This window comes from Diabrotica virgifera, chromosome 4, assembly GCF_917563875.1.
Source record: "Diabrotica virgifera virgifera chromosome 4, PGI_DIABVI_V3a".
In the NCBI taxonomy this organism is placed as follows: domain Eukaryota; kingdom Metazoa; phylum Arthropoda; class Insecta; order Coleoptera; family Chrysomelidae; genus Diabrotica; species Diabrotica virgifera.
The window spans coordinates 115,207,880-115,451,777 of record NC_065446.1 but is presented as its reverse complement, the minus strand read 5'-3'; the positions used below and the strand labels follow the sequence as shown (position 1 = coordinate 115,451,777).

Genomic DNA, 243,898 nt, shown 5'->3' with positions numbered 1-243,898 from the left:
GAGGATAGCAAGTCGAATGTCACGTCATTCACGTTCAAATGTCACGTTCTGCTTCGAACTTCACGTCATTCACGTCACGTCATTTACGTCCTACGTCACATGTCACGTCATTCACGTCACGTCATTCACGTTCTGCGTCGAATTTCACGTCATTCACGTCCTACGTCGAATGTCACATATCTACGTCAAATGTCACGTTCTGCGTCGAATTTCACGTCATTCACGTCCTACGTCTAATGTCACGTTCTGCGTCAAATGTCACGTCGTTCATGTCACGTCCTACGCCAAATGTCACGTCATACGTCAAATGTCACGTTCTCTTAGGCACTATACGGAAAAGAAGAAGAATTGACAGTTGGCTTCTGTGTCTTCGCCGCTTTCATTTGACACCCCATACGTCAAAATCGGACCAATGACAACAAAGATGTCGAATGTCACGTTCTGTTAGGCACTATACGGAAAAGAAGAAGAATTGACAAAAGAAAAGAAGAAGAAGAATTGACAGTTGGCTTCTGTGTCTCCACCGCTTTTATTTGACACCCCATACGTCAAAATCGGACCAATAGCAACAAAGATATGCTGTAATGCCGTTTTGGCCCTGCCGCCATCTTTGTTTTTTGTCTCAACGTATTCGTTACCCCCTCCCCGTTCCGACGAGCCCTCTTACGTCAAAATCGGACCAATAGAAAAGAAGATATGACGTAATGCCCTTTTGGCACTGGCGCCATCTTTGTTTTTTGTGTGTTCTTTACCCCCTCCCCGTTCCGACGAGCCCTCTTACGTCAAAATCGGACCAATAGAAAAGAAGATATGACGTAATGCCCTTTTGGCATATTCCGATGCGCACGCCACATACTGCGTTCAACCCCCTTTTTCATCCCCTTTCCAACGATACGTCACACGTCATCCTACGTTAAGCCGTTTGGCATTTATTAATATTTAAGGGTTGCGATTTAGGGGATGCGCCAGAACGCAGGTTGTCTATCTACTTACAAGACTTCGATATGCTTCTTCTAGACGAAGCATATCGAAGTAGAGGTCATCCGCCAACCAGATGGTCTGATGACATCAAACAGATCGACAGAAACTTGAGGCAGACAGCACAGGACAGAAATGCATGGAGAAAACTGAGGGAGACCTATATCCAGCATTGGATAGATCCGGGTTGAATTATGACGATGATGAATTACAAGAAGCCATCTTTAAAAAGCTTTAGCTTTCCACGGAAGCATTTTTGAACTAGGTGAATTGAGTTAAATTTTCTTAAAATTATCTGAGGAATCTCCGGTTTTCGTTTGTTATGAGAGCTTCTGGACACCCTGTATAATATAATGGGTAGATAAATTCCCTACTATAATCAATAAATTGTAAAAATTGTTTATTTACTTTTATTGCGTTTACTTAGATAAAAATATGATCTAATCACTTAAAATAAAGATGTTACAGTTTGCTATTAGATTTGAAAATTGTGTAAAAATTCCGAGACATTATTCAGGAAAATAATATTAAGTAGGATACAATTGATTTAATGATATACAAATTAATTTTTTGTAGTATTCATCTTTGCGGTTATCCTGCCAAGTTGTAAACTTTTTTAGATTAGTGTTTTTTAAGCATACTCGACATGGTATGACTCAGAAAATTTTGGTGATATGAATATGTTTGTATAACACCCTGAAATAATTTGACAGACACACAATTTAATTTTTTTATACGAAATAACTATACAACCATCCTGCCTCTTTGAAAATAGATTTATATTAACCTTCTCGAGATATGTGCGAAATGGCATGACTTAAAAAATCGTGTAATTTTCCACGAATTTTCTTACAAATTTTTTAACTATATAAAGTAAAGAAGGTGTAACTACACATCCTGCCATTTTGAATAATGTCTACTGAAATTATTTATTTTATAACAAAATTTATTTTATGACTTAGAAAATCACGGAACCTGAGTGAAAATTTTATACAGAATTTTCCAAGAAACAAGTGAAGTTAAACATTAGGTGACGTCATGCCAACATTTTTTTTGGTCATTTTGAAATAAATATGATTAATTTATTAAGTTGGCAGGACCTAGAAAATTATGAAAATTTCATTATTTTCATTACATATTTGTATATCTGTATACTCCCTTCGTTGTTTTGCAACCGTCCTGCCCAAAAAATTTTCTCATAAAATAGTGTCCTGTTATTCTATGGATATGGCAGGACTTAAAAATTCATCGCAACTCCCAATTTTTTTTCATGGAAAATCTAATTTTCACAGGAAAATGTCACAGGAAACCCGTGGATTTTTCCACAAATTGTAAGTACCTTCTCTAACCTTCCAGTATTGCAAAGGGCAGGACTTAGAAAATCGTGGTTGAACTTCTGTTAATATCTCCCAGTTTATTAACAAAATAGCCGATAGTAAGTGTTTTATATTGAAATAAATATGAAATGACACTGAATTTGTTTATTTTACATGTGTTAGAGTTATTAATTCTTGTACATATTGTATATTTTTATTTTTCTACGACCGTTTAATAATATACTCATTATTCGCTATTTTTGAATAGATAATAACACTTATTATTTTACCCGTGAGTAATAATTCATTACTCACGGGCTGAAGTTACTCGCGGGTCATTACTCACGGGTTGAAGTTAGATTCAAGTGGTGCATGGCAATTTTAATATACCTATTAGCAAATAAAATTACTTAAACTTGTTTATTTAATAAAATAATCATTGTAATTTAAATGAAATATTAAATTTGAAAAATTTTTAAAGGATTTTTAACTTTAACAATGGTTTAGTATATTTTTTACGTTTAAATTTCAACATTTGACATTTTAAGATTGACGTTATTAAAAGGTAAACAATAAACAATCGGTATTAATTTCGTAAAAGGACTTACGGATATGAAATTCATATCAATGAATTATATTTTTCTTACTGTTCATTGTACAGTATATTCTAATTGAGAGCACACGTTCTTTTTCATGTAATTGCCTTAAAATATGTCTTATTTTTAGAAGCCAGCGCCATTCTATAACATAATGACAACTGTTTGATTGTTTTATAAGCTTAACGAGTGTAATTCTAACAGTATTGCCATAGTTATATAAAATATATTTTCTTATGGAAAATAAAATATTTCGTTTTAAATAATGTTAGTAGTTGGTAATTATATTTTTCTAATGATCCAAATAAAAAAGGTCGTAGAAAAAGTATAGTATTCTACTTGCATGTAATGGCTATTACTCACTCTGATGAATTACGACACTCGCCAACGGCTCGTGTCGCAAACTTCATCATCGTGAGTAATAGCCATCATTACATGCTCGTTGAATAATATACTATTATTCAACAGTTTTCTTTTTGTTCTAGTGTTGTGTGCTTGTTGTGAGGAAAAAGTGAAAATGGATTTATGGATATGGCAGAAAAGCTGGTAACCATGGTAAGCTTCGTAAATGATTTCATATTATTTATTGTAGTATTAATGTGTATCATGTAAATATATTTATTTTTGAAGCCCAATAAGTAGAGTCATTTTGTATAGACAAGACGAAAAGCTCTAGTTCGTTCAGAAAACTATTCCGATGAGATTTTTTTGCATAATAACTTCCGTAAGGTACCCTAGAATAAGGTTCTAATTCGCGATGTTAGGTCACAACGACGACCTCTCGTGGATTTCGGCAGAACTAGTTTTTAGGGTGTTTTCAATGTCAAACGCTGAGCGCACATGCATTTGAAACAAGTAGGTAATATTCATTATTTATTTTTACATGTTATTTTACAAATATTATATATACCTACAACATCGACGCCAACTTTTATTGAAAAGTGAAGATTCCATGTTAATCATATTATATTGCCCAATAATTAATTTAAAACATATAAAAATAAATAATGAATATCACCTACTTGTTTAAAATGCATGTGCGCTCAGCGTTTGATATTGAAAACACCCTAAAAACTAGTTCAGCCGAAATCCACGAGAGGTCGTCGTTGTGACTTAACATCTCGAATTTATTTAAACAATTTTTTTAAACAAATTGTAAAAATCAGTGTTTTCGGTCCAAATAATTTTTTTAAATTTTATGGATCCTTCTAAATATTTCATTTATTTTTCTGGACCATAGTATTTATGAATATTCGTGTTTATAAAGATCTACCCATTTTTTATATTTCTTCTTCTACGACACTACAGCCCAAATTAAGCCTTGGCCTCTATATTTGAATTGTAAAATGTATGAAATTTTCACAGAAGGTAGAGAATAGTCCAAGGATCATTTTTTATATCATGCCGCTGTACGCTAAAACCTTAAGGGTGGTTGCCAGCCCATCTCGTGGGTGAGAATTTTTTATTACATTTTAGCCATGTAAATCGATGTAAATATAATTCTAAGAAAAAAATGTTTTTTACATTTTCTTCGTAAAACTAATAGTTTTTGAGTTATTCGCGGTTGAAAGTAACAATTTTTCGACGAAAAAATCCACCTTTTTCGAGGGTTTTTTGAGAATAACTCGAAAATATGCATTTAATCAAAAAAACTGTAGATATCAAAATTGTATGTTTTAGTAACACAAACCAAATTCTTTTTACGGGCAGGGATACGGCATGTTAAAGGTTAGCTTTTATCTAACAATAAAACACTGAAAACGTTTGTTTTCTATACTTCCACAACATTAATTTTATAACTATATGACTATAGCTGTTTCGGCAGAGTGCCTTTCTCAAGTGATTTAGTTTACTATGGGCTTGCCTTTTTAAAGTCTTTAACTGAAGAGGTTGAGGAGTGGGGAGCTGTTTGTCTCGAGTTGGTCATTCAGAATTATATCTGTATTTTTTAATTTATTAATTTCCATAGATTATAATAAAGATAGCTTAACGCCTTTATTTTGAATATGCACAATTTGAAACTCTTCATTAAAAGAATGATTATGATCCAGAAGGTAAAGTGCATATATAGAAGTGTCTGTTTTTCTATTGTTGAAAGCCCTTTTGTGTTCTGCTATCCGTTTGTCAAAGGTTCTGCCAGTTTGACCGATGTAAGTTTTCGGAGAGTCACCACAAGTTAGTTTGTAGACACCACTCTGTAGTTGTTTTCTCTTTCGGCTATTATTGTTCTTAATAGATTTGCTCAAGTTGTTGTTAGATCTGAAAGCTGGTGCTTTCAGCTGGTTAGCTTTTTTCGTCAAATGCATAATTTGAAATATTCAAAGCCCAATAACGGGAAAACATGGCATTTTTCGAGAAAAACTTAAATAATCTTTTTTCATGCATACAATTAGACCTTTCAAAAAATATAATAAAAAGGTTCTAGCATAAAAGCTAGTAGTTGAGCTACAAAAAAACCAGTGAAAACAACCCCCTAACTATCCTCCTAATTAAAAATTGGTCTTTACCTTTCGGTCATTCCATTTTTATTTGCAGTATAAATACACCCAAGAATTTTGACCTACATATTTAAAAGGCCTAATTTTAGAAACATTGGAGTTTAAAGAAAAATAGATTTTTTGCAATTTCGTATTTTTCACCTTTTTCTTCAAAATATCTCCGAAAATACTGGAGATATGAAAACAATGATAGATTACTAAACTGTAGCTTTTTTAATAGCTAAAATTTTCTTGTGCATAGATTTTTATTGCAGTGAATAATTAGCAAGATATAGCTACCTTTATTGCTATATAAACCTCTATTTACGAGCAAACACCCCCTTATTCGAGCCTTTTAAACCCACTCCAAATTAAAAACTAAGGGATTTTATGGAATTACATAGCCTTATAGCTCTTCAAAAATCCTACAAAATCATTTTTGAAAAAACTTTTTATCGCCAAAAATGAAGGAGCTATGTTTATAAAACGAATTTTTGTTTTTGAAAAATTTGAATAGTCCGCTTATACATATAGCATTTTCAATGTATATAATACCACATAACCGGTTCGTATACTGGAAGGTGACTAACTATTTGTATTTGTATTTGTACACATTTGCACATTCGTATTTTTGTGTAAATAAATGTTTTTTTTAATTCTTTAATTCTACTTTTTTTTTCTGTATAGATCTATTAAATTATCTATTTATAAAAATGGCAATGTTACTAAGAGTGGTTTTTAAGGGTTGAAATATTATGATATTATATCCTTTAGCATAAAACAATCATTATTTAACCAATCAAAACCAAATTCTACCCATATTAAATTTTAAAATGCTTCTATATAATTTTTGAAAATAAGGGGTAGTTAACAACCCTAAAAATAATCAACCCCCTTGAGCATGATATAGAATATGAAGTACAGGGTGAGATGATCCTAATCCAAAATTTTTATGTAAATCGATGCAAGCCGAAATGATTCTTTTAGGATAAGTCAATTTTTTATATATAGTTTCAACGAGGGTGATTGCAAGGGTTGAAATATTATGATATTATATCTTAAAACATAAAACAATCATTACGTAAATAATAAGAACCAAATGTTGACAATACTAAAGTTTCAAATGCTATTTTATAATTTTTTACAATTACGGGTAATTTTCACCCTTAAAAAACCAAAAGCGTAAAAGGGATCAATATAGAAAATGAATTAGAGGGTGAAATGAGCCTAATCCCAAATTTTTGTACAAATCGATGCTGGACGAAAAAATGGCGAGGTTTTGCCATTTTTTCAGTTTCATTTCCTCGACCTGTGGCTGCTATTCTCCATACACGGTCTCCTAACAGTGCTTGTGCGTCACTGCTTACTTTATCTTCCCAGCGCTTTCTTGACTTTCAAACCGGTCTCTTTCCCTGCGTTCTAGCGTTTAGTACTCTTTTTGGTAGCCTATCCTCTCCAATTATTGTCACATGTCCGGCCCATTCCAATCTTTATATTCTAATGAAGTCTGACAGGGGTGTTTCCGTCATCGTCATCATCATTCTCTTTGCCTTATCCCTATGCGGGGTCGGCTTCCCTAATTGCATTTCTCCACACAATTCTATCTTGGGTCATATCAATGTTAATTCCCTTTACCAACATGTCCTGCCTTATCGTCTCCCCCCAGGTCTTTTGATCTTCCTCTCCTACTCCTTCCAGGAATCTGCACTTCAGCTATTCTTCGTATTGGGTGATTAACGTCTCGACGTTGAACATGACCAAACCATCTTAACCTATGCTCTCTCATTTTGGCATCAATTGGTGCCACACCTAAACTTCCCCTAATATACTCATTTCTAATTTTATCCTTCTTTGTCACTCCACTCATCCATCTAAGCATTCTCATTTCCGCCACATGCATTCGTTGTTCCTCTTTCTTTTTCACTGCCCAACATTCAGTTCCGTACATCATAGCCGGTCTTATGGCTGTTTTATAGAATTTTCCCTTCAGTTTCATTGGAATTTTTCTGTCACACAACACATCACTCGCTTCTTTCCACTTCATCCATCCAGCCCTAATTCTACTGCATGCATCTCCATCTATTTCTCCATTACTCTGTTATACCGATCCTAGGTACTTAAAACTATTGCTTTTCACAATCATTTCACTATCCAAAGATACCATTTTATTTGTAGTAGCTCCATCTTTAAATGAACATTCCAAATACTCTGTTTTTGTCCTACTAAGTTTTAAACCTTTTTCCTCCAGAGCTTTTCTCCACTGTTCCAGTTTTTTTTCCAAGTCTCTTTCACTAGTTCTTACTAACACGACATCATCAACATACATTAAGCACCATGGAATGTTACCCTGTAGTTTCGCTGTTATCTGGTCCAAAACTAATGAGAATAAATACGGACTAAGCACAGAGCCTTGGTGCAATCCTACTTTCACATGAAATTTATCAGCCTCTCCCACACCTGTCCTAACACTAGTCGTTACTCCCTCATACATATCCCTCACAATCTTTACATATTCACCAGAGACTCCTTTCTTATTGAGTGCCCACCACAGAATCTGTCGAGGAACTCTATCATATGCTTTCTCAAGATCAATGAATACCATATGAGCGTTTGTTTCTTTACTCCTGTATTTTTTCATCAACTGCCTTATAATGAAAATTGCATCTGTTGTTGATCTACCCTGCATAAAGCCAAATTGATTCGCGGATATTTCGGTCTCTTCACGTATCCGTCTATCAATTACTCTTTCCCATATGTTCATGGTGTGGCTAAGCAGTTTTATAGCCCTGTAGTTTGTACATTGTTGTATATCTCCCTTGTTTTTGTAAACAGGTACCAGTACACTGCTTCTCCATTCGTCTGGCATTTGTCGAACTTCCATAATTCTATTAAATAGACCTGCTAGCCACCTTGTTCCTGTCTCTCCCAATGTTCTCCATGCTTTCCCAGGAATATCATCTGGTCCTACCGCTTTTCCTTTCTTTATTTTTTGAAGCGCTTGAGCCACTTCCTCGCTGGTTATTTTGGTGACCATTGCTGCTACTGTCTCCGTTGACTCTACAGGCTGTCTGTCAAATTCTTCATTTAATAAGCTGTCAAAGTACTTTCTCCATCTCTTTTTGACATCCCTTTCGTGAACTAGTATTTTATTATTTTCATCTCGGATACATCTAATCTGATTAAAATCTTTTGCTTCCTTTGCTCTCTGTTTGGCTATTTTATATATCTTCGTTTCGCCTTCCCTGGTATCAAGTTGATCGTATAGGTTTGAATACGCTTCTGCTTTGGCTTTTGCTACTGCTACTTTCGCTTCCTTTTTCGCCACCATATAGTTTTGAAGATCTGTGTCGGATCTGGTTTCTTGCCAGTTTTTATACAATTTTCTCTTCTCTTTTATTTTTCCTTGTACTTCGTTTGACCACCACCAAGTCTCTTTATCCTCAAACTTTTTTCCTGACGTTTTCCCAAATATTTCAATAGCAGTCTCTCTAATACTACTGGCCATTTTTCTCCAAATTGTATTAGGGCTTCCTTTCATGTTCCAACATATTTTTTCTACTAGTCTTCTCCTGAATAGACCTTCTTTCTCATCTTTCAGCAGCCACCACTTGATTTTTTGTGGTCCTCTCCGATATTTTTGTTTAGTTTCGCTTTTTACTTCGATGTCCAGAACAAGCAGCTTATGTTGTTGGCTTACTGTCTCACTAACTATTACCTTGCATTCCTTGCATTCACGATGTCTTCTTTCCTTATCATGAAGTAGTATATTTGGGATTGATGTTGTCCACTTTTGTAGGTAATAAGTTGAGTTTCTCTCTTTTTAAAGAATGTGTTAACAATCGCCATATCCTGTGCATTATAATGTGCATTGAAATCACCTCCTATTATAACTTTCTCCTCTGCTGGAATATCACTCAGTACGTCTCCTAATTGATCATAGAAAGCTCTTCTTTCATTCTCACCCAGACCTGTTCATACACACACACAACATTCAATACCTCTTTATAAATTACAAATTTCACTGACATCATTCTATCACTCGTTCTTACATCTTCTAATACGTTATCTTTCATTTCACTATCAGCAATTATACCAACTGCATTTCTAGTGTTACTACTGCCTACATACCACAATTTGTATCCTTTACCTAGTTCTTTCGCCCTTTGTCCTTTCCACCTAGTTTCTTGAATACAAGCAATTTGAACTGTTCTTCGTTTGAGCGCATCCACTAACTCCAGACTCTTACCTGTAAGACTACCAAGATTCCACGACCCTATCCTGATTTTTCTAACCTGCAATGGTGTTCCCCCTGAGATAGTCCTCACCCGGAAATCCGAACGGAGGCTCATTTTACTTCCGACACATTTTACCTCAGGAGATGCCATCATTTCAGTATAAGTTTTTTTTTTATATCATTGGAGAAGGTCTTTTCATTATTGTGGCCTGAAAAGATTTTGTTTGGATATTTGATGCCTGAATGCCTTTTCTATCAGCACCATACCCTGCCCTGCACGTTTAGCCAATACACCACCAATGCAACCAAAGTGCAGTATTACCCCACACCCGCCTGCATTTTTCTGTATAGGCCAGGATCCCTACTGTAAGAACTGCCCTATAAGCCAATGTATTGTTGCCCGTATCCCGGCACTAGGAGGCACGTACTTTGTTCGGGATACAGGTGTTTCCGTATGAAGTTGATAAAGTTCGTTGTTATATCGAATTCTGAAGATTCCGTTTTCCCTCTCAGATTCTAGTATTCTCCTCAGTACTTTCGACTGCGTTGAGTTTGTTATTGGATGTTTATTTCACGACACAAGCTTCACTGCTTTAGCATGCTGTTGGTCGAATTAAGGTTATATAGATTCTCATCTTTGTATTTCGGTGGATACGTTTAGACCGAAATATATGGGAGAGGAATAAATAAGCTCTGTTTCCTGCGTTATTCTCTTCCATATTTCTCCATCTTCTGATCCTTTGGCATATATTTCTACTCCCAGGTATGCAAACTTTCCAATCGTTTTAATGTCATCTTCATGTGTAATGTTTTGTGGGACTATATTTCTTCTCGTCTGTATCATTATTTTTGTTTTTTATGTGTTAGTTGCCAAACCTAGCCTTTTCGTTTGCATTTTAAACTCTGCATATGTTTCCTGTACTCCTGTTGATGTTTTACTTATAATATTAATATCATAGGCATAAGCGCCATTTGAACCGTTCTCTTGGTCAGTAGGTTTCCTCGTCCAGTTTTCATTTCATCATCATTACGTAGCGCTACAACCCTGGGTAGGTCCTGGCTGACTATACAACTTTTTTCCAATTTGTTCGGTCTTCCATCAACCTAGGGTCAAATGGAATGTTCATTTTCCAGAGATCTGCTTGGATATTATCTCTCCATCGCATTCTGGGGCGTCCGAGTGGTCTTTCGCCTGTAGGAATCTCCTCCCGTACCAGTTTTACAAGTCTGTCGTTATGAAGTCTGTGCACGTGGCCTCCCCATCTTAGTCGCTGTTATTTAATTTCTTGGAAAATATTGGTGTCATCTTTTAATTCGATATTGGTTCTGATCCAATACTGGTTTGTGTTAATGTCGTGGTGAGGTTCGAAAATGTTTCTAAGTTTTTTCCGTTCAAAAGGTCTGAGCTCTTCTTCGTTTGCTTTGGTCATGGATTTCGTTGAACCTCCATAGATTTTCATGAAGATCGGTGATTGGTTAGAGAATACCTTAACCCTATATTGCATAGCGTTGCTTTAAGGCAACACCAAAATTAACTTCCGTTAGAAAACTAACCTTTAATTATTAAGTGAATTTAAACTGCATATTGTGTTCTGAAAGATACATTCTATCTATGTAATCACGCAAACTCCTACATCATTATGTCAAGCCAAGTTTTCGCGCCAAAAGTTGGCAGGAGCTGCCGTCGCGTGTTATAAGCGAGAAGTAGAAGACTTTTCAACTTGCTTTCTTGTTGTATACCATTTTTGAACGTAAAATTGGATACTTTTTGTAATAAGCTTATGTGAGGGAAGTAATTCCTAGTAATTTTATAATTGTAAATATAAAACAAGAATCACAAATCAAGTTGTAAGCAGGTGTTGTTTTGAGGCAACTTTATGCAATTGAATCATGGAAGTAGCTGAAATTAGTGTAAATCGATTCTGTGGAAATCGAAGTAACAGAAATGAAAAGGTTGTTATAACAAAACCTGCTTGTACAAAACCTATTTTTGTAAAACAAAAATTGCATTACCTATTCCGAAGTGGAAAGATAATGTACCTACCACAAATGAAACAAAACAACCAATAGAATACTTTATGAAATTTTTTGATGACGAGTTGATTGGAACTCTTATAGAGCAGTCAAATTTACATAGTATTCAACAAAGTTCAAATAAGCCACTTGGTGTAACAAAAAATGAAATTGAACAATTTATTGGTATGTCATGCAACATGTCTACCTATATAAAAACTACCGCAACAACCAATGTTTTGGAATCCAAAAACGAGGATTACCCAAGTAGCCGATGTAATGTCTGTGAATCAATTTGAGGCTATAAAAAAATTATTATGAGCGACAATACTAGACAACTATCTAAATAATCTTCATGTTATGACTATTCGTATAAAATAAGACCGTTGATCACTAAAGTGAACGAAGTATGTTCTACAATTCCCATTGGAGAGTTCTTGTCAATAGATGAACAAATTGTTCCTTTCAAAGGAACAAGCAATATAAAGCAGTGTAATCCAAAAAAAAAAACAAAAAAGTGGGGATACAAAATTTTTGTTTTATCTGATAAATGTAGTTTAACTGCATATTGTTGCTTACAGTACACATTCCGAATTTCCCAAAAAAGGGGGACCGACTCAAAAATTAAATTATGGGATCATTTATGTTCATAATTAAAGCCAGGTAAAATGAAAAAAACATTTTTAGTTTGCATATTTAAAATTCATGCAATATAGGGTTAAGGAACAAAGGTGATATGGTACTAACTTGCCCTTTTAACCTGGGGGTGGATGCCACCCCTTCTCGGAGGTGAAAATTATTTTATTAAAAATAACCCCATAAACCGATAAAGGGACAAATTAGAAGCAAAATCTCTTATATCAAGTTTTTAAAATAAATGAATACGTTTTGAGTTATTAAAGATCAAAAATTTTAATTTCTCGTGGAAAAAATGCATGTTCTAAAGCGGTTTTTCATAAATAACTCAATAACTGTAAGCTTTTACAAAAAAGTTATGATTACTAAAATTGAAGCTCATAAAATGCAAATTAAATTTATTGTCCGAAAAATCTGTTGTTATTAACTTAAAGCACAAAATATTTGTCAAAGCACTTAGAAACATCTATCAAATGAGCTAGCGAAGAAGTTGATATCATTAATAAAAAAATTGGTATCACAAAAAATGTTTAAAAATTTATGCTCCAAAAATTTTTCAAAAAAATTTATAGTTTATTTTTAATAACTCCGTTACTTTTTATGATATCAGGTTTGTCTAACTACCATTTGAAAGTTAATTTCAAGGGCTTTAAGATAGTATTAATTTTATTTTTTTAAATCCTCTAGTTTTTTAAAGACAAAGGTTAAAGGGCCCCGTGTTAGATGTCTCTCGCCGTGAAAAATTAAGGTTTCTATCTCGGTTATTCTTTATGATAAAGGAATACTAAAAAGAGTAATACATTTTTTAAAGAAAATGATTAAATTTGATTTTATATCATTTTGTACGTATATAGAGTATTTTTGGAGTTATTACCAAAAGAAAATGAAAATTACTTCTTTTTCTTCTTCTTCGCGCGACTAGGATTACTCCTGTTTGTCTGCCTCTTATTCTGTTTCAGTTGTTGTTGACTGTACATTGTCTTTCCACCTTTTCGGCGGCCTTCCAACGGGTCTTGTGCTATAGGGCTTGTTGTTTTTACAGATGTTCGCTAATCTATCTGGTTCCATTCGATTTACATGTTCGTTCCAGTTTTTCTTTCTTGTTTTTATCCACCTGTTAATATTTTGAATTTTGCATGGTTCTCGTATGCTTCTGTTGCTTTGTCTATCTCTTAATGATATGCCCGTTATTGATCTTAATACTTTTATTTCGATATTGAATGAAAATTACGAAAATTTAAAATATCCTGATTTTTTTAAATCATACTTTTTTTCAAAAATATGCATTTTAGACCAGTTAAAGGTTTCGAGATCATTACTTAAGATAAAATAAAGAAAGTCTTATACGGATTACTGTAAATTTTAACTTTTGTGGAAATGGCACATGTTTTATTTTTCACTTTTTCCTAAAAAAATCGAAAGTGTTCTCTTATTTTGTGCTATCAACTTCTTGTAAACCTCACTTCATAGGAATTGCTAAATACTTTAACATGTGTTTGATAAGTATATGTTATAAATTGCACCGTTTTCCCGTTATTTAAGCTTGAATACTTAGATTTGAGTACTCACCGACAAAAATATATATTTAATTGTATATAACCCACTTTTGTTTAATACTCAATGGTTTTGCAAGTAATGAATGTATTACATTTTTTATTATCTTCAATTTTGGCAATAATAACTTTTTTGTAAAAACTTATAGTTTTTGAATTATTTATGAAAAACCACTTTAAAACATGCATTTTTTTCGCGAAAAATTAAAATCTTTGATCTTTAATAACTTAAAAGGCATTGGCTTATTTTAATACCTATTTATAAAAAATTTACTTATAATTTGTCCCTCTATCGATTTCTGGGATTATTTTTAACAAAATAATTTTTACCCCCGATAAGGGGTGGTATCCACCCCCAGGATAAAAACGCAAATTGGCACCATGTCACCTTTGTTTCTTGAGGTCTCTTCTAACTACTGACCAATTTTCATAAAAATTGATGGAGCTTCAACAAAATCGGAGGTGAAAACCTTCAGTTACTGCACTAAGAAGGAATCGTTGGAGATTATCAATGCGGATTTAGACCGGACCGCTCTACTATTGACCAGATATTCAGAATAAAACATATAATGGAAAAATGCTGGGAGTTTGATCGTGAGCTTCATCAGATGTTCATAGATTTTAAACAAGCATTTGTTAAAGTATGCAGGGCTAGACTGTGGACAACGATGCAGGAACTTGGCTTTCCCAAAAAAACTAGTCAGGTTGATACGGATGTGTATGGAACGGTTACGATGTAAGGTGAGAGTTGGACAACAATACTCGGACACATTTGAAATAAACAGTGGACTAAAACAGGGAGACACACTTTCACCAAAACTCTTCAACTTAGCTCTGGAACACGTAATCAGAGGTGCAAGAATCCAAAAACCGAATACAGTATTTCATCGAGAAGGGCCAAACTTACTGCTGACATTTGAAGACGATATCAAATAAGAGGAAACACCTGATAAAGGATGAAGGAGACTTTTATGAGGTTCGAGAAGGAAGCAGAGAAGATGGCGCTCCAAATCAACGAAAACAAGACAAAATATAATGTATATGGGCCGCAATAACCCAAACAGAGATAGAATCGGCCAGAATATCACCATCGATGACTTTAACTTTGAGCGCGTTACAGAATTTAAGTATCTTGAAACAACAATAACAGATCCCAAGAAATAAACAATAGGATACTGGCCGCCAACAGATGCCTTTTGGCCCTCCAAAACCATATAAAATCGAAACAACTATCAAGACGTACGAAGATACAAGTGCATAAAACAATCATACGACCCGTTGTGATGTATGGAATAGATAGACTACGTGTTTGCGAAAGAAAAATCCTAAGGCAGATTTTTGAGGCAGTGCTGGATGAAGACTCAGGAGAATATAGGACAAGAAATAACAGAGAGCTCGAAGAACTTTACCCAGACGCCAATATCATACAAGAAATAAAGTCCAGAAGACTTCAATGGGCAGGACACCTCAGAAGACATTCTGACCAAAGAACAGTAAGACTGGTGTGGGAAGAAGTCCCAACTGGAAGAAGACCACGCGGACGCCCTCCACTCCGGTGGCGTAATAATGTAGCAGGAGACCTGACCACTATGGGCGTGGAGAATTGGATGGAGGTTGCTCAAGACAGAGAACAGTGGAGGCATGTTGTCGAGTAGGCTAAAACCCACGAAGGATTGAAACGCCACGGAGTAAGTAAGAGTACGTTAATATGTTGGAGTAGTGTAATATTTGGAACAACTTTTTCAAATAATTATTTCCTATATCTCTAATGCGAAGCAAAATATCGAAAATTTACCCTCTTCTTGAATTCCCAGTAGGCCGCGTTCAAAATTTAAATTTTAGATGAGTATCTTAAAAAATGTGAACCTTTAATAGTCTAGGCGCCAGAGGCGCCACCGTGTCCTTTTCAATTCTGATGAACAAACTTAACGGTTTCTTATGGATTTTTGGCTGCTGATTACGAATTTCGAGGGTGGATTTCGATCCGAGTGGTCAAAAAATTGTTATAAACAATTTAATTGTTTATACATTGTTTATAAGGCTCTGGCTCATAAACTAAAACAGATAAAAAAGAATGCTTCAAATAAAATTTGTTCGTTAATAAAAATCGAAGAAAAAACGTTTATTAAACTTAAATCTAACAATTATAACTCAAGCTATTGTAAAATTAGTGCAAAATGCAAATTGCAAAATAAGTATTTTTCGAAGCTTTATCGGTCGTAACTCGGCTTCTACGCATGCAAATGAGCCTTAGAAGGTCTCATTTTAATGCTTCATTAATAGGCTTCCAAACAAAGTTAACTAAATTAGTTTATCTTCATTTGTTTTAAAATTATACCCGTTTGAATTTATAATTTTCTTAAAAAAATTGTACATTAATTTGTTTATAAGGGTTTCAAGTAAATTTGAGCTGAATAATTTTTGTATTTGAATTTGAAGTATTTTTCGACGCTTTATCGATCGTAACTCGGCTTCTACGCGTGCAAATGAGCCAATATGTGATATCCATATAAAAATGGATCGAGTTATTTTACAGCATCATCATTGCGTATAAAACAAGCATTTATTTTGTGGCGGCATACACACAATTGACGTGCCTTGATGATGCTGCAAAAGAACTAGATCCACTTTATATGGATACTATCCACTATCCACTGGATATCTATATGATATAGATTATATCCATATCATATAGATAATTAAACTCTGAAGCCACAGAAAGTTTTAGTTTTACTGCGTACAAGAACAGACTTAATACCGCCATGTAACTGTAAAAATTGCTCTAAGAATTTATGCACATGTAAAAAGCTGAGATTCCCTGTATATCCCGATTCAGATGCATGAAACAAAAAGTTTGTAAAAATAGTAATAATAAATAATATCAACTTAAAAAATAAAAATGTATACCATTTTTATTCAGTTGCAATGCGAAGGCAAAACAATCTTACTTTTCAATTAGAATACGGAGCGCAGTCCAGTCCTCTGAATCGCGATTTTCGGCTCTTATTGGAGCGTCATCGGAGAGAACGTAGGCACTGTTAATATTAACTTACTTTTTAGTTCTATTTCTGATATATTAGTTTTTAATGTTTTTTTCTCATTTAGTACAAAAAATAGAAGACAACGTAAATAGAATGAAAGGTGATACGAGGTTACAGTATGATGATTTAATTATAAGAATATAGGATAAAATTTTATTAGGATCTTCAAAAATGAAAAATGAAGATAACGTATATATATACATATACATTATAATTTGCATCGAGAAGTTTGCGCGTGAACCTTTACGCCGTGAGCCGATCTTGCGCCTCAAAGCGCACTATTAAAATATCGATATCTTGGCCAAAAATAAACTTACAAACATTTTCGTAAGCTCAAAACGTTCCTTTTGAGTTCTTCTATCATTATTGTTAATTAAAGTATAAATGTTAATAGCTTAAATTTGCTTGAAACCTTTATAAACAGATTAATGTACAATTTTTTTAAGAAAATTATTACTTCAAATGGGTATAACTTTAAAACAAATGAAGATCAAGTAATTTAAAACTTTGTTTGGAAGCCTATTAACGAAGCTTTAAAATGTGACCTTCTAAGGTTCATTTGCATGCGTACTAGAAGCCGAGCTACGATCGATAAAGCTTCGAAAAATACTTATTTTGCAATTTGCAATTTGCATTGTGCACTAATTTGACAATATCTTCAGTTCTAATTGTTGGATTTAAGTTTAGTAAACGTTTTTTTCTTCGGTTTTTATTAACGAACAAATTTTATTTGAAACATTTTTTTATCTCTTTTAGTTTATGAGCCAGAGCCTTATAAACAATTTATAAACAATTAAATTGTTTATAACAATTTTTGACCACTCAAATCGAAATTCGTAATCAGCAGCCAAAAATCCGTAAGAAACCGTTGAGTTTGTTCATCAGAATTGAAAAGGACACGGTGACCTCTATTTGGCGCCTAGACTATAACCTGTATGACTGTGGAAAACTGTATTTATTTTGATAGCCGAAATATAATAGTCTAAGAGCTGGGAGCGGATTTTGTGCGTGATAAGTAATATGAAAAAACTATACGGGGATATGTTGAATTAGTTGTGTACATTACTTTCACCAACGGCCGGAAACCAGAGTTGGGGCCGAGGGTAGTTATAAGGGGTCAAAGTCGCGGATTTTATTATTTTTTTTATGGCGCTCATGATCGAGATAGTGCACCAAAATTTGGAAATAAGTAGGTCATGACGTACCTAAGTAAAATCTCTAGGGGCTCAACGCTGCGTGGCCGACAAAGGGGTGGGGGTAGGGGTGAATATAAAAAATATAAGGGGTTTTTTGCGACGTTTGTGATTGAGAGAGTGCACCAAAATTTGGGAATAAGTAGACCATGACATAACTAAGTAAAATCCTCAGAGCCGGAAACCAGAGTTGGGCATGAGGGTAGTTATAAGGGGTCAAAGTCGCGGATTTTATTATTTTTTTTATGGCGCTCATGATCGAGATAGTGCACCAAAATTTGGAAATAAGTAGGTCATGACGTACCTAAGTAAAATCTCTAGGGGCTCAACGCTGCGTGGCGGACAAAGGGGTGGGGGTAGGGGTGAATATAAAAAATATAAGCTGTTTTTTGCGACGTTTGTGATTGAGATAGTGCACCAAAACTTGGGTATAAGTAGACCATGACATAAATAATTGAAATCCCCAGAGCCGGAAACCAGAGTGGGGAAAAAGGTAGTTCTAATGGGTCGAAGTTCCGTTTTTTATTATTTTTTTTGTCACGCTCATGATCAAGATAGCGCGCCAAAATTTGGGAATAAGTAGGTCATGACGTAACTAAGTAAAATCTCCAGGAGTGGAACGCTGCGTGGTCGACAAAGGGGTGGGGCAGGGGTGAATCTAAAAAAATGTAAGGGGTTTTTTGCGACGTTCGTGATTGAGATAGTGCACCAAAATTTGGGAATAATTAGGCCATGACATAACTAAGTAATATCCCCAGAGGCGGAAACCAGAGTGGCGGACGAGGGTAGTTATAAGAGGTAAAAGTCGCGGTTTTTATTTTTTTTTGTGGCGCTCATGATGGAGATAGTGCACCAAAATTTGGGAGTAAGTAGGTTATGACGTAACTAAGTAAAATCTTCAGGGGCGGAACGCTGCTTGGGGTACAAAGGGGTGGTAGGCAGGGGTGAGAATAAAAATATATGGGGATTTTTTTGCCGTTCGTAATCGAGATAGTGCACCAAAATTTGGGAATAAGTAGATCATGACATTACTAAGTAAAATCTACAGGGGCGGAACGCTGCGTGGGGGACAAATGTTGTGCCGGGTCACAAAAAAAATAATGCACACTGCAAATTTGACCCCTTAAAACTGCCCTCATCTCCAACTCTGCTTACCGGCTCTGGGGATTTTACTTAGCTAAGTCATGGTCTACTTATTCCCAAATTTTGGTGCACTATCTCAATCTAGCACGTCGCAAAAAATCCCTTATATTTTTTATATTCACACTTACCCCCACCCCTTTATCGGCCACGCAGCGTTCCACCCCTGGAGATTGTACTTAGTTACCTCATGACCTACTTATTCCCAAATTTTGGTGCACTATCTCGATCATGAGCGTCACAAAAAAAAATAATAAAAAAGGCGATTTTGACCCCTTCAGCGAAATGAAAAATCAATAATAGACTTCATAATTGTTCCTCGAGAAAAAAGGAGTAAAGTTAAAGATGTCAGAGTGAAAAGAAGCTATGATATAGGTAGTGACCATTATCTACTAGAAGGAGTATTCAAGAATAACAACAAAGTCGAGGACCGAAAACAGATACAAAACAAAAAATATAGCGGACGAATAAGAACCTATAAGCTGAGAAACTTGCAAACAAGAAATGAGTATATAGAAAAAACAGAAAAACAGTTTGCAAGGATTGAAAAGAGAAGACAAAGTAGAAATGTGGAAGAAAAGTGGATCAGATTTAAGGCAATACTATTAGAAACAGCAGGGCAAGTTTGCGGGTATACCAGTAGAAATAATCATAAAAAGCAGACAAGCTGGTGGAACAACGATATTAAAAAAGAAGTCAGAGAAAAGAAAAGGCTATGGAAAATGTACATACAAAAAAGAAATCAAGAGGCATACGATAAATACAAGGAACAGCGCAACAAAGTTAAAGTAAGGATAAAACAAGAAAAGCAGAACGCCTGGGAAGAATTTGGAAGAACTATGGAAGAAAATAGTACCCAAAATACAAAATTATTTTATAGAGTATTAAAGAATATGAGAAGTAAAACGGAAATTAAACTACAGCAGATAAAAGATAGAAACGGAAATATAATAACTGAGGATGAGCCCATTATAGAAAGGTGGAGAGAATATTTCAAGGAACTTTTAAACAATGAAAATACAACAGCAGAGAATCGCACACAGATAACAGACGAAACACCTGAAGGAGGGCAAGAAGACGTTTATGAAACTAAAATAAAGATGGAAGAAGTTGAAGATGCACTAGAAAAACTAAAAGTTGGTAAAGCAGCAGGGATCGACGGAATAGATGCTGAATTATTGAAATATCTTGGACAACAGGGTAAACAAGAATTACATGACCTACTAAATTTAGCATGGACAAACAAAAAAATCCCAGAGGATTGGAACATTTCAATAATACTGCCTATACACAAAAAGGGAGACACGAAAGAGTGCAGTAATTATAGGGGTATATCACTTCTCTGCTCAGCGTTGAAAATCTACGAAATTATCCTAGAAAAGAAACTACGAGAAATAGTTGAGCCTCGACTGGCGGATATACAAAGTGGATTTAGACCATCACACAGCGTACAAGATCATATATTCACACTACAGCAAATTACTGAAAAAACACTGTTAAAAAACGATACACTGTACCTGGCGTTTTTAGATATGAAAAAGGCGTTTGACATGGTCAATAGAGAAGGAATATGGCAAAGCCTGAAAAACAAGGAAGTAGATGAAGAACTTGTAAGTGTAATAAAGAGTTTGTATGTCAACACAAAAAACCAGGTCAGGACAAGTAACTTAATCTCCGGCGAATTTTCTAATAACGACGGGGTTAGACAAGGTGGAGTGTTGAGCCCACTGTTATTTATTTCCGTTATGGATGAAGTTATTAAAAAGTGTTGGAAAAAAACTAAAAAATGCGCTATAGGGTATAGAAATTTGCAACAAATAAAAATTGAAGCCTGTGCATTTGCTGATGACATTGTATTAGTTGCAAGAACTGAAAAGGCTCTCGCAGATAACATTAGAATCTGGGCTGAAGAACTAAAAAACTACAACTTAATAATAAATATGGAGAAAACTAAAGTAATGACAATAGCCAACAAAGAAGCAACTGTAAATATTGAAATCGAAGGGCAAAAAATCGAGCAAGTAGACCTCTTTAAGTATTTGGGAATAATGTTAAACAACAAAGGTACACAAGAAGATGAAATTGGAAACAGAATAAAATTGGCTACGAGAACTTATTATTCACTGTATAAAAATTTCCTAAACAAAAAAGAAATATCGAGGAAAACCAAAATGACAGTATATAAAACTGTATATATGCCAGTTACAATATATGGGGCAGAAAACTGGGTACTTAATGACAGACAAAGAAAAAGATTACAAGCTACAGAAATGAGATACTTAAGAAAAGTGGTGGGAGCAAGAAGATTAGACAAAAGAAGAAACGAAGATATAAGACATGAATTACAGGTAAAATCGCTCAACGAAAAAGTTGAAGAAAAGAAGTTAAAATGGGCTGGACACATGATAAGAATGAGTGGTGAGAGACAAGTGAAAATGACATGGGAGGCCAAAGCAGTGGGTAAAAGCAGGAGGGGCAGACCAAGGAAAAGCTGGAACACTAGTGTAAACGAAATACTCAAGAAAAGAGGAACATCGTGGCAAGAAGCAAAAGTTTTAGCAGCAGATAGGAAGAAGTGGCGTAAATTTGCAGAGAGTATTATATAAAGGAGGAATCCTCGACACCTAATATGGTAAAAGAGGCAACCGATTATGTATGTATGTAAAAAAGGCGATTTTGACCCCTTATAACTACCCTCATGCCCAACTTTGGTTTCCGGCTCTGAGGATTTTACTTAGTTATGTCATGGTCTACTTATTCCCAAATTTTGGTGCACTCTCTCAATCACGAACGTCGCAAAAAACCCCTAATATTTTTTGAATTCACCCCTGCCCCACCCCTTTGTCGGCCACGCAGCGTTCCACCCCTGGAGATTTTACTTAGTTACGTCATGACCTACTTATTTCCAAATTTTGGTGCACTCTCTCGATCATGGGCGTCACAAAAAAAATAATAAAAACGGCGACTTTGACCCCTTATAACTACCCTCATCTCCAACTCTGGTTTCCGGCTCTGGGGATTTTACTTAGTAATGTCATGATCTACTTACTCCCAAATTTTGGTCCACTATCTCCATCACGAACAGCGCAAAAAACCCTTTATATTTTTTATATTCACCCCTACCCCCACCCCTTTGTCGGCCACGCAGCGTTCCGCCCCTAGAGATTTTACTTAGTTTCGTCAAGACCTACTTATTCCAAAATTTTGGTGCACTATCTCGATCATGAGCGTCATAAAAAAAAATAAAATCCGCGACTTTGACCCCTTATAACTACCCTCGGCCCCAGCTCTGGTTTCCGGCCGTTGGTGAAAGTCATGTACACAACTAATTCAACATATCCCCGTATAGTTTTTCCATATTACTTATCACGCACAAAATCCGCTTCTATCTCTCCGACTATAACGCTGTCTTCATCTGAAATGCGACATACTGTATAAAGAGGGTGAGTCACCACTAACAAGACGGAAGATTACAGCGAGAGGGTAATAAGTTGTTAAGTTGATAAAAGCTACATTTTAAAATATACAAGGTATTTCTCTGTCTCAATCAAATAAGTTACTCTGATAGATTATGTCGACTTTAAATTGGACGTAGTGTGCAATACCTACGTATTTCGAACAGAACCATGATTTTCAAAATAAATTTACACAATTTGAAAGCATTGTTCAGAAGTCAGTCTATTTACGCTGAAATGGCAGACCAAACTAAACATATATCACTGGACAGCTATCGAAATGGCCACCAGTTAAAAAAGTCTTGCTCACTTACATTTCTATATTTCTAAAAAACACCCTTTATTAGGTGTACCTATACAAGTTCATAGTAAAAGAGCTGTGAGACATTTTTGAGTAGGTATTTTAGGCAACCTGAAAATTTTTCAGGTGACTCTTCTATGATAGCCTAATACAAAAATGCCGGTCTGGCTGGAGGGTAGCGGTTATTCTCCCCAAAAATCCCCCCCAAAGTTAAAAAAGCGTAAACATTGTTATTACAAAAAATATCATTGATATGACTTGAAAGTAAATTTAAATATTCAAATATAAAGAAAATAAACAGACCAGGCGATTTGAGGGCGATTATAACTCTACTAGATACTTGCATGGTCGCCCCAGGATTACTTTCAGGGGGTGCATCTGAACTTCAGAAGATTTCATCTGAATCTGTACATACTATTAACGAGTATAAAATATACAACTATACATGCATAGCTATGTACATTCCTTCCGGACAGGGAGGTGCAATTGTTATTTTGACAGGGTACTTTTTTAATTAAAAAAAATATTTTAAAAAGGACAGTTTTTTTTGGTGAAATTATCCAATTGCCATGTGATCGAACAAATTACGCGTGCATATAAATGAAACCGCTATAGGTAACAAGCAGTGTGAGAAAGAGCGTATACCGATATCTGTTGTAGCTGACCGAGTCCGTTCGCTCGATAAAATCACGTGACCTGGCGATATCCATGTTGTTGTGCCTCGAAACGTTGGAGTAATTATTATATATATTATAGTTTTTTAAGTAATTTTTCTTAATTAAGGGAAAATAATACGTACTATACAATAGATTTTGCAAATATGATAGAAAAAGACAAATTTATTATTATAAATATATAGGTAGAAAAGTATAAAACTATAAACTAAATTAATTCTGTGTCCGAATCTTGTACTTCTTCTTCAAACTCCTCATCTGAGCTTAAATGTTCATTCTCTTCTTCTTCGTCAGACTCCCCTCGAGACTCAGATTCCTCTTCTACAGGATTTGTAAATAGTTGTATTATGTATTTAGAATTAATTAAAAATTAATCAGTGATTAATTAATTTAGTTGCTACGCATTCTCTGTCCTTTTATACGGAGTCAAAGCCTGGACAATCACGGGCGCATCTGAAGAAAGACTCTTATTGTTGAGATGTGATCTTATCGAATAATGTAAAAAATATCATGGACACTAAACTTAACAAACAGGGAAACATTAAGAAAGATGAAAAACGCAAAAGAAATACTCAACACTATGAAGGAAAGAAAAGTGAGCTAAAATAAATATACATTCTCTTCTTCTTCGCTAGACTCCCCTCGAGACTCAGATTCTTCTACCTGATCTGTAAATAGTTGCAATATGTATTTAGAATTAACGAAAAATTAATTAGTGATTAATTCATTGAGTTGCTACGTATTCTTACTTATATAAACAATGCTTAATACTTTTCCTTATATAACCAATCACATCACGTTTTTTATTTCTTAGTATATGACCAAAGTAGCTCATGTTTCTTTTCTTCATAGTGTTGAGTATTTCTTTTGGCTTTTTTATCTTTCCTAATGTTTCCGTGTTTTTACGTATGTCCGTGATATATTTAACATTATTTGATAATTCCACATCTCAACAACGGCAAGTCTTTCTTCAGATGCACCCCTGATTGTCCAGGCTTCGACTCCGTATAAAAGGACGGAGAATACGTAGCAACTCAACTAATTAATCACTAATTAATTTTTAATTAATTTTAAATACATATTACAACTATTTACAGATCATGTAGAAGAGGAATCTGAGTCTCGAGGGGAGTCTGATGAAGAAGAAGAGAATGAATATTTAAGCTCAGATGAGGAGTTTGAAGAAGAAGTACAAGATTCGGACACAGAATTAATTTAGTTTATGGTTTTATACTTTTCTACCTATATATTATAATAATAAATTTGACTTTTCTATCCTATTTGCAAAATCTATTATAGAGTACGTATTATATTTCTTATATAATATATAAATACTATAATATATATAAAAACTAATATATAATAATTACTATAACGTTTCGAGAAACAACAACATGGATATCGCCAGGTCACGTGATTTTTCTCGAGCGAACGGACTCGCTCAGCTACAACAGAGGACGCAAATAGCTATCGGTATACGATCTTTCTCACACTGCTGCTTACGTATAGCGCTTTTCATTTATATGCACGCGTAATTTGTTTGATCACCTGGCAGTTGGAAAATTTCACCAAAAAAAACCTGTCTTTTTTAGAATATTTATTTTTAATATTAAAAAATACCGTGTCAAAATAACAATTGCACCTCCCTGTCCGGAAGGAATGTACATAGCTATGCATGTATAGTTGTATATTTTGTACTCGTTAATACAGTGGGTGATCATATTATTAGAGCCACATCAGAAAATTTTACTTTTGTTTAATAATGGTATGTACGTTTTTTCTTTATACGGTCCACATTGCCTTTGAAACTTTAAAAATGGATGCTATGTTTCTGTTGGAGTGATTAATATTGAATATTAAAGTTTTTATTTCTGCTATTTTCCTTGGTGAGATGTCTTTGGATTTCCCATGATGTTCTGGTACAACTACTGTAACGAACGCGCAATTTTTACTAAATTCACAAAATATAGTATAGGACTGTCAGAATATCACTAGAGAGCAATGGAAACTCACAAAGTTTATTATATCTCTAAACACCAAGAATACAAAATAATAGGCACACGAGTTGCAAGCTAGGCTGGGCAGCACTGAAAAGCAATGGCATCTAAGTCACGCATTGCCACACATGCGTGTTGCCACTATTGTCAGACTATTTATTGCACTTTTATAAAGTGTAACAAGACAGCCAAATGGAAACAAATTAATTAATATATGATACAGCTCAATTATACAGGGTGAGTCATGAGGAACTGTACATACTCGTACCTCTTATAGACCCAAACGAACTAATTTTTTAAAGCCGGACCTGATTTTTTTCTAGTTTGAATAACTCAGTTGATTAGGTGGTAATAGTGTAACGATTGACCTAAATAAGAGACACATCGATCTGACCGTTCAAAAATTATGACGAATACAAATTTTCTTTCAAAATGCGAAACTCGCCCTGTATATTAAAAAACAATGGGAGCAGACACTTTTTATTGGTCATTTGTTATTCTCCATAGGAGCCTCTATACAAGGTAGGAGTATGTACAGTTCCTCATGACTCACCCTATATACCCTTCCTCTAAAACATTGAAGTTTATTAGGTGGCTCTAATAATATCTACCCACTCTAAAATGTACAGATTCAGATGAAATCTTCGGAAGTTCAGATGCATCCCCTGAAAATAATCCTGGGGCGCCCATGCAAGTATCTTGCAGAGTTAAAATCACCTTCAAATCGCCTGGCCTGTTTATTTTCTTTATATTTGAATATTTAAATTTACTTTTAAGTCACGTCAATGATATTTTTTGAAATAACAATTTTTACCCTTTTGTTTAATTTTGGGGGGATCTTTGGGAAAAATAACCGCTACCCTCCAGCCAGACCGGCATTTTTGTATTAGACTATCATGGAAGAGTCACCTGAAAATTTTTCAGGTTGCCTAAAATACCTACTCAAAAATGTCTCACAGCTCTTGGACCATCACAATATAATTACACAAGATAATTTATTTACAAATACATTTTTTACTTTATGTATCAAATAATTTATTCCTGGTTATTTTACAACCTCAATACACTACATCTTCTTAAACTATATACTTCAGTATAATTATTATCGCTTTTATATTTATTCTAAATTTGCTTTCTGTTACATAAATATTTCAGCCTATTTCCGAATAGGGGAACAAAATGGTATATGTATATTATAAACGTACTAAATGTTCAGAGCTACCCAGTTATTTCTCCATTTGTTAATACTCCCTCGTTAAAACACCCGCTGTGGAATTACTGGTGAATGTTTAGCGAAGAGGAGGTGAGCATGTATTGGTGACGTTACATGCTCTTTAAACTTTATGAGCTTCTTAAATGAAAATCAAGAATAATGTACTATTATAGTTAACATTAGCCTAGTTAGGAAATTAGAAAGGATGTGTTTTGTCACCCCTGATATTTAATGTTTATTCCGAGTTTCTATTTAAAGAGGCACTGGAATTCCAAGGATAGAGTTAAGGTAAATAGCGTAAACATCAATAGTACCAGATACGCCAATGATACGGTGTTGATTACGGATTCCAACTTGGGTTTACAACGACTCAACGACCAACTAGGTCTGTGGGCAATTCAACACGAAAATAAACATTAAGAAAACCAAAGTGATGGCAATTCGAAAAAACCAGAATGTACCTCAACCTTGCACAATAAATGGGCACATTTTAGGACAGGTCAATAAATTTAAGGTCAAAACGGCAAACAGGTGTATGTTTTCAAAAAACTTTTGATAGTGTGTAAAAAATATATTTTATATCAACTAAGTACTTTCAACACATAACGTGCCATCATCAGAGCTTCCTAAAAGGACATATTAAGATAAATTTTTTTTTTCTATAAAAAATGAGTGAAAAACTTACGTCCTCTTAAAATACCTTCATAGAAGAGCAATTGCCCAACAACACAACAAAAAACATGAATACTGGGCAAAAGCCACAGATATAGGGTAATAACCCTTTACAGTGAATAGAATCACATCTGAATTCTTTTATTAAATTATAAAGACCATTTTGAGCCCACGTGAACAGCAGATCAGCTGAGGAAGACTGTCATTTATTAAAATGGTAAAGAAGGAACTACAATCTTATGCGACCTCTATATTCATAAATATTAATTAAAAAATTGAAAATGACTAAAAAGCCATGTATATGTTAAATGAATTTAAAGTTAAGATATTAAATTTTAAAGTTAAATTTTCAAAAGATTACTATTATTACTATTGAAGTGAAATGTTAACGTGTATATTATAAGTTATCAAAATTCTTCCAAAAACAAAAATGTTATAGTTCGACCAAGTGTAGAAGAAGTTAGATGAAATCAAACCTAGGAGAAATATCATTTGACAAGCTCAGAGTTCGAAAGCTGTTATTTAAAAATTTTTTTTTAAAAATCGTATTGATTAATTCAGACAAATAACAAATATTTATTTGTTTAAAAAATTTGTAAAAAATTAACGAAAACTCAAGAATACCTAAAAGTAATGTTCAAAAAACTTTCATAAATTGTTGGGTATACTGTATACTAAACCAAAATTATTAAAGAAATTTCTTAAAAATAGGATCAAATTTACAATTTAATTGAATCTGGGTGTTAACACAGTTTTGAGGGTTTCTTTTCATTTCTCTACTTATTTCTAGATCTTCTAGTAGATTCATTTTGGTATAGTTATTATTAGGTATGCTGTGTAAGATCCTACTATCTCTTTGTGGACTAAAGCTATGTTTTGATGCATGTAAATGATGACCAAAGCTAGATTTATCGATCTTTGACAGATGCTCTTTGATACGAGTATCCAAAGGTCGCATCGTTCTACCCACGTAAGTCACAGGGCATTCACCACATGACAATTTATAAATGCCACTTTTTGAAGTTTTTTTAATTTTGTCTTTAGTATGAGAGAAAATTGACTTGATGTTATCTTTGCATTTAAATGAAAGTTTTAAGTTAGGAATGTTATTTAAGATTTTTGCTATATTGTCTGAAGGATAACCTATGTATGATATAGATCTATACATAACTGCTGAGTTGGAGTTGTCTGGGGTCGCAATATAAGCTAGAGATCTGTTTCTTTTATTCCTTAATTTGTTGAGAATGTTATCAACCAAAGTAGGGGAGTAACCGTTACTATGTGCAAGTTGTTTAATAATATCCAATTCAGAAGTAAATTTTGTATCTGATAATGGTAAGGTAAGTAAACGATGGATATAGCAATAAAAAGAAGACATCTTCTGTTGAAAAGGATGATTCGAAGATCTAGGGATAGTATGGTCAGTCTGAGTTGGTTTTCTAAAGACTGAAAAACTTAATTTGTTCTCTATTCTAGTCAATGTTAAGTCTAGAAAATTAATAGAATTGTTAGACTCTGTTTCTAAAGTGAAAGTTATGGCTGGATGTAAATTATTGAGTGAAACTAGAATATTTTCTGCATCTGGGGGATTTCCTTCTATAATAGCCAACACATCATCCACATATCTAAACCAATACAAGATTTTTTGTAAAGGATTGTGATTTGAAGAATTATTATCAAAGATATTAATCTCAAGGTTGTTAAGGAACAGATCTGCTAGAAAAGGTGATAATGGATTTCACATTGCAAGGCCTTGTGCCTGTCTATAAATAATGTTGTTAAAAGAAAAGAAATCTTGTGATAAACAAATTTTAAGTAAACCCAATAAGTGGGAAATTGTATCTTTATTAATGTTATTGTTAATAATTAAATTCTCCACTATAGGAATGGTTTCATCTCTTGGTACGTTCGTAAACAAATTACTAACATCAAACGAAACTAGAAAGAAATCTCTGGGTAAATTTAAAACTGACAACTTATTAACTAGATCAGTAGAATTTTTAACAGAATAATTGATGTTAGTAATTTGTTTACGAACGTACCAAGAGATGAAACCATTCCTATAGTGGATAATTTACTTATTAACAATAACATTAATAAAGATACAATTTCCCACTTATTGGGTTTACTTAAAATTTGTTTATCACAAGATTTCTTTTCTTTTAACAACATTATTTATAGACAGGCACAAGACCTTGCAATGGGAAATCCATTATCACTTTTTCTAGCAGATCTGTTCCTTAACAACCTTGAGATTAATATCTTTGATAATAATTCTTCAAATCACAATCCTTTACAAAAAATCTTGTATTGGTTTAGATATGTGGATGATGTGTTGGCTATTATAGAAAGAAATCACTCAGATGCAGAAAATATTCTAGTTTAACTCAATAATTTACATCCAGCCATAACTTTCACTTTAGAAACAGAGTCTAACAATTCTATTAATTTTCTAGATTTAACATTGACTAGAATAGAGAACAAATTAAGTTTTTCAGTCTTTAGAAAACCAACTCAGACTGACCATACTATCCCCAGATCTTCGAATCATCCTTTTCAACAGAAGATGTCTTCTTTTTATTGCTATATCCATCGTTTACTTACCTTACCATTATCAGATACAAATTTTACTTCTGAATTGGATATTATTAAACAACTTGCACATAGTAACGGTTACTCCCCTACTTTGGTTGATAACATTCTCAACAAATTAAGGAATAAAAGAAACAGATCTCTAGCTTATATTGCGACCCCAGACAACTCCAACTCAGCAGTTATGTATAGATCTATATCATACATAGGTTATCCTTCAGACAATATAGCAAAAATCTTAAATAACATTCCTAACTTAAAACTTTCATTTAAATGCAAAGATAACATCAAGTCAATTTTCTCTCATACTAAAGACAAAATTAAAAAAACTTCAAAAAGTGGCATTTATAAATTGTCATGTGGTGAATGCCCTGTGACTTACGTGGGTAGAACGATGCGACCTTTGGATACTCGTATCAAAGAGCATCTGTCAAAGATCGATAAATCTAGCTTTGGTCATCATTTACATGCATCAAAACATAGCTTTAATCCACAAAGAGATAGTAGGATCTTACACAGCATACCTAATAATAACTATACCAAAATGAATCTACTAGAAGATCTAGAAATAAGTAGAGAAATGAAAAGAAACCCTCAAAACTGTGTTAACACCCAGATTCAATTAAATTGTAAATTTGATCCTATTTTTAAGAAATTTCTTTAATAATTTTGGTTTAGTATACAGTATACCCAACAATTTATGAAAGTTTTTTGAACATTACTTTTAGGTATTCTTGAGTTTTCGTTAATTTTTTACATATTTTTTAAACAAATAAATATTTGTTATTTGTCTGAATTAATCAATACGATTTTTAAAAATTTTTTTTTAAATAACAGCTTTCGAACTCTGAGCTTGTCAAATGATATTTCTCCTAGGTTTGATTTCATCTAACTTCTTCTACACTTGGTCGAACTATAACATTTTTGTTTTTGGAAGAATTTTGATAACTTATAATATACACGTTAACATTTCACTTCAATAGTAATAATAGTAATCTTTTGAAAATTTAACTTTAAAAATTTAATATCTTAACTTTAAATTCATTTAACATATACATGGCTTTTTAGTCATTTTCAATTTTTTAATTAATATTTATGAATATAGAGGTCGCATAAGATTGTAGTTCCTTCTTTACCATTTTAATAAATGACAGTCTTCCTCAGCTGATCTGCTGTTCACGTGGGCTCAAAATGGTCTTTATAATTTAATAAAAGAATTCAGATGTGATTCTATTCACTGTAAAGGGTTATTACCCTATATCTGTGGCTTTTGCCCAGTATTCATGTTTTTTGTTGTGTTGTTGGGCAATTGCTCTTCTATGAAGGTATTTTAAGAGGACGTAAGTTTTTCACTCATTTTTTATAGAAAAAAAAAATTTATCTTAATATGTCCTTTTAGGAAGCTCTGATGATGGCACGTTATGTGTTGAAAGTACTTAGTTGATATAAAATATATTTTTTACACACTATCAAAAGTTTTTTGAAAACATACACCTGTTTGCCGTTTTGACCTATTCAGAAGTGTGTACAAGTCTTGCAGTCTTTTCCAATAAATTTAAGTGCCTGGGGTTTTGGATCGATAGCAGCCTAAATCCTGATCTAGAAATAATATCGAAAATAGAAGAGGCCTGAAAATCTTTCGAAAAAATCAAAAGAATGCTATGGGATTCTCGACTAAAACTCGAAATTCGACTACATTTATCAAAATGCTACGTCTGGTCGACTCTTCTCATGCAGTTGAAACGTTGACCTTTAAAACATCAACCGTAAATAAATTTGAGGCCTTTGAAATGTGAAACTACCAGAGAATCCTCAAAATTTCATGAAACCCGCATATCTCAAACGAAGAAGTGCTGCATAGAATAGGCAAATAACGAGAACACAATTAAGTTAGAAAAACATCATACCTAGGCCACATACTGAGAAATAGTAAGTACCGATATGCTTAACTAGTAGTGAAAGGAGAGATCGAGGAAAAGAGCGGACTAGGAATGAAAAGGCTATCGTGGCTAAAAAATATCCGACAATGAATAGGGCTACGTTTTGAACAGCTAATAAGAACGGCTGAAGACAAACAAGAGTTTGTAATTTGTAATAGCCAACCTTCATTGAGGAGAGTTACAACTTTACAGTTGTATCTGGTAGTAAAATAATAAATTATGTAAATATTAACGAAACCGATATCTATTTCGGCACGCGCCTTTAGTGCACGTTCAGAGTGGAGCGAAGAAAGAGTTCGAGCAAAGAGCAAAGAGTAAAGAGCAAAGAGCACGAGCAAAGAGCAAAGAAGTGCTAAACCAGAGTGTGAGCTGGTAGTTACGCGAGACGAGTGTTTAGTTCTTTCCCACTCGGCAGTCATAGATAGATAATATTTTCTTTTTTTTTTCGAAAACTCCTCATTGAAAACGTGGTACTTTCTGACTCCCCGAAAATGTTAGAGAATTCATCGTATTAATCAATTCCGCGGTATGTGTGTGTGTGTGTGGAAAGAGATGGCATTAGACAAAGCGTTTTTTTGCCACAGAATTTTGTTATAGATATGTTTAAATTTTTATCTTAGAATCATTTATAAACTTGATTAAGATATTAAATATAGATTTGTCAGAATAAGATAAAAGATTGCTGATGCTAACTGGAAGGCTAATGTTAAGGTTAATTAAACCTAAATATAAGTTTTGAGTCTGATCCCTATGATTAAGACAATCCAAGAATACATGGTTCAGATCCCCGATGGACTCATAGTTACACGGACAGAAGGGAGTTTCATAGATTCCAATCCTATGTAGATGCTCTGGAAAAAGGCCATGGTTAAGTTTTAGCCGGGTTATTAATGAGGAATGTACTTTGTTATAATTGTAGTTAAAATGAGGTATACATTTGGGTAATAATGGGTGAATAGAAAAGTAATGATTTCTTGATGTCTGCTGAACATCTTCGTATTTGGACCTCCATCTCTCCCTGCCAACACTTCTGATAACAGAAAATAGGTCTTTGAAGTTGAAAATGTTTGTGATTTCTGGTATGTCGGATGTATTTTTTGCCATTCCGTCCACTATTTCGTTTCCAACCACTCCGCTATGTCCTTTAACCCACAGTAAAGTAACTGTTTTTTTAGTGGATTTTAGATTATGTAATGTTTTTTTGATATCAAGAATACTGGAGTTTTGGAAATTATCTAATGGATGGCTACAAATAGCTTGTAGTACTGCCTGAGAGTCTGAGACTACTACAACGTTCTCGCAATAATTAGAAGCACACCAAGTTAGTGCTTTCTGTATGGCAGCAGCCTCGGCTGTAAAAATAGAACAGCAATCCGGAATTCGGTATTTTTCTGCATAATTGTTGTTTGAAACAAAAAATGCGAAACCAGTACTTTCATATGTTTTTGATCCATCTGTATAAATTACTGTTAAATTTTTCCCTAATTTGTTTAGTATGGATTTAAATATAAGATTTGTTAAAGTTGGCAAGTCTGAATAAGATGGCATTATAATGGTTGGTTTGTCTATCAGAACTTCAAAGTCATGTTCGAAAATAGGAAATTTTGGTAGCTGTGAAATATAAGGTTGGTAAAGATTCGTATCGATAAAAGATTCTGTAAGAGGAGGCGAATTTTTTATCCTCCAGTAAGAATTTGTTAAATTTTCTGTCGAAAGCAGACCTATTTTGTGAACCATAGTTGTATTAAACGTTCTGTATTTTATTAGACATTTGTTTGCTAATATTTGCCTACGTATGTATAAAGGTGGTTCTTGAGCTTCTGCTAGAACTGCATGACTTGGTGAGGACATCATAGCTCCTAGACAGATTTTTATAGATTTATATTGTATTCTGTCTAGTGTTAAAAGATTTGTTTTGCAAGTAGAACCATAAAGAATACAGCCATAATCTAGAATGGATCGTATGTAGGATCTATAAAACATTAAGGAAATATATTGGTCTGCACCCCAACTTTTTTTGGAAACGAAACGCAGAAGGTTAATTCCACGCTCTGACTTTTGTTTCACATATTTTATATGGCTAGACCACAAGAGTTTTTTATCTAGGATCATGCCCAGATACTTATACTCTTCTTCTAAGGGAAAAGCATAATCACCTATATGGCATTTGCCTCTGATTTTTTGTCTACGTCTTGTAAAACATACAATCGAAGACTTATCTTTTGATATGCTAAATCCCATGTTTTTAACCCACCTATCTATATTCCTAAAGTTACGTTTTAGATTAAACATACAATCATCGTAGGATTTATGGCTGGTATATAAACATATATCATCGGCATACTGTATTATTTTACATTTGTCATCTATCAGGTCATGCAGATCTGCAGTGTAAACATTAAATAACAAAGGGCTTAGAATTGAGCCTTGTGGAAGACCGTTATATAATATTCTTGGACCGTGTAATACATTATTATGGTCACGTAAATATATTTTTCCACCTACCTCTACCGAAAGTATACTTTTCCGGACCTGATTGTAGGGAGCAAAGTTGTACTTTTCCTCCCTAGGGAGGAAAATATTTTTCCTCCCTAGGGAGGAAAAGTAAAAGTGACGTCATGGTATTTCATTCATGAAATGTAACTTATTGACGCCCTGTACAATATCTATTTTCTATTACGTAAGTTTCTATACATTTTAACGTTTATTTATAAAACACTCTGTATTTTGCAGAATGGTAAAAAACAGAAAATTGTTATTTTGATTTAACAATGTTTACATTATTAATTTGACTTATATTTGACAGTTGACAGTTATATTGTACGTACTTGTTAGTTTTAGTTCTAATAAATTTTGTTGGTTAGTTATATAAATAAATTAAGTGAAAATGAAAAAATGACTTGTTATTTGAGGAAGGTGGAAAAACCATATGTATAACATGGGAGTAAAGTGCCTTTTCCTCCCTTGAATGATTACTGCCCTCCGCTACGCGTCGGGCAGTAAACTTCATTCTCGGGAGGAAAAGTAGCACTTTCCTCCCTTGTTATACAAATAGCTATTTCTGTTAACATACAAATTTAATATATTCACAGATAATCTTTTATCGATACCACATGCCGCCATTTTTGAATATAATATATCCAAATCAACCACGTCATACGCACCCTTTAAATCTATAAACAAACATAGCATAAATTCGTTCTTTGAGAAGCAAAGTTGAATATCCGAAACTAAATGTATGAGAGCATCAATTGTGCCTCGACCTCTACGAAATCCATACTGTGAATAGGGAAAAACTGCTTTACTTTCTAAAAGATGTTCTACTCTCAATTTTATTAGTCTTTCAAGAGATTTTGTTACACATGATAATAAGGAGATGGGCCTATAAGATGATGGAAGTTCTGGATTTTTGTTGAATTTAAGTATAGGACATATGACTATATTTTTTAAAGTGTCGCAATATTCTTGTTTCAACCACCAATTATTAAAGATTTGTAAGAGAATGTGTTTAGCATTTAATGGCAATTTGTCCAATATTTTATAGGTAAAACCATCTAAACCAGGTGCTGTATTTCTGCTTTTTTTAAGAGCAAACTCTAGTTCTGAAAAAGTAAAAGGTTTTGACATGTGATCTATGTTAGTATTAAAACGAAAAATGTCTATGTTATTATCAGCAATATTACCTGGGGCAGATGAAGGTGCAAGTTGATCTAGTAATTTATTAATGAGATCTTCAGAAAGTTGTGGTTTCTTATTGTATTGATTATTGTTGGAAAATGATCTTACAGTTCTCCAAATTTTTGAGAGAGGAGTACTTTTGTTCAAGCTATTTAAAAAATGAATCCAGCTACATTTTTTTTTTCATTTTAAATAACCGTCTGGTTTGGGCTGCAATGTTTTTATAAATTATGTAATTATTATAGTTACTTTGCCTTCGGTATGCTTTTAAAGCTTCTGATCGTTTTTTTATTATATGTGTACATTCCTCATCCCACCAATAGGGCCTTGGGGTTGAAGGAGTAAAGGGTTTCTTTATGGGCATAGATTTAGAGGCGACAATGGAAATAGTTTGAAAAAGTTGAGCTGTCTGCTCATCGTTTGAAAGATCATCGGTTGTTGAAAAGGTAGAAAGTTGATTCTCTAAATATGTATGGAACAGTTTCCAGTCAGCGCGGGATTCATTCCATTTGGTTGATGGATTAATAAGAAAAGAAGAAGGATTAATTTTAAGTTCTATTTTAATAGGAAAATGATCGGATCCCAGTGTGTCAGAGTGTACTGACCAGTTTATACGGTTTGTTAATGTAGCTGATGTGATAGTCAAATCAACGGCAGACTGATTCCCACTTGGACCGATTCTAGTAGGTGTTCCGTCATTTTGAAAGACTAGTTCGAGAAAATCCATACTTTCGACTAAAGTTCTACCATTACGTTCATCCGGGATCGGGCCCCACATGCAATGGTGGGCATTAAAATCACCACAAAAAACTGTTTTATTAAAATCAAATTGTTTGAATAAATGTATCCAATCTGTTTTATCTACTCTGATGTCAGGAGGTCTATATATAGACACAAAAGATATATTAATTTTATTAAGTAAGACTGCACACACTTCTATTCCACTATTAAAATTATAGTTAATGTTTATTATTTGATAATCAATGCTCTTTAATATGAAAATACCTACGCCACCATATCCGCTGTCACGACATTTTGAAACAAAATTATATCCTTTTAATTTAAAATCCATTTGGCTTTTCAACCAAGTTTCGGATAAAATAATAATATCTACATGAAAATTATTAATATAATTTACAAGATTATCCCTATTGCTAACTAAAGATCTACAATTCCATTGTAAAATATTTAATAATGATTGACTAGGCTGATTGTGTTTATCCATTTGGAAGTTAGTGACTGCTGTCATTAAGACTAGTCCCTATATTATCCGTTTCTGTGTTAGTACCTGTATCTTCTAGATTATTAGAAATAAGTTTTCTTAATTCATTTTCTAAATTGCATATGGGTTGAGATTGATTAGTAGTATCTATGAGTTGGTTTATATGAGATGTCACAAGTAATATAAGTTTCTCTTTATAGTCAATAAATTCGTCCCTGTAAGGATTAGGGATTATCGGATTAGATTTAGGGGTGGGTCTTTTGCTAGTTGAGGCAGAGGAATGGGGTAGAATTGGAGGAGAAGTTGCTTTACGTTTATTAGCTGTATTTGTTGTGTTACTAAATCTTTTTGCCGGATTATTTAATGTGAAATTAGAGGTATTGTTAGTTGGGTTAGGTAAGCTTGGAAAATTAGTAATGTTATTTAAAATAGCAAATCTATTATTAGTAGTTATTTTTGCGTAGTTCGGGTTGTTATGTAGTTGCTCTGCTTCTTTGAAATTTATATTTTCTGTTGCCATTATTGTCTTGATTTTTCTCTGTTTCTCGTATATTGGACACTTTCTTGACAACGAGGTGTGCTCGTTAGTTTTACAATATATGCATAGATTATTTCCACTACAATTTTCTTCTGTATGAGAAGTGTCTGTACATTTTTTACATTTACTCTCCTTGGATTTACATAATCTAGAGCTGTGTCCGTACATAAGACATTTGTAGCATTGGACCACTGGATGCACGTAAGGATCAACTACGAAGTTACATAAGTTAATTATTATGTTTTGGGGAACTTCATTGCCCAAAAATTCTACAATAATTATTTGTCTTTGTACTAATTGAGTAGTACCGTCGCTGTTGGTTATTTTTCTTTGCATTCTTTGTACATTCACCACCTGCTTTTCAGAAATGATTGCGTCTTTCAGGTAATCCTCCGAAAAGAACGTGTCAACCATTCTGACTACGCCCTTTCTGTGCGTGTAAAATTTAGGGATATATGCTATTAGATCGTTTTTAATTATCAATTCATGATTAATTAATTTATTTGCTGCAGAATAAGTTTTTAATATGACTTTTACCCTACTAATACCTACCGTTTTTATGTCTACTACATCATGTTTTATTAAAGGATCATTTAACAGAAAAGAACCGACCCTGATTGGAAATAATCTTCCAATACTAGAATTTTTATGTTCAATATAAACAAAGAATGGTGCCTTGTCATCAGATTTATACCTATTATCAAAATCGATTAAACTATTTACAGACCTGTTGTTATCCATATTAGTTTTTTTAGAGTTGTTTTGGTCAGGCGGTTCGCCAGAACCTATTGACTCTGCTTCCATATTTACCTAGTTTTTGTTGAAAAACTTTATGACTCTAATGTATCAGTTTATTAGCACTAATTAAATAAATTTACAAAATATCACAATAGCAATTATTTTGAAAACACCGAAGACAATAATATTGGAGCGACCTTCACTCTATGATTGTCGAAACGATACTGAATTCCGCGGTAATCAAGGTGAATTTCGCCATTTATTCAAAGAGCTACAGGAGGATCGTGTCAAATTACAAGCATATTTCAGGGTGAATATGGAGACTTTTGACTACCTACTCGAAAAAATCCAAAACAAATAATTAATAATTGGCCAAGACATGGAAGAATTTCAACTAGAATCCCATCTTACCTGCTGAATGTCTAACTGTAACTTTAAGTTTGGTATGCCACATATTTAATGAATTCATTTTCATAATTAAGATATTTAATTTATCATAAGTTATCATTTATTATACAGTGTGACCGCTAACAGTGTTTTCGTGAACCGCTAACTTTAAGAAAAAATCCCAAAAGAGGTCGATTTTATGTCTAAACTATGATATGATGTTTGGCATATACAGAGAGAGTCTGTAATTTGGAATAAATTCAATATCTCAAATACTAATTGTTTTTTGAAAAATGCTCAGACCCGTCGATTAGTATTTCAAATTGTCCTTTTTGATATACAATAATAATGTATACAGGGATAACAGTTTGAAATACTAATCGACCGGTCTGAGCATTTTTCAAAAAAACAAATATTATTTTAATTATTGAATTTATTCCAAATTACAGATATAACTTTGTTATTTTCTATTATCTTGTAAATGGTAGAGAATAAAAATTTCATGTTTTGTAGTTGTGTATAACTTTACACACCCTATCAAAATAGCTATCAAAATGACAGTGTTGCCATTTAAGAAAATCAACGATGACTTCATATCTCTAAATTGGGACACCCTGTATACATTATAATTGTATGTCAAAAAGGACAATTTGAAATACTAATCGACGGGTCTGAGAATTTTCCAAAAAAACAATTAGTATTTGAGATATTAAATTTATTCCAAATTACAGACTCTCTCTGTATATCATACTATTGATGTCATCAATCTAGGCGTGATGACGTAATCGATGATTTCTTAAATGAGAATATCGGTCGTGTGGTAGCTCATTTGAAAGGTTATCCTATTCATATTTAGTAATACAGTAGACTCCCTCTATAACGAGAACTGAAATGGCAGAATAATTACCTCGTTATACGCGGATCTCGTTATATCAGACAACAATAATATTGTGCATACATATGAATACAGTAGACTCTCTCTATAACGAACACAGTTATTACGAGGTTTCGCTTATAACGAGGTACACTAGATGTCCCATGAAATTCTTATTGAACCGAACACCTCTATAACGAGACATATTTGGATATAACGAGGAAAAATAAAATCGTAAAATATGTATCTTTATTATTCTTTATCTATTTTTAGTGCTGTAATGGCTATAGGTAAATACCCCAACTACCTGTATACATAAATCCCCAACATCTGTGCGGTTATCGAGGGTAGTGCTGTAATAAAATCCACCGCCTACCTTTAATAAACTTCTTCCTGTTCTGTTTATCTATTGACCGATACCGAATATTGTAAAAAAAATTATAATTTATGATGGCGAAGCCTTATTACCGATGAAACAATATCTAGCATCTCATATTACTCCGAATGGCTTCACTATAGAAAGTTAATATTTTCAGAACTGTATATTCATATGTATGCACAATATTATTGTTGTCTGATATAACGAGATCCGCGTATAACGAGGTAATTAGTCTGCCATTTTAGTTCTCGTTATAGAGGGAGTCTGCTGTATATAGTTTTCTAAAATATTAACTTTCTATAGTGAAGCCATTCGGAGCAATATGAAATGCTAAATATTGCTTTTAGCGCAATGTTTATTTGAGAAATAAACATTTTTTTTCTGATTTCTGAGAGCAGTAACATGTATTTTGAATTAAGTAAATTACACACATTCTTCTTTCTTCTAATTTAATTCAATAAGAATTTTGTTGGACACCCGTATAATTATGTTAATGCTTATATTACTACATAGAGAATTAAATAACCTTTCAAATGAGCTAGCACACGGCTCCTACTCCCATTAAAAATCACATCGAGATTAATGACATCACTAGTATGTAAATGCCAAAAATAATAATTTAAAAATAAAAATCGACCTGTTTCGAGATTTTTTCTTAAAGTCGTCGGTTTACGAAATAATGAATTTATTCCATTTGGTTTTATATATATTTAATTATAAAATTGCATAAAGTTATAAATTTAATTATAAATATTTATTTAATTAACTATTTGCATAAAGTTATGAATTTAAAAACTTATCGTCGTCGTCTTAATAGGGAATCTTTCTGATCCCATAACAGCTTTCTTTGAAACACTTCAGCTATTAGGATATCGAGATTCATTTTTTGGAAAAACACCAAAGAGTGCGAGCGGAGAAATCAAACTTGTTTGGTTTCGCCGCTTTGCTCTTTGCTAGAGCACTCTGTGTACCTCCGTTTCTCAGTAGTAGTTTGATTTCACCGCTTTGCTCTTTGCTCTTTGCTCGTACTCTTTCTTCGCTCCACTCTGAACGTGCACTTAGTGTTTACATTACACCCTATCTTCGTCCTCAACATCAAACAAAACAATAATACAAAACAAGAATTTGTTTTGTTTGATGTTACCCACGTGCGACATCCGGATATTTCGTTTAATCGTTTAGTTTTAGTCTGTACCACAAGAACGAGTGTTTCTAACGAGGAATCGGAGAAGCTCACTGCAACAGTAATTTAGCTGTACAAGTTAATGTGCATCGGTATCCCGAAAGGCGAGCTCCTAATTCTCGAACTTTTGTGAATGTTTCTCAATTATTAGAAACGGATTCTCTTGTACCGAAAAAAAAAAATATATAAAAAAAATATCATAATTTCTTGCAATATCTGTTGTCGGTACTTGCTGAAAACTTGCCTTTGCAAACACTCCGTTAAATGTGGTTTCTTTACGACGGATTCCCAGCACATTTTACCAGAGCTGTGAAAAATCTTCTGGATACCACTTGTCGTCGTTGGATTGATAGGAATGGACCCACTCCGACATAATTATTTAGTTAACTATGGCGTTACTAACAACTGGATTCGTCGTATCGATGCATGTGTTCGAACAGGTGGAGCTCACATTTAATTTAATTTTAGATCACAAGTAAACAAATTACTGATAGTCGTAGCATACTGTAAAAAACTAAATTATAAACGTTGTCTATTGTATTTAATTTCCAATGTAAACTATGTAATTCAATTAAAACACAAGCTTAATAAATCTTCATTTAACACAAGCTTAATAAATACATAATACTAGTTTAGTTAAAGATAAAGCGTTTCTTATTGTAAATAATTGACATTTTATCAATTCGTTTAAAATTATCCCATATTTCAATACATATCAGAAAAGCATTACAAATAATTTTTTTTAGGTGCATTTATTGCATTTTAGAAACTAAACCATAGCTACTTAAGTAAAAGTTATAATTTATGTAAAACTTTGAGCCTTAATCCAAAACCTTAATTAATTGAGATAATAGCAAATGCCATATTATTAAAGCAAGAAATAATTATTTTGCAGGTAGGTACATACCTACATTTCATGTAGGTCATGACATGCATGTCAACAACCTTAAAATCACACATCAAATAGTAAACAAACAAGGGGTTCGATTACTTTAAATTTCCAAAGTCACAAACGAGTTATCGTATGATGTTGTCAGATTAATTAATTTTATGAAAATAAAAATTCACTTATTATTATGGAGAACAATGTATTTTTTTGGAAACAGTTAACTTTAGAAATAAATGTTATAGGACTTTTTTGTTCTAAATTGTGTATTATATCCACACCTTAAAGGAACGAACAATTTTCAGGGACACCCTGTATACATTGTAAATGATGATTCGGCAGTGCTGATCGTAGCATTCAACGTGTGTCTTAATTTGTTTATTTCTAGTGAATCTTTATGTTAAGGGAGCAAAGTATGCTAAATGTGCAGTAACTCGAGCGTTATGGGGACCTATTGGGTTGTGAGGAGTAGGTCATAAAACCAAAAAAAGTTAAGTACAGTTTTCCATTTTAGTGGGGACTCTCCATTTTTTAATTTAATATTCCATTTCCAACAATAGTTTTTTTGGATTATAGCGCCATCTGTCCATAATTCGAAAAAATATTTCGAATAAAAGTTACTTATTTTTACGTAAGGGATCCAAATCTGCAATTAAAAATCGGTGCTCCCTTTTAAGATTTTAAAGTAACCCCACACCTCACCTCCGCGGGGTGTCGTGTTTGGTGTCATTCAATATATTTTTCAAAAATATTGAATAAGTGTATTTTTCAGTTTTTCGATCTGATGTTCATTTCGCGAAATATCGCGGGATTCGTATTTAAAATTTTAAATTTACCCCCACCCCTCTCCGTGGAAAGCCATGTTTGGTATCATTCGATAGATTTTTGAAAAATATTGAGCAGGTATTTTTTAGTTTTTCAATCTGTCATCCATTTCGCGAAATATTCGCTTTATTGTTATGAAACTTTGGGACTCACTCATTTCCTTATGGCCCGTTCAAATCATCAGATTTTTGAAATATACACTGTTTTGCATGTACTTAACTTACCTTATCTTAATCTGACAATTTCGAGTTTTTCTAAGGATAGATTTTTTTTTCGGCCCCCCTTTACGAACACCCCTGCATTAAGAGCCAATATATGGTAGAGGTACATCTGCAGGGTACCAGGTTTCTCCCCATATGATAATCTGACGCGCTCGAGTATCTGCAAAAATCCCCGCTTGGGCTCCCCTACCACTATTTTGATTTTGGTATAGTATATTTAATGAAAATAAACAAAATTTTAGTTAAAATTATTCTATATTTAACATTTAAAGAATCTACATACATAGACCTAGTAAAGAATACACAAAAACAGAAAAGGTATATATTATAACTTATCTGTAAACACTAACACAATATACATGAGTGTAATGAAATGGACAATGGTTTAATCTATATTTAAATCTATATTTAAATCATTATTTTTATATATAACACACGACGAATTCTTAAGCTTCAGAAGACTCTGCCACGTATAGGACTGGACTAACTTTCTCTTGTGTGTTAGATTTCGCAAGCGACTCGTACAGTTGTTGTCTTCTTATTGATCTTTCCACTTCAATCTGTGTTTTAAGTTTTCTAATAGATCTGGCCAGAAGATGGGCAAATGTAGCACCGAGAAGCTAGAAAAGACAAAACTGTTATTATTCTGAAGGTTTATTTGATACATTCTTGGTAGTTCTTTACGTTCTTATCTTGATTCTTACTTTACAAAATATATATGACATGCAGACGATATTCAGCAAGCAATATATCTGTACCCCAAGACAACGGGAAGGAAACACGGTAATTATTGGAAACTATGGAGAGGTTCAATACGCTCAAGTACGCTCAAGTGGAACGGGGCAGGGCCTTTAGCTAGAAGACTTGATGGACGGTGGACAAGACGAATCATGGAAGGGAGGCCCAGAAACTACAAAAGAAGATGAGGACGATCACCGACTAGCTGGACCGACGATATAAAATAGTAGCGGGAAACTGGCTACAAGCGGTCCAGTGTAGAGAACACTGGAAAGAACTGAGAGAGGCATAGGTCCAGCAGTGGACGCGATTGGTTGATTGATGATAATAATACTGGAGATGCTATTTTAAACGAAAACGCTGCGCACTTATTGGTCTTATTATGGGACTCATCGACTTATGTGGGAGCTTATGATTAAGAGTGACAAGTAGATTCTACGTTCAAAATAGACGAGCACACCCCCAAAAAACGCTTATTTCTCGAGATTCTGACCACGTAGAGGTGAATGGACAATTTTAGTCATACTGTATTATTTTGATGGTGCTGAAAACGAAAATGAGGTTTATTTTGAATTTTATGTGGAACATTGTCAAAATCGCAATTTTACCCTACAAATAAAAAGAAAATTAAATGACGTTTTTCTTGCGTTTAACTCGCTACAACTCTGCATCGTTTTAATATTTTTTTTCTGAATGTTACTGTATATTTATATTTCTCACCTTTCTGAAGACAATGGGACCTGCTTCAAGCTTTCAGTCTTATTCTAATAAAAGTTATGAATTTATTTAAGTACAAGGTGCAGATTCCTGAATTGCAAAGTTTAATCGCAAAAGTTGAGTAACGAAATGTGAAATTTAGCTGTTTAATTACTTTTATATTAAAATATAGAATACAGAAAAGTTCTCTGGAAAGTTCGGGATCGATATGTTTATAGAAAAAAAAATGGTGCAACTTTTAATATCGACGTTATAAATCCCCAAAATAACGCTTATGTTTCGAGATACTGACCATGGGTGGTGATTGGCTAATGTTGGTCTTAGTTTATGTTTTTTTATTGGCTTTAGGATTAGACCATGCGGCCAGAAACAAAGTAAATAGTACATACATAAACATAATATATCTTATCTAAACTATCTAATTAGTAATCTAAGTTAAGGTTATCTAAGTCTGGCCGACTTTTTGTTAAGAATAGATATAATAAACATTTTATTTTCAAAATGAAGTTTTGCTAAATTAATCTTAATAAAAATTTTGGGATAAGGACAAGGGTCACAATTTTCTCATCCAAGGGTTTTTCTTTTTTATTAATAAATATTGATTACCTATATACCCACCCCACACGGTAAGGCAGGCATACTTTATGTTTTTGATGGCGCTGAAAACGAAAATGAAGTTTATTTTAAATTTTCAGTGGGGAAACATTGTCAAATTCCCAATTTTACCCTAAAACTAAAAAAACGAAATCACGTTTTTTTTTTAATTAAAGGTTGCCCCATTTTTTCTATAAAACATTTTGATCTAAAAGCCAACAAAAAACTTTTTTCTCTCTCTCTCTCTCTCTCTATATATATATATATATATATATATATATATATATATATATATATATATATATATAACTCTATATTTTAACGTAAAAGTAATTAAAAAGTTAAATTGCAAATTTTGTCACTCAACTTTTTCAATTTAACTTTGCCATTCACGAATCTGCACCTTTTACTTTAAAAAATTCATTACTTTTATTAGAATAAGACTTAAGGCTTGCAATGGAACTCATAGTCAATGGATCTCAAAATTTCAGAAAAAAATATCAAAACCGAACAGAGTTGTAGGAAGTTAAAAGCAGAGAAAGATGATTTCTCTTTTTATTTTTAGTGTAAAATTGCGCTTTTGACAATGTTCCCCCATTTTAAATCATCCCCATCAAGAACACAAAGTAAGACCAAAATTAGCCATTCACCACCCGTGGTCAGTATCTCGAGAAATAAGCCTTATTTTGGGGGTGTATAACCTTGATATAAAAAGTTGCACAATTTTTTTTCTATAAAACATTTTGATCTAACTCTAACTCCCCAGAAAACTTCTCTGTACTCTATTTTTTTTAACATAAACGTGAATAAAAAGCTAAATTTCAAATTTTGTCACTTAAATTTTGCGATTAAACTTTGCAATTCACGAATCTGCACCTTTTACGTTAAAAAATTCATAACTTTTTTTCGAATAAGACTGAAGGCTTTCAACAAGCCCCATAGTCTTCAGAAAGGTGAGAAATATGTGCTGTAAAAATTTCAGAAAAACTGTTAAAACCGAACACAGTTGTAGCGAGTTGAAGGCAAAAAACGTGATTTCATTTTTTTTATTTTTAGGGTAAATTTGCAATGTTGAAAATGCCCCCATGTAAAATTCAAAATAAACTTCTTTTTCGTTTTCAGCACCATCAAAAACATAGAGTATAACCAAAATTAGCCATTCACCACCCATGGTCTCTCGAAAAATATGCGTTATTTTGGGGATTTATAACGTCGATATTAAAAGTTGCACCATTCTTTTTTCTGTAAATAGTTGTTTTTCTCAAGCTTTCCAGAAACCTTTGCTGTACTCTATATTTTAACATAAAAGTAATGAAAAAGCTAAATTTCAAATTTCGTTACTCAACTTTTGCGATTATACTGTGCAATTCAGAAATATTCACCTTATACTTTAATAAATTTATAACTTAAAATCAGACTGAAAGCTTGAAGCATTGCACCATTTTCTTCAGAAAGGTGAGAAATAGGTATATACTGTAAAAATTTCAGAAAGAAATATTAAAATGGAACAGAGTTGTAGCGGGTTAAACGCAAAAAAACTGTGATTTTTTTATTTCTAGAGCAAAATTGCGATTTTGATAATGTTCCATCAAATAAAATTCAAAATAAATTTCATTTTCCATTAAACGAAAATTCCATTTTCCATTTTCCATCCTAAAAAATTAGCCATTCACCACCCCGTGGTCAGTACCTGGTCATTTTGGGGGTGCGTGCCGCTCGCCTATAAAGACATACCCAACAAATATACATGGATACAGTAGTTTTTTAGTCAGTACGGTGCCAGCCACCGTAGGAACAAGACGTGCCAGCAGCGGAGCGGAAAGCAGAGAACGCGGCCGACGAAGTGGGAGTGGCTTGATTGTGAACTTTTTAGTTCAGCTGTGAATGTAAGCACAGCAACAGTCAAGCGCTTCTCACTCTCTGAGGCGGGAAGTCAACGAGGAGTCGACGGAGAAGGGAGTCAGTTCGATTAGCTGGGATTTTTATTCCGACCACGTATGTAAGTGTGGTAGCGAGTCGGACACTTCTAACTCCTTAGGCTAGACGAAGAGGAGAGAGAGGCAAAAACCACTCTTCGGGGATGTAGTGAACTTAGGGAGTTTGATTTTATTGGACTCTCTGAGACGCTGCAGCTAGAGTTTGGTTAGCAGAAGAAGAAAAACGGGCTCGACGTGAGCCCGTTACGGGATTTCTACTGTGCCTCCGTAAGGGTATCGACAGTGCAAGGTGTAGTTCTTTGGAATCTACATCGGGCAGCCCCAGCCCCTAGGTCAGTAGAACGAGAACGTCAAGAGGATCCCGTACCTAGTTCTGTCTGGGTACGAGAACAACTTAGGTACGAGAACAGGTACGAGTCTGAAGTCGGGCCAGTCGGCGGAAAAAAAGGTTTGTCAGTATTAAGGATTCTAACCCCCAGACGATTGACCGAGCTAAGTCTCGATCACCCCCCCCCCTATGGCCCCTCCGCCAAAATATGAGGATCCACGCAAAGTGGATCTTAACCTTTTACAGGAACAACAAACAGGTGAAAGCGAAGAGGAAACCGACACCGAGAACACGGAAGATGAAGCCCCCGGCGAGGCAGAGAGAGGAAGAGCGAAAAGGGCCAGGAGGACAGAAGATACGAGCGACGATGAAGAAAAAGCAAAAGCAGGCATGAGAGAGCTGCTAAAGAAGCTGAATATCCAATCCGAAGAGCAGCTAGCAAAGAAAGAAGAAGAAAACGAGCGACTAAGGGCCGAAATCACACAACAAAGAGAAGAGATGAAGAAGATGTCAAACCGGTTGGACGACCTGTTGACAGAGTTGAAAGAAACTCGGAAACTGATAGAGAAGAACCGCCAACAGGAAAAGAAGCCACAACAGGACAACAACATCAAAAGCCAACCGGCAAAGCCGACGAAACCCGAACCGAAAAGAACTCAGCGACCGAAAAGCCACAGCCGGCTAAAGAACCGAAGCTAAAAAAGATGAAAGAGGACTTCCCACCACTGGCAACGAACACCAGCCAACCCAGAGATACTCACACCCTGCCCAGAGCAAAACACAGACGGTGAGACGCCTGCCTTGCGGCGACCTGGCGATTCAGAGACAGAAGACATGGAAACAAACGAAGAAACCGCCGTGTTGCCCGAACAACAGGCAACACCACATAGAAAGCCGCCTGTAATTAAATTACAGAGCGTGAACGAGACAGGGGCTATCCTCACCATAGCCCAAAAACTAAAAGTTTACACGACGAACAAAATCTCCAAGAGTGGTAGAGAAACACTCATCCAGGCGAAAAGCCTGGACGACTACAGAAAAATGGTGAGGATAGTAGAAGAATATGCGGAGGCGCATAAAGACAGAAGACTACAATGGACAGCCTTCCCAATAGAAGTAGAATATAAAACCCAACATGGTTTTACGTGGATTGCCCTCAAACACCACCAAAGAGGAAATCCAAGAAGAGATGGAAAGACAACACAAGACATAGTCTGCCACGCAGCTAAGAATATGTCCACAAGAGCCGGTCCCAAAAAGGAAACTCCCGATGTTCGTACTGACTCTGAATCGCGAGGACGTAGACAAAGCAAAGCTGATCACAAATCTGTGCCACATGAAGGTAGTGGTAGAAGACCTACGAAAAGCGACAGGGCCAACGCAGTGCTTCAACTGCCAGGGCTTCCACCATGCACAGAACGCGTGCCACAAAGACCCCAGATGTGTGAAATGCGAAGATCACCCCTCGAAGCAATGTAAAAGGTCCAGAGAAACAAAGGCAACCTGCGCCAACTGCCACGGAAGCAATCCCGCAAACTACAGAGGATACCCTAGATGTCCAACCTGGGGAAGACCACCATAACAGAGGCCACAACAACAGGCCAGCAGACGACAACAGGCAACCGGGGTCTCATACGCCAAAGCCACGCAAGCCAAAAACCAACAAGCCACCACAGCGATCCTCCCGGACGAAGACTACCTGGTCAGACTAGTCACCAACGTGGTGACCAAGGTAGTCCAAGATACCAGACAGACGATCAGGTAAAATCAGCATACAAAAAAACATAAAATAGGCGTAAGCCACCAAAAAAATCATAAAATTCTTGAGTTCCAAGCCATTGGACTGAGCTCAGTGGGGCTTGGTACAATGACTTGGGGCCCAAGCAAGCAATTTTAGTTCCGCGGATAAGTAAGAAGATTAATTATTTATATGGGAAATAAGCCACAATTAAAATGAAAAAAATAATTTTATTAACGTTTCGACGCCCAAATCGGGTGCCGTTGTCAAAATACAAAATATTTTTATATTAGAAGAATTTTTTTGCTTAGCAACAAAACTTTTGTTTATTTTAGTAATATTTTGTATTTTGACAACGGCACCCGATTTGGGCGTCGAAACGTTAATAAAATTATTTTTTTCATTTTAATTGTGGCTTATTTCCCATATAAATAATTAATCATAAAAATGCCACAAGGAAATAGCTTCAGAACAACATTAAGTAAGAAGATAAAGGCATAGAGCGCATCACGCTGGCCTAGTTTTTGCATTCGATTAGGGCACCACATTGGAATCTTATTACCCAGGATTCCATTGTGAAGAGCATTTGGCTACGATAGTTGTGCCCCCATCGCGCACCAGCGTGCTATGGGGAGAAAGGGATGGCCTGGGGCATTGGAGCGAGGTGGGGTGATCCCTGTTTTAGACTCGGGTCAAAACACCTCGCCCCAATGAATTTGCTACACCCGAATGTACTTTTTAGAAAGGGTGGACATCTCCCACAGGTCGGGTTGAATCAAATTGCTTGCTTGCTTGCTACATGGATACAGTCAACAAGATTACAATCATTGAACAATTATTGATTATGTCATCATGCGCAAACAATTAAATCTAAAAAAATTGTGTTAGTTAAACACCGGGAAAATAACAGCGACCATCAATATGAACAAACAATACCCGGAAATATGAGTGTAAACAAATATAATTTGAAAAGTCTAAAGACCCACACAACTTTTGTATAAACTCAGATTGGGTACAAAAGAAAATACAAGAAAAGAAAGCAAGACGGTGAAATAACTATACCAGCGATACTCAACCTTTTTTTTCCCTGGGCCACATAGTAGCTATTGCGACACCTTGCGGGCCGCAATCTAGGTGAAGTAATATACAGTATGATGAAAGGAATAAATTCGTTATTTCGTAAATTGGCGACTATAAGGAAAAATCCTGAAACAGGACGATTTTTTATTTTTAAATTATGATTTTTTGACATATATGTTATACTAGTGACGTCATCCATCTGAGTGTGATGACGTAATCGATGATTTTTTTAAATAAGAATAAAGTTCGTGTGCTAGCTCATTTGGAAATGCCACCGTGATTATGGCAAGCTCTGCTGAACAACTTCAACTACTACTAAACAAAAAGACCAAATACATGATAATAACTAAGAAAACAAACATACAAACAAGCATACATTTGGGAAATGTACCGATAGAAAGGGTTGATAAATACAAATACCTAGGAACCTGGATTTCAGAGAAAAATGATCAAACAACAGAAATAAGGACCAGGATAGAAAGAGCAAGAAATGCGTATGTAAAAATGAAAACAGTTCTCTGCAACAAAGACCTTAGCTTAGAACTGAAAGTAAGAGCTTTGAGATGCTACGTGTTCTCGATACTACAATATGGACTTGAAAGCTGGACATTAAAGCAAGAACACATAAATAAGCTACAGTCATTTAAAATGTGGTGTTACAGAAGGATGCTTAGAATAGCATGGACACAGAGGAAAACGAACACGGAAGTATTGCGAGAAATGGGTAAAGAATGCGAAATAATAAACACAATAAAAATAAGAAAGTTACAATATCTGGGACACGTAATGAGGGGACCGCGATATGAAATGCTAAGACTGATAATACAGGGAAAGATAAGAGGCGGAAGGAGTATAGGAAGAAGGAGAGTGTCATGGTTAAAGAATTTAAGGGACTGGTTTAGATACAGTTCTGTAGAACTCTTTAGAGCAGCGGTGGATAGAGTAAAGATAGTGATGATGATATCCAACCTCCGATTAGGAGACGGCACTTGAAGAAGAAGAAGCTAGGCTCATTTGAAAGGTTATTCAATTCTCTATTCAGCAATTTAAACATTTTTTGCATGAGCAAGTAAGCGCAACTTTTGAGAGTTTTATACACCTTCGGTGTTAATTTCCAGAATTCTCAATATTGATTTGCGTCTCTTTTTTCTTTAAAAATTGCCTCCAGATTTTTATCATCTTTAAAATCAATTAGTTCATCTGACAACTCTGCGCTATTAAATCCCAATGCCGCAAATTGTGTAGTAGCGGCTACTTCTAAGTGCCAGGATTTTCCACTAATAGAAGATATTTCCTAATTTTTCGCAAATCATTAAATCTTTCCTAAAATTCATCGCTCAAGAAAACTAAGTAAAATTAGAAATAGTAGCAAAGTTTTCTGGAGATACATCAATTCCATGTTGTTGATCTTTCACCAATGTCGAAAAGTTATACGGATTTTTTATATTAATTTCCTCGATGTACCTACATCTTAAGCTTGTCCTCGAAAGCAAATACTTTATGCGAAATAATTTTATGTTTACCTTATAATTTGTAAACGACGATTAAGTTCACCAAGTTTTCTTGGTATGTCGCAAATAAATGCTAAAAGCCACCACCAACTATCTTACTCAAGTTCAAAATAATTTGATCGTTTACAGAGCCCTTAAGGCCTTCGGGCAACATAAAAAACGCAAGAGGGCCGCATGCGGCCCGCGGGCCGCAGGTTGAGTATCACTGCACTATAGTGTTAAATATTAGTTTGTTTACTTAGCAGTACAAGATACTTATAGGGTATAAGGAAAACGTGCGAATCCAATATTCTGAGCGGTAGTCACAAGATATAGGGAAGTTGGTAGATATCAGAAAGAAAGCTATGATTTCCACCCTTATGGTGATCTCCATGTTCCTTGGTATATTCTTTTGTGTTGAAAGTACGTGCTCATAACGATCATGTTTCTTTCTTTTGCAAAATCTATTAAGAAGTGACCATTTTCATTCTTTGTTTCATGCAGACTATATTTTCCTATGGTGGGTGTGTATATTTCTTCTTTTCCTATTTTTGCATTAGCATCGGCTAGTACTATATTTATATCGTATTTGGGAATATTTTCGAATACTGTATATATTTGACTGTAGAAGTCTTCCTTTACCTCTATGTTTTTCTCTTCAGTCGGTGCATGTATGTTAATAAATGTTATTTTTTGGTATTTTCCTCTTATTCTTAGTGTGCATATTCTCTCTGAGATTGGTTTGAAGTCAACTATTAGATCTTTCAGCTTTTTGTTTACTACAAATCCTGTGCCTAACATTCTATTTTCGCCTCCGCTATTGAAAAATAAATAGTCATTTATTTCCATTGAGTTTTGGCCTAGTTATTTCGTTTCTTGTAGTACTACTATTTCGAATTTATATTTTTTGCATTCATCTACTATGTGTTTCAGTTTTCCTTCTTCGTATGTTCCTCTTACATTCCATGTTCCTACTAATATATGTTCGTTTATGGGCTTCTTTTCATTAATAATGTATATGTTACAGTTCAAGTTGATTATCCAGTTGGAGTTGACTCCAACTAGTTGGAGTCAACTCTAACGGCTGGTTTCAGTAAAAGTTAATTATAAATATAAAATGAAGATTTATATTCAACATTTACTAGTAAAAGTAGACTCCAACTAGGAAAAGTATACTCTTCCCAATGCCATTTAGTAAAAGTTGATTCTGATTCATACAAACAGCCGATCCTAGAAATTAAATGTTACTGAAAATGTTCAAATTAATCTAGGCTGTATCGTCGCCCCCGTTAGGTAAATTACTCCGATTCGAATTTTTTGCACAAACTTACTCAAAAAGAGGTCCTTATAACAAATCTACTGGGTGCCAGGCAGTACCTTGATCGATAAATTGTTTAAACAATTTTTTTAGACAAATTCACAAAAATAATTTTTTCACTTCGAACAATATTTTTTTAGATCATTTGGGTTATTCTGAGCAAAAAAAGGTATTTTGCGATTTTTCTCCAAAATTGATTGTTGTCGAGTTATACGCGATTTAAAATTTGAAAAATGCGAAAATAGCCATTTTCAAGGCTTAATAACTCGGTTAAAATCCATTATTATGAAAGTCAGAAAGTGACCAAACCAAAGTTTATAGCTCCCTCTACAAGATCCAGCAGAAATTTTTGTCACTATTTTATTACTAAGCTTTATCTTTAATTATTAACAATGAGTGCTAAGTCCGTATTAGGCGGCCGTCAATGGTGAGTGCTAAAGAGATGCACCATTCCGGCCGTCCAATGGTGAATCTCACTCGCACTCACATTGACGGCCGCCTCAATACACGCTTAGCGCTCATTGTTGATAATTAAAAATAATATCTTATTAATGAAATAATGACAAAAATTTCTTCAGGATCTTATAGAGGTAGCTTTAATCTTTGATTTCTTTTAGTTTCTGACTTTCATAATATATAATATCGTATGGCATTTTTGCCTTCGGACAGTTCCGGCGCCAATTACATCTTTAATCCTGTTTCAAGTAACTAGTGTCGATGTACACTAGCCCAGGGGGACCGACGCCGACGGCTTAACGTGCTCTCCGAGGCACGGTGAGACGGCTCGTGTCATTATTGGAAATGAAAATAAATCAAAACTTTACAGATTTAGTAATTAGGTAGGTATACAATATGCAAAAGTCATCTGTCATTACTGTCATACGAATTTTAACGACCCCCCTACAAGATACTGAAGAAATTTTTGTTATTATTTTATTACTAAGCGGTTATTTTTAATTATTAACAATGAGTGCTAGGAGCGTATTGACGCAGCTATCAATGTGAGTGCGAGTGAGATGCACCATTGCACCATTTTGGCATTTAAAAATTCAAACTTCTGTCAAACCACAAAACTGTCAAAACTTTTTTTGTAATTTGTTGCTCACATGTCATCACCATGACAAGGCGAAAGTTCTTCTTCTTTTGGTGCTTTCTCCTTTAGTGGAGGTTAGCGACTACACTGGCAAATCTGTCTCTGTCCAATGCGGCTCTAAACAAAGATGTTGAATCAAGGCCGGTCTAGTCTCTGATATTTGTAAGCCATGAAATCTGGCGCCTACCGGGACATCGTTTTAATTCAATCTTACTCTGGATGATCAGTTGCGTGAGGCGGTACTTTTTGTTTCTCATTATGTGTCCCAGGTAGCTAACTTTTCTGACTTTAATGATTTTTAGCAGTTCCCTATCTGTACCTATTCTCCTAAGAACATATTCGTTGGTGGTGTGGGTTGTCCAAGGTAGTTTCTTGTTCATCAGTGTTGTGTTTTGTTCAGGCCTCCGTTCCATACAAAAGTATTGACCACACATAGCAATGCAGAAAACGACATCTAAGGCTGATATTAATGTTACTGTTACAAAATAAGCTTTTCATTTTGATAAACCCCTGTCGGGCTACCTCTATTCTCGCTCTTGACTTCTTGTTTATAATCAGGTTGATTGTTGAACCAGCAACCAAGATATTTGTACTGGCTTACGTATTCAAGTTGTTGGTGTTTCACATATTTATTGAAAGAGGTAAATTTTTGTTCCTTGATATTCTTATAACTTTGGTTTTCGCAGTATTGGTCTTCATCCCAAATTTTTCACAACTCTCAGTAACCCTATCCAACAGTATCTGCAGACTATGGCCCGAATCAGTCATTAATACTGTGTCATCTGCATACCGGATGGTATTTACTCTCTGCCCGTTTATCCTGATTCCTTCTGAAGAATGCGATAAAGAGTTCGCAAATATTACCTCAGAGTAGACGTAAAAAGTATGGGTGATAGCGTGTCTAACACCTCGTTGTATTTCAATTGGCCTTGACGTATTACCATTGGTCTTTATGATTGCTGTCTGATTCCAATAAAGAGCCTCTATAATTTTAGAATCTCTTTTGTCGACTCCGATGTCGTTCAATCTTTCTATCAAGGTCTTGTGCTTCACCCTATCGAACGCTTTCTCAAAATCTATGAAACAGATAAAAAGGTCTGCTTGCTGATCTTTGTATCTTTGTGACAGAGTTTGAAGACAGAATATTGCTTCTCGTGTCCCCATACCTTTCCTGAAGCCAAATTGTTCTTGACCCGTGACCTCATCACATTTTTTATAATATATTCTGTTCTGTATGATACGCAAGAAAAGCTTCAGAATATTATTTAATTGACTTATAAGGCGGAAGTCCTGGCATAATTTGGCATTCTTCTTTTTAGGCAGTGGTATGAAGACTGATTCAAGCCATATTTTAGGGATAGTCCCTGTATTGTAAACATTATTAAATAGTCCAAGAAGAAGGTCTAAGTTTTCCTCGTTGATTAACTTCAATAGCTCAGCTGGTATTTCATCTTTTCCTACAGATTTGTTGTTTTTTAGTTGAAGTCCATTAAATCCAATATTTCCTCTGTCATCCATCTTTGCTTCCGTGGTCGCTGTTTTGTGAGCATTTCAGTTGCCGTTGCAAGGGCGTGTCTGATTTCCTCCCGAAGGCAAACTTTAAGGATGTTTAATTATATGAAAGTGTGCTAAAAAACAGTGCGAAAAAGTAAACCCGATTTAAAATTCATTGTTACTTCAGACACACTTTAAACCCTTCATTTACTGCTATCTATATTTACAATTTTCACACAATAAAACCTTTACATTAGATAATATGAGTTAGAGTAGATAAAAATTATTTTTGTGAATTTGGTTAACAAAAATTGGTTAAACAATTTTTCGACCGCGGTACCGCGTGACACCCTGTGTATTTGTTATAAGGATTGCTATGCGGATGTATTTCTTTGAGTAAGTTTGTGCAAAAAATCGAATCAGATTAATTTACCTAACGGGGGCGACGTTGCAGACTATACTAATAAGTAGTTGAAACGGTCAAAACAAAGAAACGCACACTCATCAAAAATGCACTTGAGATTCTCGTATAATCAACATTTACTGAATCGATCCAGGAAGAGTCAACTCCAACTAGTAAAAGTTGATTTAAATTTTTAAAATCAACTTTTACTGCTCGTTTCAGTTGGAGTTGACTCCAACTAGTTGGAGTCAACTCTAACTGAGAATCAACTTGAACTGTAACATATACATTTTGTCCATTTCGTGTATCTTTACTTTGCCATGTCGTCTCCGTTATTTCAGTCTGCTTTAGTTGTATTGCTAGTTTTTTGGTTTTATATTTTCCTCTTTTATGAGTTGTTGTTGGCTATTATTCCATGTCCATATTTCACCATTGATGATTAGCTTCTGGTATCCCATTTTCACATTTTTTCCATTATGCCTCTCTACCATAGCCTTGCTTCTAATTTCTTTCTGGATAATTCTTTCTTCTTTTGACATATCATCATTAATATAGATACTTTCGTCTTTTTTGGTTTTTAATTTGCTTTTATTTTTCATTACTTCTATTTTGTTTTTCACGCTGGTAAGTTCCACTATGACAGTATTTTCTCCTACTTTCCTTGCTCCATTTACATCTACTGAAACTTGTAGCTCTTTTCCCATAAAATTCTCCATAGCCCCTCGTAAAACTTTCTGATCATTTGTATCAATTTTTATTCCTTGTATTATTACATTTTTCCTCTTTATTTCTCTTTCCAATTTCTCTATTTTTTTAATTTGCTGTACTAATTTCTTTTTCTAATTGACCTATTTGTTTTATAGCTTTTTCATTTGTTTCTCGCAGCTTTTTTATTTCATTTTTGTAGCCGCTTTGTTGATCTTTCAGTTCTTTTATTTCATTCTTTAGTTGTGTGATTTCGTCTCCAGATCTATATTGTTCTTCTTTTATGTCTTTTATATCCATTGTTAATTCCCTCATCATTTTCATAATTTGTTCCATTCCACTTATGTTTTCTTCATCTGTTTTTTGTGGTGTTCTAGCTGTTATTTTTGATTTTTTGCTGGGATGTTCCTCCTCATCCCTTCTCATTTTCATTTCATCAGCTAATTCGCTATCTGAACTCATTTTTCTTAATTCCCAGTTATTTTTCGTGCTAGAGTTTTTAGTCAATGCGTGACGGGTGAAGTTTCGTGGAGAGCTCTACTCACAGTTCAAATTCCCACCCGCACCCGCGCTGGCCGTTACTAATTTTCCAGCACTTTTATTTCTAGGTAAAAATCAAAATCCGGCACTGGTCATCTGTTTATAATAAAAAGACAAAATATTTTATACTAACCTGAATGAATGTTATGCACATAGCCCCAACTCCAAGCAGAAGAGCACTTTGCGAGATTATATAGTGGATTTTCGGTAAGCAACCTCTCATGTAAAGAGAAGCGATACTTTGGCATTTGGTATTTCTGCAGCAGCTCTCTGGTACTTGGTAAACTCCTGGGTAATTTATTTGTGGCAAGTCTGAACTTGTTGAGTCGTCTTGTAAACTATAAATGACTGTGAGATTGTAGTCTGAACTGTTAAATCTGTCCCAGTCGTTTGGACCATGTACTCCACAGCAGTGCAACTAAAATATAATAAATTATAAACATATTATTTTACTTAGAAGTTAAATGATTGGTACTAGATTCCATGGGTAGCCATTCCCCAACTCGCATTGGGGCTCACCTTAAAACGGGAACAGTAAGAAATAGTGATTAACCAGTTAACAGAAATTATAAGTACACTATAGAAATCTGCAGTTCAAAAGGACATATCATCTTCATCATGCTCATCATGATCATCATCATTATCATCATCATTGGTGCAAAACTTCTATAGTAGAGGTTTCAGCTATCCATTTCTGGTTATTGCTAGTTCATTGCATCTATCTTTTTAGCACCATAATCTAAACCATCCTTCCATTTAAGTTCTGGCCTACCTTTTCATATACTTTTCACTGACTATGACATAAGGATTCGGCTATGAGGATGGTTCTGCTGTGATCTTGCTAGATATTTTATCCATCTTAGTCTTGTTATTTTTATGAGAAATATTACGTCTATACCACCAGATATGTTTGTATTTGTATTATATCTCTTAGTTGTACTAGGTTGTACCTCCTCCTCCAAATGCTGTTTTTACAGATGCCACCTAATATTCCTCTCAAGTTCTTCATTAAAATATGAGCGAAGAGGTTTTCAACTGTCTTGGAGATGGTCCATGTTTTTGATCCATATATCAGCACCGGCACTGTAAGGGCTTTGTATAAGGGTATTTTTCTTTTCTGACTTAAATTATCTCCCTTTTAAATTATTCCCTTTCCCAGTTTAATTTCTTCCGTTATGGAGTTCCACTTCAGAGGTAGAGTTATTAATAGTGATCTGGGTCCAATATTTTTGACTGTTGTTAGGTGTCAATGAAATCATTTTGGATTTTTATGTATTTATTGGTAAGCCCATATTGTTATAGGCATCTGAGAAAGTGGTTTACATTTCTTCTAGCTTGCCTGTTGTGAGATTATTGAGAAATTAGGTCTAAATCATCTGTATAGGTCACAATTGGTGAGGATGTGTGAAAAAATATTTTCTGTATTGTCTATTCTGGCGCTCTAACCGCGTTTTCTAAGACTGTGTTGAAAGGCACGCCAGCGCATCTCATTCCCGTACTCTGACAAGCGTTTCAAACGCGTGTGATTGTTCACCATCTATTTGCTTTACTGCAAAGAACTTTACTCATTACGTCTTTACCAATCTTCCTCTTATTATATTCCTGTACCATATTTTGACCTCCATATAATATATGTCATGCTCAATTTGTACTGAGATCATTTTGTTTCCGTTTCCTTATCTTATAGTTTACTCTGCTTCTAACTTTTGCATGTTTTCTGGTTTTTCTTGCTCAGTTATTTCATCTAGGCATCTTTTTTTGCTTAGGTGTTATCCCGATTTCATGTGTATACCACCATTTATTGTTTGTTGGACTATTTGTGTTGATTGTTATTTATCCTTTTTCCTCTGTGGCACCACATGTAATATTTATTTTTTAGTTTTCCCAGGACTAGTTCACTAGACTATTTTTAACTGATAAACGTCATAGCAACGCCACGTTTCCTACTGACAAAACTCCTTCCTGCCCGTGATTTCTCAGCGACAAAATTATGACAGATCCGTCACGAAGGTGTCTGGTAATTCTATTGCTGTCAGTTTGACAAACGTCATTGAGGGGTAATCAATTTTGAACAGATATTTATAATAAATCCAGATGAAAAATCAAGATTTGTATGCCAGTCAGGTGAAGAAATAAAAAAATTGGTTTCGGCAAATATCCCATTGAACACGCAGAGGTCCAGAAGCCGTATTTGGACCCAATTTTCGGAGTTCCTACGGGTGGGAAATTTTACGCTTTAAAGATGTATTACCATAAGGGAATTAGCAAAAATTCTCGAGAATTATGCCTTTAACATGAAAAAAGGCAATGGCGAAGACTATAAAGAGTCTGTAAAGTCAATGTGGAATACTAGGTACAGCAAAAATGGTACAAGAAAAATAATTTACGGAGTACGGTATAAAAATCGACAATTTCACAGATATATCTTTCAAATGTGCAAGATTGGCCAGAGATACCAAGCGGAGGTAGCTTCAAAGTGTTCAAGAAAAAAGAAAACTCAGCTCAAAAGCATTATCTATCGAAGAACTATTAAAAATCATCCAAAGCTACGACAAGGAAACTCCCGATGGTGCACAAAAAAAGTTTTTTCACCTTTGCTCATTTGAACTTGCTTTGAGAGGCAATGAGGGCATAAACTGCAAGATTCAATTTTTCCAGAAGGAATTTGATGTTATGGGAGAATTTATGGGCTGAATTGAATACAACAGCATGAATCCCATGTCATACAAATCTTGTGCCAGTACTGCTTAATCGTCAGCAAAGTGGATGTTAAACAGGCAGTCATCTCCGATCATGATTCCCATTAGTCCACAACTTCTTTTCCATTCTTTTAAAGCAACTTCCAAGTATATGTTAAATAGCAACGGTGATAAGCTACACCCTTGTTTCAGTCCTTTTTCTATTTTTATTCCTTCAGATAGTTTTAATGCGAATGCCGTAATTTTTTTTATTAATTAAAATATGGGAAAAGAAAGGGGAAAAGTCGTTAAATTCACCTCTAGTTATATCCAAAATTCGCTAATTCCACGCTCACGCTATCTCCACTGGTTAGTTTCAAAACCTGTTAAATCCACTTTTTTATACATAAATAAATTTTTATCTTTAGTTTTATTAACCAAGTTACGTAAGTCAGGGTTATAAACAAATTAGAATTACATTCCCTAATGGAATAATTTCAATTCATTTCAAGACAGGTGCTCTGAAATAATAAATACGGTCTTTTGCTTTTACTGAAAATATGTTGCGTGTGGAGTTAGCGGATATTGGAATTATACGACTCAAATAGTCTTGTCGAATATCATTCGAGAGAAAATTATTTACCGGTAAAATTTTCTTCTGGTTTTATTCAAGTTTGTTGCCTTTTGGCAATTTTCACTTATGAAATTTTGACAAAATTACTCGACTGACGTCTCGTGATTTAACTGTCAAAATTTTAGTCTAAGAGCTAGTGAACCCTCCGACTAACGGTGGTCCTGTAAGGCTAAAAATTTTTCTAGTGATAATTCATAGCACACCAAGGCTAAAAACCATGACCTGGCAGGCCTCAGCGGTGCACGTGTATCTACCAGGTGAATCGAAAAGTGCAAATTTAGGGGGTAAAATAAACTTTCTCCTGTAAGGTTTAAATTTAAGTATGTGTTTTAGTAAGTCATTTAGAAGAAATGTGTACAATGACAGGCGATTCTGAAGAGCATAAGACATTGCCAGGCGAGGGGAAAGACTATGGGTTTTTCCTAAAATTATTCTTTTCGCATCGAACAAATTTTTTTTAGATTTTTTGAATCATTTCAAACAGAAAACGTTTTTTGTGATTTTTCTCTTAAGTTAATAGTTTTTGTTATATGAACGATTGAAAATTTTGAAAATTGAGAAATCGGCCATTTTTAACCCTAAATCGGACATTTATCTAAAAATTTCAATGTTGCCAAGGTACGTAGATATTCTTTAAACATTGATTGATGAAATCCCGAAGAATTTTTTGCAATAAAATATCGAAAACCCCTTTGTTTTTTTAATTGCTAATCAAGCGTGTGCGACACTGTAGTATAAGTGAGGACGTATGCGTTTGCATAAATTCATTATCTCTAGAATGGGCAAATTTCAAGTCAATCCTCAGGCAGGTCGATTTTTATTTTTGAATTAGGACTTTTTGGCATATATATAATACTAGTGACATCATCCATCTGGGCGTGATGACGTAATCGATGATTTTTTTAAATAAGAGTAGGGGTTGCGTGATAGCTCATTTGAAAGGTAATTTAATTCCCTATTCAGTGATATAAACATTAACATAATTATTTATACAGGGTGTACAAAAAAAATTTTTCTTCTATTTGTCAAATTGAATCAAAGTTAATTTAATAAAAAATTTTTTTTTGGATAAATAATAATGTTAATGTTTATATTAGTGAATAGAAAATTCAATAACCTTTCAAATGAGCTATCACACAACCCATAGTCTCATTTAAAAAAAGCATCGATTACGTCATCACGCTCAGATGGATGACGTCACTAGTATTATATATATGCCAAAAAGTCCTAATTTAAAAATAAAAATCGATCTGTCTGAGGATATTTCTTGAAATTTGCCCATTCTCGAGATATTGAATTTATGCAAACTCAAACGTCCTCACTTATACTACAGTGTCGCACCTGCTTGATTATCAATTAAAAAAACAAAGGGGTTTTCGATATTTTATTGCAAAAAACTCTTCGGGATTTCATCAATCAATGTTTAAAGAATATCTACGTATCTTGGCAACATTGAAATTTTTAGATAAATGTCCGATTTAGGGTTAAAAATGGCCGATTTCGCAATTTTCAAAATTTTCAATCGCTTATATAACAAAAACTATTAACTTAAGAGAAAAATCACTAAAGACGTTTTCTGTTTGGAATGATTCAAAAAACCTAAAACAAATTTGTTCGATGCAAAAAGAATAATTTTAGGAACAACTCCTAATCTTTCCCCTCGCCTGGCAAGGTCTTATGCTCTTCAGAATCGCCTGTCATTATACACATTTCTTCTGAATGACTTACTCAAACACATACTTAAATTTAAACCTTACAGGAGAAAGTTTATTTTACCCCCTAAATTTGCACTTTTCGATTCACCTGGTAGATACACGTGCACCACTGAGGCCTGCCAGGTCATGGTTTTTAGTCTTGGTGTGCTATGAATTATCACTAGAAAAATTTCTAGCCTTACAGGACGACCGTTAGTCGGAGGGTTCACTAGCTCTTAGACTATTTAATTCGCGAAAATTACCAGGCAATAAACTTTCATACCAGTCGAAAATATTGCCGGCAAAATTTTTTTTCTTATGATATTACATATTATTATATACGATTATTCAACGCTCTCTATTTCTGGGATATCTTTTCTTCAATTCGTCTTCAGTAGAGGATTTTAGTACTATCGTTTTCCAGGGATTCAACTTTTGTTATATAGTTCAGATCCCTTCTTCTGGTGGATTTATATGCGATAATTTGAGCTTTGCATAAGACTAAACTATGTTGTGTGATACTTATAATTTGCTGACGTTTGCGTTCTGACGTCAAGTACGTGGGTGATATCCGATTTTTTGTTACGGATTGCAAAGTTAATCATTGACTTTCGGCTTCTGGTGTTGTTAAATGTATATTTATATTGTGAAATGTGGTATTTTTTATACGTAATTCATTATGGGCGCACAGGCTTTTTTCGGTTTCCATTTGCTTGTTCTTCATTGAATCTCTACATAATTCATTGTCTTCCCAAATCTTAAATTGAATTCACCCATTACGAATACTGGTTTACCATGAAAATAAACCTATTTCCTACTTTAACTGAGTTCCGTGTTGGGTTGGTCTTGTCATGCTATTCGTTTAGTCTAGGACTAGGATATACTATACTTACCGAGTATTGTGTTGCATCCCAAATATATCCAGTATCGGCTATGTAATACTCCATACTAATCCACATATCCTGAGAAAGTGTTTCTTCCAAGTGACTCCTGGATTTGTAAGCAATGATACTTACGGTCAATTCCAGGATAACTATTACAAGAAGTAGTAAAGCGTACTGAAAAAGGAAAAAGCACATTAAATAAATACATAATTAAATAATACACAATATCTTTATTTTCGAAAGACTATAATAGTATATTATGCAATGAGCATTTATTATGGTCATTATGATGAGAACATGAAGCACACGAAACGAACCGCGTAGCTGCGTGTTTCGTATAGAATACAAGCTTCATAATGAAATTTAAATGCAAGTTGTATACATGATTTTTTCTATGATCATTAACAACAAACAATATATTCAAATTTATTAATTTTGTAACGCAAATGAATTTAGTGGTTATATGGTTAAATTAATTATTACTCCAATAAGAAAGGAGTTCCCAGTGTGAAGATTTTCTTTTTAGTTCTTCTTCGGAATAACTTCAAAATGAATAGCTTCTTCCACAAAAACAACAGAAATAAGTTGGCAAAGCAGATAATAGAGTCAAACCAAAAATGAAATAGACTATCTAATTTGCAATAAAAGTTCTAAACAAATTCTATACCGGTAGTGATCATCGAATGGTACGCACTTAAGTCAAAATATCTAAGCAAGGAAAGACATCGGTTATTGAGAAAAAATGAAATACAAGATTCAAATAAAATAAGTTTTACCCTTTTTGAAAGTAGAGCCAGAAAAATTGATCTTAAGCTCAATGAAGATAAGACCAAGTAAGTTACCAAGAATCCGAGACAAAGAATTAGACAGGCCATTTCAATAAAGGAATTTTTTTCAATCTACAACTTTGAAGTTGTCAAAAAATTCACATACTTGAGAGTAGTGACAACTGCCGAAAATAGGCCTGAAAAAATGTAGCAGCTACAATCATGTCAGGAAATGGAGCTAGAATTATACCAGGAAATTACTCGCTATAGATGCTGATTAAATTTCAAAGGCAGCTAAAACATTCACCCATAATAATGCTGCCAGATGGCAGCCCAAGAAAAATATGGAAAGACACAGCAACGAGTGATTTATGTAAAATGGGGATACAACAATGGGAGATTATTGCAAGTGTGGAGGACCGGAAAGACCGGCAAGAGTGGAAATGGTAAACGCGACCAAGACTCACTTAGAGCTGCAGAGCCAAGAAAAGAGAAGAAGGGGACTAATGTGGAGCCGATGGAAGAGAAAGAGGCCAGTTTCAATATCCAGTCATAATATACGAACGTCCTAAACGTATGATATCAAAAAACGTAGAGCGGAAAATAATCGGATTAGAAACAATTTCATCAATTCATAACCAAAGTTATTATTCGCAAATCACGACTGTAATTTGCACAATCTATGAGCTTGTATTAACTGATACATATTATCTATTTTAATCGTAATAAATGACGTCAAAAGCATACAAATATACCTTTATCAGAAAGTAAATAAGATCAATGTTCTCTATAATAACTTAACAGTCGTTTGTTGGTTATTTATTTTCTAATGTGTTTATTAATTTGTTTTAATTAGTAATTCGTTTATTTTAGGTCTACATAATAATAACTAAATACCAGCTGTTTTTCAGTTAATTTGGTTTTATAAATATGTACAACATCTGTGACAACGTCCAATATATAAATGTATATAAATTATACAATATATAAAAAAAAGTTGTTAATAAAAGTTATAGACACCTTTAATGTACACATTTTAAAATTAGTGATAAATATACAGGGTTCTCTATAACACGGTGCCAAACCCAAGTTATGTTTTTTTTTTAATAGAACACCCTGTATTTTATTCAAAATCTAGTTTCTCCACATTTTTCTGATTAAAGAGATGTAACACTTGTCTAGGGTTATACCAAGTGTTTCAAAGTTATGAGCACTTTTATTAAAAAATCGTACTGATTTGATCGCCCTGAATGTTTCTAACGGTGTAATTTAAACTTAGTTTTTTACTGCTTTTGATTGTAAATATTAAAGTAGTAGGTCTGGATCCAGCGTATGAAAAAAAAGTTGATTAATAGCAAGCTGAAAATTTGTTAATAGCTTAAGGGTGTCTAGTCGGATAAACTTTGATATATGGGAACACTGGAACAGGGGCAGTTTTAATTGTGGAACAGGTTAAAAATTTGGAACGGTCAGACCACGAAAACGGCACATTTATTTTGTCCGACAGAATAGACTTAAACTCTCCGAACAGAGATTAAACTCTCATGCAAAAATCAGACTGCTATTTATCACCTGTCATAATTCCTGTCATTTGACATATTCTACATGTTCCACTGATTAAAACGCCCATTTGGTAATACATAGCAGTCTGATTTTTGCATGAGAGTTTAATCTCTGTTCGGAGAGTTTAAGTCTGTTTTGTCGGACAAAATACATGTGCCGTTTTCGTGGTCTGACCGTTCCAAATTTTTAACCTGTTCCACAATTAAAACTTACCCTGTTACAGTCTTCCCATATATCAAAATTTGTCCGACTAGACACCCTTAAGCTATTAACAAATTTTCAGCTTGCTATTAATCAACTTTTTTTTCATACGCGGGATCCAGACCTATAGTTTTTTAACAATGTACAACTTTTTTATAACTACACAAATTGTATACAGGGTAAGTCAAAATCAGGAGCGTCATTTGAAATTTTGCTAGGGGGGGGGCAAACATTATATATACAATACATTATATATGTAAACATAATACAAAATTGATCTATTTTTTGTAAATTTCAGTCATTTCCAGGGTCATGACGCCCCTGGTCAAAATGTAAATTAAAGATTTTCTTCATATTTTTAAATGGAATACCCTGTATTTCTATTATTATACTTGCATATCTTTTGAATATTCCCTATACCTAAAGTTATTAGTTTTCGAGATATTTTAGTTTTATTGTGGATAACTAATAGATACGTTTATTACAATAATTAATTACCCTTAATATTAGAAACCTTTAATAGACCAGGGCGGATCTGTTTTTAGGTGGATGTGAGAGGTGGCATTCGGATTTTTGCAGATAAAGTTATTTAACAACTTCAGTAATTATAATCGTATTATGCTCCTTCTCAAATATAGCCGAAACATTAATAAAAAAATAAAAATTTCGAAAATCATCGATTTTTTTCTATTTTCTGTGCTTATAACTTTAAAACAATTCATTTTGGAACAAAGTTGTTACGAAATAAAATAAAGCTAATTGAATTTTGTATAATATACAACTTGTTAAAAATATCTTAAATTATTACCCTTTTTGCAAAATAGCAATAAATACAAAATAAGGGGGCAAAATAAGCCTGTTTTTATTCAATGTTTTTCAACCACTTTGGTTGCACTTAGAACTTTCGTAATTCGCTTAGAAAATGTTTATAACATGCTTAAACCGTCCACTAAATTTCTTTAAAATTGACGTAATTGATTTTGCATAACCAATTTTCAATCTATTTTTTTTAAAGTTCAAATTTTTTAAAAACTTGAACAAAAAGTAGACCATTTAGAAGTTAGTTAATTTTCTTACTTTTCTTATATATAAACAGGCACTCTACCTATCCAATAAACTTTACAGAATTAAAATCGGATGATCTAAGCAGCCTTAAAGTTTAACAATTTTTTGGCTTACTTATAAACAAATAAAATATCTCCGTTACTATTATATTAAATTAAATTTACAAAAAGGAACTAGAAAATACTCGGTACGACGCTTATTTTAACCGGTTGTATCTCAGGAACTAATAGTCCTCACAAATCAACTTTTTTACTTTTAAAATATGCGTCGTACCGAGTATTTTCTTGTTTAGTTTGGTGAATTTAATTTAATATAATAGTAACGAAGACATTATATTTGTTTATAAGCCAATAAATTGTTTACAACTTTAAAACATTGCTGAGGCTGCTTAAATAATCCGTTTTAATTCTGTAAAGTTTATTAGATAGAGATAGGTAGAGCGTCTGCTTATCTGTAAAAAATTAGCAAACTTCTAAATGGTCTAATTTTTGTTCAGAAAGTTTTTATAAAATTTGAACTAACTAGATTGAAAATTTATTATGCAAAATCTATTAGTAGTGTAGGAAACAGAGGTTGAACCTTGCAAAATGGACACAAGTCCGGTTTTATTTTTTTTCTGGCATATCAAGGGGCTCTTATTATAAGACTAACTTTTTCTGAAAAAAATTCGCCCCGGAACCCCCCTTTTCACCCCTTTAAAGGGGGTAATTTATGGTTTTTGCAGAACGTAACCTTTCCTGTACCTTTCACAAAAAATTTCTTTTATAGAAATATGAAGAGGACTATATTTTCTACGATTTATTTCCGACAGCATCTCTCTATCATCCACCGTTTAGCAAGGGTAGCGCCCCAAAGTTGACAAGTTTTTAAAAAAGATGTTTCTAAAAAATATATATTTTTCCCTAACTGTAACGGAAATTAAAAAGAAATGCTTCGGAGATTATTCACAAATAGATGGTTGATTTTTTGGTATAGGTTTCACTTAAGGGTAATTGCCCTTTTTTTAATTACAGGGTGTTACATTTTAAAAAACCCCTTTTTATACCATCTGAACCGTTTATGCTAGAGTAAAAAGACTTTCAGCGATTACCCATGTACTGGTGTTATTTACAAATTTGTATAATTCACCCCCATTTTTTCCCCGGAACCACCCAAAAAAAAGAAGAATTAATAAATAAAGTGATTTTCTTGGAATCCTTCACACACAATGCCCTTCAATAATATGCTTCATATATTATTTTGTGCTAGTTATTATTACCCATGCATGGACACTAAAAGCGATTTCCTAGTGCAACCCCGGTAGCCAAAAACAATAAATAAAATGGGGGATTGAAATTTTTTTTTTGTTTTTTGCTTTTTGATCCTTATGGGCATATGCTTCATCAATAGTGCTTTTCAAAAATATATATGTTTATTGCAACATCCCTGCGCAAACCACCCCTATCCTTGAAAATATACTGCAGAAACTACCCCTATACCTTATCCAGCATGTTTTTACGATTTTCTCATTACCTATTCATTTTTTTTAAACAAAACTTATACAAGGTTAAAGACCACTATTTACTCTAAGAATTAGGTCCTATTCATTTTTTTTGTTTAAGCAACCGTTACGGCACAGTGGCGCCGTAAACCTCATATATGCTTTGACGGGCTCCAGTTTTTGTTTATTTTTTGGTCATCTGTTTGTTTTATTGATAAAGTACTGATGTAAAATAAAACAACACAGTGTAACCTACAAATCATGACCTATGCATATTTTACATTCTTTGCTCCCCAAAGCTACAGTGGTGGCCCAAAATAAATTATTTCATATTTTCGCCACCTACACGCATATTATTGCGTTAATGCTACCTTAATAGCACAATATTCACCCCTAAGTGGTCGCTGAGCAGTGGCGGATCCAGGGAGGGGTGATGGGGGCGATCACCCCCACCCCTCTCAAACCAAGTGATATTATATTTGAAGATTATAAAAATATTCATTTATTTTTATAGAAATACTTATATTATATTAATATTATTTTTATAAGAATGACTTTTTATGCTTTAGCGACAGTGGCGGATCCAGCATCGTTAAGAGGGGGGTGCCAATTGGTTAAATTTCTATAAAAATAAATGAATATTTTTATAATCTTTGAATATAATATCACTTGGTTTAAGAGGGGGGGGGGAGATGATCACCCCCATCACCCCTCCCTGGATCCGCCACTGCGTAGCGACCACCTAAGGGTAAATATTGTGCTGTTAAGGTAGCATTAATGCAATAAAATGCATGTAGGTGGCGAAAATATGCAAAAATTTATTTACACTGTGGCTTTGGGGAGCAAAGAATGTAAAATGTGCATAAGTCATAATTTGTAGGTTACACTGTATTGTTTTATTTTGCATAAGTACTTTATCAATAAAACGAACAGATGACGAAAAAAAAAAACAAAAACTGGAGCCCGCCAAAGCATATATGAGGTTTACGGCGCCACTGTGCCGTAACGGTTGCTTATACGAAAAAATGAATAGGACATAATTTTTAGAGTAAATAGTGGTCTTTAGCCTTGTATAAGTTTTGTTTAAAAAGAATACATAGGTAATGAGAAAATCGTAAAAACATGCTCGCCAAGGGATAGGGGTAGTTTCTGCAGTATATTTTCAAGGATAGGGGTGGTTTTCGCAGAGATGTTGCAATAACCATATATATTTTTGAAAAGCACTATTGATGAAGCATATGCCCATATGTATCAAAAAGCAAAAAACAAAAAAAAAATTTCAACCCCCCATTTTATTTATTTTTTTTTGCTACAGGGGTTGCACTAGGAAATTGCTTTTGGTGTCCATGCATGGGTAATAATAACGTCCACAAAATGATATATGAAGCATATTAATAAAGGGCATTGTGTGTGAAGGATTCCAAGAAAATCAATTTATTTATTAATTTTTCTTTTTTTTTGGGGTGGTTCCGGGGAAAAAATGGGGGTGCATTATACAAATTTGTAAATAGCACCAGTACATGGGTAATTGCTGAAAGTCTTTTTACTCTAGCATAAACGGTTCAGATGGTATAAAAAGAGGTTTTTTAAAATGTAACACCCTGTAATTAAAAAAAGGGCAATTACCCTTAAGCGAAACCTATACCAAAAAATCAGTCAATTATTTGTGAATAATCACCGCAGGATTTCTTCTTAATTTCCGTTACAGTTAGGGAAAAATATATATTTTTTTAAAACATCTTTTTTAAAAACTTGTCAAATTTAGCGCGCCACCCCTGCTAAACGGTGGATGATAGAGAGATTGTGTTGGAAATAGATCGTAGAAAATATAGTCCTCTTCATATTTCTATAAAAGAAATTTTTTGTAAAAGTTACAGGAAGGGCTACGTTACGCAAAAACCACAAATTACCCCCTTTAAAGGGGTGAAAAGGGAGGTTCCGGGGCGAAATTTTTTCAGAAAAAGTTAGTCTTATAATAAGCACCCCTTGATATAACAGAAAAAAAATAAAACCGGACTTGTGTCCATTTTGCAAGGTTCAACCTTTGTTTCCTACACTATAGGTCGATTGTAATGAAATCTGGTGGACGGTTTAAGTATGTCATAAGCATTCTTTAAGCGAACAACGAAGGTTCTAAGTGCAACTAAAGTGGTTGAAAAACGTTGAATAAGAACAGGCTTATTTTGCCCCCTTATTTTGTATTTATTGCTATTTTGCAGAAAGGGTAATAATTTAAGACATTTTTAACCAGTCGTATAATATACAAAATTCTATTATCTTTATTATATTTCCCTACAACTTTGTTCCAAAATTAATCGTTTTAAAGTCATAAGCAAATAAAATAGAAAAAAATCGATGTTTTTCAAAATTTTTAAATATTTTAATTTTTTTAATAATGTTCCGGGCATATTTGAAAAGGAGCATAAGTCAATTATAGTTATTGAAGTTGTCACCTGATTTGATAGTGATAATTAAAATTAGACTGCATTTCATTTTTTCTCCAAGTTTCTGGGAAATTCTATACAATAACGACAATTTTATATTTACTAACAAAATGATATTAATTTTCCGCGAAGAAATGGGCACTATAAATTGCTGCAAGTTCTTGTTTAAGGTGGCTTTGAAATAATTGACACAAGAACTGTCAGATTTAAGATTTTAATTATGTGTACGTTTTTATTTTTGTTATTCTGTGATTATAATAATTGTTTGCCATATTGTTATAATTGTTACCTAACAATGAATTTTAGTCGTGAATAAATGACAGACATGATATGGATTTTAGGAGAGTGTTTTAAAAACTCATTACTTGCCACACTAATTTATAGGAAACGGTATCCACAGCGTCGACAATCAAATAAGAAAGAATTTGACAAATTATTAGACATGCTTATTCGTACTGGTTCAATTTTATATGAACCAAAGGAAAAAACACAAACCATTATTACGGGATGAAAATGAATTAAATGTTTTACTGGCTGTTACAGAAAATCCTCATACAAGTATTCGAAATATTACAAGAAAGCAAGTTATAAGTTATAGATCTATCCAAAACATACTCAAGAAAAACAACATGCATACATATCATATACAATTTCATCAGGAACTTGTTGGGGATGATTTGGAACGAAGAGTACAATTGTGTCAATGGTCACAACAGCAAATAGTAATACAGAGAGATTTTTTTGAGTTTGTTCTTTTTGGAGACGAGGTAACATTCCACAAAAATGGTAGTGTAAACAGACACAATTTTCATTATTATTCCACAACCAATCCGTACTGTGCTCCCACACATAGTCAAATGAGATGGTCCTTAAATATTTGGGGTGGAATCGTAGACAATTATGTTATAGGTCCTGTTTTCTTTGAAGAATCGGTAAATAGTGAGGTTTAATTTAAATTTTCTAGTGAATCATTTACCTATTCTACTTGAAAATGTACCATTAAACATCCGCCAACATATGTGGTACCTTCACGACGGAGACGCTGTTCACCACAACGCACTTGTCAACGGTGAACTCGATGAATTATTTCCTGAAAGATGGATAGGAAGAGATGGGCGAGTTCACTGTTCACCCAGATCACCACAATTGAACAAAGTTGACTTCTTTTCCTGGGGTTACACCTACACCTCCAACAATAGTTGACGATATGAAAATAAGGATTAAAAACGCCTTTCAAAGTGTCACACAACAAATGCTTACAAACGTCAGTAGGTCATTCGAAACTCGTCTCCAGGCTTGTATAGACGTTATGGGAGCTCACTTTGAACATATTTTATAAGAAACATAAGAAGTAGGTTAAACATATTTTTATTTAATTTAGTTTTCTGAATTAATTAAAGTATTGTTATTTATTAATAACAAAGTAGCACTCGTTGTTATCAACAATAAAACTAAAATATCTCGAATACTTAAAAGATGTGCAAGTATACTGGTAGAAGTTTTCGATGGTAATATAAAATACAGGGTGTACCATTTAAAAATATGAAGAAAATTTTTTACTTACATTTTGACTTACTCTTACTCTGTATACAATTTGTGTAGTTATAAAAAATTGTACATTGTTGCAAAACTACTTTAATATTGACACCCAAAAGCAGTAAAAAATCACTTTATATTACACCGTTAGAAACATACAGGGCGATCAAATCAGTGTGATTTTTTAATAAGATTGCTCATAACTTTGAAGCACTCGGTTTAATCCTAGACATGTGTTATATCGTAGAGAAACGTTATTTTGAAAAAAATACAGGGTGTTCTATTTAAAAAAAAACATAACTTTGGTTTGGCATTGTGTTATGGAGGATCCTGTATATTTCTCACTTATTTTAAAATGTGTACATTAAAGGTCTCTATAACTTTTATTTACAACTTTTTTCATAGATTGTATAATAACAGATATAGTGGACTTTGTCACAGAAGTTGATCACCTTGTATAAAGATAGCTCCCTAACTTCGTTTGCTCCTTTAAGTAGGCCTCATTGAAGTGTTTTGTCTGAATTTATCTTTATATTGTGTAATCATATCAATGATATGTAATATATTTTATGCACGACCGGGCGGTAAAGTCCATATTATGTATAAATTTGGCTGGCGTAAAGTGCCAGTTTAGCGCCCGTGGGCTTCTTTATCGCCCGCCGGAAGATAATGTTAGATGTATCGTATATTTTCTTAGATTTAGCCGGTAGTAAACTTAATTTTTCATCTTCAGCTGCTTTAAAAATTTCCGGTGGTATTCCAGAAAATGTTTCATCGTCACTAGTTTCCATTATAAAAGAACTTCTTAATAAATTTGTTATGAAACTTTCAATACGATAGATAATGGCGACTTACTATTCTTGACTTATTTACTTTGTTGCTAGGTAACGCGAACATAGCTATAGATATTACTGTTCTATAATACTATTATTTCTTAATAGTCCGTTCTTTAACGGTAAAATATTGCAAAATCTCTAAATTTTAAAGAACCGCTTGGATTGACATGAAATTTGGCATACACAAAGCTACCAAGTCAATGAAAAAAAGTGATATTGTGCCGATATGTGCTTTTGCCCTGGGGGTGGTTTTCACCCCCTCTTGGGGGTGAAAAAATATTCGTCCAAAGAAAGTCAGGAAATGGATAAACTGGCTAATTTTAAGTAACTTTTGTTCTATAGAGTTTTTTCACTAAGTCAATACTTTTCGAGTTATTTGGCAGTGAATATGTTCATTTTTTCAACAAAATAACCACGCTTTTAGACGGTTTTTCGCAAATAACTCAAATAATAAGTATTTTGTCGAAAAAACAGTTTCAGCAAAAATAGAGCCTGTAAAATTTTTTAAAAAATGGTGTACATATCACGTCTCTACACCTCGTAGAAGCAGAGTTATAGCTAATGAAAAATAGGTTCATATTCGTTCAAATTCCAAATGGAATACTTTAACGTGAAATAACCAAAAATGAAGCGCATTTCGGGGAAAACTCATTACAACTTATTTAAAGTGTTTAAAAAAGCTTCATTTTTGTTTTATAAAAAAAATTTCTAGCATCAAAATTAAACAAGTTACGCTCAAAATAAAGTTAGTCCCTTTTGGTTTTGGTAAAAAAATCGAGAAAATCACCCCCTAATTAGTATCTTAAATGAACTTAATCGTTACGACTTCACAAGTTTCTGGACTCGTGTATATATTGTTTATATGATCTGTAAGTTTCATCGGTTCAAAGTCCTTATTATTGAAAGGGCTGTAGTTAAAAGGGGTTGAACGAGTCACTGATCACGAATGTATGCAAATTTAGAAACACCAAATCTTAATCAATTTTTGTCTAACAGAAAAACAAAAAAATACATGATATTCAGAAAAGCAACTCTAATTTTTTTTTGTTTTTCGAGATATTTGGTATCTCTGACAATTTTTAAGTTATTTTGAAAAAAGCATATTTTTCAAAATTAAAATTTTTAAAAATTTTACTTTGAAACCAAATTTTTTCAAAAATAAGCACTTTGAATCGATAAAACTTACAGATCATATAAACACAACATAAGTAAAATAATTTGTGGAGCGGTAACGATTAATTTCATTTAAGTCGCTAATTAGGTGGTGGTCTTCACGATTTTTTTTTGCAAAAACAAAAGGGACCAACTTTATTTTGAGCGTAACTTGCTTAAATTTAATACTAGAAACATTTTGCAAAAACAGAAATAAAGCTTTTTTAAACACTTTAAAAAAGTTATAATGGGTTTTCCCCAAAAAGTGCTTAATTTTTTTGGATATTTCACGTCGAAATATTCTATTTGAAATTTGGTGAATATTAATCTATTTTTCATTGGCTATACCTCTGGCTCTACGAGATCCAGAGACCTAACGCCTACACCATTTTTTTTACTTTTTAATAAGCTATATTTTTGCTAAGAACGTTTTTTTCGACAAAATACTTACTTTTTGAGTTATTTGCGAAGAACCGCCTAAAAATGTGGTTATTTTGTTGAAAAATGAACATATTCACTCGCAAATAACTCGAAAAGTGTTGACTTGGCGAAAAAGCTCTATAGAACAAAAGTTACTTAAAATTAGTCAGTTTACCCATTTCCGGACTTATTTTTTATATATATGTTTTCACCCCCAAGAGGGGGTGAAAGTCACCCCCAGGGCAAAAGCACACATCGGCACAATATCACTTTTTTTCTTTGACATGTAAGCTATACACTATACGTATGCCAAATTTCATGTCAATCCAAGCGGTTCTTTAAAATTTAGAGCAAAACCCGTGAAAGAATGAACTATAGACATATTTCTTTCAATATGACATTTTTTATTAACTAACCAATACCAATGATTCGGTGAATTGTTATACAGGGTGAGTTTTAATAAATTGAGCTACAAAATTCATGCAACTTTTGAAACGGTATTTATAATAAATTGTTCGCAAAAGGTGGAAAGAAAAAGAAGCATTAAAAAATAATCACTAAGACGATCGTGCAAGGAATTTTGTATCTTTATTAATAAATGATCATTAAAACAGTCGTGCATAAAAATTTGTATGTATGTATTTCGAATTTCGGGCGTAAACAACGTTTATGGACCTTACGTGTTAATAGCCCTCGCCTATCGGCTCGGGCTCTTACTTACACGTCGCGGTCCATAAACGCCTATTTTACGCCCTTGATACATAAATAACTAAAAAAGTCATATTTTCTTTTTACTGTGTAGAAATTTAACAATAATCCTTATTTTCTTCTTCTTGTGGCATCATAACTCCAGGTGTGTCTTTGCTTATCTGGCTATGTTTTTCCATTTATACCTCTATTGTGCCCTCCATTATCTTGTCTTGTCCACTAATTTATACTGCACCCCTTAATTACCAAATAATTTAAAAATCTTAATTTAAGCCTTAATTAATAATTTTCTTTATTTTTCTTTTATTTTTAAGGTTGATTTTAGAAAACTAAAATAAAATAATGTTGTTTTTTACGAGAAATATATTGAAATAAGATTAACTGACATATTAAAAAAGGCAAAAATGAAAGTTTGTAAAAATCAAAAAAATTAAATTAAAAGCGATTATTGCCTCGTTCTTTCACATCACTCTTAACATTGTTGCGACATGTTGCAAGAATGAAAGACGAGAGGTGGACAAAAGAAATTGCTTGTGTGTAGACCACGAGCAGACAAACGAAGCCGAGGAAGACCACCAACGCGATGGGAGAACGACCTCAAAATAATTGTGACAAATTGGATAGCAGAGGTACAGAACAGAAGAAGATGGAAATATTTGGAGGAGACCTATGTTCAACAATGGACAAATCAGGGTCGATTGACGATGATAATGATGATTGCCTCCTCTGGGGTCTATTACTGCTTGGTATATATCTCCTATACAAAGAAAATATAAGGTTTAAAAAATGTTCCTGTCCTTCCGATACCAATCGCCATTTCCCGATTTATGCCTCCTATCCAACTAAGGCAAGGTCTTCCTGTTTTCTTTTTACCACGAGTGCTAAAAGAAATCAATGCAGATATACTACAAGGTAGTGTATTTAGATGGGAAATAAGCCACAATTAAACTGAAAAAATAATTTTACTAACGTTTCGACGCCCAAATCGGGTCTCGTTTTCAAAATTCAAAATACTACTAAATTAAACAAAAATGTTACTAAGTAAAAAATTCTTCTAATAATTTATTTAATCTGACTCATTTATATTTTCAATTCAGACGTATATTATACATTTTAAAGTAGAGGACTTTAAAATGATATCGCCAATATTTATGAGTAGCGTTCCTGGGACGACTTTGCTAAAATATAGTTCATTCGATTACATGAAATCAATCCCAACTCAAGAATATCAGTCATAAAATAATCATAGCATGTGATCTGTCTTTAAAAAGACAACCAAATGAAACGATGACAATAAAATTCTCGCGTTAGAGATTGCATAGTAAATCTCGAGGAAAAACCAGGAAAAAACCTCTTGATACTATCCCGACATCGTAAGTATCTGGTCTCATATTAATTTACTTTCAAAAACCAATACCAAATTTTGATTTTAATATGTTGAAATTATAAATAATATTAATAATACATAGATATACAATAAGTAATACTAAAATATAAAATATGTACTCGATATGTTATTGACTTACTAATCGTGGTATTTTCTTTCTATTGACTTCCTCTTTCAGTATGGGTAACCACATCCTACTGCATTCTACCGAGGAATTTGCGACACAATTGGTTTCATTTAGCATAATTAGAGCCGCTTCTTTGATTTTCCTCTTTTTACTATCTGATTCTTTTAGGACTATACTTGAATCTCTCCACTGAACTGGTGGATGTTCATTATCCCATGCGTGTTGACATATTTTAGATCTATCAAATTCTCTATTTTTATTATAAGACTGATGTTCACTTATTCTAATGTTTGATGATCTTGATGTTTCACCTAAATAAAATTGTTCGCATTCACAAGTTATTTGATAAATGCCATTCTTTGTTCTTTCTTGTTCATTATTAGGTTTAGTTTTAGATAGAATAGATCTCAATGTGTTTGTTGTTTTGAATGTTGTTAAAATGTTGAATTTATTTCCTATTGTTTTAAGTTTCTCGGATAGTCCTTTTATACAGGGTGTAACGAAAATACAGGTAATAAATTAAATCACATATTCTGAGACCAGAAATAGTTCGAATGAACCAAATATGCACATAAAAAAAGTTACAGCCCTTTGAAGTTACAAAATAAAAATCGATTTTTTCGAATATATCGAAAACTATGAGAGATTTTTTAGGGTCTAGGACGTTTCATCGCCGCCAGTTCATCGCCGCCGTTTCGATGCCGCCAGTTGGCCGATTCATCGCCGGCCGTTTCGATACCGCCGGTTCATCGCCAGTCAGCTAATCGCTAACTGATATATTTCCGAATTTTCGACCAATTTTCGACAGTTACATTTATTATTTATTTTTAGTATTAATTAGGAATTCTAGGAAATGCGAGATATGACCATTCCCGTTGCCATACTTAATCTTTTAATAGACTTTTAAACTTTTATAATATAAAATATAATTTAACACTACAAATTTAATACTGTTTAGTATCAAATTTAGGGGAAGTAGAAATACAACAGTAAATTAATATAAAATTATTTTTTATCTATTTATTTGTCATAAGTTTTGAACTGAATTTAACGTCGTGTCGTGTCATCTCCCATAATACAAGATCAACTGACTAACTGGCGATGAAACGGCCGGCGATGAAACGGCCGGCGATGAAACGGCCGGCGATGAAATGGACTGGCGATGAACCGGCGGCATCGAAACGGCGGCGATGCACCGGCGGCGATGAACCGGCGGCGATGAACCGGCGGCGATGAACCGGCGGCGATGAAACGTCCCATTCCGGATTTTTTATTGAAAATGGACACGTGGCATTATTATGGCAGGAACATCTTAAAAAAGAATTATAGTGAAATTTGTGCACCCCATAAAAATTTTATGGGGTTTTGTTCCCTTAAACCCCCCCAAACTTTTGTGTACGTTCCAATTAAATTATTATTGGGGTACCATTAGTTCAATTCAATATTTCTATAACTTTTTTGCCTCTTAGAATTTTTTCGATAAGGCAGTTTTTATCGAGTTGCGGCTTCTTTTTTAATATGTTTACATAAAAATTTTATGGGGGTTTTGTTCCTTTAAACCTCCCAAATGTTTGTGTATGTTCCAATTAAACTTTTACTGCGGTACCATTAGTTAAACACAGTGTTTTTAAAACTTTTTTGCCTCTTTGTATTTTTTCGAGAAGGCACTTTTTATCAAGATATTACTTCTTTTTTAATATGGTTCAAAACATACCTAAAAATGTAGATCATAAATAAATGTTCATATTATTACCAAGTCTCCATAATCGTACTTAGCCATTTACAAATATGTGGTGGATTTGACAAATATTCAAAATATCTCGATAAAAACTGACTTTTGGAAAAAGTACTAAGAGGCAAAAAAGTTTTTAAAATATTGTATTTAGCTAATGGTACTACAATAATAATTAAATTGGAACGTACACAAAAGTTTGGGGGGGGGGGGGGTAAAAAGGAACAAAACCCCCATAAAATTTTTATGGGGTGTCCAAATTTCACTATAATTTTTTCTTAAGATACTACTATCATAAGAATATCACATGTCTATTTTCAATAAAAGATCTCTAATAGTTTTCGACATATTGGAAAAATCGATTTTTCGAACTTCAAAGCGCTGTAACTTTTTTTATGTGCACATTTGTACTAAGATAAGTTAGGTTCAATCGAACTATTTTGGGTCCCAGAATATGTGAATAAATTTATGACCTGTATTTTTGTTACACCCTGTATATGGTATTGATATTTTCCTCGTATTATTTAACGATTGTTTTTCTTCTAAAAATGAATTTTCGTTAGAACAAGTAATTTTGGCTTTACCATATAACGATTTAATGACTACCTTTTTAACGTTGATGTTGTGATTTGATTTGTAATTGAGATATCTGTTGGTGTGTGTTGGTTTTCTATACACTTGAGTCTCATATCCAGTATCCTTCTTTGAGACTAAAACATCGAGGAAAGGCAAAGTGTTATTGTATTCCTTTTTCATTGTAAATTTTATTGTCTCTTCTTGATCGTTTATAATATTCAGGAATGCATCCAACAATTCTGATCTATGAAGCCATATTGAAAACACATCATCTACATATCTCCACCATACTGTGGGTTTTAAATTTTGTTTAGAAATGATATTAGTTTCGAAATCCTCCATAAATATATTTGCCAATAATGGAGATAAAGAAGAGCCCATTGCTATACCAAAATTTTGTTTATAGAATTCATTATTTAGTTGAAAATAGGTATTATTAGTACATAATGTCAATAACTCCATTATAGCTGATACATTTGGTCTTGTCCTAGTTGTCAATGTATTATCATTCTTTAATTTCGTTTTGATTATGTTTAAAGTTTTATTTAATGGCACATTTGTAAATAAACTGTGTAAAAAAATTATTTTTTCAATTTAATTGTAGCTTATTTCCCATCTAAATAGTTAATCATAAAAATGCCACAAGGAAATAGCTTCAGAACAACATGGTAGTGTAACTGAACCAGTCCTGTACACTAGTGATATCCCTGAATTAGAAGATAACACAATAACTAGCTTTGCTGATGATAATCTCGTCTTGGCAAGCTTATGAAGAAGCAACAAGAAAACTATAAGCCTCTGTTAACAGAGTTCTGGACTAAATGGTGGCGAATTAAATTAGACGAAATGAAGTCAGTGCACATTAATTTTACAAAAAAAGAAAAAACAACATAGTCCTGGTATAATGTAAATAATACTCAGTTAAACAAAAGATAATAGCTTAACATCAAGTATAAAAAATGTATTTAGACCAGTAAGGATCTGTGAAAAAACGTCTATTTTTGGATGTGAGAGGTGGCATTCGGATTTTTGCAGATAAAGTTAGGTGACACCTTCAGTATTAATAATTGACTTATGCTCCTTCTCAAATATGCCCGGAACATTAATAAAAAAGTTAAAATATTTAAAAATTTCGAAAAACGTCAATTTTTTTTTCTGTTTTCTTTGCTTATAACTTTAAAACGATTCGTTTTGGAACAAAGTCGTAGAAAAATAAAATAAATATAATTGCATTTTGTATGATATACGACTTGTCAAAAATGTCTTAACTTATTACCTTTTCTGCAATATAGCAATAAATACAAAATAAGGGGGCAAAATACGCCTGTTGTTATTCAATGTTTTTAACCACTTTGGTGGCACTTATAACCTTAGTAATTCGCTTAGGAAATTTTTTGTAACATACTTAAACCGTGTAGAAAATTTCATTAAAATCGACTTAATAGATTTTGCATAATAAATTTGCAATCTAAATGTTTTTAAAAAAGTTCAAATTTTTAAAAATCTTTCTGAACAAAAAATAGTCCATTTAGAAGTTGTCTAATTTTTTTACATATAAAGAGGTACTCTACCTATCTAATACACTTTACAGAATTAAAATCGAATTATGAATTATGGCTATTTTATTTTTTAATCAAAAGTTATTCGCGTTCAAAAATTGCAATTTTTCGAATGTGTGAAAGTTCCACTGCGTTTATCTCGAAAACTATGCATCCTACGAAAAAACTTGTTAGAACATTTTTTGCTTAGAATTATCCAAGAAATACAAAAAATGTTTTATTTTGCGAAAAATCGATGTTATGTAATTCCTCAAGTTCTTTGTTTATAACAATCTTATCGCCATCCGGATCAACTGTTACCCAAAAAAATCGTGTTCTACGGGTCAAAAAATACATAAAAATCTTGAGTAAGCCCATCTAAATAAAGGAGCCCGTAGCATCCCCTGCTGGCCACAGGACTAATTTGTTTATAAGCCAAAAAATTGTTTATAACTTTAAAACATTGCTGAGGCTGCTTAAATAATCCGATTTAAATTCTGTAAATTGCATTAGATAGGTGGAGTACTTCTTTATATGTAAAAAAATTGACAAATTTTTGTATGTTCTAGTTTTTGTTGTGCAAGATTTGAAAACATTTTAAATTTTTAAAAAAAGTTTAGATTGCAAAATTATTATTCAAAATCTAGTAAGTCAATTTTAATGAAATTTTGTGTACGGTTTTAGCACATTACATAAATTTTCTAATCGAATTAGGAAGGTTCCAAGTGCAACCTAAGTGATGGAAAATCATTGAATAAAGACAGGCTTGTTTTGCCCCTTTTTTTTATATTTATTGCTATTTTGCAGCAAGGGCGATAAATTAAGACATTTTTAACTAATCGCATCTGATAGAAAATTTAATTATCTTTGTTTTATTCCTATACGACTTTGTTCCAAAATGAATCGTTTTAAAGTTATAAGCAAAAAAATTAGAAAAAAAACGAAATTTTTTGAAATTTTTAAATATTTTATTTTTTTTTTATTAATGTTCCGGGCATATTTGAGAAGGAGCATAAATCAATTATTATTAAGAGGAAACAGTAGCGATCAACAGGTAGCGAAAACGCGTTCCAAGATTGCGGCTGTAATTTTGAATATTTTTTCGAGATATTTCGCGCACGTATTCGTAATATAATAACGAATGGCGGTACAGAGCCCAATTTAAAAAATATATTAATATGTGGAAATTACTCTGTAATTAAATACAATATTAAAAAAACGAGCCTGTACCGCCATTAAGAAGAACAAAAAAATACACTTTCTTCAAATAAACTTTTTTATCCGATGCCTAGATTTTGTGTCATTTTGGAACTACTAAAATTTTTTATTTCATTAGTAGTTCCAAAATGACACAAAATCTAGGCATCGGATAAAAAAGTTTATTTGAAGAAAGTGTATTTTTTTGTTCTTCTTAATGGCGGTACAGGCTCGTTTTTTTAATATTGTATTTAATTACAGAGTAATTTCCACATATTAACATATTTTTTAAATTGGGCTCTGTACCGTCGTTCTTTATTATATTACAAATACGTGTGCCAAATATCTCGAAAAAATATTCAAAATTACAGGCGCAATCTTGGAACGCGTTTTGGCTACCTGTTGATCGCTACTGTATCACCTTAACAAAGTTATCACCTAACTTTATCCGCAAAAATCTGAATGCCACCTCTCACATCCACCTAAAAACAGATCCTTACTAGTCTAATTGGCAATTGGGAAGAAAAGCCATCCGTCTACAACAAAATTCTTCTTATTCTTCAACCTTAGGTAATCCAAATTTGAACATAGACCTCCCATAATTTAATCCATATTTCTAGTTGTGTCCTCTAATCTTCTTAATGTCATCAGCCCATCTTATTTGTGACCTTCCTCTGCTTCTCCTTCCAAACCACGGTCTCCATTGTTGTATTTCGTGATTCCGTCTTTTATCCTTCAGTCGGGTATTGTGTCCTGCGAAGCTCTATTTTAATTTGACAGCATGTTCTTCTGCATCTTTTAGTTTGGTTTTGCTTCTAATCCATTTATTTGTTTTTTGTCTATAAGCCTCATTTCGAGCATTGATCTTTTCATCACTCTTTGTGCCTTTACTGTTTTATCCATATTAGCCTTGGTGAGTGTCCACGACTGTGAACCATACGTAAGTATAGGGAGGATACACTGATCGTAAACTCTGGTTTTCAAATATTGTCCTATTTTAGTGTTTTTCCTCTCATATGTAATAACTCTGTATTAGTTATTACTCTTATAAAGAGTTTGTACATTTGGGAGAGCAGGGAGATTAACCTATAGTTCTTCAGATCTCCCCTGCCTCGTTTTTTGAAGAGAATTATTGTCAAACTTTCTTTCCAATCATCTGGGACTTGTCAAGGCACTAGTTGAAAAGATTTTTCAATCCTTTGAGAATAATTTCACTCCCTTCCATAAACATTTCGGCAAGTATTCTATATGGCCCCGGAGCCTTATGGCATATAAATTACGGTAAAAGGTTTGAGTAACTTTTAGGATTTCGTTCTTTTCTCTTATTTATTTTCCATCTTTATCCTTTAATGAGATTATTAGAGGCTTTCGTATGTTTGGCCTTAAGCATTTTAGACCTCGGGTTTTTTCTATAATTTTTTCTACCTTGTTTTCATTGTAGGTTCTTAAGTCTTCATTTGCTCCCTTCTTTATTTGTTTATTCAATTCTTTGAAACCATCGGTGTTTCGCATTCCTTCGCTTAGAAATAGTCGTCTCTTTTCCATCAACCGTTTTGTTCCATCACTTATTTTGTCTTATTTACTTTTAGTTTTCTTTACAACAGTCAGTCCTGCTTTCAAGAGTTTTCGTTGCTTTTCTTTATAATTGTGTTCATGTCGGTATATTCTTCTTGATAATGTTCTATAAATTCTTCTCTTAAGACTTCACTGTACTCGTCTCCCTTCTGTCGGATTTTAGTTTGATCCATCTGACTACAATTATGTCGCCTCTTTCTACGGGTTTTTGTCTGTTTAGCAAGAACTCTTGCTCTTAAAAGACGATGATCGCTTTCAGTTGTGAATCGATTGAGAGCAGTTATATCTTCAAAAATGTCTTTGTTCCCACATACGAAGTAATCTAAAACAAAATACTTCTGTATGAACACATTTTAAAACCTATATGGACATATGGCATCTAGCTGTGGGGTTGTGCACGTAGAGTGCACATAGAGTCACGAACAACGACTTCTTCAACACGTCAATGTTGAGGCCATCCAGCTCCTTGACAACACAGATCTGGTTAGAAGGCTCAAGAGGAATAAACCCTTCGCGTAAGTTAAGTTAACAGCAGCGTATATAGCATGTGATGGTATATGCTAATATATGTGCAATAAATTAAGAAAACCTAAGGGATACTAGTGAGTTTGTCCTTAGTCATACTTTTTTAGTAGTACATAATTTAGGCTAGAAAAAAGTTGCTCATTGATCATATTGTTTGATAAGATTGTAATCTTTAAGCATCTTATTGGTGTTAATTAAATAAAAAGAAATCATAGCTCCACCATTAAACAAAACCATCACTGTTCGCCTTGTCCTCGTAATACAAAAATTAAATAGAGCACTTTATAAAAATTGTATTTGCACCAATTCCATTGGAATTTATTTCTGAAAATTCCTTATTTCAGTAGTACATAGGTATGTACGTAAACAAAGAGAGTAATAAAATTGGAATACGGTTATGACCTATTGTATATACGTAATTTATTGTTAAATAAAAAGCGTTGTTGACTTTATGCTTTGTTGGAGAGGCAAATCAATATTATTTTTAGTAGTCCAAGGTTATTGCTAATAATGTGGTAAATACATTAATAATTTTGAGTCATGTCTGCTACTGTTTATATTATTCAATTGCAAAATAACTATTAGGATAACATACCTACTAATAGCTTGTTTATCTGTGATTCAACGAAGCTAAACAAAGTACATAAATATGCATACCAATAGATTAATAGATATACAAAATAAAATGGATAACAATAAAAATAAGACTGCACATGCACTTTTAGATAGTAAATCTGTATGTAAAATCTTCGGTGTACTCCATCTCTATTCTATCATTCTATGGCTCTACAGTCTATAGTTCAATTCGAGCCCTGACCTCCATCAGCAAATCTCATCGTGCGTTACGGTCTGTAGCCATTTTCCTCCACGATCTACTCCTAAGGAGAATGAGACGTCCTCATTCACATCATCCTTATATCGCTTTCTCCTTTTTACAATAAGTCTCTTCTGCATTCTTGCATGTAACATATTTTTTGAGGCCTGTTTTTTTCCATCCTAAATACATTAAAGTATTGAAGACGCTGTCTTGTTCTTGTGGTGCTTGTAATGGAGGTTAGGGACTACACTGGTTAATCTCTCTCTGACCAATGCGACTTTAAAAAAAGATGTTGAATCAAGGCCGGTCCAGTTCTGATATTTTTAAGCCATGAAATCTGGCGCCACCGGGACCCCGTTTTCTTTCAATCTTCCCCTGGATGATCCGTTTTTTTAACTGCACTTTTCTAACTTTGACAATTTCTATCAGCTCCCTATTTGAATCTATCTATTAAGGGCATTTTAATTGGTGGTGTGGTTGTCCAAGTTATTTTCAAGATCCTTCTATAAATCCGGGGTTCAAAGACTTCTAACTTGTTCATCAGCGTTATGTTGAAAGTCCAGGCCTCCGTTCCATACAATGGTATTGACCATACATAGCAATGCAGAAAACGACATCTAAGACTGATATTAATACTACTGTTACAAAATAAGCTTTTCATTTTGACAAAGTCTTGTCGAGCTACCTCTATTCTCTTTACTACTGCTTGTTTATAATCAAGTTGATTGTTGAACCAGCTGCCAAAAAATTAATTTGTATTAGTCTACGTATTCAAGCTATTGATGGTTCACATCAATTGGAAAGAGGAAATTTTTGTCCTTTGATATTTTCATAACTTTGGTTTTCGCAGTATTGATCTTCATACCCATTTTTTCACGACTCTTAGTGACCCTATTTAACAGTATCAGCGGATATTATTTACTCTTTGAACATTTATCCTGATACCTTCTGAAGAATGCGATAAAGCGTTCGCAAATATTACCCCAGAGTAGAAGTTAAACAGTATCGGTTATAAAATAAAAATGTATACCATCTTTATTCAGTTGCAATGCGAAGGCAAAACAATCTTACTTTTCAATTAGAATACGGAATGCAATCCAGCCCTCTGAATCGCGATTTTCGATTCTTATTGGAATCTCATCAGAGAGAGCGCAGGATTGTTCTCCATATCCTAACTGACCAGCACCGAGAGCTTTTCCCACACATTGCAACTGAAACAAATAGGTTAGGTGACTAGCTTCATCTGGCAATTGAAAGATGAAGTTTTTCAATCTCAATAGCAACATTAATAACATTGAAAATATTGAAAATATTACTAAAGGATTTTTAAATTGAAAAACTTATTGGTACATTTTTCTGGTGACACCTCCAAGGCTTCTACAATTTGCAAGCCAAATGGATGCTGCAGTGAAGACAAAGGGAAGGAATTCTACACTATGCAATTCACATCCCCGTCTGCAGCTTGGTAAAGTTCCAACGGAAAATGCACCTAGTTACTCTACGGAGTAATACGACTATAAAATAAAAATGTATACCATCTTTATTCAGTTGCAATGCGAAGGCAAAAAAATCTTACTTTTCAATTAGAATACGGAGTGCAATTCAGCCCTCTGAATCGCGATTTTCGATTCTTGTTGGAATCTCATCGGAGAGACCGCAGGCTTGTTCTCCATATCCTAACTGACCAGCACCGAGAGCTTTCCCCACACATTGCAACTGAAACAAATAGGTTAGGTGACTAGCGTCATCTGGCAATTGAAACATGAAGTTTTTCAATCCCAATAGCAACATTAATAACATTGAAAATATTACTAAAGGATTTTTAAATTGAAAAACTTATTGGTACATTTTTCTGGTGACACCTCCAAGGCTTCTACAATTTGCAAGCCAAATGGATGCTGCAGTGAAGACAAAGGGAAGGAAAGTATCGGTTATAGCACACAAGTCTGTCTGACACCTCGTTGTATTTCAATTGGCCTTGACGTGTTACCATTGGTATTTATGATTGTGGTCTGATTCCAATAAATAGCTTCTATAATTTGATAATCTCAATCTCTTTTGTCGATTCCGATGTCGTTCAATCTTCCTATCAAGATCTTGTGTGCTGCACCCAGTCGAAAGCCTTTTCAAAATCTATAAAACAGTCAAAAAGGTCTGCTTGTTGATCTTTGAACCCTTGTGCCAGAATTTAAAGACAGACTATTGCTTCTCTTGTCTCCATGCTTTTCCTGAAACCAAATTGTTCTTGACCGGTGATCCCGTCACGTCTTCTATGCATACACTCTGTTCTGTATGATTCTCAAGAAAAGCTTCAGAATCAGAATGTTATTTAGTAGAATTATAAGGCGAAAGTCCTGGCATGATTTGGCGTTCTTCGGCAGTGGGGTGAAGACGGATTCCAGCCATCGCATCGCATCGTTTAGGTATCGCTCCTGTAGTAGTGTAATAGTTATTTATGTACCAAGTCAGTAAAGTGACTCTTTATCGAACGAGTCTGATATTATGAGCCAAGCGAGCCTAGCGAGCAAGGCAAATAACAGACGACTTCGATAAAGAGTCTTTACTGACGTGGTGCATACAAGATTTTATCGCCAATCATACAAAACATTAGCACTTACCTAATTACATCCTTCTAATGAAAAAAGAGTGTGTGTACTTTGTATGCATGTGAGAAGTACTTAAAATAACAGCCTTTCGAAGTTGCTTTTTCCTTGTTTAATCGTAGAAAATCTAAATAAATAGTCATATTTTGTTTAATCTTTTTATTGTACAATGTACAATCCGACTTGTCGGGGTGACGTCATTGGGGTAACTTTGTCGGTTGACGTCATTGGGCAACAGCCCGATTAATTATTTTAATTATTTTTAATCATTTTTTAAGTCCTTATAATAGTCTAAGTATGTCAATAACCATTAATAGTAAACAAAAAATTTTTCCTTACGGGGGACTCGAACCAAGTACTAACACGTCCGTAACTTGATACACATACCGCTACCCTACGCAACAACTTGCTAGACACGGCCGATATTAGGTATAAAAAAAGAAATAAAGAAATAGGTGAGTAAAAATTGTAAAGAAAATTATTACTACTTACATATGGGCCATTCCACGAACATACGCCTGTTTTGGATTACTTCGACAACGAATATTTTACTGTACAACATAAGAAGTACGAAAGTAAATGGCGCTAATAATTATTCCAATAAACAACAATGTAATTTGCAATTTACTTCCGTTCTTCTTATTTTGCACAGTAAAATATTCGTTGTCGAGGTAATCCAAAACAGGCGTATGTTCGTGGAATAGGGTATACTTATAAATTAATAGGGTAAAAGCACTATATTCCTAAATTTTAGCAGAAACATGTTTTGTACATAGGTACAATTATGCAAGACATTCGTAAACTTGCTTATATCTATATCTTTATTTGTGGTCAAAGTTGCCTTCAACATTGAATAATAGGACCACATAGTCGATGGAGAATATTCTTTAAACAATTCAGAGAAATATGCTAGTAAAACACTTTCACTATAATTAGTAATACGATTTTTTTGACGCAATGCTTCAACAAATATGTCATATTGCCTATTGTATTTTTCGATGGATTTTGTTGGGAGAAGCTCTGAAACTGCCTCTAACGATTTCTTGCGTATTTTAGGTGGCGTACATGACATATGTAATTTCTTCCATTTCCAAAGCAGTACTACTGTACTATAATTTGATATTCGTTTTAACACTTTTGTTACACTAAATACAATTTTCAATTTAAATTTTTTAAATATGACAGTGATGACAGATGATTTCTGCATGCCGCTTTCGATTTTTAGTCGATAGATAAATATTAATATTGAATAATTACAAAATCGGTAAAGATTTTTGATTAATTTTATATGAATATAATTGCAAAATACTGCAGAATTTCACTTTTTGTCATAAATTTAATTAATAATAACGTAAATTATGTACAATATTTTTAATAATTAAAGTAAATAAATTTTAAGTTCACTCAAATAAATAATCGATTACTGCTATCGACCACTTACATTGAATCTTGGTTAATTTGATTAATCGCGGCAGGTAAAGTAAAATTCTTCTTTCAGTACAATAAAGTGTTACTTTACTGCCGCAAATGAGGGCAAATGAGTACAATAATGAATGACTTTAGTGACGGTTGGCGATAAAAATTATTAAATATGCCTAGGAGATGGTCATAATTTTCCTCGTTGTTTTCCTGTATTGGAGGACCTTCGTCGTTCTCTTTATTTATTGTAGGAGGTTTTCTGATGTCATAGAAGAGTCCCTTTATGTGGTTAATAAAATTTAAATAAATTTATGTATACAATATAAACTTCGATACAGTGGCGGATCTAGACATTTGCCTTGGGGGGGGGGGGGAATTCCAATGAAATACCAACAAAAGACATAGACAAGATAAATTCAATCTACATTAATAGACAACGCGAAAACGGCGGGTTCGTTGGGAAAAATATTCCCATAAGATTTTTTTGCATAATTACATTCGTGAGACATCCCAGAATAAGGTTCAAGAAGTCGCCCACGTGAAAAGTGGGCCAAATTTTTTTAACAATTTTTTTTAATCAAATTGCAAAAATCCATATTTTTGACCCAGACAACTTTTTTCTAGGATTTTTGGACCATTCTGAATAAAAAAGGTCTCATAATTTTTGTCTTAAGTTGATCGTTTTCGAGTTATAAGCAATTTAAAATTGAAAAAAAGCAAAAATGGCGATTTTAAATGATTAATAACTCGGTTAAAACTTATTATTATGAAAGTAAGAAAGTGACTAAATCAAAGTTTAATGCCCCCCCCCCTACAAGATCCCGAAGAAAGTTTTGTCATTATTATTACTAAGCTGTTATTTTTAAGTAATAATATTGAGCGCCATGCACGTGGTAGGCGGCCGTAAATGTGAGTGCAAGTAAGATGCACAATTGAACCTCGCACTCAGCATTTACGGCCGGCTACCACGCGCATGGCGCTCAATATTATTACTTAAAAATAACAGTTTAGTAATAAATAATGACAAACATTTTTTCGGGATCTTGTAGGGGGGCATTAAACTTTAATTTACTCACTTTCTGACTTTCATAATAATAACTTTTAACCGAGTTATTAAGCCTTGAAAATCTCCATTTTTTGTTTTTTTTTTCAATTTTAAATTGTTTATAACTCGATAACGATCAACTTTATAGAAAAATTATAAGAAACCTTTTTTATCCAGAATGGTCCAAAAAACCTACAAAAAAATTGTCCGGGTCAAAAATATTGATTTTTGCAATTTTATTAAAAAAAAATTAAAAAAAAAATTTGTCCCAGTTTTCACGTGGGCGACTTCTTGAACCTTATTCTGGGATGTCTCACGAATGTAATTATGCAAAAAATCTCATAAGAATATTTTTCCCAACGAACCCGCCGTTTTCGCCTTGTCTATAAAGAGATAAATAACTTATATGCATTAAGTTCCCCTAATTTTCAAATTTTCCTAACTAGCGTGTGTATTCGATGGATAATTTGTCTGTATATGATCTAAATTTCATGTCAACTATTATATGTTTATGTTTCAATTTGGGCTGTTTGTTGGGGGGGGGGGAGAGGATTTCCCCATGCAATACCGTAGATCCGCCACTGTTTCGATATATAAAGAATCATCGAAATTAAAAAAGGAACATTTAAAACGATATTTGACTGTAAAAACTTTTATTTTTATAACTAGTACAAATGCAAATATGTATATTTTTATCTGTCTAAATTTAGTTTAAATACTGCATAAATTATCACACCGAAAAGTAATTTTTATTCAAAATATGAGTTATGGTTAAAGTTTTCAATAAATTATCCGCAGTAGTTGGCTCCTCGGTCTTAAAATAAACTTCTGTTTTAGTATTTATTATCAGGAATCCATTTTCGGAGAATATCCCTGTTACTGCTGGCGAGTCTATCCAAACAAACAGTGCAAACTTGTCACTGGTAATTTCAATTCTAAACTCTCCCTTGTCACTTAGTTTGTTTACTGATGTTACTTTAACTTCGGCAGAGGTCAAATTTATGTACTTGACAGCAGCTGGTAGTACAAAATTATCGGGAGCTATTGCAACTCCATAATTTGCGAGAGAAAGATAAAAGAAACAATTATTTCTGGCGACGTTTGGCAGACCACAGCCTAAAGTTGACAAATAGTTATCAGTCTGGATTGTTTTTACCAAAGAAGACGATCCATTTTCTAAAGTAACGTTTATGAAAGTAGTATCAATTGGCTGGAAACTGGTCCAGTTGAAGACTCTTATAGATACAGTGACATTCTCTATTGGGGATAACAGGTCTGACACTATATAAATCATTAGATCCCTCTTGCTATCAATGTGGCCAACCACAATTATTGGGGAAAAGAAATTACCAGCAAGATATTGTAACATCTTTCTTCTTCCCTTGTAATCGATTCCAGACCAGGTTGGAGCTACCCAGACATCGTTAAGCTGCCAATAAAGGGCGCCCATTGTATGCCCTTCACCTGCTGCATTCAAATTACTTCGGTAGATGCGATAATGTTCCGTCTCTATTTTTGTAGCCATTGCCTGTACCACTTGAGAGTAATAGATGAAGGCTTCATCAAAATATGAGGAATTTGTAAACGGTGCCTTGAAGTTGTAAAGAAGAAGCATCTGTAGTTGTATATTTCCTAGTGGATGATGTTGCCTGTGGTTCATAAATGCACTGTTAATGTTAATATCACTGAGGTTATTGGTAACCGATAACCACGATTGAATGCTGGGCAAGGATTGATATCCATATTCTGAAGCAAATCTTGGTGTAGGATAAAAATTTGGATTGAAGGGATCTAAAATGTAATTGTAAAAGTGGATGTCTCCATAGAGGGAACTAGCTGGATTTTGAGCGACGTAACCTTCTGCATCAGATTCATTGCCATTGGTAGGACTAGAAGTTATAAAGAGTCCTCTATCATGTGTTATTTTTAAGAATTCTGATTTGATTGTTGTAACATACAGTTTTACATAATCTTGATAATAAATAGTAAAATTTAAAAGTGTGTTGTACCAATTTTGACGTAAGGCACCTTCGTTCTCGTTATTACCAGAAAAAATAATGATACTTGGATGGCTATATAACCTCTTCACTTGGTGCTTTACTTCTAGCAAAACATTGTCCAAAAATATATCTGTAGCAGGATACATACCACACGCAAACATAAAATCCTGCCAGATCAGTATCCCTAGTTCATCTGCAAGACTGTAGAAATAGTCCGACTCATAAACACCACCTCCCCAAACGCGTATCATGTTCATATTAGCATCCCGAGCTGCTGTAAGGAGTCGTTTGATGGTTGATTGATTCTGACCCTTTTCTGGTAAAATATCCACCGGTATCTCATTGCTACCTTTCATAAATATTGGCACATCGTTTATTTTAAAATAGAAAGAAAGACCATTGGTTAACTTATCTTGCACCAACTCCACTTTTCTGAAACCGATTTTTTGTTGTTGTATACTGACATCTTTAGAATCACTGCTTTCGTAAGTAACTTTTAGAAGATACAGCTTGCTTTCTCCATAGCCATTAGGCCACCAACTGTTCACATAAAATTTTGGTACTGGTATATTAATAGCAGCAACAATTTCTTGATTACTGTTTGCAGTTGTCTTAACATCTATCACCTTTGCAAAATTAACGAAATTAAGTGCTATTTCCACTAAGATTTTACCAGAAACTATATTTTTCATATTAGTAGCTAGGTAAACATCCACGTTGAGGTTCCAATTGTCCTGATCTTGTTCACTAACATCACTAACCACATATCGAATCACAGATTCACTGAAAGCTTGAATATAAACATCTTTCCAGATCCCAACTGATGGAAACGATGGGCCCCAGTCCCAAGCAAACGAAGCTTGCATTTTTCTAACCATATTGACGTGACATTCTCCATTGTACTCTGTTGCAGGACAGTCTGGTGGTACAGTGTAGTTTTTAGCCTGTTCTGTTGCTAGTCTAGAAGAAACTTCTATCGGTGATAAGAAGTTTATTGTAAGAGTGTTATTACCAACTTGAAGATGATTTTTTACTGGAAAGATGTATTGGACAAACATATTTTTGGACTCACCAATTTTAGCTCCGTTTAGATATATAGTAGAAAAAGTGTCCAAACCGTCAAATACTAAGTCTATATTTTCATTGTTTATGAGATTTTGCGATAAAATAAACGTTCTCGTATAAGTCCAGTTTAATCGAGGCACCCATTTCAAATCGCGGTCGTTAAGCCCATAGTGAATATCTCCAATTATTTCACTGTTCATTAAATCACTGTATACTCCACCGGGAACTAACGCCTTTATGCTATTATACTTTTTTGTGCTGTCGCTCAGTATCCACTTTCCGTTTAACGATAGAATTTCTAAACCCTGGCACAAATTAGAAAACGCTAGCACACAACACACCACGCTCAAAAACATTTTGATTGTGTTTGTAATGTTAGATCAGATGGTTTTTGTGTTGCCGATTAGTTCGTTTTAAATAATGTACTGAAGTTCAATTTATCACGTTCAATGAGAACTACAATGCAAGATAGCGAGCAGTGGCGGCGAAAATTGATATGATAAGAGTAATATCAATTTTTGTGGTCGTTATCAGTTTCTTGTATATCTGCATGATTTAAATATAAACGAAACAAATTTATTGGTTTTCATACCCATACTTAACACAATTAGTTGTGTCCAGGGCCGATTTTAGGGGTTTGAGTTCCCCGGTCGAAACACAATCTGGCGTCCTTTCATACAAGTTTATTTGAAAAAATGTTAAAAAATCCAAAAAATCAAAATTATGGAATTAAGAATTGTTATATGTAGAAATTGATTTATTTAAAAAATAAAACAATGGTTGTTTATTTAGAAGTAATATATACGGAATAGCATAACCAGCGCATTTAAGTGTTTTAAGTTCTTCCATTGAATGTTTCCATCCTGATCTTTTCTGTTAGCAGACGTAGTTGGCAGTAGTTCTTGAGTTATCCTTTTTTCAAAGTTAAAATTTGTTTCCGTGTTTCTTAGTGTGAAGAGATCGATGTTTTGTCTATTTTGGGTCTATTTAGAGTGTTTTAGATTCAACCTAAATTCAGCAACAACTGGCTTGCAGTAAATCCTTAGGCGACTTTTAGGTACATAATTTTCTTGGCGGAAGCTTGTATTTCATCATTATTATTTATTTTATCACCATTAGACGTATCCGACCAACCTTTCTCCTGTTCCATTTCGCTTGCAAAGTTCATATTCTTCAAGCAAAATTATTTGTTATCCTTGTCTTCACTCTGAGCTGTACGTGCATAGACCTGCACTAAATTTGTTTTAAAGTCTGGGCTATGAAGTTTACTCTTTCTATTAAAGAAATAAAGCCAGTGATTGATCTATTGGTCACTTTATCCACCAATATTCCTACTCATGTCTAAATAAATGGATGGTAGCAACAAATTTGAATGAAGAAAAAGAGAAAGTGAACTATAACTGATAGATGTTGCCTTTGGTGGACGTTAAAATCTCTATATCGGCGACTAGTTTTAACAAACAGCAACAATCTTGTTTTAACAATCGGTTAAGAACGTCTACTAAATACAGATTACTGAAAATAATCCTTCAAGGCAAAGTATTCGGAAAGCGAGGTATAAGGAGAAGAAGAATATCATGGTTAAAGAACCTGAGAAAATGGTTCTCCACAACAACAACTAATCTATTTAAAGCATCAGTTAATAAAATAATTATAGCCAGAATGATCGCCAATATTCGAAATGAATAGGCATCAAAAGAAGAAGAAGAACGTCTTTTGACGTTGTCCAGTGTCCAATCTCCATTCATGTAGGTTGTTATATTATCATTCCTTAAGTTCTTTGCAGCTCATTGATTTTCATAATCCTTTCATTTTTGTTTTTTTTTCGGTTTTAGTATTTTATGTCTTCCAGTAGGTATCCATGCGAGTACTTGTTTCGGGAGTCTATTGTTTTCTATTGCCTATACATACCCATACCATTTGAAATGCTTTTGTTGTAAGTCATCCATTATTATACTTTTTATTCCCATGCGTTTCATGTGTTTCCTTAATTTCTTTTCCTCTTGCTCCTCCAAATCCTTAGCGTTGTTCTTATTATCTTCATTTCTGTGGCTTCTATTTTTTCAGTTTCTCTCGGTTAATTGCCACGTTTTGCATCCGTATAATATATAACAGAGTTTCATAGATATTACACTCTCTCTTTTTCGTTATAAGAGAGAACTAGGAAAGAAGGACGACCCTCTCCAAGAAGTGCAAAAATGTATGCCCTCTATTCGTAAGGGTACATCACAAGTAATATGGGATATTATTAAAAATTGTATAACAACACCAATTAATCGCCCAACCTAAATAATCCTGTGAAACAGAAATACTGGAAAGCAGATGAAACTTTAAAAATAATTAAGAATGGAAAAATCTTTGTCAAAGTGATGAACATAGTGAAAGGGAGACATCTAGTTTGAGAGAACTCAATAAAGGAATAAAACGAAGATGCAAAGATGATAAACAACAATATAATCACAATATATAATATATAGAGGAATTGATAGCCACGATCAAAAAATCAGTTGAGAGGTATATTAAGAAAAACAACCTAGATAACAAGAGAGCCAGAACTTATGCCGTTGAAGACCGAAAAAAACCCTGAGAACCAACAGAGAAGATATAGCAGAGACATGAATATTATATTTCCGGGATCTATATAAAGATGATCACCGTTAGGAAGTTTTTCGCCAAACTCCAGAAGAAATGGAAGGACCTAATATACTCGAGAATGAAATAAGGCATCAGCAATCTCAAAAGTATAACAAAGTATCAGGTGCAACACACAGCAAAAATTCTCAAAGTTACCGAAGAAACAGGAATAAATTGCGTCATTTACTCTGTAACAATAACGACTGGACAAAATCTACAATAACGACAATAAATAAAAAAGGCAGCTTCTAAAAATGCGACAACTATAGAACCATCTCCCTTATCTTACATTCCAATAAAATTCCTACAAAGAGAAATACATTAGCCCGGGAAGTAGTGTCAAATTTGACCGGAGCATTTTAGCATGACTTTTCTTTTTATTTAGTTAGGTGTTCCAATTCTTATTAACAAATGATGTGTCAGCTGGCCCAAAACCGGGGATTTTAGGCAAGAAAAGGTAAAATATGAAACTTGATGGAAAAACACTACAACTTATATGTCAAATATTTATCTCCGTGACTTATATCTATTAATGGCGTAGATAGAGTACTTGGCTCCTAGCTTTCACTCAGGCGGCCCGGGTTCAATTCCTGCCGTTGAAATTTTTTTTTTGTTTTTAAAATTGATATTTTATTTTGAAAAATAATTACTTTTTGATAATACCACGTTTTATTATTTATACGACACAAGATAAAAAGTCTGTATGTTTTTTATAGAATAGTAAACTATGTATTTGTTCATAAAAATATTATGATTGACCTTAATAAGCAAAGTTGTTGTACATGAATCCCTGAAGCTTCCTGAGTTAGTACGACCAATCTAAGTGAAAAAGAGGTTGCCCTCCTTACCCCACTCCCGACATTTTTTTATTTTTTTGGACAAACTGTTTTTTCTTAATTTTATATGGTGTAGAACCAAAAGATACATACAACCCTAATTTTTCACTTTTCTATCACCAACCCCCATTTTTTAATAGCAATCTAAATATTTCCCTGTTCTCTATAACATATAAAAATGAATGTTTGTCTGTATGTCCCTTATAGAATCGTAAACTATGCATTTAATCACATGATGACCACAAGCAAAGTTGTTGACATGAACCCGGGAAGGTTTCCTAGTAATCATTATTTACGCAGACGGCAGACACCACAAAAACAATATTGCTTATTAGAAAAAAGTATACTCAATATTTTTGAGTATTTTTTGGCTTTCTGGTAATTTTTAGGTATTTAACTTTTAAACATTATTTAGTTCTAAGGCAAAAAAACAACCCATATATGAGAGATGATAAAGGGATGTTGCTAAATGAGCCTGAAAAAATAATGGAAAACTGGCAAAACTATTTCACAGAACTGCTAAATAAGAGCGAAGTACAAAAGGAAACAAACCATGAAATTGAAGATGATCAGATAGCAATAGAAATACCCACAGAACAAGAAATAAAGAACGAAATAAAGAGCTTGAAAAATAACAAAAGCCCAGGAATAACAGAAATATCGGCCGAAATGATAAAATCAGGAGGGAAAAGACTACAGAAAGAGATAAATGACCTGATAAAAAGAATATGGGAAGTAGAAAAAATGCCAGAAGAGTGGACCATAGCAACAATGTGCCCTATACATAAAAAAGGTGATAGAATGATATGCGAAAACTACAGAGGCATCGCACTATTAGAAATAGTTTACAAAATCTTGGCACAAAGTATAAGAAAAAGGCTAAGTCATTATTCGGAAAAAATACTGGGGGAATACCAGGCAGGTTTTAGAAACAACAGATCAACGACTGACCAAATATTTGCCTTAAAAGAAATACAGACTACCTGTTACGAACATAAAACAGTACTATATGCTTTGTTCATAGACCTGAAGCAGGCTTACGACACAGCAAATAGACAGCAGATATACGAACTGATGAAAGAATTGGGGATACCAAGTAAAATTGTCAGGATGATAAAGATGACGATGGAAAACACAACAAACGAAATAGCTTGGAAAGGGTATATATCCAAAAAGTTTGAAACCAAGGAAGGATTACGACAAGGAGACCCACTATCAACAATGGCATTCAATCTAACATTGGAAGGAATAATCAGGAAAAGCAGAATAAACATGCAAGAAACGATATTTAAAAACGGCCACCAATGCATAGCATTTGCAGATGATCTGACGCTATTAGCAACAAGCAAAAAAGAAATACAAAAGTTAATGAAAAACATAATAACAGAAGCCAAAAAATTCGGACTTAAAATAAATGAAGAAAAGACAAAATATATGATAATGGGAGAGATCCAAAAAGAAAAAGAGAATAACATCATAGTACAAATAGATGGAGAAAAAACATACTCGTTTAAAAGAGCCAAAGAAATTATTTAGCTGGGAGCCAAAATAGATGAAAATGGTCATGAAGAAGGGGAGATAAAGGCATGAATAGCTAAAGGAAATAAAAAATATGGAGCATTACACACATTATTGAAATCCAAATACGTATCAAGAAAAATAAAAATAAGAATTTATAAGACTGTTATCAGACCTACAGTAACATACGCAAGCGAAACATGGGTGCTCAAAAAGTCAGAAACAGACCTGTTAGAAAGATGGGAGAGAAAAATGCAAAGAGCAATATATGGAGGTGTGAAAATAGAAGGTCAGTGGAGAAGAAGAACCAATAAAGAATTGGAAGAACTATATCAAGAGCCAACGATTACGACGACGATCAAAGCACAGAGAATACGATACTTGGGGCACATAGAGAGAATGGGAAGTAAACGAATGCCAAAAATGGTACTTTCACGAAGACCAATACAAAAGAGGAGGAAAGGCAGGCCAAGGAAAAGATGGAAGGACAGTGTATATGAAGACTTGAAGAAAAGTAACATTGAGAGATGGAAAGAACTAGCATTGGACAGAAGGAGATGGAGAGAGGTTGTGAAGGAGTGTATAAAAAGACTGAAGTGTATTTAAATAAAATTTATAAGTTATGTAAGTTATATTAAGTTATTTACTATATTATTTATGTAATCAGAAATGTAAACATTTTGGCCCTAGGCCTACAAGGCCTGTTGCGCTTAATAAATATATTAATAAGCAAAGTTGTTGTACATGAATCCCTGAAGCTTCCTGAGTTAGTACGACCAATCTAAGTGAAAAAGGGGTTGCCCTCCTTACCCCACTCCCGACATTTTTTTTTATTTTTTGGACAAACTGTTTTTTCTTAATTTTATATGGTGTAGAACCAAAAGATACATACAACCCTAATTTTTCACTTTTCTATCACCAACCCCCATTTTTTAATAGCAATCTAAATATTTCCCTGTTCTCTATAATATATAAAAATGAATGTTTGTATGTATGTCCCTTATAGAATCGTAAACTATGCATTTAATCACATGATGACCACAAGCAAAGTTGTTGACATGAACCCGGGAAGGTTTCTGAGTTAATACGACCAAAAGTAATCATTATTTACGCAGACGGCAGACACCACAAAAACAATATTGCTTATTAGAAAAAAGTATACTCAATATTTTTGAGTATTTTTTGGCTTTCTGGTAATTTTTAGGTATTTAACTTTTAAACATTATTTAGTTCTAAGGCGGTACGAAGTTTGCCGGGTCAGCTAGTTAATATGTGATAAAACAATATTCTTCAACTAGTTTGGCAAAGATTAAAAACAGTTTGTCACAAAAAATAAAAAAGAATGTCGGGGGGGCACCCCCTTTTCACTTAGATTGGTCTTATCATTTCAGGAACCTTCAGGGGTTCATATTATACAACAAATTTGCTTATTAAGGTCAATCATAATATGATCAAATGCATACTTTACGATTCTATAAAGACATGCAGACTTTTTTATATTATCTAGTATAAATAATAAAAACGTGGTATTATACAAATAAAATTATTATTCAAAATAATTATTTTTCAAAATAAAATGTTAATTTTAAAAACAAAATTTTTTTTTGAAAGCTAGGAGCCAAGTACTCTACAATGTCACGGAGATAAATATTTGACATAATATAAGTTATAGCGTTTTTCCATCAAGTTTCATATTTTACCTTTTCTTGCCTAAAATCCCCGGTTTTGGGCCAGCTGACACATCATTTATCAATAAGCTTCGGAATAACTGACTAAATAAAAAGAAAACAGCCATGCTAAAATGCTCCGGTCAAATTTGAGACTACATACAGGGCTACATTTATTTTATAGATTATCGCAAAGCATTCGAAAGGGTCAATGGCCAACACTCACTTGAAACACTCTCAAGGATTCAATCCAGAACGAGGTGTCAGATAAGGATGTATACTGTCTCCATAATTATTTAACATGGGGAGCATATTTTGAGAAGAGCACTTGAAGGATGAGGAAATGGCATCTCAATAAATGGCCGAAAAATTAACCGCCTACGTTTTCCCGATGATACAGCCCTTCGTGCAAATACTCAAGAGGAGTTAATTGATTTCATACGACTGGTTGAAAACGAAATACTTGGTCTGCAGTTAAACATACCAAAGACAAAGTTCATGATAGTGGATAAACTACATAACAATTATCCATACCACACATAACCCCGATTGACCGGTTTGGAATCGTGTAGTCATACTTATATCTGGGATCATTGATCACAAACACATGGTCACTACAGAAAGAAATAAAACGTAGATGTGATCTAGCAAAAGTCGCCGTAAGAAAGATGGCCAAAATATGGAAGGGCTCTTAAATTTCACGATCACTAAAAATGGGATTGATCATTGATCAACTGCTTAATATTCTCAATACTGATATACGGATGTGAAGAGACAAGCGGAAAAAAGAAATATACATAGATGCCACTGAAATGTGTTGAAAAAGAATGTTACGAATTCCACGGACCGGCCACATAAAATAATTTCATTTTAATTGAGCGAAAGGTCAGAAAATGGCTCGCCAGAAAAGTCAATCTCCTAAACAATTAAAGAAACTTTGGACATGTTATGAGAGCAGAAACAGAAAACATGGTAAGACTTATTATCCAAGGAAAGGTAGAAGGCCGATGAGCACGAGGAAAATCCCAACAATATATGGATCGACCAACTTACAGAAATTGAGATCTTTATGAAGACGGAAAATACACGACATTACGATGACCAATACTTCCCTCCGGGGGTGGACTATAAAGAGAGAGTTTCGGAGAATTCAGTTAAGCCATCCTATAACTTTTATGGCTTGTAGTAAGAAAAAACCTCCACCTTCAAATGTTAACAAATTAATCAAACCTGAAACTCTTTGACATTACGTAAAGCTATTAAAGTTATATTATAAAATGCAATAAAATTCGTACCAAATCTGAGAAACTAAAGGATTCATTTTGCAAAACAATTATTCAAAATTTGGCGAATTTTGACTGAATTTCGTTAAACTAGTTAATACATTTAAGGGAGGCAATAAAGCACTAAAATCTACCTTACCTCCGAAAGGAAACGACACAACGGATCTTAATAATAATTCTTTTTTCATTCAATTTGTGAATGCACCAGAAAGCTTTGTAACTCATAGCTATGAGATAATATGGAAAAACTGCATTTGTGCATACAAAAAATGCATTCTTAAAGTGAATCTCAAACAGACAATAAAAAAAATTCAGAACTCGTCAATTATCGGCGGAAATAAGTTAAATTTTATTACTCGGGGTTTTTGGGGTCGCTGAAAATGAATATGACTTCGGAAGTGATCTCCGGAGTACCTGGTGCCCAGGGTACCTACTGTTTACCTCGTCTCCTGGAGTTTTCGGCAAATTCATTAAACAATTAGTCTCAAATCATTACTTGGGGGTTTTTGGACTCGCTGAAAAAGAAGATGACATTGAAAATTATCTCTAGAATACCTGGTGCATAGGATACCTACTTTTTACGTCAACTTCTAAAATTTTTGTTATACAATCAGTCAAACTTCTAAACTTGAAAGTTATTGGATTCACCGAAAGTAAATTTCTGAATATTAATGGTCTTCAAGGTATGTAATACAGATTGCAGTTGGTTTTAAAGCGAATACAAACACCAAGCCTCATACTGTGCCTTGATGTTAAAATGGCCAATGTCAATTTTTTGCGTTTTGTTTTGTTAATATTAAATTTTAAATAAAGCTGTACAAGCAAGTAAAATATTGACATTGGCCCTTTTAGCACCAAGCCACAGATATAATTTAAGCGGGAGATCGTATTTTTACTTTCTCTATTCTCTCCTGCTAATACGCAGTGGTGCCATCGATTTTATAAAGATTCTTCAATTCTACCAACAGAATTTGAAGTGCCAAATTAAAAAAAAAAGTGTTTTTTTAAAGATATTACCCCCAAGTATCAAGTTTGACCTAATTATTTATCAAAATTATCTAAAACTAAAACACGAGAAAACCAGAAGACGAGGTAAACAGTAGGTACCCTGGGCACCAGGTTCTCCAAAGATCACTTACGATGTCATATTCGTCTTCAGCGACCCCAAAACCCCGAGTAATGATATTTGACCATTTTTTTTAATGAATTTGCTGAAAACTCCAAAAGACGAGGTAAACAGTAGGTACTCTGGGCACCAGGTGCTCCGGAGATCACTTCCGATGTCATATTTGTCGTCAGCTACCCCAAAACACCCAAGTAATGATTTTTGACTAATTTTTTAATGAATTTTCAGAAAACTCGAAAAGACGAGGTAAACAGTAGGTACCCTGGGCACCAGGTATTCCGGAGGTCACTTCCGAAGTCATATTCGTTTTCAGCGACCCCAAAACACCCGAGTAATGATATTTGACCTTTTTTTTTTAATGAATTTGCTGAAAACTCCAAAAGATGAGGTAAACAGTAGGTACTCTGGGCCCCAGGTAATCCGGAGATCACTTCCGATGTCATATTTGTCTTCAGCGACCCCAAAAACCCCCCGAGTGATGATATTTGACTAATTTTTTAATGAATTTGCTGAAAACTCCAGAAGACGAGGTAAACAGTAGGTACCCTAGGCACCAGGTTCTCCAAAAATCACTTACGATGTTATATTCGTCTTCAGCGACCCCAAAACACCCGAGTAATGATATTTGACCCTTTTTTTTAATGAATTTGCAGAAAACTCCAAAAGACGAGGTAAACAGTAGGTACTCTGGGCACCAGGTAATCCGGAGATCACTTCCGATGTCATATTTATCTTCAGCGACCCCAAAAACCCCCGAGTGATGATATTTGACTAATTTTTTAATGAATTTGCTGAAAACTCCAGAAGACGAGGTAAACAGTAGGTACCCTAGGCACCAGGTTCTCCAAAAATCACTTACGATGTTATATTCGTCTTCAGCGACCCCAAAACCCCGAGTAATGATATTTGACCATTTTTTTAATGAATTTGCTGAAAACTCCAAAAGACGAGGTAAACAGTAGGTACTCTGGGCACCAGGTGCTCCGGAGATCACTTCCGATGTTATATTTGTCGTCAGGTACCCCAAAACACCCAAGTAACGATTTTTGACTAATTTTTTAATGAATTTTCAGAAAACTCGAAAAGACGAGGTAACCAGTAGGTACCCTGGGCACCAGGTACTCCGGAGGTCACTTCCGAAGTCATATTCGTTTTCAGCGACCCAAAAACACCCGAGTAATGATATTTGACCATTTTTTTTAATGAATTTGCTGAAAACTCCAAAAGACGAGGTAAATATACCTCGATACTCGTCCTAAAGACGAGTGATGATATTTGACTAATTTTTTAATGAATTTGCTGAAAACTCCAGAAGATGAGGTAAACAGTAGGTACCCTGGGCACCAGGTTCTCCAAAGATCACTTACGATGTTATATTCGTTTTCAGCGACCTCAAAACACCCGAGTAATGATATTTGACCATTTTTTTTAATTAATTTGCTGAAAACTCCAAAAGACGAGGTAAACAGTAGGTACTTTGGGCACCAGGTAATCCGGAGATCACTTCCGATGTCATATTTATCTTCAGCGACCCCAAAAACCCCCGAGTGATGATATTTGACTAATTTTTTAATGAATTTGCTGAAAACTCCAGAAGACGAGGTAAACAGTAGGTACCCTGGGCACCAGGTTCTCCAAAGATCACTTACAATGTCATATTCGTCTTCAGCGACCCCAAAACCCCGAGTAATGATATTTGACCATTTTTTTAATGAATTTGCTGAAAACTCCAAAAGACGAGGTAAACAGTAGGTACTCTGGGCACCAGGTGCTCCGGAGATCACTTCCGATGTCATATTTTTCGTCAGGTACCCCAAAACACCCAAGTAACGATTTTTGACTAATTTTTTAATGAATTTTCAGAAAACTCGAAAAGACGAGGTAAACAGTAGGTACCCTGGGCACCAGGTACTCCGGAGGTCACTTCCGAAGTCATATTCGTTTTCAGCGACCCGAAAACACCCGAGTAATGATATTTGACCATTTTTTTTAATGAATTTGCTGAAAACTCCAAAAGACGAGGTAAACAGTAGGTACTCTGGGCACCAGGTAATCCGGAGATCACTTCCGATGTCATATTTATCTTCAGCGACCCCAAAAATCCCCGAGTGATGATATTTGACTAATTTTTTAATGAATTTGCTGAAAACTCCAGAAGACGAGGTAAACAGTAGGTACCCTGGGCACCAGGTTCTCCAAAGATCACTTACGATGTTATATTCGTCTTCAGCGACCCCAAAACACCCGAGTAATGATATTTGACCATTTTTTTTAATTAATTTGCTGAAAACTCCAAAAGACGAGGTAAACAGTAGGTACTCTGGGCACCAGGTAATCCGAAGATCACTTCCGATGTCATATTTATCTTCAGCGACCCCAAAAACCCCCGAGTGATGATATTTGACTAATTTTTTAATGAATTTGCTGAAAACTCCAGAAGACGAGGTAAACAGTAGGTACCCTGGGCACCAGGTACTCCGGAGGTCACTTTTCATTATTCGTTTTCAGCGACCCCAAATACCCCGAGTAATAAAATTGAACTCATTTCCGCCGATAATTATTGACAAGTTCTGAATTTTTTTTTAATGTCTGTTTGAGATGCACTTTAAGAATGCATTTTTTGTAGGCACAAATGCAGTTATTCAATATTAGCCCATGGCTACGAGTCATAAAGCTTCCTGGCGCATCCACGAATCGAATGCAAAAAGAATTATTAAGATCCGTCTTGTCGTTTTTTTTTCTGAGGTTCAGTGCTTTATTATCTCGACTAATGTACAATAATTTACTTTCCTTCAAAAATGTTCAGGTGTTTTCAAGCATTTTACATATTATATTTTAGGAATTTTATTTATCCCTTTACTTTTTAAGAGAACTAATTTCGTATTTTAAACTAACGGTCATATGAAGCAACTGCTTCACCAGCTTTAATTATTTACCCGGAAAAGAACTTTAATTAGCAAACATTTTGTTTTAAAAAGTCAACTAACTCTGCTGACATGAACCTTTCCAGGACAATAACTTAGACACAATTTGTGCTCTATTTTGCACGTGAACTTAATTTTGTCATAGTAGATAATGATATCTACGAGATAAGAATAATCTTAAGGATGATAAAATAGCAGAGGCGTTGGAATATTATAAATTTTTGTAAAAATATAATATTTACTTTGTACTATTTATAAAATTCTGTGCAACTATGTAACAAAGAGTAAGATAAGCTAGGAACAAAGGCACATCAAGATAGAAATAATTAGATTTTTATGTAGAACGATACCAAATGTGTGTTTTTTCTTGTTTAATTTTAAGGTTTCTATTTATGAGTCATTATGTTGTAGTTCTTTGTAGTTAATCTTTTTAATTTTAAATAGATGAAAAGAAATAAGAGCCATAAGAGACACAAACAGTCAAAATGGAGAAAATAGAAATGTTAGAAACTTGGAAAGAAATTTTCTATGAAAGAAATTGAAAAATTAAAGACAAAAATTAATCTAACAAAAATTTACTTTCTGCGGCGACTTGAAAGCACACCACTGCACATGGTGTCACTTCCTGAAAACAGAAACGGTAGAATATTGGTTACCAGTTCTAACGTATGTGCGGTATGTGTACATACGTTAGAACGTACATAATATGAGTCCATGATTCTTTACCCGTGCGTCATCATTAAAGCATAGGAAATAAGTCGGAAATCTATTCCACGCAACAGAAAGTGACAGAAGGTGGCTACCGCTTCGATCACGGATTATATTAAAAAATTTGACGTTATCAAATAAATAAAATGTAAAATGTTAGTTTTTCTTTAAAATTTTGGTGCAGAACTACAGCTACATTTGAAGTAGCCTAATAGATCCTTTTAATATCATTAGTGTAATTAAATGTTTGTTATAATATAAATATTTGACAATAAAATATTTTCGTTTTGTTATTTATTTTACTTTTACAGAAACTTAAACAAAACCATTCCTTAACTGTGAATAAGGTTAACTTTGTACGAAGTTAATGAAAAAATAGAATACACTAACCTTAAAATTTCAATTTTGTAATTTAAATATATAACTTCTAAATGCAAAAACAGAACAAAAAACAGCGAAAATCCAAAAAACTGTGACAAATGAACAAACCAGAAACGTCACTAACACAAATTATACTTAAAATCTGAAAACGTCCCAAGAGTCTTTTTTGCGCTTATCTCTTTTCGATGTACTGAGTCTAGAGTAGGGATGGCGGTTTTTGACAAAACACCGGTTTTAGGTTATACCGTTTTTTTTTGCTTACGGTTTAACCTGGTGGTTATAACCGGCAAAAAAACCGGTTTTTGCAAAAATCTGTTTTCGGTTTTTTAATCCAATAGGTTACAAAGTTACATTTACAATACACTTTAGTTTGCGATACTCCATTCGACTCGATATCAATATGGTCAAAATTAGTACTATCGAAAGAACATGTACTTACTTTTAACACGTTTGTATATTTTTAGAATACGTCATTTAATACTTCCTGTATGAGATGAGTGTATCGTTTTGAAAACGTAGCAAAATTCTTGGAGATTCGTATTCGTAATCAGTAATTCGGTATTCATAGTCAGAGCATTATTTTTGGTAATCAGGAAAAGTCATTCACCTACTTTCAATGTCAAGAGTTAAGTGTGAAAAAAAGATGATGTTTGCGTCTAATTCAACCAGATCACTTTATTACAATTATGATTATGATTACAAATACCTTTTCAAGGAAATATTATAATAAAACTTAATAATTGTTTCTGGCTGATGTGAGATTGCACTTTCAATTTTGCTTCTGTATTTTATAAAATAAAATAAAATTTGAATTATGGTTTTGTTTGGAATAATTACTTGAGAATAATAATTAGGATTGGGAACCGAAATAATACCTAACCTAATCCTAATCTCCGTAAAAACCTAATAACCGGTTTTTACTTTAAAAAGATAAAACCGGTTATAACCGGGACAAAAAAACAACCGGTAAAACCGGTTATTGCGAAGTAAAAAAACCGGTTTTAGGTTTAAACCGGTAGGTTTTTCCCATCCCTAGTCTAGAGTGTTCATAAAAATAACATGTGTCTTTACTTAAGAACAGGCGTTAGCTGGTTTGTCTTTAGTTTCATGCGTGGAAGACAATGACGCTAGATAAAAAGTATGTGTTTTATCTCGCCAGGTATTAATGACGCACGGGTAAAGAAACCTGGACTCAACTGTATGTGCGGTAGATTATTATTTGCCCTGTCAACGATCATTATTTTTGTTTTCCGGTGTTGATCTGAAGTGCGAATTCTATGCTTATCCGACTTAGCCGTTCGATGATGGTAATTATTTCGACTTCATTTGCTTCTAGTATAAGTGTGTCATCCGCGTATAGCAGATTAGTGATTTTTATGCATCCTATAGATTCCCCCATATAATGCGTCTAATACTTTTCTCATTATACAGAATAATTCATTAAGGATGTTCAATCCCTGAGTCGTACGATTTAACACAAATCACTTAAATAAAATGTGGCTCCTTCCTGAGTTACAGGGTGTTTTATTTAAAAATTTAATAACTATTTCTACCTATGCTTTGTTTTTAAACCAGGAGGAGTAAACTAAAAAGACAGATTCACACCCAAGAAATTCGCTAGAAAAATCACAAAATACATCTTCTTTTTTGGTTGAACATATCGGCCTTCGATTGTAATCCAAATATTATATTATACTAATACGTTCCCAAAGAGTTTTAAAAACAACTGTTTTTTATATAAAGCAGACTAAAAATCTAAAAATCGCAGAAAGCACAAAAAATCGCTGATATAACTTAATTAACGTACGAAATGATAATAGTGTCAAAATTTCATAAATGTCATTAGTGTCAAAATTCCATAACAGTGGAGTCACAGCATAATTTGGGATTTCTATGCTGTGGTGGAGGAACCAATTACAAACAATCATTATCATGCTCGGTAAATTTAAATTACTCCTCCTGGTTTAAAAACAGAGTATAGCACTTTAAAACTATTTGACATATCCTTGTCATACTTGGTAGAAAGTGTTGTAGCTACTATACACCCTACTAAATTATGTTAAATAAACGTTTCTGGATACTAGCAGAGGCTCACGAGAGTGGAAGTGAATGCTTGACCCTTCCCAAATTCTACGCCACTGACGAAATTGCTAGTTTAACATAATTTTAGATTGTCTAATACTTTCTATGTTAATAATATATTGTTTATTTGTATCTATAAAATTATTAGCTTTCGAGATATTTGAAATTAAAAATGAAAGGGAACAATACATTAAGAGGCAACATTAGCGCGCGGAAAAAGCGTTCCAATATTGCGGCTTTAATTTGGAATATTTTGTCGAGATATTTGGCACACACATTCGTAATATAGTAAAGAATGGCGCTACAGAGCCCAAGTTGAGAAATATGTTAGTATGTGGAAATTACTCTATAATTAAATAAAATATTGCAAAAACGAGCCTGTACCGCCATTAAGAAGAACAAGAAAATACACTTTTTTCAAATAAACTTTTTTATCCCATGCCTATATTTGGTACCGGTAAAACGAAATATCGGAAACAACAAAAATTAAAATATTTAACAGTTGCATTAAAAGTATACTGCTCTATGGAGCAGAAACATGGAAACAGGACGAAAATACAACTAAAAAACTACAAACATTTGTCAACAAATCTCTAAGAAAAATCCTGAAAATATACTGGCCAAATAAAATAACTAATACAGAACTATGGGAAAGGACAAAGCAAACTAACGTATCTACTACAGTCAAGGAAAAAAAATGGAAATGGATCGGCCACACTTTAAGGAAACACCAAAGCAGCATAGCAAGACAAGCACTTGAATACCAACCAGAGGGGAAAAGAAAGAGGGGCAGACCAGACAACAGCTGGAAAAGAACAACAACGAGAGAACACAAAAAAATTGGACTAAGATGGGGCGAAGTCAAAAAGAGAGCAAAAGATAGAAGAGAGTGGAGGGAATTAGTTCACAATTTATCCAGAGAATAAAAACAAAAGAAGATGCGCTGTCCCGGCCAGACAGCAATCTTACACTTTTGGCCAAGAAACGCATAAGCGCCCAATACTCCACAAGGAGGGATGGAACGAGAGAGAGAGATATTTGGTACCACATTGGAACTACTAAAAATCGATTATATTATAAAAAGAAATCGAACTTGACTGAATTTGCGCGCCTATGAGTATAATAATTATTGTTTTTGATAGTATAATAATGTCACTGTCACTGCCGTATGGCCGACACACTGTTGCCGCACTGTTGAAAGTTCGCAGAACTTTCGAAAAACAAAAATATTAGAATAGAATAGAAATATGCTTTATTGTCACTGAAAATACAAATTTTATGGACAAAGCTTAATTAAAGTCAGAAAAAATAAATAAATAATATCTAACAATAACAATAACAAATACAATTTTCTGAAATTTGATAAATCGTCAATATAAAAAAAATATACATAAATACAAAATATAAGTTAATAAAGTAAAGAAAAAAAAACAAAATCGATATATTGCAACAATTTATAGAAATTGCAAAGTGAATATACAACAAAGTAAACTATTTATAGACATAGGAACTAATGTGACAGCTGCTGCATGTGACACCCAAATATAGATAAGTTTGGTTACTTGTACATTACTGTAATTTCTTAGTTAGTGATTAAGAAACTCTTCTACTGAATAATATGGTCTTTTAGATAGATGAGCTTTTGTCATTTTACGGAACTTGGGGAAAGATGTTCCAGATTTGAGTTGTACAGGAAGATGGTTGTATAGTTTTTTTGCGGAATATAATATAGATTTCTTTACTAACTCAGAGGACGGGATCGGTAAATAGACATCAAAATTTGAATTTCTGGTGGAGTAGTCATGACGAGGCCTTGCTGGAAAGACATGCATGTGTTTACGAATTAAGCAAACAGTTTCTAAAATATATAAAGATGTAAGGGTTAAAATGCCGTGATCTTTGAAGTAACGTCTGCAATGTGTTGTTCTTCTGAGGCCAAACAGATACCTGTACTAGAACCCCAAAAAGGAAGACCATATCGAAGATCAGACTCGAACAAAGAAAAAGTATGTTAGTTTAGAAGATGCTAAATTGAGTTCTTTCGAAACAGATCTTATAGCATAGCAGGCTGAGGCGAGTTTCTTACTTAACAAATCGATATGAAGGGACCATTTGAGGTTGCTGTCTAAAAAAATACCAAGAAATTTTACAGAATCAACGGTAGAGATCGGGCTGTTATTAACAAGCAAGGGTTGAAGAGAACTTTTATAGGATAATGCTACTGTCTTATCCACGTTAAAAGAGAGTAAATTAGAGTCAGACCAGGTTTTTATCGTAAGCAAATCAGAAGTTATAGTTGCATGAAAAGATGCAATAGTTGAGTTGCTCCAAGTGATACTGGTATCATCAGCAAAAAGAAAAATTTTTCCATCGATTTTTAAGTTAGTGATGTCATTTATAAAGATAAGGAACAGTAGCGGACCCAATACTGAACCTTGTGGTACACCACATACAATGTTTTTGAAACTAGAGTCAGTATCATTTGCTCTAACTAGTTGTTTCCTATTATTCAAGTAGGATTGGAACCAATTCAAAGAAATACCTCGAATCCCATAGAAATTTAGTTTTTTAATCAAAATGTCGTGATTTACACAATCAAAAGCTTTGGCATAGTCACAGAAAACAGTGGAAGTATAAAGATTATTGTTTAGTGCTTGGTAAACCTCATGAAGCACAGAAAACAAGGCATCAGTGGTACATTTATTAGTTAAAAAGCCGAACTGATTTTGGGATAAGATGTTGTTATCAATGAGAAAGGACATAAGACGGGTTTTTATGAGTCTCTCAATAATTTTTTATAGTACCGGTAGTAAGGCAATAGGTCTATAGTTGCAAGCATTAGATTTTTCACCACCCTTATGAAGGGGAATAATAATGGCTATCTTTAGGCACTCTGGGAATTTGCCTCTTTCAAAGGAATCACTAATTAGTGAGACGAGGATTTCCAACACATTTTCTGTGAGATTTGAGAAGATTTTTATGGATAGTCCATCAGTACTACAGGATGATTTGCTTTTGATACTATTGATAGTTTGGATCAGTTCAGATATATCGATTGGTCTTAAAAAGAATGAATTCGAGAACACTCCTGAATTGGGGAGATAGGAAATGGGATCTTTTTGTGGCAAAATAGTAGAAGTTATATTTATACTCACATTAACGAAATATTCGTTTAGATTTTCCGGGTCTGGAAGGGCAAATGTTTGAACTGCGTGAGTTCTATTTCGAAGATCGTTTATTATGGACCAAGTTTCTTTTGCAACACTTTTAGAGCTTTCCATACGATTTTGATAGTAGGCTTTTTTAGCTGATTTGATGAGTTTTAGATAGGTTACCCTGTACTTGGTGATATATTGAGTGACAGAGACGTTGGTAGCAAATTTCTTGATATACAATAGTGAGCGCATATTGTTGGCTGATATGCGGATACTTTTGGTAGCCCAGGGTTTGTGATGTTTTGGCTTAATTAAAATTAAAGGAAATGCCTTATTGAAGATAGAGACAAGCTTTTCTATAAAATCGTTGAAATTATAGTCCACGTACGCAGAAGGAAAATGCCACTCAGAAGTTAAGCATAAATTTTGAAATTTATGAAAATTCCGAGTGGAAAAAATCCTACCTAAACGTCGGGTTTTCGAGGAGGGTTTGCTGAAGATGTTAAACTTCGTAAATACTGCTTCATGATCTGATAATCCCGCATTAATAATTGTAGAGCAGGCATCAAGGGGTGAGAAATCTGAGACAATATAGTCAATTATGGTAGATGAAGTTTTTGTAATCCTTGTAGGAGAATTAACGTGCATTGAGAGACCATATGATTCAAATATGTTGACCAAGGACATTTGGGTAGCACAAGCAGCATCATAATTAATGTTGAAGTCCCCGCATAGAATTTTTCTGCTTCTATGAGGCAAGTTCTCTAACAAATTTAGCAGGTTCTGAAAAAATAGTTCCACAGGGGAGTCAGGTGATCTGTAGATGCAAATAATGTAAAGATTAAGATTTTTATTATAAACTAGGGAAAACTCAAAAAAGAAGGCATCATTTAACAGAAAGTCATATTTTGTAATCAAAGAAAAATCATTATTTCTAGAAAGAATTCGGGTGCCTCCATGAGCTGAACTTGGACGATCATACCTAGCAATTGTGGTATATTTTTCTACAAAAAAAGGCTCGTTGACCTCAAGCCAGTGCTCTGTAACCGCAACTATCGGGGGAAATCCTAATTCTTCCAGAAACAAAAATAATTCGTCAGTTTTATTTCTTATAGAACGAATATTAATCAGAACCATACTAAATTTGTCATCACTAAAATTATTCGAGGTTTCTAGTTCCTCAGAACACGTCGTGTTATTTAAAAATTTCGTCTTGGAGAGCTAGTAGAATAATAATTTCGGTGACATTCCCTTGATTTTTGTAGATGTATGATTCTTTCTGAACTTAGAAAGGACCTATAAGCAACAAAATCAGCTTCCACCTCAGCTGGACCAATTCCATAGGCATCATTAAATTCTAGAAGAAGTTTTCTTAGTTCCTCAGTCTTGGTAGGCAGTCCTTCGGAAGCCAAAAATAGTTTCACACTGGTGTTGGTATATCCATCACAAAATACTGAGGCAGGCTGGTCGTGTAGAAAAGCAAGATGTAGCTTAATTGCTTTTAATATATCCGGTTCCCTTAATCTTGCTAGAAGATATCGACTGTGAGTTATTGGTTAATCTAACTCTTGGTGGTGTTAAAGGATCCAAATTTATGGATGGTTCCAAAGTATCTTTCTTAAGGAAATTAATTTGGGAACGGAACGGATCTTCAGATTTGCAAATTTCGATGGCCTGCTTGTCAGTAAGTATATTTGTGTTTTGAACTTCATTTTTGTTTTTACTTGGGATGCTAATTGGATTTTCCAAGCTAACTGGGTTTCTGATGTGCTTCGGTTTCATATTTGCCTCAGATGAAGTTGGTTCGGAGCATGAGGATTCTGTAGACCATTTAATGTTTACACCAGGTGGCCAAATTTCCTTATTAAATAATAAGTCAATAAATGTTTTAGACTTAATACCTATTTTGAATGAGGACCTTGTGTTGGCATCTTTAAGAAGGGCATAACATCTTATATATTCCTTGATACCTAGCTTCTCTTTAATGTAGTGAACTACTTGAATAGGAGTGTAAATTGGGGTTAAGTTGCTAATAACGACAAAGTGGCATTTATCTTCTGCACTTTTTGTTTTTGTGACTGGACTAGCTTCGAAATGTTGAGTGTCTTCGGTTTGAGTACTTGAAGTGGCATACACAATGTCTCTTTTCGATACATCTTTCTTCGTTGGTATAGCAGGTAGTTTATTTGAAAGATTACTCATTTGATTAGATATTTCACTTACGTTTGAAGAGAGCCTATCTAGTCCCAATTTTATCTCAGATGAATTTGAATCTTGGACTTGCACCTTAATCGTGTCATTGGAACAACCGAAAAAAACTGACGATATATTGAAGATATCTTGACGCGCTACTGTTGCCCCTTTTCAAAATTACTGTGCCCTTGCATTTGTAACTTCAAATATCTCAAAAACTAACGACTTTATCGTTACGAATGAAGAGTATATTATTTACAAAGAAAGTATTGGAGCATCGAAAAATTGTGCTAAAATAGCAATTTAACCAGTGACGTAGAATTTGGGAAGGGTCAATCATTCCAGACTCACTCACAACTATCCACTTAGAAACGTGGAGCATAATCTTTATCTGCCAACCCCACGGTCTGAGCTGGTTAAGTGCTCTATACTATACAATTCGAAAAAAATGTACAATCACCTGCCATCTAACATCAAATCTATTGCAGCATTTCCCGCTTTTCGCAAGGCCTTGAAAGCTTATTTGCTGGAGAGAGCTTTTTATAGAGTGAATGACTTTTTTATAAACAATTTGAATTCAGCAAATTGACTTGCAGGATTATTACTTTCGAGTACTTTTATACATATTTGCAGCGGCATAGAACTTTTGATTTACTTTCCCTTTCCCTTTTCCTCGTTCGCCTTCTTTTTGCTCTGACGTTGTATACATATTTTTTGCAAAATTTTAAATTTTTTAATGTGTACTTAATAACTATAAAATTACATTAAGTAGTATAACTCACGCCATTTACTTGTTGTCTGTTTCTGTTTTTGTTTTGTTTGTAGTTTTTTATTATTTTTAGTTTTTTATTGTATTTTTTTATTTTGTATAAGCTTTGTCCACAAATTGGTAAAATTTTTTGACAATAAAGCATACCTTACTTACTTACATTCTTTGTCCCTGTTGTGCACCTCTGTTGGTATCAAGAAACGTTTATGTGTCATATTTAGTAGGGTATACACTTTCTGCGAAAGTTTTGGTCATTGACAATTAGATCTGCGTCAACATTTCCAGCTCTTGTGTTTGTGTTAGTCGCCATGAATTTGGTTTTATTTTGATTTATACAATGTAGCCTTGCCAAGTTTGACAAGGATATGTCAAATAGTTTTAAAGTACTAAGTACAAAAATAGTATAAAAATTTATAAATACAACACCCTGTAACTCAGTAATGAGCCACATTGAAATAAGTTTGCTATGAGAATAGATATCGGTTAGATCTTTCATTTTTGTACGGGTTTAAACTTTAAAATTTAGTTTTTAGTTAAACTGATTTAAATTGTCTAATTGTGGTTAAAAAATGTTTTGATGTGTTAAACAATTAAACTAGCCATGATCGTCTTAAGTATAAAATCAGCTATTTGATACCTAGTAAATAATATACTATAAATGAAAATATAAATATCTAAAACTATGGTACTTACTAGATTAACCAGTAGAACACTTTCTTTAATTGCTCCTGCACAACCAAACAAAGCAACCACTAGAATGATGAACCCAACAGCTATAGCTAAGTCGGATGCTTTGTAGCTATGGCTGCTAAGGAAAGCATCGAAATCGGTGTAGATAGCCTTAATGGTATATCCAATTGATATCAGCAACAATCCAACTAACTGCAAACAATAAAATATCGTTAAAGCATTGCAAAGCTTTTATTAGATTCTACAGACAGAAAAAATTGTTTGATATTTCACTCTTGATTACTCTATGATCGTCGGTTGGTTATTCTATTACTATATATCATGGGCGTACTGGGAAAATCAGCTAAGTCCATTTTTTCAATTTTGACATTTTAATACCATTAAATTCACAAACATCAATACAGGGTGGGGCATTAGTGTGACAAAGTCCAATTACTCGTTTGTCGTAAGAGATACGAAAAAAAGTTATTTAGGTAAAAGTTGGGGCACACATAGTACCATAATTTAAAAATATTTTTAAATATACAGGGTCGTCCGTATTGACAGGGTGACACAAACTTATGTTTTTTTAATAGAACACCCTGTATATTTTTACATTTTTGGATTCTCCTCGACGTTTCATTTCTTAAAGTATATGGTTTTGTAATATTATACGAGATAGTTTAAAAGTTAATTACGTTTTTTTGTTAATTTCGTAGCAAAATCTACACCCTGTAGAATTTTAGTGATTTGACATCAAATTTTTATTTTATGTTCAAACGATTTTTAATATAGTCTACTATTGTTAAACATTAACAGTATAGCGAAATGTGTAATTTTAGTATACAGGGTGGGTCGAAACTCGGAATGAGTATTTTCTGAGTTTTCTTAAATGGAACACCCTGTATTTAAGTATTGTAATGAAATGATATTTTATGGTACTTTTTTATTTCTTAAGCATTCCCTATACCTAAGTGCTTTAATTTGTAAGTTATTCGTGATTCCTTAAGCCAAATATTAATTGTAAGAAAAATTACGTGAAATTTTATTAGGTGGCTGTGAAAATATTTAATCAAAAATAATTTTTGGAAAAGAAAATACATCATAATCTAGTCTGATCCTTAATTTATTACTATTGGATGAAATATCCAAATAAATTCGTAGTTAAGTTTGTTGGTGCGCAAAATATTAATAAAGACATACAATATTCTACCTAGTCGGCTATGACACTAAATTTCCTTAAAAATTTGACATTATACTATTTTTATAGATCTAGTTGCTTTGTTACCATTACTAATATATATTTTTCTTATGAGAAACTGAATAATAAAATTTTGGTGCTAGTGGAATATAACAAAAATGTGCTACTAGCAATAAGAATTTTTCATCAGAAATTCCCTGATAGACGACAACTAAGAAGAGAAACGTTTAAAAATATACTAGAACGGTTTCAACGGACTGATCACTTAGATTATGATAAATCTGCTCGAATAAAAACTATTGTAAGTGAAGAAAACAACAATTAAATGTAATCCTTAGTGTCACTGAGGATCTGCATATTAGTACAATCGTTCTTACAATCTAAGTATCTAGTCTGTTGAAACCGTTTTAGTATACTTTCAAAAGTTTCTCTTTTTGGTTGTCGTCTATCAGGAAATTGTTGATGATAAATTTTTATTGCAAGTAGCTCATTTTTGTTATACTCTTCTAGCACAAAGCCATTTTAATCCGTTCCTCATTAGAAAAATTAATATTAGTAATGGTATAAAATCAACTGGAACTATATAAATAGTATAATGTCAAATGTTTAAGCAAATTTTGTGACATAGCCAACTAGGCAGAATTTTGTATGTTTGATTCATATTTTAAGCACCGACAACCTTAACTACGACTGTATTTGAATATTTCATCCAATATTAATAAATGAAGGATCAGGCTAGATTATTATGTATTTTTTTTTTCGAAAAATTACTTTTGATTTAATATTTTCTCGGCTACTTAATGAAATTTTACGTAATTTTTGTTGCAATTAATGTTTTCTTAAAGAATGACGAATAACTTACAAATTAAAGCACTTAGGTATAGGGAATGCTTAAGAAATAAAAAAGTACCATAAAATATAATTTCATTACAATACTAAAATACAGGGTGTTCCATTTAAGAAAACTCAGAAAATACTCATTCCTAGTTTCGACCCACCCTGTATACTAAAATTAAACATTTCGCTATACTATTAATGAATAACAGTAGTAGACTATACTAAAAATCGTTTGAATGTAAATAGAAAATTTGATGTCAAATCACTACAATTCTACAGGGTGTAGATTTTGCTACGAAATTAACAAAAAAACGTAATTTACTTTTAAACTACCCCGTATAATATTACAAAACCATATATTTTAAGAAAGGAAACATCGAGGAGAATTCAAAAATGTAAAAATATACAGGGTGTTCCATTTAAAAAAACATAATTTTGTGTCACCCTGTCAATACGGACAACCCTGTATATTTGAAAATATTTTTAAAGTATGGTACTATGTGTGTCCCAACTTTTACCTAAATAACTTTTTTTCGTATCTCTTACGACAAACGAGTAATTGGACTTTGTCACACTAATGCCCCACCCTGTATGTTAACAGAAAAAACCGTATATCTCCAAATTCGCCATCCACCGTGAATAAATCGGTTCATTCAATGACAAAGAAAATCAACTAACTCCATCTTTTTCTAAGTTTTCATGAATAAAATAACGTTTTTCCAAATACTTGTAGGTACATATATTATGTGCACACCCCCTGCGGTAAACATCCTTCAAAATCATATCCAGGTACCAAAACTGTAATAGCCAGTGTACCCGATTTTTAAGAGCTAAGCCATAAGGTATAATAATGTTTAAATGCGTTTTTCTCAAAACTTTACTTTTGTGAGTTAGTGGATTTTCCCAGTACGCCCACGACACAGTATAAAGACGGACAGTAGAACCACTCTACAAAAAATTGGAAGTAAAATCTGTAGTCGCGCATGGCGACCCCGCAATGTTCTTAGTCGCTTTTGCCCCACTCTCGCATTGCTGGTCGAACAGAAACGTACCGATTTTAACAGGGAAAACCCGCATCCACCACTGGTGAACTACCAATTGCGTCCTGCCGGTATTACTTCTTGAGATCAAAGCGCCGACACAGGAGTGGTTTTACTGTGGAACCTCTATATACTGTGCCCACGATATACATCGTGCCTCTGACAGATTATCCCATGCTGTTATACGCTGTGAGCTCGTACATAGAGGGGATATTTAAAAGTTCGTGAGCGGCAGTAGTGACAAGTCAGTGAACTTTTTCTGGAAATTTGACATAAATGTCAAAGTGATTAATTTAGAATATTGAAATTATAGTTATTAAGGTACCAAGGGATAATAACGATATTTGGATAATAAGGATAATAACGCTTGAGGTATATACGTTGATCGAAAGCGTTATTATTATAATACCCGTGGTGCCTTCAACGTTTAATGTCCGACTAAATTATTCTTTATATGCAAAAAATTTTAATGAATTTTGAATTAATAAATTTTCAAATAAGTACATTTAACAGAAATAGTCGTAACGTAATTGTGGTAACCATTGTTTTACTTAGAGTTTTATTTGTCAACTTGACAGTATTTAACTCGTTATTTAAATTTAATAGGCACTAGGGCGTTATTTTTTAATAACACGCCCATGGGCGTTATATCGTTCTTAATAGACTTCGAAATAATGTCATTATTTGTCAAATAATAGTCCAGTCGGACATTAAAAATATTAATAGGAAAAAATATTAGTTGGTCAAAGCTGTGGTATATTTATATTTTTACTTTAAATATACTTACGTTTTAAATACTGAATTTAATTCTTTTTAGTATTTTGTAATATCTAATTATAAATTAATGTATTAATCTAAGCGCCATCTACACGATAATTGTGAAAGTATCCGAAATAAGAAATTAATATTTCATCAATACAACGTCAAAATGATTAGCAAAATCTTAAAAAAATCTATTACGATTTAATTACTTTTTTGTGTTGTAAATATTACGCGATAAAAATTAAATAATAAATTTAAAAATTTCCGGAAAAAATTGCATTAGTAATCCGCTAGTTAGCGATACCAGCGAAGCTCAGAGCGTATATGGAAAATTTTACAGCTAAAAAACATCCCGTAAAAAATAATTTCCATTATAAAGTCATTGTACACTGAGGCAAAATGAAGCGTAACACACAATTAGACGAATGGGATCAACAGTGACGAATTTAACGTACCTACTGTACGTTAACAAGACAAACTGCAGGTCTGTTAAAAAATGCCTACGAAAAATTGTTCGTATTTTCTGGCCTAACATAATCAGAAATGAGGATCAGCTACACCTGACTGAACAAGAGAGGGTAGAAAATGAAATAAAGTCCAGAAAGTGGGGTTAGCTCGGTCACACACTTCGAAAAAATAGCTCCAGTATTGCCAATACTGCCCTGGAGTGGAATCCCCAAGGAAAAAGAAAAAGAGATCGCCCAGCACAACCTTGGAGAAGATCAATCATGCACGAGATAAAAGGTAAAGGTACGTCTTGCAGGTAAATATCTTAGAGCAAAATAGAACTCGATGGCGGGTTTTCACTGAAGCTCTATCCTTCATTTCAGACTTCTGGAACCTTATGCAAATAGTTTCAAATATCACTTTCACACAAATAGTCGTTATAGTTGTAATAAAAATTCTAGATATCTTCCTGCTCTCCTGTTGTTGATCTTTCTTACTTTATTTTATATATTCAATTAAAACAATTAAATCGTGTCAATTGCTTGCATGAGATGGTGTTAAGTGCAAGGTTTCTCCAATAAGAGAACAACTATACTAAATTTACATTCAAGATTACATTCAAAATAAACAAACCAAGACATGTTAACCTTTGTCGAGCGGTATAATTTTACACCGGTAACAGACGGCATAATAGGTACAAGTATCTGTTTTTTTTGTACATGTATTTTTTTTTAAATTCTTTAATTTAAAGGGAAATAATTGGTTAACAATTGTTTAATATTGCAATAAATAAATAATAATATTCGGCAATTTGTTCTTGTACGGATTTACAAACAAATATTAGAAGCCTCTTTTAAGTGACCCCTGTTATCTAACGTAAATTATTAAAATTACTGCAACAATAAACTGGAAAATAGTGGTCTTAAACAAATTCTAGGAAGAGTAGCATTATATTATATTCTAATTGGAGGCATAATAGATTTCATCCACATTTAGTTATTTGGTTTTTGTCAATATGTGTATACTTAAAAATTATTATGGGTAATAATGATTCTAAATTTAGTTTACCGAAATGCCGACAACAGAGGTATACATAGAATAGCATCAACAAAGAAAACTTGTGAGATATGTGGAATATGGAGTCTCTGCCACTAATACCTGTAGTAATGTCTCGTGATCGTTTCTCATGCTAAGATTTAAAAGATTTGACAACAAAAATACCCGGCAATATAGCAAAAACGCCGATAAGGTTGCACTTATACAAGATACCTGGACAATGTTGAATAAACGTGTGCACCAAGGCTAAAAACCATCAAAAATCATAATTGAACAACTGTTTTCGTTTAGAGACCGCACAAACAATTTACACAACATAAATCTCACAAACCCACTATACATGATATTTTGGGTTTTAGACCGGGTAGTATCGTCGCCCCCGCTAGCGCAATTATTCCGATTCGATTCTTTTGCACAAACTTACTCAAAAAGAGGTCCTTATAACATATCCACAGGGTGCCGGGCGGTGCCATGGTCGAAAAATTTTTTAAACAATTTTTTTTAAACAAATTCACAAAAATAATTTTTTTATTTCCAACTTTTTTTTTTTAGATATTTTGGGTCATTCTGTGCAAAAAAGGTCTCCTGTCATTTTTCTCTAAAATTGACTGTTGTCGAGTTATACGCGATTAAACATTTGAAAAATGCGAAAATGGCCATTTTCAAGGCTTCATAACTCGATTAAAAATAATTATTATGAAATTAACAAAGTGACAAGATCAAGATTAAAATACCTTCTTCAGCGTCCTGAAGATATTTTTGTCATTATTTTATTACAAAGCTGTTATTTTTAGTTATTAACAATTAGCGGTATAATCCAACTGTATCGTCGCCCCCGTTAGCGGAACTATTTCGATTAGATTTTTTTGCACAAACTTACTCAAAAAGAGGTCTTTATAACATATCCATAGGGTGCCGGGTGGTGCCGCGGTCGAAAAATGTTTTAAACAATTTTTTTTAAACAAATTCACAAAAATAATTTTTTCATTTCCGACAATTTTTTTTAGATAATTTGGTCATTGTGAGTAAAAAAGGTCTGTGTTCATTTTTCTCTAAACTCTGTTGTCGAGTTATACGCGATTAAAAATTTGAAAAATGCGAAAATGGCCATTGTCAAGGCTTCATAACTCGATTAAAAATTATTATTATGAAATTCAGAAAGTGACAAAATCAAGAATCAAATATCTTCTTCAACGTATTGAAGAGATTTTTGGCATTATTTTATTACAAAGCTGTTTCTTTTAGTTATTAACAATTAGCGCTATAGTCCAACTGTATCGTCACCCCCGTTAGCGGAACTATTTCGATTAGATTTGTTTTGCACAAACTTACTCAAAAAGAGGTCCTTATAACATATCCACAGGGTGCCGGCCGGTGCCGTGGTCTAAAAATTGTTTAAACAATTTTTCGACCACCGGCCGGCACTCCGTGGATATGTTATAAGGACCTATTTTTGAGTAAGTTTGTGCAAAAAAATCTAATCGAAATAGTACCGCTAACGGGGGCGACGATACAGTTGGACTATACCGCTAATTGTTAATAACTAAAAATAACAGCTTTGTAATAAAATAATGACAAAAATCTCTTTAGGACGCTGAAGAAGGTAGTTCAATCTTGATTTTGTCATTTTTTTAATTTCATAATAATCATTTTTAATCGAGTTATGAAGCCTTGAAATGGCCATTTTCGCATTTTTCAAATGTTTAATCGCGTATAACTCGACAACAATCGATTTTAGAGAAAAATTACAAGAGACCTTTTTTGCTCAGAATGACCCAAGTTATCTAAAACAAATTGTTGGAAATGAAAAAATTATTTTTGTGAATTTGTTTAAAAAAATTGTTTAAAAAATTTTTCGACCACGGCACCGCAAGGCACCCTGTGGATATGTTATGAGAACCCCTTTTTGAGTAAGTTTGTGCAAAAAAATCTGATCGAAATTGTTCCGCTAACGGGGGCGACGATACAGTTAGACTATAGCGCTAATTGTTAATAACTAAAAATAACAGCTTTGTAATAAACTAATGACAAAAATCTCTTTAGAATGCTGAAGAGGGTATTTTAATATTGATTTTGTCACTTTTTGAATTTCATAAGAATCATTTTTGATCGAGTTATGAAGCCTTGAAAATGGCCATTTTCGCATTTTTAAAATTTTTAATCTCGTATAACTCGACAACAGTCAATTTTAGAGAAAAATAACATGAGACCTTTTTTGCTCAGAATGACCCAAATTATCTAAAAAAAATTGTTGGAAATAAAAAAATTATTTTTATGAATTTGTTTAAAAAAAAATTGTTTAAAAAATTTTTCGACCACGGCACCGCCCGGCACCCTGTGAATATGTTATAAAGACTTCTTTTTGAGTAATTTTGTGCAAAAAAATCGAATCGAAATAGTTCCGCTAACGGGGGCGACGATACAGTTGGACTATACCGCTAATTGTTAATAACTAAAAATAACAACTTTGTAATAAAATAGTGACGAAAATCTCTTCAGGACGTTGAAGGAAGTATTTGAATCTTGATTTTCTCACTTTTTGAATTTCATAATAATCATTTTTAATCGAGTTATGAAGCCTTGAAAATGGCCATTTTCGCATTTTTCAAATTTTTAATCGCGTATAACTCGACAACAGTCAATTTTAGAGAAAAATGACAGGAGACCTTTTTTGCTCAGAATGACCCAAGTTATCTAAAAAAAAATTGTTGGAAATAGAAAAATTATTTTTGTGAATTTGTTTAAAAAAATTGTTTAAAAAATTTTTCGACCACGGCACCGCCCGGCACCCTGTGGATATGTTATAAGGACCTCTTTTTGAGTAAGTTTGTGCAAAAGAATCGAATCGGAATAATTGCGCTAGCGGGGGCGACGATACTGCCCGGTCTATTTGTAATCCATCAAATCCCATACAAATTCACCTTTACATTTCAAAAACAGCAAATGATTCCAGACAATTTAATGTTAGCGAAAGGACAGGTTTGGATCTGGTCACGTCTTCTAAAGGTTCTGGGCGAAATATTATCACAGATAACTTTTTACCAGTTTTGAACTAGCTAAAGTCTAGAATTCATGTCACATGAGGTTAGTGGACTCCATTAGAAAAAATAAGAGATTTCTACTCATCAATATGCAAGCAAGCAAGAAAATTGCTATTTTTCCACAATTCTTGCTTACAATCATAATAGTCCAGGAACCGAAGCTTTCCACCCCGCAATTTTTACAGAATGGATCGATTTGCTTGAAAATTTGAGAATAAGTAGTGGATGGTCCAAGGATCAAAATCTATATGATGCCGAAAGTCGCTTTTATTATGGGGGTGGTTGCCACTCCATCTCGGGGGTGGAAATTTTTTATTATATTTTGACAGCAAAAATTGATAAAAACATTCATTCTAAGCAAAAAATGTTGTATACATTTTTTGATAAAACTAATAGCTTTCGATTTATTCGCTATCGAAAGTGTTAGTTTTATATGGAAAAAATCAATGTTCTTCTATAGTATACTCATTTACTATTCACTCAATTTTTGTCGTAGAAAAAAATTTTTCACACCAAGTTCTTAAAAATTAACTAACCTACAATTTCATATTTAAACATTTTTTCCTATCTTTGATGCTAATCTTTCTATTCTGAAGAAAATGGCATTTTTTACAAAACTACAAAAATTCTTTATTCGCTTTTAACTTCAATTTTCTAAAAACTAATCATTTTAAGCCAGTCAAACTTCTAGAATCTATTAATAATACACAAATAAAGAAGAATTAATAAGGCCAATGACTAAAAACACCGCTAACTTACATTATTATGCTTACAATGGGATTTCTCATTTTTTTTCTCAAAAAAATATATTGATTTTTTAACCGTAACTTTTTTACTTTGTATCTTAGAAAGTTTGCTATAAAAGAATTTTGTAGGTTTTTACAATATCTACACGCCTATTAATATTAAATCTTATTAAAATCCTTAGTCACAAAAGGAGGTGACTTTGAAAGGGTTGGTAAAGGTGGTTTTTGCATGCTATTACAAGTTTTAATTGTCAATAGCTCACTTAATTTTTGTTACAGAAAAATTTTTTTGATACTAAATTCTTGAGAATTAAATTAGCTACAATTTAATATTTAAACATTTTTTCACATCTCTGATGGTAATCTTTCTATTCAGAAGAAAAAGCCATTTTTTCCAAACTACAAAAATTCGTTAATCGCTATTAACTACCCTTTTTTAAAAACGAATCATTCTAAGTCTGTCAAACTTCTCTAACCTATTAATAATTCATAAATAAATAAGACCAAATAAGGTCAATGACTAGTTTTAATTAGGGTGGTGATTACGGGGTTGCTTCCGACCACTTTTGCGCTGAAAAAAATAGGGACTGACATTCTTTTCATTATAAGTCACTTAATTTTTGAGCTAGAGACTTCTTTTTATTTCTAGAAATAGATATTTTTAAATTCTTTAAATTAGTTTTAACAAGTTATTCTCGAAAAAAGCATATTTTTCCCGTCTTTTGACTTTGAAACTACAATATTTAGCATTTGACAAAGGAGAGCTAACATACAGGGTGTCCCGGAAAGTAGTGCGTTCCTTAAAGGTATAGGTAGAAGGCACCATGTAGAACAAAAAACTCTTATAACATTTTTTTCTAAATGCAACCGTTTGACCAAAAAATTAAAATGAATTTTGGTATCCAAATTTAAATCTGACAACTATGTGCGGTACGCAAATTTAAGCATAGACAGTCCCATGTAAATAGATAGAAGATGATAGTAAACAGATAGTTTTAAAGAATCCTGTTTAGTGTCAATGCCGAAAATGTTTTCGAATAGTGAGTGTATTACCTATTATATTATTACCTATGAATGGTGTTTGTGAAAGGTTACTTGAAACATCTATTCGGTATATTAATTATTTTCAAGTAAGTACAATTTAGTTATTTCAGTTCACAAGTAAACAAATTACTGAGACATTATCTGGTGTATTTAAGTTCCACTGTAAACTATTAAAACTATGTAATTCAGTTAAAGCCCTCAGCAATACTCAGCATTCAACCCATTTAAACCTTACTAAATACATAATACTAGTTTAGTTAAAAGATGTGTTTTTATGTTAAAAGATGTGTAATTCGTTTAAAATTATGCAATAGGTATTTCAATACATTTCAAAAGAAAATAATTTTAGTAAACAAATAGTAAATACAAATACATAAGTAGTATTACCTACTATTAGGTTGGATTATTTTAAATACTGTTAATCACAATCACAAACGAGTTCTTATTATGTTATTATGCCGTAGTGGGTACGATGTTGCCAGTTTATTAAAATTTCCAAACATTAAAATACAGGTATATGGAAAACAATGTTAACTTTTTTTTGGAAACGCTTAACTTTAGAAAAAAATGGTATAGGACTTTTTTGTTCCAAATTGTGTATTCTCTCCATACCTTAAAGGAACGCACTATTTTCCGGGACACCCTGTATAATAAAGTATATCTTAATTACTGTTGGTCTTAAAGAAAATTAAAAAACACGGTTTTGTTTATTTTTTCAAATAGTACAATTTTGTTAAGTAAGGTTGTTTTGATAAAACGAAAACTTTTGGAGTTATTAGCAGAAAACTGATTAAAAACATTGATTTTTCGATATAATACTAACACTTTCGATAGCGAATAAATCGAAAACTATTAATTTTATCAAAAAAATGTATCGAACATTTTTGCTTAGAATGAACGTTTTTACCAACTTTTGCGGTCAAAATATAATAAAAAATTTCCACCCCCAACAGGGGGTGGCAACCACCCCCATGGTAAAAGCGCCTTTCGGCATCATATAGATTTTGATCCTTGGACTATCCACTACTTATTCTGAAATTTTCAAGCAAATCTTTCCATGCTGTAAAAATTGCGAGGTTTTGTCCTATTTCAAGCTTCATTACTTGGACTATAAATGCTCTTATTTGCTAAAGAAAAACAAATCAGTAGTGTTACACTCGTCAATGCATATAACAGGACAAGTAGCCGGAAATGATTGAGTATTAGAGTAAAACTAAAGGGATGTTGATAACATGGATAAAATGCTGGGTGAGTATACTGTCAAACGTCTTAAATTGCTTTGGCTCTTGGCCTTTTTTTACAAAAAGAGCATAATCCATTACAAAAAACAGAGGACCAACACAAGAAGTTTTTGAATGAATTTTCCAAAGATCTTTGTCTTGCTGTAAATACTCTTCCTCAAGTATCTCACAGCATTCGTGGACATACTCCAATAACCGGAAGTTGCAATGTTTGTCAAAACGAACGGAAAAACAACCTAAAACGAGAAAAAGTTGTGTAGTATGTTTTCTACCTATGTACGACACACATTTTTTGTCTAAAACGACATGTAGGTGTTGTGAAAATTCACACTAACATTTTTTTGCATTTTGCTTCAAATAAACTATCATTTAAATACAAAATGTATTGATCTTTTATAATATTAATTAAAAAAAATGCAAGGTACAAATGTATCTATGCCGTCGTTTATGGGGGGTAGTAACAATTAAGCCCCCTGATGGGAACTGAATAAAGATTTTTTTGTTATATTTGGCTGACCTAATCTACTAGATAAATGTAGAGATGTCATAAAATTTCAAGTCTCTATCTCTTTAACAAGAAAAGCTATCACAATTTAAAAACTCAAAAGTTACAATTGTACCTATGCCGCCCGACGAAGGTTAAATGCTACTAGGAGCGCTCCCGAATCATAATTTACAATGTATAAACTTTGGAAATCATGATTTGGGATTTACAATGTATTGTAAATTATGATTTTGGAGTGCTCCTAGTAGCATTTAACGTGTCTTGGTTTTTTTATTTCTACTGCATCTTGATTGTAAATTCAGTATAATGTGTTGAATATTATACCGCCCACATTCACACTGGGTTTCGGAGTCAGTAGGTAACAGTTCACATTTCTGCGGGTTAGTTTGTAGCATTTTTTTTGGTCCGTTCTGTATACAGTTTTAATTCACACATTTTAAATCCCATTCTGTATAAGGTTTTAATACGCGCCTCACAAATATTCGAACTGTAGTTTGTTATACACATTCTAATTTCATCTTAAGTTTCAGAGAAAAGCACTTTGGAGTCTCTTCGATTAGAATAAACAAATCCAATCATTTATTTGCATTGGAAATAACCGCTAGCAGATTGATAAGTGTTTGTGTACGTTGAAAATCGCTGAGAAGCGAAATTAAATCAGATACTGGGCGGGTAGTTCTGTTTTGCCGGGAAAGGTGATCGAAATGTGGGAGAAGAAATTCAGTCTTGGCCTGGCCTTTGGCTTCTCTGGGTTTGAAAGCCTCACTGGCCGACTGCCAGTACATGGCTGAGTACCGTACTTAATGAGATACTGGCGACCATAGTACAATCAGATTCTCATTTTGACTTCAATCTAGGCAGCTATCTGCAAAAACTACTGCGTTGTCGGTATATCTAATGTTAAATACACAGGAATCATAATGCATCCTTGTCTCATTCCTTTAACTATGGATATTGCCCATGCCAACTGGTCATCCAATCTAGTGTTGGCAGTTTGGTTATAATATAAATTATATATGATTCTCAATGTTCTATCATCTAAACCCGCCTCTTTCAAGGTGGTTATGAGTCTATCATGTTTTACTCTATCAAATGCCTTTTTAAAATATCTTTTGGACACTAACAGAAACATGGACCTCTAGTACGCAGTTAGGTTATAAAAATATGTTTATTAAAAATATAATAGACATATGAATGTGCAATGTTTAATGCTTTATGATATTATTGTCCGTATGTAAAGATATATTGTATCAGCGATTAAGGAAATAACAACTGTTCAAATTTCAAGAAAGCCCAATATAATGTTTCCCAATTGTTTAATATTAGAACAATAAAAGATAAGCAAATTAACTATTTTTTTTAAAAGCCGACATCTTAAGAATATATCTATTTATTTTATCTGCTTAATTAAAATACAGTATATAAGATAACGGTTCCTTTACAGCAAATATAGGATGTACAACAAGAAACAGTTTTTTGTAAATAATAACAAAAATTAAGATTTCATCAATAATGTTCATATTTGCTAATTACTACAGATACTGTTATATCTAATAAATAAATGTTGGTTGAGGAAATGGAGAATTATCATAAGAGGCGTTGGAATCAATGTCTTGCACTATTAGGACAGTCAACAGAGTTTTTGCTTACGGAAAAAATCAAACAAAATAGAACATTTCATTAAGAAATGTTTAATAAACAACATATCAGAAACTTCTACTCCAGAAGTGGGTGCTTCATTTTTTGTTAAATAAATGAACTGCGAAATTAGATATTTTTCTAAATACCTACTAAAATATAAATCGTACAAAAAACCGACTTTACCATTGAGACATTTAGAAAATTTTACACAAAAAACCTTCTATAAAGCACTGAATAGTAACGTTCGGCGAAGCGCACGGTTGAGTTATTTTAATATAATTCTTTAACTTATTAATCAAATTAAATTTTACAAATTGAAAATAAACGAAGAACAATAAAGCAATCTTATAGTTATAATAAAAAGAAATAAAATATATGGGCATAAGTATGGTGTGGTCGGAAATTGAAATTTATATGAATTTGGTTCAAAAATTATTTAAAATTGTGTAACTAATACAATTTTACCTATAAAACTCTAAAATTTACACAACTTACATTTCAAACATCTTACTATACAATGCTTCATTAAAAAAAATCTAAAATTTAATTCAAATGATACGACTATACGATGTCTCGAAAAATGTAATTTTTAAAAACTTCGTAGTTTCACAGAATTAGTATCACTTTAAGAGGGTATTACTCAAGTTTGAACAGATATTATAACTTTATAGGTGTTTTTTCCAAGCATAAGGTGTAATCTTTAAAATTCACTAAATTATTTCATTTTAAGTGTAAAATAAACAACTTATTTTTGAGTAAATTAAGAAAGATAAAAAAATATTTAGTTTTCTCGTTTAGGAATTTAGTTTTCTCGACTCAAAAAACCCTCACATACCAAATTTCATGTTGTTATCTCATACTTGTTAGGAAATATTCAATAATAAATAAAAAAAGTTTAATTTTGACACCCTGTATCTCGGTTATTATAAACTTTGTACTAAGGTAAGTTAGCTTAAATCGGCCTATTTTAACCTCAGAAACCTGAGGTTAAAATAGGCCGATTTAAGCTAACTTACCTTAGTATATCATATTAACTGTAATGGGCCATTCTTTACAAATAGCTTAACCTCAGGTTTCTGAGGTTAAAATAGGCCGATTTAAGCTAACTTACCTTAGTATATCATATTAACTGCTGTGCCATTTGAAAATCGGTATTTGACTTTAAAACCTAATTATTGTGATGATTTCTTTTTATGTTATTATAAAAGCAAGCAAAAGCAAATAATGTATTTAGCAAGTTGGTAAGGAAGAGTGCAATTGGTAACAAAAGTCCCAAATTTTTTCTGTCAAGTGTACTTGTTTCAATTTTTTATTATAATATATCCTATTACCATCTACATTTGTTAATTGTATAATAATACAATTGTATTCAAAAGTGATTCCCGAAAGTAAATGCAAAAATGATGATATGGAAAATAACTTCATTGGCATTCCATACGTACGTATTAATGGTTTTTCGATATAAAAGTCGCTGAACTTAGTCTGTTTCAATAACATCATCAACAATATCTACATCTGTGTTCGTTTCAATATCATTCATTTTACACTACTTATTTGTTGATTCTCCGTCTTAATCCTCATGGATATCACTAGACTTAGGCAAATATGCAAATTGCATATTTTGCATATAATGCATAAAAATGCAAAAATGTCAAATTTTGCATATTTTTATAAAAGTGAGAATAAACTGCATATAATTTGAAAATTTGGTGTTAACTATATATTTTTATATTCAAACTTACAGATAGCATGAAAATGCCAATATTTAATTTTGTTTTATAATCACTTAATATTCAAATTATTGGTATAGTAACTAGTAAAAGACAGCGGCTTATAGTTTTGTCACTTTTGTCCTGGAATTAAGGGTTTGTGTTTGCCAGTTTATGTCTCTAGGTAAACATTTTTATTTTGACGGTCAGTTTCATTTGGTTTCACTTTTGTTGTAAAATTGGAGGCGTAAACAACGTATATTTCTAATTGTGAATAATAATTGTGCTTTGAAAATGCCGAAAATAAGCAATGCTTCAACTTGGATAAAACCTTACAAAGAGCTATCTATGGATATGGATAAAGTTTATTGCTCATGTTGTGGCAAAACCGTAAGTACATAGGTACGTATTATTTTTTATTTTATTTTAAAAATTTACACGGTGGTACAAACAATAATTTTAAAATTGGAGATTATGTTTAAGAAAAGTACCGACACAAGGCTAGTTCGCAATAAATCGATGTATTTTTTCTTTTTTCAAGCATTTCTTGAACTCCTTGCGATAAAAAATAGGATACCTATTTAAAATTCAAATCGTTCAATAGTCTACTGAAAGGTCTGCTTTAATTTTGCTAATTGTTTGCTTTAATTTTGCTAAAAACAAAAACATATCATATATTGGACTTAATTAATTAAGTGCTTTTAATTTATGCTCACAGTATTTGTTCTTTAAATGTAAACAGAAAAGACCAATAGCCTCTTGTAAATATTTGGGGGTTCTTTCTTCTTGCAGTCATTTCTTGACATTTTCAAGATTACTACGCCGATTTTTATTTGATTTAATTTAAATATTTTAATTGTCATGCAAAAAAGTTTATTTTTTAGTTTATTTCTACAATCCTAGATTTTAAAAATGGGTACAACTATAGAATATTTATACTCTTCTTTAGATTTCATCTGAAAAAAAATTTCAAATAGATCAGCATGTCAGAACCGCGAAACATTTAGCTAAAAAAGTAAATACCACATTCGGTGAAAAATATCAACCTTCAGTGTCCAAGTGCTTTCAGTCAAGTTCCAAACAATAAACCGAACAAGAAACTTTTAACGAAGACTTGTGTCGTGCATTAGTATCTTCTAATATACCGCTTTCAAAATTATCTAATGAAAATTTTAGTTCTTTTTTAAAAAAATATTGCAAACAAAACATTCCCAGTGAACGAACTCTAAAGAGAAATAATGTCAATTTGTTATACTCCTCAGTTGTCCACAACATAAAAGCCGAAATAGGTAATAATTATTTTACATACATATGTGGACGAGACCACTGACTCGTCAGGAAGATACATTGTGCACTTATTGATTAGTGTACTTAGCGATGAAACCTTTCCAAAATCGTATTTAATTTCCTGTAAGCAAGTGGAAAAAACCAACGCTCTAACAATATCACGGTTTCTACAAGAAGCATTAGCAAACTTTTTTCTTCCTGCTGCTGTCCCTAATGATAAATTATTGCTTATTTTATCTGATGCCGCACCATATATATGGTGAAAGCAGGACAAAATTTAAAAATATTTTATCCAAACTTAATACATGTCACTTGTTTAGCGCATGGAATAAACAGAGTTGCGGAGGAAGTAAGAAAAAAATTTCCACTAGTTAACAGTTTATTAGCGAGCGTCAAAAAGGTATCCTGAAACCTGTAAGAATACAATGTTACAGAGATATGCTTCCTGCTGTTCCACTGCCACCGCAACCCATTTTAACACGTTGGGGAACATGGTTGGAAGCAGCTAATTTCTATGTTGATCATTTTATTGATTTAAAAAACTAATTAAATTTTAATGGATGATAGTTGCCAATCTTTATTGGAAGCTAAGCAAGTCTTCCAAAATAATATCCTCCAACAGCAACTTTCATTCATAAAATAAAATTATAGATTTTTCCAGAAAACTATAACTCAATTATAATCCTCCAAATTATCATTGTTAGAGAGTACAATTTTAATAAAAGAATTTGAGTCATTGTGTCAAAACGTTAAAGGTACTATTGGAAAGGAAATTTTTCAAAAATTTAAAGTAACCATGGAAAAAAATAGTGGTTACCAGGTTCTTTCTGAAGTGGTTCAAGTACTAGCTGTGACATTTTCCGAACCACTTAATTTAGAACCATCTATTATAGTAAATTTGAAAAATGCCCCAGTTATATCAGTTGATGTCGAAATAAGTTTTTCTATTTACAAATATATGTATTCAGATAGAAGCTATAAGTTTTTATTAGAAAATTTTGAACATCATTTTGTTAATCTATTGTTACCACAATTCAAAATAATATTTATAATATGTTAAAATAATTGTATATGTTATGTATTTATAATATTGTAAGTATTTTTGTAAATAAAAAAATATTATAAATATTTTTTATTACATGCATATTTTCTACATAAATATGCATATTTTGCATAAAATACTGCATATTTTTGCATAAAATACTGCATATTTATGCGCATATTTCATACTGTTTTATTTGCATATTTGCCTAAGTCTAGATATCACATTCTATGCATAACACAAAGAAACATCAACAAATCTATGCATAACACAAACAAAGAAATAATTATATAAATTGATGCAGTTGTCCTGAAGATATTAGAATATATTAGAAAAAGAAAGTGAAAAATTATCACATCCCTGTAAGCCTAAATTTCGTAATAACATCCCAAAAGTATCTATTACATCCTTATCCACTCTACCTTACTCTAAACTAAAATACGCTCCTTCCCGTAGTCATAAAACTATATCATTCGCGATTTACGATTAGATGGTACTTAGAGGATTACACGCAAAACGTCATGGGTATTTAATGTCTACTGATGTGATGTTTAATATGGTACACATTCGCATGATTATCCTAGGACTGGCAGGGAACCGCAATTAATTTTGATTCCACTAGTTCCATAATTGGGCGAAAGTAATTGGGAATTTAATTGCAACACAGGATTAACTACTGCAAACTGTTTTATCAATGTTAAGCATACATAGGAATCTTACTATTTAGTTAAAACTACTAGATAGAAATACCCACACAAGAACTTTTGATACGACATGATATAAAAATAATAGTTTTAATTTAAATAAATGGTATACGTTCTTCTTTCTAGATCTGTGTGTGTGTGTGGAGAGAAAGAGATGGCATTAGACAAAGAGTCTTTTTGCCACAGAATTTTGTTATAGATATGTTTAAATTTTTATCTTAGAATCATTTATAAACTTGATTAAGATATTAAATATAGATTTGTCAGAATAAGATAAAAGATTGCTGATGCTAACTGGAAGGCCAATGTTAAGGTTAATTAAACCTAAATATAAGTTTCAAGTCTGATCCCTATGATTAAGACAATCAAAGAATACATGGTTCAGATCCCCGATGGACTCATGGTTACAAGAAGAGAAGGGAGTTTCATAGATTCCAATCCTATGTAGATTCTCTGGAAAAAGGCCATGGTTAAGTTTTAGCCGGGTTATTAATGAGGAATGTACTTTGTTATAATTGTAGTTAAAATTATATTTTTCTAGATCTAAATTCTTTCTAGATCTAAATGGCAAATAATACAAAGTTAGGTAAAATTATTTTTTGTTATTATTAACTTAAATACGAAGATTTTGTGGAAACGTTCGTCTTCTTCAGCTTTTACAACAGTAATTTACAATTATTGTTTAAATATATTTTCTGATTTTTCTCAACGTTGGTTTTTCATCAGTATGATTTATGTTGCAACCTTAATTAACCTCGATCTTCCTAGAATTATTTCTCTATCCTCCAACATTTCTTCTAGGTGAATCTGTGTAAGGGCTCAGACGTTTATAAATTATGTCGTCTTCTTGTGCTATCTCTATTGGAGGTTGGCGATGACGTCTGCAAATTTTCCCTTCTATTTATCAATTGAAGGAAGTCACTCGTGTCTGAATATACAGGGTTTAGAAAAAGTCTGGCAACACGGTAATTTTCGGAAACCCCTACAACGATTTTTATAGATTTTGGTGGGTAAAGAGGCTATTAGATCTTCCTAAATTTAGTGTCCGATATTTAGAACGTTCTGAATTCAGGATAGTGTAATCGCATTTAGTCAGTTAGCATCCTAATTAGGAAGGTTTTTCGACTTCCTAAGTGGCTAAATCGTAGAGATGCAACACAATAGTATTTTTCGGTAATATTTTTTTTGTTATTGGCATACACATTAGTGATTCAGCCAGTTACAAGTTAATGTTTTAGCCCTATGCATCACATTCAAACGATCAACCTAGTTGGTAGGTACCAATAATTTTGTATTTTTAATCTAGAGCAGGGGTTCTCAACCAGTTGTACGCGTACCACTGGTGGTACGTGGGACGATTTCAGGTGGTACGCGTCGCGTGGGTGAAACAAGCTGTTACGCTGGGCCTCTGTCTGCGGATGTGGCAGAATACAGTATTCCTCGAAATATCTCAAATACCAGATGTAGTGGTTGACATAATTCATAATTCTTCACTTGGAATTTCTTCAAGAAAATTTTAATAAATATTTCTCTGAAGATTATTCCAAACTTGACTGGATCAGAAATCCTTTTGCAGGAATCTCACCAAATGAGTTGTAATTGCAGGAAACATTCATCGATCTAATAGAAAATAGTTCTGTGAAACACAGCTTTAAAGAGAAATCCTTAGTTGATTTCTGGATTGAGTTAAAATCCGAGTATCCAATGCTCTTCTGACAAGCTATGCTGTTTTTGATGCCATTTGTCACTAATTACTCGTGTAAGACTGGTTTTAAGTACTGGACTATGGTATATATTTTAAAATTAAAATTAGACACCACAATTGTGTCTATAAAACAAGCCAATGGACATGCTTCTGATAGTAAACATGTTTCTAAAAACAATATGATCGGGGGGCATTCTTCCGTTCCATGACCCCCTACCCCCAAATGTTTGGTTGTACGCCAAAATCTTCAAAATATTTCAGGTGGTACTCAGTTACTAAAAGGTTGGGAACCCGTGATCTAGAGGATGACATGTATTTAATTTGGTTTTTAAATATATTTATATTTATATTTCTTACCATGTTTTTCCTCCAATTCGTAAATCTATATCACAACTAAACAAATTTTTCTTACATGTAATTATTATGGGTTTTTAAATTACCTAAAGTCGAGACAAATGGAAAATGAAGACACTAAGTTATTATAGAAGATAGGATCGATTAGATTATAGTCATATAAATAAAAACAAAATGCGAAAGAGGCAAAATTTTAACAGTTTTAAATGACAACTATATCTGCCATAAATTAGAAATCTGTTACAGCCGTATCGACCTGAAATTCTTTTGAACCCATCACATTAAACAGATGTGAGATGTTGGAATCGAAACAGACGCCGCCGATGCGTTTCTCTATGGTACCTATTCCGTACCTACAGTCGGAAAAATGAAATAATACCCATGAACGAACATATAAAACACGCTGTATTTTCCTGTCACCGTGTCACAAAAAAAATTGCCCAGCGCAAGTATATGTAATAATAATTATTACATGTAATTGCGCTGGCCAATTTTTTGTGTGACACGGCGACAGGAAAATACAGCGTGTTTTATATGTTCGTTCATGGGTATTCTTTCATTTTTCCTACTGTATTTCATTTCAAATCTCTTGCCCGGTCGTTCCGAAAAGTGTACGACCGGCGCTGGAATCGAAACCGATGCGGTCAAAGTTTTGTCACGTGTAATACGTGGAATAGTCGATTGAACCATATTCCGACGTACCCGCTCCAGTTCCAGCGTGCCATCCCTAATCGAAACGAACATCGCCGATGTGTTCCCTACTAACCCTATGGTGGCTCTTTCGATGTGGCTGTGCTAAAACCTATTCCGAGCGAGAATCCAGTTCCGAGTTTATTGTAAATTGCGGATTGCGGTCGATGCGGCGCCGTTGAAATCGAAACCGATACCGTCGACTTTTTGGTCACTGGTGCGTGGAATAGACGATTGGGACCTATTCCGAGGTACCTACTCCAGTTTCATCATGCCATCTCTAGACCGTTTCATTCTTCTTTGGGGCACTCAAGTTTGGTTGTTGTGGTCTGGGTTAACGATAATGTTTTGGCGCCGAAGTCATGTTTGGAAGCGCACATTAGTCGGACGTCTTCTTTTTCAGATAATTTGGCATGTTCCTCTTGAAGATGTCTGATAGAGCTCCGTATGCGACCATGCTGAGGTGATCCTTCTTTGTAGCTCGGCAGTTTGGTTGTCTGGCAATTTGGAGTTCATCCCTAAATATTTATATTTATGGACCACATGCTATTTCATTGAAGTTGGCTTTTGGATTTTCGCTTGGTATTACCAGGTTTGTCATGTTTTGTGTCTTTCCAAAATTTATGTTTAAACAAACTTTCTTAGAGGCGGCATCTAACGCAGTAAGCATACATAGTTCTAATCTCTCCAAAGTTGTGTGTTATAAGAGGTACCTGCTCCAGTTCCACCATGCCAACTCTAGTAAATCGGATGGATGTACGTGTGTACAATCCTGTACCATTTTCTATGCACCCAAAATAATAAAAATGTCACTGGATGTACCCAAAACGATAAACATGTCACGATGCTGACTGAAAGGTAATCAATCATAATTACCTTTCGAGCCCTTCGAAGAACGTACCTGTTTTACCTGCTTTTAAAAGTTTAACCTGGTTAAATTAGGGCAGTCAATGAGGGTATGGGACTCCGAATTCTATCCTACTATATCGATTTACTTGATATTTTCACAATAAGTAGGGAACAGCTCAAGAAACAAAGTCTACCCTATGCCGATGTCTGCTTTTGTCTTGGGGCGGTTCCCACCCCTTCTCGGGGGTGGAAAATTTTTTGGTTAAATAACTACGGAAGTTGCTAGAGAACCCAATTCTAAGCAAAAATTGTTCTATATTTTTTTTTTTCGAAAACTCAATAGTTTTTGAGTTATTCGTGGTTGAAAATTGGTTATTTTCATTGAAACATAACACCTTTTCAAACGGTTTTTTGCGAATACCTTAAAAACTATGCATCTAACTAAGAAAACTATATAAAATATTTTTGTAGCTTATAAAATAACAGAGATTGTTTCCTTTATGAATCTTCTAGTTATAACACAAAAAGATATATAGTAAGTGAAAAGAGTTTGTTTTCTTAGTGCATGCTCAAATCAGTGTATTCAACTTGAAATAACAGAGAAACAGTCGATTTTAGGTGTCGACCAATAATTTTTCTTGTGCTTGAAAAGACCTTTAAAATAAACAATATTAAATGTCGATTACATTCAAACTAAGCGAGAAAAACTGCAAAAAATTTGATGACTTACGTATTTTAAGAAAAAAAAAAGAAAGAGAAGAATATTTAACCCCTCATCCACAAGAAGTTAAATGCATCGTTTTCCTTCTACAATACATTTTACTATAGTGTTATTTTTGTGTTCAAATAGTTGGGCGGGTTTAACATGAGTGGTTTTTGAAGAAGATAAGATTAAATTAATGAGCGCATTTTTAAATTTTCTTAAAAATCTTCCTGTTCCTCCATGTAACATGTAACTTAAATGCCATACAAAAATGTAGGTTTCTTTTAGATAAACATTTTAATTTCATTTTTCATAACCGTATCTCTTATCATTTTCAAGTTACAGTGAGAAAAAGGAAGATTTTTAAGAAAATTTAAATATGAGCTCTATAATTTGATTTTATTTTTTTCAAAAACCATTCATTTTAAAGCCGCTCAACTTTTTGAATATATAAATAATACTATAATAAAATGTATTGTAGAAGGAAAACGATGCATTTAAATTCTTGTGGATGAGGGGTTAAATACACTTCTCATTTTTTTCTTAAAATTCGTTGGTCATCAATTTTTTGCAGCATATCTCGCTTAGTTTGAATGTAATCGACATTTAATATTGCTCATTTGAAAGAACGTTTCAATCACAACAAAAGGTATGGGTAGCAATATACACCTAAAATCGACCGTTTCTTTGTTATTTCAAGTTGAATACACTGATTTGAGATTGCACCAAAAAACAAATTCTCTTACGTATCATATCTCTTTTTGTGTTATAACTAGAAGATTTATGAAGAAACGAATCTCTTTGTTTTTTTATAGGCTACAAAAAAGTTTTATATAGTTTTTTTAGTTAGATGCATTGTTTTTAAGGTATTCGCAAAAAACCGTTTGAAAAGGTGTTATGTTTCAATGAAAATGGCCAATTTTCAACCACGAATAACTCAAAAAGTATCGAGTTTTCGAAAAAAAATTATAGAGCAGTTTTTGCTTAGAATTAGGTTCTCTAGCAACTTCCGTAGTTATTTAAGCAAAAGTTTCCCACCCCCGAGAAGGGGTGGGAACCGCTCCCAAGACAAAAGCACACATCGGCATAGGGTAGACTTTGAAAAAGCAGATAAGTTGAGCCTATTCCTAAAATTTGATTAAAATCCATGCAGTAGGATAGAATTCGGAGATAATAACATAGTCTTGCTCTCAATGACTGCCCTAAACCGAACTCCTGTGGTTTTAACACTTCTTGGTTTTCAGACCCTGTCTTTGTGCTATTTAGCATCCTAAATTTAGGATGGTGTAATAGCGAGCTACAGTGACTGAATTTAGTGTCCTAAATCGTATCCTGAATATCGGTCCTGAATTTAGCAAGATGTAATAGCCCTATAAGGGTCTTCTAATGCAGCTGGTATTATTGTGGTAATTATATTGTTGTCAAATCTTCCGTTTTTCTGGAAATCTAATGAACTTTCTTATTTCAAATGGAACACCCTGTATATTTTTTACGTTTTGAAATCCATGAGAAATACTGATTATTTTTCATGTTATATTCGCTAAACCTAAATGCCATAATTTTTGGAGTTATTGCTACATTTATTAAAAGAAATTTAAGAAAATTATAGGTAAAAATCTATATTTTTGGCCCGGGTAGACATTATTTTAGGTTCTTTGGATCATTGGGAACAAAAAAGGTCTTTTGTAGTTTTTCTCAAAAGTTAATCGTTTCCGAGTTATAAACAATGTAAAACTAAAAAATATCGAAAAATGACGATTTTATAGGTTCAAAAACATAAGTAAAAAAATATCTTTGAAACTACGAAGTGCCTAAATTCAATATAAAACCTTGTTTTATGACTTACCGATGAGCAATTTGGTCTTATTTTATTTTAAAATATTGCTTTTTAGTTGTTAATGCAGCCCAGCCCGATCGTCCGTCCTCTCTATGCGCTTCATTAATAATTATAAAAACAATGTTTTAGAATAAAACGCGTTAAAAATTCTTACAGGTAGCTAATAGAAGATGGTTTGAGCTTAAATTTAGGTGTTTCGTAATTTAAAAAATTATTTTTTTACTTTTGTTTTTGAACCCAGAAAATCGCCATTTTTTTCAGTTTTAAATTGTTTAAAGGCCGCACCTACATTGGATCCGTGTTTTTTCGATAAGATCAGATCAGATCAGATCCGATCCGATAGGCGGCACCTACATTGGATCCGTATTTCTCCGATCAGATCAGATCCGCTATAGACCGATTTTCCGACGAGGGTGGTTCCGTTAACTTCCGACCACCGACCACCGACAATGAGTTCGGATGAAGATATGTGTTGGCTGTTGTTGAAAAACAACGTTCTTAAAAGACAGAAAAAAACGTAGATGGATGCATACATTTAATAAAGACAGATCTTCAGGAAATTCTACTATAAACAAAAATCTACGTAACTATCCTGATTTTAAGATCCTATTTCGTCACAAGAATGTAAAATAATTCATGAGAAAAGAAATAAAAAAATATGAAAAAAAAATTTTTAAGAAACGCTTTTCTTTACTTACGAGTGACTAAAATTAAAAATATTATAAAAAAAATCAACTAAAAAGCAAAAAATAAAAAAAATTGAAAAAATCACATTCGTCAAAGAAAAGCGTGGTGCGTCTTCATCGTATATAAACGGTTTTCGCCCCACGCTTTTCTTTAACGAATGTGTTAGATTTTTTCAATTTTTTTTTTATTTTTGCTTTTTAGTTGATTTTTTTATAATATTTTTAATTTTAGTCACTCGTAAGTAAAGAAAAGCGTTTCTTAAAAATTTTTTTTTCATATTTTTTTATTTTTTACTTTTTAGTCTTACACTTTTCAAACATTAAAATATATCGTCATGTTTCTTAAAATATGTATAAAACATATGATATACTAACATGAAAAGTAGTCAGAATCGGCAAAAAATTTGAAACTTTATTATTTATTTATAAAGCATAACGTAAACAATTAACGTAAAAAGTGAAATTATGTATAGTTCATATCATTAGCTACAACACGTAAAAGTTTCAAGTTTTTACATTGTAAAAAACAAGAGAATTTAGGCATTTTCCAATAAAATAGTTTTTTTATTTAAACAATTAATAAACATTAAAAAAAATTATTGATTATTCGTGTATTGTTCCCGCGAATGCATATGTCTGCAAATTTTCATTCATTTGCATTGGAGAAAAGGCACTGAAATTAACGTCTAAAGATTTGACGCAAACTATTGAAGTAAATAAAAGCGTTTAAAGATACATTGATTTATTACAAACTAGCCTTGTGTTGGCACGTATTAAAAAATATTCTCATATAAAAAGATATAGTAACACATAATAGGTAGTATATTAATTATACTTTCGGTTTTATCACAAATTGAACAGTAATAAACTTCGGTTCTCTTTGCAAGGTTTCATCCAAAATTATTTTGGCAATTTCAAAGACAAGTAGTACCTACCCGTTAGAATTTTATAACCAAAGTGAAATTGACCATCCCAATAAAACTATTTACCTAGAGGAACAGAATAGGAAACAATGATTGTTTCCTATTCTGTGCTAGAGGTATTAAATTTTATACCTATAAATAAAGACATTTTGTAAACCTTATATTCAAGACAACATTATAAAATATCTATCTTGTAGAGACACATATTACAAAATTAAATATTAAGATTTGGAAGCTATTTATTGCTGATTTAGCTCATAATAGTTAAAACAAAAAATTAAATTACTTATATACAAAAGGCGGAATGAAACCAAACACTTCTCGATGAAAATAGGAGAAGCAACTCCCGACCGACGTCGGTCGATATCGGATCTGATCTGATCGGAGAAAAACGGATCCAATGTAGGCACCCCCATTTAATACTATGGGTTTATTTTTTATTCCAACGAACAAAAACGGATCCAATGTAGGTGTGGCCTAAGGAAACGATTAACTTTAGAGGAAAATTACAAAAGACCTTTTGTGTTCCCAATGATCCAAACAACCTAAAATAATGTCTAACCAGGCCGAAAAAATTGATTTTTATAATTTGTTTAAAAAATGTTTTTTAATAAATGTAGCAATAACTCCGAAATTATAGCATTTAGGTATAGGGAATATAACATGAAAAATAATCAGTATATCTCAAGGATTTCAAAACGCAAAAATATACAGGGTGTTCCATTTGAAATAAGAATGTTCATTAGATTTACAGAAAACCGGAAGACTTGACAACAATGTAATCACCACTATAATATCGGCCGCAATAAAAACACCAAAATCTATAAAAGGTCCCACCAAAATCTATAAAAATCGTTGTAGCAGTTTCCGAGAAATTACCGTGTTGCCAGACTTTTTCGCAACCCTGTATGTCCAAGATAAGATGTTTTCAGTTTTTTAACAAATTCTACAAGATCACGATCTTTATTCATCGATACGTCTTAAAACTTCTTCATTCCTGACAAGAAATTTTGAGAATGCGGCGGGATATATCAAAAGTGCGTTCGCGTGAGCCTGTCGGCGACTAGTCGGCGACAAATTAGCAGCAAAACGCATGCGCACTTTAAAATGATATAAATAATATCGAGAATAGATAAATATACAAGATATATTTGCCTAGTATAGTTTAGTAATGAGTTATTTATATTAATTAAAAGTAAATATACCTTCTATTATATTAACGGTATTATTTATATTAAGTGAGGTTAGAAATTGTCGGCGACAATTTGTCCACTGTACCCGCGAACGCAACTAATATATCCACATGTACAGTAGGGTGGAACGAAAAAGGCCAAAAAAATAAAAGAAAAGAAAAATTCTTGTGGCTATCGTTTAAAAGTTGTGTCAGGTGATGTAAACAATTGGTGCGAGAGCATTTTGAAATAAAAAAATATCTTGAGGTTCCATATTGGATTTGAAAAATGAAAACACATAAAAATTGTTTTTGTCGAAAAAATCAATATGGCTCTGATCAAATTTCAATGATCGTGTTTTACCAACTAAGTGTGACATTCTAAAGTGCTTTATCTTTATTCGTAATGAACTTAAGTTGACAAATAATAATAAAGATCCATCTATCGCCGACGTCTTGAATGCCGTTGCAACGAAAGTAGCACAAATATGAATAAAAGCTTCTATTCCAATATCGCATAAGTACATTCAAGATATGATTAACAATATTTATACAGAGTATCAAAATCTTAAGCGATAGGTACACAAAAACTCAGCAAGCATCTGATTCATAAATAGAAAAGATTTGCCAGTTTCGAAAGGAGTGTAAAAAGTTATTGAATATCGCGGCTTGCAAGTGCATCATGACTGGAACTGTGTGTGTACTTGTGATAAAAGCAAGAAAGTACCACAAAATGAGCGAATTTTTCTTTAAGATCAACGATCCTGTCGAAACATGGCAATTGGACCAGTGGATATTGGACCAGCATCTGCAGCAATAAGGAAGAAAATGGAAAGAACCATGAAGGTAAAGGCAAGTTCTCAAAAATATAATACTGACGAAATTGTTCTTAAAGCATGTACCGTTGATTCCTCTAATCCTTCCATAAGTAGCAGCTTGTCTGACTCAAATTCTTCTGATGCAGATGATCATGAAGAAGAATTCATTGCTCCTTTGTCAACAGTTACAGTCCAACCATCTACATCACAAATACTGCGGAACCTCACTTCAATAGCTAGTGTGCTTATTTCATTGCAATGAGCTACCTCTACGTCCTTTAATTCAACAGTTAGGTGGACGCACCAGTGGACCACTTGGTTTTTCAGGGCCAATAGGTAAACTTCTGGAACGCTGTGAAGAGAGGGCTGTTGTCTATTTTGTCGCAATAGAAAACAAACTAGCAATATTATTAGAAACAACAGACCTTAGTACCGATCAGAAGTAGGTACTTGTACCAAATCAGTCAAGCAGTTGATGCGGGAAAATGTCCTAATGATTTGAGCCTTAAAAAACCTGGGAAAATATCACACGCAAGGTGTCTGACAGTTGATAAATTGGTTGGTTCGATTGTATGTTGTAACTAAATGTCCCAGCGGAAACAGCGGAACAATTAATTATGTTAGTAAGTTTCATCCAAAAAGTGTATGCACCAGTTTGGTTTTATATAAAACTGTATCCTAGCTGTTCTGATGGTTCAAAACATTTATGGCTAATGATCCATTATTCACGATTTTTACCAGTTGACCAAAGAAAAATTGACGATGCCGTTATCCAAAGGAATGATTATTTTGCCCATACCGAAAATGTATTACTCGGTATGATGAAAGATGAACGAAAACATAATATACGGGAGCTAGGACTACGCAGAGTGCCGAAAGCTAGAGAAAGTCAGAAAGAAAAAAAGATCCGGAGATTCAAAATACCAACATTAAATTTTAGTGCTGCAGATTATAATGACTTCATTTCTATTTCTGGATTCAAAGTTACGGCTCCTCCTTTGCTAAAACATATGTCCAATGAAGATGTAAGGGATATGATTGATTCTGAGAATTACAAAAACATATAGGTCTTAAATTGCCCTTGTCATACAAAATCCGTGGAAAGAACTGTTAAGTTAGTAACTGAAGCATCAGCTGCTGTTTGTGGACCAGAATCAAGGGATGGCTTTATTCGTTCAAGGTTGAAGTCTAGAAATATTATGCCGTGCTTTAACACGAAAGTCAGACTACCAATCTTAAATGTATATTGTATCATAAAATAATTATTTAGATTAAAAGAACTGAAAAAAAAAATAAATTTTTAAAATTTTATTTTTTTTATTCCCAAAAATTTTAATTGAATATGGAACCTGAAGATAGGGTCCAATACAAAAAATATTTCTTACAGTTTTATTTTACATCAAAACACAACTTTTTCGCACTAGCCCCATAACAAATAATGACTTCGACTTTTTCGTTCCACCCTAATGTACAGTGAGCTAATTGTCAGCGCCCAAGCTTCCATGCCAAGTAGTAGAATACTGTGTATTAGGGGAGTGCATATAGATTTTCACTTTGGAAAAAATCAAACAAGTTGAAACAAGATAGAACTTTTTGTAATTTCATTAAGAAATGTTTAATAAACAACATATCAAAAAGTTCTACTCGAGAAGTGTGTGCTTCATTTTTTATTAAACAAATGAACTACGAAGTTTGATGTTTTTAAATACCCAACTCCGAAAATATAAATTTTAGAGCAAAACTGATTTGGCCATTGAAAAATTCAGACAATTTTACAAAAAAAACCTTATATAAAGAATTTTCTAAAATTAAATCGGTAATTTCTATAATTTTTTATTTATAACGGTAAAGTCACCCTACTCACAAACATTGGCGCACTGTAAACTAGCGTACGGCGAAGTGCACGGTTGAGTTATTTTAATGTAATTCTTTAACTAATGGATCAAATGAAATTTTACAAATTGAACCTGAAACAAAAATAATTAAGCTATCTTATGGTTATAATAAAAAGAAATAAAATGTATGGGCATAAGTACGATGGGGGCGGAAAGTGAGCCTTACATGAATTTTGTTTAAAAATGATTTAAAAATGTGTAACTAATACAATTTTTCTTATAAAACCCTCAATTTTGCACAACTTACCTTTCAAGCATCGTACTAAATGATGTTTCATTCAAAAAAAGCTCAAAAATTTAATTGAAATGATATGACGTCCTAAAAAATATAATTCTTGAAATCTTCGTAGTTTTATAGAATTACCACCACTTTAAGACGGTATTACTCAAGTTTTAACAGATTTATTACAGTTTTATACGTTTTTTTTAAAGCTTAGGATGTAATATTTAAAATTCACTTAAACATTTTACTTTAGAAATGAAATAGACTATTTCTTTTTGAGAAAATTAAGAAAGATATCAAAAATGTAATACAAAAACCGAAAATTACCGGTTAAAAAAATGTTTATATAAAGTGATCAAAACTTTTTTCTGTAAAACTTACCTAAAATACATTTAATAATAAACTTCAACAATAATAAATGCTAAGCAAAAAATTCTTTTTTTAGCTCTTATACAGTATGTCTGCGTAACTTTCAACCTATTGATAACTTTTTTATTATCAGTTTTACGAAAAAAAGTTATTCTTTATAAAATACTCTGCATCATATATAATCTAAGATGCAATTATCAAATATCAAATTTAATGGATTTTATACGAGGTATGTCAAAAAATATGAATTTCACTCAAGAGTAAAGTATCGTTAAAGTTCACAATATCGAAAATTGTTATTAAGAAAAGTTGTTTGGAATTAAAAAATTTCTTTTAGTGTTCAATTACATTCTTCTAATTAAAATACTGTGAATAATAAGGGCACTTAACTCTTAAGAAAAAGTCATTTTTAACATACCTCGTATAAAATTAAAAAAGTTTAATATCTGATGGTTGTATCTTAGATTTTAGACCAGGAGGAGCATTTTATGAAGAATAACTTTTTTTCGTAAAAGTGATAATAATAGCTATTTGTATAACAAGGGAGGAAAGTGCTACTTTTCCTCCCGAGAATGAAGTTTACTGCCCGACGCGTAGCGGAGGGCAGTAATCATTCAAGGGAGGAAAAGGCACTTTACTCCCATGTTATACATATGGTTTTTCCACCTTCCTCAAATAACAAGTAATTTTTTCATTTTTACTTAATTTATTTATGTAACTAACCAACAAAATGTATTAGAACTAAAACTAACAAGTAGGTACAATATAACTGTCAACTGTCAAATATAAGTCAAATTATTAATGTAAACATTGTTAAATTAGAATAACAATTTACTGTTTTTTACCATTCTGCAAAATACAGAGTGTTTTTAAATAAACGTTAAAATGTATATATACTTACGTAATAGAAAATAGATATTGTACAGGGCGTCAATAAGTTATATTTCATGAATGAAATACCATTACGTCACTTTTACTTTTCCTCTCTAGGGAGGAAAAATATTTTCCTCCCTAGGGAGGAAAAGTACAACTTTGCTCCCTACAATCAGGTCCGGAAAAGTATACTTTCGGCAGAGGTAGGTGGAAAAATAGTTATCATGATTGTAATCAAATGATGATGAACTACCCGTAATTTGAGAAAAAATTGAAATTTTTTTTTCGATTAGAATAAAGTAATTGTATATTTAAACATAGTTTTTAATTGCAAACAACTTTTCCTTAAAACCTTTTTTTGATATTCTGAAATATAAAGGTACTTTACTCTTTAACGAAATTCATATTTTTGACATAACTCGTATAAAATTGATAAAATTTGATATCTGATGGTTGACTTTTAAATTTTTGACTATCCAGAGCATTTTATGAAGAATAAGTTTTTTTCGTAGAATTGATAATAAAAAAGTTCTCCATGTGGTTCATAGCTAAGCAGACATACTCTATAAGAGCTTCTGTATAAGAATTTTGAAATTGCAATGATGAATCAAATTGATTTGATCAAAGTAAAATGATGAATTTAACGATATTTTTAAAATTATTAATACAAAACAAATGTTATTGTTTAAACAATTAATAAACAATTATCGGCCAAATCCGCGAGTCGAGCTTTTAATTTTAACATGTATATAATCTAACAAAAAAAGTTTTAGAAAAATATAAGCTTGTTTGAATTGTTCCGAAACAATGCATATTTTCGTTCTAATTGCACTCCCCTATATATTCGTATAGCATTGTATCATGTGTTATGTTATAGAGTACACCATACATTGTATTTAAGAAGGGTCTTCGTCTTCTCGTGCCGTCTTTTAATGGATGCCGGTCACTTCGATAAACACTTCTTTATCTTTTGCAACGTGAATTGTCTGTTCTACATTAAGGTTACTCCAATCTCTGGTATTACTAAGCCAATATTTCCTTTTTCTTCTTATGCATTTTTCCAACTATTCTTCCTAGCCTGATTGCACATAAGAATGTGTCTTCATACCTCCTGTGGACGGCCGTAGCCCAGCGGAAGATACTGGCTTCATAAGCCACAGCACACGAGTTCTAATCTTGACACCAATAACGACATTTTAATTTCTAAAAATGATACCGTTCACCGTTCTTCGGCGGGTACGTTAAGCCGTCGGTCCCCCTGGGATAGTGTGTATCAACACTGACTACTTCAAACAGGTTTAAAGATGCAAGTGGCGCTGGAACCTGTCCGAAAGGATCTCCCCGGTAAAAATGCCATACACCATTATTATTATTCATGCCTCGTCATTTGTGAGTTTAACCGTTCAAGGAATTTTGTAGAGCCTATAGAGTCTGTAGAACTACGATTCAAATGTCGTTACAAAAAATTTACAAAATTGTTTGGTATTTGTATATCGACATATATATCGCTTAGAAGGTTACGTATTTTTAAAAAGCTTAATCTGAGGCTTTCAATCTGAATTCTTATTTCTAAATTAGGATTAATGTTATCATCGATCTAACTTGGAACTAGTTATTTCCGTTCCGTATACATTTACGTGTCTTGGTTGGTTTGGATTTCGATTTACTATTAGTACATAATAAATTAATTTTTTTATAGTCCATTCGCTAACGGTAGAATATTGCAAAACCTCGAAATTTTAAAGAACCGCTTGGTTTGACATGAAATTTGGAATACACATAGCTAACATGTCACAGAAAAAAGTGATATTGTGCCGATGTGTGCTTGTGCCCTGGGGGTGAGCTTCGCCTCTTCTCGCGGGTGAAAAATATACGTTTAAGATAAATCCGGAAATGGATAAACTGACTAATTCTAAGCAACTTTTGTTCTATAGCGGCTTTTCACTAAGTTAATATTTTCGAGCTATTTGCGAGTGAATATATTCATTTTTCAAAAAAAAAAACACGTATTTAGACGGTCTTTCGCAAATGATTTAAAAAGTAAGTATTTTATCGAAAAAATCATTCGTAGCAAAAATATAACTTGGAGTTTGTTTCTGCACCGATAACTATAATGTTGTATTCAATGTGGGCTCCGAATATTTTTAATATTAACAAAGTTTAATATAAGTTATGAATTGTGAATCTCAGTCATATATTGAAATAAACTGTAAGTGTACAAACTCTTTACATAATATCCAGTTAAATTAGCATTAAAGTCAGCAAATTGCAATTATTTGTTATTGTTCTCAACAAACAAATCCAGTTTTACCAGCAAAATAACCGCTTTTAGTAAAGACCTATATACCTGTTTTAGCAGGTGTACAGGGTCGGACTTACTTTTCATTTAACGTTTATCGAAATGAATTCTAAGATGGAATCACAAAACAGTTCTTCAATACAAGACCATCAAAGTCAAATAAACGCATCACAGTCATACTCTTTGGCAGCGTCGAGAGTGCAATTTCCTTTAAAGTCCCAAGCAATTATCTTTAGTGCCTTAGAAAACCCCAATCTTCAAGACTACCTTCTTCCACTTGGAAATATAATTCAACCGAAAAATATAATCTTCTCTTCTAGATTATCTAATAATCGCATATGTATGTATTTATCCAATAAACAAATAGTGGATGATTTTATGAATAATCATGGTCAAATAGAAATACAAGGTGAAATTGTCAGAGCAAGAAGGTTAGTTACACCAGCGGAACGACTTGTGCTCTCCGGCGTATGTCCTTCAATACCGCACGACTTGCTAATCAATGAGTTACAAAAAATCGGCACAGTTCCTGTCTCCCCCATGACATTCCTCAGAATTAGTGCTTCTATGCCTGAGTACAATCACATCCTTAGTTTTCGAGGACAAATCTATATCAGTCCTCACAGTCTAACACTACCAGAGTAATTTACTCTTGTTTTTGACAACACGATATATAGAATATTCATTTCTCAAGACAGTTTAGTTTGCTTCAGATGCAAGAAGCCAGGTTACATTGCATCACAGTGCTCCGAACCACTAGCTCAACCTCAACTAAACCCCAACCAAAACAATGAAGCATCGGTATCCAGCGCAACAAATATATCTTTGCAATCACCCAATGATACAAACGCTTATCAGTGTGAACAAATGTCTATTTCAAATTTCCCAGAGATACCGAACAAAGTAGATGCATCAAATAAGGACAGTCACATAATTAATCAACCAACCAACCAACCAACCAATCAACCAAAACGTAACTTTGATGAAATTATTTCACCTGAAGCAGATCCATCTTCAAAAAAATGTAACATTTTTCCACCACCTAAAGCCCAAGCAAAATCTAAAAAAGCTAAAACTAGTTTAGCAAGCACTTCTGAATGCTCATTTTCTCTCTTACTTGACCCTGCTAAAAATTTCATAGAAAATCAACCTCTACCTTTCCCTCTAAACTTTGAACAACTTAACATGCTCCTAATGAATATCACGGGATCAACAGATCCTATAACCACAATTCAAGAATATACCACAGACCTATCAGCTTTGCCCATATGCTCAGTCAAGTTTACCGCCGTTTAAAGGAAAGATCCATTAAACGTAAATTCATGTCCATAAAGAAAAAAATCAATAGTTATCTTGGCAGTGAGGCATCGGACTGGGAAAGTGACACATCTCAATTAAGCCAATATTAAAATTCAAGTCTCTACTTCAGTGGAACATTGATGGATTTTTCCATCGCCTTACTATGCCCCAACATCTAATTGGTGAACAATCTCCTGATATAATATGCCTACAGGAAACTAATCTGAATCCCAAAAAAATATAAGTCCAACCAATATTACTGTTTTCGCAAAGACAGGATAACAAATAATAATTTTTGTTCAGGTGGTGTAGCCACACTAATAAAAAAATCACTATCGGCGAAAGAATTTCCAGTGGCTACAAATCTGGAAGTTGTAGTCGTGGAAATACAATTATCAAACAGGTATTTTATTTGCAACGTTTACTCACCCTCCAGTCGTCAAGTAACGTACAACGATTTAAAGAATTTATTCAGTCAAATTATTGCGCATTATTGTGGGCGATTTTAATTAGTCCTGTCGCCAGGGGGGGTACAACGGCCTCGTTAATTCAGATGGACTTACTCAAGTTTTTTTTATGTATTTTGACCCGTAGAACACGAATTTTTTGGGTAACAGTTGATCCGGATGTCGATAAGATTGTTATAGACCAAGAACTTGAGGAATCAAATAACAGCGATTTTTGGCAAAACAAAACAATATTTTGTATTTTTTGGGCCATTTTAAGTAAAAAATATTTCTACAAGTTTTTTCGTAGGATGCACAGTTTTCGAGATAAACGCGGTTGAACTTTAAAAAAATCGAAAAATTGCAATTTTTGAACCCGAATAACTTTTGATTAAAAAATAAAATAGCAAGTCTGCTTACCGCATTTGAAAGTTTAAGTCAAATTATATCGGTTTTGATTATTTGCATTGGTAAAAATTTATTTTTTTATTGTTTAACAAAGCTATAAACACGTAGGGTTTCCCGTGCTTTTACATGCGTTTTAACGCATGTAACGTAGAAATAGTCTTGATTGCACTAGTACCTATTCTACCTACTCGTTCGATTTTAAATGAGAAATCATAGAAACATCACTCACGCACTAGTTGTTTGTAGCTTTGTTTAACAGTAACACAATAAATTTTTAGCAATGCAAATAATCAAAACCGACATAATTTGACTTGAACTTTCAAAGGCGCTAAGCAGAATTGCTGTTTTACTTTTTAATCAAAAGTTATTCGGGTTTAAAAATTGCAGTTTTTCGATTTTTTGAAAGTTCAACCGCGTTTATCTCGAAAACTGTGCATCCTACTAAAAAACTTGTAGAAATATTTTTTGCTTAAAATGACCCAAAAAATACAAAATATTGTTTTGTTTTGCCAAAAATCGCTGTTATTTGATTCCTCAAGTTCTTGGTCTATAACAATCTTATCGACATCCGGATCAACTGTTACCCAAAAAATTCGTGTTCTACGGGTCAAAATACATAAAAAAAACTTGGGTAAGTCCATCTGAATTAACGAGGCCGTTGTACCCCCCCTGGCGACAGGACTAAATAGTCATAATATTATTTGGGGCTCCTTTTATTCAGATGCTAGAGGAAAAATTGTCGAAAATATAATTTCAGATTTTCAATTGAATTTTCTTAATGACGGATCTCCAACCAGATTTAACATTAATACCGGAAATTCTTCAGCAATTGATCTAAGTCTTTGTGACCCTGCACTCACACCACGATTATTTTGGGAAGTTTTATAATACACTTATGGGAGCGACCATCATCCCATAGTAATAAAAAACTCTATGGCTCTGACCCATGACGTTTTCATACCCAGATGGAAAACTGAAACTGCCGATTGGTTAAAATTTGAAAATTATATCGACAACTCAATGCCAAACTGTAACATGGCTGAAAGCATTGATGAATCTTTAAACAATTTGAATAGCATTATTATGAGTAGTGCTGAGCAATTCGTTGGGAAATCAAAAAGACAAAGAATAATCAGATTCCTGTACCTTGGTGGAACTCAGAATGTGGAGCAGCTGTTAGAGCAAGTAAAACTGCATTTAATAAATATAAAAGACATAAAACACCTGAAAATAAAATCATGTTCAGATCACTTAAAGCTAAGACACAACTTATTATAAAACAAGCTAAGAAGGCTTTCTGGTCCAAATATGTTTCAGAAATAAATTCCTCAACTCCTGTCAGCGAAGTATGGAAAATAATAAGAAAAATTTCTGGTTTGAAATACACGCCAATGATTTCAAAATTAAAAATTGACAATAGGATTTCAACTTCTCCTCAAGAGATAGCTAACACTTTAGCTGAATCTTTTAGAGAAATGTCTTCAAACAGTAACTACAATGATACATTCCTTGAAAGAAAAATAATAACAGAAGATACTGATCTTTTTGAAAATGACAATTTAAATGATCCATTGGACCTACCTTTCACTTTTGAAGAACTGGAAAATGCTTTATCCGAATTAAAAAACACTAGCACGGGCCCAGACGATATCCCGGCAAATATTTTTAAAACATCTTCCTTACTCAGCAAAATTATTTATTCTTCAACTTTTTAACTTAATTTGGCAAAATAATAAATTTCCATCAATTTGGTCTAAAGCTATTATATTACCTTTTTTAAAACCTTAAAAATCAATCCTAGAACCTGACTCATAGAGACCAATCAGCTTAACATGCTCTATGAGCAAATTGATGGAAAAAATGGTAAATCGTAGATTAACATGGACATTAGAATTATCAAATCGTTTAGTTCCGGAACAAAACGGTTTCAGACAAAATCGCTCGGGCATTGACAATATTCTTGATCTAGAATCTGACATTCATGAAGCGCTAGCAACCAAACAAAACTGTATTGCAATATTTTTCGACTTGAAAAAGGCATTTAATACTTGTTGGAAATTCAATATTCTGAAAGAACTACATTCATGGAATATTCGTGGAAATTGCCTGAAATTTATTAAAAACTTTTTACAGAACCGGTCTTTTTGCGTGAGAGTACATAATACTTAATCAGAGGAGAAAAGTGAAGAAAATGGAACATCCCAAGGATCAGTCCTAAGCCCTACATTATTCTTAGTGGCAATAAATAATATTACTAACAACCTTACTAAACCTCTAAAGGCTCGACTTTTTGCAGATGACCTTGTTGTGTATATCAAAGGAAATAACACCGCATCAATGACAAACGCTTTGCGGCATTTTCTAAACCAATTAGAACAATGGTCTCTAACGGCCGGATTCAAATTTTCAGTAACAAAAACATCAGGAATACTCTTCTCCAAAAAGGCTTCATCAACGCCCTCTACCTTAAAATTATATAATACTATGCTCCCATTTCAACCAACGGCAAAGTTTTTAGGTATGTGGTTTGATCAACAACTTACTTGGCAGGAACATATAAAACAGACAATTTTAACATGTCATAAAAGACTGAATCTAATGAAAACCTTGGCAAACCGAAATTGGGGATCAGATCAGGAAACTGTGTTGAGAATATATAAAACACTAATTAGATCTAAATTAGATTATGGATCAATTGCATATGCATCTGCTTCAAAAACATTACTTAAAAGACTTGACAGCATACACAACGCTGGTATTAGAATTGCACTTGGAGCCTTCCGGACAACTCCCTCCCAAAGCATACTGAGCGAAGCCGGCGAACCACCTCTAAACTACCGAAGAATGTACTTAGCTCTAGCACATGCTACATCTATAGCCTCAGATATAAAAAAACCTCTCTTCTGTAATACTTTTAATAACAAATATATCAACTATTACAATAATAAGCCCCGTGCCCCCAAACCTTACTACGAGAGAATCCGATTATATAGTTCCAGACTAAACATTCAATTCCCAACAGTATTTCAAACGAATACCAATAACTATCTACCTTGGACTAACGAACAGCCCAAAGTCAATACATCGTTAAGTATATATAATAAACATGAAACTAAAGTCAAACTAAATTCAATCCTAGATCAAAGCCATCAAGCAAGTAAATATTAAAAACATCCCTTGTTGTCTAGTCCTTTCTGACTCTCTCAGCGCAGTCAAAGCCCTGCAAAATGTATACCCTAAACACCCCATCGAGAAAATGATCAAGGCCGAATTAATGAAAGCTCAAGACAATTTTAGAAGAATCCACTTCCTGTGGATACCATCTCATATAGGTATAGAAGGGAATGAAGAAGCAGATACTAGTGCGCGTAACGCTATCAACAATGACGCATCAGAAACAGAGTGTCGGAGTGTCGGAGTGTCGCAGGCGATCTAAAAGTTTATTTCATAAATAAGGTGTTAAGTGCGTGGAATCGGGAGTGGAATGAATGTAGTTCTAAACTCAGAACCATCAAAAATGACATTTTTTCACGGAAGTCCACTGTCAGAAGCAGAAGATGCCAAACTATTATTACACGTCTACGACTTGGACACTGTAGGTATACTCACGCCTATCTCTTCTCAAATAGTGAACCTCCAAAATGCGAAACATGCAATACAGTAGACAGTATAAAGCACTTCTTGATAGACTGTCCTAAATATGTAAATCAAAGACAGTTTTACAATTTGCCAAATAACCTGAAAGCACTCCTCAACAAAAATTTAGTTCCGGACAATTTATTGGGTTACTTAAAATGTATAAATATGTTACACAAAATATGTTACACAAACTTAATTAATTGTTACAAATATTCAATTGTTCTCAAATTCTAATTAATTGTTAAAATAATTGATTGTTATAAATGTTAAATTTAATATTATTACAAATGTTACAGGAATGTCGCTAATAACCTTTGGGTGGATGCGACTTTATCTCTTAAAATAAAAAAAAAATATAACTTATAAAAAACTGAAAAAAATTGTGTATGTATGAGGTCGCTAGACCTAGCGAAAGCAGAGTTGTAGCTAATGAAAAATAGGTTCATATTCGTTAAATTACAATTCGAAAATTTCATGAAATAACCAAAAAATGAAGCACTTTCTGGGAAACACTCATTACAATTTTTTAAATTGTTTAAAAAAGCTTTATTTCTGTTCTTAAAAATGTCTCTAGCATCAAAAATAAGCAAGTTACGCTCAAAATAAAGTTGGTATCTTTGTTTTGGTATAGAAATTGTGAAAATCACCTCCAAAATAGCATCCCAAATGAAATTCATTTTGACCGCTCCACAAGTTGCTTTACTTGTGTACGTATTGTTTATAATATGATCTGTAAGTTTCAGCGGTCAAGTACTTATTTTTGAAAGGGCTGTAGTTGAAAGGACTTAAACTAGTCACTAATCACAACTGTATGAAAACTGTGAACAGCCATATCTTAACCGCTTTTTGTCTTATAGAAAAACAAAAAAATCCAAAATATTTAGGAAAAGTAAAACCTACACTTTTTACTCCTTGAGATTTTTGGTATCAGTAATAATAATTTTTAAGTTGTTTAAAAAAAAGCATTTTTTAAATTAAAGTTAAAAAAAATTCCTTTAATACCAAATTTTTTCAAGAATGTGCACTTTGAACCGATAAAACTTACAGGTTCTATAAATAAAACATAAGTAAAACAACTTTACGTGAGGCGGTAAGGATTAATTTCATTTGAGATACTAATTATGGGGTGACTTCCCAATTTTTTTGACCAAAAAAAGGCACTAAGTTTATTTTGAACGTAACTTGTTTCTAGAAATAAAAAAACACCTAAAATAAAGGTTTTTTAAAAATAAAAAATAAAACTTGCAATGAGTTTTCTCCAAAAATTGCTTCATTTTTTGGTTATTTCACGTTCAAATATTAGATTTGGAATTTGACAAATATGAATCTATTTTTCATTAGCTACCACTCTGTTCTGCATCTAGGGGCCTCATACATACACCATATTTTATCATTTTTTTATATGATATGTTTTTGCTAATGTTTTTTTTTATAAAATACTTACTTTCTGAGTTATTTGCGAAAAACCGTCTGAAAACGTGTTTTTTTTTTGTTGAAAAATTAACACATTTACTCGCAAATAACTTGAAAAGTATTGACTTGTGAAAAACCTCTATAGAAAAAAATTGCTTAGGATTAGTCAGTTTATCCATTTCCAGACTTATTTTGAACGTTATTTTTTTCACCCCCGAGAAGGTGCGAAACTCACCCCCTGAGCGAAAACACACATCGGCACAATATCACTTTTTTCTTTGACATGCTATCTATGTATGTGTATCCCTAATTTCATTTGTTTTTTTTTCTTTAAAATTTTGAGCAATAACCGTGATTCAATGGACTATCAGCCAATTTTTTAGTACTGTTCTAACACAGACTGTTCACTTTCAACAACAATATCGGTGTTTTTTTTTAAATGTGTGAAGTTTTCCCTTCAGAGACTCAAAATGATGATTTAAATTTGTTTGCCAAATTGCATGTATATCTAACTAAAAGGTTGAAACGTATATTCCCATATCTATTGACACTACTGGAACAATATACATAATTATAGTATTGCACCCTAAATAATTCGTTTACCGCCTTATCTTATCTATGACCGGAAACTAGAGGCAAAATTTCAAGTTTTTTTCGAGAAAATATTCGCCGAAATGGCTGCGACCGTTTAAAGGCCAAAGAGTACTGGTGTTCCAAGATATTCCCAAAATCTTTGATATTAGAGATGACAGCTCTTAAAAGGTGTATAAACGAAGAAGCTATTTATTAAGACAAATATATAACTAGAATCCCAGCTTGGAAAGATTTTTTTAATTTAGCCTAATGTCTCGACAACTTATGGCCATTGGCATGGTACAGTTATGCAATCTGGTACCTAGTGTAATGTGTAGTGTGTGTGTTGAGTAATTGTCTTGTTACTTAGCAAAGTCGACGTCGTTGTCTTTGCAAAGAGACGCTTATTATATCCGAACGCTTATTATAACGCTTATAGTCTAATGTGTAGTGTGTGTGTTGAGTAAATGTCTTGTTACTTAGTAAAGTCGACTTCATTGTCATTAAAAAGAGACGCTAATTGTATCCGAACGTCTGCGGTTCCTCCAGTGAGTACCGATCACACAGTACCCAATGGCATGATCATAAATGCAGAAGTGTCGTAGAAACAAAAAAAAAAACAACTTCAAAGAAACACCAGAAATAGTAGGGAAATTTATAACGAGAAGATAAAACAATCGACCACCATAAGCATAGGGAAAAAAGAGAGGTTTGAAAAAACAAGTACTAGAATTCCTAGCTAGAACATAACAACAGACACGAAAGCAGCAAAAGAGAAGCAAAAAATTATAAACGAGACAACATATTTATGTATTATACTTTCGGCATAATTAATAGGTTTGTTCCCACTCGATACAAAACCGTTCTTGAATCGTTACGCGTATGCCCAATAACGAATATTTATGCGCAGTAACACATTTTTCGTTTTTGCGCATACTCGGAACCGTTCAAGAATGGTTTTGTATTGAGTTGGAACAAACCTATTAAAACATGCATACGAACTATGAGGAAGACTTCATTATCTAATAATATTAATATAGACCAAGGAACAAACACCGGAGGAATAGGCAGCTGGACATTTGTAGCCAATTATAAGAAAGGAGATAAGAGGGAATGAGAGAGTAATAGGCCAATTACATTGCTTAATATATTATACAAAATTCTTTCTGTTATGGTCTATAATATACATAGAACTTTATCACTTTTTCCACCACAGCACACAGACAGCACCACTTCTTGTGTCTCCTTATTAGTGTAGTTTATCGATTACACTGGCAAATCTGTCTCTGTCCAATGCGGCTTTAAACAAAGATGTTGAATTAAGGCCGGTCCAGTCTCTGATGTTTCTAAGCCATGTTTTCGTTTTACATTATGTGTCCCGGGTCTAGGACGTTTCATCGCCGCCAGTTCATCGCCGCCAATTCATCTCCGGCCGATTCATCGCCGGCCGATTCATCGCCAGTCAGAATCGCTAACTGATATTTATTTCTGATTTTCCAACCAATTTTCGACAGTTACATTTATTATTTATTTTTAATTATAATATGAATTAGGAATTCTAGGAAATGACCTAACCTAACCTAACCCAACATAACACTACATAAATTTGAACATATTATTTCTACAAAGGTCATTTAACACTACAAATTTAGTACTATTTAGTATAAAATTTAGGGGAAGTAGAAATAGAAGAGTAAATATAATAATATTTTTTATCTGTTTAATTGACATAAGTTTTAAACTGAATTTAACGTCGTGTCGAATTATCTCCCATAATACAAAATCAACTGACTAACTGGCGATGAAACGGACGGCGATGAAACGGACGGCGATGAAATGGACTGGCGATGAATCGGCGGTGTCGAAACGGCAGCAATGAACCGGCAGCGATGAAACGTCCCATTCCGTGTGTCCCAGGTAGCTAATTTTTCTAACTTTGATGATCTTCAGTAGCTATTCTGTACCTATTCTCATCAGAACATTTTCGTTGGTGGTGTGGGTTGTCCAAGGTATTCTCAAGATCCTCCTATAAAGCCAGAGTTCAAAGGCATTTACTATAATAGGTGTATAGACTTTAAACAAGCTTTTAACAAAATGTTGAATTGGTAATTTTAATTTAACAAATAGTCATAAACCTCATGCATCTGTGTGCGTGTGCGCACTTATGAGTACTTGTTTGCTCATGTGTGTGCATACGTATGCATTTGTTTGTTGTTCTAAAATGTCAACATTTACATACTTTTAAAAATTTTGGCTTTCTATTAGCATTTTGATACAACCAGACACTGTTTTAACTCTGGTTTTCTTTAATTGTAGCATTTAATTACTTATAACGCGGACCTGAAGATGATCTGTATATTGTAGAGATCGATACCGGTCGTCGAAGTAAATTAAATGATTGTGAGTACGTCTGTGTTTCTTTACTTCACTTTACTTCAAGCTTTTAATAGTGCGAAAAGAAACAAAATGCTGGAAGATATTCGGAATCTAAACCTAACAAATATATCAGCCTCAAAAAATGACGTTGCAGAGTTAAATCGTTTTAGGCACGTGCATAAAAACCAACTCAAGACATTCGAGAAAAAGATACTAAGAAGAGTATAATATTATCCTGTGCAATGAACGGTATGACATTGTAAGACCTGTGATAAGTCAAATGTCATAGCTGAAACATGTCAAAAGACAAGGGAAGACAAGAAGATGCAAAAACAACAAAGAAAATATTGCAATGGAAGCCGATAGGAAGACAAAAGAGGAAGATCCAGCACGGAGTGGCTGAATGACGTGGAAGACGACCTGAAAACTATGAACGTAAGAGAATGAAGGAGACGGGCATAAGAGAGGTCTGAATGGAGGGACATAGCCAGACAGGTAAAGACCTATCCGGGGTTATGATGGCAAAAGAAGAAGAAGACGGAGAAATGTAGAGGTCAATAATATAAATTAATAATGTTCTGATTTGTGTCATACTATAGAAATAAAGTGTACATAAAACAGTAAAAGGCACATTTTAGAAGTCCGAAAAGAAAGAGACGATTGGCGACCAATATTGTACCGCAAAATAAATAATTTTTTTATTGCATATTCTTATTCTGGTTTTGATATTTCGTTGAAAACATATGGTAAATCATAATTAATCATATACTGCGACATGTCAGATTTTATCGCTACTGATAACAGTGACACCAAAAAACAATAATTGCACCGACTATTAAAAAATTATGAAAAACTTACCATGAACATAAAATTCGCCACAAAAATCATGTACTTCACACATCGCATCCCCATCTGCAATTCCCGGTCTTTAGACATTTTTGCTAATAGTAAATGTCTTTCAATCGTGCAAAATATAATAACTTACAGTTTGAGAGAACTGATTCGCAACGCAAACGCAACGACTCGATTATACGTACACAAGCTTGGTGTATTGTCACCTGACTTCAAGTTCGACTTATCTGCTTGTTGATAAGATAGGTACGGTATGAAGGTAGTTACTAATCCGATGAATTAATTAAAACAGTCAAGATAAATGACGTTTTAAAAATATTGGTTAATCATTATAATACAGGGTGAGTCATGAGGAACTGTACATACTCCTACCTCGTATGGAGGCCCTCATGGGAAATAACAAATTACCATTGAAAAGTGTCTGCTCCCATTTTTTAATAATATACAGGGCGAGTTGTTAATTTTTACAGAAATTTTTATTCGTCATAATTTTTGAACGGTAATATCGATGTGTCTCTTATTTTGGTCAATCGTTACACTATTACCACTCAATCAACTGATTTATTCAAACTAGAAAAAAAATCAGGTCTGGCTTTAAAAAATTAGTTCGTTTTGGTCTTAGAAAAATTTCACCCTATATATGGTTTTTGAAACCTCTAATAAGAATTTTACAAATTAGACAAATAGGCAATTAAAATGGCATATTTATTTTTTCCCCACACGGTTACTTAGTTTTTCATAAAAAAATCAAATTTGACTATGAATTAAAAATTTGGTGAAGTGAACCACAGATTTAAAAAATTACCTTTTATTACAAAAATTCATTTTATTTGAACAAGTATTTAATTTATAAGTTACCACTCAACTGATTTATTCAAACTAGAAAAAAATCAGGTCAGGTTTAACAAAATTAGTTCGTTTTGGTCTTAGAAAAAATTTCACCCTGTATATGGTTTATGAAACTTCTAATAAGAATTTTACAAATTAGACAAATAGTCAATTAAAATGACTACTTGACTATAATTAAATGTTTGGTGAAGTGAACCATAGATTTAATAAAAAATAGCTTATCTTGCAAAATCTATTTTTTTGAATATATTTATATTTAATTTATACTTAATGTATTAATACTTCCACAGCTTGTGCTATACATTGTAAATAATAAAACCCTATCCACCTATTTCCATAAGTCACATGAAGATGTTGACGAACAGCAACTAAGAAATGTGGTGATGCCCCATCGTGCATAAAGTATATACCTCTGACGGCTACATTGGCAAGTAGATTCGGCAAAATATTTTGTAAAATATGATCATGCAAAAAAGTACAAATAGTGCAAGAAACACAAATAAATAATTAGTCCTGTCGCCAGTGGGGGTACAACGGCCTCCTTAATTCAGATGGACTTACCCAAGTTTTTTTTATGTATTTTCACCCATAGAACACGAATTTTTTGGGTAACAGTGGATCCGGATGTCGATAAGATTGTTATAAACAAAGAACTTGAGGAATCACATAGCAGCGATTTTTCGCAAAACAAAACATTTTTTTTTGTATTTTTTGGGTCATTCTAAGCAAAAAATGATTTTACAAGTTTTTTCGTAGGATGCAGAGTTTTTGACATAAACGCGGTTGAACTTTCAAAAAATCGAAAAATTGCAATTTTTGAACCCGAATAACAATTGTTTGAAAAATTAAATAGAAATTCTGCTTACCGAATTTGAAAGTTCAAGTCAAATTCTATCGGTTTTGATTACTTTCATTGCTAAAAATTAATTTTTTTTATTGTTTAACAAAGCTATAAACACATAGTGATTGAATGATGTTTTCAATGCATTTCTCATTTGAAATCGAAAGAGTAGGCGCGCATACAGAATTTCTACGTAGATTACGTACATTAAAACGCATGCATTGGGTACGGGAAACACTATGTGTTTATGGCTTTGTTGAACAAATAAAAACTAAATTTTTACCAATGCAAATAATCAAAACCGATAGAATTTGACTTGAAATTTCAAATGCAGTAAGCAGAATTGCTATTTTATTTTTTAATCAAAAGTTATTCGGGTTCAAAAATTGCACTTTTTCGATTTTTTGAAAGTTCAACCACGTTTATCTCGTAAACTATGCATCCTACGAAAAAACTTGTAAGACCATGTTCTGCTGAGAATCACCCAAAAAATACAAAAAAAATGTTTTGTTTTGTGAAAAATCGCTGTTATGTAATTCCTCAAATTCTTTGTTTATAACAATCTTATCGACATCCGGATCAACTATTACCCAAAAAATTCGTGTTCTACGGGTCAAAATACATAAAAAACTTGGGTAAGTCCATCTGAATTAAGGAGGCCAATGTACCCCCCTGGCGACAGGACTAAATAACAATGGCGGACGAAATGTCAAATTATGTACTCAAACAACGAAAATGTCAAATTATCAGTAGTAATTTTACAAGAGCTCTAAAATTATAGAATTTTTCCCGGGTGACACTTTGACAGTTTTAATTTCACGAGCCTTCGGCTCGTGAAATTATGTCCAAAGTGTCACGAGGGCAAAAATTCTATATTAATTTTAGAGATCGTGTGCAATTTGTTGCGATTATTCCATGAATAAAACTGTTCAAAACCAAAATTTTATTGTAATTTATTTATGTAAGTAAAAATTAGTACAATTAAACACACAGTTGTTATAAATATTTTAGGGTTGAAAGTCATCACTTTTATAATTTTTAAAACATTAATTGTCATTAATGTCACTAAATGTATTTTTTCGTAGCAACGAAGGGCATCTGACGTAATATACTTGACGACGGGAAATTATCAAAAATTATCAGTTTAATTCAGATTTCTGTAGCTTTCTATTGGTCAGAATCTCCTATGAATGAAATAATTATTTTTATACACATACATAGTATTAATACATGATGAGAAGGTAGTGATGCAAAAAACGAAGGAAAAAATATTTATTTTTGTTTTTGTTTAATTTAGGTTTATTTTTTATCTCCTTTTTGACAAACAAATATTATACAGGATGATGTTTGAGTATTATTCAAAACAACCTGTTCCTTTTGAAATTCTGGAAATTATCTAAAAAGGTTAAACTATTAAAGCGTATAGCACGAGCAGTGGTAGTATTGTTACTTATAAATTAAATATTTGTTCAAAAAAATTAATTTTGAATAAATGAAAAATTCTCCACCGAGATGAGATTCGAACTCTCTAACTTTAGTTACAAAGGTAGACGCTCTTACCACTGAGCCGCAGAGGGAAGTTTGGAAAGAATTGATAGACAAGAAATGAAAAATATCAGGAACCAACGACGCCAATCAAATTGAGCACATTCTCATCTGAAAACACGCGACTGTGGCAAAAGGAATTAATTTTTGATTTTGAACTAAAAAAAGAAAGAAAATGGAATGTTGAAGAATTCAAAAACCTAACAACGAAACAAGAATACCAAATTGCCCTTCAAATAAAACTTAATGGAACCAGAGAGGAATATACTGCAGAGGAGGAATGGAGACAATTAAAAACAATAATAACGCAATCTGCAGCCGAAACTGTCGGATAAAACAAGAGACAAAGGAATGCGGAATGGTATGATAATAAATGCAGAAGTGTCGTAGAAAAAGAAAACAACTTCAAAGAAACACCAGAAATAGTAGGGAAATTTATACCGAGAAGATAAAAGAATCGACCAGAATATACAGAGGAAAAAAAAAGAGGATTGAAAAAACAAGTACTAGAATTCCTAGCTAGAGCATAACAACAGACACGAAAGCAGAAAAAGAGAAGCAAAAAATTATAAAGAGATGGAAAAATCAAATTTGACTATAAATAAATTAAATTAAATGTTTGGTGGAGTGAACCATAGATTTAATAAAAAAATAGTTTTTCTTGCAAAATCTATTTTTTTGAACATATTTATATTTAATTTATACATAATGTATTAATACTGCCACAGCTTGTGCTATACATTGTAAATAATAAAACCCTTTTAGGGTTAAAATCAGGTGATCTGTGTTGTCATGCATGAGGTCCTCCGCGCCCTATCCACCTATTTCCATAAGTCACATGAAGATGTTGACGAACAGCAACTAAGAAATGTGGTGATGTCCCATCCTGCATAAAGTATATACCTCGGACGGCTACATTGGCAAGTAGATTCGGCAAAATATTTTGTAAAATATGCTATGCAAAAAAGTACAAATAGTGTAAAAAACACAAATAAATAATAACAATGACGAACGAAAACTCAAATTATGTACTCAAACAATGAAAATATCAAATTATAATTTTTATACACATACATAGTATTAATACATGATGAGGAGGTAGTGATACAAAAAACGAAGGAAAAATATTTATTTTTGTTTTTGTTTAATTTAGGTTTATTTGTTGATCTCCTTTTTGACAAACAAATATTATACAGGATGATATTTGAGTATTATTCAAAACAACCTGTTCCTTTTGAAATTCTGGAAATTGGCTAAAAAGTTGAATTATTTAAAGCGTATAGCACGAGAAGTGGTAGTATTATTACTTATAAATTAAATAATGGTTCAAAAAATTAATTTTTGTAATAAAAATTAATTTTTTTTAAATCTATGGTTCACTTTACCAAACTCATAGTCAAATTTGATTTTTTTTTATAAAAATTAAGTAATTGTGTGGAAAAAAAATTAATACGCCATTTTAATTGCCTATTTGTGTAATTGGTAAAGTTCTTATTAGAGTTTTCAAAAACCGTATACAGGGTGAAATTTTTTCTAAGACCAAAACGAACTCATTTTTTAAAGCCGGACCTGATTTTTTTTCTAGTTTGAATAAATCATTTGATTGGGTGGTAATAGTGTAACGATTGACCAAAATAAGAGACACATTGATCTTTTCGTTCAAAAATTATGACAAATAAAATTTCTGTAACAATTAAAAACTCGCTCTGTATATTATTAAACAATGGAAGCAGGCAGTTTTTAATGGTCATTTGTTATTCCCCATAGAGGTCTCCATACGAGGTAGAAGTATGTACAGTTCCTCATGACTCACCCTGTATACAGTATGATGAAAATATATGGAATAAATTTGTTATTTCGTAAGCCGGTGATTTTAAGGAAAAAATCAGAAACAGATCGATTTTTATCTTTAAACTAATGATTTTACCAGTCGCCATGCGAGCGACGGGGGATATAGTAAATTTTATTTCCTCATATTTTCTCGTATTTCCTTACAATTTTTTCTGACTTCCTCAATTTTATTCTGACCCCTCTTTTTTTCTGACTCCTTCCTATTTTCTGGCACCCTTTAATTTATTTTACACCCTCTAATTTTTACTGACTCCCTCTAATCTACTTTTATTATATATACAGGGTGTCCAGAAACTCTACCGACAAACAAAGACAGGAGATTTCTCAGATAATTTTAGGACAATTTAACCCAATTCACCTAGATGTTTCCTAAGGGTGCAGAGCTCTTTGAAGATGGCGTCTTGTAATTAGGTTTTCTTAAATTCCTCCAGAACGATTCCAGTTACAAAAACAAAAATTGGTACGCATATTTATCTTCCAGAGATAAATCGATTCCATCCATTGCGAATTTCTAGTACCGGTCATAGGCGTCCGTTTTGGGTAGGGCAACTATTATTTTATCGCATAACTTTTTAGCATTTTTTACTTTGGAATATTAAATTCTGTGGTATCCTAGTACCAAAAGGTACTCTTGCTTTAAGTAAGTAGGACACACCGTTTTCTAGAAAAATAGATTTGAAAATTTTTCGTTTTTTGAATTTTAAAAAGAATGACTGAATGATGACTGAATGAAATTGTGCAGGATGGTGATGTGAAGCAGCATTTAGATATCTGTCTAACATCCGTTAGAATAACAAGAGCCAGAAGGCGCAGGCCAGGGAACGCATCACAATCAACTATATAAGTAACCATATCGTGAATAAAAATTCAGTCTACTTCCGCGAGAAGCGGAACTACCTGACTTGATAATGGCAAGTATGATGTTGTCGAAACGTCGTCAAAATAATGGTTTTTCTCAAAACCAAAATTATTCTACGTGGAGTCAAACCCGGAAAATTACAGAAAGCACATATAGCTCACGAGGAAACTTTAAGTGTAATATATGGAATATATGTAATATATAAAAACGAAAGGCAATAAATAATGGCACGTGACACTTGCGACAGAAGTGACTACTTCTTATAGTGCGTTATACACTATTCAAAGTTCATGTCTGCTCATCACAAAGTATCGTCGTGCTATCATGCTATATTCAACAAAACCAGCTTCGTACGACCTTTCATTAGATATCGCCAATCAGTTTGGCTGATTTTTTCTGCAGTAAGTTTGAGCAATCCCTTTTATGGGACTGGATATATGACATTTCTCAAACATTAAATCACATTCATGGTAAATCGTTAGTATATAGGATTATTAAACTGTCCAATGTTATGTTAGGTACATGGCAACTATTTTAAATTAGCCGATTTTGTTACTTTGTTTGATCTAACGGGTTAAATATAATAAATAATGTATTCATTATTTACATTTTCATTATTATCTTATATTTTTATGTTTAATTATTTAATTTTGATGCTTATTATATTATAAAAATAAAACTACTGGTTTGTGATAAATAAAAGAAGATTAACTACTTTATTTCAATCTGGTTTTAAACCTTCCTTGGACATCTACATATGTTTCGAACAAAAAAAAAAAGAAAAATCGGTACAATTATTCTGAAGCTGTTATAAAAAAATATAAAAAAAATCGAATGACGTTTATGAAACGTCATTTAATGTTTACATATTGACAACTGTCCCGGACAGACTGCGTGACTTGTCGCGTTAGGCTTTTATGAGATTATATTATAATTTTTTCGCATATACATCATACTAGTTATATCTAGGAACAGTAATTCAAATTTACCGTGCCGTAATGCTTATTTGTAATTGGTCCAATCACAGGCACTTTACCCCATTAAATTATGAAATTTTGACACTATTGACATTAATGAAATTTTAACACTATTGTAATTTAAACTTCATAGGTTAATGGAGTTATATTGTCGATTTTTTGTTTTGTTTTGTCAAAAAAAGATTTCAAAAAATATTATGGGAAGATGTTTCGTCGGCCATCCAGTCTTTTTTCTTTTTCTGGTGCTTTTTATGGAGTTCATATTTCTTCTTCTTTAAGTGCCGTTTCCTAATCGTAGGTGGAATATCATCATCACTATCTTTACTCTATCTTCCGCTGATCTGAAGAGTTCTATAGAACTGCATTTAAACTGTCCCTTAAATTCTTCAACCATGATACGCTCCTCTCCTTCTTCCTATACACCTTCCGCCTCTTATCTTTCCCTGTATTATCAGCCTTATCATTTCATATCGCTGTCCCCTCATTACGTGTCCCAGATATTGTAACTTTCTTATTTTTATTGTGTTTATTATTTCGCATTCTTTGCCCATTTCTCGCAATACTTCCGTGTTCGTTTTCTTTTATGTCAATTCTATTCTAAGCATCCTTCTGTAACACCACATTTCAAATGACTGTAATTTATTTATGTGTTATTGCTTCAATGTCCAGCTCTCAAGTCCATATTGCAGTATCGAGAACACGTAGCATCTCAAAGCTCTTACTCTCAGTTCTAATCTAACGTCTTTGTTGCAGATAATTGTTTTCATTTTTACAAACGCATTTTTACTTATTTGTAAGTTCATCTTTACTTGTTTGTAATATAGTGCCTTTGTAGTTCTTCCTTTAGATGTTTGTATCCTAATATTTTCGGTTATCAATTGTAGCTGGCAGCAGTTCTTGATATTTTTTCTTTAGCTCTTTTTTCAAAGATAAATTTTGTTTCCATGTTTTTTAGTGTGGACAGATCAATGTTGTGTCCATATTTAGTTTGTTTAGATTGTTTCAGATTTAACCTGAATTCCTCAATAGGGCTTTTCATCGATTGTCATTTGTTTCGAGCTTCTGTTATATGTCACATAATATTAATATATCTACGTCATACGTCTTTAGTTTGTATCATTGGTATATACCATAACTTATGAAGTAGATATATTAATATTATGTGACACATGACAAAAGCTCGAAACAAATGACTGTGAATGAAAAGCCCTATAACTGGATTGTGATCGTAAGATACGTCAGCACATGGATGCGTCTTTGCAGGTTTGATATAATGCATGTATCTTCTTCCTATCGTAATATAAATTATTGTGATCTACTTTGATTAATTAATCAATTAATTATCTCATTAATCAAACAGATCAAAAATAAATAAATTGTAAATCTCAGGGCTAAATTTTGCTACCAATACTTATTTTGGTGGATTCAAAATATTTCTCAGTGGCTTCCTAATAGGGATAGATAAAAGAGAATAAAATAATACACATATGAATTTCAATAAGAAATTATAAAATTCGTTTATTTTATCAAACGGGAATAAATGTTTAATATTTCAAATTTTATTTATTTTTCTATCTTTATTTTATCTAACAATTATGAAAATAGGAATCTTATTTCTTTTTGTCTCCAAATTTGTTTTTTTAATAATAATTAACTATGAATCTCTCTACCTCTGCTACACAGGATTTTCTACATGTTCAAATTTTTTTGATAAAAAAAATTTTATTTTATCAATATTATTGTATAAAAAAATGAACTATAATGATTTATAAGTAACAAAATTGATTGAGGTTTGATGATTTTATAATAGTGAAATGTGTAGTTCAATATGCACTGTGGTATTTAATACGCAAAACCATACATTCATGTCTCAACAAAAAAATTAAAACTGACCTTTGCTGATGATTCGACAATGTCTTCACACTAAACACATTTCCTTCTTTGCTGGTGTTGCTATCCAAATAAACTCGTCCACGTTTTCCAATAATGTCCCTGCTCCTCTGCAAAACTCGTCCTTCCTTTCCTCACTATGCCTCGTACAGTACTCGTTCCGGCTTTCTCCTGATGCAGTATTCCAACTTTTTTGAAACACTTAAACAAACACTGGATACTTTAGACTCAAGGAGTTATATCATCTCTCTACTTGGCCTATTACTCGTTCCACGATATGATGCTTGTCACTTTTCCATAAACCAACCGGCTTTTTACTTTTTTTTTGTACACTACCCTCAAAACTGAACTCTTCCTTTCGATCCAACAAAACAGACTGACTCTCTCTCCTCATTCCTTCTCATCCTTCCAAATCGTTCCCCTCCATAATTAATTTTCCAACCAATCAAAACAACCTTGCAATCATGACGTATTTACCAAAAAAACTCTTTCCTTTTTCTAAACATGTCTTTATGGATTTTCAAGAAAAAATAATATTTCGACTATTTTAATCCTATTTTCTACACTAATCATATTTTTATCTATCTTTAATAATCTTAATACACAGGTATATTTTAACTATCTATTATGTACCGTGCGGCTAATGAATTACCTACCCGCATATCTTGAAAAACTTAATGACCTATTCTTTTGTTTAATAAAATATAATGTCCGTGGTTTTGATAAACAGTTCAAAGAACACTTTCTTAAACCAGCACCCTAATTGCTTACTGAAAATGCATTGTTTATGGGGCTAGTAAACACTTCTGCGAAAACACTTTCTTAAAAACTAGCTATAACTATTTTTACAAAATTTGTCTTATCCAGGGTGTTCAAAATTTATATGCTTGTGGTTGAGAAATATGAAAAATTTTATTTTAATTTGAATTTTAAATATAAATACAGTCTTTTATTTCTCATGTCAAATAGGAATATAACAAAATATGTGAGGGTTCCTTACGACTTTAATCCTCTGTATCCTGAGGCGACTTCCAGGTATATAACCCTTCTTATTGAAAGTTTGTACAACGTGTTTGTTGTTGCCATTACCACTTTACGCACTAGTCCAAATTACACGGACTTCCCCTATTAAACGAGATTATGTCGTCACAACTCTAATACATTGGTATCAAATCTGAATTCATGATACACCTCTGAGTTTTAACTTGTCACACTTTCAAGTAATTTTCCTCGAAAATAATTATTCTGAAATAGAATCAATCCGAAGTCGAGCATCGATAAAACCAACTTAATTACCTTGTTCAATGTAAATATTGTGGAAAGCTGCAATTATCATTAATTAACTGGAAACGTAAAATTTCGTTCGAATTTGAAATCGGAGTTTCGAATATTGCTCGGCATTCGACAATTATTCACTCGATGAAATAATAAAATTTACTCCAATTAAATGATGTTAATGAGAGGAGTTCGTCAGAAAACTTTTCATTGTCGACTTAATTATATTTCTCTCTAATTACTGGATGACGAAAATTGGTAATTAAAAAAAAAACTAGCACGAACTTTATTACAAGAATTAATATTAAAAACAAACTCACCAGGCTTTCGGGTTGAACCAAGTCGATATTCTCTTGGTCCAGCTTTCTACGTCCTCTCTGACGTCCGCTTCCTGGGCCTCAGTCTCCTGAACCCCCAGACACTGCTACACTGTTCACTGGATTACGCAATATTACTGTTTCCGATGGGGACCGTCCATTTATACCGTGGTTCGCTAGAGTGGCGCTTGGGTGGGGGTTGGCGCGAAGCTTTTTGATGGCAGGATTTGAATTAGAAGGTAGAGTGGATTGAAATGCTACAATAAAATATATCAATTCAAATTCTAAGTAAATAAAAAATAAATAAAATAAAATATATGTTATTTACCTTGGAAAATTTTCAGAGTAATTAAAATCTAAGTGTTATACATTGGGTGGAATGCATAAAACATAGTAGATTCTGCTGCTTCAGCAAATAGTATCTATTTTGTAGTATTTTCTTTTACATAAAAATATGTGCTTTTGTTGGGAAGGACATACTACACAACAGAAGTATTTACTACTGACCTGAAGTATCTACTACTAAGCGTAGTTATTATAGTTTCATTTTGTTAAAAAGCTTTAAGCACTCCTAAGGGTTATCCACTTTAGAATAGTGGCATTTTTTGGGTTTAATATTATTAAAACAATAATCAAAATATTCGTTACGAATTTTTTTTAGACCCTATGTATATGATAATATGTGCATTAGTTGGCATTACGAAATATCGCCTCTGCAACGTCGTTTCTACGCCTCGATTTCGAATTTGTGCTTGATTACCTTCAGGTATCAGTTCATTTGCATCTTGGCACTACCATTTGAACTGGATCAAAATCATGGTATGGATCCTGCAGATGTTTAGATATGTTGTGAAGTAGAAATGTTCTTACAATATGTTTTGGAATGTTTTCAGTGTTTCAACTGACCAAAACAGCGCTCGATGACAAAACGTTCATTCATATGAATTACATTATAATTTTCTTGAATAGGTGTGGTTGGATTTTGAAAAGCTATCAACAGCCATGGTGCAAACCATATCCTTCATCACCTGCCAAGGATGCTCCTTATTGCAAATTATTATACATAATTCGATGCACTACGGAGTATCGCCAAATTCGACTATCATGCACGGAGCCTGGCCAACTCGAATCGACACTGGTAAACATTTCTGTGGTGTTACCAGTAACTTGTACATTTTTTGAACATACTCCTTTTCTATTCACGTATTCTTCACCGTTTATACGTGGTTTTGTTATTTTAACGTGGGTACAATCAATAGTACCTATAGCAATGGGCACTTGTTTATTGGTATTTGCCCAGTGGCGTAGCTGAAGATTGGGGGGCCCTCCCGCGGCAATTTTTGTGGGGCCTCGTATTATAAACATGACGACAACTAATAACAGTATATGTAATTATTGTCTAAGAGCTGGGAGCGGATTTTGTGCGTGATAAGTAATATGAAAAAACTATACGGGGATATGTTGAATTAGTTGTGTACACGACTTTCACCAACGGCCGGAAACCAGAGTTGGGGCCGAGGGTAGTTATAAGGGGTCAAAGTCGCGGACTTTATTATTTTTTTTATGACGCTCATGATCGAGATAGTGCACCAAAATTTGGGAATAAGTAGGTCATGACGTACCTAAGTAAAATCTCTAGGGGCTCAACGCTGCGTGGCCGACAAAGGGGTGGGGGTAGGGGTGAATATAAAAATTATAACGGGTTTTTTGCGACGTTCGTGATTGAGATAGTGCAGCAAAATTTGGTTATAAGTAGACCATGACATAAGTAATTAAAATCCCCAGAGCCGGAAACCAGAGTGGGGAAGGAAGGTAGTTATAAGGGGTCAAAATTCCGTTTTTTATTATTTTTTTTTGTGACGCTCATGATCGAGATAGCTCGCCAAAATTTGGGAATAAGTAGGTCATGACGTAACTAAGTAAAATCTCGAGGAGTGGAACGCTGCGTGGTCGACAAAGGGGTGGGGCAGGGGTGAATATAAAAAAATGTAAGGGGTTTTTTGCGACGTTCGTGATTGAGATAGTGCACCAAAATTTGAAAATAAGTAGACCATGACATAACTAAGTAATATCCCCAGAGACGGAAACCAGAGTGGCGGACGAGGGTAGTTATAAGGGGTAAAAGTCGCGGTTTTTATTATTTTTTTATGGCGCTCATGATGGAGATAGTGCACCAAAATTTTGGAGTAAGTAGGTTATGACGTAACTAAGTAAAATCTTCAGGGGCGGAATTCTGCTTGGGGTACAAAGGGGTGGTAGGCAGGGGTGAGTATAAAAATATATGGGGGTTTCTTTGCCGTTCGTGATCGAGATAGTGCACCAAAATTTGGGAATAAGTAGATCATGACATTACTAAGTAAAATCTTCAGGGGCGGAACGCTGAGTGGACAAATGTTGTGCCGGGTCACACAAAAAATAATACACACTGTGACTTTGACCCCTTAAAACTACCCTCATCCCCAACTCTGGTTTCCGGCTCCGGGGATTTTACTTAGCTAAGTCATGGTCTACTTATTCCCAAATTTTGGTGCACTATCTCAATCTAGCACGTCGCAAAAAACCCCTTATATTTTGTATATTCACACCTACCCACACCCCTTTATTGGCAACGCAGCGTTCCACCCCTGGAGATTGTACTTAGTTACCTCATGACCTACTTATTCCCAAATTTTGGTGGACTATCTCGATCATGAGCGTCACAAAAAAAATAATAAAAACGGCGATTTTGACCCCTCATAACTACCCTCATGCCCAACTCTGGTTTCCGGCTCTGAGAATTTTACTTGGTTATGTCTTGGTCTACTTATTCCCAAATTTTGGTGCACTCTGTCAATCACGAACGTCGCAAAAAAACCCCTTATATTTTTTGTATTCACCCCTGTCCCATCCCTTTGTCGGCCACGCAGAGTGCCACCCCTGGAGATTTTACTTAGTTACGTTATGACCTACTTATTCCCAAATTTTGGTGCACTCTCTCGATCATGAGCGTCACAAAAAAAATAATAAAAACGGCGACTTTGACCCCTTATAACTACCCTCATCCCCAACTCTGGTATCCGGCTCTGGGGATTTTACTTAGTAATGTCATGAACTACTTATTCCCAAATTTTGGTCTACTATCTCAATGAAGAACGTCGCAAAAAACCCTTTATGTTTTTTATATTCACCCCTACCCCCACCTCTTTGTCGGCCAGGTAGCGTTCCGCCCCTAGAGATTTTACTTAGTTACGTCATGACCTACTTATTTCCAAATTTTGGTGCACTATCTCGATCATAAGCGTCATAAAATAAATAATAAAATCCGCGATTTTGACCCCTTATAAATACCCTCGGCCCCAACTCTGGTTTCCGGCCGTTGGTGAAAGTGATGTACACAACTAATTCAACATATCCCCGTATAGTTTTTCCATATTACTTATCACGCACAAAATCCGCTTCTATCTCTCCGACTATTACTAAAATATGTATATGTAAATGGTACTATTTGGCCTTTATTTTTAGTAAGTCTACATCCGTTAGTGGTAAGAGATTTTTTGGGAATAGACATGAAAACCTAATATACAGGTCTCTTAGGGCCGGTTGTTCGAACGCTAATCAAAAATGGAATCAACTGATCATTATCAAATATTTAATTATTGCCACCAACCGTCAATGTCAACTTTGTTTGGGTTGCTAAAAACATAATTGATTACAATTATGAGATTTTTTAATCAATTATGTTAATAATTGTTATGTTAATTAATAATTAATAATTTATTAATCAATAAATTACGTTAATTGTCATAATGATAATTAACATAATTGATTAAAATCAACTGATTGACTTACGAATGAGGGGTGTTGCTATTTAATAGTTGTTAAGGGGACTTAATTATAATCAACTTCTTGATTAGCGTTTGAACAACCGGGCCTTAATCCGACAAACCTATTAGTAAGTTGTTGCAACATTTTATCTAAATATACATTGAAAACGCCTTTGAGCATGGGATCACACATGTTCATTAACTCGGCCCATGGAGAGTTAGAGCCATCTTCTTTAACACTCACATGGGTAATTCCTACCTGGCGCGTCCATGTCGCGGGGGTGGGCACCTCTCACTTCAGTAGGCCGGAGTGAACAGGTGGCGAAGTTCAGGTAGGGACCCAGTTCTGTGGGGTATAACGCGGACCCCTGCCCAGGGATACGGGTGAAGACCACAACGGCGGAGACGGCGTAGAAGAGGATCTTCGGTTCGGCGTCAATGGCGGAAGTGGCAGGCCTGTTTTTTCAGCATACCACTGCAGAATAGGATCTAAAATGGGCGGTTGTGGATTCTGGTTGGCGAAGAAACATCGACGGCGAAAGAAAAGGAGCAGATTGGGCTCTTTAGTCCTGTAAGACAACCAATCTAAAGGAAGAAAACCTTGATTACAAATTACCCGGTCCTCCAGGTAGGGGGTTAAGACGTCAGGCCGGTTCCCTGTCACTTGTAAAAATTAGAAAAATACCAAAAAGCCTAAAGATTGCCTCGGAATCTCGGACGGATTAAATAGTAAACGACTTCGGCGACGGAAAAGGATTATGAACATTGGCACCTGGAATGTGCAGAGTATCAGCGGAAAGATGGAAGAAATAACTGAAGAAATTAAAAAACTAGATATGGATATAGTTGTCTTAACCGAAACAAAGAAGAAAGGAATAGGTATAGAAAAAGTAAACAATTATGTACATATATTCAGCGGAGTTTCAAAACACGAGAGAGCGAAAAGAGGAGTATCCGTTCTAATACACAAAAAACATAAACATAAAATCACTGACTTTGAAGCAATAGACGAAAATATAATAAGAGTAAACATAACGATAAAAGAAACACCTATTACGATATTTGGGATTTATGCAATCAGTGATGATGAACCTTACACAAACAAAGATGAGTTCTTTGCTAAAATTAACGACGATATTACGAAAATTGGAAATAGAAGAGAATTGATAGTTATGGGAGACCTGAACAGTAGAGTAGGTCGTAAAGTAGATAATAAGGTGGTAGGTCTCTACGGAGAAATAAACCAGAATGATAATGGTGAGAGGCTAATTGAAATATGTGAAAACCATCAATTAAAAATAACCAATGGATTTTTTAAACATAGAGATGTACACAAGTACACCTGGACCCAAACTACAAGAAATTTAAAGTCAATTATAGACTATGTCATCATAAAACAAAACACTAATATGCAAGTACAGGACACAAGAGCATACAGAGGAATAACATGTGGTTCAGATCATTACGTCGTAAAATCAAAAGTAACCTGTCCATTTAGATATAAAATAACACATAATCAAACAAATTGTCAACCCCAACAAGAAGAAACTTTGGAAAGAAGAAGTTATAATTTGGATAGTTTGGCCCAAGAGAGTACAAGAATACTATATCAACAAAGACTGGATGGCAAACTAATGAATATAACTGAAACATCAACAGTAGAGGAGGTATATAGAAACGTAGTCGTTAGCGTTAAAAAAGCTGCAGAAGAAGCACTCGGCTTTAACACTCTAAGACAAAGTGAAAAACTATGGTGGAACAAAGAAATAGAAGCACTCGTAGAAGAGAAAAAGCAAGCGTATATCAGATGGCTGAGCAGTAAACAACAAAAAGATAGAGATGAATACCTGGAACTCAAAAGAATAACAAGAAGAACAACAGTAAAAGCAAAAAGAGAAATGTGGGATAAGAAGTGCCAGGAAATTAATACCTACCTGGGAGGCAGAAAATGTACAGAAACATGGAAGTTCTTCAATAAAATAAGAAATAACGAAAGGAAGAGCACAAACATTCAATTAATATCCACACAAAAATGGGAAAAGTACTATGGGGAACTACTGACAGAAAATAGGGACGAATACTTAACTCAATCACCAACAGAGGTTAACATCGAAGGAGAAGATATAACAATACAAGTGACAGAAATTAGAAAAGCTATAAAAGAACTGAAAAACGGTAGGTCTCCAGGACCAGGGGATATCCCAGCCGAACTAATAAAATGTGGATCACAAAAATTGTTTGAAACCGTCACTTGGTGCATAAATCAATTTATAAATGGTTCTCCCGTACCCGACGAGTGGAAAATTGCTTATATTTCGTCGATCCATAAGAAAGGAGATAAGCTTAAATGTGAAAACTATAGAGGGATATCAGTGACTAGTACATTCAGCCGTTTGTATGGACGAATAATTAGAGACCGCATTGAGAAGGAGTACAAAGACCAAGAGGAAGAAGAACAATCCGGTTTTCGAACAGGAAGAAGCTATACTGATAATATCTTCTGCCTCAAACAACTAATAGAAAAAAAATTAAGCACAAATCAAGAAACCCACCTCATGTTTATTGACTTGCAGAAGGCGTACGATACAGTTCCTGTAAACAAACTCTGGAACGTGTTACGACAGACGAATATTAGTGTCACCTTCATAAAAGCCTTAAGAAATTTGTATGAAGGGTCAACATCACAAATAAAAACTGGAAACAGATTATCGCAAAGCTTCCTGGTTAATAAAGGTCTACGTCAGGGGTGTTGTGTATCACCGACCCTATTTAAAATATATGTTGCAAAAGCATTGAAAGAGTGGAAACGAAAATTCAGAGGCATGGGCGTAGACCTTGGAGAGATTTGCTTATATACATTGCAGTTTGCTGATGACCAGGTTGTTATAGCAAACGATAAAGATGATTTAGAGTACATGGCAACGAAATTACAAGAAGAATATAGAAAGTGGGGACTAGAAATTAATACAGAAAAAACAAAATACCTGCCAATAGGTACCGAACTATCGAACATCACATTAGAAAATAATGAAATCATCATGCCCTGCGACCATTACACATATCTAGGAATCGTTTTTGACACAACGGGGAAAGATGATGAAGAAATAAAGAGAAGAATAACACAATCCAGAAAAACAATAGGTTGTCTAAACAGCGTACTGTGGAATCATGAAATAGGAAAAAGAAGAAAACACAATATCTACGAATCTCTTATTAAAAGCAGTCTATTGTACGGAGCAGAAACTTGGCAGATAACCGAAAACCACAGAAGAAAACTGGAGGCAGTAGAAATGGACGCTTTTAGAAGATCAGTAGGAGTGTCACGCAGAGAGAGAATACGTAATGATGAGATAAGACAGCGAATTGGGGTTGACGGCTCTCTAACAACAGACATAGAAAGAAAACAGCTGATATGGTACGGACACGTCCAGAGGATGGATAACTCAAGACTCCCTAAAATAATTATGCAATGGGTACCACCAAACCGCAGAAAGAGAGGAAGACCCAAGAAATCTTGGAGAGAGGGAGTAACGAAGGCGATGAGCGCAAGAGATCTTAGAAAGGGCCAATGGGATGATAGAGTGTCATGGAAATTAGGCATCGGACAACGTCGCAAGACGTTTTTTACGTTTTTACGTAGGTAAAACTGTATCATATGTAGCTAATAAATGAACCACCTACAAAAAATTACTTTTTTGGGATTCACTTTCATCTAAACTACCAACATGTCCACGAAACGCTAAATTGCACCCGGGAAGAATAAGATTTAGGTCTATTACCCGCTTCAATACTTCCTTCCAAATTTCCTATTTGGATGCTTATTAGGGAAATATGTTTTGGTCCCCAATTTAAAGAATGTAGAAATATTGATCATGAAGTATTTAAGGGGCCCCTCCCAACGTCGGGGCCCCCCGCCTTGCGGGCCCTGCGGGCCTGTCAGCTACGCCACTGTATTTGCCTACCCATTGATAGCAACTTCAAGTAACTCGTTAGTATTAGGAAATGTTATCCAGTTATTTATCCTTGAATAAATTTATTCTGAAACAGTGATCAAGGTTATGGATACAGTACTTTGGTTAACATTTAAATCAACAGCAAGTTCTTGCTAATATACAGGATCTCCTACAAAGATAATATTTATATTTTTTAAGGTTTACTATTTATTTACAAAAATAACCTAAACTTCTCAAAAAGATCTCCATTTTCCGAGTGGGTGACAAGGCTCTATCTCTTGTTTCTACGGAGTCGTCATCGTCAAGAAAATGATTAGCCAGTCACCCTACATTTTCTCTGTTGAATCTAAAACAAAAATTATGAAAGTAACTTGATGTTATATTAATAATAATATATACACCTACATATTATGCATTAAACTGCACGATTCATGATAATTACTATTTTACTATTATAAATATTTTACGATAAATATCGTCATTGAATCTTCTTCCTAGTTTGTCAAACAAAAAAACACCTACGCCGAAGTCCTTCATCCACCAACTTCACTTAAACTAAAGTAAATACTACTAAACTAGCAAATACTTCAAAAGCGTAGTACATCCTTCTATGTGTCTGGTAAATAGTATCATATGCTACGGACAAAAGTAAATATTTTGTAAGTGTAGTAAAAACTTCAAAAAGGTAGTACGTACTTGAAGCAGTAGCAGATACTACGTTTTATGCATTTCAACCAAATGGGTGGAATGCATAAAACGTAGTAAATGCTATTGCTTCATCAAATAGTATGTACTTTGTAGCATTTTTTTCACGTAAAAGTATGTGCTTTTGTTGAGAAAACCATTCTACACAACAGAAGTACCTACTACTGACCTGAAGTATTTACTACTAAGCGTAGTGCCAGTCGTGTTCGCATCACACCAATCGTGATGGAACTAGCTTTCCATGTGATTGGGATTTGTGAATTTACATTTTTACGTACTAGACAAGGCGGAAACGGCGGGTTCGTTGGGAAAAATATTCCCATGAGATATTTTTGCATAATCACATTCGTGAGACATCCCAGAAAAAGGTTCAAGAAGTCGCCCACGAGAAAAGAGGGCCAATTTTTTTTTAACAATTTTTTTAATCAAATTTCAAAAATCAATGTTTTTGGCCCGGACTAATTTTTTTTTAGATTTTTTGGATCATTCTGGACAAAAAAGGTCTCTTATAATTTTTCTCTAAAGTTCATCTTTTTCGAGTTATAAGCAAGTTAAAATTTGAAAAACGCGAAAATAGCCATTTTTAAGACTTAATAACTCGGTCAAAAATTATTATTTTGAAAGTCAGAAAGTGACTGAATCAAAGTTTAAAGTCGCCGCTACATGATCCTGAAGAAATATGTGTCATTAATTTACTACTAAGCTGTTATTTTTAATTAATAACAATGAGTGGTTAGATCGTATTGACGCTGCTGTAAATGTGAGTGCGAGTAAGATGCACAATTGGACTGCTGGAATGGCTTCTCTCTCGCACTCAGCATTTACAGCCTTGCACACGTGCATGGCGCTTATTATTATTACTTAAAAATAACAGCTTAGTAATAAAATAATGACAAAAATTTCTTCAGGATCTTGTAGGGGGGGCTTTAAACTTTGATTTAGTCATTTATTGACTTTCATAATAATAACTTTTAACCGAGTTATTAAGCCTTGAAAATCGTCATTTTTCGTTTTTTCAATTTTAAATTGCTTATAAGTCGAAAACGATCAACTTTAGAGAAAAATTATAAGAGAACTTTTTTGTCCAGAATGGTCCAAAAAATTAAAGAAAAATTGTTCAGGCCAAAAATATTTATTCTTGCAATTTGATTAAAAAAAATTTTTAAAAAAAAATTGGCCCACTTTTCACATGGGCGACTTCTTGAACCTTATTCTGGGATGTCTCACGAATGTGATTATGCAAAAAAACCTCATGGGAATGTTTTTCCCTTCGAACCCGCCGTTTTCGCCTTGTCTATACCTAATTATTAGAATTGTAGGTACATGAGTAAAAATAAGTGACTTAGAATCCCAAGCGACAAAATAGTTACGCGAGGATAAAAATGAACAATTGTTATTTTTGTTAATCTTCTTGAGGATTATTAAATTTTATTTGATAAAAAAATTACCCAAAAATTTAATATATGTTCTTCCTAGTTTGTAGATTTCTCTACGATGCATATTCATAAATGTTGCCATGTTGTAACAAAAAAAAACACTTACGCCGAAGTCGTTCATCCACCAACATGACCCCCGTAAAGGCTAGTGGCGCCTGTGTGCAAAACGGATTTTGGCGCCCCTTAACACGTTCGGTGCCAATCTTGAACAAACACCACATGGCTGATACCTCGTACTTAAATGGTTCATTTAGTAACGAAATACCACCGTAGACACATTGTCAGCATGGGCACTGAACGACTTAAGGCATTCTGGTTCATGTTTTTTTATTCATTTACTTTTTTAAAGTTAATGAGGTGCTTGAAATAAAGCAAAACTGAACTTTAGAAGTCATAATAAGTTTTAATGAGTTTTTCTCGAAAAGTGCTTAATTTTTGGTTATTTCACGTTGAAATATTCGATTTGGATTTTGATGAATATGAATCTATTTTTCATTAGCTACAACCCTGCTTTTACTAGGTCTATAGACTTCATGAATACACCATTTTTTCGTTTTTTTTAAGCCACATTTTTGATTTCTTCATTCATAGTGATTCTGACCAATAAAAAGCTACAAGAATAAAAATTACGGCGGGATTTTTTTTCGATAATTTCCCGTCGTCTAGCGTTACGTCTGATGCCCTTCGTTGCTACGCAAAAATGAATATTTAGTGACATTAATGACAATATGTTTTACAATTTGTCAAAGGGAACACCATGAACCGGTTTAGTAAATATTCAGGCGAAGATATCAATAATATATTAGTTAAAATGATTTAAAAATAGTTTTATTCATGAAATAATCTTACCGAATTACCCTCGAGCTCTTAAAAATTACCGATTTGTTTTGCCTTCGTGACACTTTGATATAATTTCACTCACCTTCGGGTCGTGAAATTAAAACTGTCAAAGAGTGACTCGGGATTAAAATCAATAATTTTAGAGCTCCCGTGTAATTACTACTGATTATTTCATTCATACGAGATTCTGACCAATGGAAAGCTACATAAATCTAAATTAAATCGTTTATTTTTTGATGATTTTAACTTCCAAACGTATAGTAAGATATTTGATCACGTGTTTAATTCTGTCCAATCAAATTAAAATTATACTGAGAATTATCTACTGTAGAAAATTACCGGTATAATTTTTTTAAGTAGACTGTTTCTGTTTAATGGCAACCAGTTTCCTAATTTTGACAACTGTCACATTTAAGAAAATATCCATAATATACGTATTAAAAAATAATCTTACGAATATCACACGACAGTAAGAATAAATAAGGAAATAATGCTTCATTTTTCTCAAATTTGTTGTCATTGGGCAATAGCCACTCGAGCCCTGCGGGCTCTCGTGTCTATTGCCAGACAACAAATTTTCGAAAAATTGTCGCCTTATTTTCAATTTATCCTCACTCTCTTGTGATGTTATACCCGATAATTTTTGATAATTTCCCGTCGTCAAGTATATTACGTCAGATGACCTTCGTTGCTACAAAAAATACATTCAGTGACATTAATGACAATTAATGTTTTAAAAATTATAAAAGTGATGACTTTCAACCGTCAAATTAATATTTATAACAACTGTGTGTTTAACTGTACTAATTTGTACTTAAATAAATAAATTACAATAAAATTTTGGTGTTGGACAGTTTTGTTCATGAAATAATCGCAACAAATTTCACTCGATCTCTAAAATTAATATAGAATTTTTGCCCTCGTGACACTTTGACAGTTTTAATTTCACGAGCCGAAAGCGAGGTAAATAACTCGAAAAGTATTGATTTATTTACAAAACTCTATAGAACAGAAGTTGCTTAGAATTAGTCAGTTTTTCCATTTCCGGAATTATTTTGAACCTATATTTTTCCCCTCCGAGAAGAGGTAACTTTCACCCCTCAAGTAAAAGCAACCAACGGCACAAAGTCCAACTTTGAAGCGGAAGCTAAGTAGAACCTAAATCGTCATCAATATTTTTGTTTTTCGAAAGTGCTGCGAACTTTCAACAGTTAGGCAACAGCGCGTTGGCAATACGTCACTGACAGTGACAATATACTATCAAGAAAAATAATTATATTTTACTCATAGGCGCCCTAAATGTTGCCAAGTCAGTCACGTTCGATTTCTTGTTATAGAAAATCGATTTTTGGTAGTTTCAATGTGACACAAAATCTAGGCATGGGATAAAAAAGTTTATTTGAAGAAAGTGTATTTTTTTGTTCTTCTTAATAAAGGCTCTTACTACGTAGGCGGTACAGGCTCCTTTGTGCAATATTTTATTTATTTATTGAGTAATTTCCCCATACTGACATATTTCTCAAATTGGGATCTGTACCGCCATTCATGTGTGCCAAGTGCCAAATATCTCGACAAAATAATATTCTAAATTAAAGCCGCAATCTTGGAACGCGTTTTCGGCGCGCTACTGTTGCCTCTTATTAAATTCGGCGATGACCCTGAAAATTAAACGGTATGGCCATATTTCACGTTCATTTACTGGGCTATAGGTACAAAAAAAAAATAAAAAAGCTATTGTAGTAGCGATATTTTTCGAGACTTTGCTGTTGCAAATTCATTAATTATATGGCTAAAATTTATATCATAAAAAATTTCTTGTTCAATTGCTAATATTGCTAGCCCAGGCAATCTTTCTTGAAGCATTGTCCTTAAATGATTATTAATGATTATTAACTTTGAAAAAGATCGCTCGACAAAAGCTACAGATATCAAAGGCAATGTCAAAAGAATTCTTAGGGAAAAGCTTACGTTTGGGAGGGTGGAGATTAAATTGTTTTCAAATATATATTGTAAAACACTTACGGGGTAATAGTCCTGTCGCCAGGGGGGGTACAACGGCCTCCTGTATTCAGATGGACTTACCCAAGATTTTTTTATGTATTTTGACTCGTAGAACACGAATTTTTTGGGTAACAGTTGATCCGGACGTCGATAAGATTGTTATAAACAAAGAAGTTGAGGAATTACATAACAGCAATTTCTCGCAAAACAAAACAGGTTTTTGTATTTTTTGGGCCATTATAACCAAAAAATGTTCCTACAAATTTTTTCGCAGGATGCATAGTTTTCGAGATAAACGCGGTGGAACTTTCAAAAAATCGAAAAATTGCAATTTTTGTACCCGAATAACTTTTGATTAAAAAATAAAATAGCAATTCTGCTTACCGCATTTGAAAGTTCAAGTCAAAATATATCGGTTTTAGTTATTTGCATTGCTAAAAATTTAATATTTTATTGTTAAACAAAAGTATAAACGTCTAGTGCTGGAGTGATGTTTTCAATGATTTCTCATTTAAAATCGAACGAGTAGGTAGAGTAGGTATAAGTGCAAGCGAGGCTATTTCTACGTAGCATGCATGTAAACGCATGTATTAGGCACGGGAAACACTATGTGTTTATAGCTTTTTTTAGCAATAAACACATAAATTTTTAGCAATGTATATATTCGAAACCGATAGAATTTGACTTGAACTTTCAAATGGGGTAAGCAGAATTGCTATTTTATTTTTTAATCAAAAGTTATTCGGGATCAAAAATTGCAATTTTTCGATTTTTTGAAAGTTCAACCGCGTTTATCTCGAAAACTATGCATCCTACGAAAAAACTTGTAGGAACATTTTTTGGTTAGAATGGCCCAAAAAATACAAAAACAGGTTTTGTTTTGCGAGAAATCGCTGTTATGTAATTCCTCAACTTCTTTGTTTATAACAATCTTATCGACATCCGGATCAACTGTTACCCAAAAAATTCGTGTTCTACGGGCCAAAATACATAATAAAAACTTGGGTAAGTCCATCTGAATATAGGAGGTCGTTGTACCCCCCCTGGCGACAGGACTATAAGTATCATCAGGTAATGAAAATAACTTTAACGCTTTAATTTCATTAATCAATCCACATCATTGAATTCTATATTTTTCAATCAATCTTTAGTCGTTCTTAAAGAACAAAACAACGTTTTAAAAGATCGCTGTCACTTAATTTAAATAATATGTTTCGTGTGTATTTATACCCAATTCCATTCAATCTCTCAACTTTTGTTTTAAAATTATTTTTTTTGCAATTATTTTTTTCAATTTTTGATTCTGGGCTTTGGCGCCACTAAAGGATGGCGCCCGTGTGCATTGCACACTTTGCACATATGGTACCGGGGACCCTGTCCACCAATTTCACTTATACTGAAGCAAATACCACTAAACTACCAAATACTTCAAAAGCGTAGTGCATTCTTCTCTGTATCTGGTAAATAGCAGCATATGCTACGGAGGAAAGTAAATACTTTGTAAGTGTAGTAAAAACTTCACAAATGTAGTACATACTTAAAGTATTAGCAGATACTACGTTTTATGCATTCCACCCATTATTTATTAATATTCCCAAAACTATGAAAACCTATTATAAAATGTTAAGATTGCATGAACTAACTAGAGACTGATACAAATATTTACATGTTTTCTTTTTTCTATGGTCCAAGTCAAACAATAAGGCTTGCAATCTTTCCCTTGTTGCGATATTCTAAATTTGGGAATAAATTCTAAAATATAAAGGGAATAATCAGATTTTCTTGACATGCCATTCCTATTACAGCGAGCATTTCATTGGCTAGAAGTAGTGACGAGTATATTATGATGTCATTATTATATTTAGTGAGATTGTAAATGGTAACTGACGTCTGCCATAATATTGGAGGTTAAATATAATGTCAAGTTATTATTATCAAAATATATTTTATGTATTTAGTTTATATTTTAACGACAGTTTATTTTTTAACCAACCTCACTTTCCCTTCCCTATCCTTGATTCGTTAATAAGGTTCGTAATAGTCTTGTTGTATGGTAGGCGTTCTAGTTAGGCGTTAATTTTAAGAAATGTTACTGGCTAAATGGGCACTGCTCCCAAAGGCCATAAAAAAAGAAGAAAAAAATAAACAAAAATCTTACATAACCTTCTATAAGACAACATGACACTTATATTACAGATAGTTATCTTTGTTTCACATTCTTAAAACAAAGAGAAACAGCGTAGCCGGTAGCTGCTATGGTAAATACATAAATATTTTTTATTTGACAATAGCGCTTTCCTGCTAAACTTGACGTTAGCGAAAAAACTAATATATGAAGAAAAATTTGCTGAATTTATTTGCCGTCAAGTTTGTACCGGTGGGGTTATGTTGTCATTAAATCTATGACGTGCATGACTAATTGTTTGATTTTTAGGGCCGGTTGTTCGAACGCTAATCAAAAATAGAATCAACTGATCATTATCAAATACTTAATTACTGTCACCAACTGTCAATGTCAACTTTGCTTGGGTTGCTGAAAACATAATTGATTACAGGTATGAGATTTATTAATCAGTTATGTTATTAATTTTTATGTTAATTAATAATTAATAATTAATTAATCAATCAATTATGTTAATTATCATAATGATAATTAACATAATTGATTATAATCAATTGATTGACGTACGAATGAGGGGTGTTGATATTTGATGGCTGTTAAGGGGACTTATTTATAATCAACTTCTTGATTAGCGTTTGAACAACCGGGCATTAGTTTAGTAAACTTTTTTAATTTAGAACAAACACTTAAATGTACCGGAATGCATATCCTTTTATTTCTTTCTTGTACGTTTTAGGTCCTTCCGGTATACGTTTCTTATATGGCAATTCGAAGGTAGCGCAAGAAAAGGTATAATAATAATATCGCTGAAGTTATTAATTTACTTATTTCACAGAATAAACCAATGATTCAGATCGGCACCTGGAATGTAAGAAGATTGTTCGAGGCAGGCAAAATCCACAACAATAATAATAATGCGAGATCCCAATACAAAACTGGGAAAAGAAAGTTAAAAACATCATTGGTGAAAATGGATTGGGCCTAATGAATGGAAGAGACGACACACTATTCAGTCCTGCCAAGAACAGAAAAACTAAAAAAAGAAGAGGCAAAACAGACTGAAGAAATAAACGTACTGATAATATCAGTATATTATATTGTTTTGTTAGTTATTATTTTATTTAGGGGAACTTCTCTCTTATACAGAAGATGGATTACGTCTTTGAGTCTTACTCTACCAAATGCGATCTTCAAGTCAAGCAGACATAGAAATGCTGGTCTATTGTACTATAGTGATTTCTTAGTAATTTGCATTATGACGAATTTTTCTTCTGAAGACAATCTTACAGTATAGACATGCTGTTGTTCATCTGCTAAACTTATTCTCCGATTCATTAGTTCTTGTAAAGTTTTAGTTATAAGTTTTATGGTAGTATTTAACAAGTTTTTACCCCTGTAGTTTTATAGCCGCATTTATTTTCTTTTTTCAATAGTAGAATTAGTTCTCTCGTTCTTCATTCTTCTAGTACTTTATTGTGTTTTATAATTTTGTTAATTATTAATGTTGTTGATTGTTCTGTTTGCTACCCCACATTATTTCAGCAATTCGTTTTGGTATTCTGTCTTTACCTGCAGCTTTTCTGTTCCTCAGCTTTTCAAGTGTTTTTCGAACTTCCTATGTACTTATGGTAACTTCTTCGATTGTGGCAATTTCTGGTGGTTTAGGTTCTAGCTTCATTTTTTCTTCCTTCTCATAGGGCTTTTTTTAGATAGTCAATCCATGTACCCTTTTATACATATATGTGTTTTGGTTCTATTAGTTCCTTTTCCTCTGTTCTATATCCTCCCATCAGAATATTGTATACCTGGATGCCACCTACTAATACTAAAGAATATAATATAGTTAAAGTATTGCAAAAGAATGCATATTATATTCAAAATTTTCACAAGACAAAGCTTTTAGTTTGAAACGATTAAAATGAAATCCTTTGTTATTTTTATTAGTAATTTTCCACTCGAATTAGTAACAGATATTAATAAAATGCACAATACATCAATTGTACTGAAAATTATAATTAAAAATATACGTTCTTAACAAAACGATTACCTACAACATTTTCTCGGGTTGTAGCACATTTTCGGTGGACAATGGAGCGTCCTCCACTGTCTAAAGATCCTGGAAATCAGGATGCGAATACTTTACTGTCCTGGCTGCGATCGTGTCGATATTTTTTAAAGACCCGTAAATGTAATCCCTAATTTTAAATAATTCTTAAGTCAACCCTGACTAACAGTTTGATCCCTACCTAGTTTTATACCTAACCAAGTACAGACATTTTGCTGAGACAATATTGAACGAAAAATGAAAGACTACCTCTGTTGTGTTAGCTTTCGAAGGTAACACATCTCTCTCAGTACGCGAATCTTTTTCTGGGTCCAACTATCTCTGAACAAACGTTTTTTCTCTCTGTGCAAAAGTGTAAGACGCTCATACGATATAGATAAACCGCTTCTTCTTCTTGATGTGCCTATCCGTGACGAATGTTGGCGATCATCATGGCGATCTTCACTTTATCTGCAGCAACGCTAAAAAGCTGCACAGATGTTGTGTTGAACCAGGTTCTGAGGTTCTTTAATCAGGATGTTCTTCTTCCTGGACCTCGCTTTCCAAATATTTTTCCTTGCAGGATGGCTTGTAGGAGGGCATATCTGGATTCGTTTCACATAATGTGTCAAAAGTAATCCAACTTGCGAGATTTGATGGTGGTTATTACTTCTCGGTTCTTCCCCATTCTTCTAAAAACCTCCTCATTTGTGACCCGATCAGTCCATGGGATTTTAAGAATTCTTCGATATAGCCACATCTCAAATGCTTCCAATTTTCGGCACATATCCTCGTTCAAGTCCATGATTCAACACCATAAAAAAGGACAGAGAAGACGTAACAAACCGCTAATCCGCTAAAAACAATTAAACCTTGTACGAGAAGTAACCGTGTGTGAAATTGGTACACGTAACGTTGATAAATACGCGAGTGAAAAGTGACTTTGGGTAAGATTTTCGATGAACTTATAATATTGACTTTATAACATAATCTCCCTCTCTAAATTTACCTTTAACCAAAAACCTAAAATCATACAATCCACACAACTCTAAAATTATATTAATAATTTCACATAATGTACTGGCCTCTATTGTACAAGTGACCGTTACCTTCAACATTTTCCCTGATTGTGGCACTTTTCCGGTGGAGAATGGAGCGTCATCCACTGTCTAAAGATCCTGGAAATCCGGCAGAGAATACTTTACTACCCTGGCTGCGATTGTGTCGAAGCGTTGTCATGCCATTAGCCGGTAGTTAGCTAGCGAGAGATAAGCACGTTACGGTCCTGATAAAACCCCTATTGATTACTTTATCTTTTAATTAAGCCCTGCGATAGAGCCTTGTCGAAGTCATTGTGCGACACGTATCCTATCGTCCTTCTTCTGTATCTATTTTGGAGGTAAATTACCGCCCCGTTGTAAATACGGATTAGCAAAAATGATCGAAAAATAATCAGCTGTGTTCAGCTTATAGCAGAGGCTTTAGGTTCGATGTTATACATTCAACATATTATAACATACGGTACGTTGGATAGCCAAACATATAATACGATGTTACTAATAATTAATATCAGAGGGTTTAGGGTTTTAACAATGAAATTTACGATATCGGATGGAGCTGTGTATTTCGTATTTTCCATAACAAAGGTCGATCGTTAACTAAATAAAAGAAGCTAATACATAATTCTGTCTTGCTGTTCTATTCACATCTGCAAAACATTAAATATGAACACACGACGGTCAGACCACACACACTAGAGCACATGGCTTGTTAGAAGCTATGCGTGCTGGTTAGGCCCGGCGCAAATTGAAGCTAAGCCAGACACAAGACACAATCTGCGCCGGCGAACTGCGTAGACAGTTCTGCGCATCCTACTATCAGGTCTTCATTCGTTCGCAGGTCAATCTTGGGAACGTTTATCATCGGCGTACAGTTTTCTTGGGCCGTGGGACGCGTGACTCACCGCCAGATGTTTATTTTTACTTGTTTCTGTTTGCGAGGTGGACGTATCTGAAAAGAATACGGATGGTACCCAAGTACAATTTATTATGATAAATAAAAATATTAGCATAGTCAACACTCCGAGTGAAAACTACGTTGTTTTTGTTATTAAATTCTGATAACTTTTGGTAGACTAAATAAGCGTCTATGCGAAATTAATAATCAAAGTTATGCCTTTACAAAAACACATTATTAGAAAATATTCATGTTAACGTAGAATGAAGTAAACACTTCTGTTGTATATAGGTATATTATAAATTTATTAAAAAATTTTAAAATTCATCCACAAGGGAGTGGTTGTACAAAACGTTTTCGGTCAAACTGACCATCCTCAGTGTAAACCTGGAAATAAGTGAACCACTTAGATTGAAATGCAAAAGGGTGAAATTTTGACAGTTAAAAAAGAAAATGTGGTTACTTACGTCCAGTGTACAAGTAATTGAAACTAGCCACTTGAATAGGTGTAAAACCTCAAAATAACATTATTGCTACATTATGAGCTGTATAGTAATCGACAATAAGTCGATGTCTTAAGATTAAAAATGTATCACATGTGGATGTATGTCATCCTTGCTCGGAATTAGCACAAGGTTGTGATCAGGTGAGAGGTTAACAACCAACTGATTAGACAGATTGGTGCCTGAAAATTCATGACAAGATGTCAAAGAAGATAGGTGGATTTCTCAAATGTCAACCGAAAAATTTTTGACAATGTGCATTAATATTTAACTTAATTATTCAATTGTGAATATGCAACTATTAAATTTGTTTGATATGAATTCTAAATTGTAAATAAAGGTTAATAAGCTATAATGATATATTCATTAGTGCACCGTAAACAAAAGCAAAATTCTACTCATATGCTGTGACGTCATAGACTGTTTGTCTACTGTATAGGACTGATAATAATTATATTAATTTGAGCAAAGTTATAATGAATGAATATTATTGAAAATTATATAGAAAATTTTTAAAATTTTTTTTATCAAAATATGATATTTTAATAGAGTAGCAGCTGTAGAATTGGAAGTAATGCCAATAGTGAATGGTCGGTTGCATATGTTTCAGGGAACCAACGAATATAATGAGAAAATACCAATCTATAGATCTGTAATGTGAATTATTGGAGGTATTAAAGGAAATGATATTAAAAAAGGGAAGTGGAATTGAAAAAATGTATGTACATATCTTAATCAAGAAATCTTCTCTAAAAATATTTTGTTATGACTGAATGTAAAGAGTTTGTCCCATATAGAACTATTGAAAATCTAAATTTAGAAAAATTATTAAAAAGGTGATAAGGTAAGTTGCCTATGTTCAGTGGACAAATAAATGAAATATAATTACTGTTTTGAAATTAAATTGTGTGAATTGTTAAATGGATAAAGACTGATATTAAATTAGGAAAACTGCGCTGAAAGAAATGTACATGTTTTGATCAAAGAAGAAAATTAATTTTGATTGTAAGCTCTAAATGTAAAAAGAATATGTCACATATTAAACTATTGAAATTCTAGATTGAATATTGTATTGACCAAAGTTGATATTAAGTAAATTTATTAAATGTTGATAGCTGAGATTTATTTTTTATTTTAATCTAAATGAAAAATAGAGTGAATCAATTAAAATGTTGGAAATTCAACAAAATTTTTGGTTATTGTCTATATTAGAATGTCATATCCGAAAAGATCAAGGGTTCCATGGTGTGATTTTGATATAATGAGAAAATGATTTTGTTAAGTGAAAATAATTAAAGAATGAGATGGAAGAGATAGAGTCTTGACAGGAGCACAGAGTGAAAGAAACTGGAAGTACTAAAAGAATATTTGATTAGGTATAATGTTTGGGTTTTTTGTTTATTTTGGGTTTGTCGTGGTATGTATAGGAAAGAAGGCCAATGTGAAGGTGAATAAAAATATAGAATTATGGAAATAATTGTCTATGAATGGGGGTGAAATCACGGTTAAGAGAAAGTTGACGGTTAACACAGTTTGGACTTGTCCTTGCGTCCCTGACAATCTCTAAATCCTCATATAGGTCTAAACGAAGGGTATTCTTATCTTGGATGTTATGAATCAAAGTCACACCATCTGGGATGTTAAGGTGGTGTTTGTTGACTTTGAGATGGTGAGAGAAAGCTGATGTATTGTCACGTTTAGTGTGCTCTGCTGCTCTAGTAGACAGTGATCTATAGGTTCTTCCTACATAAGAGGCATCACAATCGGAACAAGATAATCTGTAAACACCACTACGATTCATAAAGTTGATTGGATCTTTAGTGTTAGATAATGTTTTGTTGAGAGTGTTATTGACTTTAAATGATATGTGGACATTGTCCGAAGAACAGAGAATGTGTTTGATCTTCTCAGATATGACAGTATTATGAAAAGGTAGGGACCTATAGATTGGTGTGATGACTGGGTTTGAATTGTAAGCTAGTTGCTGAAGACGATTGGATTCTCTTTTCCGGATGAGCTTGTCGATTATATTAGGGTTGTAATCATTGTTGACTGCTATTTGTTTGATTATATTAAGTTCCTTGTTAAATTCAGCTGTAGATAGAGGTAGTGTATGTAGTCTATGGATGAAACTCCTAAAAGCAGAATATTTATGAGACAGTGGGTGGTTGGATGAAGAATGGATAACATGATCAGTTTGAGTAGGCTTGCGGTAAATACCAAAGTTGAACTGGTTGTTGAGTCTGGTAATGGAAAGGTCTAAAAAATTAATGGCATTAGATGATTCTAGTTCCATAGTAAATTTGATATTGGGATGGATTTGATTGATTTTGAATAAAAGGTGATTAGCTGAGTCTTGCTGACCATCCACAAAAACGAGACAATCATCTACGTAACGGAACCAATGTAGAACTTCAGGATTTTTCATGATATAATTGGATTCTAAATGATCCATAAAAACATCAGCTAGAAAGGGGGATAAGCAACTACCCATTGCTAAACCATCTGGTTGTTTATAGAAATTATTGTTAAAAATAAAGAAATCTTGTGATAGACAAATTTGTAGAATATCTATTATCGAAGAAATGATATGGGGTTGAATAACCTTATTGATTAGGAGAGTTTTTACCAGACTAATTGTTTCATTTTTGGGTACTGAAGTAAATAGGTTGCTAACATCAAAAGAAAGCATAGTAATGTTTGGATTCAGATTGATGAGTTGAAGTTTTTCAACCAATTGGTAAGTGTTAGAAACTGAAAATTGAGGAGTGAAGTTAATTAAGTTTTTTATTGTTTTTAATAGAAATTTAGATAAGATAGAAACTGGAGTATTAATGAAGCTAACAACGGGGCGTATAGGCATGTCAACTTTGTGTATTTTTGGCAAACCATACAACCTTGGAACTAAAGGGTTGCTAGGAATTTTGCTGTATGGAGCATCAAATTCAGTGAAAAAATCAGAAAATTGTTTGATGTTGTCTTTAAGTTTAGTGATAAATCTTTTTGTAGGATCTACTGTTATAGAAGTAAAATGGTTGCTCTCTAAGAAAGATGTGACTTTGTTGTTATATAAGTCACGTTCAAGGATGACAAGACAGTTACCTTTGTCTGCTTTACTGAAAATTAATTGATGGTTTGTAATTTTTTGTTTAATTGATTTTAATGACTTAAGAAAAGAGTTGGCTTTTTTGGAAGAAAGACTATGTGAGAAAGAAGAGTTATTGGAAGAATCAATTTTAGTTTTGAATTTGTTGAGAAAGCGGTAACAAGAGTTTCTGATAGATGTTCTGTCTGAAAGGGTTACGGAGAGATTTTCGATAACTATGTCTGTCTCGATAGAAAGGTTCTCTATATCTTTGATTGAAAAATCTTTGGGGACTGAGTGTTTAAGACCGTAGTTGAGCAATTGTATTTCGTCTTTGGAAAAATTAATGTTGGTGAGGTTCTTTATACGGGGATGGAATTTGAAATCTGAAAACTTTCTGACATCTCTGACATCTGAAGCTTGATCGAGCAAAGTTTTGGCTTGAATAAGTTTAATTAATTTGTTATTAACTCTATTAAATTTAATTGAATTAGAAATCTCCACCTTATCCTGAACATCTGACATAAAGTTATTAATATTGATAAAACCTATTATTTCGAGCAAAGAATCATACATTACCTTAAGTTGACAGTTGAGGTAGTTTAATTTTCCATAGTGGTTACATATCTCCTTCTTCATTAATTTAACTTGTAGTGAGCTCCTGATGTTTGGAGGTACATTTTTTGATGTTTTTACTCTGCAAAAATTTGGAATGACTTTGTGATTAAGGCATTGAGATATGAACCATATATCCAATTTAGTGTTGTTCCTCTTTGTAGCTAGCCGCAAGTACTTAAGAGCCAAGTTGACCATATCGTCATTAAATAAAACATTAAAAGGGTAAACCCTGTAGTTGGCTGTATACCTTTGTTAAGACAACGTAGAATGAAGTAAACACTTCTGTTGTATATAGGTATATTATAAATTTATTAAAAAATTTTAAAATTCATCCACAAGGGAGTGGTTGTACAAAACGTTTTCGGTCAAACTGACCATCCTCAGTGTAAACCTGGAAATAAGTGAACCACTTAGATTGAAATGCAAAAGGGTGAAATTTTGACAGTTAAAAAAGAAAATGTGGTTACTTACGTCCAGTGTACAAGTAATTGAAACTAGCCACTTGAATAGGTGTAAAACCTCAAAATAACATTATTGCTACATTATGAGCTGTATAGTAATCGACAATAAGTCGATGTCTTAAGATTAAAAATGTATCACATGTGGATGTATGTCATCCTTGCTCGGAATTAGCACAAGGTTGTGATCAGGTGAGAGGTTAACAACCAACTGATTAGACAGATTGGTGCCTGAAAATTCATGACAAGATGTCAAAGAAGATAGGTGGATTTCTCAAATGTCAACCGAAAAATTTTTGACAATGTGCATTAATATTTAACTTAATTATTCAATTGTGAATATGCAACTATTAAATTTGTTTGATATGAATTCTAAATTGTAAATAAAGGTTAATAAGCTATAATGATATATTCATTAGTGCACCGTAAACAAAAGCAAAATTCTACTCATATGCTGTGACGTCATAGACTGTTTGTCTACTGTATAGGACTGATAATAATTATATTAATTTGAGCAAAGTTATAATGAATGAATATTATTGAAAATTATATAGAAAATTTTTAAAATTTTTTTTATCAAAATATGATATTTTAATAGAGTAGCAGCTGTAGAATTGGAAGTAATGCCAATAGTGAATGGTCGGTTGCATATGTTTCAGGGAACCAACGAATATAATGAGAAAATACCAATCTATAGATCTGTAATGTGAATTATTGGAGGTATTAAAGGAAATGATATTAAAAAAGGGAAGTGGAATTGAAAAAATGTATGTACATATCTTAATCAAGAAATCTTCTCTAAAAATATTTTGTTATGACTGAATGTAAAGAGTTTGTCCCATATAGAACTATTGAAAATCTAAATTTAGAAAAATTATTAAAAAGGTGATAAGGTAAGTTGCCTATGTTCAGTGGACAAATAAATGAAATATAATTACTGTTTTGAAATTAAATTGTGTGAATTGTTAAATGGATAAAGACTGATATTAAATTAGGAAAACTGCGCTGAAAGAAATGTACATGTTTTGATCAAAGAAGAAAATTAATTTTGATTGTAAGCTCTAAATGTAAAAAGAATATGTCACATATTAAACTATTGAAATTCTAGATTGAATATTGTATTGACCAAAGTTGATATTAAGTAAATTTATTAAATGTTGATAGCTGAGATTTATTTTTTATTTTAATCTAAATGAAAAATAGAGTGAATCAATTAAAATGTTGGAAATTCAACAAAATTTTTGGTTATTGTCTATATTAGAATGTCATATCCGAAAAGATCAAGGGTTCCATGGTGTGATTTTGATATAATGAGAAAATGATTTTGTTAAGTGAAAATAATTAAAGAATGAGATGGAAGAGATAGAGTCTTGACAGGAGCACAGAGTGAAAGAAACTGGAAGTACTAAAAGAATATTTGATTAGGTATAATGTTTGGGTTTTTTGTTTATTTTGGGTTTGTCGTGGTATGTATAGGAAAGAAGGCCAATGTGAAGGTGAATAAAAATATAGAATTATGGAAATAATTGTCTATGAATGGGGGTGAAATCACGGTTAAGAGAAAGTTGACGGTTAACACAGTTTGGACTTGTCCTTGCGTCCCTGACAATCTCTAAATCCTCATATAGGTCTAAACGAAGGGTATTCTTATCTTGGATGTTATGAATCAAAGTCACACCATCTGGGATGTTAAGGTGGTGTTTGTTGACTTTGAGATGGTGAGAGAAAGCTGATGTATTGTCACGTTTAGTGTGCTCTGCTGCTCTAGTAGACAGTGATCTATAGGTTCTTCCTACATAAGAGGCATCACAATCGGAACAAGATAATCTGTAAACACCACTACGATTCATAAAGTTGATTGGATCTTTAGTGTTAGATAATGTTTTGTTGAGAGTGTTATTGACTTTAAATGATATGTGGACATTGTCCGAAGAACAGAGAATGTGTTTGATCTTCTCAGATATGACAGTATTATGAAAAGGTAGGGACCTATAGATTGGTGTGATGACTGGGTTTGAATTGTAAGCTAGTTGCTGAAGACGATTGGATTCTCTTTTCCGGATGAGCTTGTCGATTATATTAGGGTTGTAATCATTGTTGACTGCTATTTGTTTGATTATATTAAGTTCCTTGTTAAATTCAGCTGTAGATAGAGGTAGTGTATGTAGTCTATGGATGAAACTCCTAAAAGCAGAATATTTATGAGACAGTGGGTGGTTGGATGAAGAATGGATAACATGATCAGTTTGAGTAGGCTTGCGGTAAATACCAAAGTTGAACTGGTTGTTGAGTCTGGTAATGGAAAGGTCTAAAAAATTAATGGCATTAGATGATTCTAGTTCCATAGTAAATTTGATATTGGGATGGATTTGATTGATTTTGAATAAAAGGTGATTAGCTGAGTCTTGCTGACCATCCACAAAAACGAGACAATCATCTACGTAACGGAACCAATGTAGAACTTCAGGATTTTTCATGATATAATTGGATTCTAAATGATCCATAAAAACATCAGCTAGAAAGGGGGATAAGCAACTACCCATTGCTAAACCATCTGGTTGTTTATAGAAATTATTGTTAAAAATAAAGAAATCTTGTGATAGACAAATTTGTAGAATATCTATTATCGAAGAAATGATATGGGGTTGAATAACCTTATTGATTAGGAGAGTTTTTACCAGACTAATTGTTTCATTTTTGGGTACTGAAGTAAATAGGTTGCTAACATCAAAAGAAAGCATAGTAATGTTTGGATTCAGATTGATGAGTTGAAGTTTTTCAACCAATTGGTAAGTGTTAGAAACTGAAAATTGAGGAGTGAAGTTAATTAAGTTTTTTATTGTTTTTAATAGAAATTTAGATAAGATAGAAACTGGAGTATTAATGAAGCTAACAACGGGGCGTATAGGCATGTCAACTTTGTGTATTTTTGGCAAACCATACAACCTTGGAACTAAAGGGTTGCTAGGAATTTTGCTGTATGGAGCATCAAATTCAGTGAAAAAATCAGAAAATTGTTTGATGTTGTCTTTAAGTTTAGTGATAAATCTTTTTGTAGGATCTACTGTTATAGAAGTAAAATGGTTGCTCTCTAAGAAAGATGTGACTTTGTTGTTATATAAGTCACGTTCAAGGATGACAAGACAGTTACCTTTGTCTGCTTTACTGAAAATTAATTGATGGTTTGTAATTTTTTGTTTAATTAAGTCAACAAACACCACCTTAACATCCCAGATGGTGTGACTTTGATTCATAACATCCAAGATAAGAATACCCTTCGTTTAGACCTATATGAGGATTTAGAGATTGTCAGGGACGCAAGGACAAGTCCAAACTGTGTTAACCGTCAACTTTCTCTTAACCGTGATTTCACCCCCATTCATAGACAATTATTTCCATAATTCTATATTTTTATTCACCTTCACATTGGCCTTCTTTCCTATACATACCACGACAAACCCAAAATAAACAAAAAACCCAAACATTATACCTAATCAAATATTCTTTTAGTACTTCCAGTTTCTTTCACTCTGTGCTCCTGTCAAGACTCTATCTCTTCCATCTCATTCTTTAATTATTTTCACTTAACAAAATCATTTTCTCATTATATCAAAATCACACCATGGAACCCTTGATCTTTTCGGATATGACATTCTAATATAGACAATAACCAAAAATTTTGTTGAATTTCCAACATTTTAATTGATTCACTCTATTTTTCATTTAGATTAAAATAAAAAATAAATCTCAGCTATCAACATTTAATAAATTTACTTAATATCAACTTTGGTCAATACAATATTCAATCTAGAATTTCAATAGTTTAATATGTGACATATTCTTTTTACATTTAGAGCTTACAATCAAAATTAATTTTCTTCTTTGATCAAAACATGTACATTTCTTTCAGCGCAGTTTTCCTAATTTAATATCAGTCTTTATCCATTTAACAATTCACACAATTTAATTTCAAAACAGTAATTATATTTCATTTATTTGTCCACTGAACATAGGCAACTTACCTTATCACCTTTTTAATAATTTTTCTAAATTTAGATTTTCAATAGTTCTATATGGGACAAACTCTTTACATTCAGTCATAACAAAATATTTTTAGAGAAGATTTCTTGATTAAGATATGTACATACATTTTTTCAATTCCACTTCCCTTTTTTAATATCATTTCCTTTAATACCTCCAATAATTCACATTACAGATCTATAGATTGGTATTTTCTCATTATATTCGTTGGTTCCCTGAAACATATGCAACCGACCATTCACTATTGGCATTACTTCCAATTCTACAGCTGCTACTCTATTAAAATATCATATTTTGATAAAAAAAATTTTAAAAATTTTCTATATAATTTTCAATAATATTCATTCATTATAACTTTGCTCAAATTAATATAATTATTATCAGTCCTATACAGTAGACAAACAGTCTATGACGTCACAGCATATGAGTAGAATTTTGCTTTTGTTTACGGTGCACTAATGAATATATCATTATAGCTTATTAACCTTTATTTACAATTTAGAATTCATATCAAACAAATTTAATAGTTGCATATTCACAATTGAATAATTAAGTTAAATATTAATGCACATTGTCAAAAATTTTTCGGTTGACATTTGAGAAATCCACCTATCTTCTTTGACATCTTGTCATGAATTTTCAGGCACCAATCTGTCTAATCAGTTGGTTGTTAACCTCTCACCTGATCACAACCTTGTGCTAATTCCGAGCAAGGATGACATACATCCACATGTGATACATTTTTAATCTTAAGACATCGACTTATTGTCGATTACTATACAGCTCATAATGTAGCAATAATGTTATTTTGAGGTTTTACACCTATTCAAGTGGCTAGTTTCAATTACTTGTACACTGGACGTAAGTAACCACATTTTCTTTTTTAACTGTCAAAATTTCACCCTTTTGCATTTCAATCTAAGTGGTTCACTTATTTCCAGGTTTACACTGAGGATGGTCAGTTTGACCGAAAACGTTTTGTACAACCACTCCCTTGTGGATGAATTTTAAAATTTTTTAATAAATTTATAATATACCTATATACAACAGAAGTGTTTACTTCATTCTACGTTGTCTTAACAAAGGTATACAGCCAACTACAGGGTTTACCCTTTTAATGTTTTATTTAATGACGATATGGTCAACTTGGCTCTTAAGTACTTGCGGCTAGCTACAAAGAGGAACAACACTAAATTGGATATATGGTTCATATCTCAATGCCTTAATCACAAAGTCATTCCAAATTTTTGCAGAGTAAAAACATCAAAAAATGTACCTCCAAACATCAGGAGCTCACTACAAGTTAAATTAATGAAGAAGGAGATATGTAACCACTATGGAAAATTAAACTACCTCAACTGTCAACTTAAGGTAATGTATGATTCTTTGCTCGAAATAATAGGTTTTATCAATATTAATAACTTTATGTCAGATGTTCAGGATAAGGTGGAGATTTCTAATTCAATTAAATTTAATAGAGTTAATAACAAATTAATTAAACTTATTCAAGCCAAAACTTTGCTCGATCAAGCTTCAGATGTCAGAGATGTCAGAAAGTTTTCAGATTTCAAATTCCATCCCCGTATAAAGAACCTCACCAACATTAATTTTTCCAAAGACGAAATACAATTGCTCAACTACGGTCTTAAACACTCAGTCCCCAAAGATTTTTCAATCAAAGATATAGAGAACCTTTCTATCGAGACAGACATAGTTATCGAAAATCTCTCCGTAACCCTTTCAGACAGAACATCTATCAGAAACTCTTGTTACCGCTTTCTCAACAAATTCAAAACTAAAATTGATTCTTCCAATAACTCTTCTTTCTCACATAGTCTTTCTTCCAAAAAAGCCAACTCTTTTCTTAAGTCATTAAAATCAATTAAACAAAAAATTACAAACCATCAATTAATTTTCAGTAAAGCAGACAAAGGTAACTGTCTTGTCATCCTTGAACGTGACTTATATAACAACAAAGTCACATCTTTCTTAGAGAGCAACCATTTTACTTCTATAACAGTAGATCCTACAAAAAGATTTATCACTAAACTTAAAGACAACATCAAACAATTTTCTGATTTTTTCACTGAATTTGATGCTCCATACAGCAAAATTCCTAGCAACCCTTTAGTTCCAAGGTTGTATGGTTTGCCAAAAATACACAAAGTTGACATGCCTATACGCCCCGTTGTTAGCTTCATTAATACTCCAGTTTCTATCTTATCTAAATTTCTATTAAAAACAATAAAAAACTTAATTAACTTCACTCCTCAATTTTCAGTTTCTAACACTTACCAATTGGTTGAAAAACTTCAACTCATCAATCTGAATCCAAACATTACTATGCTTTCTTTTGATGTTAGCAACCTATTTACTTCAGTACCCAAAAATGAAACAATTAGTCTGGTAAAAACTCTCCTAATCAATAAGGTTATTCAACCCCATATCATTTCTTCGATAATAGATATTCTACAAATTTGTCTATCACAAGATTTCTTTATTTTTAACAATAATTTCTATAAACAACCAGATGGTTTAGCAATGGGTAGTTGCTTATCCCCCTTTCTAGCTGATGTTTTTATGGATCATTTAGAATCCAATTATATCATGAAAAATCCTGAAGTTCTACATTGGTTCCGTTACGTAGATGATTGTCTCGTTTTTGTGGATGGTCAGCAAGACTCAGCTAATCACCTTTTATTCAAAATCAATCAAATCCATCCCAATATCAAATTTACTATGGAACTAGAATCATCTAATGCCATTAATTTTTTAGACCTTTCCATTACCAGACTCAACAACCAGTTCAACTTTGGTATTTACCGCAAGCCTACTCAAACTGATCATGTTATCCATTCTTCATCCAACCACCCACTGTCTCATAAATATTCTGCTTTTAGGAGTTTCATCCATAGACTACATACACTACCTCTATCTACAGCTGAATTTAACAAGGAACTTAATATAATCAAACAAATAGCAGTCAACAATGATTACAACCCTAATATAATCGACAAGCTCATCCGGAAAAGAGAATCCAATCGTCTTCAGCAACTAGCTTACAATTCAAACCCAGTCATCACACCAATCTATAGGTCCCTACCTTTTCATAATACTGTCATATCTGAGAAGATCAAACACATTCTCTGTTCTTCGGACAATGTCCACATATCATTTAAAGTCAATAACACTCTCAACAAAACATTATCTAACACTAAAGATCCAATCAACTTTATGAATCGTAGTGGTGTTTACAGATTATCTTGTTCCGATTGTGATGCCTCTTATGTAGGAAGAACCTATAGATCACTGTCTACTAGAGCAGCAGAGCACACTAAACGTGACAATACATCAGCTTTCTCTCACCATCTCAAAGTCAACAAACACCACCTTAACATCCCAGATGGTGTGACTTTGATTCATAACATCCAAGATAAGAATACCCTTCGTTTAGACCTATATGAGGATTTAGAGATTGTCAGGGACGCAAGGACAAGTCCAAACTGTGTTAACCGTCAACTTTCTCTTAACCGTGATTTCACCCCCATTCATAGACAATTATTTCCATAATTCTATATTTTTATTCACCTTCACATTGGCCTTCTTTCCTATACATACCACGACAAACCCAAAATAAACAAAAAACCCAAACATTATACCTAATCAAATATTCTTTTAGTACTTCCAGTTTCTTTCACTCTGTGCTCCTGTCAAGACTCTATCTCTTCCATCTCATTCTTTAATTATTTTCACTTAACAAAATCATTTTCTCATTATATCAAAATCACACCATGGAACCCTTGATCTTTTCGGATATGACATTCTAATATAGACAATAACCAAAAATTTTGTTGAATTTCCAACATTTTAATTGATTCACTCTATTTTTCATTTAGATTAAAATAAAAAATAAATCTCAGCTATCAACATTTAATAAATTTACTTAATATCAACTTTGGTCAATACAATATTCAATCTAGAATTTCAATAGTTTAATATGTGACATATTCTTTTTACATTTAGAGCTTACAATCAAAATTAATTTTCTTCTTTGATCAAAACATGTACATTTCTTTCAGCGCAGTTTTCCTAATTTAATATCAGTCTTTATCCATTTAACAATTCACACAATTTAATTTCAAAACAGTAATTATATTTCATTTATTTGTCCACTGAACATAGGCAACTTACCTTATCACCTTTTTAATAATTTTTCTAAATTTAGATTTTCAATAGTTCTATATGGGACAAACTCTTTACATTCAGTCATAACAAAATATTTTTAGAGAAGATTTCTTGATTAAGATATGTACATACATTTTTTCAATTCCACTTCCCTTTTTTAATATCATTTCCTTTAATACCTCCAATAATTCACATTACAGATCTATAGATTGGTATTTTCTCATTATATTCGTTGGTTCCCTGAAACATATGCAACCGACCATTCACTATTGGCATTACTTCCAATTCTACAGCTGCTACTCTATTAAAATATCATATTTTGATAAAAAAAATTTTAAAAATTTTCTATATAATTTTCAATAATATTCATTCATTATAACTTTGCTCGAATTAATATAATTATTATCAGTCCTATACAGTAGACAAACAGTCTATGACGTCACAGCATATGAGTAGAATTTTGCTTTTGTTTACGGTGCACTAATGAATATATCATTATAGCTTATTAACCTTTATTTACAATTTAGAATTCATATCAAACAAATTTAATAGTTGCATATTCACAATTGAATAATTAAGTTAAATATTAATGCACATTGTCAAAAATTTTTCGGTTGACATTTGAGAAATCCACCTATCTTCTTTGACATCTTGTCATGAATTTTCAGGCACCAATCTGTCTAATCAGTTGGTTGTTAACCTCTCACCTGATCACAACCTTGTGCTAATTCCGAGCAAGGATGACATACATCCACATGTGATACATTTTTAATCTTAAGACATCGACTTATTGTCGATTACTATACAGCTCATAATGTAGCAATAATGTTATTTTGAGGTTTTACACCTATTCAAGTGGCTAGTTTCAATTACTTGTACACTGGACGTAAGTAACCACATTTTCTTTTTTAACTGTCAAAATTTCACCCTTTTGCATTTCAATCTAAGTGGTTCACTTATTTCCAGGTTTACACTGAGGATGGTCAGTTTGACCGAAAACGTTTTGTACAACCACTCCCTTGTGGATGAATTTTAAAATTTTTTAATAAATTTATAATATACCTATATACAACAGAAGTGTTTACTTCATTCTACGTTGTCTTAACAAAGGTATACAGCCAACTACAGGGTTTACCCTTTTAATGTTATATTCATGTTACTTAAAACCGTGATCGATAAAAATATCGTATTACCCTCAAATTCAACTTGTCGGCATATTACATTTTTACTTTATCGTACTATATGTATACGTAGTATAGTATAATAGATAAAGTTATAGGATCGTGCAAAAAAATTTTTTCAGATTTCACTTTTTTTCGACGTTTTGAGCCCCCCTGAGTCTAAAAAGCAAATAAAAAAACATGTCGGAAGTATGTACGTACGTACGTACGTACGTATGTACGTACGTACGTATGTCGCCACCGCCCAGCAAAAACTACCGGACCGATTTTAATGAAATTCGGTATGAGTAAGTTTAAGAGAATTTTGTCGAGAAACTAAGCTTTAAAAAAAAACCTCTCAAAGGGGGGCCGAAATAGGGGGGTTATTTAGGGCCCATTTTGGCAAATTTTGACCGAAATGAATGAAATTCAACTAAAAGTAAGCTCATCGATAGGTAAATAAAAATACGGAATTTGATATTTCAAAATTAAAAATGGCGGCCAACATGGCCGACCGCCCACCCGACACATTTCCCTACCTATCTAAAAACTTGTTTAAGATAAGTTTAATTTGAAAAAGTCGTTATATAGCCTAAAGATGGGGCTATAAGAAGAATGTTATCGTTTTTCAGAAAAAGTTACGGGTTGCCTATATTTAAGGGGTCAAATTGTTACATAAATTTGAACTAGATTTTCTCAAAAATGGCTCCAAGGAATTTTTTTATTTTTTGATATATTTTTGATATCCTATCAGTAAATTGAATGACGTTAGTCAATTTCTTAACTCCCCATAGGAGGGGAATTATGAATTTTTTATAAAAAAATATTCGAGTACCCGTAATTTCCTTCTTAATAGAAACTAAAATTTGAAATTTTGCAGACATATATGGTACTTTATTATCTATTATCACAATAAATTTTACTAAAAATATGGCTTCCGGTTGAACCGGAAATGAATGAAAAATTTTAATTTTTTGGATACACCCTATATATTTTTACGTATTTTGAAAGAATGCAAAATTACCTTTCCAATGACATAAAACTCATTGCTGTAGCTCAAAAATTCGAAAAGTTACGGTAAATAGAAATTTTGCTATAATCTTATGTGTGTCCTCTCTCACGCGATCATAGCAGAGCATTATTGTAGGGCAGTCAATGAGGGTATTTGGCTTCGAATTCCATCCTACTACATTGATGTACTTGATATTTTCACAGTAAGTAGGGAATAGCTCAAGAAACAAAATCTACCCTATATACTATGGCGCTTTTATCTTAAGGCGGTTCCCAGTTCTTCAAGGGGGTGGAAAATTTGTTGGTCAAAATAAGCGCAGAAATGGCTAAAGAACCTATTTCTAAGCAAAAACTGGTCTATACTTTTTTTTGAGAACTCAATACTTTTTGAGTTATGCGTAGTTGAAAATTGGCCATTTTCATTGAAAAATGACACCTTTCCGGACGAATTTTTTGTGAATACCTTAAAAACTATGCATCGAACTAAAAACACTATATAAAACATTTTTTAGATTATAAATAATAAAGAGATTCGTTCCTTCGTAAATGTTCTATTTATAATACAAAAAGAGATATGGTAGGTGAAAATAGTTTGTTTTTTGGTGCATTCAACTTGAAATAACAGAGGAACGGTAGGTTTTAGGTGTATAATGCTACCAACACCTTTTGTAGTGTTTGAAAAGGCCTTTAAAACGAGCACCGTTAAATGCCGGTTACATACAAAATAAGCGAGATATGGTGCAAAAAATATTTGACTAATGTACTTTAAGGAAAAATGAAGTATATACATTCAACTCCCCATCCACCATAATTTAAATGCATTGTTTTTCTTTTGCAATACCTTTTAATATAGTGTTATTTCTACTTTCAAAAAGTTGAACGGGTTTAAAATGAATGGTGTTTGTTAAAAATGTGATCAAATTATAGAATGAATTTTTAAATTTTCTTAAAAATCTTCCTTTTTCTCCATTTAATTCGAAAATAAAAATATTTCACCCCTGAGAAGTGGTGGGAACCTCCCCCATGATAAAAGCGCCATATAGGATAGACTTTGAATTAGGAGGTTGGACTAATTTGAAATGAAAGTATGACTGTAATACTCTATTGATTTATGCAATAATCTATACATCTATAGGGTGTCCCCGAAATATGGCATCGAACATTTTCTCAAATGCAGGAATTAATGATGCGTAGAACCATAAAATACTTTTAAGTACGGAAGGTGTTTCTAAAATATCAAAATAACGAGTATAAAGTATTCTAAAATATCATAATAACTTTGTTATTTATATAGCATGCCAGTATCTAGTACCATAACGATAATAGATCGGTACGATAAAGTTCTCGGGCGGCCCTTCCGCCCAGTGTTTTGTTTATTACAAATAGTGTTATTTTTTATGACCGATCAGTAGCGGAGGGATTATGAATTATGACCTGCAGTAATTGTAAATGATTGTTATTCGAGCAGTAAATTGAGGAATATGAGTTATGACCGAGTAGTACGGGAAAGATTATTTTAAATATGTAGGTTATATGCAGAAATAAAATACTCAGTGTAAGATATCGTTTTATACACCCGTTTATGATAAAATTCGATGTTTTCGAAAGTCATACCGCTACGACTACTAGGGACGTGTAAGATATTTTTAAAACGTTACTAGTTACAAGTACGGAAATACCGATTTTAAGTTGCCGACTCAATTCAGTACAAGGATCAGATATACATCAGTATTTTGTAATCAGTATTTGTACTCAGTACCACTGAGAACCCGGTATCAAAAGTAACCGATACATGCCCGCACTGATTTTGCCCATCTCTATTAGCCGCGTCTATAGCCAACGGTTGGGTTGGCTTGTGTTCAATATGCGGCACGCTAGAAAAATAAATGCACGAATCACCCGTCCCGCCGGCGCAGGTTATGTCTGGCTTAGGTTCAATTTGCGCCGGGCCTTGTGTCACAAATTCCAACATCCCTTACATAGGCGCCGCATAAGGATTGGTTTGTTACAATATTTATTTTACAGACACTTAGGAACAACAACTATCTATATAATCATGATTTTGAGAAACATTAATTTTTGTTTTTTATTGACCTTGGGCCCACACATAAAGAAAATCATGATTACCTCCCTTATAGGTCTGGATCCCGCGTATGAAAAAAAAGTTGATTAATACCAAGCTGAAAATTTGTTATTAGCTTAAGGGTGTCTAGTCGGACAAACATTGATATATGGGAACACTGGAACAGGGGAAGTTTTAACTGTGGAACAGGTTAAAAATTTGGAACGGTCAGACCACGAAAACGGTACATGTATTTTGTCCGACACAACAGACTTAAACTATCCGAACAGAGATTAAATTCTGATGCAAAAATCAGACTGCTATATATCACCAACTTGGCGTTTTAATGAGTGGAACATGTAGAATATGTCAAATGACAGGAATTATGACAGGTGATGAATAGCAGTCTGATTTTTGCATGAGAGTTTATTCTCTGTTCGGAGAGTTTATGTCTGTTCTGTAGGACAAAATAAATGTACCATTTTCGTGTTCTGACCATTCCAAATTTTTAACCTGTTCCACAATTAAAACTTCCCCTGTTACAGTGTTCCCATATATCAAAGTTTATCCGACTAGACACCCTTAAGCTATTAACAAATTTTCAGCTTGCTATTAATCAACTTGTTTTTCATACGCGGGATCCAGACCTATTACGAAACTTCGTTTATTCAGTTATTCATGTTGAGTCAGACACCTTGTCTAATACTACATACATAGTCTGGGCTGATTATCGGAGAATAGGCCATTTTTGGGAAAAGTTATTTACCAGCAATTTTATTGCTGAAATCAAAGCTTATGATTATATATATTAAAAATATAGGTATGTAAAGTCCGCAGATAATGTGCTACTTTTTTTAAAAACAAAATGGCGCCCGAAAATCGTGTTTTTTTCAATTATTGATCTATAACTCCGAAGATTTTAACTTTACAACAAAAACACTCAAATAAAAATTCACCGCAATTAAATTCTGCATAGAGATATGTTTTTCACGATCTGATCCGACGAAAATTTTCCTCGGAAAATGCATGTTTTCCCAACAAAATCTTTAAATTTCAAATAAAGTTTTAGATAAGTAATTATCTACCAATAAGTAAATAATTTGGTGACTTAAAGCCTTCTTGGTTTAGATTATAGTTCAAGAAGCAGGTGAAAATTGAACGAATATTTTAGCAACAATTCAATTGTTAATTAATAATTTACGGTCGCAATAATAACCAAAATAATTGTGATACACTGATCAAACTTTAAAATCATATAAAGACGAGATGCCTATTTAATATTTTGTCGACAAAATATAAATTTTTTATTTTTTTACATAAACTTTAAATGTTAAAAAAATAGTTATAAAGAAATTAACGTTTCTCAGAAAGTTTTTATTATATTCTAATTTTAAAAAATAGTTAAAATGCGTATTTCAAATATCTTGAAAATGAATGCTTTAAAACTTTTTGCAACCATTTGCAAAAAAGTTATGAAACAGCAAATTTAACATACGATTACTACGTTGGTTATAATTTTTTTTAATTCTTTCAAAGCGTAAAAGTGAGTTTAAAGTACAAGCTAATTATTTACAGAAAATATCGATTATTAGTTTATTGGTTATATTTTAATTAAAGATTATAAATATATTTTTTTGTAATTTACACGCGCGAAAGTAGACTAATACATTACTGTAGCTACAATGTTCGCTCGAAGCGACGACCGCCGCACGACCTACACTTAATAAATAAAATTATAGTATTATGTATGCTGCGTGTCAGTCGCTTCGCGTGAACATTTTAGCTCCGGCTCTGTATCAACCTACTTTCGTGCTAAAAATGACAAAAAAAGTATTTTTAATATTTGATTAAAATATAACCATTGAACTAATATTTAATATTCTTTGTGAGTAATTAGATTGTACTACAGACTCACTTTTAAGCTTTTAAACAATTAAAACAAATTATAAACAACGGACCAATCGTATACTAAATTTTCTGTTTCATAATTTTTTTGCAAATGGTTGGAAATTTTTTTTAAAGCATTTATTTTCAAGACCTTTGAAATAAACATTTTAATTATTTTTTAAAATTAGAATATAGTAAACAATTTCTGAGAAATGTTAATTTATTTATAACTATTTGTTTTAAACATTTAAATATTATGCAAAAAAATGAAAAATTTATATTTTGTCGACAAAATATGAAATATGAAATATAAGATCACATCTTTATAATCTTTCTAAGTTTGATCAATGTCTCATGATTATTTTGGTTGTTATTGCGACTGTAAATTGTTAATGAACAATTGAATTGTTGCTAAAATATTCGTTTAATTTTCACCGGCTTCTGCAGTTATAATCTATACCAAGAAAGCTTTTATTTCACCAAGTTATTTAATTATTAATAAATAATTACTTGCCCAAAAAATTTATTTGAAAATTCGAGATTTTGTTGGGAAAACCCACATTTTTCGAGGAAAATTTTCGTCGGAGCAAATCGGGAAAATATTTATTTGAATGTTTTTGGTGTAAAGTTAAAATATTCGGAGTTATAGACCAATAATTGAAAAAACACGATTTAGGGGCGCCATTTTGTTAATAAAAAAGTAGCACACTATCTGAGGACTTTGCATACCTATATTATTAATATATAGGATCATAATATTTGATTACAGCAATAAAATTGCTGGTAAATAACCTTTCTTTGTACTTTATTAATTAGACCAACGTATTATAACTATTTTTTTTTAATTTAATAATTATGCAAAAAAAAAACGAAAAATTTATATTTTGTCTATAAAATATTAAACAAGCGTCTCATCTTTATAATCTTTATAAGTTTGATAATTGTATCATGATTATTTTGGTTATTATTGCGATCGTAAAATGTTAATTAACAATTGAATTGTTGCTAAAATATTCGTTTAATTTTCACCGGCTTCTGGAATTACAATATATACCAAGAAAGCTTTGATTTCAAAGTTATTTAATTATTGATTAATAATTACTTACCTAAAACTTTATTTGAAAATTAGAGTTTTTGTTGGGAAACCCGCATTTTCCGAGGAAAATTTTCGTCTGAGAAAAATCGGGAAAAACAAATCTCTATGCAGAATTTAATTGCGGTGAATTTTTATTTGAGTGTTTTTTTGTAAAGTTAAAATCTTCGGAGTTATAGAGCAATAACTGAAAAAAATTCGATTTGTCGGCGCCATTTGGTTTATGAACAAAACTGCGGACTTTGCATACCTATATTATTAATATATAGGATATTATAATTCGACTCCAGCAATAAAATTGCTGGTAAATAACTTTTCCATGAAATTTTCTAATTAGCCCAGAGTATACGGAAAATTGTCGGGAGAGATTTAGGTTTAGAAACCTCTATATTTCGTAAATATAGAGGTTTATAAACTTTGGTCCGTCTGACCGCTGGGTTAACTTTTAAAATTTGTTATCCATGGTGCGTGCCTCCCCGCCTGTGTGGGGGGGGGGGGTCACACATTGTAATGGGTCATAAAATTTTTACCCTCACAATACAACTGATTTTTACAGGACTGTTTGATAATAGTTATTTATGTACCAAGTCAGTAAAGTTACTCTTTATCGAACGAGTCTGATATTATGAGCAGAGCGAGCGTTAGCGAGCGAGGCGGATAACAGACGAGTTCGATAAAGAGTCTTTATTAACGTGGTGCATACACAATTTTATCGCCAATCATAAAAAACATTAAACTTACTTAATTACCTCCTAATGAAAAAAGAGTGTGTGTACTTGGTACGCACGTAAGACGTTATATTTCTATTATTATAATTTCAACGAAATAAATATATTTGAAACAGTTTAATCGTATTTTTATTTATTTATTAAACCAATTTCAACACTTAAATAAAATACCAAAAATTAAAAATATTGCTAATAGTTACTTTATTGTTTATGAAGTGTAGCCTTCGCAGCGCAGTTGCTTTTCCCTTGATGAATAGTAGAAAATCTAAATAAATTTGCTAACAAATTATCATTAATATTTGTCACCCTCCTATATATTATCAAATTAACAAAATCACTATTTCATAATATATTTGCATTAATACAAAACCCAAAAGGTTTAAGAATTTTATTAATTTTAGACGAAATAAAAATTTCGTATGACAGTAATGACGATGACACAATGCTCTTGCATGATGGCCGATTTCGATGTTTAATCGATAGTTGTTCAAGTAATCAATATTGAATAAGTACCTAATTACTAAATCTGTAAAGTTTCGATTTATGTTTTATGAATATAGAGATATTACCATAACCACGCTACTGAACCCTTTATCAAGAGGACTTGGACCACGGTCATTCAGATAATGTAAACTTATAAAAAGACATTTTAGTTAGTAAACAGGCATTCATGTTTTAGTCATCATTTACTTTTCATTGTATCACAGTTAATATTTCGTTGTAAAAGTTTTATTTTGTATTAATAAATAGAAGCAATTTTTTAAAAAGTGCTTTGTGATCAAGAAAACATCATTGGCGCTGCGAACAGGATAGCCTGCACAGAATCTCCCGCCTTTCCTGGTCAATCTCAATTGTTTAGCAGAGTATCCACCTGTTAGAGAAGAACAACAGATGTTATCAACAGCGATCATCATACTGTAAGTATTTCCTTTTTTTTTCACATTTTCCTTATCACTTATGAGCACATATTTTGATACGGTCGAAGAAATTAACGCAATTCTCTCTCAGCCAACTTCAAATAATTTTCGCGACAGAAGTCCTATTAGTAGATCTGAAAGAACAATGCCCATTACCAATGCGGACATTTCTAGCCTCTGTGCTACGCTTCCAGAATTTACTGCTGGACAAAATCTTTCTACTTTTATTAAATCCGTAGATAATCTATTAATATTTTTGCAACAACAGAATACTACTGCACCGCAAGAATTTATTATCAACGCTCACATTTTATCACGTATTAAAGGTGAACCACGAGATTATCTAAATTACTCCAATTAAACTAACTGGACAGATGTACGTGCAGTTTACTTACGAAATACGGCGACAGGAGATCTGAAGAGATCCTTGTTACCCAATTAACAACAACGGTATAAAAAGCTTCTGAAAGTTATGACGACTATCACCATCGAATCATAGATAATTTAAACGATTTATTACAGCATATATCGCTACATAATACTCCAGAAAATTTAAATTTTAAAACCCCTTACTTTAGAAAATTAGCACTAAAAATCTTTTGTACTGGTCTTAACAATCCTTACTGCGAACACCTGTCACACTTTCAGTTAGATTCGTTAGACGAGGCCCTACAAAAATGTATAGCTTTAGACAATCATAAAAATCAAGTATCTTATATGAATTTCTTAAAATCCCAACAAAAAACGGAAAAACCAAAAAGCAATAATTCTTCTCCAACCGCCTTCAAATCAAATTTTAACGCTAGAGCCTCAAATAATTTTAGTAATAATCAATTTAGACCTTATGCACAAAATAATTCTAATTTTAGTAACCAAAGAAATCAATTTATTCCACAAAATCCAAATTTTCATAATGTAAGACCTGTCTTTAATCAAAACAATTCAAGGCCCGCCTTCACTCAGAATAATTCAAGACCTGTTTTTACTTCGAATAATTCTAAAAATTATAGGAATAATTTCGCTAATAATAGAACCCCTTATAGAAGTCCTATGCTAACAATGCCAACTAAGCCTAGTAAGATATACACCAACAAATTAATACCCCTACGCCTATGAGTGGTGTGCAATCTATAAATACGGAAACGAGACCTATGACATTTTCAACACAAAATTTTTATGTAGAAACCGATTATTATAACGAGACGCATACACAACATAATAATGTAGACGAAGAATTTACAGACAATTCAGTGTCTGATGAAGCTTCAGAATATGTCGAGAAAAATTTTCACGACCTCGCATTAGAAGAACACCCCCCTCCACTGTAGTATTAAATAATTTACGAAGTTATCCAAAACTTCCGTTTTTCATCCTACCAAAAAGTCGACTTAAGGTATTAATCGACACTGGAGGATCGGATACAATTATTACGCCTAATGCCGCAAAATATTTTAATCCACAACATGTTTATAAAAAAGATTTCACTTTAACTTCCATGAAACAGATAAATAAACACTTGTTAAACATAAAAACAAATTTACTTAAGGAAATTAAAATTAATGACTTCATCGATGCACGTATTGCAGATTGGAGCCATGATTTTACATATTATTAGGAAATCACGATTTAGAAAAATTTCAAGCGATATTAAATTATAAATCAAAAAATTTAACATTTAATTTATTTAGAATAAGTATACCATTTCAAACTCTTTTTAATAAGAAACCCGAAACGCAATTAAATAATTTAGTAATACCTGAGTAAATCCATTTGGTAACAAACGGATTTTTAAATAACGTTTCGTTAGATGAACCGATTCAAATTGATCCTATACAAGTAGAACCCATCAATGATTACGATTTGCATTCTAACCTACCGTCGAACTTTGATGTCGAACCCAAATAAAACTCGCACCCAACATTTAAACAAAGAAGAAAAGCAAAAAATTCTAAATCTTTGTCATAAATATAAAGATATTTTTTATGATGAAAAAGCAAACTTAAGTTTCACTTCAGCTATAAAACACGAAATACGAACAAAAGACGAAAACCCTATTGATGCACATAGTTTTAGACATCCTAAAAGTATGCAAGAAGAGATAAATAGACAAATAAATAAATTATTAGAAAATAAAATTATTCGCCCCAGTAAATCCCCGTTTTCTGCGCCAGTGTGGGTGGTCCCCAAAAAAGCACACCCTTCCGGAAAGCGAAAATTTAGAATGGTTATAGATTATAGAAAACTCAACGAAAACATAATAGAAGTTAAATACCCACTTCCGAGAATAGATGAGATTCTCGACAATCTAGGTAAAGCTACTTATTTCACGACACTCGATCTTGCCCAAGGATTTCATCAAATTGAAATGCACCCCTCTTCAATTAAAAAACTGCCTTTACTGTCCCCCATGGACATTTTGAATTCCTTAGATTACCATTTGGTCTGAAAAACAGCCCATCAACCATTTCTAAATTAATGGACAATATTTTACGACCTTTTCTATACAAATATTGTTTCTATTAGTATTGTTATTGTTAGTATTTCCTCTATTTATTTCCTCTAAATATTGTTTCGTATACATGGATGACGTCATAATATTTTCCAAATCCCTTCAAGAACATCTAATACATATTAAAACTATCTTCCAAACCTTTCAAGAAAATAATCTTAAAGTCCAACTCGACAAATCAGAATTTCTAACAAAAGAAGTCGCTTTCTTAGGCCACATCGTGACTCCCCAAGGTATCATGCCAAATCCGGCAAAACTCGAAGCAATCCAACATTATGCAATTCCCAAAACTTTAAAAGAAATTAAGTCATTTCTAGGCTTAATTCGATATTACCGCAGATTCATTCCTAACTTTGCAAAAATTACTTTACCCCTTACGAGATGCACACGAAAAAATTCCATCATCGATCACACCAACGCCACATACGTAGAAGCCTTCGAAAAATGCAAAGAGCTACTTTCTAATACCCCTGTACTTCAATACCCCGACTTTTCTAAACGTTTGACGCTAACTACAGATGCCTCAAATATTGCAATAGGATCTGTATTAACACAAGACAATCACCCTATAGCTTACTACTCACGTACTTTAAATACAGCAGAACAAAACTATTCAACCATAGAAAAAGAACTTTTAGCTATAATCGACTCATGTAAACATTTTCTCCCATACCTATATGAACAAACATTTTTAATTGAAACTGATCACAATCCTTTAGTTTGGATATACAAGATCAAAGATCCGACATCTAGATTAGCTAGATGGCGCCTAAAATTAGAAGATTACAACTTCGAGGTTAAGTATAAACGAGCCAAAGAAAATCAGGTAGCAGACGCCCTTTCGCGTGTGCAAATTAATGCACTCACTCGAGCCTCAGTTTGCGCCGAACCTCCTGACAGTACAGATTTTGACCCCAACGATTTTCTAAATACATTTGACGAAATACAACATGATAACTCAGGCGATACACAAACTCAACATACTTCGAGGGAAAATCCAAACGGAATCCCAACCTCAGAAGAACCTTTAAATCTATCTACAAATCAGATAATAATGTTACCAAATTGCGACAAGTACGACGTTAATTATACAAAAATATTCAATAAACACAGATACACAATTAACCTGACAGCCAACTGGGAAGATTGCATCCTAGACGCTCTTAGAAAAATATTAAGACCAAAACAAAAATTCGGTATAAAAGTCCCGCACGAATACATACCGTTTATTTGTAATTATTTTAGAGACAATATTAATAATACAGTAAAAGCAAACTTCTGCAATACAATTCTACAAGACATAAAAGACGAAAATAAACAAATAGAATGCGTAAAAATATACCATACATCAAATCACAACGGTATAACCGAGACATATAAACACCTTAGCCATAAATTTTACTGGCCGTCAATGCAGACAACAATAGCAGACTACATCAATAAATGCTAAATTTGCCTGCAAAATAAATACGAAAGACACCCATATCAATTACCGCAGTTAGGACCGCTACTAGGTCAAAAACCTTTCGATATCCTACATCTAGACATTTTTCAATGTGACAAAAAATATTATCTTACAATAATTGACTCATTTTCAAAATATGCACAATGTTATAAATTACCCGATAAATCATCAACTTCAGTCCTAAATAAAATCAGACATTTCTTTAGTCACCATAATTATCCGAAAAAAGTAATCTTTGACAGCGGAAAAGAATTCAACGCTAGTCTCAAAAAAGAATTCATGAAAATGCATAAAATCGAGGTACATTTTACCACAGTCAACAATTCCTCATCAAATTCACCTATAGAACGTTTTCATTCCACACTATTAGAAAAACTTCGCACTCTTAAAGCGCAAAACCCAAATTACTCACTTGACGATACCTTCACTCATGCCATTTTAATTTACAATCAATCCATTCATTCAGCAACAAATTATTCACCTTTTTCTATACTTTATGGCCCCTATGCAGAAGAAATTCATTTTGATTTCGACCTTCCAATATACGATACCTATAATCAAAGACACAAAGACGAATTACTTCCCTTCATAAACGATTTATACGAAAGACAAAAGAAAAAACGAAACGACGCCCTAACAAAAATAAATAAATCAGCTGAAACAATCCCAGATATTAACGAAATTATTTACGTAAGAAAAACTAAAAATAAACCAAAGTTAAAAGCCCCTTATCAACTTATTAAGCCAACGAAACAAACTAAAACTAAAGTTATCGGTCTAACAGATAAGGATAGCACAACTACCGCTCATCTTAAAAACGCTAAACGATTACGAAAAACTTATAAAAAATTCCCTTTGCAGGTCAATGCTTCGACATCTTCAGGCAACGACCCTAATACAAGAAATTCCAAATAATGGTTATTACGAAGAATTAATTGGACCTTCTAAGACAATATCCCATTATCACAAACACATTATTCAAATTAATCTATCAAACATAGAACAAATATTAACAAATAGCTCGTTAACCTTTTCAAATTTATTGCCTAAAGTCACAGCCATTAGCTTACTAAGTAACCAATATAAACATATTTTAACGGGAACAGAAGACAATTTAAATAAGATAACCCGTAAACCAAGATTAAAAAGAGGTTTACTTAACATTTTGTTGACAACAATTAAATTTATCACTGGTAATCCAGACAATAATGATATGGAATCTTTTGGAGATACTTTTAATACTAGAATAGATAACCTTTTAAGAAAAATAAGCGACAATAATAAAATCCTTTCGAATGCATTAGATCACCTATCTTAAGAATTAGCCGTTATCAATGAAATATTCTAAATCCAATCAATAAACGAATACATTCAAAAATTAATTAGAACAATCACTCTTTCTCAACTAAATATACCAAATATAGAATTAAAAATCCACAAGGAAAAGAAAAAGGTTTTCCTGTAGTTGGCTGTATACCATCAATCACAAAATTGGAAAGAAATCCTTTGTAAAAGGTATAAAAATTTTTTTTTTATTAAAAATCCCTTAAAAGGGCTACATCACAACAAAACGTTTTCGATTTTTTTAAAAAATCATCATCAGTGTTCGATAAACTGGATGCTAGCTGAGCCACAAAAGAAAAATATTTGGGTAAAAACCCTTTACATAAAATATAGATGCCTTAAAAGTGCATACTTCAGTAAAAAGGCCTGTGATGGTCACATGGCAAACAGGATAATGCCCTAAGGTAAGGTATACAGGTTTCCCAACACGTGGGATCCAAATTGAGTTGATCACATTTCAATGACTTACAATTGTTGTTACTTACAATGGTAACAATTGTTGCCATTAAGTCATTGAAATGTGATCAACTCAATTTAGATCCCACGTGTTGGGAAACCTGTATACCTTACCTTAGGGCATTATCCTGTTTGCCATGTGACCATCACAGGCATTTTTACTGAAGTATGCACTTTTAAGGCATCTATATTTTATGTAAAGGGTTTTTACCCAAATATTTTTCTTTTGTGGCTCAGCTAGAATCCAGTTTATCGAACACTGATGATGGTTTTTTAAAAAAATCGAAAACGTTTTGTTGTGATGTAGCCCTTTTAAGGGATTTTTAATATAAAAAAAAAATTTTTATACCTTTTACAAAGGATTTCTTTCCAAATATAGAATTATTTACTCTTGAAGAATTAAAAACTTTACAAAATATGCTAATTCCTCTTTATTCTCGCGATGCATTACTTATTGACGAAGAACATCCTTACGAATTATTAGAATCTTCACATGCCTTTGTATGTATTACTCAAAATAATATGCTCATAATATTAAAAATACCTATCCTATATCCTTCATAATACCCTACTTTTAAAATTTATCCAATACCTAATGACGAACATCAGATGATTATTCCACCTGCGAGATACTATTCTAACAATACCTGGTACGTAGATTGTATGCAGAAATCCAGTCATATTGTATGCCAAAAACAAAGTAAAATCCAAACGCCAGATACCAAATGTCGAAACATGCACGATAGTCGACGTCTCCGGGAACTTTATCCAAGAAGCAAAAGATGCCACGCTATTGGGAATAGTTCAACCATTAAGAGTAAATCAACGAAGAATCTCCCGCTCCAGTATTGTCATAACCAATGAAACATTATACATACTTGGTCAGAAAATACAACCACAAACAACCCAAGAGATTCAAATACCCAGTATAGTACCAATCAAACTAAAGCCACAACATTCCATATTGTTGGAAAAATTAGAAGTCCCAAGAACGCACGGACAAATACATCCAATCGAGAGACTTAATCTTCAACCATTAGTATCGCTAGGACTTAGTTCATTTTCTACATTCTTAATAGTCCTTGCCATAGCGATTATTATGTACATAATAACAAGAAAAAGACGACGACTCTACAAATTGCTGTTCAGCCCGAAAATTCCAGCTCAGCAAGCTCTAGCTCCACAAGAACTTCTTGAATCTTCGCAAACGAAGGATTCGCTTATGGAGGAAGGAGAGATATTACCATAACCACGCTACTGAACCCTTTATCAAGAGGACTTGGACCACGGTCATTAAGATAATGTAAACTTATAAAAAGACATTTTAGTTAGTAAACAGGCATTCATGTTTTAGTCATCATTTACTTTTCATTGTATCAAAGTTAATATTTTGTTGTAAAAGTTTTATTTTGTATTAATAAATAAAAGTAATTTTTTAAAAAGTGCTTTGTGATCAAGAAAACATCATTATATAATTGCAAAATACTACAGAATTTCACTTTCTGACATAATTTTAATTAATAATAACGTAAATTTTGTACAACATTTTTAATAATTAACGTAAATAAATTTTAAGTTCACTCAAATAAATAATCGATTACTGCCATCGACCGCTTACATTCAATATCAGTTAATTTGATTAATCGCGGCAGGTATAGTAAAATTCTTCTTTCAATACAATAAAGTGTTACTTTACTGCCGCAAATGGCGTCAAATAAGTACAATAATGAATGACTTTAGTGACGGTTGGCGATAAAAATATTTACAATTAACTGGTACTATTGTCCGACATATTTTTAAGGACACTCCAATTATCGGACGCACCAAAGTTTAGAAACTTCCATATTTTCGAAACGCGCCCCCCTTCCGAATATTTTCCGTATTAGAAAAGTTGCCTGACTCGACATGAAAAACTGAATAAATGAAGTCTTATGAGGCAGGTAATTATTTTGTTAGTATGGGGCCAAGACCCATTAGTTTTCAGCTAGTTAAAGATAAAATAAATGTTTTGTCAAAAATGAATAACCGTTTTCAATTTCGTTACAACACGAAACTACAGCCGCATCACTATTCCAGTTCAATCAGAGAGTGCAGCAAGCACCTCTACCGGTTTAGAAACTTATTAGTCTCTCATCAGGAGGCACATATGCTGCTCTCTCTGACCCAACTCACGTTGAAGGAGAAACCCCGTCGTGCACTCACGGATTGCAACGAACGAAATGACAGGGATGCCCTAGCGGCAACTGCTAGCGAAAAACTAAGTTTTTAATCTAATAGCACATAAAACAACATCCAAAAATGTTATTCTACATCCTACCAGACTGAAAACAATGGGAACCTTCTCTGGTAACACCTCCGAGGCTTCTACAATTTGCAAGCCGTAACGGATGCTGAGACTAAGAAAGTTGAGGGAATTTTACAATTTATAATTCACGTCCCATCTGTCACGTCTCATAAATATTTTGTTTTTTCTTAATACTTTCTTTACCTTATCGTGCCCGGAGACCTTACTTATGGGATTTCGACTCAATACTGGATTAAGTGGTTTCATAAAAGTCTCCTTCAGTGTATTCGGTTACTGCGAGAACTTGGTCTTCTTCGCTCTTGCAACATTTTGCTATAATCTGGAATTAGTCAGTTTTTCATGTAGCTTCAAATGGTGACAGTAGTTTAGGGTATTAATTTATCCTCGTCCTCATTCCTTGAGCACTTGGCAGGATGTAGCGACACTCTAATAATATTGTTAGCTTGTTCTCTCTATTGGCTGCCATCATACGCCAGATGGACGGAATCAGGTAGGGATTTTGCCACCACAGTCTTCATTTGGTCTCCCCATTGTGTTGGGAGCTTCCTCTTGGTCTTCGGCCTTCCACCTTTCCTTTTACTACCAATAGTTTCATACTCTCTCTCTCTCTCTCTCTCTCTCTCTCTCGCTCTCTTTCTTTCTCTATATATGAAACTAGTTTCTCGAATTGTCAGTTATGAAACTGATTTTACCCGTCGCCAGGCGACGGTATACAATAGATTGCCCCCTACAGTCACTACTCTAAATTTTTTTACTTCCTCCTATTTTATCGTATCTCCATCCATTTTTTTTCTGGCATCCTCTATTTTTTTCTGATCTCTTCTATTTTTTTTGTGACCCCCTTCTGTTTTGTGTGGCACCCTCCAATTTCTTCTGACACCCTCTAATTTTTACTGACTCCTTCTATTTTATTTTATCTTATATTTATGTTTAATTAATTTTGATTATTATTATATTCTAAAAGTAAAACTACTGGTTTTTGACGAATAAAAGAATGTGCGAATAATGATTATTCATTATTAATATTATTTTGGGTAGCAATAAGAAGTGTTTGCTTTAAAAATTACAGGCCATGTTAAATAAACTGCCCGTCAAGAGTAGGGCTATAGAAAATTATGCTCATTTTCATTTTCATAGTTGATTTATTCGTGAACAGATTAACGGATTCCGCAATTTTTTAAATATTTTAGATTTTTATTTAGTATTTACACAGTTTTGCAAAGGTTTACTCAAACTTTTTGTTTGTACTTATACCGGGTGGAAGAAAAGAAATGTTTTTCTTATGTTAAGTTTGAGACACCCTGTAGGGAAGACGAGATACAAATGGGAGCATTCATTAGAATCGTATTGTAGTCTCATGTCTTGTGAACATTTTGGTGTTTTAATGTTCCTCAAACCCTTAGAAACAAAGAAAATAGACGGTTTTGTAGCTTAACATGTGTTTTAACCGAATCAAAAGTTTGAGACACTTTGTAGGGAGGAAAAGGTACAAACGTGGGTACACATCGATATTATTTTGTAGTCTCATGGTTTGTGAATATTCTACTTTTCCAATTTCTCTGATATCTTTAATAACAAAGAAACCAGACGGTTTTACTCTTTAATATGTGTTTTAACTGACGACATACGATACGTGAGCAGGCCATGGCTCGTATGAATAAAAATAAGAATGTGGTTTATACTCCAAATGTTGAAATATATACTCCATCTACTCTTATATACCTACTGTGAGGATAAACTCATCACATCAAAATATTTTTATTCATATGAAAAGAGTATAAACTTATACTTTATGCTCTTACTCATGAGAACAGACTCGTAAGTTTATACTCCCTTTTTATTCATACCACTAAGATGAAATTATTTCCTACATATAGTGCAAAAGAACAGAGTGTTTAAGGAAAAAAATCTGTGTAATGTACCTCTCACTATTTAAAGAGAGTCCGCGTAGACACTACATCCGTACTTATTCTCAAGAAAATTCCACCCCAAAACATCACAGGGCAACGTCCATCAAGTTAGCAGAACAAAGTCAGCAGAACACAGTTATTCTTATACCTTAATTAAGTGTAAATTAAATGCTAATTTAATGTTCCAAGAAAAAATTTATTGCTCCTCTTCTTTAAAAGTTATCGCATGTTCTGCTAACTTGAGAATCAAGTTAGCAGAACACTAGGTCAAAAATTTGATAGATCATTTATAATTAAATGCCAAAGTATTCTCTGAATTAAATGCTAATTTAATGTTCCAAGAAAAAATTTATTGCTATTCTTCTTTAAAAGTTCGCATGTTCTGCTAACTTGATAATCAAGCTAGGAGATCACTAGGTCAAAAATTTGATAAATCATTTATAATTAAATGCCAAAGTATGCTCTGAATTAAATGTTAATTTAATGTTCCAAGAAAAAATTATTGCTCTTCTTTTTTCAAAGTTATCGCATGTTCTGCTAACTTTATAATCAAGCTACCAGAACGGTGCTTCAAGAATTTGATAAATCATTTATAATTAAGTGCCAAAGTATTCTCTGAATTAAATACTAATTTAATGTTGAAAGAAAAAATTTATTGCTCTTCTTCTTTTAAAGTTATCGCATGTTCGGCTAACTTGATAAACAAGCTAGCAGAAAAGTAGTTCAAAAATTTGATAAATCATTTATAATTGAATGCCAAAGTATTCTCTGAATTAAATGCTAATTGAATGTTCCAAGAAAAAATTTATTGCTCTTCTTCTTTCAAAGTTATCGCATGTTCTGCTAACTTGATAATCAAGGTAGCAGAACAGTAGTTCAAAAATTTAATATATAAATTATAACTGACTGCCAAAGTATTCTCTGAATTAAATATTAATTTAATGTTCCAAGACAAAATTTATTGCACTTCTTTTTTCACAGTTATCGCATGTTCTGGTAACTTGATAATCAAGCTAGCAGAACACTAGGTCAAAAATTTGATAAATCATTTATAATTGAATGCCAAAGTATTCTCTGAATTAAATGTTAATTTAATGTTCCAAGAAAAAATTATTGCTCTTCTTTTTTCAAAGTTATCGCATGTTCTGCTAACTTTATAATCAAGCTACCAGAACGGTGCTTCAAGAATTTGATAAAGCATTTATAATTAAGTGCCAAAGTATTTTCTGAATTAAATGCTAATTTAATGTTCAAAGAAAAAATTTATTGCTCTTCTTCTTTTAAAGTTATCGCATGTTCGGCTAACTTGATAAACAAGCTAGCAGAAAAGTAATTCAAAAATTTGATAAATCATTTATAATTGAATGCCAAAGTATTCTCTGAATTATATGCTAATAGAATGTTCAAAGAAAAAATTTATTGCTCTTCTTCTTTCAAAGTTATCGCATGTTCTGCTAACTTGATAATGAAGCTAGCAGAACAGTAGTTAAAAAATTTAGTATATAAATTATAATTGACTGCCAAAGTATTCTCTGAATTAAATATTAATTTAATGTTCCAAGAAAAAATTTATTGCACTTCTTCTTTCAAAGTTATCGCATTTTCTGGTAACTTGATAATCAAGCTAGAAGAACAGTAGTTCAAGAATTTGATAAATCATTTAGAATTGAGTGCCAAAGTACTCTCTGAATTAAATGCTAGTTTAATATTCCAAGAAAAATTTATTGCTCTTCTTCTTTTAAAATTATCGCATGTTCTGCTAACTTGAGACTCAAGCTAGGAGAACACTAGGTCAAAAATTTGATAAATCATTTATAATTGAATGCCAAAGTATTCTCTGAATTAAATGTTAATTTAATGTTCCAAGAAAAAATTATTGCTCTTCTTTTTTCAAAGTTATCGCATGTTCTGCTAACTTTATAATCAAGCTACCAGAACGGTGCTTCAAGAATTTGATAAATCATTTATAATTAAGTTCCAAAGTATTCTCTAAATTAAATGCTAATTTAATGTTAAAAAAAAAATTATTGCTCTTCTTCTTTTAAAGTAATCGCATGTTCGGCTAACTTGATAAACAAGCTAGCAGAAAAGTAATTAAAAAATTTGATAAATCATTTATAATTGAATGCCAAAGTATTCTCTGAATTAAATGCTAATAGAATGTTCAAAGAAAAAATTTATTGCTCTTCTTCTTTCAAAGTTATCGCATGTTCTGCTAACTTGAGTCTCAAGCTAGCAGAACACTAGGTCAAAAATTTGATAAATCATTTATAATTGAATGCCAAAGTATTCTCTGAATTAAATGTTAATTTAATGTTCCAAGAAAAAATTATTGCTCTTCTTTTTTCAAAGTTATCGCATGTTCTGCTAACTTTATAATCAAACTACCAGAACGGTGCTTCAAGAATTTGATAAATCATTTATAATTAAGTGCCAAAGTATTCTCTGAATTAAATGCTAATTTAATGTTCAAAGAAAAAATTTATTGCTCTTCTTCTTTTAAAGTTATCGCATGTTCGGCTAACTTGATAAACAAGCTAGCAGAAAAGTAATTCAAAAATTTGATAAATCATTTATAATTGAATGCCAAAGTATTCTCTGAATTAAATGCTAATAGAATGTTCAATGAAAAAATTTATTGCTCTTCTTCTTTCAAAGTTATCGCATTTTCTGCTAACTTGATAATGAAGCTAGCAGAACAGTAGTTCAAAAATTTAGTATATAAATTATAATTGACTGCCAAAGTATTCTCTGAATTAAATATTAATTTAATGTTCCAAGAAAAAATTTATTGCACTTCTTCTTTCAAAGTTATCGCATGTTCTGGTAACTTGATAATCAAGCTAGCAGAACAGTAGTTCAAGAATTTGATAAATCATTTAGAATTAAGTGCCAAAGTACTCTCTAAACTAATGCTAGTTTAATATTCCAAGAAAAATTTATTGCTCTTCTTCTTTTAAAGTTATCGCATGTTCTGCTAACTTGAGACTCAAGCTAGCAGAACACTAGGTCAAAAATTTGATAAATCATTTATAATTGAATACCAAAATATTCTCTGAATTAAATGTTAATTTAATGTTCCAAGAAAAAATTATTGCTCTTCTTTTTTCAAAGTTATCGCATGTTCTGCTAACTTTATAATCAAGCTACCAGAACGGTGCTTCAAGAATTTGATAAATCTTTTATAATTAAGTGCCAAAGTATTCTCTGAATTAAATGCTAATTTGATGTTCAAAAAAAAATTTATTGCTCTTCTTCTTTTAAAGTTATCGCATGTTCGGCTAACTTGATAAACAAGCTAGCAGAAAAGTAATTTAAAAATTTGATAAATCATTTATAATTGAATGCCAAAGTATTCTCTGAATTAAATGCTAATAGAATGTACAAAGAAAAAATTTATTGCTCTTCTTCTTTCAAAGTTATCGCATGTTCTGCTAACTTGAGACTCAAGCTAGCAGAACACTAGGTCAAAAATTTGATAAATCATTTATAATTGATTGCCAAAGTATGCTCTGAATTAAATGTTAATTTAATGTTCCAAGAAAAAATTTATTGCCATTCTTCTTTAAAAGTTCGCATGTTCTGCTAACTTGATAATCAAGCTAGGAGAGCACTAGGTCAAAAATTTGATAAATCATTTATAATTAAATGCCAAAGTATGCTCTGAATTAAATGTTAATTTAATGTTCCAAGAAAAAATTATTGCTCTTCTTTTTTCAAAGTTATCGCATGTTCTGCTAACTTTATAATCAAGCTACCAGAACGGTGCTTCAAGAATTTGATAAATCATTTATAATTAAATGCCAAAGTATTCTCTGAATTAAATACTAATTTAATGTTGAAAGAAAAAATTTATTGCTCTTCTTCTTTTAAAGTTATCGCATGTTCGGCTAACTTGATAAACAAGCTAGCAGAAAAGTAGTTCAAAAATTTGATAAATCATTTATAATTGAATGCCAAAGTATTCTCTGAATTAAATGCTAATTGAATGTTCCAAGAAAAAATGTATTGCTCTTCTTCTTTCAAAGTTATCGCATGTTCTGCTAACTTGATAATCAAGGTAGCAGAACAGTAGTTCAAAAATTTAATATATAAATTATAATTGACTGCCAAAGTATTCTCTGAATTAAATATTAATATAATGTTCCAAGAAAAAATTTATTGCACTTCTTTTTTCACAGTTATCGCATGTTCTGGTAACTTGATAATCAAGCTAGCAGAACACTAGGTCAAAAATTTGATAAATCATTTATAATTGAATGCCAAAGTATTCTCTGAATTAAATGTTAATTTAATGTTCCAAGAAAAAATTATTGCTCTTCTTTTTTCAAAGTTATCGCATGTTCTGCTAACTTTATAATCAAGCTACCAGAACGGTGCTTCAAGAATTTGATAAAGCATTTATAATTAAGTGCCAAAGTATTTTCTGAATTAAATGCTAATTTAATGTTCAAAGGAAAAATTTATTGCTCTTCTTCTTTTAAAGTTATCGCATGTTCGGCTAACTTGATAAACAAGCTAGCAGAAAAGTAATTCAAAAATTTGATAAATCATTTATAATTGAATGCCAAAGTATTCTCTGAATTATATGCTAATAGAATGTTCAAAGAAAAAATTTATTGCTCTACTTCTTTCAAAGTTATCGCATGTTCTGCTAACTTGATAATGAAGCTAGCAGAACAGTAGTTAAAAAATTTAGTATATAAATTATAATTGACTGCCAAAGTATTCTCTGAATTAAATATTAATTTAATGTTCCAAGAAAAAATTTATTGCACTTCTTCTTTCAAAGTTATCGCATGTTCTGGTAACTTGATAATCAAGCTAGAAGAACAGTAGTTCAAGAATTTGATAAATCATTTAGAATTGAGTGCCAAAGTACTCTCTGAATTAAATGCTAGTTTAATATTCCAAGAAAAATTTATTGCTCTTCTTCTTTTAAAATTATCGCATGTTCTGCTAACTTGAGACTCAAGCTAGGAGAACACTAGGTCAAAAATTTGATAAATCATTTATAATTGAATGCCAAAGTATTCTCTGAATTAAATGTTAATTTAATGTTCCAAGAAAAAATTATTGCTCTTCTTTTTTCAAAGTTATCGCATGTTCTGCTAACTTTATAATCAAGCTACCAGAACGGTGCTTCAAGAATTTGATAAATCATTTATAATTAAGTTCCAAAGTATTCTCTAAATTAAATGCTAATTTAATGTTAAAAAAAATTTATTGCTCTTCTTCTTTTAAAGTAATCGCATGTTCGGCTAACTTGATAAAGAAGCTAGCAGAAAAGTAATTAAAAAATTTGATAAATCATTTATAATTGAATGCCAAAGTATTCTCTAAATTAAATGCTAATAGAATGTTCAATGAAAAAATTTATTGCTCTTCTTCTTTCAAAGTTATCGCATGTTCTGCTAACTTGATAATGAAGCTAGCAGAACAGTAGTTCAAAAATTTAGTATATAAATTATAATTGACTGCCAAAGTATTCTCTGAATTAAATGCTAATAGAATGTTCAAAGAAAAAATTTATTGCTCTTCTTCTTTCAAAGTTATCGCATGCTCTGCTAACTTGAGTCTCAAGCTAGCAGAACACTAGGTCAAAAATTTGATAAATCATTTATAATTGAATGCCAAAGTATTCTCTGAATTAAATGTTAATTTAATGTTCCAAGAAAAAATTATTGCTCTTCTTTTTTCAAAGTTATCGCATGTTCTGCTAACTTTATAATCAAACTACCAGAACGGTGCTTCAAGAATTTGATAAATCATTTATAATTAAGTGCCAAAGTATTCTCTGAATTAAATGCTAATTTAATGTTCAAAGAAAAAATTTATTGCTCTTCTTCTTTTAAAGTTATCGCATGTTCGGCTAACTTGATAAACAAGCTAGCAGAAAAGTAATTCAAAAATTTGATAAATCATTTATAATTGAATGCCAAAGTATTCTCTGAATTAAATGCTAATAGAATGTTCAATGAAAAAATTTATTGCTCTTCTTCTTTCAAAGTTATCGCATGTTCTGCTAACTTGATAATGAAGCTAGCAGAACAGTAGTTCAAAAATTTAGTATATAAATTATAATTGACTGCCAAAGTATTCTCTGAATTAAATATTAATTTAATGTTCCAAGAAAAAATTTATTGCACTTCTTCTTTCAAAGTTATCGCATGTTCTGGTAACTTGATAATCAAGCTAGCAGAACAGAAGTTCAAGAATTTGATAAATCATTTAGAATTAAGTGCCAAAGTACTCTCTAAACTAATGCTAGTTTAATATTCCAAGAAAAATTTATTGCTCTTCTTCTTTTAAAGTTATCGCATGTTCTGCTAACTTGAGACTCAAGCTAGCAGAACACTAGGTCAAAAATTTGATAAATCATTTTTAATTGAATACCAAAGTATTCTCTGAATTAAATGCTAATTGAATGTTCCAAGAAAAAATTTATTGCTCTTCTTCTTTCAAAGTTATCGCATGTTCTGCTAACTTGATAATCAAGGTAGCAGAACAGTAGTTCAAAAATTTAATATATAAATTATAATTGACTGCCAAAGTATTCTCTGAATTAAATATTAATTTAATGTTCCAAGAAAAAATTATTGCTCTTCTTTTTTCAAAGTTATCGCATGTTCTGCTAACTTTATAATAAAGCTACCAGAACGGTGCTTCAAGAATTTGATAAATCATTTATAATTAAGTGCCAAAGTATTCTCTGAATTAAATACTAATTTAATGTTGAAAGAAAAAATTTATTGCTCTTCTTCTTTTAAAGTTATCGCATGTTCGGCTAACTTGATAAACAAGCTAGCAGAAAAGTAGTTCAAAAATTTGATAAATCATTTATAATTGAATGCCAAAGTATTCTCTGAATTAAATGCTAATTGAATGTTCCAAGAAAAAATTTATTGCTCTTCTTCTTTCGAAGTTATCGCATGTTCTGCTAACTTGATAATCAAGGTAGCAGAACAGTAGTTCAAAAATTTAATATATAAATTATAATTGACTGCCAAAGTATTCTCTGAATTAAATATTAATTTAATGTTCCAAGAAAAAATTTATTGCACTTCTTTTTTCACAGTTATCGCATGTTCTGGTAACTTGATAATCAAGCTAGCAGAACAGTAGTTCAAGAATTTGATAAATCATTTAGAATTGAGTGCCAAAGTACTCTCTGAATTAAATGCTAGTTTAATATTCCAAGAAAAATTTATTGCTCTTCTTCTTTTAAAGTTATCGCATGTTCTGCTAACTTGAGACTCAAGCTAGCAGAACACTAGGTCAAAAATTTGATAAATCATTTATAATTGAATGCCAAAGTATTCTCTGAATTAAATGTTAATTTAATGTTCCAAGAAAAAATTATTGCTCTTCTTTTTTCAAAGTTATCGCATGTTCTGCTAACTTTATAATCAAGCTACCAGAACGGTGCTTCAAGAATTTGATAAATCATTTATAATTAAGTGCCAAAGTATTTTCTGAATTAAATGCTAATTTAATGTTCAAAGAAAAAAATTATTGCTCTTCTTCTTTTAAAGTTATCGCATGTTCGGCTAACTTGATAAACAAGCTAGCAGAAAAGTAATTCAAAAATTTGATAAATCATTTATAATTGAATGCCAAGGTATTCTCTGAATTATATGCTAATAGAATGTTCAAAGAAAAAATTTATTGCTCTTCTTCTTTCAAAGTTATCGCATGTTCTGCTAACTTGATAATGAAGCTAGCAGAACAGTAGTTCAAAAATTTAGTATATAAATTATAATTGACTGCCAAAGTATTCTCTGAATTAAATGCTAGTTTAATATTCCAAGAAAAATTTATTGCTCTTCTTCTTTTAAAATTATCGCATGTTCTGCTAACTTGAGACTCAAGCTAGGAGAACACTAGGTCAAAAATTTGATAAATCATTTATAATTGAATGCCAAAGTATTCTCTGAATTAAATGTTAATTTAATGTTCCAAGAAAAAATTATTGCTCTTCTTTTTTCAAAGTTATCGCATGTTCTGCTAACTTTATAATAAAGCTACCAGAACGGTGCTTCAAGAATTTGATAAATCATTTACAATTAAGTTCCAAAGTATTCTCTAAATTAAATGCTAATTTAATGTTCAAAAAAAAATTTATTGCTCTTCTTCTTTTAAAGTAATCGCATGTTCGGCTAACTTGATAAACAAGCTAGCAGAAAAGTAATTCAAAAATTTGATAAATCATTTATAATTGAATGCCAAAGTATTCTCTGAATTAAATGCTAATAGAATGTTCAAAGAAAAAATTTATTGCTCTTCTTCTTTCAAAGTTATCGCATGTTCTGGTAACTTGATAATCAAGCTAGAAGAACAGTAGTTCAAGAATTTGATAAATCATTTAGAATTGAGTGCCAAAGTACTCTCTGAATTAAATGCTAGTTTAATATTCCAAGAAAAATTTATTGCTCTTCTTCTTTTAAAATTATCGCATGTTCTGCTAACTTGAGACTCAAGCTAGGAGAACACTAGGTCAAAAATTTGATAAATCATTTATAATTGAATGCCAAAGTATTCTCTGAATTAAATGTTAATTTAATGTTCCAAGAAAAAATTATTGCTCTTCTTTTTTCAAAGTTATCGCATGTTCTGCTAACTTTATAATCAAGCTACCAGAACGGTGCTTCAAGAATTTGATAAATCATTTATAATTAAGTTCCAAAGTATTCTCTAAATTAAATGCTAATTTAATGTTAAAAAAAATTTATTGCTCTTCTTCTTTTAAAGTAATCGCATATTCGGCTAACTTGATAAACAAGCTAGCAGAAAAGTAATTAAAAAATTTGATAAATCATTTATAATTGAATGCCAAAGTATTCTCTGAATTAAATGCTAATAGAATGTTCAATGAAAAAATTTATTGCTCTTCTTCTTTCAAAGTTATCGCATGTTCTGCTAACTTGATAATGAAGCTAGCAGAACAGTAGTTCAAAAATTTAGTATATAAATTATAATTGACTGCCAAAGTATTCTCTGAATTAAATGCTAATAGAATGTTCAAAGAAAAAATTTATTGCTCTCCTTCTTTCAAAGTTATCGCATGCTCTGCTAACTTGAGTCTCAAGCTAGCAGAACACTAGGTCAAAAATTTGATAAATCATTTATAATTGAATGCCAAAGTATTCTCTGAATTAAATGTTAATTTAATGTTCCAAGAAAAAATTATTGCTCTTCTTTTTTCAAAGTTATCGCATGTTCTGCTAACTTTATAATAAAACTACCAGAACGGTGCTTCAAGAATTTGATAAATCATTTATAATTAAGTGCCAAAGTATTCTCTGAATTAAATGCTAATTTAATGTTCAAAGAAAAAATTTATTGCTCTTCTTCTTTTAAAGTTATCGCATGTTCGGCTAACTTGATAAACAAGCTAGCAGAAAAGTAATTCAAAAATTTGATAAATCATTTATAATTGAATGCCAAAGTATTCTCTGAATTAAATGCTAATAGAATGTTCAATGAAAAAATTTATTGCTCTTCTTCTTTCAAAGTTATCGCATGTTCTGCTAACTTGATAATGAAGCTAGCAGAACAGTAGTTCAAAAATTTAGTATATAAATTATAATTGACTGCCAAAGTATTCTCTGAATTAAATATTAATTTAATGTTCCAAGAAAAAATTTATTGCACTTCTTCTTTCAAAGTTATCGCATGTTCTGGTAACTTGATAATCAAGCTAACAGAACAGAAGTTCAAGAATTTGATAAATCATTTAGAATTAAGTGCCAAAGTACTCTCTAAACTAATGCTAGTTTAATATTCCAAGAAAAATTTATTGCTCTTCTTCTTTTAAAGTTATCGCATGTTCTGCTAACTTGAGACTCAAGCTAGCAGAACACTAGGTCAAAAATTTGATAAATCATTTATAATTGAATACCAAAGTATTCTCTGAATTAAATGCTAATTGAATGTTCCAAGAAAAAATTTATTGCTCTTCTTCTTTCAAAGTTATCGCATGTTCTGCTAACTTGATAATCAAGGTAGCAGAACAGTAGTTCAAAAATTTAATATATAAATTATAATTGACTGCCAAAGTATTCTCTGAATTAAATATTAATTTAATGTTCCAAGAAAAAATTATTGCTCTTCTTTTTTCAAAGTTATCGCATGTTCTGCTAACTTTATAATCAAGCTACCAGAACGGTGCTTCAAGAATTTGATAAATCATTTATAATTAAGTGCCAAAGTATTCTCTGAATTAAATACTAATTTAATGTTGAAAGAAAAAATTTATTGCTCTTCTTCTTTTAAAGTTATCGCATGTTCGGCTAACTTGATAAACAAGCTAGCAGAAAAGTAGTTCAAAAATTTGATAAATCATTTATAATTGAATGCCAAAGTATTCTCTGAATTAAATGCTAATTGAATGTTCCAAGAAAAAATTTATTGCTCTTCTTCTTTCAAAGTTATCGCATGTTCTGCTAACTTGATAATCAAGGTAGCAGAACAGTAGTTCAAAAATTTAATATATAAATTATAATTGACTGCCAAAGTATTCTTTGAATTAAATATTAATTTAATGTTCCAAGAAAAAATTTATTGCACTTCTTTTTTCACAGTTATCGCATGTTCTGGTAACTTGATAATCAAGCTAGCAGAACAGTAGTTCAAGAATTTGATAAATCATTTAGAATTGAGTGCCAAAGTACTCTCTGAATTAAATGCTAGTTTAATATTCCAAGAAAAATTTATTGCTCTTCTTCTTTTAAAGTTATCGCATGTTCTGCTAACTTGAGACTCAAGCTAGCAGAACACTAGGTCAAAAATTTGATAAATCATTTATAATTGAATGCCAAAGTATTCTCTGAATTAAATGTTAATTTAATGTTCCAAGAAAAAATTATTGCTCTTCTTTTTTCAAAGTTATCGCATGTTCTGCTAACTTTATAATCAAGCTACCAGAACGGTGCTTCAAGAATTTGATAAATCATTTATAATTAAGTGCCAAAGTATTTTCTGAATTAAATGCTAATTTAATGTTCAAAGAAAAAAATTATTGCTCTTCTTCTTTTAAAGTTATCGCATGTTCGGCTAACTTGATAAACAAGCTAGCAGAAAAGTAATTCAAAAATTTGATAAATCATTTATAATTGAATGCCAAGGTATTCTCTGAATTATATGCTAATAGAATGTTCAAAGAAAAAATTTATTGCTCTTCTTCTTTCAAAGTTATCGCATGTTCTGCTAACTTGATAATGAAGCTAGCAGAACAGTAGTTCAAAAATTTAGTATATAAATTATAATTGACTGCCAAAGTATTCTCTGAATTAAATGCTAGTTTAATATTCCAAGAAAAATTTATTGCTCTTCTTCTTTTAAAATTATCGCATGTTCTGCTAACTTGAGACTCAAGCTAGGAGAACACTAGGTCAAAAATTTGATAAATCATTTATAATTGAATGCCAAAGTATTCTCTGAATTAAATGTTAATTTAATGTTCCAAGAAAAAATTATTGCTCTTCTTTTTTCAAAGTTATCGCATGTTCTGCTAACTTTATAATCAAGCTACCAGAACGGTGCTTCAAGAATTTGATAAATCATTTATAATTAAGTGCCAAAGTATTTTCTGAATTAAATGCTAATTTAATGTTCAAAGAAAAAAATTATTGCTCTTCTTCTTTTAAAGTTATCGCATGTTCGGCTAACTTGATAAACAAGCTAGCAGAAAAGTAATTCAAAAATTTGATAAATCATTTATAATTGAATGCCAAGGTATTCTCTGAATTATATGCTAATAGAATGTTCAAAGAAAAAATTTATTGCTCTTCTTCTTTCAAAGTTATCGCATGTTCTGGTAACTTGATAATCAAGCTAGAAGAACAGTAGTTCAAGAATTTGATAAATCATTTAGAATTGAGTGCCAAAGTACTCTCTGAATTAAATGCTAGTTTAATATTCCAAGAAAAATTTATTGCTCTTCTTCTTTTAAAATTATCGCATGTTCTGCTAACTTGAGACTCAAGCTAGGAGAACACTAGGTCAAAAATTTGATAAATCATTTATAATTGAATGCCAAAGTATTCTCTGAATTAAATGTTAATTTAATGTTCCAAGAAAAAATTATTGCTCTTCTTTTTTCAAAGTTATCGCATGTTCTGCTAACTTTATAATCAAGCTACCAGAACGGTGCTTCAAGAATTTGATAAATCATTTATAATTAAGTTCCAAAGTATTCTCTAAATTAAATGCTAATTTAATGTTAAAAAAAATTTATTGCTCTTCTTCTTTTAAAGTAATCGCATATTCGGCTAACTTGATAAACAAGCTAGCAGAAAAGTAATTAAAAAATTTGATAAATCATTTATAATTGAATGCCAAAGTATTCTCTGAATTAAATGCTAATAGAATGTTCAATGAAAAAATTTATTGCTCTTCTTCTTTCAAAGTTATCGCATGTTCTGCTAACTTGATAATGAAGCTAGCAGAACAGTAGTTCAAAAATTTAGTATATAAATTATAATTGACTGCCAAAGTATTCTCTGAATTAAATGCTAATAGAATGTTCAAAGAAAAAATTTATTGCTCTCCTTCTTTCAAAGTTATCGCATGCTCTGCTAACTTGAGTCTCAAGCTAGCAGAACACTAGGTCAAAAATTTGATAAATCATTTATAATTGAATGCCAAAGTATTCTCTGAATTAAATGTTAATTTAATGTTCCAAGAAAAAATTATTGCTCTTCTTTTTTCAAAGTTATCGCATGTTCTGCTAACTTTATAATCAAACTACCAGAACGGTGCTTCAAGAATTTGATAAATCATTTATAATTAAGTGCCAAAGTATTCTCTGAATTAAATGCTAATTTAATGTTCAAAGAAAAAATTTATTGCTCTTCTTCTTTTAAAGTTATCGCATGTTCGGCTAACTTGATAAACAAGCTAGCAGAAAAGTAATTCAAAAATTTGATAAATCATTTATAATTGAATGCCAAAGTATTCTCTGAATTAAATGCTAATAGAATGTTCAATGAAAAAATTTATTGCTCTTCTTCTTTCAAAGTTATCGCATGTTCTGCTAACTTGATAATGAAGCTAGCAGAACAGTAGTTCAAAAATTTAGTATATAAATTATAATTGACTGCCAAAGTATTCTCTGAATTAAATATTAATTTAATGTTCCAAGAAAAAATTTATTGCACTTCTTCTTTCAAAGTTATCGCATGTTCTGGTAACTTGATAATCAAGCTAACAGAACAGAAGTTCAAGAATTTGATAAATCATTTAGAATTAAGTGCCAAAGTACTCTCTAAACTAATGCTAGTTTAATATTCCAAGAAAAATTTATTGCTCTTCTTCTTTTAAAGTTATCGCATGTTCTGCTAACTTGAGACTCAAGCTAGCAGAACACTAGGTCAAAAATTTGATAAATCATTTATAATTGAATACCAAAGTATTCTCTGAATTAAATGCTAATTGAATGTTCCAAGAAAAAATTTATTGCTCTTCTTCTTTCAAAGTTATCGCATGTTCTGCTAACTTGATAATCAAGGTAGCAGAACAGTAGTTCAAAAATTTAATATATAAATTATAATTGACTGCCAAAGTATTCTCTGAATTAAATATTAATTTAATGTTCCAAGAAAAAATTATTGCTCTTCTTTTTTCAAAGTTATCGCATGTTCTGCTAACTTTATAATCAAGCTACCAGAACGGTGCTTCAAGAATTTGATAAATCATTTATAATTAAGTGCCAAAGTATTCTCTGAATTAAATACTAATTTAATGTTGAAAGAAAAAATTTATTGCTCTTCTTCTTTTAAAGTTATCGCATGTTCGGCTAACTTGATAAACAAGCTAGCAGAAAAGTAGTTCAAAAATTTGATAAATCATTTATAATTGAATGCCAAAGTATTCTCTGAATTAAATGCTAATTGAATGTTCCAAGAAAAAATTTATTGCTCTTCTTCTTTCAAAGTTATCGCATGTTCTGCTAACTTGATAATCAAGGTAGCAGAACAGTAGTTCAAAAATTTAATATATAAATTATAATTGACTGCCAAAGTATTCTTTGAATTAAATATTAATTTAATGTTCCAAGAAAAAATTTATTGCACTTCTTTTTTCACAGTTATCGCATGTTCTGGTAACTTGATAATCAAGCTAGCAGAACAGTAGTTCAAGAATTTGATAAATCATTTAGAATTGAGTGCCAAAGTACTCTCTGAATTAAATGCTAGTTTAATATTCCAAGAAAAATTTATTGCTCTTCTTCTTTTAAAGTTATCGCATGTTCTGCTAACTTGAGACTCAAGCTAGCAGAACACTAGGTCAAAAATTTGATAAATCATTTATAATTGAATGCCAAAGTATTCTCTGAATTAAATGTTAATTTAATGTTCCAAGAAAAAATTATTGCTCTTCTTTTTTCAAAGTTATCGCATGTTCTGCTAACTTTATAATCAAGCTACCAGAACGGTGCTTCAAGAATTTGATAAATCATTTATAATTAAGTGCCAAAGTATTTTCTGAATTAAATGCTAATTTAATGTTCAAAGAAAAAAATTATTGCTCTTCTTCTTTTAAAGTTATCGCATGTTCGGCTAACTTGATAAACAAGCTAGCAGAAAAGTAATTCAAAAATTTGATAAATCATTTATAATTGAATGCCAAGGTATTCTCTGAATTATATGCTAATAGAATGTTCAAAGAAAAAATTTATTGCTCTTCTTCTTTCAAAGTTATCGCATGTTCTGCTAACTTGATAATGAAGCTAGCAGAACAGTAGTTCAAAAATTTAGTATATAAATTATAATTGACTGCCAAAGTATTCTCTGAATTAAATGCTAGTTTAATATTCCAAGAAAAATTTATTGCTCTTCTTCTTTTAAAATTATCGCATGTTCTGCTAACTTGAGACTCAAGCTAGGAGAACACTAGGTCAAAAATTTGATAAATCATTTATAATTGAATGCCAAAGTATTCTCTGAATTAAATGTTAATTTAATGTTCCAAGAAAAAATTATTGCTCTTCTTTTTTCAAAGTTATCGCATGTTCTGCTAACTTTATAATCAAGCTACCAGAACGGTGCTTCAAGAATTTGATAAATCATTTACAATTAAGTTCCAAAGTATTCTCTAAATTAAATGCTAATTTAATGTTCAAAAAAAAAATTTATTGCTCTTCTTCTTTTAAAGTAATCGCATGTTCGGCTAACTTGATAAACAAGCTAGCAGAAAAGTAATTCAAAAATTTGATAAATCATTTATAATTGAATGCCAAAGTATTCTCTGAATTAAATGCTAATAGAATGTTCAAAGAAAAAATTTATTGCTCTTCTTCTTTCAAAGTTATCGCATGTTCTGGTAACTTGATAATCAAGCTAGAAGAACAGTAGTTCAAGAATTTGATAAATCATTTAGAATTGAGTGCCAAAGTACTCTCTGAATTAAATGCTAGTTTAATATTCCAAGAAAAATTTATTGCTCTTCTTCTTTTAAAATTATCGCATGTTCTGCTAACTTGAGACTCAAGCTAGGAGAACACTAGGTCAAAAATTTGATAAATCATTTATAATTGAATGCCAAAGTATTCTCTGAATTAAATGTTAATTTAATGTTCCAAGAAAAAATTATTGCTCTTCTTTTTTCAAAGTTATCGCATGTTCTGCTAACTTTATAATCAAGCTACCAGAACGGTGCTTCAAGAATTTGATAAATCATTTATAATTAAGTTCCAAAGTATTCTCTAAATTAAATGCTAATTTAATGTTAAAAAAAATTTATTGCTCTTCTTCTTTTAAAGTAATCGCATGTTCGGCTAACTTGATAAACAAGCTAGCAGAAAAGTAATTAAAAAATTTGATAAATCATTTATAATTGAATGCCAAAGTATTCTCTGAATTAAATGCTAACAGAATGTTCAAAGAAAAAATTTATTGCTCTTCTTCTTTCAAAGTTATCGCATGTTCTGCTAACTTGAGTCTCAAGCTAGCAGAACACTAGGTCAAAAATTTGATAAATCATTTATAATTGAATGCCAAAGTATTCTCTGAATTAAATGTTAATTTAATGTTCCAAGAAAAAATTATTGCTCTTCTTTTTTCAAAGTTATCGCATGTTCTGCTAACTTTATAATCAAACTACCAGAACGGTGCTTCAAGAATTTGATAAATCATATATAATTAAGTGCCAAAGTATTCTCTGAATTAAATGCTAATTTAATGTTCAAAGAAAAAATTTATTGCTCTTCTTCTTTTAAAGTTATCGCATGTTCGGCTAACTTGATAAACAAGCTAGCAGAAAAGTAATTCAAAAATTTGATAAATCATTTATAATTGAATGCCAAAGTATTCTCTGAATTAAATGCTAATAGAATGTTCAATGAAAAAATTTATTGCTCTTCTTCTTTCAAAGTTATCGCATGTTCTGCTAACTTGATAATGAAGCTAGCAGAACAGTAGTTCAAAAATTTAGTATATAAATTATAATTGACTGCCAAAGTATTCTCTGAATTAAATATTAATTTAATGTTCCAAGAAAAAATTTATTGCACTTCTTCTTTCAAAGTTATCGCATGTTCTGGTAACTTGATAATCAAGCTAGCAGAACAGAAGTTCAAGAATTTGATAAATCATTTAGAATTAAGTGCCAAAGTACTCTCTAAACTAATGCTAGTTTAATATTCCAAGAAAAATTTATTGCTCTTCTTCTTTTAAAGTTATCGCATGTTCTGCTAACTTGAGACTCAAGCTAGCAGAACACTAGGTCAAAAATTTGATAAATCATTTATAATTGAATACCAAAGTATTCTCTGAATTAAATGTTAATTTAATGTTCCAAGAAAAAATTATTGCTCTTCTTTTTTCAAAGTTATCGCATGTTCTGCTAACTTTATAATCAAGCTACCAGAACGGTGCTTCAAGAATTTGATAAATCTTTTATAATTAAGTGCCAAAGTATTCTCTGAATTAAATGCTAATTTGATGTTCAAAAAAAAATTTATTGCTCTTCTTCTTTTAAAGTTATCGCATGTTCGGCTAACTTGATAAACAAGCTAGCAGAAAAGTAATTTAAAAATTTGATAAATCATTTATAGTTGAATGCCAAAGTATTCTCTGAATTAAATGCTAATAGAATGTTCAAAGAAAAAATTTATTGCTCTTCTTCTTTCAAAGTTATCGCATGTTCTGCTAACTTGAGACTCAAGCTAGCAGAACACTAGGTCAAAAATTTGATAAATCATTTATAATTGATTGCCAAAGTATGCTCTGAATTAAATGTTAATTTAATGTTCCAAGAAAAAATTATTGCTCTTCTTTTTTCAAAGTTATCGCATGTTCTGCGAACTTTATAATCAAGCTACCAGAACGGTGCTTCAAGAATTTGATAAATCATTTATAATTAAGTGCCAAAGTATTCTCTGAATTAAATACTAATTTAATGTTGAAAGAAAAAATTTATTGCTCTTCTTCTTTTAAAGTTATCGCATGTTCGGCTAACTTGATAAACAAGCTAGCAGAAAAGTAGTTCAAAAATTTGATAAATCATTTATAATTGAATGCCAAAGTATTCTCTGAATTAAATGCTAATTGAATGTTCCAAGAAAAAATTTATTGCTCTTCTTCTTTCAAAGTTATCGCATGTTCTGCTAACTTGATAATCAAGGCAGCAGAACAGTAGTTCAAAAATTTAATATATAAATTATAATTGACTGCCAAAGTATTCTCTGAATTAAATATTAATTTAATGTTCCAAGAAAAAATTTATTGCACTTCTTTTTTCACAGTTATCGCATGTTCTGGTAACTTGATAATCAAGCTAGCAGAACAGTAGTTCAAGAATTTGATAAATCATTTAGAATTGAGTGCCAAAGTACTCTCTGAATTAAATGCTAGTTTAATATATCAAGAAAAATTTATTGCTCTTCTTCTTTTAAAGTTATCGCATGTTCTGCTAACTTGAGACTCAAGCTAGCAGAACACTAGGTCAAAAATTTGATAAATCATTTATAATTGAATGCCAAAGTATTCTCTGAATTAAATGTTAATTTAATGTTCCAAGAAAAAATTATTGCTCTTCTTTTTTCAAAGTTATCGCATGTTCTGCTACCTTTATAATCAAGCTACCAGAACGGTGCTTCAAGAATTTGATAAATCATTTATAATTAAGTGCCAAAGTATTTTCTGAATTAAATGCTAATTTAATGTTCAAAGAAAAAAATTATTGCTCTTCTTCTTTTAAAGTTATCGCATGTTCGGCTAACTTGATAAACAAGCTAGCAGAAAAGTAATTCAAAAATTTGATAAATCATTTATAATTGAATGCCAAGGTATTCTCTGAATTATATGCTAATAGAATGTTCAAAGAAAAAATTTATTGCTCTTCTTCTTTCAAAGTTATCGCATGTTCTGCTAACTTGATAATGAAGCTAGCAGAACAGTAGTTCAAAAATTTAGTATATAAATTATAATTGACTGCCAAAGTATTCTCTGAATTAAATGCTAGTTTAATATTCCAAGAAAAATTTATTGCTCTTCTTCTTTTAAAATTATCGCATGTTCTGCTAACTTGAGACTCAAGCTAGGAGAACACTAGGTCAAAAATTTGATAAATCATTTATAATTGAATGCCAAAGTATTCTCTGACTTAAATGTTAATTTAATGTTCCAAGAAAAAATTATTGCTCTTCTTTTTTCAAAGTTATCGCATGTTCTGCTAACTTTATAATCAAGCTACCAGAACGGTGCTTCAAGAATTTGATAAATCATTTACAATTAAGTTCCAAAGTATTCTCTAAATCAAATGCTAATTTAATGTTCAAAAAAAAAATTTATTGCTCTTCTTCTTTTAAAGTAATCGCATGTTCGGCTAACTTGATAAACAAGCTAGCAGAAAAGTAATTCAAAAATTTGATAAATCATTTATAATTGAATGCCAAAGTATTCTCTGAATTAAATGCTAATAGAATGTTCAAAGAAAAAATTTATTGCTCTTCTTCTTTCAAAGTTATCGCATGTTTTGCTAACTTGAGTCTCAAGCTAGCAGAACACTAGGTCAAAAATTTGATAAATCATTTATAATTGAATGCCAAAGTATTCTCTGAATTAAATGTTAATTTAATGTTCCAAGAAAAAATTATTGCTCTTCTTTTTTCAAAGTTATCGCATGTTCTGCTAACTTTATAATCAAACTACCAGAACGGTGCTTCAAGAATTTGATAAATCATTTATAATTAAGTGCCAAAGTATTTTCTGAATTAAATGCTAATTTAATGTTCAAAGAAAAAATTTATTGCTCTTCTTCTTTTAAAGTTATCGCATGTTCGGCTAACTTGATAAACAAGCTAGCAGAAAAGTAATTTAAAAATTTGATAAATCATTTATAATTGAATGCCAAAGTATTCTCTGAATTAAATGCTAATAGAATGTTCAAAGAAAAAATTTATTGCTCTTCTTCTTTCAAAGTTATCGCATGTTCTGCTAACTTGAGACACAAGCTAGCAGAACACTAGGTCAAAAATTTGATAAATCATTTATAATTGAATGCCAAAGTATTCTCTGAATTAAATGTTAATTTAATGTTCCAAGAAAAAATTATTGCTCTTCTTGTTTCAAAGTTATCGCATGTTCTGCTAACTTTATAATCAAACTACCAGAACGGTGCTTCAAGAATTTGATAAATCATTTATAATTAAGTGCCAAAGTATTCTCTGAATTAAATGCTAATTTAATGTTCAAAGAAAAAATTTATTGCTCTTCTTCTTTTAAAGTTATCGCATGTTCTGCTAACTTGATAAACAAGCTAGCAGAACAATTGTTCAAAAATTGATAAATATTTTATAATTAAATGCCAAAGTAATCTCTGAATTAAATGCTAATTTATTGTTCCAAGAAAAAATTTATTGCTCCTCTTCTTTCAAAGTTATCGCATGTTCTGCTAACTTGATAAACAAGCTAGCAGAACAGTAGTTCAAAAATTTAATATATCAATTATAATTGACTGCCAAAGTATTCTCTGAATTAAATATTATATTAATTTAATGTTCCAAGAAAAAATTTGTTGCACTTCTTCTTTCAAAGTTATCGCATGTTCTGCTAACTTGATAATCAAGCTAGCAGGACAGTAGTTAAAAAATTTGATAAATAATTTATAATTGAATGCCAAAGTAATCTCTGAATTAAATGCGAATTGAATGTTCCAAGATAAAATTTATTGCTTTTCTTCTTTCAAAATTATCGCATGTTCTGCTAACTTGATAAACAAGCTAGCAGAACAATTGTTCAAAAATTGATAAATATTTTATAATTAAATGCCAAAGTAATCTCTGAATTAAATGCTAATTTATTGTTCCAAGAAAAAATTTATTGCTCCTCTTCTTTCAAAGTTATCGCATGTTCTGCTAACTTGATAATCAAGCTAGCAGAACAGTAGTTCAAGAATTTGATAAATCATTTAGAATTGAGTGCCAAAGTACTCTCTGAATTAAATTCTAATTTAATGTTTCAAGAAAAATGTATTGCTCTTCTTCTTTCAAACTTATTGCATGTTGTGCTAACGTGATAATCAAGCTAGCAGAACCGTAGTTCTAAAGTTGATAAATAATTCATATAAATGATTTATAAAATTTTGAACTACTCTTCTGCTAGCTGGATTATCAAGTTAGCAGAAAATGCGATAACTTTGCAAAAAGAAGAGCAATAGATTTTTTCTTGGAACACTAAATTAGTATTTAATTCAGAGAATACTTTGGCATTCAATTATAAATGCTTTATCAAATTTTTGAACTACTTTTCTGCTAGCTTGATTATCAAGTTAGCAGAACATGCGATAACTTTGAAAGAAGAAGAGCAATAAATTCTTTCTTGAAACATTAAATTAGCATTTAATTCAGGGAATACTTTGGCATTCAATTATAGATAATTTATCAAATTTTTCTACTACTATTCTGCTAGCTTGGTTATCAAGGTAGCAGAACATGCGATAACTTTGAAAGAAGAAGAGCAATAAATTTTTTCTTGAAAAATTAAATTAGCATTTAATTCAGAGAATAATTTGGCTTTCAACTATAAATAATTTATCCAATTTTTGTACTACCTGCTAGCTTGATTATCAAGTTAGCAGAACATGCGATAACTTTGAAAGAAGATGAGCAATAAACTTTTTCTTGAAACTTTAAATTAGCATTTAGTTCAGAGAATACTTTGGCATTCAATTATAAATGATATATTACATTTTTGGACTACTGTTCTGCTAGCTTGATTACTAAGTTAGCAGAACATGCGATAACTTTGAAAGAAGAAGAGCAGTAAATTTTTTCTTGGAACATTAAATTACCATTTAATTCAGAGAATACTTTGACGTTCAAGTATAAATGATATATCAATTTTTGAGCCACTGTTCTGCTAGCTTGATTATCAAGTTAGCAGAACATGCGATAACTTTGAAAGAAGAAGAGCAATAAATTTTTTCTTGGATCATTAAATTAGCATTTAATTCAGAGAATACTTTGGAGTTCAAGTATAAATAATATATCAATTTTTGAATAATTGTTCTGCTAGCTTGATTATCAAGTTAACAGAATATGACTTTGAAAGAAGAAGAGCAATACATTTTTTCTTGGAACACTAAATTAGCATTTAATTCAGAGAATACTTTGACATTCAATTGTAAATGATTTATCAAATTTTTGAGCCACTGTTCTGCTAGCTTGATTATCAAGTTAGCAGAACATGCGATAACTTTGAAATAAGAAGAGCAATAAATGTTTTCTTGAAAAATTAAATTAGCATTTAATCCAGAGAATACTTTGGCTTTCAACTTTAAATAATTTATCAAATTTTTGTACTACCTGCTAGCTTGATTATCAAGTTAGCAGAACATGCGATAATTTTGAAAGAAGATGAGCAATAAACTTTTTCTTGAAACTTTAAATTAGCATTTAATTCAGAGAATACTTTGGCATTCAATTATAAATGATATATTACATTTTTGGACTACTGTTCTGCTAGCTTGATTACTAAGTTAGCAGAACATGCGATAACTTTGAAAGAAGAAGAGCAATCAATTTTTTCTTGGAACATTAAATTAGCATTTAATTCAGAGAATACTTTGACGTTCAAGTATAAATGATATATCAATTTTTGAATAATTGTTCTGCTAGCTTGATTATCAAGTTAACAGAACATGCGATAACCTTGAAAGAAGAATAGCCATACATTTTTTCTTGAAACATTCAATTAGCATTTAATTCAGAGAATACTTTGGCATTCAATTATAAATGATTTATCAAATTTTTGAGCCACTGTTCTCCTAGCTTGATTATCAAGTTAGCAGAACATGCGATAACTTTGAAAGAAGAAGAGCAATAAATTTTTTCTTGGATCATTAACTTAGCATTTAATTCAGAGAATACTTTGGGGTTCAAGTATAAATAATATATCAATTTTTTGAATAATTGTTCTGCTAGCTATATTATCAAGTTAACAGAACATGACTTTGAAAGAAGGAGAGCAATACATTTTTTCTTGGAACATTAAATTAGCATTTAATTCAGAGAATACTTTGACATTCAATTGTAAATGATTTATCAAATTTTTGAGCCACTGTTCTGCTAGCTTGATTATCAAGTTATCAGAACATGCGATAACTTTGAAAGAAGAAGAGCCATAAATTTTTTCTTGAAAAATTAAATTAGCATTTAATTCAGAGGATACTTTGGCTTTCAACTATAAATACTTTATCAAATTTTTGTACTACCTGCTAGCTTGATTATCAAGTTAGCAGAACATGCGATAACTTTGAAAGAAGATGAGCAATAAACTTTTTCTTGAAACTTTAAATTAGCATTTAATTCAGAGAATACTTTGGCATTCAATTATAAATGATATATTACATTTTTGGACTACTCTTCTGCTAGCTTGATTACTAAGTTAGCAGAACATGCGATAACTTTGAAAGAAGAAGAGCAATAAAATTTTTTCTTTGAACATTAAATTAGCATTTAATTCAGAGAATACTTTGACGTTCAAGAATAAATTATAAATCAATTTTTGAATAATTGTTCTGCTAGCTTGATTATCAAGTTAACAGAACATGCGATAACCTTGAAAGAAGAAGAGCAATACATTTTTTCTTGAAACATTCAACTGGCATTTAATTCAGAGAATACTTTGGCATTCAATTATAAATGATTTATCAAATTTTTGAGCCACTGTTCTGCTAGCTTGATTATCAAGTTAGCAGAACATGTGATAACTTTGAAAGAAGAAGAGCAATCAATTTTTTCTTGGAACATTAAATTAGCATTTAATTCAGAGAAAACTTTGGAGTTCAAGTATAAATGATATATCAATTTTTGAATAATTGTTCTGCTAGCTTGATTATCAAGTTAGCAGAACATTCGATAACTTTGAAAGAAGAAGAGCAATAAATTTATTCTTGGATCATTAAATTAGCATTTAATTCAGAGGATACCTTGGAGTTCAAGTATAAAT

At 32.6% G+C, this 243,898-nt stretch overlaps 4 protein-coding genes across 4 annotated transcripts; 1 reads left to right on the top strand and 3 right to left on the bottom strand.

Moving 5' to 3' along the window:
• Positions 1-43,188: 43,188 nt before the first annotated feature.
• Positions 43,189-159,725, bottom strand: LOC126883109 (23 kDa integral membrane protein-like). The gene is made up of 5 exons (XM_050648357.1): positions 159,451-159,725; positions 114,765-114,953; positions 63,027-63,191; positions 57,261-57,545; positions 43,189-43,572 (listed from the first exon to the last, which is right to left on the bottom strand). Exons 1-5 carry the CDS (start codon positions 159,526-159,528, stop codon positions 43,399-43,401), a joined length of 891 nt encoding a protein of 296 aa, XP_050504314.1. The 5' UTR covers positions 159,529-159,725; the 3' UTR covers positions 43,189-43,398.
• LOC126883105 (beta-mannosidase-like) lies at positions 90,367-93,294 on the bottom strand. The gene has a single exon (XM_050648354.1). It carries the CDS (start codon positions 93,149-93,151, stop codon positions 90,461-90,463), a length of 2,691 nt encoding a protein of 896 aa, XP_050504311.1. The 5' UTR covers positions 93,152-93,294; the 3' UTR covers positions 90,367-90,460.
• Positions 159,726-189,013: 29,288 nt separating the features above from the next.
• LOC126883108 (uncharacterized) lies at positions 189,014-193,570 on the bottom strand. The gene is made up of 2 exons (XM_050648356.1): positions 193,386-193,570; positions 189,014-193,305 (listed from the first exon to the last, which is right to left on the bottom strand). Exon 2 carries the CDS (start codon positions 193,107-193,109, stop codon positions 190,677-190,679), a length of 2,433 nt encoding a protein of 810 aa, XP_050504313.1. The 5' UTR covers positions 193,110-193,305; positions 193,386-193,570; the 3' UTR covers positions 189,014-190,676.
• Positions 193,571-198,077: 4,507 nt separating this feature from the next.
• Positions 198,078-201,979, top strand: LOC126883107 (uncharacterized). Its single transcript, XM_050648355.1, has 2 exons — positions 198,078-198,274; positions 198,355-201,979. Exon 2 carries the CDS (start codon positions 198,551-198,553, stop codon positions 200,981-200,983), a length of 2,433 nt encoding a protein of 810 aa, XP_050504312.1. The 5' UTR covers positions 198,078-198,274; positions 198,355-198,550; the 3' UTR covers positions 200,984-201,979.
• The last annotated feature ends 41,919 nt before the right edge of the window (positions 201,980-243,898 follow it).

What these genes read in the sequence shown, in the direction of transcription:
- LOC126883105 (XM_050648354.1), bottom strand. Translation starts at nt 93,151, where the DNA reads ATGTTTTTGAGCGTGGTGTGTTGTGTGCTAGCGTTTTCTAATTTGTGC.
- LOC126883109 (XM_050648357.1), bottom strand. Translation starts at nt 159,528, where the DNA reads ATGTCTAAAGACCGGGAATTGCAGATGGGGATGCGATGTGTGAAGTAC. An exon ending in TGGCGAATTTTATGTTCATG is followed by an intron (nt 114,954 to 159,450) that starts GTAAGTTTTTCA and finishes TATTGTTTGCAG; the next exon opens with TTAGTTGGATTGTTGCTGAT. An exon ending in TGTGCATAACATTCATTCAG is followed by an intron (nt 43,573 to 57,260) that starts GTTAGTATAAAA and finishes TGTCTTTTCTAG; the next exon opens with CTTCTCGGTGCTACATTTGC.
- LOC126883108 (XM_050648356.1), bottom strand. Translation starts at nt 193,109, where the DNA reads ATGGTCAACTTGGCTCTTAAGTACTTGCGGCTAGCTACAAAGAGGAAC.
- LOC126883107 (XM_050648355.1), top strand. Translation starts at nt 198,551, where the DNA reads ATGGTCAACTTGGCTCTTAAGTACTTGCGGCTAGCTACAAAGAGGAAC.